This window comes from Tachyglossus aculeatus, chromosome 1 (genome assembly GCF_015852505.1).
Source record: "Tachyglossus aculeatus isolate mTacAcu1 chromosome 1, mTacAcu1.pri, whole genome shotgun sequence".
NCBI classification, from domain to species: domain Eukaryota; kingdom Metazoa; phylum Chordata; class Mammalia; order Monotremata; family Tachyglossidae; genus Tachyglossus; species Tachyglossus aculeatus.
Window position 1 is genome coordinate 12,793,034 of NC_052066.1, and position 288,358 is coordinate 13,081,391.

A 288,358-nucleotide genomic window follows, 5' to 3' on the forward strand; every position below is an offset into this window, starting at 1 on the left:
ACTGAAGCATCAGACCAAGTATATTCCCCTGTGCTGGCATCATCATCATCATCATCATCAATCGTAATTATTGAGCGCTTACTGTGTGCAGAGCACTGTACTAAGCGCTTGGGAAGTACAAATTGGCAACATATAGAGACAGTCCCTACCCAACAGTGGGCTCACAGTCTAAAAGGGGGAGACAAAACCAAACATACTACAAAATAAAATAGAATAGATATGTACAAGTAAAATAAATAGAGTAATAAATATGTACAAATATATACAGGTGCTGTGGGGAAGGGAAGGAGGTAAGATGTGGGGGATGGAGAGGGGGACGAGGGGGAGAGGAAGGAAGGGGCTCAGTCTGGGAAGGCCTCCTGGAGGAGGTGAGCTCTCAGTAGGGCCTTGAAGGGAGGAAGAGAGCTAGCTTGGCGGGTGGGCAGAGGGAGGGCATTCCAGGCCAGGGGGAGGACGTGGGCCGGGGGTTGATGGCGGGACAGGCGAGAACGAGGTACGGTGGGGAGATTAGCGGCGGAGGAGCGGAGGGTGCGGGGTGCGGAGCAGCAGCATGGGAAAGAGTCAAAGATGGATGATCAAATGACCAAAATGTTGATAATAATGATGATGATGATGGTGATGGTATTTGTTAAGCACTTATTACGTGCCAAGCACTATTCTAAGCTCTAGATGAGAAGCAGCGTGGCTCAGTGGAGAGAACCCGGGTTTGGGAGTCAGAGGTCACGGGCTCAAATCCTGACGGGCTCAAATCCTGCCTCCGCCACATGTCTGCTGTGTGACCTTGGGCAAGTCATTTCACTTCGCCGTGCCACAGTTTCCTCATCTGTAAAATGGGGATTAAGACTGTAAGCCCCCCCCATGGGACAACCTGATCACCTCGTAACCTCCCCAGCAATCAATCAATCGTATTTATTGAGCGCTTACTGTGTGCAGAGCACTGTACTAAGCGCTTGGGAAGTACAAGATGGCAACGTATAGAGACGGTCCCTACCCAACAGCGGGCTCACAGTCTAGAAGGGGGAGACAGACGACAAAACAAAACATATTAACAGAATAAAATAAATAGAATAAATATGTACAAGCAAAATAAATAGAGTAATAAAGCAACACTTAGAACAGTGCTTTGCACATAGTAAGTGCTTAATAAATGCCATCATCATTATTATTATTATTAGATCAAAGGCAAAGGCAGACACTCAAGTTTTCAGCACTTATGTGCATATCTTTAAATTACATATATTATAAATTACTTATTTAATAAGAGTAATAATAATAATAACGATGGTATTTGTTAAGCGCTTACTATGTGCCAAGCACTGTTCTAAGTGCTGGGGTAATAATAATAATAATAATAATAATAATAATAATAATAATAATAATAATAATAGCAATTGCTAAGCTCTTAGTATGTGCCAAGCACTGTTCTAAGCCCTGGGGTAGATACAAGTTATCAGGTTGTCCCATGTGGGGCACACAGTCTTCGTCCCCATTTTACAGATGAGGTCACTGAAGTACTGAGAAGTTAAACGACTTGCCCAAATTCACACAGCTGATGTTGGGTAGGGACTGTCCCTATATGTTGCCAACTTGTACTTCCCAAGCGCTTAGTACAGTGCTCTGCACATAGTAAGCGCTCAATAAATACGATTGATTGATTAATTGTTAAGCCACTAGGTGGCGGCATGCCACCCCTTACCACCCACCTTCTTAATCCGGGGTTTTGATTGAGCGCTTACTATGTGCAGAGCACTGTACTAAGCGCTTGGGAGTAGAGTTGGTAGACACGATCCCTGTCCCCAAGGACTTACAGTCTATCCAGGGAGACAGACATTAAAATAAATTACAGGTAAGGAAAGCAGTCAATCAAAAAAATCAGTGTTGTTTATTTTTGTTTATTTTTTTATGGCATTTATTAAGCGCTCACTATGTGCAAAGCACTGTTCTAAGCCCTGGGTAGGTTACAAGGTGATCAGGTTGTCCCATGGGGGGCTTACAGTCTTAATCCCCATTTTTACAGGTGCGGTAACTGAGGCACAGAAAAGTGAAGTGACTTCCCCAAAGTCACACAGCTGACAATTGGTGGAGCCAGGATTTGAACCCATGTCCTCTGACTCCAAAGCCCGTGCTCTTTCCACTGAGCCACGCTGCTTTGCCTGCTGTCAGTCATATTTATTGAGTGCTTATTGTGTGCACAGCACTATACTAAGCGCTGGGGAGAGTTCAATGCAATAAACAGATACATTCCCTGCCCACAACGAGCTGACCGTCTAAGAGGGTGCAGAGCAAATCTTGCTGTGTGTAGAGCAGAGAGAACGATATGGTAGAATATATCGAACAATTCCCTTCTAGACTGTGAGCCCGTTGTTGGGTAGGGACTGTCTCTATGTGTTGCCAACTTGTACTTCCCAAACGCTTAGTACAGTGCTCTGCACACAGTAAGCACTCAATAAGTACGATTGAATGAATGAATGAATATGGTAGAGCTGGTAGACATGATACCTGTGTGTAAAGATACCTAAAGATGTCCTGGATGGATGGCGTTGAGAGGGTGTTTGGACTTAACTGGAGTTTATGGAAGAGGGAGGAGGGAGAATAGGGAAGAAAGGTGAGGGCTTAGGGAAGGCCTCTTGGAGGAGATGTGATTTTAAAAAGGCTTTGAAGGTGGGGAGAATGACTGCTCTATATGATGGTAATGATGCTTAATTTGTGTCAAGCACTGGGGTAGATACGAGCAAATCAGGTTGACACCATCCCTATCCCACATGGGGCTCACGGTCTCAATCCGCATTTTACAGATGAGGGAACTGAGTCACCGAGAAGCAGAGTGACTCGCCTAGGGACAGGCAGCGGACAAGTGGTGGAACCAGGATTAGAATCCAGGTCCTTCTGACTCTCAGGCCAAGGCCCTATCCACTAGGCTGTGCTACTTTATATACATGAAGAGAGAGGGAGTTTCAGGCCAGAGGCAAGACACGAGCGAGGGGTCAGCAGCAAGATAAACATGTTTGAGGTGCAGTGAGTAGGACGGCATTAGAGGAGTGAAATGTGCAGGCTGGGTTGTAATAAAAAATCAGTGAGGTAAGACAAGAGAGGGGCGAGCTGATAGACTGCTTTAAAGCCGTTGGTAAGGACTTTCTGTTTGACATGGAGTTGGATGTGCAACCCTTGGAGGTTCTTGGGAAAAGTGAACTGAACGCTTTCGTAGAAAAATGATCCGGCAGCGGAGTGAAGGATGGACTGGTGTGGGGAGAGGCAGGTGGCAGGAAGGTCAACGAGGAGGCTGATCCATGAATCAGGATGTGACCCGTTCCTGGACCGGGGTGATGGCCGCTTGGATGGAAAGGAAGCCATGGATGTGGAAAACGTTTTGGAGGAAAACAATGACAGGAGTTGTGACCCTACTGAACGTGAAAGCCGACAAGCAGAAAGGAGTCCCGGATCATAGCCGGAGCCTGCAACTTTGGATACAGGAAGGATGTTGGTGAGGTCCACCGGTTTAGGAAAGGGGGGTGGGTATGTAGGGGAAGATGAGCTCAGCGGTAGATAGATGGACGTTGAGGTGCAGCTGGACTGCCAGGAGAGGTGTCCTGAGGCCAGAGGAAAGGAGAGAGAGAGAGAGAAGGACAGTCTTTCATTTAATTGTTATTTATTGAGCCTTTACCAAGTGTGAAGCACTGTACTAAGTGCTTGGGAGAGTACCATAGAACAATAAGCAGACACATGCCCTGCCCACAGTGAGTTTACAGTCTAGGAGACAGAGAAGGGAGTGAAGGGGGGCAGAGGTTAGGTGGATGGTAGTGGCCATAAAAGGGTAAGGGAAATCTGGATGTCCTCCAGGTAACACGGTGCTCTGTGCAAGGTAAGCCCTCAGTGAATAGCACTGATTGCTTGGTCAAGCGAACTCCATTGTGTGTGTGTGTGTGTGTGTGTGTGTGTGTGTATGTGTGTGTGTGTGTGTGTCTGTGTGGTGACACACAAAGGGCCGGGCTTAGGCCCTACTGAGAGCTCACCTACTCCAGGAGGCCTTCCCAGACTGAGCCCCTTCCTTCCTCTCCCCCTCGTCCCCCTCTCCATCCCCCCCCCCGTCTTACCTCCTTCCCTTCCCCATTGCACCTGTATATATGTATATATGTTTGTACACATTTGTTACTCTATTTATTTATTTATTTTACTTGTACATATCTATTCTAGTTATTTTATTTTGTTAGTATGTTTGGTTTTGTTCTCTGTCTCCCCCTTTTAGACTGTGAGCCCAATGTTGGGTAGGGACTGTCTCTATATGTTGCAAACTTGTATTTAGTACAGTGCTGTGCACACAGTAAGCGCTCAATAAATACGATTGACGATGATGATGGTGACCTCCTTCTTTCCATTATATTACTGTCAATCTCCCCCTCTGGCCTGTAAGATTGCTATTGACAGGGAATGTGCCTGCTAATCTGTTGTATCCTACTCCCCCAAGCACTTAGTATGGTACTCTGCACAGAGTAAGTGCTCAGTAAATGTCATTGATTGACAGATACCATCATTAACAACATTTATTGAGCACCAAGCGCACTCCTGAGCACCTATTTCTTTAATGGTATTTGGTGAAGAAGGATCATGGCCTAGTGGATAGAGCATGGGCCTGAGAGGAGGACCTGGATTCTAATCCTGGCTCTGTCACTTGTCTGCTGTGTGACCTTGGGCAAGTCACTTCACTTCTCTGGGCCTCAGTTACCTCATTTGGAAAATGGGGATCAAGACCGTGAGCCCTATAATGATAATAATAATTATAATTCTTTGTTAAGGGTTTAGTATGTGCCGAACACTATCAGATTGGACACTCCCTGGATTGTTCCTCGGTCTAAGTAGGAGGGAGGAGGATTCAATCCCTATTTTACAGATGATGTAACTGACGCTCAGAGAAGTGAAGTGACTTGCCCAAGGTCACACAGCTGACTCATGGCAGGGCCGGGATTAGAACTAACAGGCCCGTGCCCTTTCGATTTAGACTACGCTGCTTCCCTAAATTATGCGCTTCACCTAATATGTACAATGCAATATGTACACCGCCTGTGTACAGAGAACTCTATTATGGTATTTGTTAAGCACTGACTATGTTCCAGGCACTATACTTAGCCCCGTGGTGGATACAAGCCAGTTGGGTTGGACACCGTCCCAGTCCCATGTGGGACTCAGTCTCAATTCCCATTTTACAGATGAGGTAACAGAGGCCCAGAGAAGTGAAGTGACTTGCCCAAGATCCTATAGCAGACAAGTGGTGGAGCTGGGATTAGAACCTTCTAATTCCCAGGCCTGTGCTCTATCCACTAAGTAAGACACTGTACTCAGCACCTGTTGTGTGCAGAGCACTGTATTGAATGCTCTGGAGTAGGGAAGCAGTGTGGCTCAGTGGAAAGAACCCGGGCTTGGGAGTCAGAGGTCATGGGTTCTAATCCCGGCTCCCCCACTTGTCAGGTGTGTGACTTTGGGCACTTCTCTGTGCCTCGGTTACCTCATCTGTAAAATGGGGATTAAGACTGTGAGCCCCACGTGGGACAACCTGAACACCTTGTATCTTCTCCAGCACTTAGAACAGTGCTCTGCACATAGTAAGTGCTTAACAAATGCCTTATTATTGTTCTTATTATACTGCATTGACTACCTCCTATGTGCAGAGCACAGTCCTGAGCATCGACTGTAGGCAGAATACTGTACTGAACACCTTTTGTAGGTGGAGTATAGGGTATTGAATACCTATTGTATGCAGAGCCCTGTCTTGAGTGCGTACTGTGCGCAGAGCACTGTGGTAGGTGGTACTGAACATTCTAGAAAAACAGAAATGGCTCATGAGGTTCTTGAAAGATCAGCTAGCCAAACACGGGCCTCTCTGATTATTTCAATCTGGCTACCTCAGAATGAGTCATTTAGAATTTCTGTGGCTTCTAAAATTAATCTCCGGTTCGGCCACCTCGAAGAGCAAGTGCTCAGCTTAAAAATGTCAACTCCGCTCCGTCGAGAAAGGGACTTTGTGAACTTGTGGCTTGGTATTTCATAACTTCTGGATTCTCTCCTGACCAGGCTCGCCTCTGAAGCAAGAACTAGGGGGTGGGAGAGATCTCTTTCAGCCTGTCTTCCCCCCTTCTCCCTTTCCACCGCTATTTTTATGACTGGGGGAGGCGGGGGTGGAGGGTATGTATGTGAGTGTGCGAGGGCGTGGGCGTGTGTGTGTGTGTGGTGGGGGGGAGTTTCGTTTCTCAAAAGTTGAATGCCACTAGGAGCATATTTTCACAGGCCCTTAGCTTGCATTCTAGGAGGTTGGGGCTTGAATAGGTTTTGAAAGACAAAAAGGGTACAGCCTCCTCCCCCAGGATTCCTCCCCCTTGCTGCCCCCTGGACCCGCTTTCCTGGGAATCCCCTCCCCTGGACCCCCCTCCCCTCTCCCCCAGGAACCTGTCTCCTCAGGACTCTCCTCAATTACTATGTGGGAGAGTACTAAACGGCACAGTTGGTAGACGCAGTCCCTGCCCGCAACGTGCTCACAGTCTAGAGGGGAGACAGGAGTCTCCTGGACCCCTCTTCCCCACAAGGACCCCTCTCCCCACTGCGACCCCTGTCCCCCAGGCTCCCATGGCACAGTGGATGGGTGGGGTGAACAGTGAGGGGCCTGGTGAAGAGGGGCCCCTGGGGAGAGGGGTCTGTGGGGTTGAGGGGGGGAACAGTGAGAGGCCCGAGGGAGAGGGGTTCCTGGGGAGGGGGTTCTCTGGGGTGGGGGTGGGAACAGTGAAGGGGGAGAACGGGCCTGGAAGTCAGAAGGTCATGGGTTCTAGTCCCAGCTCCACCACTTCTCTGCTGTGTGACCTCGGGAAAGTCACTTCACTTCTCTGGGCCTCAGTTACCTCATCTCGTAAAACGGGGATGAAGACTGTGAGCTCCATGTGGGACCGGGACTGTGTCCAAACTGATTTATTTGTATCCACCCCAGCACTTAGTACAGTGCCTAGCATGTAGTAAGTGCTTAACCAATACCACAATTATTATTATTATTCCTCTCCTAGGAACCCCTCTCCCCCGTTCCCCCTCCCCTTCCAGGGAAGCCCTTCTCCAGAGACCTGTCTCCGCCGGGCCCCCACTGTTCCTCCCCACCCAGACCTCTCTCCCTACAAGGGACCCCGCTTCTCCAGACCCCCTTCCCTTCCCAGGAACCCCTCTCCCCCAAGTTCTTCTTTGCCCCCCCCATAGACCCCTCTCCCTTGGGCCCCTCACTCTGTTCCCCCCACCCAGACCCCTCTCCCCACAAGGGACCTTTCTCCCCAAGACCCCCTTCCCCCCAGGGGACCCCCTCCCCAGGGATCCTTCTCCCCAGGCCACTAACTCTGTTCCCCCCTTCCAGACCCCTCTCCCCCAGACCCACTTCCCTTGCCAGGGACCCCCCTCTCCCCAGGATTCCCCTCCCCCAGGTCCCTCTCCCCCCACCATCATCATCATCAATCATATTTATTGAGCGCTTACTGTGTGCAGAGCACTGTACTAAGCACTTGGGAAGTACAAGTTGGCAACATATAGAGACAGTCCCTATCCAACAGTGGAAGGCAGGCCCCTCTTCTCGGGAAGCCTATGTTCTCGGTGGCACTAAGGCCAGTGACTTTGATGGGCTGGGGCAGGTGCTGTTCCGTGCAGGCATGAATTGTCCGCGGAGTTTGGGGGAGGGGGTGGGGGCCTGGAGTGGGGGAGAGAGGAGCCGTCCAAGACAGTGCTGATGGACAGCCTCTGTCTGCTGACCCTCAGCCTCTGCCTGTAGGCTTCTCACTCACCGTGGCTTTCCAATCAGTGTATGGCCATGAAGACTTTGCCTAGTAGCCACAGTTGTCGGTAATAGCTGACACGTAGTCTCAATCTAATTGTCCGGAAAAGAACTCTAGAAGCTCAGAAGAACCTGTTGCAGCTAAGGCGGGGACTGAGGCCCAGAGAGGTTAAGTGACTTGCCCAAGTTCACACAGCAAGCAAGGGGAGAGCTGGGGTTAGGATTCAGGAGTCCTGCCTCCCAGCTTTTTTCATCAGACCATGCTGCTTCAATCCAGACTAACACATAGCAAAGCGCTTAGTACAGTGCTCTGCACATAGTAAGCACTCAATAAATATGATTGATTGATTGATTGATCCACTTTATATGGGACCAGATCAGGACTTCTGAATATATGAATATATTAGAGTATATGAATATATATTGGTATATGTATGAATATATTAGAGAAGCAGCGTGGCTCAGTGGAAAGAGCACGGGCTTTGGAGTCAGAGGTCAGGGGTTCGAATCCCAGCTCCGCCACATGTCTTCTGTGTGACCTTGGGCAAGTCACTTAACTTCTCTGAGCCTCAGTTACCTCATCTGTAAAATGGGGATTAAGACTGTGAGCCCCACGTGGGACAACCTGATCACTTTGTATCCCCACAAGTGCTTAGGACAGTGCTTTGCACATAGTAAGCACTTAACAAATGCCAACATTATTATTATTATTATTATTATGAATAATCAATTCTTTATTCATCTGTTTCATCCTCAAATATTCCAGCTTTTTTGTTTGTTTGTTATTTTTAAATAACATTTGTTGAGCCCTTTTTATGTGCCAGGCACTGTATTAAACTCTGGAGATACAAACTCATCAGGTTGGATACAGTCCCTGAGTCCACAGCACTGTACTAAGCAGTTGGGAGTCTTAAACCCCATTTGACAGATGAGAGGTAACTGAGGCCCAGAGAAATTAAGTGACCACCTTAGAGTTAATCAAATTACTTTGCCTAGATGTATACCAAGAGTTCAATGATTCAGGATTTCTGCTAATCAGAAATCAGAAGGAGCCTACCCAACCAGACAGATTAAGGGTTTTTTGAAAAATGGTACTTAAGTGCATACTATGTGCCAAGCACTGTTCTAAGTGCTGGGGTAGATACAAGATAATTGGGTTGGACACTGTCCCTGTCCCACATGGGGATCGTTCATTCAACCGTATTTATTGAGCACTTACTGTGTGCAGAGCCCTGTACTAAGCGCTTGGGAAGTACAAGTCAGCAACATATAGAGATGGTCCCCACTCAACAACAAGCACAGTCTTAATCTCCATTTTACAGATGAGGTCACTGAGGCACAAAACAAAAAGACTTGCCCAAGGTCACACAAAGCAGGGAGGTGGCAGAGCTGGGATTAGAACCTAAATCCTCCGAGTCCCAGGCCTGGGCTCTTTTCACCAGGCCACGCTGCTTCCCGGCACTTAATCCTGCTAACTCATTTGTCTTCCCATTGCCAGCCCTGATCCTTCCCCAAAGGGATGAGCACTTTGTCTAATGTCTCTGAGCACTGTGGTGCTCCCAGGGAACAGCTTAAGAAAACAACCCCTGACAGAAAAGGGCTGGAAATGTATATATCTTTTTTAAATGATTTATTCATATTCATGTCTGCCTCCCCTTCTAGACTGTAAGCTGGTTGTGGGCAGGGAACAAGTCTGCCAATGCTGTTGTATTCTATTCTCCCAAGCGTTTAGTCCTTCAACATCCCCGTCTCTTCTTGCCCCAACACGGCTGGTCGAGGGCGTCAAAATCGAGGGCGTCAAAATCGAGAGCGTCAAAATCTCAGCACTTTTGGAGACTTAATTAGTTCATTAGCAGGAACAGTGTCAGTTCTTTGAGGGCCTCATTGAAAAGGACTGTCTAAGCGCAATACATGGTTAATTATTGTTATTTTTATGACATGGTTATGTTTGCTCCTCCCCTACGTCACATCTCCTCCTTCTCATCTCTCCTCAGGCCACATGAGCCTTATTTCCCCCTCTGCTGTGAGTTTTTGTCACCTGTTTCTTGCTGTCAGCTCCAGCAGGGATCTATCAGGCAGGGAGAGAGGTGCATTGCGGGAACCTCGATAATAGTATCTGATAAGCACTGTGAGAAGCAGCAGGGCCTAGTGGAAAGAGCACAGGCCTGGGTGTCAGAGGACTTGGGTTCTAATTTGCCCCTTGTCAGACTTGGGCAAATCGCTTCCCTTCTCTGTGCTTCAGTTCCCTCATCTGTAAAATTCATTCATTCATTCAATCAATCGCATTTATTGAGCGCTTTCTGTGTGCAGAGCACCGTACTAAGCGCTTGGGAAGTACCAGTTGGCAACATATAATGACGGTCCCTACCCAACAACGGGCTCACAGTCTAGAAGGGGGAGACAGACAACGAAACAAAGCACGTGGACAGGTGTCAAGTCAGCAGAATAAATAGAAATTAAGGTAGATGCACATGGAGAAGCAGCGTGGCTCAGTGGAAAGAGCCCGGGCTTTGGAGTCAGAGGTCATGGGTTCAAATCCCGGCTCTGCCACATGTCAGCTGTGTGACCTTGGGCAAGTCACTTCACTTCTCTGAGCCCCAGTTCCCTCATCTGTAAAATGATTGACTGTGAGCCTCATGTGGGACAACCTGATCACGTTGTATCCCCCCAGCGCTTAGAACAGTGCTTTGCACAGCGCTTAACAAATGCCATTATTATTATTATTATCATTAACAAAATAAATAGAATGGGGATTAAGACTGTGAGCTGCATGTGGGACAGGGACTGTGTCCAACCTGATTAAATTGCATCTACCCCAGCACTTAGTACAGTGTTTGGCACATAGTAAGCACTTAACAAATGCTATAAAAATAAGAAGTACTGTACCAAGCGCTGGGGTAGATACAAGATAATTAGGTCAGACATAGTCCACTTCCCACATGGGACTCAGAGTCTGAGGAGGGCCAGTTGCAGCTGGTTCTCTGAGTAGCAGTCATGGTATTTATTAAGCGCTTACTTTGTGCAGAATGCTGTACTAAGCGCTGTGAAGTGTTTCAAAGCACTTCTTTCCCTTCATTTTCTCCCACGCTGCCCTGCCCGTGTTTCCCTCTGGCTCCAGAGCCACCTCCATGACTCCTCCAGGAAGCCTCCCCAGTTTGGAGGAGCAGTTGGATGCATGATTGAAGGAATTAGACTGGCTATCATGGAGGCTGGGGGATGACTAGGTTGGCCTCTGGGGCCTGTTTCAGTCCTGATTCCTATTGACCAACAGCAGGCAGAACTTTGTTTCTCCCTCTCTCCATGAATGCGATTGGTTGACTGACTGATAATTTTACAGGTACATAGAAGGTTTCAGAAGAGAAGAAGCAATCCATTCATTGATTGAAAGATATTTATTGACCCCTCACTGTGTGCAGGCACTGTACTAAGTGCTTGTACTGATCCAGGGAGGGGAAAGGGTAGACAGATCCTAAAATACCTGAGAGGTCAGGTAGGGATGCAAAAAAAAAAAAGAGTTGAAACTCTGGTGGAAGAGAAATTTCCCTTTCCCCAGATGCTGAATGTTGGGGGAGAGGGAGGAGGGGAGGGGAGGGAAGGGAAGGGGAGGAGAGGGAAGGGAAAGGGAGGGGAGGGAAGGGAAAGGGAGGGGAGGGAAGGGAAAGGGAGGGGAGGGAAGGGAAAGGCTCATTTAAATATTTACATTTCCTGGACAACACCTGCCTCTTAAAGAGGGTGCACCCTCTATGGAAGTTGCCCCGTCAATCAACCAATCAGTGGAATTTATTGAGTGCTTACTGTGTGCAGAACACCATACTAAGCACCTAGGAGAATGCAATACAACAGAGTTAGCAGAAGCGTTCCTTGCCCACAGTGAGCTTACAGTCTACATGTCCTGATCCAAGCACTTTTTGAGGGTGGGGCGTTGGGGTTTGGGCAGGCGGGACCTGAATTTTTCAATTCCCGCTGGTCTCTGGCTGGGGATAATCTCGGACTAGGGTGGGTTGAGATTTTAATCTCCATCTCCACCTCTAGACTGTAAACTCCTTGAGGGCGGGGATTGTGTCTCCCAACTCTCCCAAGTGCTTAATAGGGTGCTCTGCATGCAGTATGCACTCAGTAAGTATCATCAACAAGCATCAGTAACACCAATATAAATATTATTATAGATGGATATACACATCAAAACAAGTAAACAGGCATTAATATAAATAAATAGAATTATAGATATGTACTTATATACACAAGTGCTGTGGGGTGGGGAGGGGGGTAGAGCAAAGGGAGCCAGTTGGGGGGTGGGGGAGGGGGAGCTGAGGAAAAGGGGGGCTTAGTCTGGGAAGGCCTCCTGGAGGAGGTGAGCCTTCAATAAGGCTTTGAAAGGGGGAAATGTGATTGCTTGGAGGATTTGAAGAGGGAGGGCATTCCAAGCCATGGGTTGGCTGTGGGACAGGCTAGAGGGAGACCCAGTGAGAAGGTTAACAGCACCAGAGGAGCGGAGTGTGCAGGCTGGGATGGAGAAGGAGAGAGGGAGTTGAGTCAATCAGCAACTGCATTTATTGAGTGCTTACTGTGTGCAGAGCACTGTACTGAGTGCTTGGAGAGTACCATAGAACAATAGAACAATAGAACAGACACATTCCCTGCCCAGAACGAGCTTACAGTCTAGAAGCGGAAGCATCAGGGGCCTCAATTTTAGGCCACCTGCTGCCTCCCTCCTTCCTCCTTCCTCCCCTCCTTCCTCACTCTTCCTCCTCCTCCTTTCCTCCCTTTTCCCTCCCTCTCCCCTTCCTCTCTCCTCCTTCCTCTTCCTCCTTCCTCTTCCTCACATATCGAGCAAAAACTCCTCACTCTCAGCTTCAAGACTGTCCATCCACTCGCCCCCTCCTAACTCACCTCCCTTCTCTCCTTCTCCATTCCAGCCCTCACCCTCCGCTCCTCTGGTGCCCCTATGCTCCTCACTGGGCCTCGTTCTCGCCTGTCCTGCCGTCGATCCCTGGCCCACGTCCTACCTCTGGCCTGGAATGCCCTCCCTGCTCACATCCGCCAAACTAGCTCTCTTTCTCCCTCCAAAGCCCTACTGAGAGCTCACCTCCTCCAGGAGGCTTTCCCTGACTGAGTCCCCCCTTTTTTCTCTCCTTCTTTTCCTCCCTCCTCATCACCCCCTCCCTCCCTCTGCCCTATCTCCTTCCCCTCCCCACAGCACTTGTATATAGTTGTACATATTTACTATATTTATTTTATTAATTATGTGTATATAGCTATTATTCTGTTAGTATTGACACCTATCTACTTGTTTTGTTTTTTTGTCTGTCTCCCCCCTTCTAATAATAATAATAATAATTTATTAAGTGCTTACTGTGTGCAAAGCACTGTTTTAAACGCTGGGGAGGTTACAAGGTGATCAGGTTGTCCCATGGGGGGCTCACAGTCTTCATCCCCATTTTACAGATGAGGGAACTGAGGCCCAGAGAAGTGAAGCGACTTGCCCAAAGTCACAGAGCTGGCAATTGGCAGAGCTGGGATTTGAACCCATGACCTCAGACTCCAAAGCCTGTGCTCTTTCCACTGAGCCATGCTGCTTCTCGGCTGTGAGCTCGTTGTTGGGTAGGGACCGTCTCTATATGCGTGGCTCAGTGGAAAGAGCACGGGCTTTGGAGTCAGAGGTCATGGGTTCGAATCCCGACTCCACCACATGTCTGTTGTGTGATCTTGGGCAAGTCACTTAACTTCTCTGGGCCTCAGTTACCTCATCTGTAAAATGAGGATTAAGACTGTGACCCCACATGGGACAACCTGATCACCCTGTATCCTCCCCAGTGCATAGAACAGTGCTTTGCACACAGTAAGCGCTTAACAAATGCCAATTATTATTATTATTATTATTATTATATGTTGCCGTTTTGTACTTCCCAAGCACTTAGTACAGTGTTCTGCACAGAGTAAGTGCTCAATAAATACAATTGAATGAATGACTGAATGAAAAGCAAGCCCCTAAAGTTCCTTGTCTTCCAGAAGCTGACAGAAGGATGGGGAAATGGGAGATGCATATCAAATAATGATAATAACAATAATAATAATAATAACCAGTGCTTATTATTCACCAAGCACTGTCTTAAGCACTGGTTTAGATATAAAACATTCAAATCTGAACCAGTCCCTGTCCCATATGAGACTCAGAGCCTAAAATCTTGTTATGGGCAGGGATGTGTCTGTCTGTTGTTATAGTACTCTCTCCCAAGAGCTTAGTATGGTGCTTTGCACACAGTAAGTGCTGAATTAATACGATTGAATTGAATTCACAGGCAGGGAGAGCAGTTATATTTTTATTTCTGTGGCTAACCTCCTCACTGTGCCTCATTCTCGCCTGTCTCATTGTCGACCTCTGGTCCACAACCTACCTCTGGCCTGGAATGCCCTCCCTCCACACATCCGCCAAACTAGCTCTCTTCCTCCCTTCAAAGCCCTACTGAGAGCTCACCTCCTCCAGGAGGCCTTCCCAGACTGAGCCCCCCCCCTTTTTCCTCTCCTCCTCCTCCCCTCCTATCGCCTTCCCTTCCCATCTCCACAGCACTTGTGTATATTTGTACATATTTATTACTCTATTTTATTAATGATGTGCATATAGGTATAATTCTATTTGTTCTGACGATTTTGACACCAGTCTACTTGTTTTGTTTTGTTGTCTGTCTCCCCCTTCTAGACTGTGAGCCCATTGTTGGGTAGGAACCATCTCTATATGTGCCGATTTGTACTTCCCAAGCGCTTCGTACAGTGCTCTGCACACAGTAAGCGCTCAATAAATATGATCAAATGACTGAATACCCTTTGTACAGGTGAAGAAACAGAGGCACAGAGAAGGTAAGTGGCTTGGTTAAGGGCACCCAGCAGGCCAATGGCAGAGCTGGGACTCTAACCAGGTGTCCTGAGTAGCAGGTGGCCGCTCTCTGCTCTGGGCAGTGCTGGCTCCCACCAGCCAAGTCAGCCTTCTGACTTACAAGTGGAGGCTCACTGAGGGCAGGAACTGGGTCCTTTGCTCTTTTAGAAAGTTCCAATGTCTCCTACTAGTAGAGTGTTGCCTCTCCTCCTCCCCATCCCCCCAGACCTACCTCCTTCCCCTCCGCACAGTACCTGTATATATGTATGTACAGATTTATTACTTTATTTATTTTAATTGTACATATTTACTATTCTATTTATTTTGTTAATGACGTGCATTTAGCGTTAATTCTATTTGTTCTGACGGCTTGACACCTTTCCACATGTTTTGTTTTATTGTCTGTCTCCCCCTTCTAGACTGTGAGCCAGCTGTTGGGTAGGGACTGTCTCTATATGTTGCCAGCTTGTACTTCCCAAGCGCTTAGTACAGTGCTCTGCACATAGTAAGCGCTTAATAAATACGACTGAATGAATGAATGAATGAACCTGATAGCAGCGTGGCCTAGTGGGTAGAGCCCGGGCCTGGGCGTCAGAAAGTCCTGGGTTTTAATCCCAACTCCACCACCTGTCTGCTGTGTGACCTTGGGAAAGTCACTTTACTTCTCTGGGCCTCAGTTGCCTCATCTGTAAAATGGGGATTGAGATTGTGAGCCCCACATGGGACAGGGACTGAGTCCAACTCAATTTATTTGTATCCAACCCAGCGCCGAGTCCAGTGCCTGGCATCATCATCATCATCATCATCAACACGGTAGGAGATCAGTAAAAACTGATGTAAGTAATGGGTAATAATAATAATGATAATTATGGTATTTGTTAAGTGCTTACTATGTGCCAGGCACTGTACTAAGTGCGGGGGCGGATACAAGCATGGGGTTGGACACAGTACCTGTCCCACATAGAGACAATCCCTATTTTACAGGTGAGGTAATTGAGGCACAGAGAAGTGAAGTGATGGCCCAGGGTCACACAGCAGACAAGTGGCAGAGCTGGGAATGTTCATTCATTCATTCATTCAATCGTATTTATTGAGTGTTTACTGTGTGCAGAGCACTGTACGAAGCGCTTGGGAAGTACAGGTTGGCAACATATAGAGATGGTCCCTACCCAACATTGAGCTCACAGTCTAGAAGGGGGAGACAGAGAACAAAACAAAACATATTAACAAAATAAAATAAAAAGAATATATACAAGTAAAATAAATAGAGTATTAAATACGTACAAACATATATACATATATGCAGGTGCTGTGGGGAAGAGAAGGAGGTAATGTGGGGGATATGGAGAGGGGGAGGAAGGGGAGAGGAAGGAGGGGGCTCAGTGTGGGAAGGCCTCCTGGAGGAGGTGAGCTCTCAGTAGGGCCTTGAAGGGAGGAAGAGAGCTAGCTTGGCGGATGGGCAGAGGGAGGGCGTTCCAGGCCTGGGAGATGATGTGGGCCAGAGGTCGACGGCAGGACAGGCGAGAATGAGGCACGGTGAGGAGGTTAGCGGCAGAGGAGTGGAGCTTGCAGGCTGGGCTGTAGAAGGAGAGAACGGAGGTGAGGTAAGAGGGGGCGAGGTGATGGACAGCCTTGAAGCCGAGGGTGAGGAGTTTCTGCCTGATGCGCAGGTTGATTGGTAGCTACTGGAGATTTTTGAGGAGGGGAGTAATGTGCCCAGAGTGTTTCTGGACAAAGACAATCCAGGCAGCGGCGTGAAGTACGGATTGAAGTGGGGAGAGACAGGAGAATGGAAGATCAGAGAGGAGGCTGATACAGTAATCCAGACGGGATAGGATGAGAGCTTGAACGAGCAGGGTAGCGGTTTGGATGGAGAGGAAAGGGCGGATCTTGGCAATGTTGCGGAGGTGAGACCGGCAGGTTTTGGTGACGGCTTGGATGTGAGGGGTGAATGAGAGAGCGGAGTCGAGGATGACACCAAGGTTGCAGGCTTGTGAGACGGGAAGGATGGTAGTACCGTCAACAGTGATGGGAAAGTCAGGGAGAGGGCAGGGTTTGGGAGGGAAGACAAGGAGTTCAGTTTTGGACATGTTGAGTTTTAGGTGGCAGGCAGACATCCAGATGGAGATGTCCTGAAAGCAGGTGGAGATGTGAGCCTGGAGGGAGGGAGAGAGCAGGCCCAGGCTCTATTCACTACGCCATGCTGCTACCATCTTACCTGGAGAAGCAGCATGGCTAGAGAAGCAGTGTGGCTCAGTGGAAAGAACCCGGGCTTGGGAGTCAAAGGGCATGGGTTCTAATACCAGCTCCACCACTTGTCTGCTGTGTGACTTTAGGCACCTCACTTAACTTCTCTGTGCCTCAGTTACCTTATCTGTAAAATGGAGATAATAATAATAATAATGGCATTTGTTAAGTGCTTACTATGTGAGAAGCACTGTTCTATGTGCTGGGGAGGATATAAGGTGATCATGTTGTCCCTTGTGGGAGTCACAGTCTTAATCCCCATTTTACAGATGAGATAACTGAGGCTCAGAGAAGTTAACTGCCTTGCCCAAGGTCACAAAGCAGACACGTGGGGGAGCTGGGATTAGAACCCATGATCTCTGACTCCCAAGCCCGGGCTCTTTCCATGAGCCACGATTATTAAAGTGTGAGCCCCATGGAACTCTGTATCTATCCCAGCACTTAGAACAGTGCTTGGCACAGAGTAAGCACTTAAATTGTTGCCAACTTCTACTTCCCAAGTGCTTAGTACAGTGCTCTGCACACAGTAAGTGCTCAATCAATACGATTAAATGAAATGAATGAATGAATGAATGAACAAATACCAAAATTATTATTAATTATTATTACCTCTTCACTCGTCTAATGCCAACCTACTCACTGTACCTCAATCTTGTCTATCTCTCTGCCGACCTCTCGCTCACATCCCACCTCTGGCCTGGAATTTCCTCCCCCTTCATATTGGATAGATGATCACTCTCCCCACTTTCATAGCCTTATTAAAAGCACACCTCATTCATTCAATAGTATTTATTGAGCCCTTACTGTGTGCAGAGCACTGTACTAAGCGCTTGGGAAGTACAAGTTGGCAACATATAGAGACGGTCCCTCCTCCAAGAGGCCTTCCCTGATTAATCCCCCATTTCCCCCTACCCACCCTCTCCTCTGTGTGGACATTGTACTTGACTGTGTATCCGTTAGGCACTTTGATATTCACACCATCCCCACAGCACTTATATAAACATCCTTATAGTCTACAACTTCCCCTATCTGTATTTGATTTCAGTGTCTGTGTCCGCCTCTAGACTGTTGCTTGGCTGTGGGCAGGGAACGTGTCTACCATCTCTGGTTTATTGAACTCTCCCAAATGCTTAGTACAGTGCTCTGCACAAAGTAAGTGCTCAGTCAATACAATAATAATAATGATTTGTTCAGACGATTTTGACACCTGTCCACATGTTTTGTTTTGTTGCCTGTCTCCCCTTTCTACACTGTGAGCCCGTTGTTGGGTAGGGACCGTCTCTATATGTTGCCGACTTGTAATAATAATGATGGCATTTATTAAGCGCTTACTATGCGCAAAGCACTGCTCTAAGCACTGGAGAGGTTACATTCTTTCATTCATCCATTCATTCACTCAATTATATTTATTGAGCGCTTACTGTGTGCAGAGCACTGTACTAACCGCTTGGGAGAGTATAATACAACAATAAACAGACAGATTTCCTGACCACAATGAGCTTACAGTCCAGACGTTTGTTAATAGCATTTATAGAGTGGTAATCAAGTGCTGAATTTGTTTGTGGTATTTGTTAAGTGTAAAGTGTACAAAGTGTATTAAGCACTGGGGTACTCGTCACCCTCTCCATCCCCCCATCTTACCTCCTTCCCTTCCCCACAGCACCTGTATATATGTACATGTGTTTGTACATATTTATTACTCTATTTATTTTACTTGTACATATCTATTCTATTCTATTTATTTTATTTTGTTAATATGTTTGGTTTTGTTCTCTGTCTCCCCTCTTCTAGACTGTGAGCCCACTGTTGGGTAGGGACTGTCTCTATATGTTGCCAACTTGTACTTCCCAAGCGCTTAGTACAGTGCTCTGCACACAGTAAGTGCTCAATAAATACGATTGATTGATTGATTGATTGATAAACAGTTGGACACAGTCCCTGTCCCTCAAGGGGCTCAAAATCTTAGTTCCCGTTTTACTGAGGAAACTGAGGCCCAGAGAAGTTAAGTGGCTTGCCCAAGGTCACACAGCCTACAAATGGCAGAGGCAGTGTTAGAACCCAGGTCCTCTGACTCTCAAGAGAGTCAGTGCTATGTACTGACTACGCATTGGGCCTGTCTTCCAAGAGTTTACAATCTAATTGGGGAAGCAGGCAGGATACAATTTTTTTTATGACATTTGTTAATTGTTTTCTATATACCGAGAACTATTCTAAGCATTGGGTTATGGAAGTGAATAATGCCGGACACAGTCCCTGTCCTCACATGGGGCTTAAAATATAAATAGGAGGGAGAATGGGTACTTAATTCCCATTTTACAGTTGAGGAAATTGAGGCACAAAGTAGTAAAGTGACTTGCCCGAAGTCACACAGCAGAGACAGAAATAGAACCCAGGTCCTCTAACTCTCAAACCTGGGCTCTTCCCACTAGGCCATGTTGCTTCTCACTGTATATCCATTCATTCATTCATTCATTCATTCATTCAGTTGTATTTATTGAGCGTTTATTGTGTGCAGAGCACTGTACTAAGCGCTTGGGAAGTACAAGTTGGCAACATATAGAGACGGTCCCTACCCAACAATGGGCTCACAGTCTAGAAGGGGGAGACAGACAACAGAACGAAACATGTGGACAGGTGTCAAGTCATCAGAATAAATAGAAATAAAGCTAGAGATACATCCTTAACAAAATAGAATAGTAAATATGTACAACTAAAATAAATAGAGTAATAAATCCGTACAAACATATATACAGGTGCTGTGGGGAGGGGAAGCAGGTAGGGTCGGGGGGATGGGGAGGAGGAGAGGAAAAAAGGGGCTCAGCCTGGGAAGGCTTCCTGGAGGAGGTGAGCTCTCAGTAGGGCTTTGAAGGGAGGAAGAGAGCTAGCTTGGCGGATGTGTGGCGGGAGGGCATTCCAGGCCAGGGGGAGGGTATGTCTACAGTGGGAACAGGAGGAAAAATATAGATATGACTGGTAACAGCAAAAGTATGGAAAAATGAACAACATAAAGAAGGATTTTAAAGATGGGGATGAAAGCAGTATTTATAGTATAATAATAATAATAATGATGGCATTTATTAAACGCTTACTATGTGCAAAGCACTGTTCTAAGCGCTGGGGAGGTTACAAGGTGATCAGGTTGTCCCACGTGGGGCTCACAGTCTCAATCCCCATTTTACAGATGAGGTAACTGAGGCCCAGAGAAGTTAAGTGACTTGCCCAGAGTCACACAGCTGACAATTGGCGGAGCTGGGGTTTGAACCCATGATCTCTGACTCCAAAGCCCGGGCTCTCCTCCACTGAGCCACGCCGCATGTGTAAGTGTTTACTGTTTCCCAAGCACTGTATTAAGCACTGGGGTTGATTCAGGATAAGCAGATAATAATAATAATAATTATTATTATTACTATATATAATAATAATAATGGTACTTGTTCTTGTTACTCTGTGCCAAACACTGATCTAAGTATATATGTATATATGTTTGTACGCATTTATTACTCTATTTATTTATTTATTTTATTTGTACATATTTATTCTAGTTATTTTGTTCATATGTTTTGTTTTGTTGTCTGTCTCCCCCTTCTAGACTGTGAGCCCACTGTTGGGTAGGGACCGTCTCTATATGTTGCCAACTTGTACTTCCCAAGTGCTTAGTACTTTGCTCTGCACACAGTAAGTGCTCAATAAATACAATTGAATGAATGAATGAATGAAAGGAGATAGAAGTTAATCAAGTTGGACAAAGACCCTATGCCATATTGGGCTCACACTCTTAAATCCCCACTTTTTCCAGATGAGGAAACTGAGGCCCAGAGAAGTGAAGTGACTTGCCCAAGGTCCCACAGCAGCCCAGTGGTGGAGCTGGGATTAGAACCCACGACCTCTGACTCCAAAGCCCGGGCTCTTTCCACTACATCGTGCTGCTTCTCAGATAGTTCTCAGTACCTAGGGAAGGGAGAACAGGTATTCAATCCCCATTTTACAGATGAGGAAACTGAGGCCCAGAGAAGTGAAGTGACTTGCCCAAGGCCGTACAGCAAGCAAGTGGCAGAACCGGAAGTGGTTTAGTAATAGCAACAATAATAATAAAAAAAAGAAAGAACAGTAGTCATCCTCATGGTATCTGTTAAGTGCTTCCTCTGTGCCAAGAACTGTTTTTGGTAAATATGATCTAATCGTATCGGACAGAGTCCGGTGAATTTCAAAGGGGAGGGAGTTCCAGGAGGGAAAGCAATTGTGAGCAGTGAGTCAGAGGCTGAAGAGATGAGAGTTTGGTAGTTGTAGTAACAGTAGTTATTACTGAGAAGCAACATGGCCTAGTTGAACGAACACAGGCCTGGGTGTCAGAAGACCTGGTTTCTAATCCCCGAAACTGCCATTTACCTGCTGAGTGACCTTGAGAAGTCACTTAATTTCACAGTGCCTCCGTTTCCTCATCTGTGAAATGGGGGCTAAGACCATGAGCTCCATGTAATAATAATAATAATAATGGTGGCATTTATTAAGCGCTTACTATGTGCAAATCACTGTTCTAAGCGCTGGGGAGGTAACAAGGTGATCAGGTTGTCCCATGGGGGCGCTCACAGTCTTAATCCCCATTTTACAGATGAGGTAACTGAGGCACAGAGAAGTGAAGTGCCTTGCCCAGAGTCACACAGCTAAGTGGCGGAGCCGGGATTGGAACCCATGACCTCTAACTCCAAAGCCCAGGCTCTTTCCACTGAGCCACGCTGCTTCCCTAATGTAGGATAGGGACTGTCCAATTGTCCAGTTGTCTTGCATCTACCCCAGTGCTTAGTACAGTGTCCGGCATATAGTAAGCGCTTAACAAGTACCATTGCTATTATTCATTCATTCATTCATTCAATCACATTTATTAAGTGGTTACTATGTGCAGAGCACTGTACTAAATGGTTGGGAGCATACAATATAACAGTAAGTAGATCTTACATGGGACAACCTAATTACCTTGTATATAACCCAGCGCTTAAAACAGTGCTTGGCACAAAGTAAGTGCTTATCAAATACCATCATTATTAGAAGGAGTGTTTACTTTGAGAAGCAGTGTGGCTTAATGGAAAGAGCCCGGGCTTGGGAGTCAGAAGTTGTGGGTTCTAATCCCAGCTCCACCACTTGTCAGCTGAGTGACTTTGGGGCAGTCACTTAACTTCTCTGTGCCTCAGTTACTTCATCTGTAAAATGGGGATTAAGACTGTGAGCCCTACGTGGGACAACCTGATAACCTTGTCACTAACCTAGAGCTTAGAACAGTGCTTGGCACATAGTAAACATTTATCAAATACCATCATCATCATCATTATTTTAGACACATTCCCTGCCCACAAAGAGCTCATTATTATTGTCATCATCATCATCATCATCAATCGTATTTATTGAGCGCTTACTATGTGCAGAGCACTGTACTAAGCGCTTGGGAAGTACAAATTGGCAACATATAGAGACAGTCCCTACCCAACAGTGGGCTGTGCAGAGTATTGTACTAAGCGCTGGGAGAGAATACACAGGTGGGAATTGTACACTTAGTCAATTGTATTTATTGAGCGCTTACTGAGTGCAGAGCACTGTAATAATAATAATGATGATGATGGCATTTGTTAAGCGCTTACTATGTGCAAAGCACTGTTCTAAGAGCTGAACTAAGCACTTGAGTGAGAACCATAGAACAGACACATTCCTCTCGGGGGGACTCCCATTCTAAAAGTACCGTCCACTGTTGGGTAAGGACTATCTCTATATGTTGCCAACTTGTACTTCCCAAGCACTTAGTACAGTGCTCTGCACACAGTAAGCGCTCAATAAATACGATTGATTGATTGATTGATTGATTTGGGAGGAGTGGAGAGTGTGAGCTGGAGGGAGCTGGGGAAGAGAGCAGATATGGAAGAAGGAGAGAGTAGGTGGACGGCCCTGAAGGCCCGGGCCAGGAGTTTCTGTCGGGTGAAGAGGGTAACAGGGAGAGTTTCGGTGAGTAGAGTGGGATGTTCAGGATGACGTTTCCTTCGCATTCTGTGTCTTTGCTGAATGTGACCACATGGCTAGAGCCCAGGCCTGGGAGTCCTGAGCCCTGGGTTCTAATTCTGACGCCTCCACTTGCCTGCTGTGTGGCCTTGGTTGTGCCACTTAACTCTCTGTGCCTCCGTTTCCTCAACCTTAAAAGGGGTATTAAATCCCTTTTCTCCCTCCTCCTTAGACAGTGAGGCTCGTGCGGGGCAGGGACTGTGTCCGACCTGAGTATCCTGAATTTTTTCTTGGTAAGGTGGTGGTGGTCCCTTCCCCACAGCACCTGTTTATATGTATATATGTTTGTCCATATTTATTACTCTAGTTATTTATTTATTTTACTTGTACATATCTATTCTATTTATTTTATTTTGTTAGTATGTTTGGTTTTGTTCTCTGTCTCCCCCTTTTAGACTGTGAGCCCACTGTTGGGTAGGGACTGTCTCTATATGTTGCCAACTTGTACTTCCCAAGCGCTTAGTACAGTGCTCTGCACATAGTAAGCGCTCAATAAATACGATTGATGATGATGATGATATGTTGCCAATTTGTACTTCCCAAGCGCTTAGTACAGTGCTTTGCACACAGTAAGCGCTCAATAAATATGATCGATTGATTGATTGAATCGTCCCTAGCCCTTAGTTCTGCGCTTGGCATCTGGGAAGAGCTTGACAAACTAACAATAATAATAATAATAACAATAATGATAATAATAATGGTATTTGTCAAGCTCTTCCCAGATACCAAGCGCAGAACTAAGGGCTAGGGAAGATTCAGGATAATCAGGTCAGACACAGTCCCTGCCCCGCATGAGGCTCATGGTCTCAATTCCAATGCACACAGTAAGCGCTCGATAAATACGACTGAATGAATAAATTTCATTTTGAGAGAGTGAATGAATGAAAGACTGAATGAAGGCTGATTATCCTTAGCCAGGAAGCAGTTGAGTGGAGTCCCGGAGGTGAGGGTAGAGTGGGGAGGGCCACCTTCCGCGTGAAACATTGAACCCCGAGCCGAGAACATGTCCCTCGGGGCTCCCTGGAGCCCACCTGGCAGGTCGCCCACCCCACCCTCCAGGGCCGGGGGTGGGAGAAGCAGACAGAAAGGGGCCCACAACCTAGGGCAGAGGCATCCATCCATCCATCCGTCAATCAATCACATTTATTGAGGGCTTACTGTATGCAGGACTCTGCACTAAGCGCTTGGGAGAGTCCAAAAGAATAATATAATTGATTTATACCAATGTCTGTCTCCCCCCCCTAGACTGTAAGCTCGTTGTGGACCTGCCCACAGTGAACTTTAGATCAATCAATCAATCAGTCAATCGTATTTATTGAGTGCTTACTGTGTGCTGGACAACACACTAAGCACTTGGGAGAGTCCAATAGAACAATATAACTGCCACAGTGAACTTTACGTCAATCAGTCAATCAGTCATCATCATCATCATCAATCGTACTTATTGAGCGCTTACTGTGTGCAGAGCACTGTACTAAGCGCTTGGGAAGTACAAGTTGGCAACATATAGAGACGGTCCCTACCCAACAATGGGCTCACAGTCTAGAAGGGGGAGACAGAGAACAAAACCAAACATACTAACAAAATAAAATAAATAGAATAGATATGTACAAGTAAAATAAATAAATAAATAGAGTAATAAATATGTACAAACATATATACATATATACAGGTGCTGTGGGGAAGGGAAGGAGGTAAGATGGGGGGGATGGAGAGGGGAAGAGGGGTACGAGGGGGAGAGGAAGGAAGGGCCTCAGTCTGGGAAGGCCTCAGTCGTATTTATGGAGCACTTTACTGTGTGCAGAGCACTGTACTAAGCACTAGGGAGAGTACAGTGCAACAGAGTTGGTAGACACCTTCCCTGACCACCATAAACTTCAGATCAATCAATCAATCATATGTATTGAGAGCTTACTATGTGCAGAGCACTTTACTAAGTACTTGGGAGAGTACAGAACAACAGAGTACAAGCACTTAGTACGGTGCTCTGCACACAGTAAGTGCTCAATAAATATGATTGAATGAATGAATGGAATTGGTAGACTCGTTCCCCGATCACAATGAGCTTCAGGTTAATCAGTCAATCAGTCGTATATATTGAGCACTTACTGGGTGCAGGGTGCTGCACTGAGCACTTGAAGGAGTACAATAGACCAAAATAACAGACAGGTTCTCTGCCCACAATGAGCTTACAGTCTAGAGGGAGATACAGACATTTGTATAAGTCAATAAATTCCAGATATGCAGATAAGTACCGTGGGTCTGGGATCGGGGATGAATAAAGGGAGCAAATTAGGGTGACGCAGAAGGGAGAGGGAGAAGGGGAAAGGAGGGCTTAGTCTGGGAAGGCCTGTTGGAGGAGATGGGCCTTCAATAAGGTTTTGAAGTGGGGGAGAGCAATTATCTGTCTGATATGAGGAGGGAGGGCGTTCCAGGCCAGAGGTGGGATGTGGGTGAGAGGTCAGTGGCGAGATAAATGAGATTGAGGTACAGAAAGAAGGTTGTCATTAGAGGAGCGAAGTGTGTGGGCATCATTAGAGGAGCGAAGTGTGTGGCACTGTAGGGGCATTATCAGAGGGGGGCAGTGACAAGAGGGGGCAGCCTACAATGCCTGGGCCGGTCGCACAGCCCACCCACAGGCTATTGCTCTCCCCATATTCAAAGTCTTGCTAATGTCATGCCTCCTCCAGGAAGCCTTCCCTCACTAACCTCTCAAATCCCTTCATCCTATTCACTCTCCTCACTGTCTCTCTCTAGTCTTCATCAATCATCACCATGAATGGTGTTTATTGAGAAGCAGTAAGGCATAGCGGATAGGGCACGGGCCTAGGAGTCAGAAGGTCATGGGTTCTAATCCCTACTCCACCACTTGTCTGCTGGGTGACCTTGGGCAAGTCATTTAACTTCTCTGTGTCTCGGTTACCTCATCTGTCAAATGGAGATTAAGACTGTGAGTCCCATCTGGGACAGGGACTATGTCCAACCCAAATTGCTTGTATCGATCCCAGCACCTAGTACCGTGCCTGGCCCTACTGAGAGCTCACCTCCTCCAGGAGGCCTTCCCAGACTGAGCCCCCACCTTCCTCTCCCCCTCCTTCCCTTCCCCATCCCCCTGCCTTACCTCCTTCCCCTCCCCACAGCACCTGTATATCTGTATACATGTTTGTACATATTTATTACTCTATTTATTTTACTTGTGCATATTCTATTTATTTTATTTTGTTAACATGTTTTGTTTTGTTGTCTGTCTCCCCCTTCTAGACTGTGAGCCCGCTGTTGGGTAGGGACCGTCTCTATATGTTGCCAACTTGTACTTCCCAAGCGCTTAGTACAGCGCTCTGCACACAGTAAGCGCTCAATAAATACGATTGAATGAATGAATGAATGAAAGTGCTTACCAAATACCACTATTATTATTGTTACTATTATTAAGCACTTACTATGTGCAGAGTGCTGTACTAAGTGCTGGGATTGATGCAAGCAATTTGGGAGAGTATGATACAAGTAGCAGAAACGTTCCCTGCCCGGAATGAGTTTACAGTCTAGAAGGGGAGACAGACAATAATATGAATAAATCAGTAATTTATAATATATAATTTAGACATGAACATAAGTGCTATGGGGTAGGCATGGGTTGAATATCAAATGCCTAAAGGAGAAGCAGCAAGGTGTAGTGGATAGAGGACAAGCCTGAGAGTCAGAGGGTCATAGGTTATAATTCCGGCTCTGCCACTTATCTGCTGTGTGACCTTGGGCAAGTCACTTCACTGGGCCTCAGTTACCTCATCTGGAAAATGGGAATTGAGATTGTGAGCCCTATGTGGGACAGGGACTGTGTCCAACCCGATTTGCTTGTACCCACCCCAGCGCTTAGTACAGTGCCTGGCACATAGTAAGCACATAACGAAATACTCTAAATACCATAAAGGTCACAGATCCAAGTGCACAGACGGTGAAGAAGGGAAGACCTTCTACATGAATGGATGAATGAAAGATGATTATCCTTAGCCAGAAAGTGAGCTGGGGAAAAGAGGGCTTAATCTGGGAAGGCCTCCTGGAAGAGATGTGGCTTCACCCCTAAACAATAGGCACTCAATCCCCCAACTACTTTGAGGGCAGGGAATGTGTCTGCTAACTGTATTGCTTCCCTCCGAGCTCTTTCTAAGGTGCCTAAACAATAGGCACTCAATCCTCCACCTACTTTGAGGGCAGGGAATGTGTCTGCTAACTGTATTGCTTCCCGGCAAGCTCTTCGTACAGTGCTGTGCACACCGCAAGAACTCAAGGAACACCACTGATGGATGAATAATGTAATGATGTCATCCAGACATCGGTTTGGTTGGGAATCCCCCGAGCTCTATCCGACAGGGAACCCCATAAGGCCGGAGTCGTTGTCTAATTTCCACCTCTCTATGCTTTCCCAGCACTTAGAACCGTATGACCAGAGTAAGGTCTAGTGGATAGAACACAGGCCCAGGAGACAGAAAGACCTGGATTCTAATCCCGGCTCTGCCACTTGCCTGCTGTGTGACCTTGGGCAAGTCATTTCACTTCCCTGTGGGCAAGGAATGTCGCCATTTATTGTTGTAATTGTGCTTTCCCCAATGGCTAGTACAGTGCGCTGCACACAGTAAGCGCTTAATAAATATGACTGAATGAATGAAATCTCTGGGCCTCAGTTACCTCATCTGTAAAACGGGAATTAAGACTGTGAGCCCTATCCTGGACCTGATTGCCTTTTATCTACCCCAGTGCTTAGAACAGTGCCTGGCACATAGTAGGTGCTTAACAAATACTATAAAAAAATGCAATTGATTGAATAAGCTCCCCTCTAGGCTATAAGCTTGTTGTGGGCAGGGAATGTGTCTGTTATATTGTTGGGAAGCCACAAGGCCTAGCTGATAGAGCATGGGCCTGGGAAGGACCTGGGTTCTTATCCTGGCTTCGCCCCTTGTCTGCTGTGTGACCTTGGGCAAGTCTATTCATGTCTCTGGTCCTCAGTTACTTCATCTGCAAAATGGGGCTTAAAACTGGGAGCCCCATATGGGACAGGGACAATGTCCAACCTGATGATCTTGTTATGTACCCTAGCGTGAGAACAGTGCTTGATACAAAGTAAGTGCTTAACAAATGCCATCATCGTTTGTTGTACTCTCCCAAGCACTTAGTTCAGTGCTCTGCACACAATAAGTGCTCAATAAATACGATTGACTGACTGACAGGAGGACATGCAGCAGGGTGAAAGTGGCAGAGTGGGATACGAACCCAGGGCTTTTCATTCATTCATTCAATCGTATTTATTGAGTGTGTGCAGAGCACTGTACTAAGTGCTTGGGAAGCACAAGTTGGCAACATATAGAGACGGTCCCTACCCAACAACGGCCTCACAGTCTAGAAGCAGCGTGGCTCAGTGGAAAGAGCACGGGCTTTGGAGTCAGAGGTCATGGGTTCGAATCCCGACCACCAATTGTCAGCTGTGTGACTTTGGGCAAGTCACTTAACTTCTCTGTGCCTCAGTTGCCTCATCTGTAAAATGGGGATTAAGACTGTGAGCCCCACGTGGGACAACCTGATCACCTTATAACCTCCCAGCGCTTAGAACAGTGCTTTGCACATAGTAAGCGCTTAATAAATGCCATTATCATTATTATTATTATTATTAGAAGGGGGAGACAGACAGCAAAACGAAACTTGTGGACAGGTGTCAAGTCGTCAGAACAAATAGAATTAAAGCTAAATGCACATCATTAACAAAATAAATAGAATAGTAAATATGTACAAGTAAAACAAATCGAGTAATAAACCTGTACAAACATATATACAGGTGCTGTGTGGATGGGAAGGAGGTAGAGCTGGGGGAATGGGGAGGAGAGAGGAAAAAGGGGGAAAAAGGGCTTGGATTTTTTGCTGTAGGCCATGTTGCCCTTTCTCCCTGAGCCTTGGAGGGTAGAGGAGTCCAGGTGCAGGAGGACTGTCTGGGTGTATTGTGTCGGGGAAGGGGGGCTGAGGTAGTGAACCAGGCAGGAAATTCTCATTTCCCACCTTGTCCTGGGGCCTCCTACCTCCTTCCTTCCTCTATTTCCCCTCTTCTCCCTGCTCCACCTCCCCTGTCTCCTGCATCCTCCCCCACCCCCCACCCCCAACCCCTTCCGAAAGTCAGAAAGGGGAAAAGGCAGAAAGAGAAAAGCAGAAGGAAGTTTTCCAGGTTTCATTTTCTCATTTGGAAAGTGTTTCTCAGTGAGGAGTTTCACACTGAGATCACGGGTACTGGGCTTGGGGGGAAGGAGTGAGTGTGAGGCAACTCCGAGGCTCTCTGTGGTGATGCTGACCCTTTCCCCTGCCCCTCTCCCCATCCCCTCCCCTCCCCTCTCCTCTACCAGAAGGATGGGAGAGACGTTATTATTATATTATTGACGCTATTTATTGACGTTATTAAGCTGGAGGTTAGTGGGGGGCCCGGGCAGGGAGAAGCAGCGTGACCCAGTGGATAGGGCCTGTGTCCTGGGAGTCAGGAAGTCATGGGTTCTAATCCCGGCTCTGCCACTTGTCTGCTGTGTGACCTTGGGCAAGTCACTTCAGTATTCCCTCATCTGGAAAATGGGGATTAAAATAAAATAATAATAATGATGGCTTTTGTTAAGCACTTACTATGTGCCAAGCACTGTTCTAAGTGCTGGGGGGGGGGGTGCGGGGGAATACAAGGTAATCAGATTGTAATAATAATAATAATGATGATGATGGCATTTATTAAGTGCTTACTATGTGCAAAGCACTGTTCTAAGCACTGGGGGGGATACAAGGTAATCAGGTTGTAATAATAATAATAATGATGATGATGGCATTTATTAAGTGCTTACTATGTGCAAAGCACTGTTCTAAGCGCTGGAGGGGATACAAGGTAATCAGGTTGTAATAATAATAATAATGACGATGGCATTTATTAAGTGCTTACTATGTGCAAAGCACTGTTCTAAGCGCTGGGGGGGATACAAGGTAATCAGGTTGTCCCACATGGGGCTCACAGTCTTAATCCCCATTTTCCAGATGAGGTAACTGAGGCCCAGAGAAATTAAGCAACTTACCCAAGGTCACACAGCACCCAAGTGGCAGAGCTGGAATTAGAACCCATGACCTCTGACTCCCAAACCCGGGCTCTTTCCACTGAGCCACGAAGCTCCACGTGGGACAGGGACTGTTGTCCAATCTGATTTGCTTTTATTCACCCCGATGTTTAGTACCAGGGAGGGGATGGGTGGAAGGGAGTGGGGAGGTGGGAGGTCAGGAGGTCAAGGAAGCTGAGGGTGGGGAGATGGGGAGGTAGTGAGAGGAGATTAGGTGGGAAGAGATGGGGGATGGGAGGTGGCCACGTTGAGATTGTCACACTGAGGTGGTCATATTGAGATGGTCACATTAGGAAGTTATGTTGTGGTGTTCACTTTCAGGGGGTCCCATTGAGGTGGCCCCAATGAGGTGGTCCTGTTGAAGTGGTCGTGTTGAGTTGATCACAAGGAGGCAGTCATGATGGGGTCGTCCCTTTGAGGTGGTCACGATGAGGTGGTCACGATGAGGTGGTCACGTTGAGGTGGTCACGTTGAGACGATCCTGTTGAGGGGGTCCTGTAGAGGTGGTCACGATGCAGTGTTCCAATTGAAGAGGTTATGTTGAGGTGTCCATGTTAAGGTGTTCGCACTGTGGCAATCACGATAAGGTGGTCAGAATGAGGTGGTCATGATGAGGTGGTCACGATGAGATGGCCACGATGAGATGGCCACTTTGAGCCTGTCTTGTTGAGGTGGTAACATTGAGGTGATCACAATGAGATGGTCATATTGAGGTGGTCACGACAGGAGGTCACATTGAGGTGGGCACATTGAGGCGATCCTGCTGAGGTGGTCCTGTTGGGATGGTCCTTTTGAGGTGGTCACAATTAGGCGGTCCCAGGGGGGTGGTCTTGTTGAGATGTCCACATTGAGGTGCTCACATGGAGGTGGTCATGATGAGAGGGTCACATTGTGATGGTCACGTTGAGGTGGTCAAAATGAGGTGGTCACGATGAGAGGGTCACATTGTGGTGGTCACATTGAGGTGGTCGTTCATTCATTTCATTCATTCAATCATATTTGTGGAGCTCTTACTGTATGTAGAGCACTATACTGAGAGCTAGAAAGTACAATTCAGCAATAAAGAGAGTCAATCCCTGCCCACACCGGGTTTAAAGTCTAGAAGTGGGGAGACAGGCATCAAAACAAGTAAACAGGCATCAATATAAATAAATAGAATTATCTCTCTTTATATATATGAGATGATACATATAGATATCTATCTATATATCACCAAGGGTCATTTTGTTGCCTGAGGTGTTTCCAGATGGGGGCAGGGCATGGAGCTCCTGCCCCTTCAGCTGTGACTGCCACATTAGAGTAGATGCTCCTTGAGGGCAGGGATCCTGTTAGAACTCTATTGTACTCGCCCAAGTGCTCAGTACAGTGCTCTGCATTTACTTGACTGTAAATTCCTTGATGGCAACGATTGTGCATTAACTCTATTGTGCCCTGACAAGCCCTTAATACAGTGCTTTCTGCACACAGTAAGCGCTCAATAAATGCCACTGATCGATGGATTGGTTGACAACAGCCCCGCAGGGAGATGGAGAAAGGACAAGGAATTTTAGCTGAGTAGGCCTGGACCAAAGTCAGAACCCAGAGAAATTGAATCTAAGGGACTGAGATGGGGAAGACCCTCAAGGACCTAGGAAAGAGGGCTGGGGGCGGAGGAGACATTGAGGGGCTTGGAAGGCTAACTACTAAACAGGGAAGAGTTGCACTCTCCCACTCAATCAATTGTGTTTGTTAAGCATTTACTGTGTGCAAAGCACTGTACAAAGCACTTGGGAGAATAAACTATAGCAGAGTTAGTTGGTAGACACGTTCCCTGCCCACAGTTAGCTTACAGTCAAGAAGGGGAGGCAGACATAAATGTAAATAAATACATTACAGCTATGGACAGAATTGCCGTGGGGTTGAGGGAGGGGTGAATCCAAGGGCAAGGGTGACACAGAAGGGAGTGGGAGAAGAGGAAATGAGGGCTTAGTCAGGGAAGGCCTCTTGGAGGCATGGGCTTGGGAGTTGGAGGTCGTGGGTTCTAATCTCGGCTCTGCCACTTGTCAGCTGTGTGACTCCGGGTAAGTCACTTAACTTCTCTATGCTTCAGCTACCTCATCTGGGTAAAATGGGGATGAAGGCTGTGAGTCCACGAGGGACAACCTCATTACCTTGTATCTACCCCAGCTCTTAGAACAGTGCTTGGTACATAGTAAGCATTTAAAGAATACCATTATTATCATTTTAAATAAGGCTTTGGTAAGTCCTTAATAATAATAATAATAATAATAATAATGGCATTTATAAAGTGCTTACTAGGTGCAAAGCACTGTTCTAAGCGCTGGGGACGTTACAAGGTGATCAGGTTGTCCCACAGGGGGCTCACAGTTTTAATCCTCATTTTACAGATGAGGTAACTGAGGCACAGAGAAGTGAAGTGACTTGCCCAAAGTCACACACCTGACAATTGGCAGAGCCAGGATTTGAACCCACGACCTCTGACTCCAAAGCCCATGCTCTTTCCACTGAGCCAAGCTGCTTCTCAGTACTCAGTACTCTGCACATAGTAAGTGCTCTGTAACCCCCATTAACTGAGGAACTCAGAGAAGGGGAGACTACCAGTCTTAGCAAGCACTGGAGGAGAAGATAAAGTTGCCACAGTCAAGGGCTGGACATTCCCATCTGCAGCCCCACAACACTTACGTCCATTTTCATCATTTATCTACTTATATTCTTTCCTGTCTCCCCCTCTCATTCATTCATTCAATCGTATTTATTGAGTGCTTACTGTGTGCAGAGCAGTGTACTTAGCACTTGGGAAGGCAGGAAACGTGTCTACCAACTCTGTTCTATCGTATTATATTCTCCCAAACTATCATGGCCTAGTTGATAGAGCATGGGCCCAAGAGTCAGAAGGATCTCATCCTAATCCTGGCTCCGCCACTTTGATTGATCTATCAGTGGTATTTATTGAGCATTTGCTGGGTGCAGAACACTGTAATAAGCACTTGGGAGACTCCAATAGGACAGATTTGGTAGACATACTCTCAAGGAGCTTGCAGTCTAGAGGGGGAGTTGTCTGGTGTGTGACCTTGGGCAAGTCACTTCACTTCTCTGGGCCTCAATTACCTCATCTGTCAAATGAGGATTAAGTCTGTGAGCCCTAAGTGGGACAGGGACTATGTCCAACCTGATTAATTTGTCTCTACCTCAATGCTTAGTTCAGTGCCTGGCACATTTAAGTGCTTAACAAATACCACAGTTATTATTATTATTGGTCTGCATGCAGTAAGCTCTCATTCAATCAATCGTATTTATTGAGTGCTTACTGTGTGCAGAGCACTGTACTAAGCGCTTGGGAAGTACAAATTGGCAACATATAGAGACGGTCCCTACCCAACAGTGGGCTCACAGTCTAGAAGGGGGAGACAGAGAACAAAACCAAACATATTAACAAAATAAAATAAATAGAATAGATATGTACAAGTAAAATAAATAAATGGAGTAATAAATATGTACAAACATATATACATATAAACAGGTACTGTGGGGAAGGGAAGGAGGTAAGGCAGGGGGATGGAGAGGGGGAGGAGTGGGAGAGGAAGGAGGGCGCTCAGTCTGGGAAGGCCTCCTGGAGGAGGTGAGCTCTCAGTAGGGCCTTGAAGGGAGGAAGAGAGCTAGCTTGGCGGATGGGCAGAGGGAGGGCATTCCAGGCCAGGGGGATGACGTGGGCCGGGGGTCGACGGCGGGACAGGCGAGAACGAGGCATGGTGAGGGGATTAGTGGCAGAGGAGCGGAGGGTGCGGGGTGGGCTGGAGAAGGAGAGAAAGGAGGTGAGGTAGGAGGGGGCGAGGTGATGGACAGCCTTGAAGCCCAGGGTGAGGAGTTTCTGCCTGATGCACAGATTGATTGTTAGCTATTGGAGGTTTTTGAGGAGGGGAGTAATATGCCCAGAGCGTTTCTGGACAAAGACAATCTGGGCAGCAGCATGAAATATGAATTGAAGTGGGGAGAGACACGAAGACGGGAGATCAGAGAGAAGGCTGATGCAGTAGTCCAGACGGGATGGGATGAGAGCTTGAAAGAGCAGGGTAGCGGTTGGGATGGAGAGGAAAGGGCGGATCTTGGCAATGTTCCGGAGCTGAGACCGGCAGGTTTTGGTGACGGGTTGGATGTGAGGGGTGAATGAGAGAGCGGAGTCGAGGATGACACCAAGGTTGCGGGCTTGGGAGATGGGAAGGATGGTAGTGCCGTCAACAGTCTAGAGGGGGAGTTGTCTGGTGTGTGACCTTGGGCAAGTCACTTCACTTCTCTGGGCCTCAATTTCCTCATCTGTCAAATGAGGATTAAGTCTGTGAGCCCTAAGTGGGACAGGGACTGTGTCCAACCTGATTAATTTGTCTCTACCTCAATGCTTAGTTCAGTGCCTGGCACATTTAAGTGCTTAACAAATACCGCAGTTATTATTATTATTGGTCTGCATGCAGTAAGCACTCAATCAATCAACCAATCAATCAGTTGTATTTATTGAGCGCTTACTGTGTGCAGAACACTGTACTAAGCACTTGGGAAGTACAAGTTGGCAACATATAGAGACGGTCCCTACCCAGCAGTGGGCTCACAGTCTAGAAGGGGGAGACAGAAAACAAAACCAAACATATTAACAAAATAAAATAAATAGAATAGATATGTACAAGTAAAATAAATAAATGGAGTAATAAATATGTACAAACATATATACATATAAACAGATGCTGTGGGCAAGGGAAGGAGGTAAGGCGGGGGAGATAGAGAGGGGGAGGAGGGGGAGAAGAAGGAGGGGGCTCAATCTGGGAAGGCCTCCTGGAGGAGGTGAGCTCTCAGTAGGGCCTTGAAGGGAGGAAGAGAGCTAGCTTGGCGGATGGGCAGAGGGAGGGCATTCCAGGCCCGGGGGATGACGTGGGCCGGGGGTCGACGGCGGGACAGGCGAGAACGAGGTACGGTGAGGAGATTAGCGGCGGAGGAGCGGAGAGTGCGGGGTGGGCTGTAGAAGGAGAGAAGGGAGGTGAGGTAGGAGGGGACGAGGTGATGGACAGCCTTGAAGCCCAGGGTGAGGAGTGAAGCCGAGGGTGAGGAGGCTCAATAAATGCCATCGATTGACTGATTGCTTGATTGATTAGGCTATGGGCTGCAGAGCTTCATTTGAGCTGCAGTCACTGAAAATGTCTTGGCCACCACAGAAATGGAATTGTGATGACCAAGTTCATTCATTCAATAAATTGTATTTATTGAGCACTTACTGTGTGGCCAGCACTGGACTAAGCGCTTGGGAGAGGATAGTAGAACAGTAGAACAGACACATTCCCTGCCCATAACTGCCCCCTCTCTCCCTCCCACAATGGGCTTAGCAGGCTCTGCATCCGACTCTGTCTCTTTCTCAGCAAGCTCCAAATGGCCAGGGCTTTGCACATAGTAAGTGCTCAATAAATACGATTGAATGACATCACCTGTCCACGTTTTGTCACTTGTCCACATGTTTTGTTTTGTTGTCTGTCTCCCCTTTCTAGACTGTGAGCCTGTTGTTGGGTAGGGACCGTCTCTATATGTTGCCAACTTGTACTTCCCAAGCGCTTAGTACAGTGCTCTGCACACGGTAAGCGCTCAATAAATACGATTGAATGAATGAATGAATGAAAGGGAGCTCACGGCACAGCTGGCCAAAAGAGCTCACCTCCAGAAATGGTAGTGCCCACCACATAGGACCACTGTTCATTTGGAGTGTGGAGAAGGTGGGGCTGAACTGGTGTGGGTTGGACATCCAGGGGGCAGGGCATCATGGTAGAGGGGCATCGAGGGGGTGGAGTATTGTGGCAGAAAGACACCTGGGGGCTGGGGCATCACTGCAGAGGGGCATCGAGGGGGTGGGGCATCGAAGGGGAAGGGCTTTGAAGGGCAAGAAATGAGCAAGACAAGGAAGAAAGGAGAGGAGAAAAGGAAAAGAAGACGGAGAGGAAAGTATGAAGGTAATCATCGTAATAATAATAGTCATGATATTTACGAAGTGTTAACTGTATTAATAATAATAAATAATAATGATGGCATTTATTAAATGTTTACTATGTGCAAAGCACTGTTCTAAACACTGAGGAGGTTACAAGGTGATCAGGTTGTCCCACGGTGGGCTCACACTCATAATCCCCATTTTACAAATGAGGTAACCGAGGCACAGAGACTGTGAGCCCACTGTTGGGTAGGGACTGTCTCTATATGTTGCCAACTTGTACTTCCCAAGCGCTTAGTACAGTGCTCTGCACACAGTAAGCACTCAATACAATTGATTGATTGATTGATTAAGTGATTTGTCCAAAGTCACATAACTGACAATTGGCAGAGTGGGGATTTGAACCCATGACCTCTGACTCCAAAGCCCGCGCTCTTTTCCACTGCGACACACTCCAAGCACTGTGCTAAGCGTTGAGGTTGATACAAGACAATCAGATGAGATGAAGTCCCTGTTCCACATGGGTCTCACAGTCTATGTCCCTACTACCTTTTTCTGATGCTGAAAACCATGGCCTCAACTCCACCCACTCTGCTAAACTCAACTCCCTCATTCCCCTGTCCCTCCACGGATCTCGTATCACTAAGCCACAGTCCTGGATCCCCTCCACAGTCCGCTTCTCCTGCACTTGTGCTTGAGCTGTGGAACACTGCTGGAGGAAATCCAGACACCAGGCTGACCTTTTCCATCCTGTATTCATCCTCTCCTCCTTCAACAACACCCTCTCCTCCGCTCGGTACCAGTAGTTTTCCATCCTTCTTGACTCCTGTGCCGATTTGCCCTTGCCAGCTGTTCCAATTGCTGACAAGCAGCGTGGCTTAGTGGAAAGAGCACGGGCTTTGGAGTCAGAGGTCATGGGTTCAAATCCCAGCTCCGCCAACTGTCAGCTGTGTGACTTTGGGCAAGTCACTTCACTTCTCTGGGCCTCAGTTACCTCATCTGGAAAATGGGGATTAAGACTGTGAGCCCCCCTTGGGACAACCTGATCAACTTGTAACCTCCCCAGCGCTTAGAACAGTGCTTGGAACATAGTAAGCACTTAATAAATGCCATGAAAAACTCCCTCAACCCCCTTTCCCTCTGCCCCTCCTATCTCTGTCCCTTAACGGCCTCACCACTTTGTTCATCGATAAAATTGAAATTATGAGGCATGATCTCCCTAATATTTCCCCTGCTCCTCTCCAGTGCCACCCCGCAGTATCTCAGTAGGAGATCTTCCGCCTCCTCTCAAAATCCACCTTCCCAACCTATGTCTCCAATCCCATCCTTCTGAACCTTTGCCCTCTCCCTTCTTCCCTCTCAGACCCCATCTTCGACGACTCCAAGGACTCCTTCCCCATGGCTCCCTCCAGTTATCGCCCTGTCTCCCCACCATTCCTTGTCCAAACTCCTCTAATAAGTTGTCCACACCCGCTGTCTCCGCTTCTCCACCAATTCCCTCCTTGACCCCCTCTAATCTGGCTTCTGGTGCCCTGCTCCATTGAAATTGCTCTCTCTAAGGTCACCAATGATCTCCTCCTTGCCAAATCTAACAGCCTCTACTCGATCCTAATCCTCCTTGAACTCTGAGCTGCCCTTGGCACTGTAGATCACCCCCTTCTCCTGGAAACACTAACTAACCTTCGCTTGACTGACACTGTCCTCTGCTGTTTTTCCTCCTATCTCTCTGGCTGCTCCTTCTCAGTCTCTTTTGCGGGCTCCTCCTCTGCCTCCCATCCTCTAACTGAGGAATCTCTCAATGCTTAGCTCTGAGTCCCCTTCTATTCTCCATCTGCATCAACTCATTTGCTCCCACAGCTTCAACTCCCATCTATTAATGATAGTGATAATGGTGTTTGCTAAGTGCTTACTATGTGTCAAGCCCTGTTCTAAGCACTGGGGGAGATACAAGCTAATCAGGTTGGACACAGCCCATGTCCCACCTGGGTCTCCCAGCATGAATCCCCATTTTATAGAGAATAATAATAATGATGGTATTTGTTAAACACTTACTATGTGCAAGGCACTGCACTAAGCGCTGAAATGGACTTTAGCAAATCAAGTAGGGCACAGTCCTTGTCCCACGTGGTGTTCACAGTCTCCCCATTTTCCAGATGAGGTAACTGCGGCTCAGAGAATCAATCAATCAATCAATCAATCAATCGTATTTATTGAGCGCTTGCTGTGTGCAGAGCACTGTACTAAGTGCTTGGGAAGTACAAGTTGGCAACATATAGAGACAGTCCCTACCCAACAGTGGGCTCACAGTCTAAAAGGGGGAGAAGTGAAGGGACTGGACCAAGGTCATGCAGCAGACAGGTGGTGGAGTCGGGCGGGATTAGAACCCAGGTCCTTCTGACTCCTAGTCCCGGGCTAGAGCCACTATAAGAATAATAATAATAATGATGACATTTATTTAGCACTTACTATGTGCAAAGCACTGTTCTAAGTGCTGGGGAGGTCACAAGGTGATCAGGTTGTCCCACGGGGGGCTCACAAGTCTTAATCCCCATTTTTCAGATGAGGTAACTGAGGCCCAGAGAAGTGAAGTGACTTGCCCAAAGTCACACAGCTGACAGTTGGCGGAGCCGGGATCTGAACCCATGACCTCTGAATCCAAAGCCCGTGCTCTTTCCACTGAGCCACGCTGCTTCCACTAGACCATACTGCATCTCACAGACAATGCTGCTTTTCACCCAAATGTACCTCTCCAGCCCTGACCTCTGTTCTTGACAGTCTCACATTTCCTTTTCGGTTTTCTGACCCTGAAACAATTCTTTCATTCTTACCTAACCTCAGTGATCTCCTACTACAACCCAACCTATTCTAGTCTATTTATTTTGTTAATGATGTGTATCTAGCTTTATTTTTATTTATTCTGGTGACTTGACACGTGTTCACTTGTTTTGTTTTGTTGTCTGTCTCCCCCTTCTAGACTGTGAGCCCGTTGTTGGGTAGGGACCATCTCTCTATGTTGCCAACTTGTACTTCCCAAGCTCTTAGTACAGTGCTCTGCACACAGTAAATGCTCAATAAATACGATTGAATGAATGAATGAATGGATGACCTGCTCACTTGGCTCCTCTTACAGCCACCTGCTCACTCCAGCTCAATCTCATCTACCTCACTGCTGAACCATTGCCCATATCCTCCATCTGGTCTGGGCCTCCCTCCACTGTCTTCTCTGACAGACCACCACCCTCCCCGCCTTCAAAGTCCTCCTAAAATCACATCTTCAAGAAGCCTTCCGCAACTAATCAATCAATCAATCGTATTTATTGAGTGCATACTGTGTGCAGAGCACTGTACTAAGCGCTTGGGAAGTACACGTTTTAGTACTATGAGCCCACTTTTAGACTGTGAGCCCACTGTTGGGTAGGGACTGTCTCTATATGTTGCCAACTTGTACTTCCCAAGCGCTTAGTACAGTGCTCTGCACACAGTAAGCGCTCAATAAATACGACTGATACAAGTTGGAAACATATAGAGATGGTCCCTACCCAACAGTGGGCTCACAGTCTAGAAGGGGGAGACAGAGAACAAAAGAAAACATATTAACAAAATAAAATAAATAGAATAGATATGTACAAGTAAAATAAATAAATAAATAGAGTAATAGCCCTCTTTCCCCCTACTCCCCCTCCCTTCTGGGTCACCTGTGCACTTGGGTCTGTATCCCTTAAGCACTTTGATATTCACTTCGCTTCTCTGGGCCTCAGTTCCCTCGACTGTAAAATGGGGATGAAGACCGTGAGTCCCATGTGGGACAAGGACTGTGTTCAACCCAATCACCTTGAATCTACCCCAGCGCTTAGTACAGTGTCAGGGACATAGTAAACATTTTACAGCATGGTTTAGTGGAAAGATCATGGGCCTGGGAGTTGAGGTCGTGGGTTCTAATACCTGCTGCGCCACTTATCGGCTGTGTGACTTTGGGCAAGGCACTTAACTTTTCTGTGCCTCAGTTACCTCATCTGTAAAATGGGGATTAAGACTGTGAGCCCCACGTGGAACAACCTGATTACCTTGCATCTCCCCCAGCACTTAAAATAGTTCTTGGCACATAGTAAGCACTTAACAAATACCATTATTATTATTATTATTATTAAATACCACAATTCATTCACTCATTCAATCACATTTATTGATTGCTTACTGTGTGCAGAGCACTGTACTAACTGCTTGGGAAGTACAAGTCAGCAACATATAGAGATGGTCCCTACCCAACAATGGGTTCACAGTCTAGAAGGGGAAGACAGACAACAAAACAAAACATGTAGATAGGTGTCAAAATCGTCAGAACAAACAGAATTATAGCTATATGCACATCATTAACAAAATAAATAGAATAGTAATTATGTACAAGTAAAATAAATAGAGTAATAAATCTGTCCAAATATATACAAGTGCTGTGGGGAGGGAAGGAGGTGGGGGGGGGATGGGGAGGAAGAGAGGAAAAAGGGGGCTCAGTCTGGGAAGGCCTCCTGGAGGAGGTGAGCTCTCAGTAGGGCTTTGAAGGGAGGAAGAGAGCTAGCTTGGTGGATGTGTGGAGGGAGGGCGTTCCAGGCCAGGGGGAGGACGTGGGCCGGGGGTCAATGGCAGGACAGGCGAGAACGAGGCCCAGTGAGGAGGTTAGTGGCAGAGGAGCAGAGAGTGAGGGCTGTGCTGGAGAAGGAGAGAAGGGAGGTATATTCACCCCTCCCCAAGTCCCACAGAAGCAGTGTGGCTCAGTGAAAAGAGCAAGGGCTTTGGAGTAAGAAGTCATGAGTTCAAACCCCAGCTCTGTCAATTGTCACCTGTGTGACTTTGGGCAAGTCACTTCACTTCTCTGTGCCTCAGTTCCCTCATCTGTAAAATGGGGATTAAGACTGTAAGCCCCCCGTGAGACAACCTGATCACCTTGTAACCTCCCCAGCACTTAGAACAGTGCTTTGCACATAGTAAGTGCTTAATAAATGCAATTATTATTATCATTATTATTATGCCTATATTCTTATACTCTGCCATTTCTCCTATCTGTAATATAATATCTGACTCCCATTTTGCAAGCTTCTTGGGGACAGGGGTCATAGCTACCATTTTTATTGCCTTGTACTCTCCCAAGCGCTTACTACAGTGTGCTGCACAGAGTAAGTGCTTAATAAGTAAGTGAGATGTCCTCCCGTCACCTCAAGTTTAACATGTCCAAAACAGAGCTCCTTATCTTCCCACTCAAACCCTGTCTTCCCCCTGACTTTCCCATCACTGTAGATGGCACTGCCATCCTTCCTCTCACACAAGCCCCTAACCTTGCTGATATCCTTGATTCCTCTCTCTCATTCAGTCCGCATATTCAATCCATCCCAAATCCTGTTGGTCCCACCTTCACAACATTGATAAAATCCGTGCTTTCGCTCTCCATCCAAATGGCTACCTCGTTAGTACAATCACTCTTAAGCAGCGTGGCTCAGTGGAAACAGCCCGGGCTTGGGAGTTATAGGTCATGGGTTCTAATCCTGGCTCCTCTACATGTCTGCTGCTTGACCTTGGGTAAGTCACTTAACTTCTCTGAGCCTCAGTTACCTCATCTGTAAAATGGGATTAAGACTGTGAGCCCCACATGGGACAACGTGATCACCTTGTATCCTCCCCAGCACTTTGAACAGTGCTTTGCATGCAGTAAGTGCTTAACAAATGCTATTATTATTATTATTATTATTGTTATCCCACCTGGATTACTGCATCAACCTCCTTGCAGACTTCCCAGCCTCCTGTCTCTTTTCACTCCCGTCAATACTTCACTCTCCTGCCCAGATCATTTTTCTACAAAAAAAAGTTCAGGACATGTCTGTCCACTTCTCAAGAAACTCCAGTAGTTGTCCATCCACTTTCGTATCAAACAAAGCTCACCAATGGCTTTAAAGCAGTCTATCACCTTTCCCCCTCCTACCTCACCTTGCTACTCTGCTTCTACAACTCAGCCCACACACTTCACTCCACTAATTCTAACCTTCTCACTGTGCCTCAGTCTCTCCTATCTCACAGCCTACCCTTTGCCCCCGTCCTGCCTCTGGCCTGGAACGCCCTCCCTCCTCAAACATGTCAGATAATGACTCTCCCCCCTTCAAAGCTTTACTGAAGGCATATTTCCTCCGGGAAGCCTTCCCTGACTAAGCGCTCCCTTTCCTCTTCTCCTATTCCCTTCTGTGTCACCCTGACTTGCTCCCTTTGTTCTCCCTCATCCCCCATGCCCCCCCGCCACCAGCCCCACAGCACTTATGTCCATATCTGTAATTTATTTATTTATATTAATAGCTGTCTCACCACCTCTAGACTGTAAACTCACTGTGGTCAGGGAATGGGTCTGTTTACTTATTGTATTGTGCTCCCTCAATAATAATAGTAACAGTGGTATTTGTTAAGTGCTTACTATGTGCAAAGCACTGTTCTAAGCTCTGGGGGGTTACAAGGTGATCAGATTGTCCCACGTGGGGATCACAGTCTTCATCCCCATTTTCCAGATGAGGGAACTGAGGCCCAGAGAAGTTAAGTGACTTGTCCAAAGTCTCAGAGCTGACAAGTGGTAGAGCATTTAGTACAGTGCTCTGCACACAGTAAGCATTAAATACAATTGAGTGAATGAATAATAAATACCATTGATTGATTGGTTGATACATTCAGGATATTTCTGTTTTGATGTCTCTTCCACACCTCGAATTTAACAAAACAGAAATTCCTCATCTTCGCACCCAAACTCTCTCCTCTCTCCAATTTTCCCATCACTGTAGACAATACCATCATCCTCCCTTGACTCCTAAATCCAGTGTTTTATTCATTCATTCATTCAATTGTATTTATTGAGCGCTTACTGTGTGCAGAGCACTGTACTAAGTACTTGGGAAGTACAAGTCGGCAACATATAGAGATGGTCCCTACCCAACAAGGGGCTCACAGTCTAGAAGGGGGAGACAGACAACAAAACAAAACATGTGGACAGATGTCAAGTCATCAGAACAAATAGAATTAAAGCTATATGCACATCATTAACAAAATAAATAGAATAGTAAATATGTACAGGTAAAATAAATAGAGTGATAAATCTGTACAAACATATATACAGGTGCTGTGGGGAGGAGAAGGAGGTAGGGTTGGGAGGATGGGGAGGAGGAGAGGAAAAAGGGGGCTCAGTCTGGGAAGGCCTCTTGGAGGAGGTGAGCTCTCAGTAGGGCTTTGGCACAGAGTCTACAGGGAACTCACAGTGTGAAGTGCTGAAAAATGAATGCCACAATCATGGGTGTCCCCGTTATCTCTGCTCTAGGTTCTTGGAGGCATTTCTAAACCTCCGAGGAGCTGACCATTTAAAAAGGATGGTACCTTCCCAGGAGGAAAGAATTGGGCACTGGCGATGGACTTCATTAAGGAGCAGGTCTTTTCCCCAAAGCCACCCCAATGAGGCCTCTCTCTCTCCCTCTCTCGAGTTGGCCGGCTCTCTCGGCTCTGCTGCTGTGGCCTCTGGCCTGACATTATCCTCAGAGTTTCTCTCTCATGCAATTTGCATATTCAGTCTGTCACCCACTCCTGTTGGTTCTATCTTCACAACGTTTCTAGAATCTTCCCTGTCCACTCTAGCCAAACTGCTACCACGTTAATCCAAACGCTTATCCTATCCCACCTTAGCTATCACATCAGCCTCCTCGCTGACCTCCCCGCCTCCTGCCTCTCCCCACTTCCATCCAGACTTTACCACTGCCCAGATTGTTTTTCTACAAAACCATTCAGTTAAGGTTTCCCGACTCCTCAATGACCTCCAGTGATGGCCAACCCACCTCTGCATCAAACAGAAACTCATCACCATCGGCTTAAAAGCAGTCAGTCAGCTTGTCCCTTCCTTCCTCACCTCTCTGATTTCCTATTATAGCCCAGCCCACACGCTTTGCTCTTCTAATGCCAACCTTGACCTCGTCTCTCTTGAGGTTGACTCCTTCCGTGTGCCCCCTCTCCCCATCAATCAGTCAATTAATCAATCGTATTTATTAAATGCTTACTGTGTGCAGAGTACTGTACTAAGTGCTTGGGAGAATACAACACAACAGAGTTGCCAGGCACATTCTCACCCATAATGATTTTATAATCTAGAGCCCAGGAATGGATATCTGGAGGATTGTAGCTGAAGCCTCCCTGACTGGTACCTTTTCCTGCCGCAGAAAGTGTTCTCTCCCAGATTGCGCCTACCCACCCTCCTGTCCTTCTTCCCTCCCCGACTCCATGATCACCCCATCTGGCCTGCCACCTTACCTGGCGGGGCCATTTCCCCGCGTTCCTCAGCCAGGTGGCAGCGGGGGCAGTTTCAGATTTTCTGTATTGTCTGTGCCAGGCTTGCGGTTGCCCATTCCCGGCCCCCACCTCAGCCAGTTGATGTGGCAGTGGGCATCCCTTCATCGGATGAGAAGCAACGTGGCCTAATTGAAAGAGACCGGGCTTGGGAGTCAGAGGTAGTGGGTTCTAATCCCAGCTCCTCTGCTTGCCAGCTGAGTGACTTTGGGCAAGTCACGTTACTCCTCTGTGCCTCAGTTACCTCATCTGTAAAATGGGGATTAAGACTGTGAACCCCACATGGGGCAAGCTGATAACCTTGTATCTCCCCCAGCGCTTAGAACACTGTTTGGCACATAGTAAGCACTGAACAAATGCCATTATTATTATTATTATGGACCCGACATCTGGGACCTCCCTGGGGGTGGCTCCTTCACGACCTAGTGAATAGAGTGTGGATCTGACAGTCAGAAGGTCATGAGTTCTAATCCCAGCTCCACCACTTGTCTTCTGTGGGCCTTTGGGCAAGTCACCTCACTTCTCTGTGCCTCAGTTACCTCATCTGTAAAATGGGGATTAAGACTGTAAGACCCACGTGGGACAACTTGATCAACTTGTATCCTCCCCAGTGCTTAGAACAGTGCTTTGCACATAGTAAACACTTAGTAAATGGCATTATTATTTATTATTATAATTCTCTGGGCCTCATTACCTCATTTGTAAAATGGGGAATGAGACTGTGAACCCCATGTGGGACAGGGACTTTATTCAACCAGATTTGCTTGTATCTACCCCAGCACTTAGTACAATGCTTGGCACATAGTAAGCACTTAACAGATACCATAATAATTATTATTATTCTCTGGGACTCATTTACCTCATTTAGAAAATGGAGATTAAGACTTTGAATCCCATGTGGGACAGGGACTGTGTCCAACCCAGTTTGCTTGTATTCCCCCCTAGTCCTTAGGACAGTGCCTGGCACTTAGCAAGCACTTAACAAATGCCACAGTTATCATTTATTATTGTTATTCTTGCCAAACACAAGGGAACTTTGTTCCAAGTTATCCGGAATAAATCAATCCATCAATCAATTGCATTTACTGAGTGCTTGCTGTTTGCAGAACACTGTACTAAGTCACTGGGAGAGTACAATATAACAGAGTTGGCAGACATGTTCCCTGCCCATAACGAGCTTACAGTTTAGAGGGGGAGACAGACATTAATATGAATTAATAAATTATGGATATGGGCATAACTTTCCATCTTCTTCAATTCTCCCATCTTTCCCAGCAGTATCTCTAGAGGAGATCTCCTGCCTTCTCTCAAAATCCACTCCCTCTACCTGCATATCCAACCCCAGGCCTTTGCACTTTAGCAAACCACTTTCCCCCTTCTTTCTTCCCTCCCAACATCCATCTCCAACTCTTTGCTCTCCAGTGGCTTCTTCTCCACTGTTTTCAAACCTGCTCATGTCTCCCCTCTCAAAAAAAAAAAACCTCTTTTGACCCCACAGCTCCCTCCAGTTATTGCCCCATCTCCATCCTACCATTCCTTTCCAAACTCCTTGAGTGAGTTGTCTACACCCTCTTTCTCAAATTCCTCTCCTCCAATTCTCTACTTGACCCCCTCCAATCTGGCTTCTGTCCTCTTCACTGCACAGAAGCTGCCCTCTCAAAGGTCACCAGTGATCTCCTTCTTGCCAAATCCAACCTCCTCTATTCCATCCTAATCCTCCTGGACCTCTCAGCTGTCTTTGACACTGAGGACCACCCCCTTCTCCTGGGAACATTATCCAACCACAGCTTCATGGATATTGTCCTCTTCTGAGTCTTCAGTGAGTCTTCAGTGAAGACTTCAGTCTCACTGAGTCTTCACTGAGTCTTCAGTGTCTTCTTTTTGAGAAGCAGCGTGGCTCAGTGGAAAAGAGCACGGGTTCTGGAGTCAGAGGTCATGGGTTCAAATCCCGGCTCCAGGAATTGTTAACTGTGTGACTTTGAGCAAGTCACTTAACTTCTCTGTGCCTCAGTTACCTCATCTGTAAAATGGGGATGAAGACTGTGAGCCCCCCGAGGGACAACCTGATCACCCTGTAACCTCCCCAGCACTTAGAACAGTGCTTTGCACATAGTAAGCGCTTAATAAATGCCATCATTATTATTATTACTGCTACCATGGTATTACAATCACGCATCCTATGCCACCTAGATTACTAGATCAGCCTCCTTGCTGACGTCCCAGCCTCCTGTCTCTCCCCACTTTGGTTTGTACTTCACTTTGCTGCCTGGATCATTTTTTAGAAAGACGTTCAGGACATGTTTCCCCACTCCTCAAGAAACTCCAGTGGTTGCCCATCTTCCTCCACATCAAACACAAACTCCTCACCACTGGCTTTAAAGCAGTCCATCTCCTTGTCCTCTCCTATCTCACCTTGCTACTCCCCTATTACTACCCAGCCTTTACACTCCGCTGCTCTGTTGCTAACCTTCTCGCTGTACCTCGATCTCGCCTATCTCGCTGCCGACCACTCACCTGTGTCCTCCCTCTGGCCTGGAATGCCCTCCCTCCTCATATCCGACATGGTTCTCTCCCGCTTCAAAGCCTTATTGAAGGCCCATCTCCTCCAAGAGGTCTTCCCTGACTAAGCCCCCCTTTCCTCTCCTCTCACTCCTTTCTGTGTCACTCTGACTTTGCTCCCTTTATTCATCCCCTCTCCCAGCCCCACGGCACTTATGTATGCAAAAGTAATTTATTTGTTTATAGTAATGTCTGTCTCCCTCTCTAGACTGTAAGCTCACTGTGGGCAGGGACTGTATTGTTCCTTGTTATTCTGTATTCTCCCAAACGCTTAGTACAGTGCTCTACACACAGTAAGTACTCAATAAATATGAATAAATGAATGAATGAATGAACATAGGTGCTGTGGGGCTGAGGGAGGAGTGACTAAAGAGAGCAGATTCAAGTTCAAGGGCGAGGCAGAAAAGAGTTGAAGAAAAAAATGAGGGTTAGTCAGGGAAGGCCTCTTGGAAGAGATGTGCCATCAATAAGATTTAAAGGTGTGAGGCCCAGACCAAATATTACTTTCCCTGGAAGCACCCAGATAATTGGGTTCAGAGTGCATTTGGTGGGGGAGGGGAAGGAGGGGTGTATGGGAAGAGGAAATGCCTGTCTCACCCTGGGTTTCCAAGATCAATAAATCGTATTTACTCAGTACTTACTGTGTGCAGAGCACTGACCCAACTCCTTGGGAGAGTACAAAATAACAGTTGGTAGACATATTCCCTGCTCATGATGAGCTTAGTCTAGAAGACGAGCTTAGATTCCAGAGCCAAGATCTCCTTCCAGGCAGGTTTATAAGTTAGGTGATCTGGGTGTTAATCCTCAAACTGCCTCTGATTCACTGTGTGACCTTGGGTAAGTCACTCGACCTTTCTGGGCCCATTCTCCCATTTGTAATGAGCAGGGGAATTTCTTATTCTCTCGACCACACAGGGAGGGTGTGAGCAGGAATAAGATAATGCCGTCCAGGGACTGCGAACTTCTGTGGAAGAAAAAGTTCTCAAGACAGGAACAGAAGCTGAGAATGTAAACTTGAAGGAAGGGATGGTTTCTACCAACTCTTTTTTATCGTACCCGCCCCCACCACCCAAAGAGCTTAGTACAGAGCTCTGCACCCAGTAAATGTTCAATAGATATGATTGATTGATTGATTGACTGTTAAATTCTAACTCTATGCCAACCACTGAAAAAGTGCAGGGGCAGGGAAAATGTAATCAAGTTAAACACATTCCCTGTCCCTCATTGAGCTGATGATTTTTTTTTTTATGGTATTTGTTAAACGCTTACTATGTGTCAGACACTGCACTAAGTGCTGGTGCAGATGCAAGCTAATAAGGTTGGTGTGTCCCACTTAGGCCTCACAGTCTTAATTTCCATTTAACAGATGAAGTAACTGAGGCACAGAGAAGTTAAGTGACTTGCCCAAGGTCACACAGCAGGCAAGTAGTGGAATGGGGATTAGAAAACAGGTACTGCTGACTCTCAGGCCCAGACTCTATTCATTCATTCATTCATTCAACTGTATTTATTGAGCGTTTACTGTGTGCAGAGCACTGTACTAAGCACTTGGGAAGTACAAGTTGGAAACATATAGAGACGGTCCCTACCCAACAACGGGCTCACAGTCTAGAAGGGGTAGACAGTCAACAAAACATGTAGACAGGTCACAAAATTGTCAGAACACATAGAATTAAATGATCTGTGTCCAACCTGATGAGCTTGTATCTACCCCAGTACTTAGTACAGTACCCAGCATATAGTAAGTGCTTAACAAAAACCATTAAAAAAAAAAAAAGGAGGGTGGGGGTAGATGGGATCCAGAAAGGATACCCTGGGTGAAAGTAAATTTCCTCATGATCTAGTAGGCCATGCTGCTTCTAAGGAGGTGGGAGAACAGGGGTTTAATCCCCATTTTACAGATGAGGAAACTGAAGCAGGAGACATGAAATGATTCACAAACAAGGAGTCAATTGTATTTATTGAGTGCTTACTGTGTGCGGAACACTGTACTAAGCACTTGCGAGAACACGTTCCCAGCCCACAACAAACTTGTCCACAGTCAAGAGAGATAGGCAGACATTAGTGTAAATAAATAAATTATGGATATGTACATAAGTGAATAAAGGGGAAAATCCAATTACAAAGGTGACACAGAAGGGTGTGGGAGAAGAGGAAATGAGTGCTTAGTCAGGGAAGGCCTCTTGGAGAAGGCTTTGAAAGTGGGGAGAGTGATGATCTGTAAGATATGAAGAGGGAGGGTGTTCCAGGCTAGAGGGAGGACTGGGGCAAGAGGTTGGAAGCGAGATAGAGGAAATCAAAGAACAGTGAGTAATTGGGCATTAAAAGAATGAAGTGTGCAGGTTGGGTTAGAGAAGGAAAGTGGTGAGGTAGGAGGGGACCAGATGACTGACTGCTTTAAAGCCAATGGTGAGGAATTTCTGTGTGATGCAGAGGTGGATAGGCAACTATTGGAGGTTCTCGAGGAGTGGGGAAACATGGGCTTAACTTTTTTTTTACAAAAATGATCCAGGCAGCAGAGCGACGTATGGACTGGAGTGGGGAGAGACAGGAGGCAGGGAGGTCAGCAAGGAGGCTGATGTAGTAATCCAGGTGGGGTGGGATAAATGCTTGGATTAACGTGGTAGCAGTTTGGATGGAGAGGAATGGGTGGATTTTTACAATGTTGTGACGAGGCTGGTGATGCTGTCTATGGTGATGGGAAAGTCAGAGGGAAAGACAGGGTTTGGGTGGGAAGACAAGGAGTTCAGTTTTAGTTTGAGGTGTTGGCAGGCATCCAAGTAGAGATGTTTTGAAGACAGGAGGAAATGCAGAGAGGGTGAGAGATCAGGGCTGGAGATTTGGGAATTTTCTGTATAAAGACGGTAGTTGAAGCCATGGGAGTGAATGAGTTTTCCAAGGGAGTGGGTGGAGATGGCGAATTGAAGGGGATCCAGATCTGAACCTTTAGGACTCCCACAGTTAGGGGGTTGGAGGCAGAAGAGGAGCCCACAAAAGAAACTGAAAATGAGCAGCCAGAGAGATAGGAGGAGAACCAGGAGAGGACAATGTCCGTGAAGCTGAGGTAAGGTTGTCGTTCTAGGAGAAGGGCATGGTCGACAGTGTCAAAGGCAGCTGAGAGGTTGAGGAGGATTAGGATACAGTAGAGGCCGTCGGATTTGGTAAGAAGGAGATCATTGGTAACCTTTCAGAGAGCAGTTTCTGTGGAGAGAAGGGGAGAGTTGGAGGAGAGCTCACCACCTCCAGGAGGCCTTCCCAGACTGAGCCCCCTCCTTCCTCTCCCCCTCCTCCCCCCTCCATCCCCCCATCTTACCTCCTTCCCTTCCCCACAGCACCTGTATATATGCATATATGTTTGTACATATTTATTACTCTATTTTACTTGTACATATCTATTCTATTTATTTTATTTTATTAATATGTTTGGTTTTGTTCTCTGTCTTCCCCTCCTAGACTGTGAGCCCACTGTTGGGTAGGGACCGTCTCTATATGTTACCAACTTGTACTTCCCAAGCACTTAGTACAGTGCTCTGCACACAGTAAGTGCTCAATAAATACGATTGATTGATTGATTGATTGAGAGGAGGTAGAGGTGGCAGATGTAAAAAGCTCACTCAAGGAGTTTGGAGAGGAAAGGTAGGAGGGAGATGGGGCAATAACTGGAGGGAGCCATAGGGTCAAGGGAGGGTTTTTTTTTTTTTAGGATAGGGGAGACATGACCAAGTTTGAAAGCAGTGGGGAAGAAGCTATTGGGGAGTGAACAGTTGAAGATGGCTGTCAAGGAAGGAAGAAGAGAAGGGGCAAGTGCTTGGATAAGGTGTGAAAGGATGGGGTCAGAGGGGCAGGTGGAGGGGGTGGATTTTGAGAGGAGGTGGGAAATCTCCTCTTGAGAAACTGCTGGGAAAGATGGGAGAGTTGAAGAAGGGACAGAAGGAGGGAGTGACTAAGAGAAGAACTGGGGAGATTTTAGGAAGATCACGCCAGATATTTTAATTTTCCGAATAAAGGAAGTGACCAGGACATTAGGGGCCTAGTCCTTACACACCTTACTGCTGTAGGCGTGTGTGTGTGTGTGTGTGTGTGTGTGTGTGTATGTGTGTGTATGTCTGTAGTGTGAATATGGGTGGTTGTGTTCGCGTGGTTGTCGTGTGAATGTAGGCGATTGTGTTGGCGTGTGTGTAGTGTGAGTGTGGGCGATTCAGCCCACGGGGGTGTATGGAGTGTGACTGGGGATGTGTGTTTCTGGGGATCGAGTTGGTTGATCCCTTCCTCCCTTCAAGGCCCTACTGAGAGCTCACCTCCTCCAGGAGGCCTTCCCAGACTGAGCCCCTTCCTTCCTCTCCCCCTTCGTCCCCCTCTCCATCCCCCCATCTTACCTCCTTCCCTTCCCCACAGCACCTGTATATATGTATATATGTTTGTACATATTTATTACTCGATTTATTTTACTTGTACATATCTATTCTATTTATTTTATTTTGTTAGTATGTTAGGTTTTGTTCTGTCTCCCCCTTCTAGACTGTGAGCCCGCTGTTGGGTAGGGACTGTCTCTATATGTTGCCAACTTGTACTTCCCAAGTGCTTAGTACAGTGCTCTGCACACAGTAAGCGCTCAATAAATACGATTGATTTGATTGTGTGTGTGTGTGTGATGCAGTGTTTGTTATGAGAAGCAGCGAGGCCTAGTGGGAAGAACACAGGGCTAAGATTGAGAGGGCTTTGCCATATGTCTGCGGTGTGACCTTGGGTAAGTCCTTTAATAATAATGATGGTATTTGTTAAGCCCTTACTATGTGCAAAGCACTGTTCTAAGCACTGACTACTCTGGACGTCAGTTTGCTAATCTGTACAATGGGAATTCAATAACCTTTCTCCTTCCTATTTTTACTATGCTCTCCTGGTGGGATAGGGACTGTATCCAACCTGATAATCTTGTATCTGCCCCAGTGCTTAGCACAGTGTTTGGCATATAGTAAGCACTTAACCAGTACCACCATCGTGATGATAATTGTTATTATTATTATTGTTAGTAATGGTAATAATAATAATAATGATGGCATTTATTAAGCACTTACTATGTGCATAGCACTGTTCTAAGCGCTGTGGAGGTTACAAGGTGATCAGGTTGTCCCATGGGGGGCTCACAATCTTAATCCCCATTTTACAGATGAGGTCACTGAGGCCCAGAGAAGTTAAGTGACTTGCCCAAAGTTACATAGCTGACAATTGGCAGAGCTGGGATTTGAACCCATGACCTCTGACTCCAAAGCCCGTGCTCTTTCCACTGAGCCACGCTGCTTCTCTTAACCAATACCGCCATGGTGATGATGATTGTAATTATTATTATTGTTACTAATAGTAGAAGTAGTTGTAGCAGTAGTATTGGTTATGTTACAGGAATCCAGTGGCTTAATCTGCAAAATGGGGATTAGTAACAGTATTTGTTAAGTACTTACTCTGTGCCAAGCACTGTGCTAAGTGCTGGGGGAGACACAAGATAATGAGGTTCAACAGAGTCCTTGTCCCAAATGGGGCTCACAGCCCATGTAGGAGAGAGAACAGGTATTTTATCCTCATTTTGTAGATGAGGAAATTGAGGCCCAGAGAAGTGAAATGACTTACCCAAGGTCACTCAGCTGAAGAGTGGCAGACTATGATTGGAACCCAGGTCCTGGTACTTGGTTGTGTGAGTGTTGTGGGGGCAAGGGGGGCGGAGGGGAGGTATCCCTGTGGTCTCCCCAAGGCCATGCTGTACCTGTCACTGTGCCTGTATGAGAGCATTGTGTATATGAAGGACTGTCCTATCCAGACTGGGACATCTGGTCACCATCTTTCCAGACATAGCCCTGGGGACATTCATTCCAGGAGTCCTCAGTTAACCCATCCATGGTATTTAGTGAGCGCTTACTGTGTGCAGAGCACTGTACTAAGCACTTTGGAGATTGGGATAGCATCCTCAGGGCGAGAGGCTTCCCCACAGAGGGCCAGGGCATGGACAATAACCCTTGGCGGTCAGCATTTTGTCATTCATTCATTCATTCATTCAATCAATCGTATTTATTGAGCACTTACTGTGTGCAGAGCACTGTACTAAGCGCTTGGGAAGTACAAGTCCTGAAGGGGGAGAAGTCCTGATTCCCTACCAGCGGCTGCAACCACCTCCCCGACTCATTCATTCATTCATTCATTCAATCTTTTTTATTAAGCGCTTACTGTGGGAGAGTACTTTAGAACAATGAACAGACATATTCCCTGCCCACAGTGAATTTACAGTCTAGAGGGGGAGACAGACATTAATAGAAATGAATAAATGACAGAGAGGGACATAAGCGCTGTGGGGCTGGGGGTGTTGGTGGTGAATAAAGGGAGAAAGTCAGGGTAATGCAAAAAGGAGTGGGAGAAGAGAAGAGGAGGGCTTAATCCGGGAAGGCTGCTTGGAGGAGAGGGGCCTTCAATAAGGCTTGGAAACTAGGAGAGTAGGCTCTTCTAGGGTTCTCCCTTGCTGAGCTACACACAGGCGCACTTCAAACACACACACAGACTTCACACACACACAGTCTTCACACACACACACACAAACACACACAGAGTGCGCACACACAGTTCACACATACGCAGTTCATGCACACACCACGCGCACACACATACCAGTTCACAAACTCTATGCGCGCACTCACGTACACACATACACTTCACACATGCAGACTTTACACATTTCAACTATTTCACATGATTCAAAAAAAACCCCTAAAAACAAACCTCCCAAAAGTTAATATTGCTTTTATTTTTGTTTTCACTTTTGTGTGGATAGCGAACCTCTGGCCTGGTGGATGGTGAAGGGAGAAAGGAAGGGGATGTGGTTAGAAGGGGAAGATGTCCCCTCCTCCTCCCCACAGATACAGGCCACCAGTGAGGTTAGGATGGGCAGCACTCGAATTTCCTCTTTCCCACCCTCTCTCCCTTCCTCCTTTTCCCCACTCCCTCTCTTCCTTTCTCCATCCCTAATGGTCATTGTGATATTTGTTAAGCGCTTTTGATGTAATCAAGGTAATCAGGGTGTCCCATGTGGGGCTCACAGGCTTCATCCCCTTTTTCCCAATGAGGGAACTGAGGCCCAGAGAAGTGAAGTGACTTGCCCAAAGTCACCCAGCTGACAAGTGGCAGAGATGGGATTTCTCTCCCCATTGCCCGAATTGCTCCCTCTGCTCTACTCCCCTCCCCGCCCCACAGACCTTGTGTGCATATATGGCCATATCTATAATTCTATTTATTTTATTAATGATGTGTATATATATATATATACATATAATTCTATTGATGCCTGTCTACTTGTTTTGTTTTGTTTTGTTGTCTGTCTCCCCCCTTCTAGACTGTGAGCCCGTTGTTGGGTAGGGATTGTCTCTAGAGAAGCAGTGTGGCTCAATGGAAAGAGTACGGGCTTGGGAGTCAGAGGTCATGGGTTCTAATCCCAGTGTCGCCACTTTTGACCTTGGGCAAGCCACTTCACTCCTCTGGGCCTCAGTTTTCTCATTTGTCAAATGGGGATGAAGCCTGTGAGCCCCACATGGGACAACCTGATGACCTTGTATCTCCCCCAGCACTTAGAACAGTGCTTTGCACTTAGTAAGCGCTTAACAAATGCCATCATTATTATAGTAAGCGCTTAACAAATACCACCATCATCGTTGTTATGATTATTATTTGTTGCCAAATTGTCCTCTCCAAGTGCTGAGTACAGGGCTCTGCATACAATAAGTGCTGTGAGCCCATTGTTGGGTAGGGATTGTCTCTGTTGCCGAATTGTACTTTCCAAGGGCTTAGTCCAGTGCTCTGCATACAGTAAGCGCTCAATAAATACGATTGAATGAATGACACCCTCTTCCTCTCTTCAAAGCCCTACTGAGAGCTCACCTCCTCCAGGAGGCCTTCCCAGACTGAGCCTCCCTTTTCCTCTGCTCCTCCTCCCCTCCCCAACGCCCCGACTCCCTCCCTCTGCTCTACTCCCTTCCCTGCCCAAAGCACTTGGGTATGTTTGTACATATTTTTAAATGATGTATATATATCTATAATTCTATTTATCTATTTTCATGCTATCGATGCCTGTCTACATGTTTTGTTTTGCTGTCTGTCTCCCCCAACCCTAGACTGTGAGCCTGTTGTTTGGTAGGGACCGTCTATACATTGCCCAATTGTACTTTCCTAGCGCTTAGTCCAGTGCTCTGCACACAGTAAGAGCTCAATAAATACGATTGAATGAATGAATGACTGAGAACCCACGAGCCGTGATGCTCAAGCCGGGGCTCTGCCCATTGAGCCATGCTCCCCCTCCCCTCCCCCACCCCCGGTGGGGAGAAGAAAGAGGATGGGGGGGGGGGGGAAGGGGGAGGAGGGAGGAGGAGGGAGGAGGATATCATTAACAAAATAAATAGAATAGTAAATATTTACAAGTAAAATAAATAGAGTAATAAATCTGCCCCAAAATATACCAGTGCTGTGGGGAGGGGAAGAAGAGAGTTGGGGGGAGTCATGGGGAGGAGGAGAGGAAAAAGGGGGCTCAGTCTGGGTAGGCCTCCTGGAGGAGGTGAGCTCTCAGTAGGGCTTTGAAGGGAGGAAGAGAGCTACCTTGGCAGATATGTGGAGGGAAGGCATTCCAGGCCAGGGGAAGGACATGGGCCTGGGGTCGACAGCAGGACAGGTGAGAACAAGGCCCAGTGAGGAGGTTAGTGGCAGAGGAGCGGAAGGTGTGGGCTGGGCTGGAGAAGGAGGGAAGGTAGGTGAAGTAGGAGGGGGCGAGGTGATGGACAGCCTTGAAGCTGAGGGTGAGGAGATTTTGCTTGATTCTTAGGTTGCCAGGCAGCCACTGGAGATTTTTGAGGAGGGCAGTGACATGCCCAGAGCGTTTCTGTACAGAGATGATCCGGGCAGCAGAGTGAAGCATAGACTGAATTGGGGAGAGACAGGAGGATGGGAGATCAGAGAGGAGGCTGATGCAGTCATCCAGTCGGGATAGGATGAGAGATTGAACCAGCAAGGTAGTTGTTTGGATGGAGAGGAAAGGGAGGATCTTGGTGATGTTGCGGAGGTGAGACTGGCAGGTTTTGGTGGAGGATTGGATGTGTGGGGTGAACGAGAGAGCAGAGTCGAGGATGACACCAAGGTTGCGGGCTTGTGAGACAGGAAGGATGGTAGTGCCGTCTACAGTGATGGGAAAGTCAGGGAGAGGGCAGGGTTTGGGAGGGAAGATAAAGAGCTCAGTCTTGGACATATTGAGTTTTAGATGGTGGGCAGACAGGGGCGGAGATGTAGATTTGGGTGTCATTAGCGTAGAGATGACAGTTGAAGCCGTGGAAGCCAATGAGTTCACCATTCATTCAATCGTAGTTATTGAGCGTTTACTGTGTGCAGAGCACTGTACTAAGCACTTAAGCACCAATCAATCAATCATATTTGAGTGCTTACTGTGTGCAGAGCACTGTACTAGGCGCTTGGGAAGTACAAGTTGGCAACATATAGAGACGGTCCCTACCCAACAGTGGGCTCACAGTCTAGAAGGGGGAGACAGAGAACAAAACAAAACATACTAACAAAATAAAATAAATAGAATAGATATGTACAAGTAAAATAAATAAATGGAGTAATAAATACGTACAAACATATATACATATATACAGGTGCTGTGGGGAAGGGAAGGAGGTAAGGCGGGGGGGATGGAGAGGGGGAGGAGGAGGAGAGGAAGGAGGGGGCTCAGTCTGGGAAGGCCTCCTGGAGGAGGTGAGCTCTCAGTAGGGCCTTGAAGGGAGGAAGAGAGCTAGCTTGGTGGATGTGCAGAGGGAGGGCATTCCAGGCCAGGGGGATGACGTGGGCCAGGGGTCGACGGCGGGACAGGTGAGAACGAGGCATGGTGTGGAGATTAGCGGCAGAGGAGTGGAAGGTGCGGGCTGGGCTGTAGAAGGAGAGAAGGGAGGTGAGGTAGGAGGGGGCGAGGTGATGGACAGCCTTGAAACCGAGGGTGAGGAGCTTCTGCCTGATGCATAGGTTGATTGGTAGCCACTGGAGATTTTTGAGGAGGGGAGTAACATGATGCCCAGAGCGTTTCTGCACAAAGATGATCCGGGCAGCGGTGTGAGGAGAGACAGGAGGATTGGAGATCGGAGAGGAGGCTGGTACAGTAGTCCAGACGGGATAGGATGAGAGCTTGAATGAGCAGGGTAGCAGTTTGGATGGAGAGGAAAGGGCGGATCTTGGCAGTGTTGCAGAGCTGAGACCGGCAGGTTTTGGTGACGGCTTGGATGTGAGGGGTGAACGAGACAGCGGAGTCGAGGATGACACCAAGGTTGCGGGCTTGTGAGACGGGAAGGATGGTAGTGCCGTCAACAGTGATGGGAAAGTCAGAGAGAGAAGACAAGGAGTTCAGCCTTGGACATGTTGAGTTTTAGGTGGTGGGCAGACATCTAGATGGAGATGTCCTGAAGGCAGGAGGAGATGCGAGCCCGGAGGAAGGGGTAGAGAGCAGGGGCAGAGATGTAGATTTGGGTGTCATCAGCGTAGAGATGCTAGTTGAAGCCATGGGAGTGAATGAGGTCACCAAGGGAGCGAGTGTAGACAGAGAACAGAAGGGGACCAAGAACTGACCCTTGAGGAACCCCTACAGTAAGGGGATGGGAGGGGGAGGAGGAGCCTGCAAAAGAGACTGAGAAAGAACGACCGGAGAGATAAGAGGAGAACCAGGAGAGGACGGAGTCTGTGAAGCCAAGGTCAGATAGCGTGTTGAGGAGAAGGGGGTGGTCCACAGTGTCAAAGGCAGCTGAGAGGTCGAGGAGGATTAGGACAGAATATGAGCCGTTGGATTTGGCAAGCAGGAGGTCATTGGTGACCTATGAGAGGGCAGATCTGGCGGAGTGTAGGGGATGGAAGCCAGATTGGAGGGGGTCAAGGAGAAAGCTGGTGTTGAGGAATTTGAGGCAGTGAGTGTAGTCGACTCATAGCTATAATTCTATTTGTTATGACGATTTTGACACCTGACTACATGTTTTGTTTTGTTGTCTGTCTGCCCCTTCTAGACTGTGAGCCCATTGTTGGGTAGGGACCGTCTCTCTATGTTGCCCACTTGTACTTCCCAAGCGCTTAGTACAGTGTTCTGCACACAGTAAGTGCTCAACAAATACAATAGGATAAATGAATGAATGAGGAAGAAGGGGGAGGAGGTGTAGGAGGAGGAGGAGGAGGAGGAGGAAGAGGCAGGAGGGAGGGGGATGGGGGTAGAGGAGGAGGGAGGGGGAGGAGGAGGAAGAGGAAGGAGGAGGCAGGAGGGAGGGGGATGGGGGTAGAGGAGGAGGGAGGAGGAGGAAAGAGGGGGAAGAGAAGGAGGGAGGGGGGAGAGGGAGGAGGGGGAGGATGAGGAAGAGGGAGGAGGGAGGATGAGGAGGAGGAGGGTGAGGAGGAGGAGGGAAAGGGAGGGGGAGGACGAGGAGGAGGGAAAAGAGGGGGGAAAGGAGGGAAGGGAGGGGGAGGACGAGGAGGGGGAGGAGGGAAAAGCGGGGGAGGACGAGGAGGGGAAGGAGGAGGAGGGGAAGGAGGAGGAGGAGGACGAGGAGGGGAAGGAGGAGGGGAAGGGGGGACGGGGGGAAGGGGGGAAGGGGGGAAGGGGGGAAGGGGGGAAGGGGGGGGCAGAGTCGCGCGTCCTTTTAAGCGAGGGTGGGGGCGGGGCGGGGCGGGAGGCCTGTCTTTTTAAAGGGCAGAGCCTTGTGTCCGGGACGGGGATAGGGGGGCGGGGATAGGGGGGCGGGGAGCCCCATTGTTTCGGGCCAACGGCCCGCCCCCCGGGGGAGGGGCCCGCACCCAGCCGGCCCGACAGACAGACAGACAGAAAGACAGACACACACACACGCACCGGCCCGGGGGGACGCTTCTCGTTCTGCCGCCTCCTCCTCCCGCTCCGCGCATCCACCGCGCGCGCTCAGCCCCCCCGCAGCCCCCCGCAGCCCCTCCGCTCCCCCGGAGCCCCCCGCAGCCCCCCGCAGCCCCCCGCCCGGAGCCCCCCGCAGCCCCTCCGGAGCCCCCCGCCGCAAGATGGCTGAGCTGGGCAGCAAGGGAGTGAGCGCCGGCAAGCTGGCCAGCAACATGCAGAAGAAGCTGACCCGCGCCCAGGAGAAGGTCAGGGACCCCCGGGACCGGGCCGGGGGCGGACGGAGGGGGGGGGGGGGCGGGGGGGCGGCTGCTTGCAGACCTGCGTGTGTGTGTGTGTGTGTGTGTGTGTGTGTGTGTGTGTGTGAGAAGCCCCCTCCCCTCCCCTCCCTTGCCCCCCGCCCCCAATTCAGTTTCCCCCGGGCCTGCCGCAGGCTGCCCACCGGCCTCCCCCTCCCCCTCCCGGACCCCGCCCCGGGGGGGGCCCCCAGGCGCCCCCCCCTCCGTCCGTCCGTCGGTCGGTGGTCAGCGGGATCACTTTCACCGCCCCCCGCGGGGGGCCCGAGGCGGCCAGGCCGCAGGCCCTCACGGCTACACCTCCTTCTCCTCCTCCCTCCTCCTCCTCCCTTCTCCTCCCTTCTCCTCCCTCCTCCGTCCGTCCTCCTCTCCCTCCTTCCCTATGGAACCGCTCAGATTCCTCCCCCGCTGCGCCTCCCACTTGGCTTCAGAGGGAGCGGGGAACCGTCTCCCTGTGTGTCCGTGGGGCTGTCTCTGTGTGTGTGTGTGAGCGCCTATGCGGGGGTGACAGCGGTGGGCCCGGTTTTCTGGGTGGGAGGGAGGAGGAGGAGGCCCCCATGACCTCCTCTAGATTTCTGCCCCCCAAAGAAAGAGGGGAGGGGGGGCTTTCTGTGGGTTTGGGGCTCGGGTCGGGGCTCCTGGGGGTCGCGTTGCTGAGCAGATGGCAGCAGCAGAGAATTCCTGAAATGGCTTTTGCGGGGTGGAAGCACAGGCACACACACACACACACACCCACCCACCCACCCCCCCCGAAACAGAAGAGACTGGGGGTTCACACACACACACACACACCCGAAACAGAAGAGACTGGGGGTTCTCTCTCTCTCACACACACACACACACACACACGCACCCGAAACAGAAGAAACTGGGGGTTCACACACACCCGAAACAGAAGAGACTGGGGGTTCTCTCACACACCCCAAAACAGAGACTGAGGATTTTCACACACACACACACACACACACACACACACACAAACACACACACCCCCACCCACACACCCACCCTGGAACAGAGACTGGGGGCTCTTGGTGGGAGGAGAACATCTGACCCTCCCTGGTGACCCCGAAAGACTCCCGGGGGGTTTGGGGAGATGGGAGTTACAGGGGAGCGCGGCTGGGAAGAAGCAGAGCTTGGAGGTGGGCGAGAAAGGAAAAAATGCTATGTATTTTCTGACTGCAAGCAATGCCAGGCGCCCCCCTGGTCTGTGCGCCGGTGCCAGGCCCCGGGAAGCGCCATCGGTCCCCGCAGGCCTGATGTGGTCCTCCTGAGCTAGGGATGGGGGGTGGGGGTGGGGGGAGCCGATGGGGAGCCCAGCGTCATCACTCCAGTTTTTCCCAGGATTTTTTCCTCGGCCTTCAGGGTTGGGGGAACTTGGCCCACGGCATCCATCTCCACTGACCCCCCCACCCCGCCCGAGCCGACACCCTGAGAAACGCCAGGAGGTGGGCTGCTGGGACCCCAAGAATCCCCCTCCCCTTCCTCCTCCTAGGTCCTCATTCCTTTCCGTGGTGGGAGGATGGAGAGGATCCTTCTGGAACCTCTGAATTTTGGCAGTAGTGGTCTTCTCTGTCCCTAATCCCATTTCCAGCGCTTCAAAACAATTGGTTTTGTAGATAAAACTCGGGGCGGGGGGGGGGGGGGGGGCAGACACAGCCTTTTCCTCCGCAACCTTGTTAGCCCCCTCCTCCCCATAATTGCTCCTTTCGTCTCCACTGCATCTCCTTTTCTGCCTGCCCAAGTCTGGACCAGACAGATCTGTCCCTGGCTTGCGGGGGTGGCTAGCTGTGCTACCTAAAGCGGGGGGGTATGGGGAGAGGGAGGGCACTCCCTGAGGGTACTACTCATCCCTCCTTCTGATGGTGGGGAGAAGGAGCTGCGGCCGGCACCCCCCTCCCCACCATCCATCCGCAGGTGAGGATCATTCATTCGTTCATTCGATCATATTTATTAAGCACTTACTGTGCGCAGAGAATTCATTCATTCATTCAATCGTATTTATTAAGCGTTTACTGCGTGCAGAACACTGTACAAAGCGCTTGGGAAAGTACACCTTGCCCCCTCCTACCTCACTTCTCTTCTTCTCCAGCCCAGCCCGCACCGTCCGCTCCTCTGGTGTCGCTCACCTCCTCACTGGGCCTCGTTCTGGCCTGTCCCGCCATCGACCCCCGGCCCACGTCCTTCCCCTGGCCCGGAATGCCCTCCCTCACCACATCTGCCAAACTAGCTCTCTTCCTTCCTTTCAAAGCCCTACTGAGAGCTCACCTCCTCCAGGAGGCCTTTCCAGACTAAACCCTGCCTTTCCTCAGTTCCCCCTCCCTTCTGCGTCACCTCGACTTGCTCCCTTTGCACTTCCCCCACTCTCCCTGCCCCACAGCACTTTTATGTATATAGCTATAATTCTATTTATATTGATGCCTGATTACTTGTATTGATGTCTGTCTCTCCCCTTCTAGACTGTGAGCCCATGCGAGGCAGGGATTGTCCCCCTTTATTGCTGTATTTTACTTTCCAAGCGCTTAGCAGAGTGCTCTGCACACAGTAAGCACTCAATAAATATGATTGAATGAATGAACAGTGGCAATCCCTGCCCACAATGAGCTTACAGTGTAGGGTGGGGGGGGGGGGGAGATGTCAATACAGATAAATACAATGACAGATATAGACATAAGTACTGTGGGGCTGGTAGGTCGGGGGAGAGCAAAGGGAGCGAGTCAGGGCGACGGAGAAGGGAGTGGGAGATGAGGAAAAGTGGGGCTTAGTCTGGGAAGGCCTCTTGGAGGAGATGGGCCTTCAGTAAGGCTTTGAAAAAGGGAGAGTCATTGTCTGTTCATTTTGAGGAGGGAGGGTGTTCCAGGCCGGAGGCAGGACGTGGGCCAGGGGTCGGCGAAGAGACAGGCGAGATGGAGGCCCAGTGAGAAGGTCAGCATTAGAAGAGCAAAGTGTGCAGATTGGGTTGTAGAAAGAGAGAATCGAGGTGAGGTAATAATAATATCAGTAATAAGAAAAATAATGGTATTTGTCAAGCACTTACTATGTGCCAAGCACTGTTCTAAGCAAGGGGACAAGGTGATGGACTGTTTTAAAGGGGATACATGGATAAATGGGTAGCGTTTATCTGTTATCGAGGGGCAGCCCTTCCTTCCCTTCCTCCCCCGCCCCAGGCTGGGGCTTCTCTGGATGGCTGTGATCAGTCAGTCAGTCGTATTTCTTGAACACTTACTGTGTACTAAGTATTTGGGAGAGTACGGTATAGCAATAAACAGGCACATTCCCTGCCCACAGCGAGCTGATGGTCTAGAGGGGGAGACAGGCATCAATAGAAATAAATAAATGAGAGATACAGACATAAGTGCTGTGGGGCTGGGGTGGGGGAAATGAATAAAGGGAGGGAGTCAGGGTGATGTGGAATGGAGTAGAAGAATTGGAAAGCAGGGCTTAATGAAGGAAGGCCTCTTGGAGGATGAGGGGTTGCACAGTTATGTGGGGGTTCCCCCACCCTCCCTTCCCCTGTGGGAGTCATTCATTCATTTCATTCAATAGTATTTATTGAGTGCTTACTGTGTGCAGAACACTGTACTAAGCGCTTGGGAAGTACAAGTTGGCAACATATAGAGAGGGCCCCTACCCAACAGTGGGCTCACAGTCTAGAAAGGGGAGACAGACAACAAAACAAAACATATTAACAAAGAAAAATAGAATAGTAAATATGTACAAGTAAAATAGAGTAATAAATCTGTACAAACATGTATACAGGTGCTGTGGGGAGGGGAAGGAGGTAGGGTGGGGGGGATGGGGAGGGGGAGAGGAAGGAGGGGGCTCAGTGTGGGAAGGCCTCCTGGAGGAGGTGAGCTCTCAGTAGGGCTTTGAAGGGAGGAAGGGAGCTAGCTTGGCGGATGTGCGGAGGGAGGGCATTCCAGGCCAGGGGAAGGACGTGGGCCGGGGGTCGATGGCGGGACAGGCGAGAACGAGGTACGGTGAGGAGGTTAGCGGCAGAGGAGCGGAGGGTGCGGGCTGGGCTGGAGAAGGAGAGAAAAGAGGTGAGGTAGGAGGGGATGAGGTGATGGAGAGCCTTGAAGCCGAGAGTGAGGAGTTTTTGCCTGATGCGTAGGTTGATTGGTAGCCACTGGAAATGAAAGCCAGGCTCAAATAAATCCCTAACCAATTAATCAGTGGTATTCGAGTGCTTACCCTGTGAGGAGCACTGTAATAAACACCTGAGAAAGTACAGTAGAATTAGTAGACCACACCCCCCACCCCACCTCAGGATCTTCCAGTCTAATCAGCCACTTTCTTCTAGCGAGACCTTGGGCGAGTCACTTCTCCGACCCTCAGTTTCCTCATCTGTAAAATGGAGTTAAATCCCCGTTCTCCCTCCTCCTTAGACTGTGAACCCCACGGGGGACAGGGCTGTATTGATTTTATTCATTCAATCGTATTTATTGAGTGCTTACTATGTGCAGAGCACTGTACTAAGCACTTGGAAAGTATAATTCAGCAATAGAGACAATCCCTGATTTAATGGTCTAGTATCCAGTAAGCGCTGAATAAATATCATCATTATTATAGAGGGGCAAGTTCAAGTCTCCTCCCCCGTTGGTGATCGATGGTATTTATTGAGCACTTACGGTGTGCAGAGCACTGTACTAAGCGCTTGGGAGAGTATATTATAACAGAGGTGGTAGATACGATCCCTGCCCACAGCGAGTTTACAGTGTAGAGGTGCAGAGAAGGGAAGTGACTTTGCCCTAGCTCACCCAGCAGACAAGGTAATCAGGCTGGGTCACATGGGGTTCACGACTAGGAGGGAGGGAGAACAGGGATTCAATCCCTGTGTTACAGATGAGGAAACCGAGGCCCAAAGAAGTGAAGTGACATACCCAAGGTCACATGGCAGAAAAATGATGGAGCCAGGTTTGGAACCCAGGTCTCCATCCTATGTTCTCTCCGCTAGGCTGCGTAGGGAAGCACTGTGGCCTAGTGGAAAGAGTACAGGCCTAGGAGTCGATGGACCCGGGTTCTAATCCTGACTCTGCCAGTTGTCTGCTGTGTGACTTCAGGCAACTCACTTCACTTTTCAGGGCCTCAGGTCCCTCATCTGTGAAATGGGGATGAAGACTGTGAGCCCCGTGTGGGATATGGACTATGTCCAACCTGTTCTGGTATCTACCCCAGTCAGTCAGTTATATTTATTGAGCACCTTCTGTGTATAGAACACTATACTAAGTGCCTGGGAGAGTACAATATAATATAGTGCGCAGTGCAGTGACTGGCACATAATAAGTACTTAATAAATACCGTTTTTTTTTTTTTAAAATCATCTCTCTGAGGAAATGGATGTGGCCCCCTGTGGACATACACTGCTCTTCCGAAGCTATTGCTGCTTCAGATACGTATTCCCTCTCCTTAGACTGCAGGCCTCTTGTCGGGCAGGGACAACATCCCATGTGGTTATAAGGCCTTTTGTTCTGGCGACTTGACACCCATCCACATGTTTTGTTCTGTTGTCTGTCTCCCCCTTCTAGACTGTGAGCCCGTTGTTGGGTAGGGACATCTCTTTATGTTGCCAGCTTGTACTTCCCAAGCACTTAGTACAGTGCTCTGCACACAGTAAGTGCTCAATAAATACGATTGAGTGAATGAATGAATGAACTACTGGAGTGCTTGGCCCATAGTGAGCGTGTAACGCAAGCCATGAGCTAGTAGCTTTGCCATTCTGGCTCTCGGCTGGTTGGCTTTTTAATGGAAGTGTTTTGGTCAGGCCATGGCAGCAAGGACCATTCTAGCTTAATCTGCTTTGTGCTGGTTCTGTGGAGTCGTACACTCCTCCCATTCATTCATTCATTCGTTCATTCAATCAGTCAGTCAGTCGGTCATATTTATTGAGCACTTACTATGTACAAAGCACTGTACTAAGTGCTTGAGAGAGTGCATAGAAGCAGCATGAATTAGTGGAAAGAGCACGGGCTTTGGAGTCAGAGGACATGGGTTCTAATCCCGGCTCCACCACTTGTCTGCTATATAGCCTTGGGTAAGCCTCTTAACTTCTCCGTGCCTGTTACCTCATCTGTAAAATGGGGGTTAAGACTTTGAGCCCATGTGGGACAACCTGATGACCTTGTATTAGAGAAACAGCGTGGCTCAGTGGAAAGAGCACGGGCTTTGGAGTCAGAGGTCATGGGTTCAAAACCCGGCTTTGCCAATTGTTAGCTGTGTGAGTTTGGGCAAGTCACTTCACTTCTCTGGGCCTCAGTGACCTCATCTGTAAAGTGGGGATTAAGACTGTGAGCCCCCCGTGGGACAACCTGATCACCTTGTAACCTCCCCAGAGCTTAGAACAGTGCTTTGCACATAGCGCTTAATAAAATGCCATCATTATTATTATTACTCTAGTGCTTAGAACAGTGCTTGGCACCTAGTAAGCGCTTAACAAATACCATCATTATTGCTATTATTATATAACAAGACACATTCCTGTCCACAACAAGCTCACAGTCTAAAGGGGGAGATGGACATTAATATAAATAAGTAAAAAGGTAAATAAATAAATTACAGAGATAGCAGCCTGGGCCAGGTCATCCCCGCAGCCTTGTCAGCCAGTCAAGTCGTCCATCTTATTTATCCTTGTCCTTTCCAGTGGCCTGTGGCTCTCGGGAGGAGCAAGGAGTTGGGTGGGACCTGGTCACTGTACACTGTGGCTGGAATCAAGGAATCAGTCAGCCAGTCCGTCATTCATTCATTCGTATTTATTGAGTACTTACTGTGTGCAGATCACTGTATTAAGCTCTTGGAAAGTACAATTTGGCAACCGATAGAGACAATCCTTACCCAGCAATGGGCTTGCAGTCTAGAAGCGGGAGACAGACAACAAAACAAAACCAGTAGACAGGCATGAACAGCATCAAAATAGATAAATAGAATTATAATCAGTCATAGTTATTGAGCACTTACTTTTTTTTAAAAAAATGCATTTGTTAAACGCCTACCATGTGCCAGGCTCTGTTCTAAGCACTGGGGTAGATACAAGGTAATTGGGTTGAGCACAGTCCATGTCCCACGTGGGGCTCACAGTCTTAATCCCCGTTTTACAGATGAGGGAACTGAGGCACAGAGAAGTGAAGCGACTTGCCTAAGGTCACACAACAGACAGGTGGAGGAGCTGGGTTTAGAATTTAGGTCCTTCTGACTCTGAGGCCCATGCTGTATCCACTGGGCCACACTTACTGTTTGCAGAGCACTGTACTAAGTGCTTGGGAGGGTACCATATAACAATAAGTGGACACATTCCCTACCCACAACGAGTTTATAGTCTAGATGGGGAGACAGACATTCATATAAATAAATTTGCTGCTATAATAAAATTACAGATATAATTACAGAATTAATTAAGCTTCTAGAGTCAAGTGGGTGATCAATAGAACTTATTATATTTATTGAGTACTTCTGTATGCAGTCAATCAGTGATATTTATTGTGGTATTGAAGTGCTTGCTATGAGCCAAGCACTGCTGTAAGTGCTGGGGTAGATACAGGATTAGACTGTACTAGACTAGACTGAGCCCGTTGTGGGGTAGGGACCGTCTCTATTTGTTGCCAACTTGTACTTCCCATGCGCTTAGTACAGTGCTCTGCACACAGTAAGCACTCAGTAAATACAATTGAATGAATACAAAGTGATCGGGTGGGACACAGTCCCTGTCCCACATGGGGTTCACGGTCTTCATCCCCATTTTAGAGATGAGGTAGCTAAGGCACAGAGACGTGAAGCGACTTGCCAAATAGACATGTGGCAGAGCTGGGATTCGAATCCACGTCCTCTGACTCCCAGTCCTGGGCTCCTTCCCATGTCATGGGGTCAGAGGGCAGGCTGCTTGCTTCCCCCTCCCCCGATCTCCTGTGGACCCAGAACAGGCTACTGGGTGGCAGGGGGTTGGTGGGGTGCGGGGAGAGAGAGAGAGAGGCTTCCATTTCTTTTCGGCTCAGTGAACGCAAACTGGTGCTTCTTTATTTGGCAGCTCTAGTAGGACGGGTATTGTAAGCCTCAAACTTTTGGAAGTGTATGCGATCCCCCACCCCCCCCACCCCACCCAACGCACACATTCCGGCCTCCTCTGAGTCAGCGGGCTGAACCTTTCCCGTTTTATCCTGGCGTGGAAAGTTTCGATCTTCCACTTGGCCTTCTTCTAGCCCCTGCCTTGCTGGCAGGTGGAGCCCAAAATGTGCAAGGGTGGAGCTTGAGGAGGGGGCTTTCATTCACTCGTTCATTCATTCAGTCGTATTTATTGAGTGCTTACTGTGTGCAGAGCACTGTACTAAGTGCTTGGGAAGTACAAGTCAGCAACATATAGAGACGGTTCCTACCCAACAACGGGTTCACAGTCTAGAAAGGGGAGACAGACAACAAAACAAAACTTTCCCGCCAGCTGGCCCAAGCAGGAGAATGGCTCAGTGGATAGAGGCTGGTTCTGGGAGTCAGAAGGTCCTGGACTCTAATTCCGGCTCTGCCACATGTCTGCTGTGTGACCTTGGACAAGTCACTTCACTTCTCTGGGCCTCAGTGACCTCATCTGTAAAATGGGGATGAGGACCGTGAGCCCCTTGTGGGACAGGGACTGTGTCCAGCCTGATTAATTTGTCTCTACCCCTGGGCTTAGAACACAGGCTTTGCACATAGGAAGTGCTTAACAAGTACCATAATAATTAATTACTATTGTTAGGGGTGGATTAAGCAGGGGGCCACCCCTGGGATAATCCTCCCGTCGGAGGCTTGCTGCTGGCTGGCACAGACCAGCTTTGCAATTCCCTTGGCCTCAGGTTCCTCATCTGTAAAATGGGGACTCAAGACCATGCAGGGAATGCGTCTGTTTATTGTTAGATTGTACTGTCCCAACCGTTTAGTATAGTGCTCTGCAAACAGTAAGCGCTCGATAAATGCGATTGATTGAATGAGGGAATGAAAAATAATAGGTGTGGCATTTGTTAAGCTCTTACTATGTGCCAAGCACTGTACTAAAAGCTGGGGTGGATACAAGCAATTTGAGTTGGACACAGTCCCTGTCCCACATGGGGCTCACAGTCTCTAACCTCATTTTACAGATGATGCAACTTGAGGCACGGAGAAGTGAAGTGACTTGCCCAAAATCACGCAGCAGACAAGTGGCTAAGCCAGGATAAGAACCCAGGTCCTTCTGATCCCAGGCCTGGGCTCTATCTATTAGGCCACCCTGTTTATTGTCCCCGAGTCTTAGACTGCGAGCCCCGTGTGGGATAGGATTGTGTCCAAGCTGATTGTATTGTATTTACCTCAGTGCTTAACTAGGTCTACCTAGCCACTCTATATTCAGATCTGTTTCCAGCTAAATTTTTAATTTTGGTGTTCTCATTGTTATCTTGATGTTTCTCTTCTGGGAGGTTTGGAGGAAGAGTTTCTGGGGAAAGAGACTGAGAAGCAGCGTCCAGAGAGATAGGAGTAGAATTGGGAGAGGATAGTATCAATGAAGCTGAGGTTGGATAATGTTTCCTGGAAAAGGGGACAGTCGAGGAGGATTAGGATGGAGTAGAGGCTATGGGATCTGACAAGAAGGAAATCGCCGGTGACCTTTGAGAGGGCGGTTTCTGTGGAGTGAAGAGGGTGGAAGCCAGATTGGAAGGGGTCAAGGATAGAATTGAAGGAGAGGAGCTCGAGATAATTGGTGTAGGAAACTTGCTTAAGGATTTTGGAGAGGAATGGTAAGAGGGAGATGGGGCGATAACTGGAGGGAGCCATGAGGTAAAGGGAGGGATTTTTAGGATCGAGCCCGGGCCTGCCACTCAGAAGGATCTGGCTTCTAATCCAGGCTCTGCCACGTGTCTGCTGTGTGACCTTGGGCAAGTCCCCTAATTCCTCTATGCCTCAGTTACCTCATCTGTAAAATGGGGATTAAGATAGTGAGCTCCATGTGGGACAGGGGCTGTGTCCAACCCAATTTGTCTTTTTCTACCCCAGCACTTTGAACAGTGCCTGGCACAAAGTAAGTTCTTGACAAATACCACATTTAGTATTATTATTATAATAATAAGGGAGACATGAGTATGTTCGAAAGCAGCGAGGAAGAAGCCGTTGTAAACAGATTCCTGAATAAATACGATTATCGTGGAAACATGATTGTGTTCAACATGGAGACACGTTGGCTAGCTGCCAAACATTATCAAAACCACATTTCAAAGCAAAGGATCAAGTCAAATTCAAAACTATTCAGGAAATTCAGTATGTAGAAAAATCAATGGCCATTTTCTTGCACGGTTTGACTAGACCTACCCAGAAGCATGAAATTCGTGAGATTTTGCAGGTGTGTTTCTGCTAAGTCTCCCGGTTGGATTCCCCCTCTCTCGTCAGTCTTACCGCTGGACAGCTTGCCCACATCCTCCCTCTGGCCTGGAACTCCCCCCTCACCCTTCCCTCAGATCTGACAGATCACCACTCTCCCCTCCCTCAAAGCCTTATTTAAAATCACATCTCCAAGAGGTCTTCCCCGATTAAGCCCTCATTTCCCTATCCGCCCTCCCAGGCCTAGCCGATAGAGCATGGGCCTGGAAGACAGAAGGATCTGGGTTCTAATTCCAGCTCTGCCACTTGTCTGCTGTGTGACCTTGGGCAAGTCACTTCCCTTCTCTGGGCCTCAGTCACCTCATCTGGAAAATGGGGATTGAGACTGTGAGCCTCATGTGGGACAGGGACCGTGTCCAATCTGATTAGCTTGTATCTATCCTAGCGCTTAGTACAGAGCTTGGCACATAGTAAGTGCTTAACAAATACCATAATTATCATTATTAGTAAATGCACCCACCTCCCAGGAGTTATATACATAACCTTGTGCTCTGTTGCTTCCCCCTACTTGTGATTTATTTTAGTCCTTAGTCCAGCATTCTGGACACAGTAAGTGCTCAATAAATATCATTGATTGATTGATGGATTTCCTGGCTGGAGCCTTCCGGAAGGAGGTTCCTATAGGAATACGGACATCAGTGAAAAGGTCAGATAGCTGTCCAGACCCAAGGATCTACGAATAGATTGGAGGAGTGTCGCCTAGCGGAAAGAACACGGGCCTGAGGATTGGATATCTGGGTGCCTATCCCAGCTCTGTCACTTGGCTGTGTGACCTTGGGCAAGTCACTTTAATAATAATAATGATGATGGTACTATGTGCCAGACACTGTTCTAAGTGCTGGCGTAGATACAAGGTAATCAGGTTGTCCCATGTGGGGCTCACAGCCTTAATCCCCATTTTCCAGATGAGGTAACTGAGGCAGAGAGAAGCAAAGTGCTTAAAGTCACACATATGACAAGTGGCGAAGCCAGGATTAGAACCCACAACCTCTGACTCCCAAGCCCATGCTCTTTCCACTAAGCCACGCTGCTTCTCTACTTCTCCGTACCTCAGTTTCCTCATTTGTAAAACAGGGTGCAAATACCTGTTCTAATTCCTACTTAGACTGTCAGTCCCATGTGGGACAGGGACTGTGTCCATAGTAATTATCCTGTATCTACTGCTGTACTCATCACAGAGTAAACGGTTAATAAATACTACAGTTACTGTGAAGTGGCAGAGTGGTGTAAGAGCTCATATGTCTTCATCCTGTTGTGAAGCATTTACCCTGTGATATGCAGTGGGGTAGATAAGCAGCTTGGCCTAGTGGATAGAACACAGGCTTGGGAGTCAGAAGGACCTGGGTTCTAATCCTGGCTCTGACACTTGTCTGCTGGGTCACCGTGGGCAGGTCACTTCACTGCTCTGTGTCTCAGTTGCCCCATCTGTAACTGCGAGCCCCATGTGGGACAGGGGTTGTGTGCAACATGATTAGCTTGTATCTACCCCAGTGCTTAGAACAGTGCCTGGCACATTGTAAGAGCTTTAACAAATGCCGTCGGAAAAAAAAAAAAGGAATGGGATCAGACACTGTATCTGACCTACCTAGGGGTCACAAGGGGAGAACTTGGGGAGAGGTGGAGAGAAGGTTGGGGTCTCAGCCCCATTTTACAGATAGGGGAAACTGAGGCTCGGAGAGGTGCAGTGGGTGTCCCAAGGCCTCCTGACGCTCAGGCCTCCGCCCCTCCCCCAGGCCCAGCTGCGGGAATGAGCCCCTTCTCTAGTCAATCAATCAATCGTATTGAAAACTTATTGTGCACAGAACACTGTACTAAACACTTGGGAGAGTACAATATAACAGACATGTTCCCTGTCCACAACAAGCTTACAGTCTGGAGGGGGAGATACACATTAATGGAAATAAAGAAATGACAGATATGGGCATAAGTGGTGTGGGGCTGGGAGGGGGGCTGAATAAAGGGAGCAAGTCAGGGGGACATGGGAGGGAGTGAGGAAAAAGGAAAGGAGGGCCTAGTCAGGGAAGGCCTCCTGGAGGAGATATAATAATAAGCGCTTACTATGTGCCGAACACTGTTCTAAGCGCTGGGATAGGTACAAGGTAATCAGGTTGTCCCACTTGGGGCTCACAGTCTTAATCCCCATTTTACAGATAAGGGAACTGAGGCACAGAGAAGCCAAGTGACTTGCCCAAAGTCCCACGGCTGACAAGTGGCCGAGCCGGGATTAGAATCCAAGACCTCTGACTCCCAAGCCCGGGTTCTTCCCACTCAGCCACGCTGCTTCTCATATGCCTTCAATAAAGCATTGAAGGTGGGGAGAGTAATCGTCTGTTGGATTTAAGGTGGGAGGGCATTTCACGGAGGCAAGACATTCATTCATTAGAGAAGCAGCGTGGCTCGATGTAAAGAGCACGGGCTTTGGAGTCAGAGGTCATGGGTTCAAATTCCGGCTCCGCCACTTGTCAGCTGTGTGATTTTGGGCAAGTCACTTAACTTCTCTGGGCCTCAGTTACCTCATCTGTAAAATGGGGATTAAGACTGTGAGCCCCCTTGGGACAATCTGTTCACCTTGTAACCTCCCCAGTGCTTAGAACAGTGCTTTGCACATAGTAAGCGCTTAATAAATGCCATTATTATTATTATATTCAGTTGTATTTATTGAGCGCTTACTGTGTGCCGAGCACTGTACTAAGTGCTTATGAGCAAGAGGTCGGCGGCGAGATAAACGAGATGGAGGTCCAGAGAGGAGGTTGGCATTAGAAGAGCCAAGTGTGCGGGCTGGGTTGGAGAAGGAGAGAAGCGAGGTGAGGTAGGAGGGGGCAAGCTGGTGGACTACTTTAAAGCAGATGGTTAGGAGTTTTTGTTTGATGCGGAGGTGGAGTGAGCTGCCCCTGTTTGTGTGGGAGGCCCCGGCTGGGGGTCAGGGCCGAGGCCCGGGGCCTTCTCGGCCATTCCCTTCAATCAATCAATGGGATTTATTTTGATAATAATAATGATGATGGCATTTAGTAAGCACTTACTATGTGCAAAGCACTGTTCTAAGTGCTGGGGATTACAATGCGATCAAGTTGTCCCATGAGTGGCTCACAGTCTTCATCCCCATTTTACAGATGAGGTAACTGCTGGATTGGACTCTCCTGAGCACTTAGTACAGTGCTCTGCACACAGCGCTCAATAAACAGAACTAATGGATGGATGGGTGGCACCCCCTCTAGAACGTAAGGATATTATGGGCAGGGAGCCCATCGGTTAATTCTGCAGGAGTGGACCTTCCCAAGTGCTTAGTACACTCCTCTGTGCATAGGAGGCGCTCAATAAATACCACTATGGATGGATGGATGGATGGGTGGCCTCCCCTCTAGACTGTGACCACATTGTGATAGGCAAGGAATGCATCAGCTAATTCTGCTGTAGTGGACTCTCCCAAATGCTTAAAACAACACGCTAGAGTGTGAGCCCGTTGTTGGGTAGGGACCATCTCTATATGTTGCCTATTTGTACTTCCCAAGTGCTTAGTACAGTGCTCTGCACACAGTAAGCGCTCAATAAATGCGATTGATTGAATGAATGAGGCCCAGAGAAGTTCCATCCATGGTGCTTATTGAGTGCTTACTGTGTGCCGAACACTGTTCAGCATAGTGAATAGAGTGCGGGCCTGGGAGTCCAAAGGACTTGGGTTCTAATCCCAGCCCCGTCACTTGTCTGCTGTGTGACCTTGGACAAGTCACTTCACTTCTTTGCCTAGGCTCTCATGTGTTCTTATTCCAGCGCCACCACTTGTCTGCTGTGTGGCCTTGGACAAGTCACTTCACTTCTCTGGTCCTCAGTTACCTCGTCTGTAAAATACATTCAATTCATTCAGGTGTATTAAGTGCTTACTGTGTGCAGAGCACTGTACTAAGTGCTTGGGAAAGTACAATACAACAATAAAAGGTGACATTCCCTGTCCACAAAGAGCTCATGGGGATTAAGGCTGTGAGCCCCATGAGGGACAGGGACTATGTCCAACCCAATTTGCTTGTATTCATCCCAGCGCTTATTACAGTGCCTGGCACATAGTAAGCACTTAACATACTACAGTTATTATTATTATCTGAAAAATGGGGATTGAGACTGTGAGCCCCACGTGGGACAGGGACTGTTTCCAACCAGATTAATTTGTGTGTAGCACACAGTAAGAGCATAACCAATGCCGTAATTATTATTCATTCAATCATATTTATTGAGCGCTTACTGTGTGCAGAGCACTGTACTAAGTGCTTGGAAAGTAAATTCAGCAGTAAAGAGAGACAATCCCTGCCCACACTGGGTTTACAGTCTAGAAGGGGGGGAGATAGACATCAAAACAAGTAAACAGGCATCGTTATTACTGTATTAAGCACTCCCAGTAGTATTATTACTGATTGGACACTCACTAAATACCACTGAATGATTGCGGAGCACTATACGAAGCACATGGGCGAGTCCATTATAACAGAGTTGGTTGACACGTTCGCTGCCCCCAAGGAGCGTGCAATGTAGAGAGTAATGCTGCAATCTTAGCCAACCCTTTCCACCCACATGTACCCGATGGTCCTGATTAAGTCACTGCTCAGCTCTCCCGAACAGCTGTCCCTTATCCCTTGATGAATGATGATGCTATTTGTTAAGCGCTTCCTATGTGTCAAGCACTGTTAAATATGAATGAATGAATGAATGCAGCATCTCTCTGGGCCAGATCAGGGGGAAGCAGCATGGCTCAATGGAAAAGAGCACGGGCTTTGGAATCAGAGGTCATGGGTTCAAATTCCGGCTCCATCAGTTGTCAGCTGTGTGACTTTGGGCAAGTCACTTAACTTCTCTGTGCCTCAGTTCCCTCATCTGTAAAATGGGGATGATGACCGTGAGCCCCCCGCGGGACAACCTGATCACCTTGTAACCTCCCCAGTGCTTAGAACAGTGCTTTGCACATAGTAAGCACTTAATAAATGTCATCATTATTATCATTTTTACTGGTTGAATGCTAATTGGAGACACCTATTAGAAACACAGGTTGTACTTCCTCTGAGTTCGTTCAGTCGTACTTCATTCAGCTGTATTTATTTAGTGCTTACCTTGTGCAGGGCACTGTACTAAGCGCTTGGGGGAGTACAGTTCAACACTAAGAAGAATATTCCCTTCCCACAGCAAGCTATCTCCGAGCCTTTGGTATCTCCTGGGACAGAGATGAGTGCCTCCTTTTTTTTTTTTTTTCGGTCCCCCAGCTACGGGAGGAAATGAAATCTTAGCTGACAGCTCACACTTAGAAGGGTCCGATGGCAGGGTGGGGAGCACTGAATATAGATGGGCTATTTGTGAGCCAAGCAGAAGGGGAGCAGCAGCTGGAGCATCGTGGTAATTTTACTGCCAGTCTTAAGGTGACCCTTGATCTTTGAGAGCAAAGGCAGAGTCGGAAATGCAGTAAGAAATCTATTGGGTCGGCAAAGTAGATCGGGAGGTCCTCGAGGGCAGGGGTTATGGTTGGATCTTCTTTTTCAATTCCGCCCAGCACTTATGCACTAATTGTGTGTTGGGTGCCTACTGTGGGCCAAACTTTGTGCTACGCATTGGGGTAGAATCAGATCAGACACAGTCTTTGTCCCATACAGGGTTCACAGCTTAAGGGGAAGGGAGAACACCTCCGTACAATGGATAGAGTATAGGCCTGGGATTCAGAAGGTCATGGGTTCTAATCCTGGCTCTGCCACTTGTTTGCTGTGTGGCCTTAGGCAAGTCACTTCACTTCTTTGTGCTTCAGTTCCCTCATCTATAAAATGGGGACTGAGACTGTGAGCCCCATGTGGGACAGGGACTATGTTGAACCTGATTTGCCTATATCCACCCAGCTGCTTAGTACAGTGCTTGGCACGTAGTGCTTAACAAATACCACAATTATTATTATTATTATTATTATTATTATTGTTATTAGCAGGTAACGGGTATTGAATACCATGTGACCTTGGGCAAGTCATTTAACTTCTCTGGGCCTCAGTTACCTCATCTGTAAAAAGGAGATTAAGGGACTATGTTGAACCTGATTTGCCTATATCCACCCAGCTGCTTAGTACAGTGCTTGGCACGTAGTGCTTAACAAATACCACAATTATTATTATTATTATTATTATTATTATTATTATTATTATTGTTGTTGTTATTAGCAGGTAACAGGTATTGAATGCCGTGTGACCTTGGGCAAGTCATTTAACTTCTCTGGGCCTCAGTTACCTCATTTGTAAAAAGGAGATTAAGACTGTGAGCCCCATGTGGGACAGGGACTGTGCCCAACCTGATGGGCTTATATCTACCCCAGTGCTTTGTATAGTGCCTGGAACATAGTAAGCGCTTAACAAATACCATTAAAAAGCAAAAAACAGCTATTGAATCCCCACTGATGAGGAAACAGAAGCCTGGGTTGTGTCCACAGTGGGCTCTTGTATAAACTGGAGTCAAGAGGTGAAGTCAGTCAGTCAGTTGTGTTTATTGAGCACTTACTATGTGCCGAGCACTGTACTAAGTGCTTGGGAGAGTACAGTAATACAATAAAGGGGTACATTCCCTGCCCTCAAACGAGTTTATGGTTTAAGGGGGTGAAAGGGTTTACGGGATGCCTGCGTACAGAGCCAGGCGGTCTTGGGGCTTTTGGTCAGGTGTGTGGATGGATGGATGGATGGGGGAGAGAGATGGAAGAGTCTGGGATTTGGGGGTTGCTTTTCCTGTCCCAAGGCAGCTGAGGGTTGGGCTGACAGGATCCCTCTGGCTCATTTTCATGAGCGAGGGGAGAGGCTGTGGTCGTCTATCTGGGAACGGGGAGGGAGGGAGCTTGGGGGCCGAAGTTCTGTGGCAGCAACAACCCTTAGCTTGCCTTCGCCCTGTGACCAGAACCCAAGCTCACGGCTACTATTAGCCCAGCCCAGGCAGAAATGAAGTCACTCTCTCACCCCTGAAGAACAGTGGCTGAGCTCTCGACTCATACATAGCCAAGTCAGCCTGTTCCTCTGCTTCTGCATGTGGGTGATTCTGTACAACTTTTTTTAATGGTATTTGTTAAATACTTACTAAGTAGCAGGCGCTGTACTAAACGCTGGGGAGATACCAGTTAATCAGGTTGGACACAGTCCTTGTCTGAATGGGGCTCATGGTCTTTCATTTATTAACTCAGTCGTATTTATTGAGTGCTTACTGTGTGCAAAACATTGTACTAAGTGCTTGGGAGAGTACAATATAATAGAATCTTAATCTCCATTTTATTATTATTAATGATAATAATAGTAACTGTGGTACTTGTGTGCCAGGCACTGATATAGGTACAAGACAATAGGTTTGGACACAGTCCCTGTCCCACAATAGGGCTCACAGTCTTAATCTCCATTTTACAGATGAGATAACTGAGGCCCGGAGAAGTGAAGTGACTTACCCAAGGTCACACAGCAGACAAGTGGTGGAGCTGGGATGAAAACCCAGGTCCTTCTGACTCCCACGCCCCGGGCTCTACTCACTAGGCCACGCTGCTCCTCAAAAGGGAACAAAATCGGTGCCGGCTGGTCTCGGCCGGGCCCATCCCGTCCCGGAATAGTGGCTTAGCTGTCCACTCAAAAATAGCGAAGCCCAGTTGGCCCACGGCGCTCCTTTCGTGCCAAATGGCCCAAGCGCCCCTCCCTCGGGCCACCGGATCCCCACGTCGCCCCAAATAGCGGCTGAGCTGTCCCCTCCGAAATAGCCGAAGCCTGTTGCCCGGATCATTGGCCCCTGCATGTTAGGCTGCCCCTCCGCCCCCTCATTCCCATGGGTAGGGCTGAGTGGGACCGGCCCAGACTGGATTCCCCTCAGCGGAGAAGAGGCGCAGCCTAGCGGAAAAAGCACGGGTCTGGGTTCTAATCCCGGCCCCCGCCACTTGCTCTGCACACAGTAATCAATCAATCAATCAATCAATCGTATTGAGCGCTTACTGTGTGCAGAGCACTGTACTAAGCGCTTGGGAAGTGCAAATTGGCAACATATAGAGACAGTCCCTACCCAACAGTGGGCTCACAGTCTAAAAGGGGGAGACAAAACCAAACATACTAACAAAATAAAATAAAATAAATAAAATAGATATGTACAAGTAAAATAAATAAATAAATAGAGTAATAAATGTGTGCAAACATATATACATATATACAGGTGCTGTGGGGAAGGGAAGGAGGTAAGATGGGGGGATGGAGAGGGGGACGAAGGGGAGAGGAAGGAAGGGGCTCAGTCTGGGAAGGCCTCCTGGAGGAGGTGAGCTCTCAGTAGGGCCTTGAAAGGAGGAAGAGAGCTAGCTTGGCGGATGGGCAGAGGGAGGGCATTCCAGGCCCAGGGGATGACGTGGGCCGGGGGTCGATGGCAGGACTCAATGGATACGATTGATTGCTGGCTGAGTGACCTTGGGTGAGTCACTTGATTTTTCTGTGCCTCTAGGCTGTAAGATCCTTGTGGGCAGGAATCATCTCTCCCAACTGTATTATACTGTTCTTTCCCAAGCGCTTAGTGCAGTGATCTGCACACAGTAAGCGCTCAGTAAATAATAATAATAATAATAATAATAATAATAATAATGGCATTTATTAAGCACTTTCTATGTGTAAAGCACTGTTCTAAGTGGGGGGGATACAAGGTGATCAGGTTGTCCCACGGGGGGCTCACAGTCAATCCCCATTTTACAGATGAGGTAACTGAGGCACAGAGAAGTTAAGTGACTTGCCCAAAGTCACCCAGCTGACAATTGGCAGAGCCAGGATTTGAACCCATGACCATTGACTCCAAAGCCCGTGCTCTTTCCCCTGAGCTACGCTGCTTCTCTGATTGGTGGCTGAGTGGCTTTGGGCAAGTCACTTCATTTTTCTGTCCTTCCAAACTGTAAGCTCCTCATGGGCAGGGATTGTGTCTACCAACACTATTATATACTGTTCTTTCCCAAGCACTGAGAACAATGCTCTGCACATAGTAAGTGTTCAATAAATACAATGGATTGGTGGCTCAGTGTCCTTGGGCAAGTCACTTGATTTTTCTGTCCTTCCAGACTGTAAACTCCTTGTTGGCAGAGATCCTGTCCACCAGCACTATTGTACTGTACTTTCCCAAGCACTCAGTACAGTGCTCTGCACATGGTAAGTGCTCAAAAAATATGATTAATTGCTGGCTGAGTGACTTTGGTCAAGTCACTTAATTTTTCTGTGCCTCTGAACTGTAAGGTTCTTGTGGACAGGGATTGTGTCTATGAACACTATTGGACTGTACTTTCCCAACTGTGTAGCTCGGGGCTCTGCACGCAGTAGGCGTTCAGTAAATGCTATTGATTGTGCCTCAGTTTCCTCCTCTGTAAAATGGGAATTCTGTATTCTTCGTCCCTTCCCGTTATCCTGGGAGCCCCATGTGGGGCCAGGGACTGTGTCTGATGGGATTGGGATGTCATTATCCCAACACTTAGCCCAGTACTTGGCCCTTAGGAAGCACCAAACAAATAATAATAATAGTGATGGTACTTGTTAAGTGCATACTATGTGCCAAGCACTGTATTAAGTGCTGGGATAGATAGAAAAGCAGCATGGCTTAGTGGATAAAGTACGGGCCTGAGATTCAGAAGGTCATGGGTTCTAATGCTGGTTCCGCCACTTGTCTGCTGTGCAACCTTGGGTAAGTTACTTCACTTTTCTGGGCCTCAGTTACCTCATCTGTCAAATGGGGATTAAGACTGTGAGCCCCATGTGGGACAGGGACTTTGTCCATCCTTATTAAGTTGTAAGTACTTCAGGGCTTAGAATGGTGCTTGGCACACAGTAAGTGGTTAACAAATAACAAATAATTATCATAAGTAGGAAGGAGGACAGGCATTGGATCCTCATTTTACAGTTGAGGAAACTGAGGTTTCGGGGAGATTAAGGGTTTTAGCCAAGGTCACCCAGGAGGCTGGGAAATGCTCCTTGTAGGCAGGGAATATGTCTGTTTATTGTTGTATTGTACTCTCCCCAGAGCTTAGTACAGTGCTCCGCACACAGTAAGCGCTCAACAAATTTGCTGGACTGAAATGGGGATCATAATGTCTCATCAGTAGTCATTCCAGGGTTGGATGACCCCTGGATTTCAGCCCCTTTGTGGGGTTCAGAATAATAATAATAATAATAATAATAATAATGGCATTTATTAAGCGCTTACTATGTGCAAAGCACTGTTCTAAGCGCTGGGGAGGTTACAAGGTGATCAGGTTGTCCCATGGGGGGCTCAGAAGGGCAGGGGGACCCTCGCCCTGGACCCAGCAAGCCCAGCCTATAAGAGGCCCAATGGCTACCAATCAGTGGTATTTATTGAGCACTTACTGTATGCAGGGTACTGTACTAAGCGCTTGGGAGAGTCCAGTCCAACAGAATTAGCAGACACTCTCCCTGCCCATAAGGAGCTCACAGTCTAACAGGTTTGCCAGTCAAGAGACACCGGGGGGGCCACAAGCCCCCCCATTCCTGTCCTGCTCTCTGGGCTTCCGGTCATTCCGTCCAGGCTCGCCCTCCATCCACCAGGCCACCCTGCTTAGACTGCAAAGTATTGGGGTACATACAGAGAAGCAGCATGGCTCAGTGGACAGGGCCCGGACTTGGGAGTCAGAGGTTGTGGGTTCTAATCCTGACTCTGCCACTTGTCAGCTGTGCGACTTTGGGCAAGTCACTTAACTTCTCTGGGCCTCAGTTCCTTCACCTGTAAAATGGGGATGAAGACTGTGAGCCCCACGTGGGACAACCCGATTACCTTGTATCTATCCCAGTGCTTCGAACGGTGCTTGGCACCTAGTAAGCACTTAACAAATACCAACATTATAATAATAATAATAATTATAATATATTATATATTAATAATAATTAATAATAATAAGGCCTCCAGGAGGCCTTCCCAGACTGAGCCCCTTCCTTCCTCTCCTCCTTGTCCCCCCTCCATTCCCCCCATCTTACCTCCTTCCCTTCCCCACAGCACCTGTATATATGTATATATGTTTGTACATATTTATTACTCTATTTATTTTACTTGTACATATCTATTCTATTTTATTTTGTTAGTATGTTTGGTTTTGTTCTCTGTCTCCCCCTTTTAGACTGTGAGCCCACCATTGGGTAGGGACTGTCTCTATATGTTGCCAACTTGTACTTCCCAAGCGCTTAATACAGTGCTCTGCACACAGTAAGCGCTCAATAAGTACGATTGATGATTATACAGGACAATTCTATCAAACACAGGGACTCACCCACATGGGGCTCACAGTCTTGGGGGCGGCGGGGGGTGTCTAAATTGCCATTAGAGACACTGATTTTTCTCATTCAGTCATATTTATTGAGAGCTTGCTGTGTGCAGAGCACCATACTAAGAGCTTAGCACTCTCCTTGGGAAAGAGAGTTCCTTTCCTCTTTAAAACATCAGGTCCTCATAGGGCATAGTTTTTGTTCTCTCCCATGGGCTTGCTGCCCTTAATAGGTGCTCAGTAAATACTACTGACTGACTGATTGATTGATGGAGCCTGAGGCTTGTTGTGAATGTGTCTGTTATATTGTTATAGTGTACTCTCCCAAGCGCTTAGTACAGTGATGATGATGATGGTATTTGTTGAGCGCTTACTATGCGCTTAGTACAGTGATGATGATGATGGTATTTGTTGAGCGCTTACTATGTGCAAAGCACTGTTCTGCTTCACACATAGTAAGCACTCAATAAACTCATTCATTCAGTCGGATTTATTGAGCGCTTACTGTGTGCAGAGCACTGTACTAAGCTCTTGGAAAGTATAATTTGGCAGCAGACAGAGACAATCCCTCAATGAATACAATCGAATGACTGAATCAAAGGAGGCACTAACTTCTTTAGAGCCGGAATAACTCCTTTTCCCCTGGGAGTCATTCAGTCAGTCTGTGGTATTTACTGAACCTTTTTTTTTTTGTGGTATTTGTTAAGTGCTTACTATGTGCCAGGCACTGTTCTGAGCACTAGAGCATTTACTATGGAGTGTTTACAATTGAGTGAGTGACTGTGTGCAGGGTACTGTACTGAGCACTTGGAACAATACAACAGAGTTGGTAGACATGATCCCTGCCCTCAAGGAGCTTCAGTCTAGTGGGTAGTTGTGGGGGGAGGGGAGGAGACAGGCAGCATAAATTACATATGCATCGTTAAACTTGACCTGTAATTATTTGCGGGGGGCAAGAGTGGGAAGCAAATCCAAATATGTAGGGAGTGTGTCTTTCTGTTGTGCTGGACACTCCCAAGCACTTTGCACAATGCTCTGCACATAGGACACACTCAATAAATACCACTGATGGATTTTTTTTTTTAAATGGCATCAAGGTGCTTACTAAGTGCCAGTGTAGATAGAAGATAATCAGGTTGGACACGGTCCCTGCCTTTTTTCTTTTTTTTTCTTTTAATGATGTTTGTTAAGCACTTACTATGTGCCAGGTACTGTACTAAGCACCAGAATTGATACAAGATAATCAGGTTGGACAAAGTCCCTGTCCTCTTTTTAATGGTATTTGTCAAGTGCTTACTATGGACCAGGCACTATATTATGCCCTGGGATCGATACAAGATAATCAGGTTGGACACAGTCATGGGGCTCAGAGTCTTAATCCCCATTTTCCAGATGAGGTAACCGAAGCACAGAAAAGTGACCTGCTGAAGATCACACAGCAGACATGTAACAGAGCTGGGATTCGAACCCATGTTCTCTGACTTTCCATTAGGCCATACTGCTTCTTGATTGAGGACTCGGGTGCAGAGGTGACGTACAGGTGATTAAGTGGCAACAGAGGTGGAAATAGGGTGGGTGGATGATAGGTCGATCAGGGAAGACTTCTTGGAGGAGATCTGATTTTTAGGAGGGCTTCGAAGGCGGGGAGAGCGGTGGACTGTCGGGTATGTAGGGGTCAGCGGTGAAAGCCAAGATCAAGGCATAGAGAGGAGGAGGATGGCTTTAGAGGAGCGAAGCCCGCGGAATGGGGTGCCGGGGAAGGAAAATGAAGATAAGTAGAAGCGAGATAGCTATTTGATTACAGACTATATTTATCACCAGTGTATTGATTCTCCCCCATGAGACAGAAGAATCTTGGCGTCATGAGAAATTCGCTGGCGGTGGAAACACTAACTCCCACTTCTAATCATTGTGTCTTCACAGAGGACGGGATTCTTGGAAATGAACCGAGATGCTGTTGGTTTTTCTTTAACTTTTAAGTGGTGCTTGCTACATTGAGAAGTTGTGGTTGCGTTTACACTTACAAAGGCCTAAAGAATTTGGAGATGCACAAAAAATCAGCGCCAGTCTCCCTGGTCCCAGCTAAAGCCATCCAGGAAAAAATAGCTGCTTGATCCCAGCTACTAACCAGGAAGGAGGGATATCGATCAATCCATCAGTGGTATTTAATGAGCACTTACTGTGGAGGGGGGAGGGAGTGCTCCGTGTAATGACAGGCAGTTTTGATGACAGGTGGAAAAGGAAGGATTGCCGGTCGGGCTGCAGAAGGGAAAAGAAGTGAAATGTGAACTGTCTGTACTGGGAGTGGAAGGTATGCCATTCTAATAATAATAATAACTGGTATTTGTTGAGCGCTTACTATGTGCCAAACACTGTTCTAAGCAATGGGGTAAATACAGTGTGCTTAGTACAGTGGCTGGCACATGGTAAGTGCTCAACAAATACCACTTGTTGTTGGTATTGTTATTAGAATGGCATATCCTCCATTCTAATACCATTAAAATAGAACTATAGCCATAATTCTGTTTATTCTGACAGTTTTGAAACCTGTCTACATGTTTTGTTTTGCTGTCTGTCTCCCACTTCTAGATTGTGAGCCCGTTGTTGGGTAGGGACCGTCTCTATATGTTGCCGACTTGTACTTCCCAAGCGCTTAGTACAGTGCTCTGCACACAGTAAGCACTCAATAAATACGATTGAATGAATGAATTAAAAAAAGTAAATAAATAAATAATGATGGCATTTGTTAAGCGCTTACTGTGTGCGAAGCACTGTTCTAAGCACTGGGTGGGATACAAGGTGATCAGGTTGTCCCACGTGGGGCTCACAGTCGTAATCCTCATTTTCCAGATGAGGTAACTGAGGCTCAGAGAAGTTAAGTGGCTTGCCCAATATCACACAGCAGGCATGTGGGGGAGTTGGGATTAGAACCCATGACCTCTGACTCCCAAGCCCCTGCTCTTTCCACCGAGCCACGCTGCTTCTGTAAGTAGGAGGGAGAAGTTTTAGATCCCCATTGTACAGATGGAGAAGGAGGCCCAGAGAAGTGAAGTGACTTGCCTGAGGTCACACAGCAGGCAAGTGGCGGAGCCGGGAATAGAATCCAGGTCCTCGGACTCTCAGGCTCTTTCCATTAGGCCATGCTGCTTCGAATTCTGGTTTAGGTTGTCAGTGCTCTGGGACCTTAGGGAAGGCACGTTTCTTCTCTTCGGTAAAGTGTGCATAGTGGGGAGAGGGTAATGATACTTACCTGTCCTTGGGCCTGAGAATGTGGTGGGAAGGAATTAAAGTCTATAAAATACTTTGAGTTTTGCTGGACGAAGGCATTAATTACGAAGGCTATAAGAGTAACCTGGGGGTCTTGGGAAGGGGGTGATAGGGTTGCCAACTTGTTGCCAACTTGTACTTTCCAAGTGTTTAGTACAGTGCTCTGCACACAGTAAGTGCTCAATAAATACAATTGATTGATTGATTGATTGGGGGGTGGTGGTAGTTGCGGCAGAGGAGAAAGGCACCTGGAAAGAGTTGCTCGAGGAGAGGAAGGGGAGACCATGGAAGAGAACCCATCCCCACACCTTGCCGGTCTTTGCTGGATTCTGCTTATGGAGTTAGAACGTCCGATCGATCGATTAAGCAATCGTGATGTTTATCCAGCCCCTGTCGAGCACAAGACACTCCTCTGGATTGTAAGCTTGTTGTGGGCAAGGCATGTGTCTGTTGTATTGTTATATCATACTCTTATCATCATCATCAATTGTATTTATTGAGCGCTTACTATGTGCAGAGCACTGTACTAAGCGCTTGGGAAGTACAAATTGGCAACATATAGAGACAGTCCCTACCCAACAGTGGGCTCACAGTCTAAAAGGGGGAGACAGAGAACAAAACCAAACATACTAACAAAATAAAATAAATAGAATAGATATGTACAAGTAAAAATAGATAAGTAAATAAATAGAGTAATAAATATGTACAAACATATATACATATATACAGGTGCTGTGGGGAAGGGAAGAAGGTAAGATGGGAGGATGGAGAGGGGAACGAGGGGGAGAGGAAGGAAGGGGCTCAGTCTGGGAAGGCCTCCAATAAGGCGCTCTTATAAGCACTTAGTACAGTGCTCTGCACACAGTAAATGCTCAAGAAATACAATTGATTGATTGTACTAGATCCTTGAGAGAGCAAGACACAAGTTCCCTTCCCTCAGGGAGTCATTCATTCATTCATTCAATCGTACTTATTGAGCGCTTACTGTGTGCAGAGCATTGTACTAAGCGCTTGGGAAGTACAAGTTGGCAACATATAGAGATGGTCCCTACCCAACAACGGGCTCAGTCTAGAAGGGGGACAGATGTCAAGTCATCAGAATAAATAGAAATAAAGCTAGTTCCAGTCTAAAGGCGAACAACAGGCAAAAAAGGAGCCGAATAAAGAATCGAGTAGGCAAGTATATTTTTATTATTATTCTGGCATTTGATAAGCCCTTACTATCTGTCAAGCACTGATCTAAGCATTGGGCTAACAAGTTAATCAGGCTGGATACATCCTTGTCTCCCATGGGGCTCACAGTCTAAGTAGGAGGGAGAACAAATACTGACTCCTCATTTTGCAGATGAGGAAAGTGAAGCTCAGAGAAGTAGAGTGATTTGCCTGAGGTCACACAGCAGTCACGTGGAAATTTGTGATTGGAACCAAGATCCTCTGACTCCCAGGCCTGTGCTGCTTTGCACATAGTAAGCACTTAATAAATGCCATCATTATTATTATTATTACACTAGGTCACCCTGCTCCTCACTTAGGCTGAGGGGCAGCTGTTTGATGCCACTGGTGGGTGGGGGGTTGGAGAGGTTGGGTATTAATCAGGGAAGGCCCTTCTGGAGGAGGTGGGATTTAAGAGAGGAAAAGGGATGGTCTGGTGGATTTGGTAGAAAAAGAAGGCTCCAGACTTAGAGAGGAACAGCGTGAGGCAGAGATGGGAGGAGGGAGCTCAAGAATAATAATAATAATTGTGGTATTTGTTGTTTACTATGTTCCAGGCACTGTACTAAGCGCTCAGGTGGGTACCTTCTTCCCCTCCCAACAGCACCTGTATTTATGTATATATGTTTGTACATATTTATTACTCTATTTTACTTGTACATATTTATTCTATTTATTTTATTTTGTTAATATGTTTTGTTTTGTTGTCTGACTCCTCCGTCTAGACTGTGAGCTCACTGTTGGGTAGGGACCGTCTCTGTATGTTGCCAATTTGTACTTCCCAAGAGCTTAGTCCAGTGCTCTGCACACAGTAAGCGCTCAATAAATACGACTGAATGAATGAATACAAGCAAATGTGGTTGGACATAGTCCGTCTCCCATATGAGGCTCCCAGTCTCAGCCCCGTTTTACAGGTGAGGTAACTGAGGCCCAGAGAAGCGAAGTGACTTGCCCAAGATCACACAGCAGACAGTTGGCCGAGGCAGGATTGGAACTCAGGTCCTTCTGACTCCTAGACCCTTGCTCTATCCACTAGGTCATGCTGCTTCATAAGTGAGGCCTTCTTGCTGCTTCATGTGAAGTATGTAAGTGAGGCCTAGGTAGCAGGTGACCATGGAGGAACAAAGAGAGCAAAGAGGGTGGATGTGTAAGATAATAATAATGATAATGGCATTTGTTAAGCGCTTACTATGTGCAAAGCACTGTTCTAAGCGCTGGGGAAGTTACAAGGTGATCAGGTTGGCCCACCGGGGGCTCACAGTTTTAATCCCCATTTTACAGATGGGGTAACTGAGGCCCAGAGAAGTGAAGTGACTTGCCCAAAGTCACCCAGCTGACAGTTGGCGGAGCCGGGATTTGAACCCATGACCTCCGACTTCAAAGCCCAGGCTCTTTCCACCGAGCCATGATGGGGAGAGTTGGTGGAGAGAGGCTTGAAGCCTGAGTCCAGGGAATTGTTGCTGGATGCTGGGGAATACCTGGCCTCAGCCTGGCATTTGGGAGGGAGGGATGAAGGCGGGCAGATGAGGGAGGAGACCGATAGACCGGGTGAGAGGACGAGGGACCAGGCCCGGGGGCTGCTGGGTAGACAGGAAGGAGCTCAGTGGTTAGCGTCTGTGGAGGAAGAGCGTGAGGATTAGCCATTGATAATTTGTGAAGAGGTGTATCTAGGATGATGCCACGGGAGCGGGCTGTGAGGAGCCAAAGGGCCTCCTTGCTTCTCCCCCCTTTCTCCTCGGTGTCCCGTCAAAAGTGATTGTCAAAAGCAGGTTGTTAGCGATCCTGTCAGTGCAGTGATTGTCCCTGGAACAGTCGGGTGACCAGGGCCAAGGCCTGGGGGTGGGGTCGGTGGGAGTGGGGAAGTGGGAGGGTGGGTAATGTCAGTGAGGGAGGGGTGGGTGTGGTGGTGGGGAGGACTGGGGCAGAGAATGGGGAGATAATGTCATGTGTTATTTCTCCTTTTTTGGGGTTTTGGTTCATGTGTGGAGGGGCTCCTCAGCCTGGGGGGAAGCAAGAGTCTTAATCTCCTCATGGCTTCCCCTCCATGCCCCTTCTCCGGGCCTTCCCCCTCTGGGCCTGCTCTGTCCAGCCCGTCACGAGGGTCTCCCTGGCTGTGCTGCACCTGTGGGAAGGTTTGAGGGACCCAGACATTCTGGTCCTCCCTTTGGGATTGCCCTGGCAGGGAGGAGGGCACAAGACAGGAGCACTGCCCACTTGCACAGCATTGAAGTGTGTGTGTGTGGGGGGGGGGGGGGGGGGGTGTAGTGTGTATGTCATCATCATCATCATCATCATCAATCGTATTTATTGAGCGCTTACTGTGTGCAGAGCACTGTACTAAGCACTTGGGAAGTACAATTTGGCAACATATAGAGACAGTCCCTACCCAATAGTGGGCTCACACTCTAAAAGGGGAGTCTGAAAGGGGGGAGTCTAAAAGGGGAGTCTAAAAGTATGTGTGTGTGCCACCCCAGCCACCAAGTTTTCAGTTGACTTTTGGCTTCTCTAGACTGTAAGCTCATTGAGGGCAGAGAATGTGTCTCTTATTTTGTTATATTGTACTCTCCCAAGCACCTAGTACAGTGCTTTGTACACAGTAACCGCTTAATAAATACTATTCAGAGAATGAACGAATAGCTTGCTTTGGTCAGGGAACGAGTCTGTTATATTGTCATACTGGACTTTCCCAAGTACTTAGTACAGTGCTCTGCACACAGCACTCAATAGATACAACTGACTGATCCTTCAGTAGAGAGCACGCCTGCTTTTCTTTTTTCTTCGGGTTTTTTAACCCAGCACTCCAGGTCCTGCGGCTTCTTCTTTGAAATGGTTGTTTCTTGACCTCAGGTTCCTGTATTTTGCCACGATCTGAGAACTGGCCTCTGGGGAAGCGGTCAGTCCATTTTACTTGTGGTTCTCTGGCCTGGCGTCCCCTAGCAGAACCAGCCTTTGGGTAACTCGTGAGCTTGCGGATTGTAGGGTTGGAAATGGACTGACAGACTCGAGGGCTATGGGTGATAAAATCAGGTTTCTTCAGACTGTAGTATAAGGAATTGTCAGAGGTCAGCTACGGGGAGCCAAGCTATTCCTCTAGATTGTAAGCTTGTTGTGGACAGGGAATGTATCTGTTTATTGTTGTATTGTACTCTCCCGAGCACTTTGTACAGTGCTCTGCACACAGTAAGCGCTCAATAAATATGACTGAATGAATTCCTAGACAAATTAGCTATGAGTAAGCACACTGGTCAGTGTGGTACTCAACTTCTAGCAGCTGGTAAAACTGGGAAGGAGGCTCCAATTGTCTATTTGGGCCACTTTTCAAACCACCCCAAACGGGCTTCCTTCAAATCACCCCAAATGGGCTATCTTTCAAATAACCCCAAACTGGTTATCCAGCCAGTAACCCAAACAGCCCACCTTTCAAACCACCCCAACATGGGCTACCTTTCGCAATCATTCTCAGTGGCTCATTCTCATTCCCCTGGGCCTGGAATGCCCTCCCTCTGCCCGCCCGCCAAGCTAGCTCTCTTCCTCCCTTCAAGGCCCTACTGAGAGCTCACCTACTCCAGGAGGCCTTCCCAGACTGAGCCCCTTCCGTCCTCTCCCCCTCGTCCCCCTCTCCATCCCCCCATCTTACCTCCTTCCCTTCCCCACAGCACCTGTATATATGTATATATGTTTGTACATATTTATTACTCTATTTTACTTGTACATATCTATTCTATTTATTTTATTTTGTTAGTATGTTTGGTTTTGTTCTCTGTCTCCCCCTTTTAGACTGTGAGCCCTTTTGGACTGTGAGCCCACTGTTGGGTAGGGACTGTCTCTATGTGTTGCCAACTTGTACTTCCCAAGCGCTTAGTACAGTGTTCTGCACACAGTAAGTGCTCAATAAATACGATTGATGATGATTCTCAGCGGCTCTTCAAACTCCACAACATGGGCTACCTTCACCCTGGGCTCAAGCTCCCAAGGGAGAATACTCACTCTTCCTAGCTCCAAGGAGAAGGTCAGATCGGTTTCTCGGCGCCACACGAGATTTGTCAGAGTGGGCGGCCCCGACTCTGGGTAGAGGTGACTGACCACATGGGTGTGACGGAGTTCCAACCTACTACCAAGAGTTGACGGAGACCCCTCCCCACCTAGACCTTGCTACTGTCCATCCTCTTCCCTTCGGCTAGGGGGAAAAGGATCATAGGACAAGACCCATTGCGGTTTTTTCATTCCGTGTCTAATTGTCAGCCTTATTGGTCACCCAGCTCTTCCGGGAGTCGGAGTGCTGCCGCGAGGTATGGGAAGTATTACTGCTTCTTATCGCTCCCTTTGAGCCCCTCTGGTGCAAGTGAGCTAAGCTCACAAGCTTGGCCAGCGTTTGAGGGGTCACACGTGGGCTTCCATCTTCTTTTAAGCGCAGGCTGGTTCACTGAGTCACAGCCTTGTCCTGGAATAGTTGGGCAGAGCAGAGATAACTTGCTCAGTGAAGAAGCAGCCTGCCTAGTGGAATAAACAGACAACTGGCAGTCAGGGGACTTTTTTTGGGGGTATTTGTTAAACACTGACGGTGTGCCAAACACTGTACTAAGTTCTGGGGTGGGTAGGTAGAGAAGCAGTGTGGTCCAGTGGAATGAGCACGGGCTTGGGAGTCAGAGGACATGGGTCTAATCCTGGCTCCGCCACATGTGTGACCTTGGGCAAGCCACTTCACGTCTCTGTGCCTCAGTTACGTCATCTGTAAAAATGGGGATTAAGACTGTGAGCCCTACATGGGACGACCTGATTTCTCTATCTACTCCAGCGCTTGGAATAGTGCTTTGCATATAGTAAGCGCTTAACAAATATCATTATTATTATTATTATTACAAGATAATCAGGTTGGACATAGTTCATGTCCCACATCGGGCTCACAGTCTTAATCTCCATTTACAGATGAAGGAAATGAGGCCCAGAGAAGTGATTGATTGATTGAAGTGACTTCCCCAAGGTCACACAGCTAAGTGGGAGAGCCAGAATTAGAACCCAGGTCCTCTGCCTCTCAGGCCTGAGAATCAATAATTCATTCATTCATTCATTCAATCATATTTATTGAGTGCTTACTGTGTGCAGAGCACTGTACTAAGCGCTTGGGAAGTACAAGTTGGCAACATATAGAGACGATCCCTACCCAACAGCGGGCTCACAGTCTAGAAGGGGGGCTCACAGTCTAGAAGGCCCCTAGGCTTAGTCTAATGTGGCACCTAGCCACATCCAAGCCGTCACCAAAACCTGCCGGTCTCAGCTCCGCAACATTGCCAAGATCCGCCCTTTCCTCTCCATCCAAACTGCTACCCTGCTCATTCAAGCTCTCATCCTATCCCGTCTGGACTACTGCACCAGCCTTCTCTCTGATCTCCCATCCTCGTGTCTCTCTCCACTTCAATCCATACTTCATGCTGCTGCCCGGATTATCTTTGTCCAGAAACGCTCTGGGCATATTACTCCCCTCCTCAAAAATCTCCAATGGCTACCAATCAATCTGCGCATCAGGCAGAAACTCCTCACCCTGGGCTTCAAGGCTCTCCATCACCTCGCCCCCTCCTACCTCACCTCCCTTCTCTCCTTCTACTGCCCAGCCCGCAACCTCCGCTCCTCCACCGCTAATCTCCTCACTGTACCTCGTTCTCGCCTGTCCCGCCGTCGACCCCCGGCCCACGTCATCCCCCGGGCCTGGAATGCCCTCCCTCTGCCCCTCCGCCAAGCTAGCTCTCTTCCTCCCTTCAAGGCCCTGCTGAGAGCTCACCTCCTCCAGGAGGCCTTCCCAGACTGAGCCCCTTCCCTCCTCTCCCCCTCGTCCCCCTCTCCATCCCCCCATCTTACCTCCTTCCCTTCCCCACAGCACCTGTATATATGTATATATGGTTGTACATATTTATTACTCTGTTTATTTATTTATTTATTTATTTTACTTGTACATTTCTATCCTATTTATTTTATTTTGTTGGTATGTTTGGTTCTGTTCTCTGTCTCCCCCTTTTAGACTGTGAGCCCACTGTTGGGTAGGGACTGTCTCTATGTGTTGCCAATTTGTACTTCCCAAGTGCTTAGTACAGTGCTCTGCACATAGTACGTGCTCAATAAATACGATTGATGATGATGATGATGACCTAGTAAGCACTTTACTAATACCTTAATAATAATTATTATTATTATTAATGTGTGCAGAGCAGGATGAGGGAGTACAATATAGTAGAGTAAGTAGGCACAATTCCTGCCCAAAAGGATTTAAATACTACTACTAATAATAATGATGGCATTTGTTAAGCGCTTACTATGTGCCAAGCACTGTTCTAAGCACTGCTGTGCATTGAGCACTACGCTAAGCACTGAGGAAAGGTCAGTGAAGGAAAAAGAGTAGGTCCCTGCTCACAGTGAGCTTACATTCTAGAAGAGAAATGTCCACAAATGAAACTGTAGAAAGTTCCCAATGAATAAGCAAAGTTCATTATTAGGTAAATGTTTATTGAGCGCCTGCTCTGTGCAGAACACTGTACCAAGTGCTTGGGAGAAGAGAAGCAGCATGGCTCAATGGAAAGAGGACGGGCTTGGGAGTCAGAGGTAATGAGTTCAAATCCCAGCTCTGCCAATTGTTAGTTGTGTGACTTTGGGCAAGTCACTTAACTTCTCTATGCCTCAGTTACCTCATCTGTAAAATGGGGTTGAAGAATGTGAGCCCCATGTGGGACAATCTAATCAGTATCCTCCCCAGCACTTAGAACAGTGCTTTGCACATAGTAAACACTTAACAAATGCCATCATTACTATTATTATTGGGAGAGGATAAGAGAGTTAACAGATGTGCTTCCTACCCTCAAGGAGCTTACAGTCTGTGAGCCCCACAAGGGGCAGCGACTATGTCCAAACCAATTTGCTTGTGCCCATTCCAGCATTCACTCATTCATTGTCGTATTTATTGAACCCTTACTCTGTGCAGAGCACTGTATTAAGCACTTGGAAAGTACAGTTCGGCAGCAGAGACAAACCCTACCCAACAATGGGCTCACAGTCTAGAAGGGGTGACAGACAACAAAACAAAACAAGTAGACAGGTGTCAATACCATGAGAATAAATAGAATTATAGCTATATACACATCATTAATAAAATATAGTAAATATGTACAAATAAAGTAAATAGAGTACTAAATATGTACAAATATGTACAAATGCTGTGGGGAGGGAAAAGGGGTAGGGCAGAGGGAGGGAGGGGGGCGATGGGGAGGGGAGGAGGAGAGGAGGGGAAAAAAGGTTGTCATCGTAGAGTCTTTATTTGTGTTTAAGAAACAATCAAGTGGCTATGCTACTCAGGGCCCAGCCAGGCCACGGCTCTCTGGACTCTGCCGCTTCTGCCTCCTGAGGGCTAGGAGAGGCCACAAAGGCTGGGGGGTGAGTAGGAGACCATGGTGGGCCACGAAGGGGGCTGGAACACAAAAGTATCATGGTCTAGTGTATAAAGTACAGGCCTTAGAGTCAGAAGGATCTGGGTTCTAATCCCACCTCCACTACTTGTCTGTTGTGCAGCCTTTGGCCAGTCACCTCACTTCTCTGTGCCTGATACCTCATCTGTAAGAATGGGGGTTGAAACTGGGAGCCCTATGTGGGACAGGGACTGTGTCCAACCCGATTATCTTGTATCTACCCCAGTTCTTAGTACAGAGCCTGGTACATTGTAAGCGCTTACCAAATACCACAGTTGTTATTATTACATGGGAGGCCAGAAAGAGGCTGGAGAGAGGTGTAAGGTCATCCCCTAGACTGTAAGCTGATTGTGGGCAGGGAATGTGTCTTTTCCCTTGTTCTGTTGAACTCTCTCAAGCTCTTAGGACAGTTCTCTGCACACAGTAAGTGCTCAATAAATACAATCGACCAACTGACTGAAGTGGCTTCTCTGGATGCTGGTGGCTGAGGGAGGTGGGTGTAGACCCCCAGAAACTCTGGTGCTGGGGTCCAGCCTCTGGCTGGCTGACTCATTCATTCATTCATTCATTCATTCATTCATTCATTCAATCGTATTTATTGAGCGCTTACTGTTTGCAGAGCACCGTACTAAGCGCTTGGGAAGTACAAGTTTGCAACATATAGAAACGGTCCCTACCCAACAGCAGGCTCGCAGTCTAGAAGAGGGAGACAGACAACAAAACATATAAACCAAATAAAATAAATAGAATAAATATGCACAAGTACATGTTTACATATACAGAAGTATATGTACAAGATAAATGCTTTGATCAGCATGGCAGCAGTTTGGATGGAGACCAGGCTGAGCATTTATGGTTCTGTACCGCTAGTGGCCTTTGGCACCTAGCTGACATTTTTATTGTCGCTGATGATTTAGACTACAACTATCAATAACTGTAGTTAGAAGTGCTTATATATAGGTTGGCCTAGGGGAAAGAGCTTAGATCTGGTAATCAGAAGACCTGGGTTCTAATTCTTATTCTGCCGCTTGTCTGATGTCTGAGCTTGGGCAAATCACTTCGCTTCTCTGGGCCTGAAATTCATTTTTTTTTTTAAAGGTATTTGTTATGTGCCTGCTATGCGCCAGGCACTGTACTAAGCACTGGGGTACATACGAGCTAGGTTGGACACAGTCCCTGTCTCACATGGGCTCACCTTCTTAATCCCCATTTTACAGATTAAGGAACTGAGGCACAGAAAAATTAAGTGACTTGATCACATAGCAGAAAAGGGGTGGGATGAAAACTCAGGTCTGTCTGATTCCCAGGCCCGTCTTGCCCTACCCACTAGGCCATGTTGCTTCTCTATCCACTAGGCCACACTGCTTTGAGGTTGTGTCGGTTAGAGGTTACTGGATCTGGTCTTTGTGACAGAGGAGAGAATCTCCACTCTTCCCCAGCCCCAAATTGTGGGGTTTTACTTCCCTACTTGGCTCCTTCCGTCCTCCACTCTGGGGTCAGACTGGGTTACCGTAAGCCACAAGTCTCTTTTCTCCCGGCCATGGCCCTCTGTCTCGTACTTTCCCAAGAGCTTAGTACGGTGCTCTGCACACAGGAAGCACTCAATAACTACATTTGAATGAATGAATGCCACTGACGTCCCAGACCGGCTTGTGGGGAGAGTGGGCTACTTCTGGGTGGGAAGCAGTGTTGTCTAGTGGATAGAGCGCAGTCCTGGGAGCCAGAATGGCCTGCCTTCTAATCCCGACTCTTCTGCTTGTCTGCTGTGTGACCATCGGCAAGTCACCTCACTTCTCTGGGCCTCAGTTCTCTCATCTATAATATGGGAATCAAGACTGTGAGCCCTCTATGGGACAGGGACTATCTCCTACCCGATTATCTTGCATCTACCCCAGAGCTTAGAACAGTGCCTGGTGCACAGCAAGTGCTTAACAAATACAAAATTATTATTATTATTATTATTAAGGCAATCAATCAAGGGCATTTATGGAACTCTTACTGTGTGCAGAGCACTTGGGAGAGCACAATCTGACAGAATTAGCAGGCACGTTCCCTGCCCGCAGTCTAGAGGAGGAGGTGGACATTAATACAGTTGCTGTGGGATAGAGGGTAGGGGAAATAAAGGGAACAAATCCAAGTGCAAGACTTCTCCCTGGACTATAAGCACATTAATCATGGCCTATGTGGAGCATATTGGCTGTAAAATGCACTGAACTAAGCGTTTTGAAAGTAAGCTGGTTCCTGGAGGGCAGGGATCATGTCTTTTAACTGTCTTTACTGTGCTTAGCAAAGTGCTCAGCACACAGACTTTAATCTTCTTGAGAGCAGAGATCATGTCTACTAATTCAGTTGTCCTCTCCCAAGTGCTTAGTACAGTGCTCTGCACATAGACTGCGAACTCCTTGAGGGCAGGAACTGTGGCTGCTAACTCTATTGTAGTCTCCCAAGTATTAATAATAATAATAATGATGTTGGTATTTGTTAAGCTCTTACTGTGTGCCAAGCACTGTTCTAAGTCCTGAGCACTGTTCTAAGTATTAAGTACGGTGCTGTGCACATAGAAGCTCCTTGAGAACAGGGATTGTGTCCAAGAAGCAGCATGGCTCAGTGGAAAGAGCATGGGCTTTGGAGTCAGAGGTCATAGGTTCAAATCCCGGCTCCGCCACTTGTCAGCTGTGTGACTTTGGGCAAGTCACTTCACTTCTCTGGGCCTCAGTTCCCTCATCTGTAAAATGGGGATTAAAACCGTGAGCCCCCCGTAGGACAACCTGATCACCTTGTAACCTCCCCAGCGCTTAGAACAGTGCTTTGCACATAGTAAGTGCTTAATAAATACCATCATTAATTAATTAATAATATCCTCCCACCTGCCCAGTACAGTACTTTACACAATAGGGACTCAGCCACTACTACAGGCTGATCGATTGTAAGCTCCTGGAGGGGACAGGAAGAGGTGCCTTTCAGCAGCATGGCCTAGTGGATAGAGCACTGGGCTGGGAGTCAGAAGGTCATGGGTTCTAATCCCAACTCTGCTACTTGTCTGCTGTATGACCTTGGGCAAGTCACTTTCCTCCTCTGTGCCGCAGTTTCCTCATCTGTAAAATGGGGATTAAGATGGTGAAGCCCACGTGGGAGAGGGACTGTGTCCAAACTGATTTGCTGGTATCCACCGCAGCGTTTAGTACGTGCCTAATTATTATTTATTCTTGGTGTTTAAGTGTTTACTTATGTGCTTACTTATTTGCCAGTGCCAGTTACAAGATAATCGGGTTGGACACAGTCCATGGTCCACATGGGGCTCAAAGTCTTAATCCGGAATCCCAAGCCCGGGCTCTTTCACCGCTTAGAGACGCTGTGGCCTTGCGTCTGTTTTGCTCTCTGAAGCTCAAAGTTTAGCATTTTGTACCTGGTATCTGATCATTAAATAGTGGCCTAGTGGATAGAGCACGGGCCTTGGAGTCAGAAGGCCTGGGTTCTAATTCCAGCTCTGTCATTTGGCAGCTGCGTGACCTTGGGGGAGTCACTTCACTTCTCTGCGCCTCAGTTTCCTAGTCTGTAAAATGGGGATTCATTCCTTGTCCTCCCTCCTACTTAGATTGTGAGCCTCATGTGGGACAGGGACCCTGTTTGACCTGATTAACTTGTATCTATCTCAGCATTTAGAAGAGCGCTTGGTATATAATAGGACTTAGCAAATATCATAATTATTATTACCACTCACTGATCTTGGAAACAGGCTGTCCACACAAAATAGGAATGCCTCTAATCTCTGTCCCTTCTCCAGTCAGTCAGTTGTTATTTGTTGAGCACTTTCTGTGTGCAGAGCACTGTACTAAGTGCTTGGGAGAGTCCAGTACGGCAATATAACAGACCCATTCCCTGCCCACAATGAGCTGTGTTCAGACACCCCAGGGATCAAGCATCTGTGATGGTTTAATAATCATCATCATCATTGTAATAATGATAGTACATGTTAAGCACTTACTACGTGTCAAACACTGTAATAGGTACAAGCTAGTCAGGTTGGACACAGTCCCTGTCCCACACGGGGCTCACAGTCTTAATCCCCATTTTACAGATGAGGTAGCGAGGCCCAGAGAAGTGAAGCGACTTGCCCAGGGTCACACAGCAGACAATTGGCTGAGCCAGGATTGGAATCCCGTTCCTTCTGACTCCAGGCCTAGGCTCTATCCATTAGACCATGCTGGTTTGGAGCCGGGCAGGGTCTGGAGGCCCTGGTCTATTTCTGGGGGTGGTATTCTAATGGGCCATATTTAGGAACATGCCTTTGGTAACACGATCTAACTGCCCTTTTCTGCTTGTGAAGCAAAGTGAACTACTGTGAGAGAGACCTGTAGACCGGCAGCTCCCTGAGGGCAGGTATTGTATCCACTAATCAATCAATCAATCAATCAATCGTATTTATTGAGCGCTTACTATGTGCAGAGCACTGTACTAAGCGCTTGGGAAGTACAAATTGGCATCACATAGAGACAGTCCCTACCCAACAGTGGGCTCACAGTCTAAAAGGGGGAGACAGAGAACAGAACCAAACATACCAACAAAATAAAATAAGTAGGATAGAAATGTACAAGTAAAATAAATAAATAAATAAACAGAGTAATAAATATGTACAACCATATATACATATATACAGGTGCTGTGGGGAAGGGAAGGAGGTAAGACGGGGATGGAGAGGGGGACGAGGGGGAGAGGAAAGAAGGGGCTCAGTCTGGGAAGGCCTCCTGGAGGAGGTGAGCTCTCAGCAGGGCCTTGAAGGGAGGAAGAGAGCTAGCTTGGCGGATGGGCAGAGGGAGGGCATTCCAGGCCCGGGGGATGACGTGGGCCGGGGGTCGATGGCGGGACAGGCGAGAGCGAGGTACAGTGAGGAGATTAGTGGTGGAGGAGCGGAGGGTGCGGGCTGGGCAGTAGAAGGAGAGAAGGGAGGTGAGGTAGGAGGGGGCGAGGTGATGGAGAGCCTTGAAGCCCAGGGTGAGGAGTTTCTGCCTGATGCGCAGATTGATCGGTAGCCATTGGAGGTTTTTGAGGAGGGGAGTGATATGTCCAGAGCGTTTCTGGACAAAGATAATCCGGGCAGCAGCATGAAGTATGGATTGAAGTGGAGAGAGACACGAGGATGGGAGATCAGAGAGAAGGCTAGTGCAGTAGTCCAGACGGGATAGGATGAGAGCTTGAATTAGCAGGGTAGCGGTTTGGATGGAGAGGAAAGGGCGGATCTTGGCAATGTTGCGGAGCTGAGACCGGCAGGTTTTGGTGACGGCTTGGATGTGAGGGGTGAATGAGAGAGCGGAGTCGAGGATGACACCAAGGTTGCGGGCTTGTGAGACGGGAAGGATGGTAGTGCCGTCAACAGAGATGGGAAAGTCAGGGAGAGGACAAGGTTTGGGAGGGAAGACAAGGAGCTCAGTCTTCGACATGTTGAGCTTTAGGTGGCGGGCGGACATCCAGATGGAGATGTCCTGAAGGCAGGAGGAGATGCGAGCCTGGAGGGAGGGGGAGAGAGCAGGGGCAGAGATGTAGATCTGGGTGTCATCAGCGTAGAGGTGATAGTTGAAGCCGTGGGAGCGAATGAGGTCACCAAGGGAGTGAGTGTAGATTGAGAACAGAAGGGGACCAAGCACTGAACCTTGGGGAACTCCCACAGTAAGAGGATGGGAGGGGGAGGAGGAGCCTGCAAAAGAGACTGAGAAAGAACGACCAGAGAGGTAAGAGGAGAACCAGGAGAGGACGGAGTCTGTGAAGCCAAGGTCAGATAACGTGTTGAGGAGAAGGGGGTGGTCCACAGTGTCAAAGGCAGCTGAGAGGTCGAGGAGGATTAGGACAGAGTATGAGCCGTTGGATTTGGCAAGCAGGAGGTCATTGGTGACCTTTGAGAGCGCAGTTTCCGTGGAATGAAGGGGACGGAAGCCAGACTGGAGGGGGTCGAGGAGAGAGTTGTTGTTGAGGAATTCTAGGCAGCGCGTGTAGACAACTCGTTCAAGGAGTTTGGAAAGGAATGGTAGGAGGGATATGGGACGATAACTAGAAGGTGAGGTGGGGTCAAGAGAGGGTTTTTTTAGGATGGGAGAGACATGGGCATGTTTGAAGGCAGAGGGGAAGGAACCAGTGGAGAGTGAGCGGTTGAAGATGGAAGTTAGGGAGGGGAGAAGGGATGGAGCGAGAGATTTCATAAGATGAGAGGGAATGGGGTCAGAAGCACAGGTGGCCGGAGTAGCACTTGAGAGGAGGGAGGAGAGTTCCTCTGAGGATACTGCTGGGAAGGATGGGAGAGTAGCAGAGAATGTTGAGAGCTGGGGGGTTGGAGAAAGGGGGGAAGAGACTTTGGGGAGGTCGGACCTGATGGATTTAATTTTGTTAATGAAGTAGGAGGCCAGATCGTTGGGGGTGAGGGAAGGAGGAGGGGGAGGAACCGGGGGCCTGAGAAGGGAGTTGAATGTACGGAAGAGCTGGCGGGGGTGATGGGCATGGGTGTCAATAAGGGAGGAGAAATAGTTTTGTCTGGCAGAAGAGAGGGCTGAGTTAAGGCAGGAAAGGATAAACTTGAAGTGAACGAGGTTGGCAGTAGTGTACTCTCCCAAGTGCATAGGTCAGTGCTCTGCACAGAGTAGACTGTCAGCTCCTTGAAGCTAAGGACTGTGTCCACTAACTCAGTACTCTCCCAAGCGCTCAGTACGGTGTTCTGCACATAGTAGACTGTAAGCTCCTCAAGGGCAGAGATCATGTCTGCTACTACCTATTATACTTTCCCAAGCGCTTAAGCCCTCCTTTCCCAGGCTCGCTGTCCCTTCTGTGTCATCTGTGACTTGAATCTTTGACTTCGTGGACTAGTGGATAGAGAACACGGGGATGGGAGTCAGAAGGATCTGTGTTCTAATTCTGGCTCCACCATTTGTTTTCTGTATGACCTTGGGCAAGTCACTTCACTTCTCTAGGCCTCAGTTAGCTCATCTGTAAAATGAGAATTTAGAGTTCAAGCCCCTGTCCAACCTGATTAGCCTGTATTTACTCCAGTGCTTTGTTCAGTGCCTGGCACATAGTGAGCACTTAAAAGATACCACAAAAAAGGGAAAAAGATTGGTTGGGAGGAAGTTTGGGTCAGTCAGTGAGGTGGAGTGATGATGATTATTAGACCACCACAGATGCTTGATCCCTGGGGGGTCTGAACACAGCTCATTGTGGGCAGGGAATGGGTCTGTTATATTGCTGTATTGCACTCTCCCAAGCACTTAATACAGTGCTGTGCACACAGAAAGTGCTCAACAGTGCTCTGCACATAGTAAGTGCTCAATAAATACGATTGATGATGGAGGGAGCGGCGTGGCTGAGGTGAGCGAGTGGTGTGGCCTAGGTGAGGGATGGCATGACTGGTGTGAGGGAGTGGCATTGGTGATGTGAGGGAGTGGTGTGGCTGAGGTGAGGAGTGGCATGGCTGACATGAGGGAGAGGAATGGCTGACGTGAGGGAGTGGCGTGGCTGAGGTGAGAGAGTGGTGGAGCGGCGAGGCTGACGGGAGCAGCACGGCTGATGTGAGGGAGCCTCATGGCTGAGTCGAGGGAGCGGCTTGGCTGAGGTGAGAAAGTGGTGTGGCCATCGGGAGCCCGATGTCGTATCGTGTCCTTGCCTTTTGGGCCTGGTGCTGGCTCAGGGGTAGAGGGGCAGTGGGCAGGAGGCAGCATCTCTGGGGACAGCTGGCCTCCCAGGCGGTGAGGGGCGAGGACAGCTGCGCACTGCAGTCGGAGGGGCTGCCTCGTCGCTTGTCCAATCGGGCAGCCATGGGGCCATGGCTCAGGGCCAGAGTCGTTCTGCCTGCAACCCATGGCCGGCCCCAGGTGGGCGAGGAAGGGCAGAGATTGTATTCCTGGTGCAGGAGGGAGTTGGGGCGGGAATCAGAGGGGAGAAACCCTCTTCTCTGGCTCTCTGTGGAGGCTGGGCTGGACCCTCTCCCCTTCTTTCCCTTTTCCCCTTTCCTCTCTTCCTTCTCTCTCTGTCTCCCTCTCATCTCCCTCCTCCATCTCTCTCCCATTTCTCTCCCTCACTTTTTCTCCCACCTCTCTTTCCCCTATCTCTCTCATTTCTCTCCCCACCTCTCTTTCTCTCTCCTCCACCTCTCTCTTTCCTGTCTCCCCCTTTACCCTCTCTCTCTATCTCTCCCCATCTTTCTCTCTCTCCCCCATCTCTCCCTCTCTCTTGTCTCATTCTCTCCCCCATCTCTCTCTCCCTGTTTCTCTTCCAGTTTCTCTTCTTCCTCTCTCTCCCTCTCATCTCCCTTCCACCTCCGTCCCCTTTCTCTCCCCCATTTCTCTCCCTAGCTCTCTCTCCCCCCTCTCTCCCCATCTTCCCCATCTCCCTCCCGTCTCTCTCTTCTCTATCCCCCCCTCTTTACCCTCTCTATCCCCATCTCTCTCTCTCCCTCTCCTCCATCTCTCCCCCTTCTCTTTCTTCTCTCTCCCTCCCCATTTCTCTTCCTCCCTCCCTCCTTCCTTCCCTTCCTCTGATTCTGTCTCTGGAGTGGAAGAGTCCCTCACAGTTCCTGGAACTCCTGCCCCCTTCAAAACCCTTCACTGCAGCAGTACAGTAGAGTTAGTTAGCAGACGCCATGCCTGCCCTCAAGGAGCTTACCGTCTAGTCTATTGTGTGCAGAGCACTATACTGAGTTGTTGGGAGGGTCCATACAATAGACGCCATCCCTGCCCTCCAAGAACCTCCAGTCTAGAGGTGAGAGAGACGCTAAAAAAAATTGCAGGTAGGGGTAGCAATTGAATTTAAAGGTAGGGACATTGTGTTGTTGGGAGTGCAGTGTGGTATAGGACCCAAGTGGGGCTGCAGTTGGGCAGGTGAGAGATTCTCCAGGGACTGATGGGGAGAACAGAGGCCATTCCCTGGCTAGCACCCAGAGGCTGCAATGTCTACTCCTCCCAGGGGTCCCGAAGCTGGCCGCTATGTTGGTACCAGCCGCCATGTCTGTGGATGGCTGGCACATATGGCGGAGTGGATAGAGCACAAGCCTGGGATCCAGAAGGTTACGGGTTCTAATCCTGGCTCTGCCCCTTGTCTGCTCTTGATGCTTTGATGCTATTGATGCCTCTCTACTCGTTTTGTTTTGTTGTCTGTCTCCCCCCTTCTAGACCATGAGCTCATTGTTGGGTAGGGATTGTCTCTAGCTGTTGCCGAATTGTACTTTCCAAGTGCTTAGTACAATGCTCACAGTAAGCACTTAATAAATATGATTGAATGACCGAGTGAATGAAGGGGCTGTATCTCAGGAGCCACTGTATCTAGGGGGTGGGTCCACCTTGGTGAGGGGTGAGGGGCGGCCCAGCTTGCCCCTGGACAGTAGAGTAAGGGGGGGTGGGCACCACAGGCCGTGTCTCTCAGCTGTGTCCATGCCGGAATGAGCTCACCAACCCCGAATCCCATGCGTGGAGGGTTTGGACGTCTGGTCTCCAGGAAACCGATCTCTTCCTCTCAGACTGGGCCGAGAGGTGTCCAGGCCTGCCCCATCCCCCATTGGAGTCAAGAGGGAAACCAACCCTGGATTTAAATACCTCTGGTGACAGTCATCTGAACTCAGGGCTTCTCCTTTGAATTCTCTCCTTCTTTCGCTCTTGGTTCCTCTCTTTGATTTTTACTTCCTGCTTCCACACTTCTCTTTCCCTTTCAGTTCTTATTTTTCACCTCCGAGTGGGAGAGTTGGGGGAAGGGAAATCCCTCCTGGATTTTCCCAGGGGCCTGGTTAGGTAGCATCTGGATGTCACAGTTCTCCAACACCACTATCAATCAATCAGTCGTATTTATTGAGCACTGACTGTGTGCAGGGCACTGCACTAAGCACTTGGGAGAGTACAATATAACAGAGTTGGTAGACATGTCATGGCCTAGTGGATAGAGCACGGGCCTGGAAGTCTGAAGGTCCTGGGTTCTAATCCCAGCTACGCTGTGTGACCTTGAGCAAGTCACTTAATTTCTCTTTGTCTCAGTTCCCTCATCTGTAAAATGGGGATTAAGACTGTGAGCCCCATATGGGACAGGGACTATGTCCAACATGATTAGCTTAGGTTCCATTGCTTAGTACAGTGCTTGATGCATATCTACCCCAGCACTTAGAACAGACACATAGTAAGCGCTTAACAAATACCCTCATTATTATTATTATGGCCCCTACTATCCCAGGAAGACCAAAGTCACCTTCTGTGGTTTGGCTCTACATTGATGGATAAATAAATGGTATTTATCGAGCATTTACTGTGTGCAGAGCACTGCAGTAAGTGCTTGGGAGAGTCCAATATAACAGTGTCGGTAGACATGTTTCCTGTCCACCAGGAGCATTCAGTATAGAGGAGGATGACTGACAATAATTAGAAGGATCACCTTAGTGGCTGGTACTGGGACTCCTGGCTTGTGTTCTGCTTCCTCTCTGTGAGCCTCAGTTTCCCCTGGAAGGCCACCGCCCCCCCCACCCCCACCCCACGCTCCTCTGCTTTCCCATCACTGTCTCCCCCTTTTAGACTGTGAGCCCACTGTTGTGTAGGGACTGTCTCTATGTGATGCCGATTTGTACTTCCCAAGCGCTTAGTACAGTGCTCTGCACATAGTAAGCGCTCAATAAATACGATTGATTGATTGATTGATTGATTGATTGATCACTGTTGATGGCACTACCATCATTCCGTCTCACAAGCCTGCAACCTTGGTGTCATTCTCGACTTCGCTCTCTCGTTCACCCCTCACATGCAAGCCATCACCAAAACCTGCCAGTCTCACCTCCGCAACATTGCCAAGATCCGCCCTTTCCTCTCCATCCAAACCGCTACCCTGCTCGTTCAAGCTCTCATCCTATCCCGTCTGAATTACTCTATCAGCCTCCTCTCCAATCTCCCATCCTCCTGTCTCTTCCCACTTCAGTCCATACTTCACGCCGCTGCCCGGATCGTCTCTGTGCAGAAACACGCTGGGCATGTTACTCCCCTCCTCAAAAATCTCCAGTGGCTACCAATCAATCTGCACATCAGGCAGAAACTCCTCACCCTCGGCTTCAAGGCTGTCCATCACCTCGCCCCCTCCTACCTCACCTCCCTTCTCTTCTTCTCCAGCCCAGCCCGCACCCTCCGCTTCTCTGCCGCTAATCTCCTTACCGTGCCTCGTTCTCGCCTGTCCTGCTGTCGACCCCCGGCCCACATCATCCCCCTGGCCTGGAATGCCCTCCCTCCGCACATCTGCCAAGCTAGCTCTCTTCCTCCCTTCAAGGCCCTACTGAGAGCTCACCTCCTCCAGGAGGCCTTCCCAGACTGAGCCCGCTCCTTCCTCTCCCCCTCCTCCCCCTCCCCACCCCCCTGCCTTACCTCCTTCCCCTCCCCACAGCACCTGTATATATGTATATATGTTTGTACGTATTTATTACTCTATTTATTTATTTTATTTGTACATATTTATTTTATTTATTTTATTTTGTTAATATGTTTTGTGGTGTTCTCTGTCTCCCCCTTCTAGACTGTGAGCTCACTGTTGGGTAGGGACCGTCTCTATATGTTGCCAACTTATACTTCCCAAGTGCTTAGTACAGTGCTCTGCACACAGCACTCAATAAATATGATTGAGTGAATTAATGTTGCCCAAAGCTGTTGGGGTGAGTGATGTTGGTTTTGTTCTGAGCTTTTGGGATTGGCGAGTGTGGAACGTGAATATGAAAGGATTGTCCAGTCAAGCCCTCCATCATCTTGCCCCTTCTTACTACACCTTACTTCTTCCCTTCTACAGGCCAGCCCACACACTTTGCTCCTCTGGTCCCACTCACCTTCTCACTGTGCCACCATCTCCCCGTCTCACCGCCTAACCCTGGCCCACATCCTACCTCTGGCCTGGAACTCCCACCCTTCTCAATCCGACAGACAATCGCTCTCCACTCCTCAAAGCTTTATTGAAGGCACATCTCCTCCAAGAGGCCTTCCCAGACTAAATCCCATCCCCACAGCACTTATGTACATATCTGTCATTTTATATATTTGTATTTATGTCTGTCTCCCCCCGTTTCGACTGTAAACTCGTTTTGGGCAGGGAATGTCTCCGTTTATTGTTGTACTTTCCCAAGCACTTAGTACAGTGCTCTGCACACAATTAGCACTCAATAAGTACGACTGAATAAATGAATGAATCTGTGGTGTTAAAGGAACTGGAATTATTTAGCCTGGATAAGAAATTGATTTAAACGCCTCCTACATCTCTTTGCGGGTGGGACGGGAGACGGCTTGGCTTCAAATCCACCTAGGGCCATTCAGGAGCATGCCTGGGAGTCAGAAGGTCATGGGTTCTAATCCTGGCTCTGCCACTTGTCTGCTGTGTAACCTTGGGTAAGTCACTTCACTTCTCTGCGCCTCATCTGTATGTTTTGTTTTGTTATCTGTCTCCCCCTTCTAGACTGTGAGCCCGTTGTTGGGTAGGGACCGTCTCTACATGTTGCCAACTTCCCAAGCGCTTAGTGCAGTGCTCTGCACACAGTAAACACTCAATAAATATGATTGAATGAATGAATCTGTAAAATGGGGATTGAGACTGTGAGCCTCACTTGGGACAGGGACTATGTGCTACCTGATTTGCTTGAATCCACTCCAGTGCTCAGTACAGTACCAGGCACATAGAAAGTGTGTAACGGATACCACAATTATTATTATTATTATTAGGAGGATACTGCTACAGCAGAGATTGAAGTTAGACTTCAAGTTAGACTGCCCGATGAGGAGAAGAGGGGTGTGACTGGAGTCCTCCTTCGAGGAAGTTTCCCTTACTAATTGCTCATCTCCTCACCTCGCATCTCCCGAATTCCATCTAATAATAATAATAATAATAATAATTGTATTTGCCAAGTGTTTACTACGTGCCAGGTATTCTAGTCAGTCAGTCAGTCAGTCATCTTTATTGAGCACTTACTGTGTGCAGAGCACTATACTAAGAGCTTATGAGAGTACAGTACAATAAGCAGACACATTCCCTGCCCACAGTGAGTTTACACTCTAGAGGACGAGCATAGCTGGAGTGTATACAAGGTTGGGCACAGCCTATGTCACATGAGGTCCAGAGAGGTGAAGCAACTTGCGCCAGATCACACAGCAGACAAGTGGCGGAGCCAGGATTAGAACTCTGGTCATTTGACTCCCAAGCCTGGGCTATCACTACTAGACTGCATTGCTTTCAATTCAGTCATCCTTTCTAGAAACACTGCTATTCTCACTACCCTTGTGGCATTTATGTAGATATTGTATATCTACTACTCCCCATCTATCTCTGGTTTATTTTAGGGTCTCACCCCCACCTGGACTGTAAACTTCTTGAGGACAGGGATATGTCTACTAACTAATGTATTCTCCCAAGTGCTTAATGCAGTGCTGTACACCCAGTAGGCGTGTAATACTTTTGAGTGACATGCATAAGGTACCTGGTTCTTGCTGTAGCTAGGTGGATTCACATTGTAGAATCTTTGTAGCAGCAACATGGCCTACTGGAAAGAACTGGGGCAGGAGAGTCAGAAGGTTCTGGGTTCTAATTCCGGTTCCTCCACTTGTCTGCTGTGTGACCTTGGGCAAGTCACTTCACTTCTCTGGGCCTCAGTTACCTCATCTGTAAAATGGGGACTAAGACTGTGAGTCCCTTATGGGACAGGGTTTGGATCCAACATGATTAGCTTAGGTTCCACTGCTTAGTACAGTGCTTGATGCACAGTAAGTGCTCAACATATAGCATTATTATTATTATTATTATTATTACCAACGCATTTTTAATGGCATTTATTAAGCGCTTACTATGTGCAAAGCACTGTTCTAAGCGCTGGGGAAGGTACAAGGTGATCAGGTTGTCCCACGGGGGGCTCACAGTCTCAATCCCCATTTTATAGATGAGGTAACTGAGACCCAGAGAAGTTAAGTGACTTGCCCAAAGTCACACAGCTGACAAGTGGTGGAGCTGGGATTTGAACCCATGACCTCTGACTCCAAAGCCTGTGCTTTTTCCACTGAGCCACGCTGCTTCTCAGCGTGCGTTATACTCTCCCAAGCACTTAGCCCAGTGCTCTGCACACTGTAAGTACTCATGAATGAGTGCTCTGCACACTGTAAGCTCTCAATAAGTACCATTAACTGACTGATTGATTGAGCGTGGACCCCAGAAGATTGAGCTTGATGCCTCTGTGGCCACCCGTTGGCTGGGGTCTAGTAAAGGCCCCAGATTGAGCCTGGTCCACCCTGGGCTCTGTAGTGGCCAGGACATGGAGTCGCCCCAGTGACACCTGACCCTTGCTGGATGGTATTTCTGGAACTCAGTTTTCTGATCTTTCCCGTCACTGTGGATGGCACTACCATCCTTCCCGTCTCACAAGTCTGCAACCTTGGTGTCATCCTTGACTCCACTCTCTCATTCATTCATTCATTCAATCGTATTTATTGAGTGCTTACAGTGTGCAGAGCACTGTGCTAAGCACTTGGGAAGTACAAGTCGGCAGCATATAGAGACGGTCCCTACCCAAGAGCCTGTTGTTGGGTAGGGACCGTCTCTATATGTTGCCGACTTGTACTTCCTAAGTGCTTAGTACAGTACTCTGCACACAGTTATTGCTCAATAAATACAATTGAATGAATGAATGAACAGGCTCACAGTCTAGAATGGGGAGACAGACAACAAAACAAAACATGCAGACAGGTGTCAAAACCGTCAGAATAAATAGAATTATAACTATATGCATATTATTAACCAAATAGAGTAGTAAATATGTACAAGTAAAATAAATAGAGTAATAAATCTGTACAAATATATACAAGTGCTGTGGGGAGGGGAAGGGGGTAGGGCAAAGGGGGAGGGGATAGGGAGGGGAAGGGGATGGGGAGGAGGACAGGAAAAAGGGGGCTCAGTCTGGGAAGGCCTCCTGGAGGAGGTGAGCTCTCAGTAGGGCTTTGAAGGGAGGAAGAGCGATTCCTCTCATTCACCCCGCACATCCAATTCGTCACCAAAACCTGCCAGTCTCACCTTCAGAACATCGCCAAGATCTGCCCTTTCCTCTCCATCCATACCGCTACTACGTTAGTACAATCACTCATCCTATCCCGACTGGGTTACTGATCCTTTCTGATCACCCAACCTCCTGTTTCTCCCCGATTCAGTCTGTACTTCACTCTGCTGCCCAGATTATATTTCTACAGAAACGCTCTGGGTATGTCACCCCTCTCCTCAAAAATCTCCAGTGGTTGCCTATCAACTTCTGTAACAAGCAAAAACTCCTCACTCTCGGCTTTAAAGCTGTCCATCCCCTTGCCCCCTCCTGTCTCACCTCCTGCCTCTCCTCCATCCCATCCTGCACACTCCGCTCCTCCGCCGCTAACCTCCTCACTGGGCCTCCATCTCGTCTGTCCTGCTGTCAGCCCCGGCCCACATCCTCCCTCTGGCCTGGAATGCCCTCCCTCCTCAAATCCACCAAACTAGCACATTTCCCTCCTTCAGAGCCCTACTAAGAGCTCACCTTCTCCAGGAGGCCTTCCCAGACTGAGTCCCCCTTTTCCTCTGCTCCTCCTCCTCTCCCCATTGCCCTGACTCACTCCCTCTGCTTGACTCATTCCCTCTGCTCTACCCCGTCCCTACCCCACAGCACTTGTGTATATATGTACATGTTTATTACTCTATTTTATTAATGATGTGTATGTATATCTATAGTTCTATTTATATTGATGCTACTGATGCCTGTCTACTTCTTTTATTGTCTGTCACCTCCCTTCTGACTGTGAGCCCGTTGTTGGGCAGGGATTTTAGTCTGTTGCTGAATTGTACTTTCCAAGCGCTTAGTACAGTGCTCTGCACACAGTAAGCACTCAATAAATGCGATTGAATGAATGAATGATCTGGAAAATGGGGAGAACAGTGCCCTCTCAGCATTCAGTCCGTGAGCCAGACCCCAGTCTCCGGATTCAGTGCTGAGGGGTGACACCAGAGGGGGTCGGGAGGTAATAATAATAATGATAGTGATGGTATTCATTAAGTGCTTACTAGGAGTCAAGCATTGTTCTAAGCTCTGGGGTAGATTCAAGCTGATCCGGTTGGACACAGTCCCTGGGGTTCACAGTCTTAATCCCCATTTTACAGATGAGGTCACTGAGGCCCAGAGAAGTGAAGCAAGTTACCCAAGATCACCCTGCAGACAAGTGGCGGAGCTGGGTTAGAACCCAGGTCCTTCTGACTCCCAGCTCTGGGCTCTACCCACTAGGCCATGCTGCTTCTCTTAGGTGACTTGAGAGGTGTCCGGCAAGACATGTCCAGTGAGATCCAGTCAAGGAACAAGAAGAGGGAGGGGAAAATTAATTTGTCGCACATGGAGGCCGAGCTCAGACCTCGGGGACCGGGAGCCCCGGCAACCTCCTGGACTCAATCCACCCGTCCAGGCTATCTATGGAGCGCTGACTGTGTGTGGAGCACTGGACTAAGTGCTCCCATGGCTTGGCCCCGGTTGGCTCCTCCTAGGATCATAATGGGGGCAGTGGGAGTGGCGAAGAGGCAGGAGAGCTTATAATAATAATGGTGATAATAATCATGGTATTTGTTAAGCACTTACTCTGGGCCAAGCACTGTTCTAAGCGTTGGGGTTGATACAAGTTTATCAGGTTGGACACAGTCCCTGTCCCACATGGGGCTCACAGACTTAATCCCTCATTTTACATTTTACAGGTGAGGTAACTGAGACCCAGAGAAGTGAAGTGACTTGCCCATGGTCACACAGCAGACATGTGACAGAGCTGGGAGTAGAACCCAGGTCCTCCTGATTCCCAGGCTCATTTTCTATCCACTAAGGCACGTTGCTTATATATTGTACTTTCCCGAGTGCTTAGTGCAGTGCCCTGCACACAGTAAATACAATTGATTGGTTGACTGGCTGGCTGAGAGGTGTGTGAAACTGAGTCCCCTTGCCCCACTCCCCAATTCCTCCCAGGGATGCTCTCCAGCTGTAGCCCGCCCCTGCCAAAGGGGGTCTTGTCTGTATATTGGCTGGGGCCAGGCCCTTCTGGCTTCAGAAAGGCTCTTTATGTGGGCCTAGAGAGCTGACTGTCCTGGTCACTCCAGCTAGCCCGCTGCCCACCTGGGACCCTAACCCCAGCCCTCAGGGAGGGAGGGGGAGAGGGGGAGAGGGGGAGAGGGGGGAGGGGGGGGGGGGAGAGAGAGAGAGAGAGAGAGAGAGAGAGAGAGAGAGAGAGAGAGAGAGAATATGCTCGCTCCTATGGATTGGACACACCTATTTGTCATTGGTATATGGTGGGGTGTTTTATGGTATTTGTTCAGCACTTACTGTGTGCCAGGCACTTTTCTAAGCCGCTGGAGTGGATACCAGCTAATTGTGTTGAACAAAGTCCCTGTCCCACTTGGGGCTCAAGGTCTTCACCCCCATTTTACAGTTGTGGGAACCAAGGCCCAGAGAGTGCTCTGCACACAGTCAGCTCTCAGTAAATGCGATAGACTGACTGATTGACTGACTGACTAAATGAAGGGTGCATGAAGCTGTGTCCCCTCGCTCCACTCCCCAGTTCCTCCCAGGGCCACTCTCCAGCTGTGCACTCCACCAAAGGGAGCCTTGTTTGTGTGTTGGCTGGAGCCAGGCCCTTTCCCGTGTCTGGCTTCAGAAAGGCTCTTTGTGCAGGCCTCGGCCCATGGAGAGCTGACTTTCCTGGTCACTCCAGCTAGCCCACTGCCCACCCGGCCCTCAGGGGAGAGAGAGAGAGCATGCTCACTTCTATGGATTGGACACACCTACCTGTCACTGGTGTGTGTGTGGTTGTTTTTTTTTTATGGTATTAAGCACTTACTGTGCGCCAGGCACCGTTCTAAGCCGCTGGAATGGATACCACCTAATTGGGTTGAACACAGTCCCAATCCCACATGGGGCTCACAGTCTTCATCTCCATTTTACAGAAGAGGGAACTGAGGCCCAGAGAGTGTTTTGCACACAGTAAGCACTCAAGAAAAATGAGTGAATGAATGAATGAAAGTGAAGTGACTCACCCAAGGTCACAAAAGAGACAAGTGGCAAAGCCGGGATTAGAACCCAGGTCCTTCTGATTCCCAGTCCTGTGCTATATTCAGTAGACCATGATGCTTCTCAAGTTTCCTGACTAAACCCTCATTTCCCTGTTCCCCATCCAAACTGCATTTTACTTGCACCCCTTCAGTGCTTTGATCCTCACCCCAGCCCTGCAGCACTTAATGTCTGAATGCTTCTACTCTGATATTTCTCCCATCCCCAGTCTATTTTAACATTTTAAATATACTTTAATGTAATAGAGAAGCAGTGTGGCCTAATGGATAGAGCACCGGCCTGGGAGTCAGTAGGACTTTAGTTCCAATCCTGGATTCGCCACTTGTTTGGTGTGTGACCTTGGATAAGTCACTTCACTTCTCTTGCCTCAGTTCCTCATCTGTAAAATGGGGATTTAAGGCCGTGAGGTCCTGGGGAGACAGGGACTGTTTCAGATTGTATTTACCCCAGTGCTTAGTACAGTGTTTGGAACATAGTAAGCACTTAACAAATTATTATTAATATTATTATCAATTATTACCTCTGGACCTCAGTCCCCTTCTTTGTAAAATGGGGATTAAGATTGTGAGCTCCATGTGGGACAGGGACTGTGTCCAGCCTGATTTACTTGTATCCATCCCAGTGCTAAGTACTGTGCCTGTCACATAGTAACATAGTATAGTATAGTATCTACTATATACTATAGTATAGATAGAATAGAGTATAGTATAGTACCATAGTAACTGCAATTATTTTTAGTAGTAGCACTGTGGTGCTCAATAAATACCATTGATGGATTGATCGAATGCCATGGACTCTCATGGTCCACTGGCTTGTCCAGACAGATGCCTCTGACCTCACCCTGCCCCTGCAGTGCCCATGCCAAGCACTCTGGAGGTGACCAGGGGACTGGAGGTGGACGGGAACTCATCCGGTCTGTGGGCATCCAGCAGAAACTCCTCCATCAGTTTCATTCATTCATTCAATTATATTTATTGAGCACTTACTCTGTGCAGAGCACTGTACTAAGTGCTTGGGAAGTACAAGTTGGCGACATATAGAGATGGTCCCTACCCAACAATGGGCTCACAGTCTAGAAGGGAGAGACAGACAACATAACAAAACATGTGGACAGGTGTCAAGTCATCAGAATAAATAGAAGTAAAGCTAAATGCACATCATTAACAAATATGAAGGGGGAGAGAGTTCCAGGCCCGAGGAAGAATGTGGACAAGGGATCCTTGGTGAGATAAGTGATAGTGAGGTACAGTGACGAGGTTGGCGTTAGAGGAACGTAGAACGTACTGCATGGGTTGGGTTGTAGGAGATCAGCGAGGTTCGGTAGAAGGGAGAGAACTGACAGTCTTAAAGCTGATGGTAAAGAGTTTGTTTGATAGGACACAGGACAGAAAACCACTTGGGGTTTTTGAGGAGTGGGGAGACATGGACTGAAAGGCTTTTCAGAAAAAAATGATCCATGCAGCAAAGTGAAGTATGGACTGGAGAAGAGAGAGATAGGCTACAGGGAAATCAGCAAGGAGGCTGATGCAGTAGTCTAGGTGGAAAATAAGAGCTTGGATCTGTGTGGTAGCCATTTGGATGGGGAGGAAAGGGCGGATTCTAGAGACATTGTATATGATTTTGTGTCTATACCTTACATACACCATTAATTAACCACTAACATATCCCCCTTTCCTTCTTCCTCCTGTTTGTAATTTATTGGAGAGTCTATTCTCCAGCCAGATAGTAAGGTCCTTAAGGGTAGAGATCATGATGATTAATTTCATTGTACTTTCCCAGGCACTTATTACTGTGTTCTGCACACAGCAGGCATGCAATAAATAATATTTTTAATGGTATTTGTTAAGTGCTTACTGTGTGCCAGACACTATACTGAGTACTGGGGTGGATATAAGATAATTAGGTTGGACACAGTCTCTGTCCCACATAGGGCTCACAGTCTTAATCGCCATTTTACAGATGAGGGAACTAAGATCCCACCCCAGACAAGTGATGGAGACGGTATTAGAACCCAATCTTCTCTGTCCCCACTTCCTCTCCTCGCTCCTCTCCCGCTGCACCCCACCTTGCTCTCTTCACTCCTCTAATACCAACCTACTCACTGGACCTCATTCATGTCTCTCATCATCAATCAATCAATCAATCGTATTTATTGAGCGCTTACTGTGTGCAGAGCACTGTACTAAGCGCTTGGGAAGTACAAGTTGGCAACATATGGACAGTCCCTACCCAGCAGCGGGCTCACAGTCTAAAAGGGGAAGACAGAGAACAAAACCATCAACCCCATGCTCCCATGCTTCCTCCTACCTAGAACTCCTTTCCTCTTGACATCTGAGAGACCACCGCTTTCCCCATCTTCAAAGCCCTCCTGAAACTACATCTCCTCCAGGAAGTCTTCCCTGATTAATCTCTCATCTTCTCACTTTATTCCCCCACTAATGCCACTTCAGCACTTTTATGTCACCTAAGTATCTGGGTCCCATTCTCCTGCCCCCCCCGTACCCTTCGGCCCCTGGTGTCAGTTATGGACAGTAGAGCCCGGGCCTGGGACTCAGAAGGACCTGAGTTCTAATCCGACTTGATTAATCCGCCACTTGTCTGCTGTGTGACCTTGGGCAATTTCCTCATCTGTACAATGGGGATTAAGACTGTGAGCCCTATGTGGGTCAGGGACTATGCCCAACAGTCTAGTCTTCTAGACTGTGAGCCCATTGTTGGGTAGGGACCATCTCTATATGTTGCCAACTTGTAATTCCCAAGCGCTTAGTACAGTTCTCTGCACACCGTAAGTGCTCAATAAATACGATTGAATAAATGAATGAACCTGATTATCTTCTACACCAGCGCTTAGAACAGTGCCTGGCACATAGTAAATGCTTAACAAATACCATTATTATTATTATCGTTCCAAACTGTAGCTTCCCCCTCCTTGTAATTTATTTTAGTACTGGTCTCCCCAACTAAATTGTAAACTTGTGGAATCAATCAATACTATTCATTGAGCGCTTACTGGGTGTAGAGCACTGTACTAAGTGTTTGGGAGAGTACAACAGAGTTGGTAGACACGATCCCTGCCCACAACAAGCAGGGTTTGTATGTACTAATGCTATTATACTCTCCTAAGCGCTTAGTACAGTGCTCTGCAAGCAGTAGGTGCTCAGTCAAAACCATTGACTCTCTAGTCTGTAAGCTTGTTGTGGGCAGGGAATGTCACTGTTTATTGTATTGTATTTTCCCAAGTCCTTAGTACGGTCTTCTGCACACAGTAAATGCTCAGTAAATGCAGTTGAATGAATTAATTGACCGATTGATTGGAGAGAGCCCTATGGAACATTTAATAAATATTATTTGTTGTAAATAATGATAATAATAATAATTTTGGTATTTGTTAAGCGCTTACTGTGTGCAACTGAGGGCATCCCAGAATGAATAGCTTTAGCTGGATGGTAGGTAGACTTCCAGCTCTGGAGAACGTAGAAGGTTGGTAAAGACTTTTTTAAAAAATGCTATTTGTTAAGCACTTACTCTGTGCTAAACTGTGAGGTAGATACAAGATAATCAGATTGGACACAGTCCCTGTTCCACACGGGGCCTCCAGTTTTAATCCCCATTTAGCAGACGAGGTAACTGTGGCTTAGAGAAGTGAAGTGACTAGTCCAAGGTCACACAACAGACAAGTGGCAGAGCCGGGATTAGAACTCAGGTCCCTCTGACTCCCAAGCCCGAGCTATGTCCATTAGGCCGTGATGCTTCTGTTTTAATCAAATAATCCACAAAGTGAATAATCCACTTGTGAATAATGCAGAGGTAGCTGTGGTAACAACAACGCCGCAAAAGTTACCCCCATGAACTTTGGTAAAATGGTGTGGTAAAAATCACCTCCTTCCGCAAGTGGCTGAACAGCTTGGGATTGCTCCCCAGGGATAAATTTCCTGGCTGGTCCCTCTGGCCTCCTGTGGCCGGCTAGTTTATATTTAACGGGGCCAGTGGCAGAGTTCGCTTTGTATTTGGAATTTCTTCCATGACGTGCTGGCCTGAAACTTGACCAAACATTTGTGGGGCTTGGGGTGATTTAGACACTCAGAGTCTAAAATGAAGAGGGAAGATTTTGCTGCTAATCCTGCCTCTGGGGAAGGGAAACCCAAAATAACACAGAAAATGTTTTTTTTTCGCCTGATCTTTAATGGTTTCAGATCTGAGCTCTGTGTGTTTGTGTGAGTGTGTGTATCTGTGTTGGTGCATGAATGTCCTCTGCCTGATTTCTCTCAGCCCCTAGGCCACTGGCCTGGGTTTGTTCTTTTTTGAGTTTCGAGGGTCCCTCTAATAATAATTATTATGGTATTTGTTATGCTCTTACTATGTGCAAAGCACTGTTCTAAGCGCTGGGGTAGATACAAGGTAATCAGGTAGGACACAGTCCCTGTCCCACATGGGCCTCACAGTCTTAATCCCCATTTTACAGATGAGGAAACTGAGGCACAGAAAGTTAAGTGACTTACCCAAGGTCACACAGCAGACAAGGGGCATAGTTGAGATTAGAACCCAGGTCCTCTGACTCCCAAACCCAGGCTCTTGCCACTAGGCCATGCTGCTTGCAATTTCAATGAGGGCAAGAAATGTGTCTGCCAATTCTGTTGTAATGTACTTTCCCAAGCACTTAGTATAGTGCTGTGCACACAGTATGTGCTAAATAAATACTATTGATTGAGGGGTTTCAATTCCATTTGAAAATCTTGTGCTCTGGGACCCAGGGAAAAGGCAAGGACAGTGCTGGGTTTTCAGTCAACCAATCATTCATTCATTCATTCATTCATTCAGTCAGTCATTCATTAGAGAAGCAGTGTGGCTTAGTGGAAAGAGTCCCGGCTTGGGAGTCAGAAGTCATGAGTTCTAATCCTGGCTCCACCACTTGTCAGCTGTGTGACTTTGGGCAAGTCACTTCTCTGTGCCTCAGTTACCTCATCTGTAAAATGGGGATGAAGACTGAGCCCCATATGGGACAACCTGATAACCTTATATCTATCCCAGCACTTAGGACAGTGTTTGGCACATAGTAAGCACTTAACAAATGCCATTATTATTATTATTCATTAATTCAATCATATTTATTGAATGCTTACTGTGTGCAAAGTACTGTTCTAAGTGCTTGGGAGAGTACAGTATAACAACAAAAAGACACATTCCCTGCTCACAATGAGCTCAGTCTAGAGGGGAAGACAGACACTAAAATCAATCAATCAATCAATTACAGATATATACATATGTACTGTGGGGGTGAGGGGGAGGAGCAAGTAAGAGAGGTGCAGAAGAGTGTAGGAGAAGCGGAGAGGAGAGCTTAGGAGGGAAGGCTTCTTGGAGGAGATGGGCCTTCAATAAGGCTTTAAAGTGGGGGAGAGCAATTATCTGGCTGATAGGAGGAGGAAGGACAGGCCAGAGATAGAAAGTGGGTGAGAGGTCGGCAGTGAGATAGATGAGGGGGAGGTACAGTGAGAAGGTTGGCATTAGAGGGGCGAAGTCTGTGGGCTGGGTTATAGTAGGAGAGTAATAATAATAATAATAATAATGATGGTATTTGTTAAGCGCTTACTATGTGCAAAGCACAGTTCTAAGTGCTGGGGAGGTTCCAAGGTAATCAGGTTGTCCCACTGGGGGCTCACGAGTTTTAATCCCCATTTTACAGATGAGGTAACTGAGGCACAGAGGAGTTAAGTGACTTGCCCAAAGTCACACAGCTGATAGTTGGCGGAGCTGGGATTTGAACCCATGACTTCTGACTCCAGAGCCCGTGCTCTTTCCACTGAGCCGCGTGGCTTCGTAGTGAGGTGAGGTAGGAGGGGGCAAAGTGATTAAGTGCTTTAAAGCCAGTGGTGAGGAGTTTTATTTGATGAGGAGGTGGATGGTATTTATTGAGCGCTCACTTTGTGCAGAGCACTGTCCTAAACACTTGGGAGAGTACGATGCAACAGAATCGGCAGACACATTCCTTGCCCTCAGTGAACTGGTAGACATGTTCCCTGCCCTTAATGAGTTTACAGTTTAGAGGGGAAGATGGACGTGAATATGATTAAGTGATTTATAAGTCGTTTTCACTGGAATGATTTAGGGAGCCCTCCACTCACTGTCGACTGCTACTTGAGCCTGGGTCTGTGCCCAGGACACATGGAGCAGAGGGTGCTCAGGGATCAATCAATCAGTCAATCAGTCATATTTATTGAACGCTACAGGCTGTACTAAGCACTTGGGAGAGTACAACACAACAATAAAACGGGGTTGGTAGACACAGTCCCTTGCCCATAACGAGCCTACGGGATAGAGGGGGAAACAGACATGAATATGAATATGTAAGTGATTTATAAGTTGTTTTCAGTGATTGCCCCGACTGATGACCATTCATTCAATCGTATTTATTGATCGCTTACCATGTGCAGGGCACTGAACTAAGTGCTTGGGAGAGTACAATACAACAATATAACATTCACTCACTCACTCAATCGCATTTATCGAGTGCTTTACTGTGTGCAGAGCACTGTACTAAGCACTTGGGAGAGGACAATAGAACAATAAAACAGACATCTTCCCTGCCCACAATGAGCTTCCAGTCTACAGGGGAATAGCAGGGGAAAGGGGCCGGGGCCTTGGGGGAATAATAATAATAATAATAATAATGATAATAATAATAATAATAATAGCATTTGTTAAGCACTTACTATGTGCCAAGCACTGTTCTAAGCGCTGGGGGGATAGAGAAGCAGCGTGGCTCAGTGGAATGAGCCCGGGCTTTGGAGTCAGGGGTCATGGGTTCGAATCGCGGCTCTGCCAATTCTCAGCTGTGTGACTTGGGGCAAGTCATTTAAGTTCTCTAGGCCTCAGTTCCCTCATCTGTAAAATGGGGATTAAGACTGTGAGCCCCCCGTGGGACAACCTGATCTCCTTGTAATCTCCCCAGCGCTTAGTACAGTGCTTTGCACATAGTAAGTCCTTAATAAATGCCTCTGACTCCCAAGTCCATGCTTTTTCAGGAGGACCAACCTCTTGCCCTTCAGCCACAGCTCTCAGTATTTGGGGTGGCCAGACGAGGAACCTGGGAAGGAGGCAGAGGTCCGCGTCATTCAGTCGTATTTATTGAGTGCTTACTGTGTGCAGAGCACTGTACTAGGCGCTTGGAATGTACAATTTGGCAACAGATAGAGACAATCCCTACCCAACAATGGGCTTACAGTCTAGAAGGGGGAGACAGACAACAAAACAACTTGTCCATCCCCCTGTCTCCAATTAGGTCCCCATTTTCCCTTCTGCTCCACCGGCGGCTGGGCAGCTACAGGCCCCGTCTACGGTTTCCCGGTGCTCTGGCCAGGGGCCGGTCTGTGAGGACTCGGTTTCTTCCTACCCCCAAGCTGGGCCGTCCTGGAGGCAGGGGAGGAAGGTGGCGGTGCCCTCTGACCCAGACCTGTGGGGCTGAGATGAGACCCCCAATTCTTGTCCTTAAGTGGATAGCCGAGAGGGAAGAGCCACATCAGCAGCGATCGGAATTGCTCCGGGTGTGACGGACGGTGCCCCTCTCCCCTCTGGCCTTGCTGTTCCCCTGCCCGCCGGGCCCTGGCAGATCTCCAATGTCACGGAGCAGGTGGTCCGGACTCTCCCAGTCGCTAATCTTAGACCCCGGCTGAGGCGAGAGGGAGGGGCCCAGGCTTTGTGTGCTAGAATGGGCATAATAATAATAATAATAATAATGGGATTTATTAGGCGCTATGTGCAAAGCACTGTTCTAAGCGCTGGGGAGGTTACAAGGTAATCAGGTTGTCCCACAGGGGGCTCACAGTCTTAATCCCCATTTTACAGGTGAGGGAACTGAGGCTCAGAGAAGTTAAGCGACTTGCCCAAGGTCACACAGCAGACATGTGGCGGAGCCGGGATTCAAACCCATGACCTCTGACTCCAAAGCCCGTGCTCTTTCCACTGAGCCACGCTGCGCGCGTGTGTGTGTGTGTGTGTGTGTGTGTGTGTGTGTGTGTGTGTGTGTGTGTCTGCATGCCTTTCAAGGCACAGAGGACTTGGGGAGGGGCTTGAAAATGCCCCCGAAAACCCCACCTCCTTCAACAAGCTTTCTCCAACTGATCGCAGTCGATCAGTCTATTAATCAGTGGCACTTATTGAGTGCTTACTATGTGCAGAGCAATCAATCATATTTATTAAGTGCTTACTGTGTGCAGACTATACTGAGCACCTGGGAGAGTACAAGTGAGTTAGGAGATACGATCCCTACCTTCTAAGAGCTTGTAGTCTACTGTGTGCAGAGCACTGTACTAAGCCCTTAGGAGAGTACAGTAGAGTTAGTAGAGAAGCAGCATGGCATAGTGGATAGAGCACAGGCCCGGGAGTCAGAAGGTCATGGGTTCTAATTTTGGCTCTGCCACCCGTCTGCTGAGTGGCCTTGGGTCAGTCACTTCACTTCTCTGGGCCTCAGTTCCTTCATCTGTGGAATGGGGATTGAGACTGTGAGTCCCATGTGGGACAGGGACTGTATCCAAACTAATTTGCTTGTATCCACGCCGGCGCTTAGTAAGCACTTAACAAATGCCACAATTATTATTACCATTATTAGAATTGGAAGGCACAATCCTTGCCTTCCAAGAGCTTATAGCACTTAGAACAGCGCTTTGCACATAGTAAGCGCTTAATAAATGCCATTATTATTATTATTATTACAGCCTACTGTACTGTACTAAGCACTTGGGAGAGGACAAATGAGTTAATAGCCATGATTCTTGCCAACACCCTCAGCCAATTCTAGCACTTATTAACTTATTTAGACCCATTATTCTTGTAGATAAGCACTGTTGCAATAAGTTATTTTGACCACTTGATAAGTATTTTTCTGTTTGTCTTAGAGTGGAAGCTTCATGTTGGCAGGGAATGTGCCATTTCTTTCTTCTGTACCTCCCAAACTGGGCTTCCACCTGCCTGCTGCTCATCTCAGATCTTCTTCTGGAGGAAGGAATAGATGAACTGTCTTTTCCCAAGCAGGCTTGGATTAAATGCCAGTGTTGATTCCCCAAATCATTCAATCATATTTATTGAGCACTTACTGAGTGCAGGGTACTGTACTAAGCACTTGGAAGAAGCAGCATGGCTTAGTGGAAAGAGCATGGGTTTGGGAGTCAGAGGATGTAGGTTCTAATCCTGGCTCTGCCACTTGTCTGCTGTATGACCTTGGGCAAACCACTTCACTTCTCTGTGCCTCAGTTACATCACCTGTAAAATGGGAATTAATAATGTTGGTATTTGTTAAGTGCTTACTATGTGCCAAGCACTGTTCTAAGCACTGGGGTAGATAGAAGGTAATCAGGTTGTCCCATGTGGGGCTCACAATCTTCATCCCCCTTTTACAGATGAGGTAACTGAGGCACAGAGATGTTAAGTGACTTGCCCAAGGTCACGCAGCAGATAAGTGGCAGAGTTGGGATTAGAACCCACGACCTTCTCCCCCTTTTAGACTGTGAGCCCACTGTTGGGTAGGGACTGTCTCTATATGTTGCCAATTTGTACTTCCCAAGCGCTTAGTACAGTGCTCTGCACATAGTAAGCGCTCAATAAATACGATTGATGATGATGATGATGATGACCTCCGACTCCTAAACCCGGGCTTTTCCCACTAAGCCACACTGCTTCTCTGACTGAGCCCTACATGGGTCAACCTGATGTCCTCATATCTACCCCAGTGCTTAGAACAGTGCTTGGCACAGAGTAAACACTTAACAAATACCATAATTATTATTATTACAATACAACAGTATAACAGACACCTTTGCTGTCCACAACAAGCTTACAATCTAGGGGAGCTTATACTGGAGAGGAGTGAGAAGTGAGAAGCATGGCGGTCTAGTGGAGAGAGAACGGGACTGGGAGTCAGAAGAACCCCCGTTCTAATCTCTGCTCTGGCAATTGCTTGCTGTGTGACCTGGGGAAAATCACTTAATAATAATTGTGTTACTTGTTGACTGCTTACTATGTGCCAGGCATTCTCCTGTTAGGATAGAGACAAGCTAATCAGGTGGAACACAATCCCCGTCCCACATTGGGCTCACAGTCTTAATCCCCATTTTACAGATGAGGTAGCTGAGGCCCAGAGAAGTGAAATTCATTCATTCAGTTATATTTTCCTGTTGTTGGGTAGGGATTGTATCTCTTTGTTGCCGAATTGTGTTTTCCAAGTGTTTAGTACAGTGCTTTGCACTCAGTAAATGTGATTGAATGAATGAATGAGTTGAGCGCTGTGTGCATAGCACTGTACTAAACACTTGGGAGAGTACAATATAACAAAAAACAGACACATTCCCTGTCCACAGTGAGCTTACAGTCTAAAGAAATGACCTGTCCAAGGTCACTCAGCAGGCAAGTGGTCAGACTGGGATTAGAACCCAGGTCTTTCTGAGTCCCAGACCTGTGCTCTATCCACTAGGCCACACTGTTTCCTGTGTCTTCCTTCCTGTGCTTTAACTTCCCTGTGCCTCAGTTTCCTCAACTGTAAAAAGGGAATACCTCTTCTCCTTCCTACTTAGAATGTGAGCCCCATTTGGGACAGGGACTGTGTCTGACCTAATTAACTTGTACCTACCCCAGCGCTTGGAACAGTGTTTGACCCATAGTAGGTGCTTAACAAGTACAAGTAAGAGAAGCAGCGTGGCCTGGGAGCTAGAACATGGGCCTGGGAGTGAGAAGGACCTGTGTTCTCATCTTGACTCTGCCACTTGTCTGCTGTGTGGCCTTAGGCAAGTCATATCACTTCTCTTTGCCTCAGTTCCCTCATCTGCAAAAAATGGGGATTAAGACTGTGAGCCCTGTGTGGGACAGGGACTGTGTCCAACCTGATTTACTCATGTTCACCGTAGTCATCATTACAGTGCCTGGCACACAGTAAGCGCTTAATGAATACCACAATTATTATTATTAATAAGTACCATTAAAAAAAAAAGTGTAGACTGAGGGAGAAGATTCCCTGTCCTTTTTGAGTGCTGACGTGCAGGGCTCCTGTGAGGGGCTTTGCTGAGGGGCTCCCCTGGAGCCGGGGGGGAGGTACAAATGGTCCATCGGTCCTCGTGCCTGGCATCTGTCCACTGTCACCACCTCCCCGCGCCAGAGCCCCTCAAACGGGCTTCGGGCTTTGGCTCCGGGCTCAGAAACCCGACCCTCCCTCTGACCCTCCCTCCGGCTGCAAAAATAAAACCTGCTGAGCTCAACTGTCCGGTCATTGGACACCCAAGGCTTGGGGGATTTGGGGAGCGGGCTGATGGAGGAGGGGCCTGGGACCAGAGTGGACAATGGCTCCGTCTGCAGGGGATTGACATACAGACAGACAGACCCCGGGACAGACGCGAAGATGCTCGCTTCTCTGATTCCTCTTCTGAACACATGGCCGACACAGGAAGCAGGCCTGCCTTGCAACCCCTGCCGTGGACTCCCTGCCCCAGAACCCTGCTCTGGCACTGTCCCCCGTCCCCCGGACCACAACCTCACCGTGGGCAGGGAATAGGTCTGCTACATTGTTCTGTTGTACTCTTTGAAGCACTTAGTACAGTGCCCCTCTCATAGTAAGTGCTCAATAAATACGATTGACTGAATCATATTGGACACAGTCCTTACCTGCCATGGGGCTCACAGTTTAAGCATCGGGGAGAACAGGTATTTTATCCCCAATTTACGGATGAGGAAACTGAGGCACAAAGAAGTGAAGTGACTCAATCGAATTTATTGAGCGCTTACTGTGTGAGAGCACTGTACTAAGCACTTGGGAAGTACAAGTCGGCAACACATAGAGACAGTCCCTACCTAACAGCAGACTCACAGTCTAGAAGGGGGAGACAGAGAACAAAACCAAACATACTAACAAAATAAAATAAATAGAATAGATATGTACAAGTAAGATAAATAAATAGAGTAATAAATATGTACAAACATATATACATATATACAGGTGCTGTGGGGAAGGGAAGGAGGTAAGATGGGGGGGATGGAGAGGGGGACGAGGGGGAGAGGAAGGAAGGGGCTCAGTCTGGAAAGGCCACCTGGAGGAGGTGAGCTCTCATCATCATCATCAATCGTATTTATTGAGCGCTTACTGTGTGCAGAGCACTGTACTAAGTGCTTGGGAAATATAAGTTGGCAACATATAGAGACAGTCCCTACCCAACAGTAGGCTCACAGTCTAAAAGGGGGAGACAGAGAACAAAACGAAACATACTAACAAAATAAAATAAATAGAGTAGATATGTACAAGTAAAATAAATAAATAAATAGAGTAACAAATATGTACAAACATATATACATATATACAGGTGCTGTGGGGAAGGGAAGGAGGTAAGATGAGGGGTGGAGAGGGGGACGAGGGGGAGAGGAAGGAAGGGGCTGAGTCTGGGAAGGCCTCCCGGAGTAGGTGAGCTCTCAGTAGGGCCTTGAAGGGAGGAAGAGAGCTAGCTTGGTGGATGGGCAGAGGGAGGGCATTCCAGGCCCGGGGGATGACGTGGGCCGGGGATCGGTGGTGGGACAGCCGAGAACGAGGCACGGTGAGGAGATTAGCGGCGGAGGAGAGGAGGGTGCTGGGTGGGCTGTAGAAGGAGAGAAGGGAGGTGAGGTAGGAGGGGGCGAGGTGATGGAGAGCCTTGAAGCCCAGGGTGAGGAGTTTCTGCCTGATGCGCAGGTTGATTGGTAGCCACTGGAGATTTTTGAGGACGGGAGTAGCATGCCCAGAGCGTTTCTGGACAAAGACAATCCGGGCAGCAGCATGAAGTATGGATTGAAGTGGGGAGAGACACGAGGATGGGAGATCAGAGAGAAGGCTGATGCAGTAGTCCAGAAGGGATAGGATGAGAGCTTGAACGAGCAGGGTAGCGGTTTGGATGGAGAGGAAAGGGCAGATCTTGGCAATGTTGGGGAGCTGAGACCAGCAGGTTTTGGTGACGGCTTGGATGTGAGGGGTGAACGAGAGAGCGGAGTCGAGGATGACACCAAGGTTGCGGGCTTGTGAGACGGGAAGGATGGTAGTGCCGTCAACAGAGATGGGAAAGTCAGGGAGAGGGCAGGGTTTGGGAGGGAAGACAAGGAGTTCAGTCTTGGACATGTTGAGTTTTAGGTGGCAGGCAGACATCCAGATGGAGATGTCCTGAAGGCAGGAGGAGATGCGAGCCTGGAGAGAGGGGGAGAGAGCAGGGGCAGAGATGTAGATCTGGGTGTCATCAGCGTAGAGATGATAGTTGAAACCGTGGGAGCGAATGAGGTCACCAAGGGAGTGAGTGTAGATCGAGAACAGAAGGGGACCAAGCACTGAACCTTGGGGAACCCCCACAGTAAGGGGATGGGAGGAGGAGGAGGAGCCTGCAAAAGAGACTGAGAATGAACGACCGGAGAGATGAGGAGAACCAGGAGAGGACGGAGTCTGTGAAGCCAAGGTCAGATAGCGTGTTGAGGAGAAGTGGGTGGTCCACAGTGTCGAAGGCAGCTGAGAGGTCGAGGAGGATTAGGATAGAGTAGGAGCCGTTGGATTTGGCAAGCAGGAGGTCATTGGTGACCTTTGAGAGGGCAGTTTCCGTGGAATGCAGGGGACGGAAGCCAGACTGGAGGGGGTCGAGGAGAGAGTTGGTGTTGAGGAAATCGAGTTAGCGCATGTAGGCAACTCGTTCAGACTCACTCAAAATCACAAGGCAGGCACAGCATGAGAGAGTCCAATTGGGTTCCCTCAATCGGACAGGGCAGGTGTGCCTAGCGCAGAGCTGCCCCGACTATACTGTTGATGCTCCTAAGACTGGAAGCTCCTTGAGGGCAGTGGAAGTGTCTACCGATTCTACTGTATTGTACTCTGCCAAGTGAGTAGCACAGTGCTCTGTACGTACTAAGTGCTCAGTAAGTACCAGGCTTGATATTGTCACAAGATGTTTGGGGGATGTCATTTTTTATTTTTATGGTATTTGTTAAGCGCTTACTATGTGCCAGGCACCGTACTAAGCGCTAGGGTAGATACAAGACAGTAGGTTGGATACAATCCATCTCCCACATGGGGCTCACAGTCTTAGTTGCCCAGATTTCTAGCCCTCCCTGAAGGGCTGGGAAATGGGGGTTGGGCAGGGGTCCAGGAGAGAATGTGGGCTGTGAGTCCTTGTGGGCAGGGAATGGTTCTAATCAATCAATCAATCAATGGTATTTAATAGTAATAATAATGATGGTATTCGTTAAGTGCTTACTATGTGTCAAGCACTGTTCTAAGCACTGGGGTAGATACAAGCTAATCAGGTTGGACACAGTCCCTGTCCCACATGGGGCCTACACTCTTAATCCCCAATTTACAGATGAGGTAACTGAGGTACAGAGAAGTGGAGTGACTTGGCTAAGCTCACCCAGCAGATGAGTGGCAGAACCGGGTTTAGAACCCAGGTCTTCTGACTCCCAGGCCCGAGCTCTATCCACTAGCTGCTTCTCTGTGAAGGGGGAGGGAGTTACAGGATAGAGGGAAGACATGGGCAAGATAGACTGTAAGCTTGTTGTGGGCTGGGAATGTGTCTACCAACTCCGTCATATTGAACTGTCCCAAGCGCTTATTACATTACTCAGCGGGTGCTCAATAAATATGATCATGAATTGGTGGAGAGGAGAGGGGCAAGAAGCAGCAGGCCTGTCCTTGGGGTTGGGGTCCATTCCAAGTGGAAAGAGGGGCTGGGCTGTTGGTCATCAGGCTGACGAGAGCCCAATAGCTCTGGGCGACTTTCTCCCCAGCCCCACCTGTGGGCATAGGGAGGACCAGCCCACTTTGTCTAAACTCTCAGCTCATTGTGGGCAGGGAATGTGTCTCTTATATTGTTCTATTGTCTTCTGTTGTCCTCTCCTAAGTGCTACAGTGCTCTGCACACAGTAAGTGCTCAATAAATAAAACACTGGGCTCACAGTCAAAGAGGGAGAAGAGGGATTGAATCTCCATTTTGCAGATGAGGGACTGAGGCACAGAAATGTTAAGAGGTTTGCCCACGGTCCCACAGCAAGTAGGTGGCGGAGCTGGGATTTGAACCCAGAGCCCCCGACTCCCAGGCTTGTGCTCTTTCCAGACTAATGACTTATTTTCCCCTACTGTGTCACCCCATCAAGCCAGCATTTATGTCTAGATTCTTCAACTTAGAACCCAGGGCCTCTGATACCCAGGCCCACGCTCTATCCACTAGCCCACTCTGCTTCATCATCACCATCATCATCATCTGCATCGTTGTGGAGAGCACTGGTTGGTATTTAGAGACCCTGAAATGAAAAATTGGACAGAACGCCTGCCTCTGGGGAACTTGACACCCAGGAAAATTTGGGGAGGCAATGTGGCCTAAAGGAAAGAGTATAGGATGGGAAATCAGGACAGTGCTCTGCACACAGTAAGTGCTCAATAAATACAATTGATTGATTGATTGACCTGTCCTGCCATTGTCCTGCAGGGGGACCATGAGAAGCAGCATGGCATAATGGATAGAGCATGGGGCCTGGGGGTCAGAAGTCATGGGTTCAAATCCTGGCTTGGCCACTTGTCTGCCGTGTTACCTTGGGCAAGTCACTTCACTTCTCTAGGCCTCAGTTCTCTAATCTCGAAAATGGGGATTAGAGACTGTGAGCCCCACATGGGACAGAGACTGTGTCCAATCCTATCTACTTGTATCCACCCCAGCACTTAGTACAGGGCCTGGCACATAGTTAAGTGCTTAACAAATGATTATTATTATTACTATTAAAGATTAGTGCGGAAGATTTCCTATAGAATATTAGTCTTCAGTAGAATTTGACAGAGCTGAACACTGCAGTCCATCAGGTGCCACTCAGTGAGAGGAAAGCCCAGAAGGGCCAGCGTCTCACCCTGCCTCTGGCCCTCATCCTGTCGCCCTGGAGATGGAATCCTGGCTGGATCAATTTTTTTTTAAGTGTATTTGTTAAGCCTTTACTATGTGCTTCCTTCCAGTTAAGGAAACTGAGGGCCAGGGAAGTTAAGCAACTTGCTCAACGTCATACAGCAGGCAAGGGATGGAGCCTGGATTAAGAGTAATAATAATAATAATAATAATGATGATGATGATAATAATAATGATAATAGTATTTGTTAATACTACTACTAATGATAATGTTATTTGTTAAGTGCATGTGCCAAGGCTGTTCTAAGTGCTGGGGTAGATTCAAGGTAATCAGATTGTCCCACCTGGGGCTCACAGTCTTCAACTCCATTTTACAGATGAGGTAACTGAGACACAGAGAAGTGAAGTGGCTTGCCCAAAGTCACACAGCAGTCAGGTGGTGGAGCCGGGATTAGAACCCACATCATCTGAGTCCCAAGCCCGTGCTCCTTCCATTAAGCCACACTGCTTTTTAGTGGTTAAAGCATGGGCCTGGGAGTCAGAAGGACCTGGGTTCTAGTTCCAATATGTCATTTGTCAAACAATCAATCAATCGTATTTATTGAGCGCTTACTATGTGCAGAGCACTGTACTAAGTGCTTGGGAAGTACAAGTTGGCAACATATAGAGACAGTCCCTACCCAGCAGTGGGCTCACAGTCTAAAAGGGGGAGACAGAGAACAAAACCAAACATACTAACAAAATAAAATGAATAGATATGTACAAGTAAAATAAATAAATAGAGTAATAAATATGTACAAACATATATACATATATACAGGTACTGTGGGGAAGGGAAGGAGGTAAGATGGGGGGATGGAGAGGGGGACGAGGGGGGAGAGGAAGGAAGGGGCTCAGTCTGGGAAGGCCTCCTGGAGGAGGTGAGCTCTCAGCAGGGCCTTGAAGGGAGGAAGAGAGCTAGCTTGGCGGATGGGCAGAGGGAGGGCATTCCAGGCCACATTTGTCTTCTGTGTGACCTTAGGTGAGTCACTTCAGTTCTCTGTGGTTCATTTCTCTCATCTTTAAAATGAGTAATAAGACTGTGAGCCCTTTGTGGGACAGGGATTGTGTCCAACCCGATTACATTGTATTTACCCCAATACTTAGTACAGTTTCTGGCACATAGTAAGCACTTAACAAATGACACTAGTCATTATTATTATTATTGTTAACTCAGGGCTTCTGATTTCCGGGCCCAGGCTCTCTCCACTGGACTGAACTTCATGATGTAAGCCCGTTGTGGGCAGGGATTGTCTTTCTTTATTGCCTGGAATGCCCTCCCTCTACACATCTGCCAAATTAGCTCTCTCCCTCCCTTTAAAGCCCTACTGAGAGCTCACACCCTCCAGGAGGCCTTCCCAGATTGAGCCCCCTTTTTCCTCTCCTCCCCACCCCCTGGCCCTACCTCCTTCCCCACCCCACAGCACTTGTATATATTTGTACAAGATTTATTACTCTATTTATTTTATTTATACATATTTACTATTCTATTTATTTTGTTAATGATGTGCCTATAGCTTTAATTCTATTTGTTCTGACGATTTTGACACCTGTCTTGTTTTGTTGTCTGTCTCCCCTTCTAGACTGTGAGCCTGTTGCTGGGTAGGGACCGTCTCTCTATGTTGCCGACTTGTACTTCCCAAGCGCTTAGTACGGTGCTCTGCACACAGTACGCGCTCAATAAATGCGATTGAATGAATGAGTGAATGAATGCTCTGCACACAGTAAATGTGTGTGTGTACACGTAGTGACGCATGCGTGGCTTTGAGCTGTGAGGCCCCACGGTGACCTCCGCCCCGGTCAGATGAACAGACGTCCAGGCTGGATCTGGACTCGTGGCCATCATGGTGGTTGGAATACCAGGCTGGCCCCGAGGGCACGCGAGGTGGGGACGTCTCGGGTGAGTGGAGCATTTCTGGTGGGCTTGCCCGGCCAGCGGTGTCTGAGGCTGCCAGGGGACCAGCGAGTTTCGGTTTCTGCTTGGGGTGGGGCTGAGGCAGGGCCATCTTCCTCCATCTGCCCATTCGTCCGTCCATCTGCCTGTCTGCCTGCCATCTGCCCCCTCGTCCCCCTCTCCATCCCCCCATCTTACCTCCTTCCCTTCCCCACAGCACCTGTATATTTGTATATATGTTTGTACATATTTATTACTCTATTTATTTTACTTGTACATATCTATTCTATTTTATTTTGTAGTATCTTTGGTTTTGTCTCCCCCTTTTAGGCTGTGAGCCCACTGTTGGGTAGGGACTGTCTCTATATGTTGCCAATTTGTACTTCCCAAGCGCTTAGTACAGTGCTGTGCACACAGTAAGTGCTCAATAAATACGATTGATGATGATGATCTGCCGTCTGGGGGCCCGGTTGGCTTTGAAACGGGTTTGTGGTGGAGCATGGTGCAGTCAATGTGGTTATGGGAGTGGGCCGGGGAGAGGACACTACTTCCGGGTGGGCTCTGCCTTCTTCCTGCTCCTTCTCTGCTTCTTTCGGGAAGACTTCCCAGATTGTTTTTCTTTTTTCCCCTTTAATGGTATTTGTTAAGCACTTATCAAGTGTCAAGTGCTGTTCTGAGTGCTGGGGTAGATGCAAGTTAATCAGGTTGGACATAATGCATGTCCCACATCATCATAATAATAATCGGTATTTGTTAAGCACTTACTATGTGTGAATCGCTGGGTTGGATACAGGCAAATAATAATAATAATGTCATTTATTAAGCGCTTACTATGTGCAAAGCACTGTTCTAAGCACTAGGGAGGTTACAAGGTGATCAGGTTGTCCCACGGGGGGCTCACAGTCAATCCCCATTTTATAGATGAGGTAATTGAGGCGCAGAGAACTTAAGTGACTTACCCAAAGTCACACAGCTGACAGCTGGCGGAGCCAGGATTTGAACCTATGACACTGACTCCAAAGCCCGGGCTCTTTCCACTGAGCCACGCTGCTTCTCTGAAATCAGGATGGACACAGTCCCTGTCCCACATGAGGCTCATAGACTCAATCCTCATTTTACAGATGAGGTAACTGAGCCCCAGAGAAGTGAAGTGACTTACCCAGTGTCACACAACAGACAAGTGGCAAGACTGGGATTAGAACCCAGGTCCTTTTGACTTCCAGGTCTACGCTCTATCTACTAGGCCGTGCACAAGGGGCTCACAGGCTAAGTAATGAATCCCTACTTCACCGTTGAGGAAACTGAGGTACAGAGAAGAGAAGCGACTTGCCCAGGGTCCCACAACAGGAAGTTGGCAGAGCCAGGATTAGAACCCAGTTCTTCTGTCTCCCAGGTGCGGGCTCTTTTCTTAGGCCCCACTGCTTCAACCCCACCTGCCCGGGTTCATTCCATCCCCATCAGGCCACCAGGCTCAACTCTCTGTTTATGAGCCTCGGGGTCTTCCCTGCCGCTTATACTTTGTTCCGTCTGTCTCAACTGTGGTTCCTCCTTTTTCGGACTGCCACCTTCCTGAGGTCCACATATTTGCCGGCCGCCTCCCAGGCACTCTCCCCTTGTCCCTCTAATAATAATAATAACAATAATTGCAACATTTGTTAAGTGCTTATTGTGTGCCAGGACTGTTCTAATAATAATAATAATAATAATGATGGTATTTGTTAAGCGCTTACTATGTGCCGGGCACTGTACCAGGCGCTGAAATGATAAAATCCAAAATGACACCGCATGGTGTCATTCCTTTCGTCTTCAGCTCTGTATGGTCAGCAGGCCAGTCATCCCATACTGGCAGTTGAGAAGCGAGTATATTTTTATAATAGAAAGGGTTGGAGTAACTTTTTCTCTTGGAGGTTAATATTCTAAGCACTGGGGTGGATACAATTTATATTAATATCTGCCTCCCCCTCTAGATTATAAGATTGTTGTGGGCAGGGAAAGTGTTTATTGTTATACGGTATTCTCCCAAGTGCTTAGTGTGGTGCTTTGCACACAGTAAGTGTGCGATAAATATAATTGAATGAATGAATAAATACAAGAAAATTAGGTTGGACACAGTCCCTGTGCCATATGGGGCTCACAGCCTTAACCCCCATTTTACAGCTGAGGAAACTAAGGCCCATAGAATTGAAGTGACTTGCCCAAGATCACACAGCAGATAAATGGTGGAGCCTGGATTAGAACCCAGGTCCTTTGGATGCCCAGGCTCTACCCACTAAGCCACGCCGCTTCTCACTAAGACATGCCGAGGCTATGGGGATTCTACCATCTCTGTTTGGCTCGGGGGCGGGGAGCTGGTTCTGAGCAGATTTGAACACACGTGGCTCTCTGACGGGCTGTTGACATACACACTGTCAGGCTCGGTCTAGTTGAGGAAGCCATCTGGTTGTTTTTTTTTTTTTAATGCTATTTGCTAAGCACTTACTATGGGCCAGGTTCTGGGATTGATACCAGCTTATCAGGTGTTGGAAACAATCCTTGTCCCACATGGGGCTCCCGATCTTAATCCTCATTTTTCCAAATGAGGAGACCGAGGCCCAGAGAAGTGAAGTGTCTTGCCCAAGTTCACACAGCAGATCGGTGCAGGGGCCAGGATGAGACCCGTGTGGGACAGGGACCGTGTCTGACCTGATTATTGTGTACGTTCCCCCGTGCTGATTCCCCAGAACTATTGCGAAGGGCTCTCTGTCATGTGGAAGAAGCCCAAATTCAATGGAATCACCTCCAGAAAGATCCTTAAGAGTAAAGACAACTTTCTTTTCCCTCCCCTAGGCTGTTTGGATTCTGATCTGAAGCAGGGGAATGGTCAGGCTGTTTGGATTCTGATCTGAAGCAGGGGAATGGTCAGGATGCCCTCTTCATTCAACTGTATTTATTGAGTGCTGATTGTGCTTATTAAAGCACTGTACTAAGTGCTTGGGGGAGAGCACAACAGTAAGGTTATTGCTACCCCTGCGGCTTTCCGACTAAATGGTGGGGCTTCGGGGTAGAACGAGAAATCCGGATCACTAATAAAAATGTTTGTTAGGCATTTACAGTGGGCCAGTCCTGCATTAAGATACCAAGTAAGCAGATGTGGCACAGTTCCTGTCCCACAGGGGACTCTCAGTCAAAGAAGGAGGGAGAACAGGTATTGAATTCCCATTTTCACAGATGAGGAAACTGAGGCACCGAAAAGCAAAGTAACTTGCCTGAGGTCACACACTAGGCAAGTGTGGAGCGAGGATTAGAACCCAGGTCCTCTGGTTCCCAGGCCTGGCTCTTTCTGCTAGGCCCTGCAGGGTAGTATTAGTAGGAGTAGGAGTAGTAATAATATTTGTTCAGCAAATGTAGTAAGTGCTGGGAAAGGAAACACAGGTAGGAATTAGAAAGATTCCTTTTTTTTAATGGTACAATTTCATTCATTCATTCAGTCTTATTTATTGAGCGCTTACTGTGTGCAAAGTACTAAGGATTTAGGAGAGTACAACACAACAGAAAGGACACATTCCCTGCCCACAACGAGCTCACAGTCAAGGGAAGCGGAAACACCAGCACTTAGCACGTAGTAAGCAGTTAACAAATACCATCATTATCAGTGAGAAGGGTCCCCCCCACCCCCTTTTTTTTTTAATGGCAAGATCTGATTGTGTCTTGCTCTTCCGCCTGGGATGTGTCTTCAGGGTGCCCCGTGCTGATTCCCCAGAGCTATTGCAAAGGGCTCTCTGTCATGTGGAAGAAGCCCAAATTCAATGGAATCACCTCCAGAAAGATCCTTAAGAGTAAAGGCAACTTTCTTTTCCCTCCCCTAGGCTGTTTGGATTCTGATCTGAAGCAGGGGAATGGTCAGGCTGTTTGGATTCTGATCTGAAGCAGGGCAATGATTAGGATGCCCTCTTCATTCAGCTGTATTTATTGAGTGCTTACTGTGCTTATTAAAGCACTGTACTAAGTGCTTGGGGTACAGCACAACAGTAAGGTTGTCGCCACCGCCGGCACCCCCCCTTTCTCACATGGACAGTGGAGCACTGCAGTCCCAAATGGACTTTCCTGCCTCCGGGGCTGGTTCCTTCTGCTCTTCAGGAGTCCTTGAGCCCACTCAGGTTTGCTGATTTGCTGCTGAGAGTGTGTTGAAAGGGAAGTGCTGATAGGGGCAAGTTTTCCTTTGTGCTGGCGTCCTTCCTGTTGTTGGCGTGTGTCCCATGTAGCAGGACTGCGTTTTGGTCCTTCCCTAGCGCCTGCCCTTGTATCTGACCCCCATGTGTTCTCGCCTTTCCTTGCTCTCCCCTGCTCCATTCTCCACCCTCACTGTCTTCCACAATTATTTTAAAAACCTCCAAGCCCAGACCCATCTCCCATCCCGTCCCAAGCCCATCTTTTCCCTTTCCTCTCCTCCCTCTCCACCCCCCCCGCCAAGCCAGATCATTCGCTCCCATGGGTTCAACTACCACCTCTATGGGGATGATGCTCAAATCTACATCTCCAGCCCTGATTGCTCTCCCTCTCTGCAGACTCCCATCTCCTCCTGCCTTTGAGACATCTCTGCTTGGATGTCCTCCCATCAGCTCAAGCTTAACATTTCCAGTACTGACACCCAAACCCTGTCCTCCCTGTGGCTTTCCCATCACTGTTGGCGGCACCACCATCCTTTCTGTCTCTCACACCCGTAACCTTGGCTTTATCCTTGCCTTCTCTCTCTCTCATTCATCCCACATATTCAATCCATCACTAAATCCCATTGGTTCTATCTTCACAACATCACTAAAATATGCCCTTTCTTCTCCATCCAAACTGCTACCACATTAATACAATCACTCATCTTCTCCCACCCTGATTATTGCATCAGTCACCTTGCTGACCTCCCAACCTCCTGCCTCTCCCCACTCCAGTCCATACTTCTCTCTGCTGCCTGGATCATTTTTCTACAAAATCTTTCAGACCATGTGTCCTCACTCCTCAAGAACCTCCAGTGGTTGCCCATCCACCTCCACATCAAACAAAAACTCCTCACCATTGGCTTTAAAACATTCCATCACTTTGCCCCCTCCTATTTCACCTCGCTACTACCCAGCCCGCATACTTCAATCCTCTAATGCTAACCTTCTCACTGTGTCTCAGTCTTGTCTATCTAGCTGCCCACACTTTGCCCACATCCTCCCTCTGGCTTGGAATGCCCTCCCTCCTCAAATCGTACAGACAATTACTCTCCCCCACTTCAAAACCTTATTGAAGGCACATCTATTCCAAGGTGCTTTCCCTAAGCCCTCCTTTCCTCTTCTCCAGCTCCCTTTGCCCTGACTTTCTCCCTTTGTTCTTCCCAACACCCCCCGGCCCGCAACCCCACAGCACTTATGTCCATATAATAACGATGGCACTTATTAAGTGCTTACTGTGTGCAAAGCACTGTTCTAAGCGCTGTCATTTATTTATTTATTTATATTAATGTCTGTCTCCCCCACCCTTAGACTGTAAGCTCATTGTGGGTAGGTAATGTGTCAGTTTATTGTTGTATTGTGCTCTCCCAAGGGCTTAATACAGTGCTCTGCACACAGTAAGCCCTCAGTAAATAGGATTTAATGAATGAATGGTTCTGGTGGGCAGAGGAGCAGCAAAACCTGGAGCAGGGGAGTGGTGAGACTTTCTGGGCTCAGGTGGCCTCGGGGTGAGGGGTTGGGAAGGAGGGCTTCGGCCAAGTGGGGTCTCCAGGACATCTCAAGCAGCTCCCCACTCTAGTCCATACTTCACTCTGCTTCCCGGATCATTTTCCTACAAAAACACTCAGGCCGTGATTCCCCTACTCTTCAAGAACCTCCAGTGGTTGCCCATCCACCTTTGCATCAAACAGAAACTCCTCACCATCAGCTTGAAAACAGTCCATCACCTTGCCCCCTCCTACCTCACTTCGCTACTCTTCTACTACCATGCAGCTCACACACTACACTCCTCTGATGCCAACCTACTCACTGTATCTCAGTCTCATCTCTCTCACTGCCAACCTCTCACCCACATCCTGCCTTTGGCCTGGTACGCCCTGGCTACATATCCAGTGTTTAAGCTCCTTGTGGGCAGGGAACGTACCTACTAACTCTGTTGTTTTACATTCTCCTAAGAAGCACCTAGCAGCTGACCAGTGGGGGAGCTAGGATTAGAACCCACGACCTCTGACTCCCAAGCCCGGGTTCTTTCATTCATTCATTCATTGTCGTATTTATTGAGTGCTTACTGTGTGCAGAGCACTCTACTAAGTGCTTGGGAAGTACAAGTTGGCAACATAGCCACGGTGCTCAGTCATATATATTGAGCACTTACTCTGTGCAAAACACTGTACTAAGCCCTTGGGAGAGTACTCTATAACAATGAACAGACAATCTAGAGTTTAGTCTTTAGTTCCCCAAGATCATTAATAGTGATTTCTGTCAAGTGCTTGTTAGTCAAGTGCTAAATTCCTGGGTAGATGTAACATTATATGACTGGACACAGTTCCTGTTCTACGGGGATCATGGTCTAAAAGGGAAGGACAGAAGATATAATAATGATGGTATTTGTTAAGCGCTTACTATGTGCCAAGCACTGTTCTAAACCCTGGGGTAGATACAAGGTCATCAGGTTGTCCCATGTGGGGCTCACAGCCATCACCCCCATTTTACAGATGAGGTAACTGAGGCACCGAGAAGTAAAGTGATATGCCCAAGGTCACACAGCAGACAAGTGGCAGAGCTGGGATTAGTTTTATTCCCATTTCACAGATGTGGAAACTGAGGCCCAGAGGAGTGAAAGAACTCATTCAAAGGTCACACAGCAGACCAGTGACAGAAGCAGGACTAGAACCTAGGTCTCTTGGCTCCTGGCCCCATCTCTTTCTCCTTGGGCCCAGGTGCGGATCCCAAAATGGAGCCACAATCTCAATCTCTCTCCTGCCCCTCTTTCCCTTCTTTCTTTCCTCCCTCCCCACTGCCTGCTCTCTTTTTCTTGGGCTTAGAGACCAGTCACTTAGTCATTCCTATTTACTGATCACTTACTGATCACTGTGTGCAGAGCACTGTATGAAGTACTTGGGAGAGAACAATACAACAGTAAACAGGCACATTCTCTGCCCACAAAGAGCTCACAGTCTAGAGTCCATGGTGGTAGTAGCTGTTGTAATAATAATAATAATGATAATGATGGTATTTGTTAAGCGCTTACTGTGTGCCAAGCACTGTTTTAAGCGCTGGGGTGGAAGGTGTGGAGAAGGTGGGTGAAAAAGAAAGAGAGGGGAGGCAATAATAATAATGATGGTATTTGTTAAGCGCTTACTATGTGCCAAGCACTGTTTTAAGCGCTGGGGTGGAAGGTGTGGAGAAGGTGGGTGAAAAAGAAAGAGAGGGGAGGCAGTAATAATAAAGATGGTATTTGTTAAAGCGCTTACTATGTGCCAAGCACTGTTTTAAGCACGGGGGTAGATACAAGGTAATTTGGTTGTCCCATGTGGGGTTCAGTCATAATCCCCATTTTACAGATTGGATAACTGGGGCCCAGAGAAGTTGTGACTTGCCCAAAATCACCCAGCTGATAGTGGCGGAGTGGGGATTAGAACCCACAACCTCTGACTCCCAAGCCCGCTAATGGTGGCATTTATTGGGTGCCTACTTAGTATATGGGGCAACCAGACAGCCCTGAGGAAAACAGTCAGAGCCCTCTTTCTGTGAGCCCGTTGTTGGGTAGGGACCGTCTCCGTATGTTGCTGACTTGTACTTCCCAAGCACTTAGTACAGTGCCCTGCACACAGTAAGTGCTTAATAAATACGATTGAATTCATTCATTCATTCATTCAATCGTATGAATGAATAGGTCTGCTACCTGGTTTTCTTTTCATCCTACTCCTCGCATTTGTTTTCACTGAGGCTATTACCGCTTCCTCTGCAGCAGCCTTTTCTTATGGAGAGAGAGAGAGAGAGAGGGAGAGGGAGAGAGAGAGAGAGAGAGAGAGAGAGAGAGAGAGAGAGAGAGAGAGAACCTATCTCCTGTGCTGCTGCAGTGTCTGTTTCCTCCGAATGTGCTTCAGGCCTCTGTTGCAATTTCTTCCAAGTGTGTGCTCTTTCTTGCTCTCTCTCACTGCCCCCCTTCTCTTTCTCTCTCTTTCACCCACCCTCTGTCTCTCTTATTTGCTCAGCGTGGCTTAGTGGAAAGAACACCCTCTTGGGAGTCAGAGGTTGTGGGTTCTAATCCCAGCTCCTCCACTTATCAGCCATGTGACTTTGGCAAGTCACTTAACTTCTCTGTGCCTCAGTTATCTCATCTGTAAAATGGGGATTAAGGCTGCGAGCCCCACGTGGGACAAGCCGATTACCTTGTATCTACCCCAGCGATTAGAACAATGCTTGGGATGTAGTAAGGGTTTAACAAATGCCATCATTATTGTGATGTCTCCTCTCTCTTTCTCTTTCACCCACCTCCACTTCATTCATTCATTAATTCAGTCATATTTATTGAGCTCTTACTGTGTGCAGAGTACTGTACTAAGTGCTCGCTTATAAAGTACAATTTGGCAACAGATAGAGACAATCCCTATCCAGCATCTCCCTACTTCTCTTGCTCGTTCTGGATGCCTCCATCTCCTTCTCAGTCTCTCTCTTTCTCTCTGTCTCCTGTGGTCATGGGTTCAAATCCCGGCTCTGCCACTTGTCAGCTGGGTGACTTTGGGCAAGTCACTTAACTTCTCTGGGCCTCAGTTACCTCATCTGTGAAATGGGGATTAAGGCTGTGAGCCCCCCATGGGACAACCTGATCACCTTGTAACCCCCCCAGTGCTTAGAACAGTGCTTGGCACAAAGTAAGCACTTAATAAATGCCATCATCATCATTATTATTATTTTATCCTCCCCCACATGCTTTTTCTTTCGATTGCTCTCTTGCTCTCTTCTCTCGCAGTCTCTCACTGCTGCCCCTTTCTCTTTCACTCACCCCCTCACTCCCTCATTCTCTTTTTCTCATTCCCTCTCTCACTCCCTCTTGCCCCCTTTCACTCTCTCTCTCCTCATTCTCTTGTTCTCTCACTGCTTTCCCCCCTCATCCCCCACTCTCTCATTCTATTCTTCTCTGACTCTTACTCTCTTGCTCTTTCTCTCTCTCATGTTCTTTCTGTCTTTGTCTTCCTCTCTTACATAAGCAGTTTCAGTCCCCCAGAGCCCCAGAGAGCATCACACTGGGGTGGAGGAGCAGGGGCGGAGGATTGGCCTCAGAGCTCGGTTTTGAGAAAATAATAATCTGTTAGAAAATCAGTAGATGACTCAGCCTGGAGAAGATTGTGGCAGGAGAGGGAAAGGTTGCTCTGATGGCCCCTGCCTGATGAAAGAGTCATCATTACCTCTCCCTGCTCGGGCCCTGTGGTGGCCCTGCCTGGGGGGCGGGTTGGAGGGGGAGCGGAGGGGGGTTCAGCCTCACATCTGGCTCTCCCTCCTTCCCGCTCACTTCCTGTTGGAGGCATGCCGGGTTTGGGGTTTGGAGAAGTGCCTGTGGGCACCAGCTGTGGGGCCCAGAGGCCCTTTCCCTCACCTTTGCCCATCCTGTGTCCCCGGAGACTCTACCAGGCCTCTCATTAGTGCCCGTCCTGTGCCTCTGGAGACTCTGCCAGTCCTCTCACTGGTGCCCGACCTGTACTTTCCAGGAGACTCTGCCAGTCCTCTCATTGGTGCCCATCCTGTGCTCTCCTGGAGACTACCAGACTTTTCACTGGTGTCCATCCTGTGCCCACTGGGAGACCTTACCAGTCCTCTCCCCCATGCCCATCCCGTGCTCCCTGGGAGACTCTACCAGTCGTATCCCCATGCCCATCCTGAGCTCCCCAGGAGACTCTGCCAGTCCTCTGACCCAGCCCCCTCCTGTGCTCACTGAGAGACTCTTCCAGGCCTCTCACTGGTGCCCGTCCAGTGTCCCTGGAGACTCCACAAGCCCTCTCACTGGTGTCCATCCTGTGCTCCCTGGAAGACTCTGCCAGTCCTCTCACTGGTGCCGGTCCCGTGCCTGCCCTGGGAGACTCTACCAGACATCTCACCGGTGTCCATCCTGTGCTCCGTGGTAGACCCTACCAGTTGTCTCCCCCCTTTCCAATCCTGTGTCCAATCCTGTGTCCCTGGAGACTCTGCCAGTCCTCTTCCCCATGCCTCTCCTATGCTTACTGGGAGATTGTTCCCACTGGTGGAAAGGATGGAGGTGACCATTGTTCTCCTCGTCTTCAAAATCCTGCTGGAATCACCTCTCGTCCTGGAGGCCTTCCCTGGTTAATGTCTCCACTCCAGCCCTTCCGCATTAACTAACCTCTTGGCCGCACACATGCATACACACAAATATACCCACCCCCCAGGATTTGTGTACATAACCTCATGCTCTGTTGCTTCCTCCTACTTGTGATTTATTTTAGTATCTGTCCCTTCTGTTAGATGATAAGCGACTTGAGGGCAGGGATTGTGTCTTTTAACTCTATTATACTCTCCTAGCTGCTTAGTACAGTGCTCTACACAGAGCACCTGCTCAATCAATCTGAGTGATTGATTGATAAGAGAGGGTGCTGGCATTTTCTTCAGCCTTCCCACACCAAGCCAAGCTCCCTTTTGTTCAGAAGCAGTGGGGCCTATTCATTCATTCATTCAATCGTATTTATTGAGTGCTTACTGTGTGCAGAGCACTGTACTAAGCGCTTGGGAAGTACAAGTTGGCAACATATAGAGACGGTCCCTACCCAACAGCGGGCTCACAGTCTAGAAGGGGGAGTGGATAGAGTGTGGTCCTGGGAGTAAGAAGGACCTGGGTTCTAATTCCAGCTCTGCCACCTGTCTGCTGTGTGACCTTGGGCAAGTTACTTCACTTATCTGGGCCTCAGTTCCCTCAAATGTAAAATGGCGATTAAGTCTGTGAGCCCCATGTGGGACAGGGACTGTGTCCCAACAGATTAGCTTGTGTTCCTATCTGTAATTTATTTATTTATATTAAGTCTATCTCCTCTTAGACTGTAAGCTTGTTATGGGCAGGGAATGTGTCTTTTGTTCTGTTGTACACTCCTGAGTGCTTGGTACAGTGCTCTGCACACAGTAAATACAATGAACTGACTGACTGATCTACCCCAGCACTTAGTAGCACTTAGTACAGTGCCTAGCACATAGTAAGCACTTAAATACCACTTAAAAAAAAAAACAAAAAACCCCCAAACATCCACCTCCCTGGCTTTGGAAGAGAGGGAAGGGAGTAAATACGATTGAATGAATGAAGGGACGGGGGCAGCCGTAGGGCTCTGTCCACTGGGGCTAAAGTTGAGGTCCTTGAGAGGTCATCGTGATCATACCTCTGCCTCCAGGCTAGATCTTGCCTCGATTCTCTCATCCAGGCTGGAATCTATTCTTCAGTCACTTCTGGCTGACTTTGGGAAGTTCTTTAGAGTCTAGGTCTTCCTGAAGTCTAACCTCCATCTCTCTTGTTGCAGTTCCAGTCAAGGGTAACTTGTCCCACCCGGGGAGAGCTTCAGGTTGTGGTCTTGGGTTGGCAGGTGGCAGGACACAGCTGTTGACTGTTAAAGGAGGGGCAGAGGGAGGGAGTGGGGTACCAGGGTGGGGAGGGGACCCTGAATTGGTGTCAGGGCTTGGAGTGGGGGGAGTCATTCGTGCATGCATTCATTCATTCATTCATTCAATCATATTAAGTGAGTGCTTACTGTGTGCAGAGCACTGTACTAAGCACTTGGGAGAGTACAAGACAGTAAACAGATACATTCATTGCCCATAACAAGCTTACAGTCTAGACAGGGGAGACAGACATTAATAGAAATAAATGAATAACAGATAAGGATTTAAGTGCTGTTGGGCTGGGAGGGGGGAAGAACAAAGGGAGCAAGTCAGGGCAATGCCAAAGGGAGTAGGAGGAGAGAAAAGGGGGCTTAATCAGGGAAGTACTATTGGAGGGAATAATAATAATAATGGTATTTGTGAAGTGCTAACTATGTGCCAAGCACTGTTCTAAGCACTGGGGTAGATACAAGGTAATCAGTTTGTCCCATGTGGGACTCACAGTTTTAATCCCCATTTTCCAGATGAAGTAACTGAGGCCCAGAAAAGTTAAGTGGCTTGCCCAAGGTTTCATAGCAGACAAGTGGTGGAGCTGGAATTAGAACCCACGTCCTCCGACTCCCAAGCCCGTGCTCTTGCCAGTAAGCCACACTGTTTCTCATACAAAGCCACGCTATGTGCTTTCAATAAGACTCTGAAGGAAGGGAGTGTAATTTTCTGCTGGCTTTGAGGAGAGAGGGCATTCCAGGCCAGAGGCAGGACGAGGGCAAGATTTCGATGGTGAGAGTTGATTGGAGGACCACTATCACAGAAGCCATTAGAAGCAGTGTGGCTCAGTGGAAAGAGCCCGGGTTTTGGAGTCAGAGTTCATGGGTTCAAATCCCAGCTCCGCCAATTGTCAGCTTTGTGACTTTGGGCAAGTCACTTAACTTCTTTGAGCCTCAGTTCCCTCATCTGTAAAATGGGGATGAAGACTGTGAGCCCCCCGTGGGGCAATCTGATCACCTTGTAACCTCCCCAGGACTTAGAACAGTGCTTTGCATATAGTAAGTGCCTAATAAATGCCATTATTATTATTATTGTTATTATTACCACAGACTCCCACGGCCCCACTGGGTGCCATCGCTGGGCTACCGAGGACGAGGGGTCGTGATCGCGGCATCTCGAGCCCTGCTTTCTCTGAGTGCCTGCCCTGGTTGTGCCCAATCTGGATGGGAGAGTCCCCTGGAAGGAAAGAAGGGCGGATGCAGCTTGGCATAGGAATTTAAAGCCAGTTACAGGAGCTCGGGATTAATGGAGGGTCTGGGGGCTGGATGAAGGGGCGCCTCCCTTCCCTCTCTCAGGCTGGGGGAGTGGGGGGCTCTTGTCCGGAGCACCAGGGCTCTCCAGCCAGACCCCCACACTTCCTGTGCCCCCCAAGCCTCCCTCCCTCTCTGGCCAGGGTGCCTAGCTGAGGGCAAGAATGGTTGGGGGATGAGGAAGGAGCAGCATGGCCTAGTAGTAAGAGCCTGGGCTGGGTAGTTAGAGGTCCAGAGTTCTAATCTCAATTGATGATGGTATTTGTTAAGCCCATACTATGTGCCAAGCACTGTAATATGTGCTGAGGGGGGATACAAGGTCATCAGGTTGTCCCACGTGGAGCTCACAATCTTAATCCCCATTTTATTCATTCATTCATTCATTCAATCGTATTTATTGAGCGCTTACTGTGTGCAGAGTACTGTACTAAGTGCTTGGGAAGTACAAGTTGGCAACATATAGAGATGATCCCTACCCAACAGTGGGCTCACAGTCTAGAAGGGGGAGACAGAGAACAAAACAAAACATATTAACAAAATAAAATAAATAGAATAAATATGTACAAATAAAATAAATAGAGTAATAAATACATACAAACATATATACATATATACAGGTGCTATGGGGAGGGGAACGAGGGGGAGAGGAAGGAGGGGGCTCAACCTGGGAAGGCCTCCTGGAGGAGGTGAGCTCTCTAGTGCTTTGAAGGGAGGAAGAGACTTGGCGGATGTGCGGAGGAAGGGCATTCCAGGCCAGGGGGATGATGTAGGCCAGGAGTCTACGGTGGGACAGGCGAGAACGAGGCACGGTGAGGAGATTAGCGTCAGAGGAGTGGAGGGTGCGGGCTTCTCTGGGGCACAGAGAAGTTAAGTGACTTGCCCAAAGTCACACAGCTGACAAGTGGCGGAGCTGGGATTAGAACCCACTATCTCTGACTCCCAAGCCCGTGCACTTTCCATTGCTAGTTGCCTGTCTCATGACCTTGGGCAAGTTACTTAACTTCTCTAGGCCTCAGTTTCCTCATCTGTAAAATGGGAATGAAATACTTTCCCCCCATAAACCCCTCCATCTTTCTTTTGTGGCATTTGTGAAGCACTTATTATGTACCAGGCACTATACTAAGTGCTGCGGTAGCTACAAGACAGTTTGGACACAGTTCCTGTCCTACAAAGGGCTCACAATCTTAATCCTCATTTGACAGATGAAGTAACTAAGGCACAGAGAAGCTAAGTGTCTCACCCAACATCACAGAGCAGACAAGAGGCAGCATGGCTTAGTGGATAGAGCTCGGGCCAGGGAGGGAGAAGAACCTGGATTCTAATTCATTCATTTATTCATTCAATTGTATTTATTTCTGTGTGCAGAGCACTGTCCTAAGCTACTGGAAAAATAGCTCCGTCACGTGTCTGCTGTGTGACCTTGGGCAAGTCACTTCACTTCTCTGGGTCTCAGTTACCTCATCTGTAAAATGGGAATTAAGAGTTGAGACCCATGTGGGACAGGGATTGTGTCCAACCTGTTGAACTTCATTCATTCATTCAATCATATTTGTTGAGCACTTACTGTGTGCCGAGCACTGAACTAAGTGCTTGGAAAGTACAATTCGGCAACAGAGACAATCCCTACCCAACAACGGGCTCACAGTCTAGAAGGGAGAAACAGACAACAAAACAAAACAAGTAGACAGGCATCAGGAGCATCTAAGTAGATAAATAGAATTATACATATGTACACATCATTAATAAAATGGAGTAATAAATATGTACAAATATACACAAGTGCTGTGGGGCTGGGAAGGGAGCAGAGGGAGGGAGTAGGGGCGATGGGGAGGGGAGGAGGAGCAGAGGAAAATGGGGGCTCAGTCTGGGAAGGCCTCCCGGAGGAGGTGAGCTCTCAGTAGGGCTTTGAAGAGGGGAAGAGAGCTAGTTTGGAGGATGTGAGGAGGAAGGGCATTCCAGGCCAGAGATAGGACATGGGCTAGGGGTCGGCGGTGGGGCAGGAGAGAACAAGGCACAGTGAGAAGGTTAGCAGCACCAGAGGAGTGGAGGGTGCGGGCTGGGATGGAGAAGAAGAGAAGAGAGGTGAGTTAGGAGAGGGTAAGTGGATGGAGAACTTTGAAGCCGAGAGTGAGGAGTTTTTGCTTCATGCGAAGGTTGATAGGCAACCATTGGAGATTTTTGAGGAGGGGAGCGACATGCCCAGAGCATTTTAGTAAAAAGATAATCCAGGCTGCAGAGTGAAGTATAGACTGAAGTGGGGAGAGACAGGAGGATAGGAGATCAGAAAGGAGGCTGATGCAGTAATCCAGTCGGGATATGATGAGAAATTATACGAACAAGGTAGCAGTTTGGATGGAGAGGAAAGGGTGGATCTTGGCGATGTTGTGTAGGTGAGACTGGCAGGTTTTAGTGATGGATCGGATGTGTGAGGTGAATGAGAGAGCGGAGTCGAGGATGACACCAAGGTTGCGGGCTTGTGAGACAGGAAGGATGGTAGTGCCGTCTACAGTGACGGGAAAGTCAGGGAGGGGACAGGGTTTGGGAGGGAAGTTAAGGAGCTCAGTCTTGGATATGTTGAGTTTTAGATGGCGGGCGGACATCCAGGTGGAGATGTCCTGAAGGCAGGAGGAGATACGAGCCTGAGGGAGGGAGAGGGAACAGGGGTGGAGATGTAGATTTGGATGTCATCTGCGTAGAGATGATAGTTGAAGCCATAGGAGTGAATGAGTTCACCATCATCATCATCATCATCAATCGTATTTATTGAGCGCTTACTGTGTGCAGAGCACTGTACTAAGCGCTTGGGAAGTACAAGTTGGCAACATATAGAGACAGACCCTACCCAACAGTGGGCTCACAGTCTAAAAGGGGGAGACAGAGAACAAAACCAAACATACTAACAAAATAAAATAAATAGAATAGATATGTACAAGTAAAATAAATAGAGTAACAAATATGTACAAACATATATACATATATACAGGTAAGAGAGTGAGTATAGATGGAGAATGGAAGGGCACCAAGAGCTGAACCCTGAGGGACCCCCACAGTTAGGAGATGGGAGGGGGAGGAGGAGTCCATTAAGGAAACTGAGAATGAATGGCTGGAGAGATAGGAGGAGAACCAGGAGTGGATGGATTCTGTGGAGCCAAGGTTGGATAACGTGTTGAGGAGAAGGAGATGGTCGACAGTGTCAAAGGCAGCTGAGAGGTCGAGGAGGATTAGGATGGAGTAGGAGCCATTGGATTTGGCAAGAAGGAGGTCATCAGTGACCTTTGAGAGGGCAGTTTCGGTGGAGTGTAGGGGACGGAAGCCAGATTGGAGGGGGTCCAGGAGAGAGTTGGACTTGTATTTACCCCAGTGCTCCGCACGTAATAAGCGCTTAACAAGTCTCGTAATTATTAAGTGGAGGAGCTGTGATTAGGACCTGAGTCCTCTGGCTCCCAGGCCTGGGCTCTTTCCACTAGGTCATGCTGCTTCTTAAACCTGTGAGCCCCCTTGTGGGACAAGAACTGTGTCCAATTATCTTATCTTTCATCTGCCTCAGCACTTAGTACCGTGTGTGGCACATAGTAAGTGCTTAAAACACTGTTTAGCAAACACCCCGTTTATTATTATCATTATTAGGCAAAGCTGTGGACAGGGCTGGGGTGGGTAAGGTGGGAAGGGAAAGCACCTTCCCTGCTTCCTCCTCTCTTCCTGGCAGTGTTGGACCTCTCTCTGCCCCGCCTTGGTCACCCTCTCTGCCTCTCTCATGCTCAAACACCCACTCTCTTTTATGAGCGCTCAATATACCGTCTCTATCTGTTGCCGACTTGTACTTCCCAAGCGCTTAGTACAGTGCTCTACATAAAGTAAGCACTCAATAAATACGATTGAATGAATGAATGTGATTGAATGAGTGAATGTTCATTCCCCACTCCCAGCCCACAGCATTTATGTAGAAGAAGCGTAGAGAAGAGAGAAGCAGCGTGGCTCAGTGGAAAGAGCCCGGGCTTTGGAGTCAGACGTCACGGGTTCAAATTCCGGCCCTGCCAATTGTCAGCTGTGTGACTTTGGGCAAGTCACTTAACTTCTCTGGGCCTCAGTTCCCTCATCTGTAAAATGGAGGTTAAGACTGTGAACCCCCCGTGGGACAACCTGATCACCTTGTATCCTCCCCAGTTCTTAGAACAGTGCTTTGCACATAGTAAGCGCATAATAAATGCCATCATTACTATTATTATGTCCAAATCTGTAATTTATTTTTATTCATATCTGTTTCCCCTGCCTCTAGACTATAAGCTCATTGTGGGCAGGGAATGTGTCTGTTTATTGTTGTACTCTTCCAAGGGGTTAGTACAGTGCTCTGCACACAGTAAGCACTCAATAAATATGATGGAATAATAATAATAATAATAATAATAATGGCATTTATTAAGTGTTTACCATATGCAAGGCACTGTTCTAAATGCTGGAATGAATGAGTGAATATTTATCCCCTTTCCCAGACCCTCAGCCCGTACGTCCTTATCTGTAATACATTTATTTATATTCATGTCTGCCTCCCCCTCGAGACTGCCAGCTCACTGTGGGCAGGGAATGTGTTGGTCTGAATATTATATTGTACTCTCCCAAGCACTTAGTACAGTACTCTGCACATAGTAAGTGTTCAGTAAATAACTATTGAATGAATGAATATTCCTCCCTTTTCCCAGCCCCACAGCATTTATGTCCATATCTGTATATATTTATTTATATTCGTGTCTTTCCCCCTCTCTAGACTGTAAGCTCATTGTGGGCAGGGAATATGCCTGTTGTATTGTGCTCTCCCAAGCTTCTAGTGCAGTGTCTGCATAGAGTAAGTGCTTAAAAAATATATTTGAATGAATAAGTGAATATTCATCCCCTCTCCAAGCCCCACGGCACTTATGTCCATATCTGTAATACATTTATTTTTGTTCATGTCCGCCTCCCCCTCTAGACTTTCCGCTCGTTGTGGACAGGGACTGTGTCTGTTCTGTTGTCGAATTGTACTCTGCCAAGCCCTTAGTACAGAGCTCTGCACACAGTAAGTGCTCAATAAATAGAATGGACTGATTGACACTCCCTTCCTCCCTCCGGTCCAGGTCCTGCAGAAGCTGGGGAAGGCTGATGAGACCAAGGATGAGCAATTCGAGCAGTGCGTCCTCAACTTCAACAAGCAGCTGGTGAGCGAGGCCGTGGGGTCCACAGGGGCGGGGGTCCGCCGGGGTCCGGAGGCAGGGAGGGGTCGGATGGGGCAGGAGCTGGGTCTGGAAGACTGGGAGCTTCTACACAAAGCTTTCGGTCAGGGAGAGCCACTCTCTCTTTGCTGGCAGTGCGTCGTGCTGGGCCTTCCTCAGCCCCGGGCTCCCAGTGCTCAACTGAGATTCAGTGTTTTCTCAGGCTTGGGTTTGACCGTGACCTTTAAGTGCTTCCTCTGCCCTCCGGGTTTTCAGTTTTCCAATTTCAGCTCTCCATCCAGCAGTTGTTTGGTTATTGTGCCACAGTCATTCAAAACAGAACTCCTTATCTTCCCACCCAAACCCTGTCCTCCCCTTGACTTTCCCATCACTGTAGACGACACCATCATCCTTCCTGTCTCAAAATCCCATAGGTTTGGCATTATCCTTGACTCCTCTCTCTCATTCAACCCACATATTCAATCTGTCACCAAATCCTGCCTTTGTAACATCGCTAAAATCTGCCCTTTCCCTACCACATTAATGCAATCATTCATCCTATCCCATCTAGATTACTGCATCAGCCTCGTTGCTGACTGCCCAGCCTCCTGCTTCTCTCCACTCTGATGCATACTACACTCTATTGCCCGGATCATTTTTCTACAAAAACGTTTAGGACATGTCACCCCACTCCTCAAAAAACTCCAGTGATTGTCCATCCACCTCCGTATCAAACAAAAATTCCTCACCATTGACTTTAAAGCACTCCCATCACCTTGCCCCCTCCTATCTCATCTTGCTACTCTCCTTCTACAACCCAGCCCACACACTTCACTTCAAAAATGCTAACCTTCTCACTGTGCCTCCATCTCACCTGTCTCTCAGTCGACCCCTTGCCCACTTCCTGCCTCTGGCCTAGAACGCCCTCCCTCTTCATGCCTGACAGACAATTATTGTCCCCCCTCTTCAAAGCCTTATTGAAGGCACATCTCCCCCAAGAGGTCTTCACTGCCTAATCCCCCTTTCCTCTTCTCCCACTCCCTTCTTGTCACCCTGACTTGCTCCCTTAGTTCTCCTCGCCCCCAGCCACACAGCACTTATGTCCATATCTGTCATTTATTTACTTATATTCATGTTTTTCTCCTCTGCCTCTGGACTGTAAGCTCTTTGTGGGCAGGGAATGTGTGTGTTTATTGTTGTATTGTACTCTCCCAAGTGCTTAGTATAGGGCTCTGCCACAGTAAGCGCTTACTATGATTGAATGAATGAATTCATTCTCCCCACATCCCATCCCTCCCAGCAGAGCTGGGTCAAGGTGAACAGAGTTTTGATGCTCTTTCCTCTCCATCCAAACGGTCACAATGGTGATCCAAGCACTTATCCTTTCCTGCCTTGACTACTGCCTCAGCCTCCTTGCTGACCTCCCTGCCTCCTGTCTCTCCCCACTCCTGTCCTTATTTCACTCTGTTACCTGGATAGTTTTTCCGTGAAAACATTCAGCACACATCTCCTCAAGAACCGCTGGTGGTTGCCTATCCATCTCCACATCAAATAGAAACTCCAATCCATCAGCTTTAAAGCATTCAATCAGCTCGCTCCCTCCTATCTTCCCACTACATCTGAATACTTGGTTCTGTCCCCATTAAGCACTTGGTATTCACCCTACCCTCAGCCCCACAGCACTTATATCCATATTCTTATATCTTGCCATTTTCCCTACCTGTATTTATTTGACTGTCTTCCCCTTCTAGACTGTAAGCTCCTTGCGAACAGTGAAAGTGTCTACCAACTCTTTTGTACTGTACCTTTCCAATTATCTTGTAAGGTATTAATAATTACGGTATTTGTTAAGTGCTTACTATATGCCAGGCTGGCGTGGATCCAAGCTGATTGGGTTGGACACAGTCCCTGTCTCGCATAGGGCTCACAGTCTTAGTTCCCATTTTACAGATGAGGTAACTGAGGCACAGAGGAGTGAAGTGACTTGCCCAAGGCCACACAGCAGACAAGTGGCAGAGCCAGGATTAGAACTCATGACCTTCTTACTCCCAGGCCTGTGCTCTATACACTAATTATAATTAAAATTATGGTACTTGTTAAGCGCTTACTATGTACCAAGCACTGTTCGAAGTGCTGGGCTAGATACAAGGTAATCAAGTTGTCCCACGTGGGGCTCACAGTCTTCATCCCTATTGTACAGTTGAGGTAACTGATACAAGGTAATCAGGTTTCTCCATGTGGGGTGCATAGTCTTAATCCCCATTTTACAGATGCAGTAACTGAGGCCCAGAGAAGTGAAGTGGCTTGCCCAAGGTCACAGAGCAGACAAGTGGTGGAGTCAGGATTAGAACCCATGACCTTCTGACTCCCAAGCCCGTGTTCTATCCACTACGCCATGTATTCATTCATTCATTCATTCATTTAATCAATCATATTTTTTGAGCACTTACTGTGTGCAAAGCACTGTACTGAGTGCTTGGGAGAGTACAATATAACAATAAACAGACCAATTCCCTGCCTACAATGAGCTTACAGTCTAGAGGGGGAGACAGGCACTAATACACAGGTATTCTCCTAAGCATTTAGTACAGTGCTCTCTGTATATGATAAGTGCTCAATAAATGCCTTTGAAAGATTGATTTAATTGATGCTCAGAGACTATATATGTTCTGGAACCTCATTGTTCCTGCTTTACTCCTGTTTGAGGCCTTTCTCCACTAAATTCTCATTTCTTCTTCTCCCACTCCCGTCTGCATAGGCCTCGCACTTGGGATTTACACCCTTTATTCACCCCTCCCTCAGCCCGACAGTAATTATGTCCACCTTATCCATAACTTATTTATTTATATTAATGTCTGTCTCCCCCTCTAGACAGTAAGCTCATCGAGGGCAGGGAAGGAATCTACCAACTCTGTTCATCATTCAATTCAATTTTACTTATTGAGCACTTCCTCACTGTACTAAATGCTTGGGAGAGGACAATGCAACAAAAAATAGACACGTTCCCTGCCCACAGCGAGCTTACAGCCATATAATACTCTCCCAAGCACTCAGTATAGTGCTCTGCACACAGTAACTGCTCAGTAACTACCACTGAAAAAGAAATGTGATAATTCTGCCCGTGGGGAATGGGTTTCAGTCTCCATGTTCTGCAAACTGGCCTTTCCTTCCCGGTTGAGTACCCTTTGTACCCTCCCACCTCCACCTGCACCCCCCAGCCCTGGCTGCTGATTTCTACGGTTTTCTGGGCCAGCTAATCCAGCTGCTGTCTTCGTCGGCTACTATAAATATGCAGGATTAGCCTCCTGTAATCCCGTCTTTCAGTGAGGGACAGAAATCCCACCTGGTTCTCTGCCACTCTCTCTATCTGTCCCCTCATCCTTCAGTCAGACTCTGTGTTCCAGTTTATCTTCTTTCCTCCCTGTTTGGCAGCCGGGCTTCCATTATTCATTCATTCAATCTTATTTATTTAGTGCTTAATAATAATAATAATAATAATAATGGTATTTGTTAAGCAGTTACTATGTGCCTAGCACTGTTGTAAGTGCTGGGGTAGATACAAAGTAATCAGGTTGTCCCACGCGGGTAACACAGTCTTAATCCCCATTTTACAGATGAGGTAACTGAGGCCCAGAGAAGTTAAGTGACTTTCCCAAAGTCACATAGATGACAAGTGGCGGAGCTGTGTGCAAAGTGCCGTACCCTCCCCAGGGACTGCTTGGTTCTCAGCGAGATTGTGGCCATTCGGGCTACCCAGTCACCATTTACAAGTCTCCTGATGTGGCCAGTGGAACCAAGGCCAGTGGCCCCCGGGGTGCACACCCACACACGTGTTCACATGGTGTCCCATGCACACGTGAACACGAACATTGGATTGTCTTCTTTCGGCCTCAAAAAAGGCAGCACTAGTGAAGTGCGGGGGTGGGGGGAGTGGGACTGACAAGATAGATGTCGGACCCCCGGTCTTGACTGCTGAGGGTCCACGGTCTAATGCGCCCGAGGCCAGGGCTGCCCTCCCCCCAGAGTGGATGGAGCAGTCCCCATGCCAGTGGACTGGCCCATCTGGACAGACAGAGAGCCCTGTGTTGTGGCGAAGTCACCAAGCCGCAGACACGGCCTGGCACGGGGACCCTCCCCTGGCCCCTCCCGCCTCCCTGGGCTGGTGACCCTTTGTACCCTTGCTTCTCACTCACAGCTGGGTTTTGTTCTCCGAAGCCAGTTCAGGAGGGACACACCGGGCCCTGGAACCCCCGGCCCAACCCCTGGCCCCACCCCTGGCCTGACTCGTGCCACCGGGGGAGCTTGGGAAAGTCCATTGTAGACTTGTTCCCTGCCGACAGCCAGCTTACATTCCAGAAGGTAGCAGGGGGCGAGCTAATTGAGTGCCTTAAAGCCGACGATGAGGGGTTTCCATTTGAGGTGGAGGTGGATGGGCAACCGCTGGAGGTTCATGAGAAGTGGGGAGACATGGACAGAATGTTTTTGTAGAAAAATAATTGGGCAGCAGAGTGAGGTATGGATTGGAGAGAGGAGATACAGGAGGCAGGGAGGTTAGTGAGGAGGCTGATGCAGTAATCAAGACAGGATAGGATGAGGATCAATAATAATAATAATAATTTTTGGTATTTGTTAAGTGCTTACTATGTGCCAAGCACTGTTCTAAGCACTGGAGGATATAAAAGGTAATCAGGTTGTCCCACATGAGTCTCATGGTCTTAATCACCATTTTCCGGATGAGGGAACTGAGGCACAGAGACGTTAAGTGACTTGCCCAAAGTCACACAGCTGATAAGTGGCGGAGCTGGGATTAGAACCCATGACCTCTGACTCCCAAGCCTGGGCTCTTTCCACTGAGCCACGATTTGGTAGCAGTTTGGATGGAGAAGAAAGGGCAGATTTTAGTGATGTTGTGATGGTTGAATCGACAACACATTGATTATGTGTAATGAATGAGAGAGATGAGACAGGGATACTGCCAAGGTTATGGGCTTGGGTGGCAGGGAGACTGCCAGTGCTGTTTACAGTGCCTGAAAAGTCAGGGGCAAGACAGGGTTTGGTAGGGAAAAGAAGGCGTTTTGGGCAGGTTTAGTTTGAGTTGTTGACAGGGCATCTAAATAGAGATGTCCTGAAGGCAGGAGGAAATGTGAGACCGCAGAGAAGGAGAGCGTTGAGAGATGGAGATTTGGGAATCATCTGTGTAGATATGGTAGTCGAAGCCATGGGAACGAATGAATTCTCCAAGAGGGTGGGTGTAGATGGAGAATAGAAGGGGATCTAGACTGAGTCTTGAGGGACCCCCCACTGTCATAGGATGGAAGGTAGAAGAGGAACCTGTGAAAGAGAATGAGCAGCCAGAGAGGTGAGGAGAACCAGGAGAGGACAGTGTCAGTGGAGCCGAGGTTGGATAATGTTTCCAGGAGAAAGGGGTGGTTAACAGTGTCAAAGACAGCTGAGAGGACAAGGAGGATTAAGCTGGAGTAGAGGCCGTTGGATTTGGCAAGAAGGAGATCATTGATAACCTTCGAGAGGGTGGTTTCTGTGGAGTGAAGGGGCCGGAAATCAGGCAGGAGAGAATTGGAGGAGAGGAAATGGAGGCAGTGGGTGTAGACAACCTGCTTAAGGAGTTTGGAGTGGAATGGTAGGAGGGAGATGGGATGATAACAGACTGGAGCCATGGGGTCAAGGGAGGAATTTTTTTAAGGATGGGGAGACGTGAGCTTGTTTGAAAGACCTGGGGAATGAAGCCATTGGAAAGTGAACAGTTGAAGATGGTGGTCAGGGAAGGGGCAAGTATTTTAATAAGGTATGATGGGATGGGGTCAGAGCCCAGGTGGAGGGTGTGGATTTTGAAAGGAGGTGGGAGATCTCTTGAGATACTACTGGGAAAGATGGGAGAGCTGAAGAAGGAGACTGTGAGCCCACTGTTGGGTAGGGACCATCTCTATATGTTGCCAACTTGTACTTCCCAAGTGCTTAGTACAGTGCTCTGCACACAGTAAGCGCTCAATAAATACAATTGAATGAATGAATGAAGGAGCAGGAGGAGGAAGGGACTTTAAAGGAGCAGGGGAGATTTTAGGGAGATCAATCCTGATGGTATCAGTTTTGTTAATGAAGTTTGTTTCCAGGTCATTAGAGGAAAGGGATTGTGGGGTGGGTGGCAGAAGGTTGAGGAGAGAGTTAAAGGTCTGGAATAGCTGGTGGGGGGCATGGATTTGCGGGTGAGTCAGGTTGGACAAGTAGCATTGTGTGGCGGAGGTGAGGGCACTGTATTTTACGTGGCCTAGTGGATAGAGCACAGGCCTGGGAGTAAGAAGAACCTGAGTTGTAATCCCAGATCCGCCACTTGTCTGCTGTGTGACCTTGGGCAAATCACTTCACTTCTGTGCCTCAGTTCCCTCATCTGTAAAATGGGGATTAAGATTGTGAGCCCCAAGTGGGATAGGGACTGTGTCCGGCCTGATTATCTTGTATCTACCCCAGCACTTTTTCTTTTAAAAAAAAATAGTATTTGTTTAAGTGTTTATTGTGTGCCAGGCATTGTTCTAAGTGCTGGGGTTGATACAAGATAATGAGGTTGGACCTAGTCCCTGTCCCACATGGGGCTCATAGTCTAATGCAAATCAAAGGGGCTTCCTTGGTGAGGCTGCCCCCCGGCCCGGTCTCCTTTGACCATGGGGATAAACCGAGTTGATGGAGGGGCTTGCCCAGGCCCCTGAGCTGGAAATGGGATCCAGGCTCCCCGGCTCCCTGCCTCCCAGCAGGCCCAGATCCTGCCATGGATACCTCATTTCTGGCCACCCTCTCCCTACCCCAGGCTCCTCCCAGTCGTCCCCCCACCTCAGCCCCTCGTCTTTCATAATTCAGAGGTATTTATCGAGCACTTGCTGTGTGTAGAGAGCACTGTATTAAGCACTTGCTCCATGGTCTTGCAATAACAGAGATCCTGGTATTTCTCCCTCTCCTCACTTAATACTGCTATTGCTACCACTATTAACTACTATTATTAATTACTACTGCTACTATTACAAGGGCTGCTGCTACTACTACTAACTGCTACTGCTGCTACAAGGGCTACTACTATTTCTAACTACTACTGTTACTATCAATCAATCAATCAATCAATCAATCGTATTTATTGAGCGCTTACTATGTGCAGAGCACTGTACTAAGCGCTTGGGAAGTACAAATTGGCATCACATAGAGACAGTCCCTACCCGATAGTGGGCTCACAGTCTAAAAGGGGGAGACAGAGAACAGAACCAAACATACCAACAAAATAAAATAAGTAGGATAGAAATGTACAAGTAAAATAAATAAATAAATAAACAGAGTAATAAATATGTACAACCATATATACATATATACAGGTGCTGTGGGGAAGGGAAGGAGGTAAGACGGGGATGGAGAGGGGGACGAGGGGGAGAGGAAAGAAGGGGCTCAGTCTGGGAAGGCCTCCTGGAGGAGGTGAGCTCTCAGCAGGGCCTTGAAGGGAGGAAGAGAGCTAGCTTGGCGGATGGGCAGAGGGAGGGCATTCCAGGCCCGGGGGATGACGTGGGCCGGGGGTCGATGGCGGGACAGGCGAGAGCGAGGTACAGTGAGGAGATTAGTGGTGGAGGAGCGGAGGGTGCGGGCTGGGCAGTAGAAGGAGAGAAGGGAGGTGAGGTAGAAGGGGGCGAGGTGATGGAGAGCCTTGAAGCCCAGGGTGAGGAGTTTCTGCCTGATGCGCAGATTGATCGGTAGCCATTGGAGGTTTTTGAGGAGGGGAGTGATATGTCCAGAGCGTTTCTGGACAAAGATAATCCGGGCAGCAGCATGAAGTATGGATTGAAGTGGAGAGAGACACGAGGATGGGAGATCAGAGAGAAGGCTAGTGTAGTAGTCCAGACGGGATAGGATGAGAGCTTGAATTAGCAGGGTAGCGGTTTGGATGGAGAGGAAAGGGCGGATCTTGGCAATGTTGCGGAGCTGAGACCGGCAGGTTTTGGTGACGGCTTGGATGTGAGGGGTGAATGAGAGAGCGGAGTCGAGGATGACACCAAGGTTGCGGGCTTGTGAGACGGGAAGGATGGTAGTGCCGTCAACAGAGATGGGAAAGTCAGGGAGAGGACAAGGTTTGGGAGGGAAGACAAGGAGCTCAGTCTTTGACATGTTGAGCTTTAGGTGGCGGGCGGACATCCAGATGGAGATGTCCTGAAGGCAGGAGGAGATGCGAGCCTGGAGGGAGGGGGAGAGAGCAGGGGCAGAGATGTAGATCTGGGTGTCATCAGCGTAGAGGTGATAGTTGAAGCCGTGGGAGCGAATGAGGTCACCAAGGGAGTGAGTGTAGATTGAGAACAGAAGGGGACCAAGCACTGAACCTTGGGGAACTCCCACAGTAAGAGGATGGGAGGGGGAGGAGGAGCCTGCAAAAGAGACTGAGAAAGAACGACCAGAGAGGTAAGAGGAGAACCAGGAGAGGACGGAGTCTGTGAAGCCAAGGTCAGATAACGTGTTGAGGAGAAGGGGGTGGTCCACAGTGTCAAAGGCAGCTGAGAGGTCGAGGAGGATTAGGACAGAGTATGAGCCGTTGGATTTGGCAAGCAGGAGGTCATTGGTGACCTTTGAGAGCGCAGTTTCCGTGGAATGAAGGGGACGGAAGCCAGACTGGAGGGGGTCGAGGAGAGAGTTGTTGTTGAGGAATTCTAGGCAGCGCGTGTAGACAACTCGTTAATAGTAACTACTGCTCCTACTACCACTACTAACTACTTCTTACTACTGCTACAACTACTTCTAACTCTCCAAAGTGCTCGTACGCTCCCAAGCAGTTAGTACAGTGCTTTGCACAATTAAGTGCTCAATAATTATGATTAAGAATAATAATACTAACTACTATTAATGCAGCTAATAAGCAGCGTGGCTCAGTGGAAAGAGCATGGGCTTTGGAGTCTGAGGGCAGGGGTTCAAATCCTGGCTCCACCAATTGTCAGCTGTGTGACTTTGGGCAAGTCACTTAACTTCTCTGGGTCTCAGTTACCGCATCTGTAAAATGGGGATTAAGACTGTGAGCCCCCCGTGGGACAACCTGATCACCTTGTAACCTCCCCAGTGCTTAGAACAGTGCTTTGCACATAGTAAGCACTTAATGCCATTATTATTATTATTATTATTATTATTATTATTATTATTATTATTATTATTACTGGTAGTGCTAATTACTACTACTGCTGCAACTACTAGTAACTACTGCTGCTGCTACTACCACCACCACTACAAAGAGAAGCAGCATGGCTTAGTGGAAAGAGCCCAGGCTTGGGAGTCAGAGGTTGTGAGTTCTAATCCCACCTCTGCCACTTGTCAGCTGTGTGACTTTGGGCAAATCACTTAACTTCTCTGGGCCTCAGTTATCTCATCTGTAAAATGGGGATTAAGACTGTGAGCCCCACTTGGGACAACCTGATTACCTTGTATCTACCCCAGTGCCTAGAACTGTGTTTGGCACATAGTAAGCGCTTAACAAATACCATTATTATTATTATTACTTACTACTTCTTACTACTCCTACAACTACTCCTAACTACTATTACTACTACTATTATTCATTCATTCATTCAATTCATTCAATCATTTATTGAGCACTTACTGTGTGCAGAGCACTGTGCTAAACACTTGGAAAGTACAATTCAGCAACAAATAGAGACAGTCCCCACCCACAGCGGGCTCACGATCTAAAAGTGGGGGAGACAGGTATCAAAACTAGTAAACAGGCATCAATAGCATCAGTATAAATAAATAGAATTATAGCTATAAATAATCAATCAATCGTATTTATTGAGTGCTTACTGTGTGCAGAGCACTGTATTAAGCGCTTGGGAAGTACAAGTTGGCAACATATAGAGACAGTCCCTACCCAACAGTGGGCTCACAGTCTAGAAAGGGGAGACAGAGAAAAAAACCAAACATATTAACAAAATAAAATAAATAGAATAGATATGTACAAGTAAAATAAATAAATAGAGTAATAAATATGTACAAACATATATACATATATACAGGTGCTGTGGGGAAGGGAAGGAGGTAAGACGGGGGATGGAGAGGGGAAAGGGGGAGGAGGGGGGGAAATAGGTAGACTGATAAATGTGCACATACATACGCAAGTGCTGTGGGGGTGGAGGGATGTAGAGTAAAGGGAGGGAATCGGGGCAATGGGGAGGGGAGGGGGAACAGAGGAAAATGGGGGCTTAGTCTGGGAAGGCCTCCTGGAGGAGGTGAGCCTTCAGTACTACTAGTACAAGTTACTACTATTGCTACAACTACTAGTAACTACTGCTGCTTCTACTATCACTATTAACTACCACTACCCACCAGTACTTACTGCTACTACAACTATTACTACTACAACTAGCTACGGGTGCTATGGGTGAAATGGTTTAGAGAACTCTGATGGCTCTACAGGTGCCCAGGGCATGTATAAAGGGACCGGGAGGGGACTTGGCCAGATCGTTGACCGATGGGGTCGTGCTTCAATCAATCAGTACCGTTGACTGATCGATCGCTGACTGTGCTTGTCTTTGCAGACGGAGGGCAGCCGGCTGCAGAAGGACCTCCGCACATACCTGGCGTCTGTGAAAGGTCAGGCTTCTCTGCTGGGAGAGCTTTCATTTGGCCATCTGGGGGGTCTTGGGTGGAGGGGGGAGATGCTCCCAGCCCAACCCCCACTCCGGTGGGAGCCTGAGCATGGACAATTGAATGAATGAATGAATGACCGGTTCCTTAATCATGTGTTCTAATCCTGGCTCTGCCACTTGTCTGCTGTGTGATCCTGGACAAGTCACTTCACTTCTCTGTTCCTCAGTTACCTCATCTGTAAAATGGGGATTAGGACCTGATAAGGGACAGGGACTGTATCCAACCTGATTTGCTTGTATTACCCTCCTTAGTACAGTACCTGGCACATAAGAAGCGCATAAATACCACAATTATTATTATTACTATCATTATTAATCATAATGGTATTTTCTAAGTGCTTACTATGAGAAGCAGTGTGGCCTAGTGGAAGGAGCTCAGGCCCGGGAGTCAGAGGACCTGAATTCTAATCGCAGCTCTGCCACTTGTCTGCTATGTGGGCAAATCACTTCACTTCTCTGGGCCTCAGTTCCTTCACTGGCAAAATGGGTAGTCAATACCTGATCTCCTACTTTAGATCGATATGGGACCTGATGATCCTGTACCTACTCTGGTGCTTAGCGAGTGCTTGGCATATAGTTAGCAGTTAACAAATACCATTGTTATTATTATTGTCACTATTGTTATTACTATAATGATTATTGCTAAGCATTGTGCTAAGCTCTGGGGTGGGATAATTAGGTCAGACTCAGTCCCCGTTCTAGACGTTCTAGACGGGGCACTCAGTCCTAAATTGGAGTGGTCTGTGAGAAGGGACCCTCCCCTAGGCCAAGAGAATAAGGATCTGGGTTGGGTGTGCTTGGGGGGTCTCTCTCCCTTTTGGTTGACTGGACCCCTCCCCTGAAGCCCAGTCTTGCTGTCAGATCCCAGCCCACTTTCTCAGGGCTTAAAAGACATCAGGCAGTGAGTCATGTGAAAGTCAGGCGGCGGGCTTGAAAGAAGCATTACTATTCTATTGGTTCCTTATTTTGGACTGGGGGAACTCAACAGGGCCTGGGTAACTCCTTCAATCAATGAATCACTGGTATTTATTGGGTGCTGACTGTGTGCAGGACACTGTTTTGAACACTTGGGAGAGAACGATACAGCTATGAATCAGCAATATTATTGGGCACTTACTATGTGTGGAACATTGTACTAAGTGCTTGGGAGAATACAATACAACAGAATTAGCAGACTGTCAGGCCCATAATGAGCTTCCAGGCTGAATTTATTACTTGCAGTCCCTGCCTTCAAGGAGCTAACAGCTACTGAGTGCAGGCACTGTACTGAGCGCTTGGGAGAGTCCAATACAGTTAATAATAATAATTACGGTATTTTTAAGCGCTTACTGTATGCCAGGCACTAAGCGCTGGGGTGGATACAAGTAAATTGGTTTTGATACAGTCCCTGTCCCATGTGGGGCTCATAGTCTCAATCTCCATTTTACAGAAGAGGGAACTGAGGCCCAGAGAAGTGAAGTGACTTGCCCAAGGTCACACAGCCTACAAGCTGCAGAGCCAGGAATAGAACTTATGACATTCTGACTCTGAAGCCTGTGCTCTATCCATTATGCCATGCTGCTTCTTTGGCTTAGTGGAAAGAGCATGGGCTTGGACATCAGAGGATGTGGGTTCTAATCGCGGCTCCACCACTTGTCTGCTGTGTGACCTTGAGCAAGCCACTTCACTTCTCTGGGCCTCAGTTCCCTCATCTGTAAAATGGGGATGGAGACTGATCCCCATGTGGGACAGGGACTGTGTCCAACCTGATTTGCTTGTATCCACCCTAGCACTTGGTACAGTGCCTGGCACATAGTAAGCTCTTAACAAATACCAGAATTATTGTTATTATTACTAATAATAATAATGATGGTATTTGTTAAGCGCTTACTATGTGCAAAGCACTGTTCTAAGCACTGGGGGGATACAAGGTGATCAGGTTGTCCCACGTGGGGCTCACAGTCTTAATCACCATTTTACAGATGAGGGAACTGAGGCACAGAGAAGTTAAGTGACTTGCCCAAAGTCACACAGCTGACAGTTGGCAGAGCCGGGATTTGAACCCCTGACCTCTGACTCCAAAGCCCGTGCTCTTTCCACTGAGCCACGCTGCTTCTCTAACTGTTCTCTGTGCCTCAATTACCCCATTTGTAAAATGGGGATTGAGACTGTGAGCCTCACGTGGGACAACCCGATTATCTTGTATCTATCCAAGTACATACAACAGTGCTTGGCACTTGGCATTTGCCTGGCATTTGTTCTGGGGTAGATACAAGCAAATTGCAAGTGCTTGGCATTTGTTAACTGCTTAACAAATGCCATTACTATTATTATCATTATCAGACACAGTTATTATACACAATCCCCATCCCTGGGTGGCAGACGCTGAGTGTGGACTGTTTCTCTGTCTCTCTCTGTCCTCCCACCCCCCACCACCCCATTCCGTCCCGCAGCAATGCATGAAGCCTCCAAAAAGCTGACGGAATGCTTGCAGGAAGTTTACGAGCATGAGTGGCCCGGAAGGGAAGAGACGAACAAGATCGCAGAGGTGAGGTACCGCAACAAACCCCTCCAGGAGCCCATGGGGACCCCCCCTTCAATAAGCCCTCTCCCCCCAGACTCCTCCAGGAGCCCATGGAGACCCTTTCAAAGTGCCCCCTCCCCTCCCACACTCCTTCTGGCGCCCAAGAAGACCCCCTCAACAAGCTCCCTCCCCCTCTTTCCTCCAGGAGCCCAGGGAGAACCCCCTCAACAAATATTATTATCACTCTCTGGGGACCTGGGGCTAGAGAGAGGACCAGGCTAGTTTTAATTTGCTTCCCTGATTGTGTGCCCACTTGGTTTTCTTGGCCCGTCAACGCGCGTGTGATATGTGTTTCAGAACAACGACCTGCTGTGGACAGATTTCCATCAAAAGCTGGTGGACCAGGCTCTCCTCACCATGGACACGTACCTGGGCCAGTTCCCGGATATCAAAGTAAGAAGGCGCAGACTTCAGACACCTTGAGGGGTGGTCCCAGAGACCCCCTTCTAGACTGTGAGCCTGTTGTTGGGTAGGGACCGTCTCTATATGTTGCCAACTTGTACTTTCCAAGGGCTTAGTACAGTGCTGTGCACACAGTAAACGCTCAATAAATAAGATTGAATGAATGAATGAATGGCCCAGACTAATAGTAATAATTAATGATAATGATGGGATTTGGTAAGTGCTTACTATGTGCCTGGCATGGAACTAAGCACTGGCATGGATCCAAGCAAATCGGGTTGGACACATTCTCTGTCCTAGGTAAGGCCCACAGTATCAATCCCCATTTTACAGATGAGGGAACTGAGGCCCAGAGAAGTAAAGTGACTTCCCCAAGGTCACACAGCAGACACCTGGCGGAGTCAGGGTTAGAACCCATGACCTTCTGACTGACAGGCCCATGCTCTGTCCACTATACCATGCTCTATTTCCCCTCTTTGCCCTCCCCATTGCATCAGCCATGTATTTGGCTATAGACTCCCTAAACACTTTGGTACTGATCCCAGCTCCACAGTGCTGACCCAGTATAAATGTATAGTCTTATACTCTACTATTTTTTTAACAGTATTTGTTAAGCGCTCACTACATGCCAGGCACTGTACTCAGAAAGTGAGCTAATAAGCTCGGACACATTTCCCGTCCCACAGGGGACGCACAGCCTTAATCCCCATTTTACAGGTGAGGAAACTGAGGCACAGAGAAGTGAAGTGACAGAGCTGGGATTAGAACCCAGGTCCTGTTATTATTTCCTACTCTTTCCCCTATTTGTAGTTTTTTTTTTAGTGTCTGTCTCACCCCTAGATTATGTAGGCCTGGGAGTCAGAAGGACCTGGGTTCTAATTCCTGCTCTGCCACGTCTGCTGTGTGACCGGCTTGTTGTGAGCAGGGGAACGTCACTATTTATTGTTATATTGTACTTTCTCAAGCTCTTAGTACAGTGCTCTGCACAAAGTAAGCACTTAATAAATATGATTGAATGTTCTCTGTGCCTTGGTTACCTCATGTGTAAAATGGGGATTAAAACCGTGAGCCCAATTCATTCATTCATTCAGTCGTATTTATTGAGCGCTTACTGTGTGCAGAGCACTGTACTAAGTGCTTGGAAGTATGTGGGACAGGGATTCTGTTCAACGTGATTAGCTTTGAAGCACTTAAGAAATATCATTTAAAAAAAAATTCCTTGTGGACAGGGATCGCATCTCCCAACTCTGTTGTATTGTGCTTTCGCAAGCGCCTAGTTCAGTGCTCTGCACGCAGTAAGCAATCTGAGAGGAGCACTGAGAGGATAAGGCTGGGAGCACTGGGAGCAGTGCTCCCCTTCTCTCTCTCCACCCCCTCCCACTCCCCAGCAGCTGCAGCTGAACAGAAAAAGTCCTTTTTGAATGGAAACACTCAGGGCGACACGGCAGGCTGGCACGGGGCAGGCTGACACTGGGCAGGCCGGCTTCCTCCCTGGGAACCCTTCCAGACGCTCCCACACTCGGGCAGTTCCTTGCCGCCCAGATGGGGAGGGAGGTGCTGACCGGCTGGCTACGGTGGGGCGGGGGAGGGAAGAGGGTCTGTTTGTTCATTCATTCATTCATTCATTCATTCATTCAATTGTATTTATTGAGCGCTTACTATGTGCAGAGCACTGTACTAAGCGCTTGGGAAGTACAAGTTGGCAACATATAGAGATGGTCTATAGACAGTGGGCTCACAGTCTAGAAGGGGGAGACAGAAAACAAAACATATTAACAGAATAAAATGAATAGAATAAATATGTATAAGTAAAATAAATAGAGTAATAAATACGTAAAAACATATATACATATATACAGGTGCTGTGGGGAAGGGAAGGAGGTAAGGCGGGGGAGATGGACGGGGGAGGAGGGGGAGAGGAAGGAGAGGGCTCAGTCTGGGAAGGCCTCCTGGAGGAGGTAAGCTCTCAGTAGTGCCTTGAAGGGAGGAAGAGAGCTAGCTTGGCGGATGTGGGGAGGGAGGGCATTCCAGGCTAGGGGGATGACGTGGGCTGGGGGTCGACGGCGAGACAGGTGAGAACGAGGCACGGTGAGGAGATTAGCGGCAGAGGAGCGGAGGGTGCACAATGGGCTGTAGAAAGAGAGAAGGGAGGTGAGGGAGGAGGGGGCGAGGTGATGGACAGCCTTGAAGCCGAGGGTGAAGAGTTTCTGCCTGACTGGGGTGCGGTCCTCTCCCTCCTGGGACTCTGAGCCCCCCTCCCCTGAGCCCAGAATCTCCAGGGTCCTGGATGGACTGGAGGCAGCACCACTTTGCCCTTTGGCCTGGTCATTGGAGCCACATGGTTTTTCCCAGAATGCTCCTGGGAGCCTGGTTCAGTCAGTCAGTCGATCAGCGGTATTTATTGAGTGCTTACTGTGTGCAGAGAACATTACAATAGAACAGAGTTGGTACACACGTTCCTTGCCCACAGTGAGTTTATAGTCTAGGGGGAGACAGACATTAAATTACCGATATGGACGTAAGTTCTAGAGTGCTAAGGGTGAGGTGAATATTAAGTGCTTAAGTATTAATAATAATAATGATGATATTTGTTAAGCACTTAGTATGTGTCAGGCACAGTACTAAGTACTAAGGTAGAAACAAACTAATCAGGTTGGACACAGTCTCTGTCCCGTGTGGGGCTCACAGTTCCAATCCCCATTTTACAGATAAGGAAACTGAGGCCCGGAGAAGTGAAGTGACTTGCCCAAGGTCACATAGCAGACACGTAGTGGAGCGGGGATTAGAACCCATTACCTGCCTCCCAGGTCCATGCTCTATCCACTACACCATGCTGCTTCTCGGGGGAAGGATCCAAATGCAAGGGCAATGCAGAAGGGTGAGGGAATAGCGGAAATTATGGCTTAATCAGGGAAGACTTCTTGGAGGAGATGTGATTTTAGTAAGGCTTTGAAGGTGGGGGGCAGTGATGATCTGTCAAATATTCATATATCCCCTTTCCCTCTCATCTTCTCAAATCTCTCGCCCCTTCCCTCCTCCCCTCCTTAACTTCCATCTTCAACTGCTCACTCTCCACTGGTTCCTTCCCCTCTGCCTTCAAACATGCCCACGTCTCCCCCATCCTAAAAAATCCCTCTCTTGACCGCACCTCCCCTTCTAGTTATAGCCCTATCTCTCTCCTACCATTCCTTTCCAAACTCTTAGAACGAGTGATCTGCACCCGCTACCTCGAATTCCTCAACACCAACTCTTTCCTTGACCCCCTCCAATCTGGCTTCCGTCCCCTACACTCCACCAAAACTGCCCTCTCGAAGGTCACCAGTGACCTCCTGCTTGCCAAATCCAACGGCTCTGACTCTATCCTAATCCTCCTCGACCTCTCAGCTGCCTTCGACACTCTGGACCACCCCATTCTCCTCAACACGCTATCCAACCTCGGCTTCACAGACTCTGTCCTCTCCTGGTTCTTGTCTTATCTCTCTGGCCGTTCATTCTCAGTCTCCTTTGTGGGCTCCTCCTCCCCCTCCCATCCCCTTACTGTAGGGGTTCCTCAAGGGTCAGTTCTTGGTCCCCATCTGTTCTCTATCCACACTCATTTGCTCCCATGGCTTCAACTATCATTTCTACACTGATGACACCCAAATCTACAACTCTGCCCCTGCTCTCTCTCCCTCCCTTCAGGCTTGTCTCTACTCCTGCCTTTAGGCCATCTCCATCTGGATGTCTGCCCGCCGTCTAAACTCAATATGTCCAAGACTGAACTCCTTATCTTCCCTCCCAAACCCTGCCCTCTCCCTGACTTTTCCGTCACTGTAGATGGCACTACCATCCTTCCCGTCCACAAGCCCTCAACCTTGGTGTCGTCCTCGACTCTGCTCTCTCGTTCACCCCTCACATCCAATCCGTCACCAAAACCTGCCGGTCTCACCTCCACAACATCGCCGAGATCCACCCTTTCCTCTGCATCCAAACTGCTACCTTGCTGGTTCAATCTCTCATTTTATCCCAACTGGATTACTGCATCAGCCTCCTCTCTGATCTCCCATCCTCCTTTCTCTTCCCACTTCAGTCTATACTTCGCGATGCTGCCCAGATCATCTCTGTGGAGAAACGCTCTGGGCATGTCACTCCCCTCCTCAAAAATCTCCAGTGGCTGCCTGTCAACCTATGCATCAAGCAAAAACTCCTTACTTTAGGCTTCAAGGATTTCCATCACCCCGCCCCCTCATACCTCACCTCCCTTCTCTCCTTCTCCAGCCTAGCCCGCACCCTCCGCTCCTCTGCCGCTAACCTCCTCACTGTACCTCGTTCTCGCCTGTCCCACCATCGACCCCTGGCCAACGTCCTTCCCCTGGCCTGGAATGCCCCCCCTCCACACATCTGCCAAGCTAGCTCTCTTCCTCCCTTCAAAGCCCTACTGAGAGCTCACCTTCTCGAAGAGGCCTTCCCAAACTGAGCCCCCTTTTTCCTCTCCTCCTCCCCATCCCCCCGGCCCTTTCTCCTTCCCCTCCCCACAGCACCTGTATATATGTTTGTACAGATTTATTACTCTATTTATTTTACTTGTGCATATTTACTATTCTATTTATTTTATTTTGTTAATATGTTTTGTTTTGTTGTCTGTCTCCTTCTAGACTGTGAAAGCCCTACTTCCCTTCAAAGCCCTACTTCCCTTCAAAGCCCTACTGAGAGCTCACCTCCTCCAGGAGGCCTTCCCAGACTGAGCCTCCTCCTTCCTTTCCCCCTCCCCATCCCCCCTGCCCTACCTCCTTCCCCTTCCCACAGCACCTGTATATATGTTTGTACAGATTTATTACTCTATTTTACTTGTACATATTTACTATTCTATTTTATTTTCTTAGTATGTTTTGTTTTGTTGTCTGTCTCCCCCTTCTAGACTGTGAGCCAGTTGTTGGGTAGGGTCCGTCTCTATATGTTGCCAACTTGTACTTCCCAAGTGCTTAGTACAGTGCTCTGCACACAGTAAGCTCTCAATAAATACGATTGAATGAATGAATGAATGTGAGCCTGTTGTTGGGTAGGGACCGTCTCTATATGTTGCCAACTTGTACTTCTCAAGTGCTTAGCACAGGGCTCTGTACACAGTAAGCGCTCAGTAAATACGATTGAATGAATGAATGAAATATGGAGGAGAAGGGAATTTCAGGTCAGAGGTAGGATGTGGGCGAGGGGTCAGCGGTGAGATAAACCAGATTGAGGTAAGTGAGTAGGTTGGCATTAGGGAAGTGAAGTATGTGAGGGGGGTGAGGTAGGAGGGGGGCAAGATGATGTAGTGCTTTAAAGCGATGGCGAGGAGTTTCTGTTTGATGTGGAGGTGGTGGGACAACCACCGGAGGTTCATTCATTCATTCATTCATTCAATTGTATTTATTGAGCGCTTACTGTGTGCAGAGCACTGTACTAAGCGCTTGGGAAGGTTCTTGAAATGGGAGGAGGGAGGAAAAGAGGGAAGGAGATGACACAGGTGCTGTCTTTGGCTGGGGACAGGAATGACCCAGAATCCTCCATTCATCAGGTGGATGTTCAGCCCCGTGGCAAAGGAAGGGAGAAACCGAGTTGGCCAGTCAGTCAGCTGTATTTACTGAGCACTTACTGTGTGCAGAGCACTGTACTAAGCATTGGGAGAGTATCAATATAGTAGACACTTTCCCTGCCCACAATGAGCTTACAGTCTAGAGGGGGAGACAGACATTAATATACATAAATAAATAATAATAATAATAATGGCATTTATTAAGCGCTTTCTATGTGCAAAGCATTGTTCTACGCTCTGGGGAGGTTACAAGGTGATCAGGTTGTCCCACAGGGGACTCACAGTCTTAATCCCCATTTTACAGATGAGGTAACTGAGGCCCAGAGAAGTGAAGTGACTTGCCCAAAGTCACACTGCTGATAAGTGGTGGAGCCGGGATTTGAACCCCTGACCTCTGATTCCAAAGCCCGGGCTCTTTCCACTGAGCCACGCTGCTTCTCTATAAATGACAGATATGGACATAAGTGCTGTGGGGCTGGGGGGGGGATGAATAAATGGAGTAAGTCAGGGTGACGCAGAAGGGAGAGGGAGAAGAGGAAAAGAGGGCTTAGTCAGGGAAGGCCTCCTAGAGGAGATGTGCCTTCAATAAGGCTTTGAATTTGTGGGAGAGTCGGATTTGACAGAAGCAGACAGGAGCCGTATGGTGTAGTGGATAGAGCACAGACATGGGAGTCAGAAGGATCATGGATCCTAAATCAGTCATGGATCCTAATCCCAGCTCCACCACTTGTCTGTTGCATGACCTTGGGCAAGTCACTTTGTTTCTCTGCCTCATTTCCCTCATCTGTGAAATGGAGATTGAGACTGTGAGTCCCACGTTCGACAGGGACCATGTCCAACTCGATTTGCTTGTATCCACCCCAGCGCTTAGGACGGTGCCTGGCACAAAGTAAGCGCTTAACAAATACCATTATTATTATTATTATTATTATTATTTGAGGAGGGAGGTGTTCCAGGCCAGAGGCAGGATTTGGGTGAGGGTTCGGCGGCTAGATAGACGCGGGGTCTGACGGGCAGCTCTGTGTTTTTCCCAGCTTGCCCCAAGGATCCGGTCTGGTGACATCATCATGACAGAGTCCCGGGAACTGTTAGACCCTCCGTTGTTGGGTTTTGGGGTGGGTCAGAGCTTAGCAGGGGGGACCACCCACCTACCACCCCTTTCTTGGTTAGTTTCCAATCAATCAGTTAATGATGATGATGGTGATGATGGCATTTAGTAAGCGTTTACTATGTGCAAAGCACTGTTCTAAGCACTGGGGAGGTTACAAGGTGATCAGGTTGTCCCACGGGGGGATCACAGTCTTCATCCCCATTTTACAGATGAGGTAACTGAAGCACGGAGAAGTTAAGTGACTTACCCAAAGTCACACAGCTGACATTGGTGGAGCCGGGGTTTGAACCCATGATCTCTGACTCCAAAGCCTGTGCTCTTTCCCACTGAGCCACGCTGCTTCTCAGTTAACCAATCAGTTGTGTCTACTGAGTGCCTTCTTGGTGCAGAGCACTGTACAAAGCACTTGGGAGAGTACTATAGAATTGGTAGACACAATCCCTGTCATTCATTCATTCATTGTTGTATTTATTGAGCGCTTACTGTGTGCAGAGCACTGTACTAAGCGCTTGGGAAGTACAAGTTGGCAACATATAGAGACGGTCCCTACCCAACAGCGGGCTCACAGTCTAGAAGGGGGAGACAGACAACAAAACAAAACGTATTAACAAAATAAATTAAATAGAATAAATATGTACAAATAAAATAAATAAATAGAGTAATAAATACTTACAAACATATATACATATATACAGGTGCTGTGGGGAGGGGAAGGAGGTAACCCGGGGGGATGGGGAGGGGGAGGAAGGGGAGAGGAAGGAGGGGGCTCAGTCTGGGGGCTCAGTCTGTCCTCAAAGAGCTTCTAGTCTACTGTGGGCTGAGCACTGTACTGCACACTTGGGAGAATACGATAGAGGTGGGAGACATGATCCCTAAGGAGCTTCCAGTCTGCAGTACTTACGTACATATCCATAATTTATATATTTATATTAATGCCTGTCTCCCCCTCTAGACTGTAAGCTTAGTGTGGCCAGAGAATGTGTCTATCCACTCTGTTGTGTTGTTCTCTCCCAAGTGCTTAGTACAGTGCTCTGCACACATTAAGTACTCAGTAAATACCATTGAATGATTGATTGATTGATAGAGGGGGTAAACATGCTCTCTGACCACAAAGAGCTTACAGTCTAGCTGGAGAGAAAGACATTAAAAGGAACGACAGGTCGTGGAAGCAGCGGATATAAGGAGATAGACATAAGCACTATGGGGCTGAAAGTGAGAGGTTAGTCCCGAAGGAAGGGCTTGAGGGTGGGATAACTAAGCATGTGATGTAGTGGGGGGGGAAATAGCATGGGGAGATGAGAGGTTAGTCAGGGAAGGCTGCCCAGAGGAGATGTGATGTTAGGAAGGCTTTGAAAATGGGGAGAGTGGTGGTCTGCCAGATGTGAAGAGGGAGGGAAGCTGGAATGGGGGCGGCAGAGAAGGGAGGGCTAGGTGGGTGAGAGAGTTGAAGGGGTGCCAGGACCCCAATCCTGCCCCCTGCCCCTCTTTGGTTCGGGAAGGTAGGGGCAGCTGGACTCCATCCTTCGAGCGGTGCTCTGGGATCAGTCAGTGCTATTTATTGAGTGCTTACTGTGTGCAGAGTGCTTGGGAGAGGTTACTGTAACAGTGTTGGTAGACACATTCCCTGCCCACAAGGAGTTTAAAGTCTAGACGGGGCGATAGACATTAATAGGAATCAAGAAATGACGGGTATGGACATAAGTGCTGTTGGGCCAAAGGAGGGGTGAATAAAGAGTGCAAATTTGAGTGCAAGGGTGATTCAGAAGGGTGTGGGAGTCCTCCCTTCCCCCCACCCCTCTGAAGTTTCTGCTGGAGGGAGGGGGATGGGGGAGGGGACGCTTTCCTGTCAGGGAGCAGGCAGAGCCAGGACCCAGGCCTGCTCGCTACCTGAGTTTTTCCTGCCCTGGCCTCATTTCTGTGCTACTCTGGGACTGTGCTCTAATGGCCAGTCAGGGCTCAACTCTGTCTGGGGAAGGAGTGGGCAAGGGGAGGGGTGTCCACCCAGATCTTTCCTCTGTCCCTCATCCTCACGTGTGGCCTCCTCCCTTTTCAGTCTCGCATCGCCAAGAGGGGCAGGAAGCTGGTTGACTACGACAGTGCCCGGCACCACTACGAAGCTCTCCAGACCGCCAAGAAGAAGGACGAAACCAAAATCGCAAAGGTGGTGCCAGGGGAGGCAGGGTGGGTGGGAGGGGCTGAGGAGGTCTGGGAGAAGAGGGGTCAGGAATGGTGGAGGGGGCACGGGGGGCGGGCAGGCTATCCTTGTTCTTGGCTATTCAGCAGCAGAGGGAAGAGGGGGCAGGTGCTGGTTGATGTTCCGGGGGCTGGGGGCTGGGGCCCGGAGGAAGCCCCATGGGAGGAGGAAGGGGCCTGGCTGGTGGGGAGGGGGCACCTGGGGAGAGGAGGAGGGCGCCTCGAGTCCATGGACCAGGGCTGCCAGCGGAAGTCCCCCCCCCTCTCCGCTCGACAGAGCCCAATGCCGGGGCCCGCCTGCCCCGAGCCCTGGCGGTCAGCTCACAGAGGGGCTGGGTGCCCCTTGGCTCACAGGGCCAAGGAGAGACCGGCTCCCCAGGCTCACTGTCCCGGCTTTAGGCCAGCTGGCAGCCATATGGGCTCTGGGTTTTCAGACCGTGGTGATAAGCGTGAAACTCTAAATGCTGGCAGGTCTCCCCTTTGTCACCCCAAAGCCCTGGCAGGTCCCCCCTCAGTTCCTCCAAATGTTGGCAGGTCCCTTCTCTGTCCCTCCCAAATACAGTTCTCCCTCTGTCCCCCTAAACCCTGGCAGTCCCTTCTCCGTCCCCCCACTCCCCCAAACACTGGCCGGTCCCCTCTCTGTCCCCCAAACCCTGGCAGATCCCTTCTGTGTCCCCCTCAAACTTGGCCATCCCCTTAAACTCCAGCAGGTCCCCTTTTTCTCCCCGCAAACTATTCACCCCTTCATTCCCCTAAATACTGGCAGGTCCCATCTCTTTCTCCACAAACCACAGCAGTCCCCTTCGCACCCCCCACAAATTCTGGAAGGTGCCCTCTCTGTCCCCCGCAGATGCTGGCAGTTCTCCTCTGTGTTCCCCCAAATGCTGGCAGGGCCTCTCTCTGTCCCCCAAACCCTGGCAGTCCCCTTCCTGTCCCACCCCAAACACCAGCAGTCCCCCTTTCTATCCCCCCACAAACATCGGTAAGTCTCCTCTTTGTCCCCCCAAAGTTGGCTGTTCCCCTTTCTGTCCCTCAAACGTCCAGCAGGATCCCTTTTTCTCCTCCCGAGCCCCAGCAGGTTTCCCCCTCCATCTCCCCAATCACTGTCAGGTCCCCTCTCCTTCCCTCCTAACCACTGGCAGGACCCCGTCTGTCCCCCAAATGCCAGCTAGTCCCCTGTCTGTTCTCCAAATGCCAGCAGGGCTAGCGGTGGCCTAGCCAGGACCCTCCTGGAATTGGAAGGCATGTGGTCTCTCTGCTCTGGAGCTTGGGGGTGGGGGGGGTCTTTAAGGTAGTGACCTTCCCAGCAGGGTGGGGAAGAGTCATATTCTGTGGGGTCCTGTACCCCATCCCCCTCCATTCCTCCACCCCAGCCCGGCCCCTCTGGCTGACTACAGTCCTCTGAAGCTGCCAGAGGCTGGGCAGGGTGGGTCCCAGATACTGCCACCCGCCCTCTGGCCCCCTCCCCCTTTCCAGGGTAGGACGGGTGGCGTGGGTGGGGCCAGTGGGGGTTCCCCCCCCCCCCCCATGACTCTCGTGGACCCCTGGCTCTCCTGGTTCCCTGACTCTCCTGGACACACCTTCCCGGACCCCTGACCCCAGACCCCCGACCCCCCTGGGGCCTCCCTGTCACTAATGCTTGTCACTGTTTGCAGCCCCTGGAGTTCACCCTCAGCCTGGGGGTGTTCCCTGCCCCCACCTCCATTAACCCCTAACAGGCCATGTCCCGGCTCCTGCCACTGTGCCCCAGCCCCCATCCGCTCCTACCCCAGCACTGATTTGACTAACTGCTGTTTGCCGTTTGGATTTGTATTAAAAAAAAATGTCTCTGTCTTCTTTCTCTCTCTCTTTTCTTCCCCGTGCCCCTCCACCCCAAACTTCTCCCTCTCTCTTTCTGTCTCTCCCTGCCTTCCCCTTTCCTTCTCCACCTCCCCTTCACTCTTCTTTCTTTCCTCTGGCCCCTCCTCCATCTCCTCCTCCCCCTCCCTTCTTCTCCTGACACCCCCCCCCCCCTCAATCTCCCCATCCCTTCCCTCCTCACTCCTCCCCCCAACCCCTTGCTCCACCTTGGCTTGACCCCCCTCCCCGGCCCAGCCCGTGTCACTGCTTGAGAAAGCCGCTCCTCAGTGGTGCCAGGGGAAACTCCAGGCTCATCTTGTAGCGCAAACTAACCTGCTGCGAAACCAGGTGACCGACCGGATGCCCCTCTTCCCCACCCCCAATCCTGGCTGCACGTGCTCCTATCACCTTCTCTTCACCCGCCTCTGGGCTGAGGCCGGTCCCTCCGTCCGTCCGTCTGTGCTCGTGTCCATCCGCTGTCCATGCTGGTGTCTATGTGTCTGTGGGGTGGGGAGGGGGTTTCCCATGGCCCGAGGGGTGCCCTCCTTGAATCCTCGGGGCCGCAAGGGGGGTGGTCTCAAAGTTATGTCATCCATCCCCCTGCCTCCCATCGCGATGGGGCCATTGCAGCCAGACGAGAGGGTCTCCTTAGTCTTGGTCTGAGACCTTTGTCCAGGAGCTGGCACTGCTGCCGCCCTCGGGTGCCCAATGGCACTGTGGCCCTCTGCTCTCACTCTCCCTGGCTGGCTGGGCCCTTCCACTGTGCCTGGCACCAGGACTTGAAGTTGGGGGAAAACTTCTGAGACAAGGAGTCCAGCCTGCGTTTCCCCCAACGCCTCCCCGGCAGGGTCTGTGTGCCCCACTGCTCGGGCCCGCTCGGACCTGGAGTTGGAACTTCTGGCTGGCCGCTGGATGGTCTGATACGCATACTCCTATAGACGGGCTTTTGGCGGAGTTAGGCCTCAGGAGACCCCCCTCTCCCCCATCTCCCCTTGACCCTCACCCACCAGGGACCAGGACAGTGGCATGTTGCAGGGAGAGGGGGAGGTAGCAGAATGACTCCAGAGAGAAAGGAAGACAGCGCACACGCAGGCTCAGCTGACTTGACTGTCAGGGCCATCGCTTATAGCCAAGAGACTAACCAATGACCAAAATCACACAAAAGTGTAGGTGACTGTGAAACGTTCCTGTGGTCCAATAATGAGGGTATTCGTTAAGAGCTTACTGTGTGCCAAAGATTGCTAAGTGCTGGGTTGGATATCAGGTAGTCAATTCAAGCACGATCCCTCTGAACTGTGAGCTTCTTGTGGGCAGGGAATGTGTCTGTTTATTCATCCTTTCATTCATTCATTCAATTGTATTTATTGAACGCTTACTGTATTCAGAGCACTGTACTAAGCACTTGGGAGAGGACAATGCAGTAACCAGGTGCATTCCCTGCCCACAACAAGCTTACAATCTAGAGAGGGGGAGATGGATGTGAATTCAAATAAATAAAATTACAGATATGTACATAAGTGCTGTGGGGCTGGGAGAGGGGAAGAGCAAAGGGAATAAGTCAGGGCGACACAGAAGGGAGTGGGAGATGGGGAATAATGGGGCTTGGTCAGGGAAGGCCTCTTGGAGGAGATGTGCCCTCAGTAAGGCTTTGAAGAAGAGGGAGAGTCATTGTCTGTTGGATTTGAGGAGGGAGGGCATTCCAGGCCAGAGGCAGGACGTGGGCTAGGGTTGGTGGCGAGATAGGTGAGATTGAGGCACAATGAGAAGGTTAGCGCTTGAGGAGTGAAGTGTGCAGGGTGGGTTGTAGGAAAAAAGTAAGATGAGGTAGGAGGGAACAAGGAGATTGAGGGTTTTAAAGCCGATGGTGAGTTTTTGTTTGATGCGGAGGTGGATAGACAAACACTGGAGTTTTTAGATGAGTGGGGTGACATGTCCTGAACGTTTCTGTAGAAAGATGATCCAGGCAGCAGAGTGAAGTATGGACTGGTGTGGGGAGAGGCAGGAGGTTGGGAGGTTGGGAGGTTAGCAGGTTAGCAAGGAGGCTGATGCAGTAATCCAGGTGGGATAGGATGAGTAATTGTAGCAGTTTGGATGGAGAGGAAAGGGTGGATTTTACTGATGCTGTGAAGTTGGAACTGACAGGATTTAGTGATGGACTGAATATGAGGGTTGAATGACAAAGAGGAGTCAAGTGTAACGGCAAGGTTACGGGCTTGTGAAACAGGAAGGATGGTGGTGCCGTCTACAGTGATGGGAAAGTCATGGGGAGGAAGGGGTTTGGCTGGGAAGATAAGGAGTTCTGTTTTGGAAATGTTATGCTCGAGGTGACGGGAGGATATCCAAGTAGAGATGTCTTGAAGTCAGGAGGGAATGTGAGACAGAGGAGAGGGAGAGAGATCAGGGCTGGAGATGTAGATTTGGGTGTCATCTGCATCGAGGTTGTAGTTGAAGCCATGGGAGCGATTGAGTTCTCCGAGACAGTGGGTGTAGATGGAGAATAGAAGGGGACCCAGAACTGAACCTTGAGGGACTCCCACAGTTATGGGGTGGAAGGGAGAGGAGAGCCCATGAAGGGGACTGAGAATGAACTGCCAGAGAGGTAAGAGGTGAATCAGGAGAGGACAGTGTTGATGGTGATGATGATGGCATTTGTAGTATACTTTCCCAAGAGCTTAGGACAGTGCTTTGCACACAGTAAGCACTCAATAAATGCGATTGAATAAATGAATGAAGGAGTAAATGAATGAATGAATCCCTATCCCATAGGGTGCATAGTTTCAGGGGGAGGGAGAACAGATATCCACATTTTGCAGATGAGGAAAATGAAGCCCAGAGAGGATGTGATTTGCTCAAGGTCACCCAGGAGCTGAGGCTGGATTAGAACTCAGGCCTGCCAATGCCCAGTCAATAATAATGATTGTGGTGTTTGTTAAGGCCCTGGCCCCCGTGTGGCATTACCATGGTGTTAGGGTGTTGTTACAGTGGCATTTGTATGGTGTTACCATAATAATAATAATTATGGTATTTGTTAGGTGCTTACTTAGTACTGAGGTGGATAGAAGCTAATCATGTTGGACAGAGACCCTGTCCTATGTGGGCCTCACAGTCTCAAGCCCCTTTTTGCAGATGAGGTAACTGAAGCCCAGAGAAGTGAAGTAACTTGCCCAAGGTCACACAGCAGGCAAGTGGCAGAGCCTGTATTAGAATCCATAACTTTATGGCTCCCAGGCCTGTTCTCGATCCACTTCGCCATGCTGCTTATGCAGTATCCCATGGCAGTACCATGGCATTAGTATGGTGTTAGCATTCATTCATTCAGTTGTATTTATTGAGCGCTTGCTATGTGCAGAACACTGTACTAAGCACTTGGGATAGTATAATAATAAACAATAAACAGACATAGTGTAACAGTATAGCAGTGTAACAATATAACAATTAACAGACTTATTCCCTGCCCACAACAAGCTTGATAGTACCATAGCATTAGTGTGGTATTAGCGTGGCAGTACAATGGCATTAGTATGGTGTTCACATGATGATACCAGCATGAGCAGGTATCTCATGATACCATGGGAAGCAGCATGGCTTAGTAGAAAGAGCACAGGCTTGGGAGTCAGGGGACGTGAGTTCTAATCCTGGCTCCACCACTTATCTGTTATGTGACCTTGGGCGAGCCACTTATCCTCTCTGTGCCTGTTACCTCATCTGTAAAATGGGGATTAAGACTATGGGTCCCACGTGGGACAACCTGATTACCTTGTATCTAGCCCAGTATTTAGAACAGTCCTCGGCATATAGTAAGTGCTTAACAAATGCCATAATTATTATTATTATTATTATTACCCATGGCATTAGTATGGTGGTACCCTGGCGATAGTATGATAATAATAATAATAATGGCATTTATTAAGCGCTTACTATGTGCAAAGCACTGTTCTATGTATTGTTCTGATGTCAGCCTGTTGGTACCATGGCATTATTGTGATGTTTCCTTGGCATTACCATGGACGCTTATGGGGAGGAGAGAGAGGACAAGGCTGGCATCAGCCCCTGCAGCAGAACCGAGGAAGGCAAGCCGTAGGTGGTGGGTGGTTGGTGGCGGGCAGTGAGCCCTGCACACATTGGAGCTTTGGAAAGAACCCGCAATCTCTGGGCCTCCCTCCGCCCACACACTTCCTTCGGGAAGCCCGTGGTTTGGCAAGCAAATACACCACTCTCTGGCCCGGTGCCAGGGTAGGCTGTGGGAAGGTCACAGGCCAAACGGCCAACCATTTCCCTGCCCCTGGACCAAGCTGGGGGAGACAGGCAGGGCAGGGGTACCTGTCACCCCCCTGACTTCTCTTGCCCCTAGGCCTTACCCAATACAGTGATTCATCTCTGTGGCCGCCAAAATCCCTGTTCCAGAAAGGAACTCGAAACACTGTCCCCTCAAACCCCTGCACCACACCCCTCTACCCTAGGTGCCCAGGGTCTGCAAAAGCCAGGGGGAGATAAGATGGGGAACCCCCACCTCACCTCAGTGGGGTGGATAGTGGTCACCCAAGGGGAGCTTACTCAGCCACACTGCTCAGTGGAATTGAGAAGAATGGAGGAAAATTGGCTGTGGATCTCTGTAGGGGGTGGGAAGGAGGGGATCAATCGATCCATTAATTGTATTTATTGAGCACTTACTGCATCCAGAGAACTGTACTAAGCGCTTGGGAGAGCACAGTGTAACAAAATGACAGACACATTCCTTGCCCACATGAGCAGACAGTCTAGAGGGGACACAGCATAAAGTACAGTGCTCTGCACATAGTAAGCGCTCAATAAATATGATTGATGAAAGCAGGATGGCATAGTGGATAGAGCATGGGCCTGGGAGTCAGAAGGTTATGGGTTCTAATCCTGGCTGTGCCACTTGTCTGCTGTGTGACCTTGGGCAAGTCACTTAACTTCTCAGTGCCTCAGTTACCTTATCTGTAAAATAGCGATTTTAAGACCTTGAGCCCCATCTTGGACAGCCTGATTACCTTGTATCTACCCCAGCACTTAGAACGGTGCTTAGCACATAGTTAGCACTTAACAAATACCATCATCATCATTCTCTGAGCCTCAGTTCCCTCATCTGTGAAATGGGGATTGAGACTGTGAGCCCGATGTGGGACAGGGGCTATGTCTGATCCCATTTGCTTGCAGCGTGGCTAGAGAAGCAGCGTGGCTCAGTGGAAAGAGCCCGGGCTTTGGAGTCAGAGGTCGTGGGTTTGAATCCCGGCTCCGCCATATGTCTGCTGTGTGACCTTGGGCAAGTCACTTAACTTCTCTGAGCCTCAGTTGTCTCATCTGTAAAATGGGGATTAAGACTGTGAGCCCCACGTGGGACAACTTGATCACCTTGTATCTCCCCCAGCGCTTAGAACAGTGCTCTGCACATAGTAAGCGCTTAACAAATGCCATTATCATTATTATTATTATTATTATTATTATTATCTACCCTAGCGTTTAGTTCAGTGCCTGGCACATAGTAAGCACTTAACAAATGCCATAATTATTATGATTATTACTCAATCTAGTGGAGACCCAGAGACAGAAAAAGAGAGGTGCAGGGAGAGAAAGGCACAAAGGGAGAGAGAAAGAAGAGAAAAGGAGAGGGAGGAGAAGACAGTGGGCTCTAATGGAAAGAACACGGTAGAGGGACTCAGGAGACCAGAGCTGTGGTTTTAGGTCTGCCTCGGTCTGCTGTGTGACTTTGGGTAGGTCACTTAACCTCTCTGGGCCCCCTTTTCCTCATCTGTAAACTGGGGATGAGAAAAGACGAGATTATTGGTGCCAGCTCTTAGCACAAAGTGAGTGCTTCATAGAGAAGCAGCACGGCTTAGTGTAAAGAGCCCGGGCTTAGGGGTCACAGGTTGTGCGTTCTAATCCCGACTCCGCCACTTGTCAGCTGTGTGACCTTGGGTAAGCCACTTAACTTCTCAATGCCTCAGCTACCTCATCTGATTACTTTGTATAATAATAATAATAATTATAATAATGTTGGTATTTGTTAAGCGCCTACTATGTGCCAAGCACTGTTCTAAGCACTGGGATAGATTTAAGGTTATTAGGTTGTCCCACTTGGGGCTCACAGTCTTGATCCCCATTTTACAGATGAGGTAAATGAGGCACAGAGAAGTTAAGTGACTTGCCCAAAGTCACACAGCTGATAAATGGCAGAGCTGAGATTAGAACCCATGACTTCTGACTTCCAAGCCCAGGCCCTTTCCACTAAGCCATGCTCCCAGCGCTTAGAACATTGCTTAGCACATAAATAAATAAATAAGTAATGATGGCATTTATTATGTTGCTTAGCACATAAATAAATAAATAAATAATGATGGCATTTATTAAGCGCTTACTATGTGCAAAGCACTGTTCTAAGCACTGGGGAGGTTACAATCAATCAATCAATCAATCGTATTTATTGAGCGCTTACTATGTGCAGAGCACTGTACTAAGCGCTTGGGAAGTACAAATTGGCATCACATAGAGACAGTCCCTACCCAACAGTGGGCTCACAGTCTAAAAGGGGGAGACAGAGAACAGAGCCAAACATACCAACAAAATAAAATAAGTAGGATTGAAATGTACAAGTAAAATAAATAAATAAATAAATAAATAGAGTAATAAATATGTACAACCATATATACATATATACAGGTGCTGTGGGGAAGGGCAGGAGGTAAGACGGGGGGATGGAGAGGGGGACGAGGGGGAGAGGAAAGAAGGGGCTCAGTCTGGGAAGGCCTCCTGGAGGAGGTGAGCTCTCAGCAGGGCCTTGAAGGGAGGAAGAGAGCTAGCTTGGCGGATGGGCAGAGGGAGGGCATTCCAGGCCCGGGGGATGACGTGGGCCGGGGGTCGATGGCGGGACAGGCGAGAGCGAGGTACAGTGAGGAGATTAGTGGTGGAGGAGCGGAGGGTGCGGGCTGGACAGTAGAAGGAGAGAAGGGAGGTGAGGTAGGAGGGGGCGAGGTGATGGAGAGCCAAGGTGATCAGGTTGTCCCACGGGGGGCTCACAGTCTTAATCCCCATTTTACAGATGAGGTAACTGAGGCACAGAGAAGTTAAGTGACTTGCCCAAAGTCACACAGCTGACAATTGGTGGAGCCGGGATTTGAACCCCTGACCTCTGACTCCAAAGCCCGTGCTCTTTCCACTGAGCCATGCTGCTTCTCCAGCTTAACATAGTAAGCGCTTAACAAATGCCATCATTATTATTATTATTAGAGGCCAAAGTATGTATTGTTATTAGAAGGAGGAAAGAGTAGAGTTAAAGAGGAGAGAGGGAGAGAGAAAGAGGAAGGCGGAGAGATGGAAAGGCCACAGATTTTTCTCTGTAAAGATTTTTCTCCCTGAGTCGGGCGGGACGCACTGCTGATTGATGACTCAAGGACCCAGAGTTCCTCTGCCCCCAGGCTCTGTGTGATCAGTTCTCCTCTCTGTGACTCACTTATAGTCTCTGTGTATGTGTGTTGCGGGGCCGGGGGAGGAAGGGGCTGACGCTATGGTTTAAATTCAGCTTGGACATCAGAGGCTAGGTCGAGGTTGAGGCCCATAGCTGGGGGAGAGCCTGGTCAATCAATCTGTCAATCAATGGTATTTATTGAGCGCTTACTGTGGGCAGAGCACTGGATAACCGCTTGGGAGAGGACAATAGAACAGAGTTGGTAGACACATTCCTTGCCCATGTTCATTCATTCATCCAATAATATTTATTGAGCGCTAACTGTGTGCAGAATTAAGTGCTTGGAAAGTACAATTCAGCAATAAAGAGGGACAATGCCTACACACACTAGGTTTATAGTCTAGAAGGGAGGACACAGACATCAAAACAAGTAAACAGGCATCAATATAAACAAATAGAATTATATATACACATCAAAAAAAGTAAATGGAATAATGTTCCCTGCCCATAACCATATCTGTAATTTATTTATTTGAATTGCTGTCTGTCTCCCCCACGTCTAGACTGTAAGATCATTGTGGGCAGGGAATGTGATTGTTTATTGTTGTATTGTATTCTCCAAGCACGTAGTGCAGTAAGCGCTCAATAAATATGATTGAATGAGTGAATGAACGAGATAATCAGGTTGGGCACAGTCCATGTCCCACTTGGGACTCACAGTCTTAACCCCCATTTTACAGGTGAAGTAGCTGAGGCACAGATAATTAAATGACTTACCCAAGGTCACACAGCAGGAGGGTGGTGGAAGTGGGATTGGAACCCAGGTCCCCTGACTCCCGATGCCAAGTGCTTTCCACCAGGCCTCACTGTGTCCCCGGTCCCCACCCTATGAGCCGGTAGTGTGATCGCCTTGAGGTTGGGGTTACTCTCTGGTAGAGGGGACTGGTCACCCCCAACCTCAGGGCCTGGAGGTTTGAGGATGGGGGTGCTGGCTGCCCCAAGCGGTGACCACAACGTAGGATTCAAACTCAGGTGCTTCTGGAGTTTGGGGATCAGCCCTTTCTGGTGGGGGCATAAAAGGGAGGGGTGGGACGGGGCCACACAGACCCAGGGGATGGGGAGGGCGCGGGGATGGGGAGGGCGCTGGGACAGGGCGGCTACGCATGCCCTCCTCGCACCCCCGCTTCTCCTTGGGTCAGTCCTGGGGTTGCCGGGAAGGGTGTGGTTGGGGGGGTGGGGCTGGGTCAGGGTCCCTACCCACCCCCGTCACCCTCCCCGGGCCTGCCGAGGCAGAGGTGACCTCCGCTGTCTCCGTCCAGGCCGAGGAGGAGCTCCTGAAAGCCCAGAAGGTGTTTGAGGAGATGAATATCGATCTTCAAGAGGAGCTGCCCTCGCTGTGGAACAGGTGACTGGAGAGCTCGGGGGCTGAGCTGGAGCCCGAGACCACCCTGACCCTTCCAGCCCCCAGCCCTAGGCAGGGAGAGCCACCCACATGCCTGTCATTCACTCTCTCCCTAGCCCCCGCCCCTCTCCACTCTCTAACTGTCATGTCCTAGTGGGGGTCCTAAGGCCCACAGAGGGACCCCCTCCCCACCCCCGGCCCTGCTCACTGGAAGGGCCAGAGGGCGGACCTCCAGGCCTCTGTCCAGCCCACTGGGCTGACTGCCCCCCTTCCTGCCTCCTCTGCCTCTCTGCTTGTCCTCTCCACCTCCCCTCTGACCCCTCACCTCGGGTCATTTCGTCTCTTCCCCTGCAGCCGTGTTGGTTTCTATGTCAACACATTCCAGAGTATAGCCGGCCTAGAGGAGAACTTCCACAAAGAAATGAGCAAGGTAAATACTGCAAGCCCACCCCAGCTCCTTCCCCCTCCCCGTCCCTCTCTGATTTCCCCATCCTCCTCCTCCTCCTCCTTCTCTTCCTCCTCCTCTTTCCTAGTTCCACTGTCTCCTTAAATGGAGCTTGTCTTGCCCCAACCCACCCCCCTCCAGGACCTTGGGGCACTTTACCCACGCGTCACTAGGGGGCTGCTGATTGGTCCAATAATGGGTACTCCCCCCATCAACTCCTTCTTGGAGAACCGGGTCCATGACCTCTCTCTGCTCCCCCAGGCCTACTGCTCTTGGGAGCTGCCATGATGCCTGCCTTGCTTGGCAATGGTTTAGTCCTCCAGTGACCAGGGGCCAATGGCCCCTGGGGGCCGAGGGTCAGGAGAGGGAACAAGAGAAGGAGAGGGAGGTGGGGGAAAGGTGAACCTGCGCAGGGGCTGGGTGGGGGGGGGGGGGGGCAAGCTAGCAAAATGAGGGAGGTGGAGGATAAGAGGGAAGACTAGAAAGAGGAGGAGGAGGTAGAGAAGTAGCACCAGGAGTAAGAGGAGGAGGAAGTGGGTGGGGAGAAGGACCCCAGGGTTGGAAGGGTGGCAGATTCAGACTGTTCTTTCCATGCCTGGAGTCTCCCTTCAAGCTGGTGAAGTGGAGAGTGTGAAGAGGGTGGGGGGAGAGCAAGGCCTGCAGCTGGTCAGGCTCTCCCCACTTCCCCCCGGCCTTGAACAGTGCTGTCGAGGCTGAGGGTTGCCCCCGGCCAGCCCAGCCCCCTGCTCAGCTCTCCCTTCTCTCCACAGCTGAACCAAAACCTCAACGATGTGCTGGTCAACCTCGAGAAGCAGCATGGTGGCAACACGTTCACCGTGAAGGCCCAGCCCAGGTGAGTGAGTAGGGGCGGGGGAGGGCCGACTGGGGCGGGCGGAGAGCCGGGGGTGCCGGGGGGCATCAGGTTGGGGGTCCAGGGCTGGAGCTGGATTTGGGGTGAGCTCCTTAAGGTCAGGGCCTGACTGTTGCTTGAGGTGCCTTCTTCCTCCTCCAGTGCTCAGCGGCCAGTAAGTTCATTCATTCAGTAGTATTTATTGAGTGCTTACTGTGTGCGGAGCACTGTACTAAGTGCTTGGGAAGTACAAATCGGCAACATACACAGACAGTCCCTACCCAACAATCTAGGGCTCACAATCTAGAAGGGGAAGACAGACAACAAAACAAAACAAGTAGACAAGTGTCAGTACTATCAGAATAAATAGAATTATAGCTATATACACATCATTAATAAAATAAATATAGTAAGTATGTACAAGTAAAATAAACAGTAATAAATATTTAGAAATATATACAAGTGCTGTGGGGAGGAGGAAGGGGTAGGGCAGTGGGAGGTGTCCTCCTCCTCCTCATTCAGTGCTCTGCAGCCAGTAGGCACTCATTAAAACTCTGGCTTGATTGGCAGACGCATTGATCCGGGGCTTTGGGAAGGCCCCGGGAGAAGGTGCAATTTTTCCAACCTAGACCAGCTCCATCCAAGACAGCAGGGCAGGGCCTGTGGCCACTGGCAGAGAAGGGCAGTGGAGTCTGGGAGCACTGGGAGATGGGGCATGGCTGGAAGTAATAATAATGAGCCCATTGCGGGCAGGGTTGTCTCTATTGCTGAATTGTACTTTCCAAGTGCTGAGTACAGGGTTGTACACGCAGTACGTGCTCAATAAATGCGATTGAATGAATGAATGAATAATAATAGTAATAATAATGACGATGGTATTTGTTAAGCGCTTACTATGTGCCACACACTGTTCTAAACACTAGGGAAGATACAGGGTAGATACAAGGTAATCAGGTTGTCCCACGTGGGGCTCACACTCTTAATCCCCATTTTCCAGATGAGGTAACTGAGGCACAGAGAAGTGGCTTAAAGCTGACAAGTGGCAGAGCCGGGATTAGAACCCACATCCTCTGACTCCCAAGCCTGTGCTCTTTCCACAAAGCCATGCTGCTTCTCTGTGGGAGGGAGGGTCAGGGGCTGGGGAGCAATGGGAGAGAAGGGCAGAGGCTGGAAGGTTTTCCGGTCATTTTGGTATTCACCATTACCGGTAATGGTATGTACTGAGCACCTCCTGTGTGCAGTGCAGCAGTAGAAGTGGTAATCGTATGCATCAGCACTGCGCACTGCACTCTTCTATTGGCACCATTGGCCATCAGCGTTGAAGCACACTTGAGATGTCATCTGAATTTATCTCAGGCAGCGTTGGTGCTGAGTGGGGAGGAGTCCCTGCTTGCTCCCCTGATGACTAATTATAATAGTAACGACCCCATCAACCAGAATACTGGTGTTGCTCAAGCACTGACTATGTGCTAAACGCTGGGCTAGATATAATACGAACCCATCAGACCCACACGGGGCTCGCAGTTTAAGAGGAAGGGAGAAAAGGTGTCATCTCCATTTGACATTCATTCATTCATTCAATCGTATTTATTGAGCGCCTACTGTGTGCAGAGGGCAAGAGAAGTGAAGCAGTGCGGCCCAGTAGATAGAGCACGGGCCTGGTAGCCTAGTGGATAAGGCACTGGCCTGGGAAAGAGAAAGGCCTGGGTTCTGATCCCTGTTCCACCACTTGTCTTCAGTGTGACTTGGTGCAAGTCACTTCACTTCTCTGTGTCTCAGTTGCCACATCTGTAAAATGGGGATTGCCTATGACCCCCAATGTGTGAAATAGACTATGGCCAACCTGTTTAGCTTGTCTCTACCCCAGTGCTTAGTACAGTGCCTGGCACATAGTAAGCATTTAACAAATACCATCATTACTATTATTCTAGTCCCAATTCTGTCACTTTCTGCTATATGATTTTGGGTCGGTCACTTCACTTCTCTTTGCCTCAGTTGCCTCATCTGTAAAATAGGAATAAAGACTGTGAGCCGCATGTGGGACATGGACTGTGTACAACCTGATTAGAGAAGCAGCGTGGCTCAGTAGAAAGAGCATGGGCTTTGGAGTCAGAGGTCATGGGTTCAAATCCCTGCTCCGCCAGTTGTCAGCTGTGGGACTTTGGGCAAGTCACTTAACTTCTCTGGGCCTCAGTTACCTCATCTGTAAAATGGGGATTAAAACTGTGAGCCCCACGTGGGACAACCTGATCATCTTATATCCCCCCAGCACTAAGAACAGTGCTTTGCACATAGTAAGCGCTTAACAAATGCCATTATTATTATTATTATTAGCTTGTATTTACCCCAGGACTTAATTCAGTGCCTGGCATATAGTAAGTGTTGAACAAATACCATAAAACAAACAAATAGAAAGCTCCTTGTGGGCAGGAAGCGGGTCTCTTCTCTGTTGTTTTTCCCCAGATCAGTGGGTGCTCAATAAACACTGCTATTACTACTGTGGTCTGTAACCCATAATAGAGTGTTAATCCCTCACACCTAGGGCAGTGACTTGCTCGATACATACTGGTGAAGTGACTTGCTCAGGGTCCCAGAGCAAACTCGGGGCAGAGCTAGGATGAGAACCCAGGTCCTCTGACTCCCAGGCCTGGGCTCTTTCCACTGGACCACACTGCTTCTCTAAGGCCCTTTTGTGGATGTTGAGCTATGATTCATTCTGCTGACTTTTCCGACAGACTCTCCCCACCTTCAAAGCCTTATTGAAGGCCCATCTCCCCCCAGGAGATCTTCTTTGACTGAGCCCTCCTTTCCTCTTCTCCCACTTCCTTCTGCGTCACCCTGACTTGCTCCCTTTATTCATCCTCACTCCCAGCCCCACAGCACTTATGTCCATCTCTGTCATTTATTTATTTATAATAATGTTTGTCTCTCGCTCTAGATGTGAGCTCATTGTGGGTGGGGAATGTGTCTGTTTATCGTTGTATTTTAAGTCTCCAAAGTGCTTTGTACAGCGCTCTGCACACTGTAGGCGCTTCAAAAATGAGGTGGAATGAATGGATGAATTAACTTGGGTGGATGTTGTTGGGTTGTGTGGGCGGGGTTGGAGCACTGGTCAGGGGTCGGGGGGCTGAGCCCTCGCGGTGGTAGGGGTAAGGGAGGGAGAGGAAGGGTCCAACACTGTCATCTGGACATGAGCTCTCCCCAACCTCCAATCTGCCCACCCTCCCCAGGGCCAGCCAATCCCTGGCCCCAGCGGGGCCTAGTGGAAACAGCCCAAGGCTGGGAAGCAGAAGACCTGAATTCTAGTCCCAGTCCCGCCACTTGCCTGCTGTGTGACCTTGGACAAGTCCTGTCACTTCTCTGGGCCTCAGTTCCCTCATCTGTCAAATAGGGATTCAATACCTCTTCTTCCTACGTAGACTGGGGACCCCATGTGGAGCAGGGACTGTGTCTTATCTGATTCAGTCATGTCTACCACATGCTTAGCACAGTGCTTGGCACATAGTAAGCACTTAATAAGGACCACCCTTTTTGCTGTTATCAGTATTAGAAAAGGGCCTCTCACCAGGGTGGGATAGACCCCCTAGCTCAGTGGATCCATGAACTGGAGGAAGCCTGGAGCTCCTTCTTAATAACAATAATAATAATAATAAAATAATTCTGGTATTTGTTAAGTTCTTACTGTGTGCTAGACACTGTACTAAGTGCTGGGGTGGATACAAGCAAATCAGGCTGGACATAGTCCCTGTCCCACTTGGGGCTCACAGCCTCAATCCCCATTTCGTTTCATGTCATTCATTTCATATCTTCTGACTGGGAGAATGCCCACCTGCAGACAAGCCCCCAGGAGAGTGAGGAGGGTCTCTCCTGTACGCTCACTGTGGACAGGGAATGTGTTAGTTTATTGTTATATTTATTGTACACTCCCAGGTGCTTAGTACAGTGCTCTGCACACAGTAAGCGCTCAATAAATAGGATTGATTGACTCACTGACTGACATTCCAGACCTCTGTCCACTGATGGATTTCACAAGCTTCCTTCTGCACTTGGCCAAGGGTTGGGAAGTCCCTCCTGTTGTCTGCCCAGGCTCCCTCTTGCTGCAGTCGCAACCCATTTGCTCCCCAACCTTGGGATTCTTTTCTTGAGGGATTCCTGGGCCCCAGCTCGGGTAGCAGCAGGGCGTAGTGGATAGAGCTCGGGCCTGAGAGTCAGAAGGTTATGGGTTCTAATCCCGACTTTGCCACTTATCTGCTGTGTGACCTTGGACAAGTCACTTCACTTCTCTGGGCGTCAGTTCCCTCACCTATAAAATGGGGATTGAGACCGAAAGCCCAACATGGGTCTGGGACTGTGTCCAGCTTGATTTGCTTCTATCCACCCCAGCGCTTAGTATACAGTGCTTGGCACATAGTAAGCGCTTAACAAATACCACAATTACCATTGTTATTATTCTTGTTACATTGTGTTAACAATATTTTATATTGTTATAGTATAACATTATAATGTATTGTTATAATATGATACAATATCATAGCATATAGAGAAGCAGCGTGGCCCAGTGGAAAGAACACGGACTTTGGAGTCAGAGGTCAAGGGTTCAAATCCTGGCTCCACCTATTGTCAGTTGTGTGACTTTGGGCAAGTCACTTAACTTCTCTGTGCCTCAGTTACCTCATCTGTAAAATGGGGATTAAGACTGTGAGCCCCACATGGGACAACCTGATCACCTTCTAACCTCCCCAGCACATAGAACAGTGCTTTGCACACAGTAAGCACTTAATAAATGCCATTATTATTATCATTATTTTTATTAACATTACTATTATTATCATTATTATTATTAACAGCGCTTGGGGGCCAGGCCCGCCCTCTAGACTGTAAGCTCATTGTAGACAGGGAATATGTCTGTTTATGGTTATACTCTCCCAAGCGCTTAATACAGTGCTCTGATCACAGCACTCAATAAATTCGATTGAATGAGTGAATGCATGAATGGTGAAGATCTGGGCTGGGTAGAGGGGAGAGCTCCAATAGAGGGTCACGGGGGGATTTTCATGCTCTTCCGGGTCAAGTCGGGTGGTCCGGCCTCCATGGGGAGCAGGAAGGCAAGGGGGTGAACCTTGACAGAGTATAAACTCCACGACGGCAGGGACCTCGTCTGGTAATCTTATTGGACTCACTGTTTCCCCTCTTCTAGACTGTAAGCTCGTTATGGGCAGGGAATGTATCTGTGATATTATAATAATAATAATAGCAATGGTATTTGTTAAGCGATTACTATATGCCAAGCACTTTTCCAAGTGCTGGGAGGGGCTACAAGGTAATCAGTTTGTCCCGTGTGGGGCTTAAAGTCTTAATCCCCATTTTAAGGATGAGGTCATTAAGACACAGAGTATATTATATTGTTATTTTGTACTCTCCCAAGCACTTAGTATAGTGCTCCGCACACAGTAATAATATTATAATAATAAAAGCAAATCGGGTTGGACACAGTCCCTGTCCCACGGGGGGCTCACAGTCTCCATCCCCATTTTACAGATGAGGTCACTGAGGCACAGAGAAGTGAAGTGACTTGCCCAAGGTCACACAGCAGACAAGTGATGGGTGAGGATTAGAACCCACGACCTTCTGACTCTATCCATTACACCATTCTGCTTCTCAGTAAGCGCTCAATAAATGCAGTTGACTGACTGACTCACCCAAGCACGTAGTAATGATAATGGATAGTTTCAGAATTTAATAATAATAATAATGATGGCATTTATTAAGCGCTTACTATGTGCAAAGCACTGTTCTAAGCACTGGGGAGGTTACAAGGTGATCAGGTTGTCCTACGGGGGGCTCACAGTCTTAATCTGTTAATCCCCATTTTACAGATGAGGTAACTGAGGCCCAGAGAAGTTAAGTAACTTGCCCAAAGTCACAGAGCTGACAATTGGCAGAGCCGGGATTTGAACCTCTGACCTCTGACTCCAGAGCCCGGGCTCTTTCCACTAAGCCTCATTCTCACCTGTCCCACCATCGACCCCTGGCCCACGTCATTCCCCGGGCCTGGAATGCCCTCCCTCCGCCCATCCGCCAAGCTAGCTCTCTTCCTCCCTTCAAGGCCCTACTGAGAGCTCACCTCCTCCAGGAGGCCTTCCCAGACTGAGCCCCTTCCTTCCTCTCTCCCTCATCCCCCTTTCCTTCCCCCTCATCTTACCTCCTTCTCTTCCCCACAGCACCTGTATATATGTATATATGTTTGTACATATTTATTACTCTATTTTTCTTGTACATATCTATTCTATTTATTTTGTTAGTATGTTTGGTTTTGTTGTCTGTCTCCCCCTTTTAGACTGTGAGCCCACTGTTGGGTAGGGACTGTCTCTATATGTTGGCAACTTGTACTTCCCAAGCGCTTAGTACAGTGCTCTGCACACAGTAAGCGCTCAATAAATACGATTGATTGATAAGCCACGCTTGGTGCTAAGCGCTCAGCTTGATGCCAGTAATCCTATCGGACGTGGTCCCAGCCACTTACCAGAGCTCACGGTCTAAGGTGGGGAGAGCAGGGTTCTTATCCCCATTTTACAGATGGGCGAACTGAGGCCCGGAGAGGTAAAGTGGTTGCCCAAGGTCACACAGCAGACCAGAGGCAGAGCTGGGACTGGAGCCAAGTTTCCTAACTCCCCACTCTGAGCCCTTTCCACTAGGCCATACCTCCTCCCCGACATAGTCCGTACTGCTGCTGTTGCTATTGGTAACCCATCAATAAGTGGTATTTATCGCGTGCTTACTGTGTTCAGAGCACTTACTAAGCACGTGGGAGAGGACAATATAACAGAGTTGTTCAACACATTCCCTGCCCACAAGGAGCTTACCGTCTAGAGTACCATTTCATTCTTTCATGAATTCCAAAGAAAATCCAGCAGGAAAGGACGCTCAAAAACTGTTTCAAGCAGTGAGGCCACAGCTGCACCCAGAAATCACTGGGGTCGGGGCAAGCTGCCGTGGTGGGAAGGGGGGACTTAGTGGCTACAGCACAGGCCTGGAGTCAGAAGGAGCTGGGTTCTAATGCCGGCACCGCCACTTTTCTGCTGTGTGACCATGGTTAAGTCATTTCACTTCTCTGTGCCTCAGTTACCTCTTCTGTACAATGGGGACTGAGACTGTGAGCCCCATTTGGGACAGGGACTGTGTCCAACCCCATCTGCTTGTATCCACCCCATTGCTTAGTCCAGTGCTTGGCACACAGTAAGTGCTAAACAAATACCATAAAAAAAGTCAGTCTTCCCCGGCAAGAATGTGCAGGGAGAGAGGGCCAGTCTCTCTTGTCGAAGGTTCAACACCCCTTTCCAGAGGTCATCTCAGTCATCCTTGACTGAGCAGCATGGCTCAGTGGAAAGAGCCCGGGCTTTGGAGTCAGAAGTCATGTGTTCAAATCCCAGCTCCGCCAATTGTCAGCTTTGTGACTTTGGGCAAGTCACTTCACTTCTCTGTGCCTCAGTTACCTCATCTGTAAAATGGGGATTAAGACTGTGAGCCCCCCCGTGGGACAACCTGATCACCTTGTAACCTCCCCAGCTCTTAGAACAGTACTTTGCACATAGTAAGCGCTTAATAAATGCCATCATTATTATTATATCCCTCTGCCTCAAAGCAGGGTTGCCCTGGTGCCATTCCATGTCAACAGGGTGCATCCTGTGCTGAGAAACTTTTTCCCTGGGAAAGAAAGCCCACCCTGGCCCTGAGGCACCCTCTTCATTCATTCATTCACTCATTCATTCATTCATATTTATTGAGCACTTACTGTGTGCAGAGCACTGTACTAAGCGCTTGGTAAGTGCAAGTTGGCAACATATAGAGACAGTCCCTACGCAGCAGTGGGCTCACAGTCTAGAAGGGACTCCACTGTCTCCCACCTCTCCCTGACAGGGACACCTTGACCATTTAACCCAAACATCAGGGTGGCAGTGGCAGGAGTCCTGGTGAAACCATTCTCAGCCTCTCATGCCCCAGCTGCAGCCCAGGGCATGGGGCAGGAAGGCAGGGGATCGAGGGGTGGTGGGCTTCAATGTCCACAACTGATCACCCCCCACCCCCTTTGGGAAATCCTAAAATCAGAGAAGCAGCATGGGCTAGTGACAGCAGCACAGGCTTGGAAATCAGAGGATGTGGGTTCTAATCCCGACTCCACCACTTGTCTGCTCTGTGACCTTGGGCAAGTCACTTCACTTCTCTGGCCTCAGTTCCCTCATCTGTAAAATGGGGTTTAAGACTGTGATCCCCATGTGGGACAGGGACACTGTCCAACCTGATTACCTTTTATCTATCCCAGTACTTAGAACAGTGCTTGGCACATAGCGCCTAACAAATACTATTATTATTACTATTATTAGAGAGGATTCTGCTCCTTGAGGGCAGCATGGCCTTGTGGAAAGAGCACAGTATTGGGAGTTAAGAGACCTGGGTTCTAATCCTTGCCCTACTCCTGTGGGCCTCAGTTTCCTCATCTGTAAAAATGGGGATCCAACACCTGTTCTTCCTTCCTCTTTGAGCGCAAGCCCTGTATGCCGCAGGGACTGTGTCCAGGCATGAATCTATCCCAGGGCTTTGATGAGACCTTGGCACCTCATAAGTACTCAATAAATGCCATCATTATTAATCTGAAAGCAGTAGGGAACTGTCCTCTACAATCTGTCCATTACCGTGCAGTCCACAGCTCCTTTTGGGCAAAATCATACTCAGGCTGAGATTGGTAGAGAGAGAGCAAGAGAGAGTGAAAGAGAGAGATAATGAAAGAGTGAGAGAGAGAGAGAGAGAGAGAGAGAGAGAGAGAGAGAGAGTGTGTGTGTGTGTGTGTGTGTGTCCTTGCAGGGAATGTGTCTGCTTATTGTTATATTGTACTCTCCCAAGCACTTACTACAGTGCTCTGCACACAGTAAGCGCTCAATAAATACCATTGAATGAATAAGAATAATAATAATGATTGTGATAATAGTAATGATTGTAGTATTTGTTAAGCACTTACTATATATGCCTGGCACGATGCTAAGTGCTGAGGTGGATACAAGCAAATTAGCTTGGACACAGTCCCTGTCTCTTGTGGGGCTCACAATGTCAATCCCCATTTTACAGATGAGGGGTCTGAGGCCTGGAGAAGTGAAATGACTTGCCCAAGGTCACATAGCAGGCAAGTGGAGGAGGCGGGATTAGAACCCAGGTCCTCTGACTCCCAGACCCATGCTGTAATCACTAGGCCATACTGCTTCCCATGCAATTCTGCTTCCCAATCAATCAATCAATCAATCAATCGTATTTATTGAGCGCTTACTGTGTGCAGAGCACTGTACTAAGCGCTTCCCAATGGATGAAAAAATGGCTAAGACATTTTGACGTGGCCAGTAGAATTGGATATTGAGTCATTTGCTTTCTCCTATGGTGTAGTGGATAGAGAATGGGCCTGGGAGTAAAAAGGACGTGGGTTCTAATGCTGACTCCACTTGTCTGCTTTGTGGCCTTGGGTAAGACACTTCTCTTCTCTGTGCCTCAGTTAACTCATCTGTAAAATGAGGATTGAGACCGTGAGCCCCACATGCGACAATCAATCAATCAATCAATCATATTTATTGAGCGCTTACTGTGTGCAGAGCACTGTATTAAGCGCTTGGACAAGGACTGTGCCCAACCTGATTTGCTTGTATCTACCCCACTGCTTAGTACAGTGTCAGGCCCATAGTAAGTGCTAAAGAAATATTGTAATTATTATTATGAATATCATAGGTGAAGGCTTCCAGGCCATCTGCTACCCCCTCCCTCAATATCTCGCCTCAGGGCTCCCCACGGGTCTCCTTGGCCCCGAGGCACTGAAGTAGCAGCTTCAGTGCTCTGACAGTCAGTCAGTGGTATTTATTGAGCACTTACTGTGTGAAGAGTACTGAACTGTGTGTTGGGGAGAAGGCAACTCCATCTAGAGGAAAGGGCTTGGAACTAGGAGCCCCTAAAGCTAAGTTCCCCCACTGGACGGTAAGCTCTTCCTCTAGACTGTAAACTCATTGTGTCCAGGGAATGCATCTTCTCTAGTGTTATATCGTACTCTCCCAAGCACTTAATACAGTGATCTGTACCCAGTAAGCACTTAATAAATGCAATTGATTGATAAGAGGGGAAGTTCCTTGTGGACAGGGATGTGTCCCATTTATGATGACGATCTCTTATCTGAAATTCACCCCAACTTTGTGACCATGGGATTGTCCCTTAGTTTCCACCCCAGCTCTGTGGCGACTGTCATTGTCACCGTTATCAACTTCATCCCATTATCAACTTTGTCACAATTGGTATCATTCTCCCCATTATTACCACTATTACTTATCACCCTCCCCATTATTAATAAATATAATAATAATAATTTTGGTATTTGTTAAACGCTTACTATGTGCAAAGCACTGTTCTAAGTGCTGGGGAGGATACAAGGTAATCAGGTTGTCCCACGTGGGGCTCACAATCTTAATCCCCATTTTCCAGATGAGGTAACTGAGGACAAGAGAAATGAAGTGACTTGCCCAAAGTCCCACAGCTGACAAGCGGCGGAGCGGGAATTTGAACCCATCACCCCTAACTCCAAAGCCTGGGCTCTTACCACTGAACCACACTTCATTATCATCCCTTGCCCCATTATTACCACCTTCACCTTTCTAATCTCCCTTAACATTATCACCACCCCCATTCTTATCACCCTATCTTCATCTCCTTCATTTCTTCATTCAATCATATTTTTTGAGTGCTTACTGTGTGCGGAGCACTGTTCTAAGCACTTGGAAAGTACAATTCAGCAGCAAATAGAGACAGGCCCTACCGAGTAGCGGGCTCACAGTCTCACAGTTATTATTACCCTCACCATTATCACCATGACCATTATTATTACCATCACCATTATTATTACCATCACCATTTTTACCATTATGGTCATCGTTATGATCATTCATTCATTCAGTCGTATTTATGGCCATCAACATTATCGCCGTCATTATCACCATTATTTTCATTCTCACCCTTAATAATAATAATTAATAATTGTAGTATTTAATAATAATAATAATGACATTTGTTAAGTGCTTACTATGTGCCAAGCACTGTTCTAAGCGCTGGAGTAGATGGAAGTGGAAGGTAATCAGGTTGTCCCACGTGGGGCTCACAGTCTTAATCCCCAGATGAGGTAACTGAGGCACAGAGAAGTTAAGTGGCTTGCCCGAGGTCACTCAGCAGACAAGTGGTGGAGCTGGGATTAGGACCCAGGATCTCTGACTCCCAAACCTGGGCTCTTTCCATTAAGCCATGCTGCTTCTCTACTTCTCTATTAGTTAAGTGCTTACCATGTGCCAGGCACTGTACGGTGAATACAAGCAAATCGGGTTGGACACAGTCCCTGTCCCACTTGGGGCTCACAGTCTCAATCCCCTTTTCACAGATTCATTCATTCATCCAATTGTATTTATTGAGCGCTTACTGTACGCAAAGCACTGTACTAAGCGCTTGGGAAGTACAAGTTGGCAACATATAGAGACGGTCCCTACCCAACAGTGGGCTCACAGTCTAGAAGGGGGAGACAGAGAACAAAACAAAACATATTAACAAAATAAAATAAATAGAATATGTACAAGTAAAATAAATAAATAGAGTAATAAATATGTACAAACATATATACATATACACAGGTGCTGTGGGGAAGGGAAGGAGGTAAGGTGGGGGGGGATGGAGAGGGGGAGGAGGGAGAGAGGAAGGAGGGGGCTCAGTGTGGGAAAGCCTCCTGGAGGAGGTGAGCTCTCAGTAGGGCCTTGAAGGGAGGAACAGATGAGGTACCTGAGGCCCAGAGAAGGAAGGTGACTTGCCCAAGGCCACACAGCAGACACTATCACCATTTTCACCATTATTGTCATCTCTGTGTACATCAACACTGTCTCCATCTTTATCAGCGTTATTATCACCATCACCTTTCTTGTCACTGTCATGTTCATCAACATTATCACCATCCCCACTGTTATCCCCTTGACCATTATTATCACTGTTATCTTCATCAAAATTTTCCCCATCGCTGTCACCATCATCATTATTCTCACCATCACCATTAAACCCCTCTGCCCCTCCAGCTTGTGGGCTGTGAAAACAGCAGAGAGATCTGGGATTTTCCTATGTTGTTTTTTTTTTGTGTGTGTGTGTGTGCGCGTGCGTGCGCGCCCACGCACATGCGGGGCCGTGAATGAAGCCAGCCCACAAGCCCGGTGTGTGAGCCCACTGGAAGCAGAGGCCTTGTGGATAAGGAGCCCAGAGCGCCCCTCCCCAAATCAGCCCCAGCTCCTCCTGGTCTTCGGGGCCACCGTGACAGGAGAAGGGTTTCAGTGTCGTTTGGGGCAGGGGGTGGGACAGGGCCGTCATGGACTCGGTGCCCCCGGGCTCGGCCCCTGGCGACTGGAGGGGCGTCGAGCCCTCCTTTCACAAGCCCATGTCACTTGGCCTGGTGCAACCATGCAGCGGCCTGTCTGCCCTGCCCGGACAAGTGTGGTCATGGAAACTGAGTCATCTGCGTGCCATCCCCACAGAAAGAAAACTAAACTGTTCTCCAGGCTGAGGAGAAAGAAGAGCAGGTACCAGTCCCGACAGTTGTGTGGTGTGGGCTCGCCTGGCTTCCTCTAAAAACCAGAGCCCCCCCTAGCCCAGACCCTCTCCCCATCCCTGGCTAACTGGCATCCCCAGCCCTTCTGCACGGTTCCCCGGGCCGAGACGTGACTAACATCCCAAACGCTCCCGGTGTGTGCGCTTCATCTTGGAGTAGCAGTTTGGTCCCCTCAGGGCCAAGAGTGACAAGCCTAACCCCTCCCCTCTTAGCAGACCGCCTCCAGTGAGCTCTCTGCTATCCAGCATTGCCTGACCCCTGTCCCGGGGGAGAGTGTGGGCTCACGGACCCCTGAGTGCCCTCCTTCCATCTGTGACATCCAAGTAGTGAGAGGCAGTATTGTCTAGTGGAAAAAACCTAGGTCTGAAGGAGTCACAGGCCCTGAGTTCTAGTCCCGGCTCTGTCACTTGCCCACCGTGTGACCTTGGGCAAGTCTTTTAACCTCTCTGGGCCTCAGTTTCCTCCTCTGTAAAATGGGGATTCCATACCTGTTCTCCCTCCCCCTTAGACCCCCATGAGGGACAGAGACTGTCCTACCTGATGATCTTGTATCTCCCGCAGCACTTTGCATCTAGTAAGCGCTTACTGAGTGCTCTTTTTTTGCTCATTTCCTTGGCAGTCGAACTCTCTGACCTTCCCTCCCCCCATCCACCCATGTGTGGGTTAACCCCACACCCATCAAAATGAGGAACACAGATGGGGGAAGCCTTGGAGGAACCCCCCCCCACCCCATCCCCTTCCCCATCTGGGGAAAAACCACTTGGATTTGGGCACTGAATATAGTCAACTGTCCCTTTTCCAGGGACTAAAGCCAAAAAATGTGGATTACCCAGAGTCTTTTGCTTCTCAGCCCTCCCTATCCCCTACCTTAGGCACTGTTGTCGTTTGATCAGTTCCCTGCCCCTCCGACTCTCCCCTCAAGGTTGGACAGGGGCAGGGAGAGGAAGGAAGCTTGAGCCCCCTTGCAGCTCCTGCAGAGCAGATTGGGAGGTAGGCTGGGGGGAGGGGAGCTAGAAAGCTACAGCGAGTGAAATTTGGGGGGTTACTGGATTCTTCCCAGGGTCTCCCCATCCTCATACCCACAGGTGAGAAGCCAGGAAGCCCTTATTGTGAACCCCGTGCAGGGCGGGAACTGATTATCCCGTATCCACCCCAGTGCTCAGTGCAATGCTTGGCACCTAGTAAGCGCTTAACAAGTACGATGGGGATTATAACGTTTGCTCCCTGCACTAAGGAGAATGGCAGTGATTGATGTGTGTGCATTTTCAGAGCAGCCCCAGGTAGGGAAGCTTGGTGTTTTCTGTTCAGTACAGCCCTGTGTGCATTGTGGGAGGGGGCCACAGATGTGGGTAGCCTGTTGGCTTGTGTTGGTCCGGACAGCGACTCCTCTGGCTCTAAGGGTATCGAGTTGGGGAGGGGCGAGATGGAGGAAGGAGTCCCCCATGGTCCCGCTGCCCAGTTTTGGGGAAACTGAGGTCTGCCGGCTTCCATCTTTCTCCACCCCACTCCACCTCCACCTTGCTCCCTTTTTCTGGTCCTCTGTTTTGGACTATCCCTCCATCCGTCCCCCAGCTGTGGTCACCTGCCTCCCCGCCTCTTGGTTCCTGCCCCTCTGATGCTCATTCTTCAGTCTCCGCTTCTTTCACCAAATCCAGCCCGGCCCCTCTCCCGTCTCCTCCTCCTCCTCTTCCACCGAAGGACTGAGGGCCGAGGGGCTCCCTTGGGATGGGAGGAGGAGGAGTAGAGAAGCCGGGTGTACCCCCCCAGATGCCGGGCTGGCTCACCGTGCCCTCTTCCCCTCCCCGCTCTCTGTCTCCATAGCGACAATGCTGCCGCCAAAGGGGACAGTCCCTCCCCACCCCCGGACGGGTCCCCGGTTGGCACCCCGGAGATCAAGGTGAACCACGAGCCGGAGCCGGCCGCCCTCGATGCCAGCGGGGCCTCTGTCCCCAAATCACCGTCTCAGGTAGTACCGTCTGCCCCAGCCCACTCCCCACACCTTCTCACTGGCTCTATCTTCTCTCTTTTCTCTTTTTCATGTTCTCTCTCTTCTCTCCTCTCTCCTCTCCTTGCTCTCTCTCTCCTCTCTCATCTCCCTCTCTCTTCAACCTTGCTCATTCTCTCTTTTTCCAGTTTGCTCTCTTCTCTCCTCTCTCTCCCTTCTTCTCTCTCTCTTCTCTTCTCTCTCTCTTCATCCTCACTCCTCCTCTCTTCTCTTTTTTCTGTTCATTCTTCTCTCTCCTCCACCCTCCCCTTTTTTCCTGCCTTTTCCAGTTTCTTCCTTATCTTCCTGGCTTTTTCAGTTTTCAGATGATCATCCTTCCCTTCTCCCTGGCTTTTCCAGTTCTCTTCATCCTTTCTCATTCTTTTTCCTGTTTGCTCTCTTCTCTCGCCTCTCCTTTCTCTCTCACCTTTATCCTCTCTCTCATCTCTTCTCTCTCATCATTCTCTCTCTCTCTCTCTCTCTCTCTCTCCCCCACACCACCCCTTTTTTTCTGGCTTTTCCAGTTTCACCACCTCTTCCTTATCTTCCTGGTTTTTTCGGTTTTCAGATGATCATCCTTCTCTTCTCCCTGGCTTTTCCAATTTCCTGTTTCTCTGCCTCTTTCCCTTATCCCTGGGTTTTCCAGCTTGCTGTTTCTCTGCCTCATTCTCTTTTCCCTGGCTTTTCCAGTTTACTGTTTCTCTGCCTCTTTCTCTTCCCTGTGACTTTTCCGATTTTCTTTTATCCCATTTCTACACCTTTCTCTTCTAGCCTTTCTAGGTTCCTGTTTCTCTGCCTGTTTCTCTTCCTCTCAGTCGGTGGAAGCAAGGAAGACACGAGTGTGTGTGTGTGTGTGTGTGTGTGTGTGTGTGTGTGTGTGTGTGTTTCCTTTTCCGGTAGCAGGCAAGGTGGGGTGGGGAGCCCCTCCACACTGCCTGTTTTCTCAAGGGAATGTTCTTTTCCGTGCTGAGGCTCTGCGGAGAAGTTGGCTTTTTGTCCTTTTGCCCCTTCCCTGCCCGCTCCGAGCTGACCGGTGAGAGCCAAGAAACTGACAGAGAGACACTGACACACCAAGACAGAGAGAGGCTATGGGAGAGAAACTGAGAGATGGAGACTGAGACCAAGACTGAGAGACAGAGAGAGGCCAAGGGAGACTGACAGACCAAGATTTAGAGACAGAGAGAGGTTAAGGGAGACTGAGAGGGAGAATGAGACACCAAGGCAGATATATAAGAGATAATTGAGAGACTGTGAAACTGAGTAGCTGAGAGAGGAACAACGAGAGACTGAGAAAGAGAAAAAGTAAGAGACAGACACACACAGACAGGGAAATAGAGAGAAAGAGCCAGAAAGTGAGCAAAACAGAGACAGAGAGAGAAAATAAGAGACCAAAGGGGTAGAGAGATGAAGTCTGAGAGGGGGAGACTGACAGTGTTTTGGGCTTTAATCTTTTAAGGACAGCACTGAATTCAAAGGCCGTACAAAGCAGAGAAATCTCAGTAGACTAAATTGACCTATTAAAGTCAGAAGCCCCCCTGCCCTTGACAATGCCCTCCCTGTCTCATCAATAACTCCTTTCTCCATTTGCTTGGCTTTTTGGCTGTGACCAGCTCCTCTATCAATTAAACAGTGGTATTTTTTTGAGTGCTGACTATAGGCAGAGCACTGTACTAAGCATTTGGGAGAATCCAATACCGTGGAAAGGGTCAACACATTTCCTGCTGTCCGGAAGCTTTCAGCCAACCCTCCGGTGGCCGCCCCTTCCTCGGCCAGTATGTCTGGTGGCAGTCTCGTGGGCAGGGCAATTGGGGGTGGGGGACGGGCATCAGTCACCCCACGGGGAGCCAGGCCTGGACCTAGCTGGGAATGGCTGGGGCCCGGTGCCCTATTGCCTCCTGGTGGCTTCTGGGCGACGGGGTGGCCAAGACCAATGGGCTCTGTGGAGTGCCATGGGATAGTCTAGTCTCCCCTGTCTGGTATTGGTGCAACTGGATGCCTTTCTGTCTGGGGTTTGTATTGCCACCGCTCACCCTCCTCCTGCTGCTGCCCAGCCCCTCGGCATGGAGGCGGTGCCCCTCGTCTCCCCTTGGACCCAGGAGGGGAGTGCAGCGCCTGTATCCACCAGGACTGTGGAGGGGGATTCCAGTATCCATGTCCCACTGGACCAGAGAGGGGACTCACTGTGTCTGTGTCTCCCCGGACCTGAGAGGGGAGCATGATGCCTTTATCCACCAGAGCTGGGGAGGGGATCGCATTATCTGTGTCTCCCCAGACTTGGGAGGGGAGCACGTTAGCCGTATCCACCAGGATTGGAGAGGGGAGGCACAGGCTGCTTTATCCCTGTTCCTCTGGACCTGGGATGGGGGTCGCAGTGTCTGTGCCTCCCCGGAGCTGGGAGGGAAGCCTGATGGGTGTATCCACCAGGACAGGGAAGCGATCGCAGGATCCGTGTCCCCCTGGACCTGAGGGTGGAGGGGGGATCACAGTGTCATTGTCTCCCTGGACCCGAGATGGGAGTGGAACATTGATATCCGCCTGGACCCGGGAGAGAAGTGTGTCCCTCCAGACCTAGGATGGGATCGCATTCATTTATTTATCATTTATTCATTCAGTCATATTTACTGAGCACTTACTGTGTGTGAAGCACTGTGCTAAGCAGTGCCTGTGTCTCCCTGTACCAGGAAGGGTATAACAGTAGATGTCTTCCCATGTACTAAACGCTTAGTACAGTGCTCTGCACACAGTAAATGCTCAATAAATATGATTGTATGAAAGAATCCCCTGGCACCGGGGAGAGGATCGCAGTAACCATGTCCCCCTGGACCTGAGATGGGAATGGAGCATCAGTGTCCACCTGGAACCAGGAGAGCAGTGTTTTGGCTGCATCCACCTGGACTGGGGAAGAGATTGTCGTATCCATGTCCCTCAGATCCAGGAGGGGAGTGTAGCGTGGTGTCTGCAAGGACCTGGGAGAAGTGTATGGTATCTGTCTCCCCTTGGATCTGGGAGGGGAGCAGAGCATCGATGTCCACCAGGACCCGGGAGAAGAGTGTGATGCCTGAGTCCCCTGGACTGAGGACGGGAGTACAGCATCCCTGTCTGCCAGGGCCCTGGAGAAGAGTCTGGTGCCCATGTCCCCTGGACCCAGGAGAGGAACACATCATCGGTGTCCTCCTGAACATGGGAGAGAAGTGTGGTACCTGTGTCCCTGGATCCGGGTGGGATTCACAATATCTGTGTCCCCCCGGACTCGGGAGAGGAGTGTTGTGCATGTGCCCCCCTCAATCTAGGAGGGGATTGCAGGGACGGCAGTTCTGAGGCAGGGGAGGGGGTCAGAGGTCAGAGCTCTTTGGTGGTCCGTAACCATCCTTCCCTTGCATGAGGACCTTGTGGGGCACACCCTATCTGTCTGGCTGTGGTCTGGGGGTGGGATCGTGGGGATGGGAGGGATTTCTGCATGTTGGCCCCAGCCTCCAGGGTATGGGGGAACCCTCTTTCTGCCCTCCTCCTCCTCCTCCTCCTCCTCCCACCTCCCTATCCTCTTCCTCCCTGCCTTCCTTCTCCTCCCTCCTTCCCCTCCCTCCCCCTTCTTTTCAATCATTCAATCGATCGATCAGTGGTATTTATTGAGCACTTACTGTGAGCGCAGCACCATGCTAAGTGCTTGGGAAAGTACTCTCTAACCCTTCTCCCAACACCCCCACCCCCACTGATGAGACTCCAGGAGCTCCCCAGAAAATGATTCAAGAAAAGGAACCCCCTCGACATCTATCCTGTCGCTGCCCCCGACCCGAGGAGAGTTAACCTCGGGCTGCTGCTCCACGTGGGCTGGGCCATGTGGCTTCCCAAGGACCGGAGGGGGAGGGATAGAGGCCGGCGGGGTCCAGGCTAGTTCTGGGCCTCTGCAGTTGGCGTTTTGGACTAGACTTGCCCTTGGGCCTGTCTAGGCCCGCTGCCCGAGGCGGTGCTGGGGAGGTGTGTAGATGGTGGGGGGGAGAGGCATCTACTACTTGTCTCCCCCACCTGCTGCAGCTGCCAAGCCGACACCCCTCTGCCCTGCCCTGTCCCCTGCCGCCTTTCGCCTCTTTCCGGGGTTTTGCTAACTTGAGCATTGTGTCTCTCTCTCTCTCTGTTTGTTTTTAAACTGCGTCCCATGGCTGTGGCTTCTGTGGCCGTCATTCCGTGTCATCTTGTGTCGTCCCGTGGACTTGTCTCGCTCCCGTGTCGCGCCGTGGCCGTTCGCTTTCAGCTGAGGAAAGGTCCTCCCGTCCCACCTCCTCCCAAACACACTCCCTCCAAGGACATGAAGCAGGGCCACATCATCAGTCTGTTTGAGGACGGTTTTGTCCCCGAGATCAGCGTCACCACCCCATCGCAGGTTAGCATGGCTCAGCTCTGGCCCCTCTCCGCCCAGGCCCTTCCCGGGGCAGTGGTCTGAGGGCGGCGGGTTACCTCAGGTAGGTTTCGGGGGGCCGGGTCTTTGGCTGGAGAGCTCACGAGGCCAGGGGGAGAACAGGGGATCTGTTAATCGTGCTTTTTGTCAAATGTTTACTATGTGCTGCGTACTGTGCTGAATGCTGGGGGAATTATAATGCAATCAGATCAGACATAATCATTAATATTAATTATGGTACTTGTTAAGCGCTTAACTATGTGTCAAGCACTGTTCTAAGCACTGGAGTAGTTAGAAGTTAATCAGGTTGGACACAGTTCCTGTCCCGCATGGGGTTCACAGTCTTAATTCCCCTTTTACAGATGAGGGAACCGAGGGACAGAGAAGTGAAGTGTCTTGCCCCAGGTTACACAGCAGACAGGTTGGATCCAGGATTAGGACCCAGCTCCTTCTGACTCCCAGTTCTGGACTCTATCCGCTAAGCCACGCTGCTTCTCTAACCCTGTCTTGTGTGGATCTCACAGACTAAATGGGAGGGAGAACGAGTATTAAATCCCCATTTTACAGATGAGGAAACCAAGGCCCAGAGAAGTGAAGTGACTTGCCCAAGGTCACCCAGCAGGCAAGTGGGATCAGAACCCAGACCTGCCCAGGCTGCGCTGCTCCTCTCTGATGCCCCAGATGAATAAACTTGTGCAGTGTGGGGCTGGGAGTTCACTCTGGGGCCTCCGAGGGATTCATAATAATGATAATAGTATCATCGTTATTATTATTATTGTTATTATTATGGCATTTGTTAAATGCTTATTATGTTCCGGGCACTGTATTAAGCGCTGGGGTGGATACAAAGAAATTGGGTTGGACACAGTCCCTGTCCAAAGTGGGGCTCACCGTCTCAATCCCCATTTTCCAGATGAAGGAACTGAGGCCCAGAGAAATGAAGTGACTTGCCCAAGTTCACACAGCAGACAAGTGGCAGGGCCGGGATTAGAATGCGGGTCCTTCTGACTCTCAGGCCCGCGCTTTATTGTGTGCAGAGCACTGTAGGAAGCACTTGGGAGAGTACAGTCCAATAAAGTTGGTAGACAGAATCCCTGCCCTCAAGGAGCTTACAGTTTAACTCCTTTCCACTGGATTTCAAAAGCTGTGAGTGGTTAAAGGAAGCAAAAGGAAACAGATATTTACCTGTCTCCCCCTCTGGCTTGTCTGCTCCATGAGGTCAGGGATCCTGTCCACTCACTCTATTGTCTTTTACTCTCCCTTGTGCTTTGTACAGTGCTCGGCACTCGGTAAGCGCTCAATAGGTACCACTGATGGATTGTTAGTGCCTTCTGCCCTCTGGGTTGGGAGAGGGTGGACTTGCCCGCAGAAGAGCCATCTCCTGCCGGCCTCTCCCCCAAACTGGGGTCAGCAGTGGGGAGCGAGGGGTCCACTGGCACTGGGCCGCAGACTGAGGAGCCGTTGCCGTCACGGGGCCAGCCTCCCTCGCTCAGCGCCGTCAGCCAGAGCTAGACATGAGCCTGCGGGTGGGTAAGCGTTCTTGCGTGCGCGGGGCCGCGTGCCGGACTAACCACTAATGCTAACTGCTGTTCTCCCTCCTCGCTCCCCGCTGCCAAGTTTGATGCTCCCGGGCCCTTCCAGGAGCCCGCCAGCCTGCTGGATTTCGATTTTGACCCCCTCCGGCCCATCGCCAGCCCGGGGAAGGCCCCTTCCACGCCCTCGGCTCAGGTCGGTCCCTCCTGCTGCCCTGTCCTCCCCTGGCTGCTGGCCCCGAGCCCCAGGGTGGCTCAAGGGCCCGGTTACTGACCCCAAGCCCCTGGAGGTCCTAATAATAGTGGTATTTGTTTAACGCTCACTATGTGCCAGGCACTGTACTAAGCACTGGGGTCAGTACAAGTAAATAAGGTTGGACACAGTCCCTGTCCTACATGAGGCTCACATCTTCATCCCCACTTTCCAAATGAGGTAACTGACGCCCGGAGCAGGAAGTGACTTGCCCAGAGTCACACAGCAGACAAGTGGTGGAGCTGGGATTAGAACCGTTGTACCATACCTTCCCAGGCTCTTAATACAGTGTTCTGTGCTTAGTAAGCGCTCGATAAATATGACTGATGGAGAGTACGGGAGAGTTGGTGGAAATGATCCGTGCCCTCAAGGCCCTCACAGTGTGATGAGAAGCTGCAAATAAATATGCAAAACTCCTGGCTCCCTCCCCCTCCAGGACCCAATCCTTGCTGGGCCCAGATTTGGGGGTGAAGTAGCAATGGGGGCTGCAAGAGGCCTCTTGCAAGGTGAAGGTGGCCCAGCCAATCCTGTTCTCGAAATGTGTAGCCATTAGAAATTCATGATGGGAAAGTTCTGGGTTTCCAGCCAGTGAAACCATCTGGGAGAAGAGTCCAGAGCTCGCTGGAAGGGGCAAAGGGTAGGGAGCTTTTTAGTGAGCAAATAGGCATTTGTAGTTAGCTGCTAAGGGAAGGCAGAATGAGCCATCCATATACTCAGGTAGACTCCTTATTGGGGAGGACACATGCAATCGTATTTATTGAGCGCTTATTGTGTGCAAAGCAGTGTCCTGAGAGTTTCGGAGAGTACAGTGTAACAACAAACAGACATGTTCCTGCCCACAACGAGCTCACAGCCTAGAGCGGGAGACAGACATTAATATAAATAAATAGTTAAATGACATGACTCCATACCTAAAAGAGGATCGAGTACATTGCAGCAGAAGAGAGTTCAGTTAGACAAAAGGAGGAACTCCTTATCAGCGGGATGAAGCATGGGAATAGATCAGTAATCAATCAGTGGTGTTTTTGAGTGCTTACTGTGGGCAGAGCACTGGAGTAAGCATTTATAATTAATGATTATGGTACTTAAGTGCTTACTATGTGCCAAGTGCTGTTCTACGCACTGGGGTAGATACAAGTTAATCAGTTTGGACACACTCTGTCCCATATTGGGCTCACACTCTTAATCCCCATTTTTTTACGGATGAGGTAACTGAGGCACAGAGAAGTTGTGACTTGTCCAAGGTCACACAACAGACAAGTGGTGAAGCTGGGATAAGAGTACATTTGGGAGAGTACGATATAACAGAGTTGTGAACTGCATTCCCTGCCCAAGAGAAGCTCATAGTCTAGAATGGGAGATAGCTATTTAAACAAATTACAGATACGGACATAAGTAATAGTAATAATTATGGTATTTGTTAAACACTTATTGTGTGCCAGGTACTGTACTAAGCTCTGGGATGGATACAAGCAAATCGGATTAGACACAGTCCTTGTCCCATGTGGGGTTCACAGTTTCAATCCCCATTTTACAGATGAGGTAAGTGAGGAACAGAGAAGTGAAGTGACTTGGTCAAGGTCGCACAGCATTCAAGTGATGGAGCTGGGATTAGAACCTATGACTTTCTGAAGGCTCTATCCACTGCACCATGCTGCTTTCCTCCAGCTGAGTCAGTGCTGTGGGGCTGAGTGTGAGGTGAATATCAAATGCTTAAGGGGGACGGATCCAAGTGCAGGGAGTTGTGGCCAGCTCGTCTCTGGCAAAACAAAAAAAAAGTCTCAATACCTATCTCTATCAGCTGATTTCCTTCCTGGCCCAAATGACCTCCCCAGGTTCCTGCAGCCTCAGGATTTAGCGATCACTCATGCCTTTAGGCCCAACACTTAGAATATGCCGTGTTCCCTCTATGCTAACAGTCTTGACACTAACCATGTTTCTCGTTACGCTTCAGTCTCTTCCTTGGGATTTGTGGGAGGTAAGATTTGTGTGCAACCTCAGTGAACTCTGTGTCCCGCCTTTTGCATGTCCAGACCTCTTCCCATCTCCCTTCTGCCGGCACAGCGCTGACACATTATCTCATTCTTCCGTTCCCGCCTGCTCCCCCGGTTTGCCCCTCGTTTCGGTCCAGAAGGCCTACCTGCCATCTGGCTCTTGTGACTCTCTCCCTCACCATCTGTGGTTCCATCTTTCACCCCTCTCCACCCACCATCGTCTCCCGGCCGGTCAGCCACCCCCAACCTCCGCCTGTGCAGACGGAGGTGTGAGAGGGCATGGGACCTGAGGGGAGGGGAGTCCATGCCTCTAGTGAGGGGTTCCGCATAAGCCTCTCAATCACCTCCTGATAGTCCATGTACCTGGTCTTCCTTCCCCGATGCCTTTCCCTTAGTCTGAAGCAGCCTCAATCAATCAATCGATCGTATTTATTGAGCACTGACTGTGTGCAGAGCATGTCCTAAGCGATTGGGAGATTACCACACAACAGAGTAAGTAGACACGTTCCTTGCCCACCATAAGCTTACAGTCTACAGGGGATCAATCAACCAGTCAGTGGTATTTATTGAGCATTTACTGTGTGCAGAGAGCACTGTGATGATGTTGATGATGATGGTATTTGTTAGGTGTTTACTATGTGCTAAGTACTGTTCTAAGCGCCGAAAAAAAATTAAGCACTTACTATGTGCCATCACTGTTGTAAGCGCTGGAGTAGATACAAGGTAATTAGGTTGTCCCATGTGGGGCTCACAGTATTAATCCCCATTTTACAGATGAGGTAACTGAAGCCCAGAGAAGTGAAGTGGCTTGCCCAAGGTCTCACAGCAGACAGGTGGCAGAGCCGGGTATAGAACCCAAGTCCTCTGACTCCCAAGCCCGTGCTCTTTCCATTAAGCCATCCTAAGTGCTTGGGAAAGTACAGTGCAACAGACTTGATAGGCGCAATCCCTGCCCACAGGAGTTGACAGTTTGGATGGGAAGACAGACCCTAAAGTAGATTTGGGATGGGGAAAATATTATGGATATTTACTGTTATGGAAAATATGGATATTTTGGGGCTGGGATGAGTATCAGAGTGTTCAAGGGGGACCCAGCCAAGTGCACAGTTGATGCAGAGGGGAGGGTGGGTAGGGGAAATGAGGACTTAGTCTGGGAAGGCCTCTTGGAGGAGATGTGCTCTTAATAAGGCTTTGGAGGTGAAGAGAGTGGTGGTCTGTCTTATAATAATGGTGATAATTATGGTGGTTGTTAAGCGTTTACTATGTGCCAGACCCTGTACTAAGCACTGAGGTAGATACAAGTTAATCAGGTTGGACATAGTCCCTGCCCTCCATGGGTCCACAGTCTTAATCCCCATTTTACAGATGAGAAAACAGAGGCACAGAGAAGTGAAGTGACTTGCCCAAGAAGTGGGAGGGAATTCCAGGCCCAAAGCTCCTCCCTTAGAGACTGTAGGGACCTGGCTTCAAGTGCTTTTATTGATGGATGGATTGATCTATTGATTATTGTGCTCCCAGACACTGTGGAGAGAACACCACAAAGAAATGAGGTGTTCTCTGCCCTTGGGGGGCTCATGCTCTAACTGGCAGAAATCCCTCCTCGGGTCTGGGGTTTTGCAGCTTGGCCTGTGACTACCCAGGCAGAGGGAGGTTTGGGGAGAGGCTTGGCCGGGTCTTCGATACTTCCGGAAATGGTTATTCCCCTGTGCATTCTCCTGATGGTGGATGTGTCCCCGGTAGTGTCTTTTGTTTTTCCACAGGGAAGGCCTCTGCAAACCTGTAGCCGAGGTCGAGGGCCCGCAGGAAGCGGGACTTCACCCCCAGCTCCGCTGCCCTCCGTCAATTGCTGGTGGGGGGATGGGGAAGGGAATGTCTTCTCTGTCTGCCTTGCTGTGACACCCCCTCTCCCCCCCACGCTGGCAGAGAGTGCATGGAGGGGGTGGGGTGGGACCGGGGCAGGGGGCAGTGGAGGGAGGTTTACTAGTGGAGGTGGCTTGGCCCTGCAGTATGTAGCCAGGAAGGGAGGATAATAATAATAATAATTATGGCATTTATTAAGTGCTTACTATGTGCAAAGCACTGTTCTCAAAGCTGGGGAGGTTAAAAGGTGATCAGGTTGTCCCACCGGGGAGTCACATTCTTAATCCCCATTTTACAGATGAGGTAACTGAGTCACAGAGAATAATAATAATGTTGGTATTAAGTGCTTACTATGTGCAAAGCACTGTTCTAAGCGCTGGGGAGGATACAAGGTGATCAGGGTGTCCCACAGGGGGCTCGCAGTCTTAATCCCTATTTTACAGATGAGTTAACTGAGGCACAGAGAAGTTAAGTTACTTGCCCAAAACCACACAGCTGATAAGTGGCAGAGCCAGGATTTGAACCCATGAACTCTGACTCCCAAGCCTGTGCTCTTTCCACTGAGCCACGCTGCTTTCCCAATAATAATAATGGCATTTATTATGCGCTTACTATGTGCAAAGTACTGTTCTAAGCGCTGGGGAGGTTACAAGGTGATCAGGTTGTCCTACAGGGGACTCACAGTCTTAATCTCCATTTTACAGATGAGGTCACTGAGGCACAGAGAAGTGAAGTGACTTGCCCAAAGTCACACAGCTGACAATTGGCGGAGCTGGGATTTGAACCTCTGACTCCAAAACCTGGGCTGTTTCCACTGAGCCATGGTGGGGGGGAAGGTGGAGGGCAGTTTTGGACAGCCCAGGCAACTTGAGGCAGGATGCAGTGTGAAGAAAGCCCCCAGAAAGGACAGGGGCAGGGCCGGCTCCACATGGGGGGCCAGTTAAGGGGTGGCTTCAGAGTGCGTTGGGGGACAGTGGGGCTGGGCGGTACTGGCTGATAAATTGTCAGCATCCAGCCTCCCTCTGTATAGCAAGGGGGCAGTGGGAGGAGCCCTGAGGCGGTGGGGTTCCTGGGGTAGGGCTTGGGCAGACGGCTGGTGATTGTGGTCACGTAACTATGTGCACTCGGCCTGATGTGATGATGTCACACGGAACCAGGCCTGGGCTGGAGGTTTTACAAGAAGGCACTCACTCTATCCCCTTTAACTTCTCCCATAGCTCTTAAACTTCTCTTAGCCCCACCATTTCCCCTCAGTTCCCTCCCTCGAATCCATCCAGCAATCAATCAGTCCATCAGTGGTATTACTGAGGGCTTACTATGTGCAAAGTGCTGTCTTAAGTGCTTGGGAGAAAGCGGTACAACAGAATTAGCAGACATGTTCCCTGCCCAAAGCGAGCCTACAGTCCAGAGGGTAGAAGGCCCTATCCTACCTTCCCAGCCTCACCCACTCATCCTCTATCTAACCCCTCCCCCATCACCTCCCCTACAGCCACAGCCAAGTGCAGCCTGTGGACCCCCTGCTCCATCATGGGGAAGCTTCCCTCCATCCTTGACCTGTTCCCGATCCAGTCACTGCTCCTCCTCGTCATCACTGAATCCTGGCTCTCCCCAGATGATGCAGTCTCCCCTGCCGCTCTCTCTAAAAGGAGCCCCATCTTCTCCCGCTCCCCAAGATTCACTGGGAAAGGAAAAGGTGTCGGCTTCCTTTTCATGCCCCAATGCCACTTTCACACCATCCAACTTCCCCAGCCCTCTCTTCCCCTCCTTTGAAGCCTACATCATCCACCTCTTAACACTTACACCAATTACTGGTCACAGCCATCTATTGCCCCCCCAGGCCCCATCTCCAATTTTCTGAACCATTTTGATCCCTTTCTCACATTCCTTCTCTTCTCTCCTTCCCTACATCGTGGGGACTTCAATATTCACATGGATGTTCCCTGATGACCCTTTCTCTGCCCACTTCCTCTTATTTTTGACCTCCACTGACCTTCTTCTCCTCCTCCTCTTCCTCCTCTAACCAGGGGGCCCCAGAGTCTGAGTGGTCGAGATATTTATTGAGTGCCTTTGGAATGTCTGTACAAAGCCCTTGGCACAGATGCACAGAACATATTCCTTACCCACAAGGAGCTTCCACTCTTATGGGGACCAGGCTGACTGAAGTTCACAACCAGTAAGGCCTTGCCCAACACACCAAGCTCTAATAATCATAATAATTAATATACTTGTGTGCTGACTCTACTAAGTGCTGGGGTAGATACATGATACTGAGATTGGACACAGTCCTAGTCTCACAAGGAGCACTTAGTCTGTGAAGGACGGTGAGCAGGGATCTTAACCCCTTTTACAGATGAGGAGGAGACCAAGGCCTGGAGAGGGTAAGTGACTTGTCCAGGGTCACACAGCATGCCACTCCAGTGCTCAGATGAGAATCCAGGTGTCTGACTCCCAGCAATGTGATCTTTCTCCTGGGCTATACCTGCCTTCAGACTATATAGCTTCAAAATTACTTTGGGAAATAGCCCAAAATGAAAGCCTGGGGCCCAGGCTTCCTGTCTGGGCAGTTAGGCAAGAAAGTAGCCAGGCTGAGGCTGGGCTGAGCTAGGCTGGGCCGGGGGCCGGGCCAGGCTGGGCATGGTACAGGGAGTGACGCGAGCTGGGATGTGTGGTTTCCTGGGGTCTCGAGCTGAGGATTGCCGTGACTCTGGTTGCCCGTGCAGCACCGTTGGTAGCCCAGCAGCCTGGGGAGCGGGGCCCTGGCCCCACCTTTGTCTGTCTCTATGGCGCGGTGAACATTACGTCTATTTCCGGGGGACACCCTTGTCCCAGCGCGAGCTCCTCACTTCTCTGCTCTGTCCCCACCCTGTTGGACGATGCATTGCTCATGTCTTTTATGTCTTCTTCTTATACCCTTGCCCACCACCATTCTCCTCCTTTACTGTCCTTCTCCTCCTCCCCCTTCTCCTCCTCCTCCTACTTCTCTTCCTTCTCTTATTCCTCTCCTCTTCCTTCTCTTCTACTCTTCCTTCTCTTCTACTCTTCCTTCTCTCCTCTTCCACTCTTCCTTCTCTCCTCTTCCTTCTTCTTCTCCTCGTCCACTTCCTTCTCCTCCTCCTCCTCATCCTCCTCCACTTCCTTCTCTTCCTCCTCCTCTTCTTCCTTCTACTCCTCCCCTTCTTCCTCCCTTTTCCTCCTCCCCCTCCTTCTTTTCCTTCTGTTCCTGTTCTTCCTCCTTCCTTCTCTTTTACTCTTTCTTCTCTCATTCTCTCTTCTTCCTCTTTTCCTTCTCTCCTCTTCCCCTTTTTCTTTTCCTTTTCTTCTATTTCATCTCCTCTTTTTCCATCTTGTCTCCTTTTTCTCATCTTTTCTTCCTCCTCCTTTCCTTTCTCTCTCTTTCTCATCTCCTCTTCCCCTTTTTCTTTTCCTTTTCTTCTATTTCATCTCCTCTTTTTCCATCTTGTCTCCTTTTTCTCATCTTTTCTTCCTCCTCCTTTCCTTTCTCTCTCTTTCTCATCTCCTCTTCCTTCTTTTCTCTTTTCCCACTCCTTCCATATCCTCTTTTTCTCTCTTCTCTTCCTCTCTGCCTTTCTCTTCTTTTCTCCCTCTGCTTTCTCTTCTCTTCTTCCTTCTCCTCTCTCTCTCCTCCTCTTTGCTTCCATCTCCTCTTCTTCCATGTCCATTTCTTTCTCCTTTTTCCTCTTCCTTCTTCCATCTCGCCCTCTTTTTTTCCTTCTCTCCCCTTCTCTCCTCTTCTCTTCCCTTTCTCCCCTTCTCTCCCATCTCCCCTTCTCTGCCTTCTCTCCTTCTTCTCTTCCTTTCACCCCTCTTCTCTTTCTCGTCCCTCTCTTCTCTTCTTCTTTTTCCTTATCTTCTCTTCATGCCCCTCCTCCTTCTGTACCTGCTCCCCTTCTTCCCCTCCTCTCCCTTTTCCTGCACTAACTTCGAGGGTGCCAAGAGCTCAGCCAGCAGTATGCAGTCTGTGGATATGTTCTCGGCCGATGATAACACAAATGATAGTGCATTTGCCGTGGACTGGCCCAGCCAGACCACCGAGCCCAAGCCCACCCAAGTAAGTGAACTCTACGTCGATCCCGATTCCGGGACCCGCCTTTGACCATGCAGATGCGGTGGAGATGGAGTCCATGGGGCATCATACGTTCAGGCAGAGAAAATGCACCAGAGGTTGTATTTTACCAGGTGTACTGTCAGTAAGGATTAATGAATTCTGATATGAATTCATGAATGATAATGATGAATAATGAATTTTTCTGATGACAGGATAAATACTGTGGGAGCAACAGAAATGAATTCGTCCTAATGAAACATCAAAGTCCTTTGTGGCTGCTCTTGGCTACTGTATGTTTATTGGATCCCTAATCATCAATCAGTGGTATTTATTGAGGGCATCTTTTGGGCGGAGCACTGCATTCAGTCCTTGGGATAATCCTGTATTTGATTTACGGTCTGCTGGAGTTTAGGTACGGTGAAATTTGGTATAGAGAGGTGACTGATTGCTTGATTGCCTTAAGAAGGTGCCGAGTGGGGCAGTTTGTCATATGCTGGGTGCTTTTGGTGCCCCAGACCTTCTGGGGAGAGGGCAGAGGGAGGTGGTTCCTCCCCGCTGGTCCTGCCTGGCCTGGTTGTCCCTTGGGCAGCAGGTGCAACCATGTCTGGCTCGGTGACTGCAACCCTCTGCAGGTGGCTGCATTGCTGCAGGTTTTAGCCTGCAGGGAGGTTGCAGGGCCCCGGCCACTGAGGCATCTCTCTATTTTTCAGTATTTGTTAGGTGCTTACTATGTGCCAGGTACTATACTGAGTACTGGGGTAGATACAAGTTCATAACATTGTCCCTGTCCTGTGCAGGGCTCACAGTCTTAATCCCCATTTTACAGATGGGGTAACTGAGGCTCAAAGAAGTGGAGTGATTTGCTCAAGGTCACATCGCAGACAAGTGGAGGAGCTGGGATTAGAAGTCAGACCCAGACCCAGACTCTATCCACTAGGCTACACTGCCTTCTCTCCTCAGGAAGACTGTAAGGAAAATGAATTTAGCAGTCATCTTGTTGGGAATGTTCAGCCCAGAGGAAGAGGGCTGGACAAGATAACCTCTCCCAGGTTCTGGGGGCCGTTTGCCTGGTGGCTGTGGAAGATGAGTTGTTTGCCAGGTCAGTAGGCCTGGGGATTTAAAAGAAAGGACTTGTGGTTTTTGACCTGAGCAAAACGGAGTGGAGACGGAATTGCAGGTAGTCTGTCAATTAGTTGTATTTATTGAGTGTCTCGTGTTGCAGAGCATTAAACTAAGCAGTTGGGAGAGTACAATAGAGTTAGTAGATATGATCCATGTCCTCAAGGAGCTGGCAGTCTACTAATAACAGAGCACTGTACTAAATGCTTGGGAGAGTACAATTAAATTAGTAGACACCATCCTTGTCCTCAGGAAACTTGTAGTTTACTGTGTGCAGAGCGCTGTACTAAGCACTTGGGAGAGTCCACTAGAGTTAGTGCACATGATCTCTGCCCGCTAGGAGCTGACAGTCTACTTTATGCAGAGCACTACTTGAATGAATGAATGAGTGTATATAGTAGTGTTGGTCGACAATCCCTGACCTCCAGGAGCTGACAATTTAGCGGAAGTTGGGTGCTGAAATAAATCAGATAGGAGGAAGACGACAACCTGGATATGTAACTGAATTAGCGCTTTATAGCAAGCAAAAACTAATCAGAGGAGGCTCGGATCTGGTTGGGTTTGGTTTGGAGGACCTTGATGAACTCTGACCTTCTGCGAAGTCATTTTGGATTTCCTGCCCATAATCTCCATTCCTTGGGATGGGTGGGTTGGTGGGTGAAGCCCCGTGGCTCCCCTGGGGTAGCTTAACTGTTAATCTGGACCGAGGCAGGGAGTGGACGGAATGACCTCTTGAGGTCAACTGCAACTGAACCGTTCGTGATCCTGTGGTTTCTTAGGCACCGCTGGGCCTGCAGTTTGCGGCCTCCTGCCTCCTGCTCCCTCCCCCGGAAATTCTGGGAGCTGGCCTGTTGCCCCTGAGCCCCGAGAGGAAGAAGGAGGAGGAGGAGGAGGCGGGGACCAGCCTTGATGAGCTGCTGCTCCAGACGAGGGCCCTAGAGGGATGGTTTGGCGGCTGAGACTGGGGCCTGGCCTGAGCGGGGCCCTGCCTTGGGTCCAGGTGATATCTGACCTCCAACCCCTCATTTGAGGAGGGTCGAGGCGGGCCGTGACCCCCGGCTGACCTTTGTGTTGCAGCCAGCAGACGTGGCAGAGGTGGGCGGCCTGGAGGCAGCGGTGAAAGCTGAAGATGCGAAAGAGACAGCGGCGATCGACTCGGCCTCTGTAAGACCGTGGGGAAGCTCGGCCCTCGCTCCCTTTTATTTGTCTCTGTCTCTCTCTATCTCTCCCTCTCGCACCCTTGCTTCCCACCCCTCCTGCCCTTCCAGTGGTGGGTGCGGAGACTCCCTAGCCTTGCTCTGCCACTCCTCCTGCCCCCTCCTTCCCACCCCACAAGGTGGGCTGGCCAGGAGGCTGAGTGGTTGGCCGGTGCTCCTAAGGACTGGGGTTGGTGTCCAAGGCAGATCTGGGGTTCCGCGCCGCGGTTCTTCCGTCCCTCTGCCACAGTCGCCACCCTTCTCGCTGACCCCTCTGTCCTGTGCTTGTGCCCAACAGGGTGTGCCAGCCACCAAGGAGGTTGCCTTAACGGCCACGGTGAATGGTGCCCTGGAGGGCGGGGCCACATCTGAGCGAGCAGACCTGCCTCCGGGCTTCCTATTCAAGGTCAGCTGGGGGGCCTGGGAGGGGCTGGGGAGTGAGGGCTGGCCGGGGGAGGGAGGGGTAGGTAAGAGGCCAATTTCCTTCCTTCAGTGCCAGCCCCTATGAGGTTGCCCAGAGCATCTAGTCCCAGTAGCACCCAGTCCCAGCAGTGCCCAGAAAGCTGGACATAACCAGTGCCACTCACATCCAAGGCCTTTTGTCTGCCCTTGGCCCCCAGGGGTCAGGGTGGCCCTATGACACTGTTGACCTTTCCGACACCATTGACCCCATTGGCCCCCTCGATGATGCTGATCCCTCCGATCTCACTGGCCCCACTGCCCCGCTGACTCTATTGACCCCACTGACCCCCCCGACTCTGCTGACCTCACTGACCCCATGGATGACATTGACCTACTGATTCCACTGACCCCTCTGACTCCACTGTCTTCACTGACCCCATTGATGATGCTGACCCACTGACCTTGATGATGATGCCGACCCCATTGACCTCACTGGCCCCACTGACCCCATGGACGATATCAACCCACTGATCCCACGGACCTGACTGACCCTGCTGACCCCCCCCCCCCCATGCTGTTGCTGCTGACTGCACTGACCTCACTGACCTCCCGACCTGGATGCTGAGGATGCTGACCCACTGACCTGGCTGTCCCCCTGTAGGTCCAGGCCCAGCATGACTATGCGGCCACCGACAGTGACGAGCTGCAGCTCAAGGCCGGGGATGTGGTGCTTGTGGTCCCTTTTGAGAACCCGGAGGAGCAGGTGTGTGTGTGTGTCTCTGTGTGTGTGTGTGTGTGTGTGTGTGTGTGTCTGTATGTGTGTGTCTGTATCGGGGGAATCGGGTGCTGGGGAGAAGGAAAGTTGTGGGGGGCGTTGGGGTCAAGGGGAGCTGTTGCGGGGGTGGGAGGTGCTGGGAAAAGGGGAGCTGTGTGGGGTAGGGGGTATTGGGAAGAAGAGCTGTAGAGGATGGAGGTATTGGGGAGAAGAGGAGCTGTGAGAGAGGAGGGGGGTGTTGGGGCCAAGGGAGCTGAGGGAGATGAGGGGTGCTGGAGAGAAGGGGAATGGTTTTGGTGGGCGATAGAAGGGGAGCTGTGAGGGTGAGGGGTGTTGGGGGAAAAGGGGAGCTGTGGGAGCCGGGGGATTTGGGGGAGAAGGGGAAGCAGTGAGGGGGCGGGAGGTTCTGAGAGAAGGGGAAGGCCTCTTGGAGGAGATGTGCTTTTTAAAAGGCTTTGGAGGTGGGGAGAGTGGTGGTCTGTTGGATTTGAGGAGGGAGGGTGTACCAAGCCAGAGGCAGGATGTGGGCTAGGGGTTGGTGGTGAGATAAGCGAGAACAAGGTCTTCCAGACTGTGAGCCCACTGTTGGGTAGGGACCGTCTGTATATTTTGCCAACTTGTGCTTCCCAAGTGCTTAGTACAGTGCTCTGCACACAGTAAGTGCTCAATAAAAATGATTGAATGAATGAATGAATGAACAAGGTCCAGTGAATGGGTTGGTGTTAAAAGAGCAAAGTGCGTGGGCTGGAAGACGCTGGCAGACAGCCCTCTCCCCACTCCTCCTCAGTCACCCTTTAAGCAGCATCCCTCCCAACATCCCCTCCTCACTGCAAAGCAACATAGCCCATCCGGCAGTGGTGAGAGTGGGGTCTCCGAGCCCCTCCACTCCCTCGACAATCCTCCCTTGATGCTCTGAAGCCCACAGGGCCTGCCTATTCACAGGCCTCTCTGTGGCATAAAGTTAAAAGCAACCACCCATCACCCAGGACCCAGTGCTCAGCCAGAGTGTCTCCACCAGCCCCTAATGGTATTTATTGAGCACTTTCTGCATTCTGAGCGCTGTTCTAAGCATCCCATCCGTCCCTAGTGAAGCATGCTTCTTCCAACAGAAGTAGCATGGCCTAGTGGATAGGGCATGGGCCTGGGAATCAGAAGGACCTGGTTCTAATCCACCACTTAATAATAATAATAATAGCATTTATAAAGTGCTTACTATGTGCAAAGCACTGTTCTAAGCGCTGGGGAGGTTACAAGGTGATCAGGTTGTCCCACAGGGGGCTCACAGTCTTAATCCCCATTTTCCAGATGAGGTAACTGAGGCACAGAGAAGTTAAGTGACTTGTCCAAAGTCACACAGCTGACAGTTGGCGGAGCTGGGATTTGAATCGCGGACCTCTAACTCCAAAGCCCGGACTCTTTCCACTGAGCCATGCTTGTCTGTCAAGATCTTGTGTGAGATCTTGGGCAAGTGACTTCCACTTCTCTGTGCCTCAGTTCCCTCATCTGTAAAATGGGGATTAAGAGTGTGAGCCCCATGTGGGACAGGGACTGTGTTCAACTTGATTACCTTGTATCTATTGCAGTGTTTAGAACAGGACTCGACATATATTAAGCACTTAACAAATGCCATCATTATTATTATTTCTTATCACACAATTGATGAATGGTATTTATTAAGTGCCTTCTGCATTCTGAGCACTGTCCTAAGCATCCCATCCATCCCTAGGGAAGCATACTTCTTCCAACAGAAGTAGCATGACTTAGCGGATAGGGCATGGGTCTGGGAATCAGAAGGACCCGGGTCCTAATATGCCACTTGTTTGTGGTGTGAGCTTGGGGAAGTCACTTCACTTCTCTGTGCCTCAGTTCCCTCATCTATAAAATGGGGATTAAGACTGTGAGCCCTATGTGGGACATGGACTGTGTCCAATCTGATTAGCTGGTATCTACCCTAGGGCTTAGTTCAGTGGCAAGTAGTAAGTGCTTAACTATATAACTAATAGTTGAGGACCTTTTCTCCCTCCTACTTAGACCTGCTGATGTTGTATCTGCCCCAGCGCTTAGTACAGTGCTTGGGCCATAGCAAGAGCTTAGCAAAAGCCACAATTATTATTTTTTTATTATTATTTCTTTGTCCCTGGTCCCTCGCACCCTGATCCCAGGGGCAGGCAAGTTTCTTATTTCTGACTGGGCTATACTCTTGGTCAGTGAACTGTGGGATATTGGGAATTGCTCCTGACTACCACCCTTGCCTGCTTCTCACCCACAATCCACTGCATTGGCTCCATTTGGGCTCTGTTTTTCTGGGCCCCGGCGCACGTTCCTCAGAGAGGTCCCGGGTAGTCAGGCAGCTCCCCTTGGGCCTGGAATGTGGTCCTTCGAACACCTTCAACACCTCGCTTCCTCTAAAATGCCTTCCCTCACTCGGTGTTGTTTTGTGAGATTTGTGGGACCTCTCCCCTTCTGCAGGTAAGATAATGGAGAATCGGTCCCTTCCGCAGTGCAGATAATGGAGAATCAGTCCCTTCATCCTGAGGAGGGGGAGGGGGGGCAGCTCGAGACATTGGAGAAGTTGCTTCTGCGGTGATCGCTCCCCGGTCTCATTCAGGTTGTCAGCCCTGCCGGGGCTGCGGGCTGTAAGGGGTGTGTGTGTGGTGTGTGTGTGTGTGTGTGTGTGTGTGTGTGTGTGTGTGTGTGTGTGTGTGTGTGTGTGTGTGTGTGTTGGGGTGAAGGGGTACTGACTCCCTGCCTGCTGCCCCTTCTCTCCGCCACCGCCCCCAGGATGAAGGCTGGCTCATGGGCATCAAGGAGAGTGACTGGCAGCAGCACAAGGAACTGGAGAAATGCCGAGGCGTCTTCCCTGAGAACTTCACGGAGAAAGTGCAGTGAGACACGACCGCAGCGGGCCTCCCTTCCCTCTCCGCCGGGGCGGCGTAGCCTTTTCCGGAAAACGTGTGTCTTTTGGTTTTTTTTTTTAAGGAAAAAAAGCAGAAATTTTTAAAAAAAGGGAAATACAGAGAAGGAACGGAAACCTTGCCACGTTCAGTCCAAGGTGTGGTTCTTTTCAAAGAGCAGAGAGTTAGAAGTCCAGTGAATTGACAAGTGTTCTCCAGGTCCCATCTAGCGGTAGTTTTTTGGGTTGAAAGAGCCACGTCCCCGTTTCTGTCTTCACGAGCATGGGAGCCGCCCTGAGTTCTGTGTGGTTCTTAACCCTCTTGTGTCTGCTGGAGTTTTGGGTGGGAGTCCGGCCGGACATGGGGAATCTTCTTGGCCGCTGACCTCTCCCCACTGAGTCCAGCGGCTTTGGCCGGCTCACCCCAGGCCGCGATGTCTGCCGGAAACTGGATCCAGCCCGTTTTTGGCTCCCTCGGATCGACCGCCTGTTGTGCTGTTTGAAAATAAACCTGCGTGTACCGTGTTCAAAAACATATAATGTGTGGATCTTTTTTCCTTCTCTTCCTTTCCCTTGAAAGTGTCAAGCGAACTGTGTTGTTTGACGTTTCACGCCGGAAAAAGGGAAGGAGAAACCAGCGAGGAATGGTGACCGTGAGGCGGGAAGTGTCTAAATGGCTTGTTGCCCAAGCCCGGCTCTCCAAGCCCGCTCTGCCCTCCCATCGCCTCTGCTCCCTCATGCCCAGCGGGGGCACCTGTGGCTGAAAGACCTGCTAGGGAATCCCACTCACCTGCCTCTTGGGCAAAGCGAGCGGAGGCAGAAGCTGGGCAGGGCCGCAGGGGCGGAGGCAGCGGAGATAGTTTCCCCCTCGATCCCACCGTTCTGAGGCTCGCCGTCCAGGCTGAGAGAAGAGAATGGTTTGCTGGGGGAAGCTGGCCTGGGAAGCACAGAACCACTGTCGATCCTGGCTCTCTCCCCTGAGGGGAATTCCGGGCCCGGACGATCCGTCGAGGAGGAGAGAACGTGGAAGTCTTTCCCACGCTGGATGTGGTGGCGGTGGAATCAGGTTACAGCTCAGGGTCCGGCTGGGGGGTCGAAGGGGAGCAGTCCACTCTCCCCTGCACTGAAGATCTGGCGTTTTGAAGCCGACTTGCTGCCGAAGCCCAGAGGACCCTGCTTGGCACAGCCGGGGGCTTCTGGTTCCCAAGGCTGGGAGGGAAGTCTCTACAGTTGCTACTTGGGGCTGGAGTAAACCTAGCCAGCAAATCAGGTTTCTCACATTTTGAACCCTCTCCCCCTCCAGCCCTCCGGCCCCCAACCTCATCTCCTTTATTTCTTTTATCTTTTTTCTGTTCTCTTTCTCTCGCTTTTTATCCTCTCTTGCTTTCTTTTTATCTCTTTCCCTTCCCTTCTGCTTGTATTCCCCTTTCTTCTCCTTCCTTCCCCACTTCTCTCCCAGTCTCTTGCCCTCTCTCCCCCTCTCCTCTCCTTTCTCCTTTTGAGGTAAATTCTTCCTTTACCTGGAAAAGTCTATTCAATTATTTTGTCTTCTGCTTTAAAAGGATTCAATAGCCCTACTACTTCAACCCTTTCCAACCAAGACAGTTTGATCAGCATTCTGACCCAAGTGGAAAAGACTCCTGATTTGACTTCCTGTTCTAATTTCTTGTAGTATAACGGGCGAACCGGGCACTTGAACGAACATGGGTCCTTTTCCTTGGGAAAGGTCATCTTTTCTGCGTGTTTACTCAGTGTTGTATTTTGAAGAAAAACCACCCTGTGTTCTATGCTGATTTTGTTTTTAATCCTTGTTCCTCCTTACTTAGTAGCCCACAGACCTGTCCAGCCATGGCACAGGGATTCTAGAGCGTGAGTGAGCCACAGCCTTGCAGGCCACCACTTGCTCAGAGTGTAGATTGATTCTGGGGGAGGCGGAAAGAACTCTGATTTTACCGATTTTACCTGAGGTGTGTGTGCCTCCTCAGAGCTGGGTCAAGTGGTCTTCATAGAGTCAATCTGTAATGTCCTTATTATCTGCTAAAGCTGCTTTAGTAGTGTGGTTGAGGGGAGGGTGGGGGGCATTTCTGGGAAATCCTGCAGTGTGATTGCTTGGTTGGTGTGATTTAAGAAATTTGGGGTGTTGGGTGTTTTTGGGGGGGTGGGGAAGATGGGAGAGCATCTGAACAATGTAACCGTCAATTTGTGGAAAGCTCTATTTTTATGCATTTATAAACCTCATTTAACTGCAGAGCAACATTAAAAATTTATTATAAATATATATGTATTCAATAAAAGCAGGTGGGTCAGGATAAAACCAAAATCTTCAGCGTAACCTTGTTTATCTTTATGCAAAACCCGTGGATTTTTTTAAGATGGCAGGATTATAATTGCCATGGCTCTGATTTATTTCCCAAAGTAATTGCTTTTGCGGTGATTAACACCTCTGTACAGTTGTGCTGACTCTTAATTTATTGTTTGTCTTGTGCTGTTTTGATTAAGGCAGGTGTTAGAAAGAAAGTCTTTCCAGTTACTTCGGGCTCCAAGTCAAACTAATGGACTTCGTAGGGCGGTTTTGTCAGTGAAAGGGAAAGAAATCCATTTTTTTCTCCCTGATTTCCAATCCTCCCCAGTCTTGGCTTTGTTTTTCTCGGAGCCTCTCTGGTTGGAGAAGAAAGAAGCCTGACGCTTGAGCAGGGTCTGTAGGAGCCTCCAATCAATCAATCTTTAGTATTTATTGAGCACTTACTGTGTGCAGAGCACTGACCACTTGGGAGAGTACAATGTAACAGAGTTGGTAGGCATGATTCATGCCCTCAAGGAGCTTGCAGTCTCGGTGGGCTCTCCCTGATCCAGAAAGGAATATCAATCAGTCAGTCATTCAGTGGTATTTATTGAGCACTCACTTTGTGCAGAGCGCTTGGGAGAGTACACTGTAACAGAGTTGGTAGCCACGTTCCCTGTCCACAACAAGCTTAGAATATCTGAAAACACTTTACCATTCCCAGACAGATGGGATGCATTTTCCCAAGGAGGCGACCCCCTGGACCCTCAGAGGGGTTTGGGATTCAGGGTGGGAGGGGTGGGGGGGTGATGGGGAGGTCAAGATGAACCTGAAATCTTCTTGAGTCAAACAGAGGCAACACAGTATTTAGCTTTGGGCTCCTAGTTTTATTAAAATGAACAAGTCAAAAGCCATGACTGGGCCATATCCATGGGGACAGATTTTGGGGCCAGACTGAGGACTGTGTGTAGAACACTGTTCTAAGCACTTGGGAGAGTATAAGAAAGTCTGTAGATCCCTCAGAGAGATTAGTCTTCTAATACTAAGCATTTGGGAGAGTACAAGCATCAGTAGATACATTCATTCATTCATTCATTCATTCAAACATTTATTGAGCACTTTGTGCAAAGCACTGTATTAAGCACTTGAGAGAGTATAATAAAGCAATAAATGGACACATTCCTGCCCACAACGAGTTCACAGTCAAGGGCGGGAGACAGACATTAGTATAACGAGTCGAATACACACGCTGCCTCGAATTCCTCAATGCCAACTCTCTCCTCGACCCCCTTCAATCTGGTTTCCATTCCCTACACTCCGCAGAAACTGCCCTCTCAAAGGTCACCAATGACCTCCTGCTAGCCAAATCCAATGGCTCCTACTCTATCCTAATCCTCCTCGACCACTCAGCTGCCTTTGACACCGTGGACCACCCCCTTCTCCTCAACACGTTATCCAACCTTGGCTTCACAGACTCTGTCCTCTCCTGGTTCTCCTCTTATTCATTCATTCATTCATTCAATCAATCATATTTATTGAGCTCTTACTGTGTGCAGATCACTGTACTAAGCATTTGGGAAGTACAAGTTGTCTCTCCGGCCGTTCATTCTCAATCTCTTTTGTGGGCTTCTCCTCCCCCACCCATCCCCTTACTGTAGGGGTTCCTCAAGGGTCAGTTCTCAGTCCCCTTCTGTTCTCTACACTCCCTCCCTTGGTGAACTCATTTGCTCCCACGGCTTCAACTCTCATCTCTATGCTGATGACACCCAAATCTCCATCTCTGCCCCTGCTCTCTCTCCCTCCCTCCAGGCTTGTATCTCCTCCTGCCTTCAGGACATCTCCATCTGGATGTCTGCCTGCCATCTAAATCTCAACATGTCCAAGACTGAACTCCTTATCTTCCTTCCCAAACCCTGCCCTCTCCCTGACTTTCCCATCACTGTTGACGGCACTACCATCCTTCCCATCTCACAGGCCTGCAACCTTGGTGTCATCCTCGACTCCGCTCTCTCGTTCACCCCTCACATCCAATCCATCACCAAATCCTGCCGGTCTCACCTCCGCAACATCGCCAAGATCTGCCCTTTCCTCTCCATCCAAACTGCTACCCTACTCGTTCAATCTCTCATTCTATCCCGACTGGATTACTGCATCAGCCTCCTCTCCGATCTCCCATCCTCATGTCTCTCCCCACTTCAATCCATACTTCACGCTGCTGCCCAGATTGTCTTTGCCCAGAAATGCTCTGAGCATGTTACTCACCTCCTCAAAAATCTCCAGTGGCTACCAATCAACGTACACATCAGGCAAAAACTCCTCACCCTCGGCTTCAAGGCTGTCCAACACCTCGCCCTCTCCTACCTCACCTCCCTTCTCTCCTTCTACAGCCCAGCCCGCACCCTCCGCTCCTCTGCTGCTAATCTCCTCACTGGGCCTCGTTCTCGCCTGTCCCGCCATCGACCCCCAGCCCACATCCTCCCCCTGGCCTGGAGTGCCCTCCCTCCGCACATCCACTAAGCTAGCTCTCTTCCTCCCTTCAAAGCCCTACTGAGAGCTCACCTCCTCCAGGAGGCCTTCCCACACTGAGCCCCCTCCTTCCTCTCCCCCCATCCCTCCCACCTTACCTCCTTCCCCTCCCCACAGCACCTGTATATATGTATATATGTTTGTGCGTATTTATTACTCTATTTTACTTGTACATATTTATTCTGTTCATTTTATATGTTTTGTTGTTTGTCTCCCCCTTCTAGACTGTGAGCCCGCTGTTGAGTAGGGACCATCTCTATATGTTGCCAACTTGTACTTCCCAAGTGCTTAGTACAGTGCTCTGCACACAGTAAGCGCTCAATAAATACGATTGAATGAATGAATGAATAAATAAATTATAGGTATATACATATATCTGTACATATGTTCTGTGGGGATGGGAGGGAAGATGAATGAAGGAACAAGTCAGAGCGGCTTAGAAGTGGGTGAGAGAAGAGAAGAGGAGGGCTTAGTCAGGGAAGGGTTCTTGGAGGACATGGACCTTCGATAAGGTTTTGAAGTGGGGGAGAGCAATTATCTATCTGATAGGAGGGAGGGAGTACAGTCCCTGCCTTCAAGGAATTTCCAGTTTACTGTGTGCCGAGCCCTGTACTAAATGAGAGGCAGCATTGCCTAGTGGATAGAGCATGGGTCTAGGAGTTAGAAGGACCTGTGTTCTAATTCTGACTGCACTATTTGAATGCTGTGTGACCTTGGGCAAGTAACTTCTCTGTACCTCAGTTATCTCATTTGTAAAATGGGGATTAAGACTGAGCCCAGTGTGGGACAGGGACTGTGTCCAATGTAATTAGCTTGTATCTACCCAGCGCTTAGTACAGTGTCTGGCACATAGTAAGCATTTAACAAATACAGTTTAAAAAAGTGCTTGGGAAAGTAGAGTCAGTAGACATCAGTCAATCATCATCATCATCATCAATCGTATTTATTGAGCGCTTACTATGTGCAGAGCACTGTACTAAGCGCTTGGGAAGTACAAATTGGCAACACATAGAGACAGTCCCTACCCAACAGTGGGCTCACAGTCTAAAAGGGGGAGACAGAGAACAAAACCAAACATACCAACAAAATAAAATAAATAGAATAGATATGTACAAATAAAATAAATAAATAAATAAATAAATAGAGTGAAAAATATGTACAAACATATATACATATATACAGGTGCTGTGGGGAAGGGAAGGAAGTAAGATGGGGGGATGGAGAGGGGGATGAGGGGGAGAGGAAGGAAGGGGCTCAGTCTGGGAAGGCCTCCTGGAGGAGGTGAGCTCTCAGCAGGGCCTTGAAGGGAGGAAGAGAGCTAGCTTGGAGGATGGGCAGAGGGAGGGCATTCCAGGCCCGGGGGATGACGTGGGCCGGGGGTCGATGGCGGGACAGGAGAGAGCGAGGTACGGTGAGGAGATCAGCGGTGGAGGAGCGGAGGGTGCGGACTGGGCTGTAGAAGGAGAGAAGGGAGGTGAGGTAGGAGGGGGCGAGGTGATGGAGAGCCTTGAAGCCCAGGGTGAGGAGTTTCTGCCTGATGCGCAGATTGATTGGTAGCCACTGGAGATTTTTGAGGAGGGGAGTGATATGCCCAGAGCGTTTCTGGACAAAGATAATCCGGGCAGCAGCAAGAAGTATGGATTGAAGTGGAGAGAGACATGAGGATGGGAGATCAGAGAGAAGGCTGATGCAGTAGTCCAGACGGGATAGGATGAGAGCTTGAATGAGCAGGGTAGCGGTTGGGATGGAGAGGAAAGGCCGGCTCTTGGCAATGTTGTGGAGCTGAGACCGGCAGGTTTTGGTGACGGCTTGGATGTGAGGGGTGAATGAGAGAGCGGAGTCGAGGATGACACCAAGGTTGCGGGCTTGTGAGACGGGAAGGATGGTAATGCCGTCAACAGAGATGGGAAAGTCAGGGAGAGGGCAAGGTTTGGGAGGGAAGACAAGGAGTTCAGTCTTCGACATGCTGAGCTTTAGGTGGCGGGCAGACATCCAAATGGAGATGTCCTGAAGGCAGGAGGAGATGCGAGCCTGGAGAGAGGGGGAGAGAGCAGGGGCAGAGATGTAGATCTGGGTGTCATCAGCGTAGAGATGATAGTTGAAGCCGTGGGAGCGAATGAGGTCACCAAGGGAGTGCGTGTAGATCGAGAACAGAAGGGGACCAAGCACTGAACCTTGGGGAACCCCCACAGTAAGAGGATGGGAGGGGGAGGAGGAGCCTGCAAAAGAGACTGAGAAAGAACGACCGGAGAGATAAGAGGAGAACCAGGAGAGGACGGAGTCTGTGAAGCCAAGGTCAGATAGCGTGTTGAGAAGAAGGGGGTGGTCCAGTGTTAAAGGCAGCTGAGAGGTCAAGGAGGATTAGGACAGAGTAGGAGCCGTTGGATTTGGCAAGCAGGAGGTCATTGGTGACCTTTGAGAGGGCAGTTTCTGTGGAATGTAGGGGACGGAAGCCAGACTGGAGGGGGTCGAGGAGAGCCAATCAGTGGAATTTACTGAGCACTTACTATGTGCAGGGCGCTGTTCTAAGTGCTTGGGAGAGTACAACACAGGAGAATTAGCAGAGACATTCCATGCCCATAATGAGCTTGCAATCACCCCGTCCTCAAGGAGCTTACAATTTACCATGTGCAGAGTGCTGTACTAAATGCTTGGAAGAGTGGAGAAGAATCACTAGAGATGATCACCAGAAATGCCCTGGGCATGTTACTCCCCTCCTCAAAAATCTCCAGTGGCTATCATTCAACCTACGCATCAGGCAAAAACTCCTCACTCTCTGCTTCAAGGCTCTCCATCCCCTCGCCCCCTCCTACCTCGCCTCCCTTCTTTCCTTCTACAGCCCAGCCCACACCCTCTGTTCCTCTGCCTTTAACCTCCTCACTGTGCCTCGTTCTCGCCTGTCCCGCCGTCGACCCCCGGCCCACGTCCTTCTCCTGGCCGGGAATGCCCTCCCTCCGCACATCCGCCAAGCTAGCTCTCTTCCTCCCTTCAAAGCCCTACTGAGAGCTCACCTCCTCCAGGAAGCCTTCCCAGACTGAGACCCCTTTTTTCTCTCCTCCTCCCCATCCCCCCCACCCTACCTCCTTCCCCTCCTCACAGCACCTGTATATATGTTTGTACAGGTGTATTACTCTATTTTATTTGTACACATTTACTATTCTATTTATTTTGCTAATGATGTGCATCTAGCTTTACTTTTATTTATTCTGACTTGACACCTGTCCACATGTTTTGTTTTGTTGTCTGTCTGTCCTTTCTAGACTGTGAGCCTATTGTTGGGTAGGAGCCGTCTCTATATGTTGCCAACTTGTACTTCCCAAGTGCTTAGTACAGTGCTCTGCACACAGTAAGCAATAAATACAATAAATACGATTGAATGAATGAATGATCCCTGCCCTCAAGTCACTTACAATTTACCATGTGCAGAGCCCTGTCCTAAGCACTTAGAGTACAGTAGGGTCTGTAGACATGATCCTTGCCCTCAAGGAGCTTACAATTTACCATGTGCAGAGCCCTGTACTAAGCTCTTGGGAGAGTAGTCAGTAGCCATGATTCCTGCCTTCAGGGAGTTTACAATCCAATGGGGTAGGCGGCTTGGGTCCAGTCACTCGGATCGTCCATGGCTGTTAGAGCAGAGGGTCAGTGGGAGGCACAGGGAAGGGGAAACTGTTTCTGAGTTGTGTGTGTGGACAATGGCCAGCACCAGTGACTCTCTTCCCCTTCAGAGCCTTATTTAAGGCACATCTCCTCCAAGAGGCCTTCCCTGACTAAGCTTCATTTCCTCTTCTCCCACTCCCTTCTGCTGCACCCTGATTTTCTCCCTTTATTCACCCCTCCTTCAGCCCCATGTCACTTATGTAAATGTCCATGATTTATTAGTTTATATTAATGTCTGTCTCCCCCTCTAGACTGTAAGCTCGTTGTGTGCAGGGTATTCATTCAAATATACTTATTGAGTGCTTACTGTGTGCAGAGCACTATACTAAGCACTTGGAAAGTACAGTTCGGCAACAGAGTTAATCCCTGCCCAAGAACAGGCTCACGGTCATCTGTTTATTGTTGTATTGTACTCTCCCAAGCACTTAGTGCAGTGGTCTGCACACAATAAGCACTCAATAAATATGACTGACTGAATGAACTCCGTTGTTCTTTCCAAAGTACTTAGTACAGTGCCCTGCACACAGTAAGTACTCAATAAATACCATCGATGATGAAATGTGGCATTTGTTAACGCGCACTATGTGCCAGGCACTGTCCTAAGCGCTAGGGTAGATGTAAAATAATCAGGTCGGACACAATCCCTGTCCCACGTGAGGTTTACAGTCTGAGAGGGAGAAAGAACAGGTGTGCAATCCTATTTTATAGATGAAGAAATTGAGGCACACGGAGGTGATTTGCCCATGGTCACACAGCAAGCAAGGGGTGGAATCCTGCTCCAAACCCCAATTCTCTGTAGAGTGAATTGGTCCGGCAGAGGTTCTGGCAGAGAGAGATTCCCCTCTCCCCTCTCCTCCACAGGGTGCTTCCCTGGATAATTTAGGTTATTCATTCAATTGTATTTACTAATAATAACAATAATGATAATAATAATAATGGTATTTGTTAAGCACTTACTATGTGCCAAGCGCTGTTCTAAGTGCTGGGATAGATTCAAGGTAATCAGGTTGTCCCATGTGGGGCTCACAGTCTTCATCCCCATTTTACAGATGAGGTAACTGAGACCCAGAGAAGTGAAGTGACTTGCCCAAAGTCACACAGCTGATAAATGGCAGAACCGGGATTAGAACCCATAACCCCTGATTCCCAAGCCTGGGCTCTTGCCACTAAGCCATGCTGCTTCTCAAAGTAATCAGGTTGGACAAGAGTACCTGTCCTACATGGGGCTCACATTCTTAGTCCCCATTTACAGATGGGGGAACTGAAGCACAGAGAAGTTAAATGACATGCCCTAGGTCACACAGCAGACAAGTGGAGGAGCTGGGATTAGAACCCATGCCCTCTGATTCCCAAGCCTGGGCTCTTGCCACTAGGCCATGTTGCTGTGCAAAGCACTGAACTAAGCACTTGGGAGAGTACAATATAACAACATACACATTGCTGCCCACAACGAGCTTACAGTTTAGGTTAGAAGCTGAAGGACTTGTGGTTGTTCATTCATTCAAATGTATTTATTGTTTACTGTGTGCTGAGCACTGTACTAAGCGCTTGGGAAGTACAAGTTGGCGACATATAGAGACGGTCCCTACCCAACAACAGGCTCACAGTCTAGAAGGGGGAGACAGACAACAAAACAAAACAAGTAGACTGGTGTCAAAACCATCAGAATAAATACAGTTATAGCTATTTGCAAATCATTAATAAAATAAATAGAGTAGTAAATATGTACAAATAAAATAGAGTAAAAAATATTTACAAATATATGCAAGCGCTGTGGGGAGGGGAAGGGGGTAGGGAGGGAGGTGGGGAGGGGAGGAGGAGAGGAAAAAGGGGGCTCAGTCTGCAAGGCCTCCTGGAGGAGGTGAGCTCTCAGTAGGGCTTTGAAGGGAGGAAGAGAGCTAGTTTGGTGGATGTGTGGAGTGAGGACATTCCAGGCCAGGGGAAGGGTGTGGGCCAGGAGTTGAATTCTAGGGTTCCCTAAATCATTGGTGGTTGAAGTTGTGGTTCTCTTTCCTTCTGTTCAGCCAGCCCTACTGGGGCCTCTCCCTCCCAGGATGGCTTGGTTTGTAATTGACATAATGACAATAATAATAATAATAATAATAATAATAATAATAATAATAATATCTGTAAAGTGCTTACTATGTGCCAGGCACCGTACCAAGTTCTGGAGTAGGTACAAGCTCATCAGGTTGGACACAGTCCCTGTCCCATATAGGGCTCAGTCTTAATCAGAAGCAGCATGGCTTAATGGAAAGACCATGGGTTTGGGAGTCAGAGGTCATGAGTTCTAATCCTGGCTCTGCCACTTGTCAGTTGTGTGACTTTGGTCAAGTCACTTAGCTTCTCTGTGCCTCAGTTACCTCATCTGTAAAATGGGGATTAAGACTGTGAGCCCCATGTAGGAAAGCTTGATAGCCTTGTATCTATCCCAGTGCTTAGAACAGTGCTTGGCACATAGTAAGTGCTTAACAAATACCATTGTTATTATTATTAATAACAATAATAATGGTATTTATTAAGCATTTACTATTATTAATAGCATTTACTATTAATAATAATAATAATAATACCCATTTCACAAATGAGGAAATTGAGGCACAGAGAAGTAAAGTGACTTCTCCTATGTCACCTGGGGCCTTCCCAGACTGAGCCCCTTCCTTCCTCTCCCCCTCATCCCCCTCTCCATCCCCCCGTCTTACCTCCTTCCCTTCCCCACAGCACCTGTATATATGTATATATGTTTGTACATATTTATTACTCTATTTATTTATTTTACCTGTACATATCTATTCTATTTATTTTATTTTGTTAGTATGTTTGGTTTTGTTCTCTGTCTCTCCCTTTTAGACTGTGAGCCCACTGTTGGGTAGGGACTGTCTCTATATGTTGCCAACTTGTACTTCCCAAGCGCTTAGTACAGTGCTCTGCACACAGTAAGTGCTCAATAAATACGACTGATTGATTGATTGATTGATTGGCAGACAAGTGGCAGAGCGGAATTAGAATTCAGGTCTTCCAACTCCCAGGCCTGTGCTCTTTCCACTAGCCCATACTGCTTCTCCTGAGATATGGGGGCAGTGTGTGTGTATGTGTGTGTGTAGGTATGTATGTATGTGCACACGTGTGTAGGTGTAGTGTTTTCCGTTTGTTCTGTTCGCCGCCAAGGTAAAAAGAACCTCCTTGTTGGAATCTGTGAGCCCCGCTTCCCGTGAAATGTACCTGCTGGCAGGCCCCTTTGGTGTTTATCAGCGATGGTCAGAAATATGATTTGTGTCTTTGTGACTGCCTCTCTCTGGATCCTCATTTCTCATTGTCAGAATGCTGACCGGGGGTGGGAGTGCTCCTGGGCGATTCACCGCTTGGGAGATTGGCCCCGAGGCTCACGGTGTCTCTTCCTCCCGTTCCAATCCCCCAGGCCCAGATCATCAGATGGCAGTCAGCGGGCTGACTGACAGCACCCCCTGTTTTGGGTGAGGAGACCAGCCCTGCTCCCATCCTCCAAGGCCCAGATGTCAGAGGGATAGCTGATATCTGTGATGGGTGGAGAAACTATCCTCTCTTGAATCACGTGGATGTGTCTGGACTATCGGATACCAGTCAGAGGGGTAACTGACAGCCTGAGGCATGTCCCCTGGGAGCCATGAGGCATATCTTCAGGCGTGTCCTCCATGAGCCATGAGGCCTGTCCTCTGCGAGCCACAAGGCATGTCTTCCATGAGCCATGTCCTCTGCGAGCAATGAGGTGTGTCCTTCGTGAGCTGTAAGGTGTATGTCCTCTGTAAGCTGGGACGTGTGTGTCCTCCATGACCCATGTGGCATATCCTCCATGGGCTGTGAGGCATGTCCTTTGGGAGCCACAAGGTGTGTCCTCTGTGAGCCAAGAGGTCTGTCTTCTGTGAGCTATGAGGCGTGTCCTCCTGGAGCTGTGAGGTGTGTCCAATATGAGCTGAGAGGCATGCCCTCTGTGAGCCACAAGGCATCATCATCAATCGTATTTATTGAGCACTTACTATGTGCAGAGCACTGTACTAAGCGCTTGGGAAGTACAAATTGGCAACGTATAGAGACAGTCCCTACCCAACAGTGGGCTCACAGTCTAAAAGGGGGAGACAGAGAACTAAACCAAACATACTAACAAAATAAAATAAATAGACTAGATATGTACAAGTAAAATAAATAGAGTAATAAATCTGTACAAACATATATACATATATACAGGTGCTGTGGGGAAGGGAAGGAGGTAAGATTGGGGAGATGGAGAGGGGGACGAGGGGGAGAGGAAGGAAGGGGCTCAGTCTGGGAAGGCCTCCTGGAGGAGGTGAGCCACAAGGCATGTCTTCCACAAGCCACGAGGCATATCCTCTACGAGTCACAAGGTATGTCCTCCATGAGTCATGAGGCTTGTCTTCTACGCACATGAGGTGTATCCTCCAGGAGCTGCGAGGTGTTTCTTCCGCGAGCTACGAGGCTTATCCTCCATGAGCTGTGAGGCATTTCTTCCATGAACCACGGGGCACGTTCTCCCTACACCCTGAGGTGTGTCCTCTGGAAGTCATGAAACATGTCTGCCGGGAGCAGGACTTAGACATCAACCGATCCATCCAAATCTCCCTGCGGTCTAGCTGCCTGGGGAAAGCCTCTCTGTGGGTTTCTCCCGGTTCTGTGCCGGTTTTCCCAATCTCGTCGAGAGCACTGAGGGCCTCTCCGGCTCCTCGTGCCAGGACATTCTCTGGCTTTGGAGTTTGGCTTCTGGCCTCCCAAGGTGGGGCTCCTCCGGGCCTCATGGCCCATGGTGTGATGATGCATGTACATTATCTGTGTGTTTCTGTCCTGTGAGGAGTCCCAGTGGCCATGTCGACCTTTATGGTTTGATAATTACATATGCTCCACATTATATAGTCTGGGCTATTCCATCCGTTGTAACAAACCACTGCATTTCCAGAAGACCAACTCTGGTGCATTATTCAGATAATTAAGTACTCCCACCTGTAAGGAGAAATCTACACTTCTAACACTGGGCCCTACTTCCTCTTTCCACGTGAACCTCGCTCTCGCTGGGCCCTGGGGGAGAGTTTAGGGGCAGAAACTCCCCTCCCCATTTCCCACCCCCACCTACCAGCTTTGAGAAACTCCCCTGCAAACGAACAAAGGAAGGTTAAAGGAATCAATCAATCGATCAATGGTATTTATTGAGTGCTCACTGTGTCCAAAGCACTGTGTGTAAACCTACTTCACTGCCTGGCATACAGTTAGTGCTTAACAAATACCACAACTATTCTCTGTGCCTCGTTTACCTCATCTAAAATGGGGATTGAAACTGTGTGTGGTGAGCCCACAACAAGCTGCCTTGTTAGTGATCATTTGTGATCCCACAACAAGGGAGAGACTTTGCGAAGGCATTGAAGGGCTCTAACTGAGATAGGTGATTGAGAGCCTGCGGGGGTGGAGCATGGAGGGAGGAGGGCCTTTCTCTCTTGCCTCGATCTCACCGATATCGCCACCAACCCTAGTCCACATCTTGCTTCTGTCCTGGTAGTTTCTCACTACCTTACCCATTGTCTAAGTCGTTTAAACTAATAATAGTAGCAATTATGGTACTTGTTAAGCATTTACTATGTGTCAAGCACTGTTCTGAGCATTGGGGTAGATACAAATTAATCGGTTGGACACAGTCCTGGTCCACAAGGGGCTGACAGTCTTAATCCCCATTTTACAGATGAGGTACCTGAGGCCCAGAGAAGTGAAGTGACATCACTTCACATAGCACAAGGTCACATAGCAGACCAGTGGTGGAGCCAGGATTAGAACCCAGGTCCTTCTGACTCCCAAGCCCCTACTCTAGTAAATTAAACTGCAGCAATTAAACTAAAGTTAATTGCTGGCCTAGAGACAAGGGAAAGAAGGAGCCTGGGAAGAGGGAGGTGAAACATTCTGGTGAACCCAGCTCTAACCTCTCTTCCAGCTCCCTCTCTGTCCCCCTCCACTACCACCACCTGTCCCAGAGCCTCTCCTCCACCTCCTTTCTGTGAGACTGTTTTCTACTGAAACTGTGAGCCCCAGACTGTGAGCCCGACTTGGGACAGGGATCGTATCCAACCTTATTTGCTTGTGTCCACCCCAGCACTTAGTACAGTGTCTGGCATATATAGTAGGTGCTTAACAAATACCACGATTATTATTATTATTATTCTGTCTTGGGTGACAATAGCAGACATACCCCACTCTCCTGTCCCAGGGTTCGAGAAGCAGGGATGAGGCACTGTGAAGTTTGCAAACATGTCAGTAGAGGCAGCGGCAGACTGTAAACTGTGAGCGCTGGCTATGTGCAAGCACTGTACTAAGCACTTGGGAGAGTTCAATACAACAACAAAAAGACACACTTCCTGCCTACAATGAGCTTACCCTTAGCACCTCAGCCTTCTTGATGCTGAACTCTTTTTTCAAAATCCTCATGGAATTCATTCATTCATTCAATCGTATTTATTGAGCACTTACTATGTGCAGAGCACTGTACTAACTGCTTGGGAAGTACAAGTTTGCAACATATAGAGATTGTCCCTACCCAAAAGCGGGCTCACAGTCTAGAAGGGGGAGACAGACAACAAAACAAAACATATAAACCATACAAAATAAATAGAATAGTAAATATGTACAAGTAAAATAGAGTAATAAATCTGTACAAACATATATGCAGGTGCTGTGGGGAGGGGAAGGAGGTAAGGTGGGGGGTATGTGGAGGGGGAGTAGGGGGAGAGGAAGGAGGGGGCTCAGTGTGGGAAGGCCTCCTGGAGGAGGTGAGCTCTCAGTAGGGCTTTGAAGGGAGGAAGAGAGCTAGCTTAGTGGATGTACGGAGGGAGGGCATTCCAGGCCAGGGAGAGGACATGGGCCGGGGGTCGACGGTGGGACCCCCGTCGGTTGGGAGTATGTTTGATTGTTTGGTTGTTGGTATGTTTGGTTTTGTTCTCTGTCTCCCCCTTTTAGACTGTGAGCCCACTGTTGGGTAGGGACTGTCTCTATGTGTTGCCAATTTGTACTTCCCAAGCGCTTAGTACAGTCCTCTGCACATAGTAAGTGCTCAATAAATACGATTGATTGATTGATTGATTGACAGGCGAGAATGAGTCACAGTGAGGAGATTAGCGGCAGAGGAGCGGAGAGTGCGGGCTGGGCTGTAGAAGGAGAGAAGGGAGGTGAGGTAGGAGGGGGCGAGGTGATGGAGAGCCTTGAACCTGAGGGTGAGGAGTTTTTGCCTGATGCGTAGGTTGATTGGTAGCCACTGGAGACTTTTGAGCAGGGGAGTAACATGCCCAGGGCGTTTCTGGACAAAGACAATCTGGGCAGCGGCATGAAGTATGGATTGAAGTGGGGAAAGACAGGAGGTTGGGAGATCGGAGAGGAGGCTGATGCAGTACTCCAGTTGGGATAGGATGAGAGATTGAACGAGTAGGGTAGCGGTTTGGATGGAGAGGAAAGGGCAGATCTTGGCAATGTTGCAGAGGTGAGACCAGCAGGATTTGGTGACGGATTGGATGTGAGGGGTGAATGAGAGAGCGGAGTCGAGGATGACACCAAGGTTGTGGGCTTGTGAGACGGGAAGGATGGTAGTGCCGTCAACAGTGATGGGAAAGTCAGGGAGAGGGCAGCGTTTGGGAGGGAAGATAAGGGATGTATCTAGCTGGGAAATGCTGACTCTGGAAAGACAACAGGCCTGAAAAACCACCTCATTTTCACCCAACACACAGAAAGGGTGGTGATTTGTCAAAGGAGGGTGGCGGGTTAATGTAAATGATTCTTCAGTGGCTGGATCTAACTACAAAGAAGAATAAATCCCTAAGAAAAATTCTGCTTTAAACATAATTAAAAAGCATAATTACCAACTAAGAAGGAAGCCACCATCTTGACAAGCTACAGACTGGTATTTAGCAATTAGACCCCTTTTATGGGGAATGACAAGATGAGAGATTTTTATAAGTGGTTTTACAATCCATCTTTTGCCCCTCCCACCTAATGGATTAGAATAACAATCAGCAGAAAGAGTCACCCTTGCCCATCCCCAAACCTTTTGTGATACCATTCTGTGGCATCTCAGGAATTCTGAAAGGTCACCTGACCTACCCTCTCACTTCAAAAGACAAGAAAATCCCCTTCCTATCTAGGTGGAACCTCAGAAACATCAGATGATGTCACCTCTTTCTAATATCTGATAATTTGTTGTTGTTGTTGTTGATGATAAGGAAAGACTTTCTGCCAACCTGAATCCCTCCCGCTGTAATTTAAACTGATTCTCTTTTATTCCATCTTCAGGAGTGGTGGGGAACCTCCAGGCAACACAAGGCTTCATATTGTCCTTTCTAAATTGAGCACCAAGTTAGTATTGGGTGGGGACATGTCTGATGGTTCAGTTGTACTCTCCCAAGTGCTTAGTACAGTGTTCTGCACTTAGTAAGCATTCAATAAATACCATGATTGACTGACTGATTATTCACCCAGTCCTCAGCACGTGTATTGATGGAAAGCCAATTCTTAATTTTGACCAGTCTAGTTATAAGTATTTCTATGTTTGTTTCCCCTCAGCTGGAGTATAAGCTCCTTAAGGTCAGGGAATAGGCCTCTGTACTTCCCAAATGCCTAGCACAATATACCGCACCAAATGGGTGCTCAATAAGTACTACTATTCCCTCATTCATTCAGTCAATCGTGTTTATTGAGTGCTTACTGTGTTCAGAGCACTGTACGAAGCACTTGGGAGAGCACAATAAACAGACACATTCCCTGCCCACAATGAGCTTAAAATCTAGAGGGGGGACTATTACTGCTATTACTACCGCTATCAACTGAGTTGCCTCTGCCTCTAGACTGTAAAATCACTGCGGGCAGTGCTTTGCACATAATAAGCACTCAATAAATACAATTGAATGGACAGGAAACATGTCCACCAACTCTGTTGCACTGTAGTTTCCCAAATACTCTACACACAGTAAGGCCCTGATAATGGTACTGCCATTTTCCAGCAGCCTGGCCTAGAAGTCCAGGCTTCAAATCTCCCTTCCCCTCTTCTGGTCATGACCTTGAGCTTAGAGGAAGAAAAGATGCCTCCCTGTTCTGCTTCCACCACAGAAAGAGTGAAGTATAGACTAAAGTGGGGAGAGATTGGAGGTTGGGAGATCAGAAAGAAATAGTAGTAGTAGTAGTAGTAGCATTTCCACTCTCAGGGTTGCACCTGGAGAGTTTCCAGTACTCTACCAGTCTTGACTACAGAAAGGAGAGTCAAGCAGAGGTTTACCTATTCCACTCCTAGCTTGGCCAGTGGCTAGCGAGTGGAAGGCAGTCTGCTACAAGTCAAAACTCACCTGTGCTGGGCAGCAGCGGCATGGGAGAGAGTCAAGTATGGAGACTCGAATTGACTGCATGGCAGGAGGCAGTGGAAAAACACTTCTGGATTTTTACAAAGAAAGCTCTCTGGATCCACAACAGAATGATTGCAGATGGAGGTGGGAAGTTCTGGGAGAGATGTGTCCGTTGCATCGCTATGAGTCGGAGATGACTCGACAACGTAAGGCAAGAGAAGCAGTGATATTAGCGGTAGTATGAGCCCCACATGGGAGAGGGACCGTGTCCAACCTGATTTCCTTGTATCCAACCCAGCGCTTAGTACAGTGCCTGGAACATAGTAAGCACTTAACAGATACCACCATTATTATTAGTAGTAGTAATAGTAGCACTAGTAGTAGTAATGGTATTTATTGAATCTTTTATCAGTCAATGATAGTTTTTGAATAATAATAATAATGATGGTATTTGTTAAGAGCTTACTATGTGCAAAGCACTATTGTGTTCAGAGCACTGTATTGAGTACTTGGGATAATACAATTTAACAGTTGGTAGACATGTTCCCTGCCCATGATGAGCTTAATTTGTTTCAATAATAATAATAATGATGGCATTTATTAAGTGGTTACTATATGCCAAGCACTGTTCTAAGCACTGGGGTACATACATGGTAATCAGGTTGTCCCACATGGGGCTCATGGTCTTTATCCCTATTTTATAGATAATAATAATAATAATAGCATTTGTTAAGCACTTACTATGTGCAAAGTACTGTTCTAAGCATTGGGGAAGATACAAGGTGATCAGAATGTCCCACGTGGGGCTCACAGTCTTCATCCCCATTTTACAGATGAGGGAACTGAGGCCCAGAGAAGTGAAGTGAGTTACCCAAAGTCACACAGCTGACAAGTAGCATAGCCAGGATTTGAACTGATGACCTCTGACTACAAAGCCCATGCTCTTTCCACTGAGCTGTTTTGTGCTGAGCTCAGCACTTAGTGCTGGGATAAGTACAAATAAATGACTTCTGATGTGAACTCACAATCTCTGTAGGAGAGGACATACAAGAGAAGTAAGTTATATATAAAGCCCAGAGGGTAGGGCACATAGAAAAGAAGAATCCAAAGCTAAGGGAATGGAAAGGTAAAAGAACAAAGAGTAGGTCCTTGTAGGGGGTTAGGCTGGATCATTTTTTTTAAATGGTATTTGTTAAGTGCTTACTATGTACCAGGAACTGTACTAAGTGATGGGGTAGATACTGGATACTTGGGTTGAGCAGCACAGTTCATGTCCTACATGAAGCTCACAGTCTTAATCCCTATTTTACAGATGAGGTAACTGAGGCACAGAGAAGTGATGTTATCTGCCCAAGGCCACACAGCAGACAAGTAGTGGAGCCAGGATTAGAACTCAGGTCCTTCTGACTTCCAAGTCATTTTCCTTCTCCATGCACAGAACCCTTGCCTCAATCCCTGCAGCCTCCAAGATTTTCCTCGTGTTAGTGGGAGCTCTCGGCTCCAAGGCTGTCCATCACTTCGCCCCCCCGCACCTCACCTCCCTTCTCTCCTTCTCTGGCCCAGCCTGCACCCTCCACTCCTCTGCCGCTAACCTCCTCACTGGACCTCGTTCTTGCCTGTCCCACCGTTGACTCTCGGGCCACGTCCTTCCACTGGCCTGGAATGCCCTCCCTCCACACATCCACCTAGCTAACTCTCTCCCTTCCTTCAAAGCCTTACTGAGAGCTCACCTCCTCCAGGAAGCCTTCCCAGACTGAGCCCCCCATTTTTCCTCTCCTCCTCCCCATCCCTCCACTCTGCCCTACTTCCTTCCCCTCCCCACAGCACTTGTATATATTTGTACAGATTTATTACTCTATTTTACTTGTACATATTTACTATTCTATTTATTTTGTTAGTGATGTGCATTTGGCTTTAATTCTATTTGTCCTGTTGATTTTGACACCTGTCTACACGTTTTGTTTTGTTGTCTGTCTCCCCCTTCTAGACTGTGAGCCCGTTGTTGGGTAGGGACCATCTCTATATATTGCTGATTTGTACTTCCCAAGCTCTTAGTACAGTGCTCTGCACATGTAAGCGCTCAATAAATATGATTGAATGAATGAATGGCCCTAGTGAGAGACTGAGGGGCTTACTGAGAGAAGCCCTGGGTTCTAGTTCCACCTCTGACTCCTGTGTATCCTTGGACCCTTAACCTCCCTGAGTCCCAGTTTCCTCTTCTGTAAAATCAGGATGAAATATTGTTCTCCCAACCACTTATTCTCGGAGTTCCAGGGGGATCGGGGAAGATGACCCGGCTTGTCAAGGCTGCCAACTCTTATAATACTTTGGGGTCTAGTAGATAGAGCCTGATCTGGAAGTCAGAAGGACCTGGGTTCTAATCCCAGCTCTGCCACTTGTCTGCTGGATGACCTTGGGCAAGTCACTTCACTTTTCAGGGCCTCAGTTACCTCATCTGACAAATGGGGATTAAGACTTTGAGCCCTACGAGGGACACGGATTGGGACCAATATAATAATAATAATAATAATAATGTTGGTATTTGTTAAGTGCTTACTATGTGCAAAGCACTGTTCTAAGCGCTGGGGTAGATACAAGGTAATCAGGTTGTCCTACGTGGGGCCCACAGTTTTCATCCCCATTTTACAGATGAGGGAACTGAGGCCCAGATAAGTTAAGTGACTTGCCTAAAGTCACACAGCTGACAAGTGGTGGAGCCGGGATTTGAACCCATGACCTCTGATGCCAAAGCCCATGCTCTTTCCACTGAGCCACACTTTTTTATGATTAACTTGGATCTACCCCAGTGCTTAAAATAGTGCTCAGCACAGAGTAGACACTTAACAATGATTGTTATTATTGTTATTATTAATTACCAATCTTCCAAGTTTGATAAACAATGAAATCCTAGCCCAGCAAGCCAAGAGCAGCTGGCCTCATGGACCATGGAAGTGAGACTAGGGCTGTAGTTCTGGCTCTGCCACTTACCTGCTGAGTGACCTTGGACAAGTCAGTTAACCACTCTGTGCTATGTTTCCGCACCTATAAAATGATTCAATACCTGTTCTCCCTCCTAATAATAATAATAATGGTATTTGTTAAATGGTTTTTGTTATGATATTAGTTAAGCACTTACTATATGCTAGGCACTGTACTAAGTCCCAGCAGGCGTGTGTTGGAGCTAGGATTAGCTTCCAGACCCATCTCTTTCTACCAGTTCATGCTGCTCCTCATGATGAGACATGATTACCTTGCTCCCTTCCTCATAACACTAGTTTCAGATCTTCAAAATCTGTTGCTTCCTTCTACATGTAATTTATTTTACTTTCTGTCTCTCCTGACCAACTGAGGGAACTTTACTGTCCTCTCCCAAGGGCTCAGTACAGTGCTCTGCACACAGTAGACTGTAAACTCCTTAAGGGCAGGTAGCATGTCTCTTAACTATTGTACCCTCCCAAGTACTCAGTACAGTGAAGCAGCATGGCTCAGTGGAAAGAGAACAGGCTTTGGAGTCAGAGGTGATGAGTTCAAATCCCGGCTCCGCCAATTGTCAGCTGTGTGACTTTGGGCAAGTCACTTATCTTCTCTGGGCCTCAGTTTCCTCACCTGTAAAATGGGGATTAAGATGGTGAGCTCCCCGTGGGACAACCTGATCACTTTATAACCTCCCCAGCGCTTAGAACAGTGTTTTGCACATAGTAAGCACTTAATAAATGCTATCATTATTATTACTATTATAGTGCTCTGCATATAGTAGACTGTAAGCTTCTTGAGGGCAGGGATCATTCATTCATTCATTCAATAGTATTTATTGAGCACTTACTGTGTGCTGAGCACTTACTAAGCACTTGGGAAGTACAAGTTGGCAACATATAGAGACGGTCCCTACTCAACGGTGGGCTCACAGTCTAGAAGGATCATGTTTATTATACTCTCCCAAGCTCTACACAGAGGAAGCCTTCAGTAAATACTATTGATTGATAGTTCTGATGACTGGATTTGTGAATATTTCTAAGTGTTTCTCCCCATTTCGAGTGCCTGTCCCTTCCATGAGACTGTAAGCTTCAGGTGGGCAGGGAATGTGCCACATGGATCTGTTCTATCTGTCTAGTGTGTCCGCTTTTATGCTCTCAGTACTTTTCCTTGGCTACTACTTCCTGGTTGAGCCTAGGCTTGAGTTCTGGAGACTATCATGCAGCCCTGTCCTTTCCTCCTTTGAGGCTACTAGATCTCAGACAATCAATCAATCAATTGTATTTATTGAGCACTTACTGTGTGCAGCCAGCTGATCGAGATCCCCCCAGAGCCACCCCCAGGAAATTGCAGAAAGTAAGTCTCGCCTCTTTTTGCCTCAGATTTTTCTTTATTAGACTTCTCCCCCCAGCTTTACATTACAACACAGCCGTGTTCCTGGACCTCTTTAATCTGGAAGTCAAATCACCATGAGAAAAAGATGTAATGCAAATATATTCAGGTCTCTTTTTCCTTCTCCAGTTATTTGAACTCCCTTTTGATAATGCTTGACAAAAAAGAGGATGTGTTTTTCAAAGCTGTTATACTCTAGGACAACAAGTGGGTCTCCGGCTTAGATATGGGAGTTCTTTGAAACTGCTCTTCAAAATGAGGGACAGGGAGTCAGGTCGGTCAATCCGTAAGCAGTCTGTGTTTGGTGTGTTTTTTTTTTGCCCCAGCTAAGATGATACTGCTTTTTGCAAGGCTTCTTAATTACTTTCAGTTCAGGTTGACTTGCCGTGGTATTCTAGGTAATGAAACTCAGATGGGAAACAGCTCAACTTGATCTGAAGTCAATCAGCCCCTGACAATAAAACACTGAGTGCGGTGCTCTGGGAGTTTGCTCCTTCTTATGATGGAGAAGCAGAAATTGTGGCACTGGGGAGTTGTGAGCAGAATGAGTTGCAGAAGTGGCAGTGATTCTGGTGGTGGTGGCGGCAGTAGTGGTGATTTTGGTGGTAATAATGTTAGTAGTAGTGGTGGGGGTAGAAATAATAATAAAATTAATTGTAGTATTTGTTAAGTGCTAAGTTATAGTGTGCTGAATACTGTAATAAGCCCTGGGGTATATACACTGTATGCATCTCAGACAGAGTCCCTGTTCCTCAAGGGGCTCATGGTCTAAGTAGGAAGAAGAACAGTTGTTGAATCCCCATTTTTATAGTGGAGGAAACTGAGGCACAGAAAAGTTCAGCGACTTGCCCAGGGTCACACAGCAGGCAAGTAGCAGAACCAGGATTAGAACCCAGGTCCTCTGACCTCCAGGGCCTAGTTCTTTCCACTAGGCTACACTGCTTCCTTACTACTACTCATAGTGGTAGTGGTGGAGGTAATAATAGTAGTGCTAGTAGTAGTGGGAAGCAGCATGGCGTAGTGGATGGAGCTTGGGTTTGGGAGTCAGAAGGTCATGGGTTCTAATCCCGGCTCTACCACTTGTCTGCTGTGTGACCTGGAACAAGTCACTTCTCTTCTCTGTGCCTCAGTTGTCTCATCTATTAAATGGGGATTGAGATTGTGAGCCCCATGTGGGACATGGGTCCTTGAGACTGTGAGCCCATTGTGGGCAGGGATTGTCTCTGTTGCTGAATTGTACTTCCCAAGTGCTTAGTACAGTGCTTTGTACACAGTAAGCACTCACTAAATACTATTCTATTCTAGAATACTATTCTATTTATTTTAATGATGTGCATTTAGCTTTAATTCTATTTGTTCTGACGACTTGACACCTGTCCACATGTTTTGTTGTCTGTCTCTCCCTTCTAGATTGTGAGCCTGTTGTTGGGTAGGGACCGTCCCTATATGTTGCTAACTTGTACTTCCCAAGCTCTTAGTACAGTGCTCTGCACACAGTAAACGCTCAATAAATATGATTGAATGAATGACAGGGACTGCATCCAACCCAATTAGCCTGTATCCACCCCAGCACATAGTACAGTGCTTTGCACATAGTAAGCGCTTAATAAATGCCATCATATTGTTATTATTACAAGGTGATCAGGTTGTCCCACGTGGGGCTCACAGTCCCATTTTACAGATGAGGTAACTGAGGCACAGAGACATTAAGTGGTTTGCCCAAGGTCACACAGCTGACAAGTGGCTGAGCTAGGATTCGAACCCATGACCTCAGACTCCCAAGCCCGTGCTCTTTCCACTGAGCCACACTTAACTTCTTGGTGCCTCAGTTGCCTAATCTGTAAAATGGGGATTAAGACTGTGAGCCCCACGTGGGACAACCTGATAACCTTGTATCTACCCCAGCACTTAGAACAGTGTTTGTCACATAGTAAGCTCTTAACAAATGTCATCATTATTATTATTATTATTATTTAGTAATAGTGCTGGTAATATTACTGCTAGTAGTAATGGTGCTGATAGTAGTGCTAGTAGTAGTACTAGCAGTAAACAGTAGTGGTGGTATTAATGGTGGTGGTGATAGTGATGATGGTAGTAATAGTAGTGGCAGTATTCATTTAATGCCCATGAAGTTCAGTGCACTGTGCTAAGCAATTGGGTAGGACAAAACAAGCAAATGTTTTGTCCCCTGACCTCAAAGAACTTCCACTCTCATGGGGGAAGACAGAAACGGTTGTATTTACAAACAGAATCATGAATCTAAATCAATCAATCAATCTTATTTATTGAGTGCTTACTGTGTGCAGAGCACTGTACTAAGCGTTTGGGAAGTACAAGTTGGCAACATATAGAGACGGTCCCTACCCAACAGTGGGCTCACAGTCTAGAAGTCTAAATAGTTGACTATACAAATGAAAGAGTGCTTAGCACAGTGCACTGCACCCAGGACACTAAATCCTCCTACTACAAATCAATCAATCAATCAGTCGTATTTATTGAGCACTTACTGTGTGCAGAGCACTGTACTAAGCGCTTGGGAAGTACAAGTCGGCAACACATACAGACAGTCCCTACCCAACAGCGGGCTCACAGTCTAGAAGGTGGAGACAGAGAACAAAACCAAACATACTAACAAAATAAAATAAATAGAATAGATATGTACAAGTAAGATAGAGTAATAAATATGTACAAACCTGTATATATATACAGGTGCTGTGGGGAAGGGAAGGAGGTAAGATGGGGGGGATTGGAGAGGGGGGCGAGGGGGAGTGGAAGGAAGGGGCTCAGTCTGGGAAGGCCTCCTGGAGGAGGTGAGCTCTCAGCAGGGCCTTGAAGGGAGGAAGAGAGCTAGCTTGGCGGATGGGCAGAGGGAGGGCATTCCAGGCCCGGGGGATGACGTGGGTCGGGGGTCGATGGCGGGACAGGCGAGAGCGAGGTACGGTGAGGAGATCAGCGGTGGAGGAGCGGAGGGTGCGGACTGGGCTGTAGAAGGAGAGAAGGGAGGTGAGGTAGGAGGGGGCGAGGTGATGGACAGCCTTGAAGCCCAGGGTGAGGAGTTTCTGCCTGATGCGCAGATTGATCGGTAGCCACTGGAGATTTTTGAGGAGGGGAGTGATATGCCCAGAGCGTTTCTGGACAAAGATAATCCGGGCAGCAGCATGAAGTATGGATTGAAGTGGAGAGAGACATGAGGATGGGAGATCAGAGAGAAGGCTGATGCAGTAGTCCAGACGGGATAGGATGAGAGCTTGAATGAGCAGGGTAGCGGTTGGGATGGAGAGGAAAGGGCGGATCTTGGCAATGTTGTGGAGCTGAGACCGGCAGGTTTTGGTCACGGCTTGGATGTGAGGGGTGAATGAGAGAGCGGAGTCGAGTAAGCGCTCAGTAAGAATGAATGAATGACCTGGGGAGAGTCGTTCTCGCCTGTCCTGCCATTGACCCCCGGCCTACGTCATCCCCCTGGCCTGGAATGTCCTCCCTCTGCACATCCGCCAAGCTAGCTCTCTTCCTCTCTCCAAAGCCCTACTGAGAGCTCACCTCCTCCAAGAGGCCTTCCCAGATTGAGCCCCCTTTTTCCTCTCCTCCTCTCCATCCCCCCGCCCTACTTCCTTCCCCTCCCCACAGCACCTGTATATATGTTTGTACAGATTTATTACTCTATTTATTTTACTTGTATATATTTACTATTCTATTTATTTTGTTAATGATGTGCATTTAGCTTTAATTCTATTTGTTCTGATGACTTGACACCTGTCCACATGTTTTGTAGTTTGTCTCCCCCTTCTAGACTGTGAGCCTGCTGTTGGGTAGGGACCATCTCTATATGTTGCCAACTTGTACTTCCCAAGCGCTTAGTACAGTGCTCTGCACACAGTAAGTGCTCAATAAATACGATTGAATGAATGAAAGTATAATTCTATTATAATTCTCTTTATTTATATTGATGCCAGTTTACTTGTTTTGATGTCTGTCTCCCCACCTCTAGACTGTAAGCCCCATGTGGGCGGGGATTGTCTCTCTTTATTGCTGAACTGTACTTTCCAAATGCTTAGTATTGTACTTTGCCCACAGTAAGCACTCAATAAATGACTGAATGAATGAATGAAAAGGAGGCGGTGTGGGTGTTTTAAATGATGTCTGGAAGGCCTTGTCTGCCTCAGATTCTGTAATCAACATGAAAGCAGCAGGTAATATATTTCTGTTAGGCTAGAAAGCTGAAAAGGTATCTAACCTTTTACAGAGCCAGAGGGGAAAAACTCAAAACTTTCCTTGGAGGTGAGTGTTGGGGTGTGAAAAATAATGATAATGGTGATATTTTAAGTGCTTACTATGTGCCTGGTACTGTTCTAAGCACTGGGGTAGATAGAAGATAATCAAGTTGGATATGCTCACTATCCCACGTGGGGCTCACAGTCTTAATCCTATTTTACAGATGAGGGAACTGAGGCACAGAGTAGTGTAGTGACTTGCCCAAGGTCACAGCAGAAAAATGGTGGAGTTGGAATTAGAAACTAGGTCCTTCTGATTCCCAGGCCTGTGCTCTATCTGCGCTGAGAGTGTGAGAGCTAGAGAAGCAGTGTGGCTCAGTGGAAAGAAGTATGGGCTTGGGACTCAGAGGTTGTGGGTTCAAATCCTGACTCCACCACTTGTCTGCTGTGTGACCTTGGGCAAGTCACTAAACTTCTCTGAGCCTCAGTTCCCTTATCTGTAAAATGGGGATTAAGACTGTGAGCCCCACTTGGGACAACCTGATCACCTTGTATCCCCCCAGTGCTTAGAACAGTGCTTGGCACATAGTAAGCACTTAACAAATGCCATCATTATTATTAGAGAAAGAGAGAGACAGACCTCCCTCATTAAAATGTGGGCACCATTTTGGAGAGGTCCACTTAAATTATTTTAACTACAGACATTTCCTTGCTCCCAGGTGCTGAGCTTATTTTTTGTTTACAGCCGTTAATTGGAATTAATTTTAATGATTCTCCGCGGCTTGGATCAAATGGAATCCGAATAAATTCTACACGTAAGTTTAAAGAGGGGAGAAAAAATGCTGAGAAACGGGAATAGGATTTGGGGTCATTATCTATTGCTGATGCAGGACCAGGAGAGAATGGAGCCCGAGATGGTAGAAGCAGCGTGACCCAGTGGCTTGAAACTGGGCCTGAGTATCAGAAGGACCTGGGTTCTAATCCCAGCTATGCCACTTGTCTGCTTTGTGACTTCGGGCAGGTCACTTCACTTCTTTGGGCCTCAGTAACCTCGTCTGTTAAATGGGGACTAAGGCACACAGTAAGCGCTCAATAAATACAATTGAATGACCGAATGAATGACACAGTCCCTGCCCCACATGGGGCTCACACTCTTAATCTCCATTTTACAGATGAGGTCGCTGAGGTCCAGGGAAGTGAAGTGACTTGTTCAAGGGCACCCAGCAGACATGTAGTGTAGCTGGGATTAGAACCTAGGTTCTTCTGACTCTCAGGCCCAGGTGCTATCCACTAAGCCAAGCTGCTTCTCATAACCAGTGACCAGAAGGGAGGGGATGAGGTCGCTTCATTCATTCATTCAATTGTATTTATTGAACGCTTACAGTGTTCAGAGCACTGTATTAAGCTCTAGGAAAGTACAATACAGCAATTAAGAGAGACAATCCCTACCCCCAATAGGCTTACAGTCTGGGGGGGTGGGGAGACGGACATCAAAATAAGTAAACAGGTATCAATATAAATAAATAGAATTATAGATTTATACATACGTGTATAAGTGCTGTGTGCAGGTAGAGGTGGGGAAGACAAAAGTGAGCGAGTTGAGGTGAGGTGACGTGGAATGGGGGAGAGCTAAGGAAAAAGAGGGCTTGTCTGGGAAGGCCTCTAGGAGGAGGTGCTGCTTCAGTAGGGCTTTGAAGGGGGGAAGAGTGATTGTTTGGCCGATTTGAGGAGGGAGGATGTTCCAAACCAGAGTTAGGTTGTGGGCCAAGGGTCGGTGGTCAGACAGGTGAGATGGAGGCCCAGTGAGAAGGTTAGCACTAGAGGAGCGGAGTGTGCAGGCTGGGATGCTGACCTTCCCCCCTGCCCTTTCACCTTTCTTTGTTCCATGGGACTTTAGGAGCACCAAGAGTTTGAAGGAAAGATTGGATTGTGAGCTCCTCAAGGGCAGGATAGAGCCTTTAGCAAAGCCTCCAGAACTTCCATAAGCCTTCCTCAGCTCTCTTGCTCAAATATTTTTATTTACTTACACTTTATTCATTTATGAGGGCAGGGAAAGTGCCCTGTGCTTTTGTTATCCTGCCCAGGTGCTTAGTACAGTGCACTGCAGCCAGCAGATTGTAAGCTCTTGAGGGCAGGGATCAGGTCTACTAACTCTACTGGACTCTCCTAAACACTTAGTAGTGATAATAATGATAATAATTGTGGTATTTGTTCAGTACTTCCTACGTGCCAGGAACCGTTCTAAGCACTGGAGTGGATACAAGATAATCGGGTTGGACACAGTTCTTGTCCCACATAGAGTTCAAAGTCTCAATCCCCATTTTACAGATGACTAACAGAGATGTTAGGTAACTTGCCTAAGGTCATACAGCAGACACGTGGCAGAGCTGGGATTAGAACCCAGGTCCTTCTGACTCCCACGCCCATGCTCTATCCACTAGGATATGCTGCTTTCCCCAAGTACGATGCAGTACTCTGCACATAGTAAGTGCCCAATAAATACCACTGATGGATTGATTGAGCAGGAGCTGAATAAATGCTATTATTGCCATGACTACTATTAATTGCTTGGTCCTAAACCAGTGATTTGCACACAGTAGGCACCCAATAAATACCGCTGATGGATTGATTGAGCTGAAGCTGAATAAATATACTATTATTGCTGCTACTAGAAGCAGCGTGGCTCAGTGGAAAGAGCCCGGGCTTGGGAGTCAGAGGTCATGGGTTCTAATCCCGGCTCCACCACTTGTCAGCTGTGTGACTTTGGGCAAGTCACTTGACTTCTCTGGGCCTCAGTTGCCTCATCTGGAAAATGGGGATGAAGACTGTGAGCCCCACGTGGGACAAACTGATCACCTTGTGGCCTCCCCAGCACTTAGAATAGTGCTTTGCACATAGTAAGTGCTCAATAAATGCCATCATTATTGTTATTATTACTTGCTTGGCCCTAGACCATTGATTCTCCCCAGTACAGTGCTTGATAATGGGCTGATGTCCCATCACTGCAGACAAAGGCCCAGGCCTGGGAGTCAGAAGATCATGAGTTCTAATCCCAGCTCCACCACTCATCTGCTGTGTGACCTTGGGCAAGTCACTCCAATTCTCTGTGCCTCATATACCTCATTTGTAAAAACTGGGGATTAAGAGTGTGAGCCCAATGTGGGACAGGAACAGTGTCCAATCTGGTTAATTTATATCTTCCACAGTGCTTAGAACAGGGCTTGGCACATGGTGCTTAACAAGTACCATACTTATAATAATTATTGTTTTAAATGGTATTTGTTAAGTGTTTACTATGTGCCAGGCACTGTACTAAGTGCAAGGTACAAGGTAATCAGGTTGAATCATGTCCCACATGGGGCTCACACTCTTAATCCCTATTTTTCAGCCGAGGTAACAGAGGCGCAAAGAAGTGAAGTGACTGGCTCAAGTTCACACAGAAAACAAGTGGTGGAGCTGGAATTAGAATCCCATTCTTCTCACTCCCAGGCCTGGGCTCTATCCATTAGACCATACTGCTTCCTTCCTATTGTCCCTGTGTGTTACCAGTGGTGAGATGGGACACTACCCTTCACCCACTGCTCTTTAAGCTGGGCTCTCCTATCTTTTCAGCAATTCTAATAATAATGAAATAATAATAATAATAATAATGGTATTTGTTAAGTGCTTACTATGTGCCAGGAACTGTGCTAAGTACTGGGGTGGATACAAGCAAATTGGGTTGGACACAGTCCCTGTCCCACATGGGGCTCACAGTCTCAATCCCCATTTTTCAGATGAGGTCACTGAAGCCCAGAGAAATGAAGTGACTTGCCCAAGATCACCCAACAGACAAGTGGCAGAGCCTGGATTAGAACCTATGACCTCCTGTCTCCCAGGACCATGCTCTATCCACTACGCAATGCGGCTTCTCAATTCTACTTCCATAAGTCCTGGAATTTGAACAGAGTTTTAATTTTTCCCAATCAATCAGTCATGTTTACTGAGTGCTTACTTGGGCAAGAGCACCGCACTAAGTGCTTGGGAGAGTGCAAAATAACAGAGTTGGTAGACACATTCCATCCCTCAATGGTCTTACAGCATAGATGGGGAGAAAGACATGAATATAAATGAATAAATTACCGATATGGACATAAATCCTGAGGGACCAAGGGAGGGGTGAATAAAGGGAGCAAATCCAAGTGCAAGGCCAGTGGCAGAAGAGAAAAGGAGGGCTTAGCTGGGGAAGGCCGCTTGGAGGAATAGTGCCTTCAGTAATGCTTTGAAGGATGGTGGACTAATTGTCTGATAAGGATATGGAGAAGCAGCATTGCCTAGTGGAGAGAGCACAGGCCTGGGAGTTAGGCATACCTGGGTTCTAATCCTGCAAAAATCAAGAGAAGCAGTGAGGCCTAGTGGATAGAGCACAGCCTGGGAGTCAAAAGGACCTGGGTTCTAGTCCTGGCTCTGCCACTTGTCTGCTGTGTGACCTTGGGCAAGTCAATTCACTTCTCTGGGCCTCAGTTCCCTCATGTGTAAAATGAGGATTATGAGTGCAAGCCTCATGTGGGACAGGGACTGTGTATCTACCCCAGAGCTTAGAACGGTACCTGACACATAAGTAAAGTAAATACTTAACAGATACCAAAAAAAAGAAAAAAAAAGGAATAATAATAATAATATAATAATGATGGTATTTGTTAAGCGCTTACTATGTGCAAAGCACTGTTCTAAGCTCTGGGGAGGTTACAAGGCGATCGGGTTGTCTCATTGAGGGCTCACAGTTTTAATCCCCATTTTACAGATGAGGTAACTGAAGCCCAGAGGAGTTAAGTGATTTGCCCAAAGTCACACAGCTGACAGTTGGCGGAGCCGGATTTTGAACCCATGACCTCTGACTCCAAAGCCTGTGCTCTTTCCACTGAGCCACACTGCTTCTAATGCAGCAGGTACAGCGGGGAATGCAGTTGGGTACAGGCTACAGGGAAATGCTCTTCAAAGGGAGGGAGTAAATCTCTTAAGTAAAAAAATACTTTCAAGTGGCTCATTTCCTTTCTAGCTATTTGTAACCTTTATTTACTTGCTACTGACTTGGCTTCTCTTCTGAATGTCCAGCTCTTAGCCCAGATCCTTATCTGCCTCGGCAGGGCAGAGCAGGGAGAGCTGAAATCTAATAACAGTGGATTTTGTTCATTAAGATTTCGGAGGAAACTGAGTCTATGAAAAGGATTCCTCCTTTACAGGCTGGGCAGTGAGCTTCGGCCTCAAGGCAGGAGGTGGGACAAAATAATAGTAATAATAGTGGTACTTAAGTGCTTACTATGTGCCAAGCACTGTTTGAAGAGCTTGGGTAGATACAAGGTAATTGAATTTGGACATAGTCTCTGTCCTCCATGAGACTCACAGTCTTAATCCCCATTTTATAGATGAGGTAACTGAGGCCCAGAGAAGTGAAATGACTTGTCCAAGGTTCTACAGTAGACATGTGGCAGAGTTGGGACTAGAATCCAGGTCCTTTAGACTCCCAGCCCCAGGCTGTATCTACTAAGTCACAGTTTCTCATAAAATTACCTCAGAGGTTTCTCCCAGCACAGGGACTGTGTTATCCCACTAAATCACAGGTGTTCTTCTTCCCCTCCATACTCCCCCAGTGGGTTTTATTAATGGTATTTGTTATTCATTCATTCAATCGTATTTATTGAACTTTTGCTGTGTGCAGAGCACTATACAAAGTGCTTGGAGATTACAATATAACAATAAACAGACATATTCCCTGCGCACACCGAGTGTACAAAGTGGGGGGGGGGGGGGTGGTGGAGACATTAATATAAATAAATAACAGATATGGACATAAGTGCTGTGGGGCTGGGAGGGGGGAATGAATGAAAGGAGCAAGTCAGGGTGATGCAGAAGGGAGTGGAAGAAAAGGAAAAGAGAGCTTAAACAGGGAAGGCTTCTTGGAGGAGGCTCACGTCCCCTGGAATGCCCTCCCACCACACATCCGCCAAGCTAGCTCTCTTCCTCCTTTCAAAGCCCTACTGAGAGCTCACCTCCTCCAAGAGGCCTTCCCAGACTAAGCCCACCTTTTCCTCTCCTCCTCCCCATCTCCCCCAGCCCTACCTCCTTCCCCTCCCCACAGCACCTGTATATATGTTTGTACAGTTTTATTACTCTATTTATTTTACCTGTACATATATATTTCTATTTATTTTGTTAATGATGTGCATTTAGCTTTAATTCTATTTATTCTGATGACTTGACACCTGTCCACATGTTTTGTTTTGTTGACTGTCTCCCTCTTCTAGACTGAGAGCCCATTATTGGGTAGGGACCGTCTCTATGTGTTGCTGACTTGTACTTCCCAAGCTCTTAGTACAGTGCTCTGCACACAGTAAGCGCTTAATAAATACGATTGAATGAATGAATGAATGTGGAGATGTGCCTTCAATGAGGCTTTGAAGGTGGAGCGAGTAATATCTGTCAGATTTGAGGAGAGAGGGCATTCCAGACCAGTGATGGTTACATAAAGTTATATCTGTGTGTGTGTGTGTGTGTGTGTGTATATACACACATATACGTTGTGTGTGTATATATATATATATATATATATATATTGTGTGCATGTATATATGTGTGTATATGTATCTTCACATGACAAGATACAACACAACAACGCCAAGATCCGCCTTTTCCTCTCCATCCAAACCACTACCTTGCTGGTTCAATTTCTCATCCTACTGCAGCTGCATTACTGCATCAGCCTCCTCTCTGATCCCCCATCCTCCTGTCTCTTCCCACTTCAGTCTATACTTCCTTCTGCTGCCCGGATTACCTTTGTACAGAATCACTCTGGGCATGTCACTCCCCTCCTCAAAAATCTCCAGTGGTTGCCTGTCAACCTACGAATCAAGAAAAACTCCTCACTCATTCATTCATTCAATCATGATTATTGAGCACTTACTGTGTGCAGAGCACTGCACTAAGTGCTTGGGAAGTACAAGTTGGCAACATATAGAGATGGTCCCTACCCAACAGCGGGCTCACAGTCTAGAAGGGGGAGACAGGCAACAAAACAAAACATATTATGTGGCCAACTTGTACTTCCCAAGCGCTTAGTACAGTGCTCTGCACACAGTAAGCGCTCAATAAATACGATTGATGATGATGATGATATTAACAAAATAAAATGAATAGAATAGTAAATAAGTACAAGTAAAATAAATAGAGTAATAAATCTGTACAAACATATATACTGGTGCTGTGGGGAGGGGAAGGAGGTAGGGCGGGGGGATGGGGGGAGAGGAAGGAGGGGGCTCAGTCTGGGAAGGCCTCCTGGAAGAGGTGAGCTCTCAATAGGGCCTTGAAGGGAGGAAGAGAGCTAGCTGGGCGATGTGGGGAGGGAGGGCATTCCAGGCCAGGGGGATGACGTGGGCCGGGGGTTGACGGCGGGACAGGAGAGAACGAGGCACGGTGAGGAGATTAGCGGCAGAGGAGCGGAGGGTGCAGGCTGGGCTGGAGAAGGAGAGAAGGGAGGTGAGGTAGGAGGGGGCGAGGTGATGGGCAGCTTTGAAGCCGAGGGTGAGGAGTTTCTGCCTGATACACTTCCGCCAAGCTAGCTTTCTTCATCCCTTCAAAGCCCTACTGAGAGCTCACCTCCTCCAGGAGGCCTTCCCAGATTGAGCCCCCTTTTCCCTCTCCTCCTCCTGATCCCCCCTGCCCTACCTCCTTCCCCTCCCCACAGCACTTGTATATATTTGTACAGATTTATTACTCTATTTATTTTACTTGTACATATTTGCTGCTCTATTTTGTTAATGATGTGCATATAGCTATAATTCTATTCACTCTGACGGTTTTGACACCAGTCCACTTGTTTTATTTTGTTGTCTGTCTCCCCCTTCTAGACTGTGAGCCCGCTGCTGGGTAGGGACCGTGTCTCTATGTTGCCAACTTGTACTTCCCAAGTGCTTAGTACAGTGCTCTGTACACAGTAAGAGCTCAATAAATACGATTGAATGAATGAATGAATAAGGAGTTTTGTTTTGGACATTTTAAAGCTTGAGGTGACAGGAGGACATCGAGGTAGAGGTGTCTTGAAGGCAGGAGGAGATGCGAGATTGCAGACAGGGAGAGAGATCAGGGCTGGAGATGTCCCAGTATGCCCTTTGCACCGCCACCCACGTGGACTCCACTTGCTGCAGAGTTAACTCCCTCGGCATCTTTCCACCAGAACGGCCTCAGAATTCCACCCTGACTGTTGCCTTCCAACCAGGATTGGGGGCGTTGGTCTCCAGTCGGCTGGGTGTGCTGCTTGTTTTTCTTCAGAACCAGTGTGGTCTAGTGGAAATCATAATAATCATAACTGTGGTATTTGTTAAGCACTTACCATGAGCCAAGCACTAGTTTAAGTGCTCAGATAGATGCAAGAAAATTGGGTTGGCCACAGTCCCTGTCTCACATGGGGCTCACAGTCTGCTAGTGTGGCCAAGCAGTCTAATAATAATAATAATGGCATTTATTAAGCGCTTACTATGTGCAAAGCACTGTTCTAAGCACTGGGGGGGATACAAGGTGATCAGGTTGTCCCACGTGGGGCCCACAGTCTTAATCCCCATTTTACAGATGAGGTAACTGAGGCTTAGAGAAGTTAAGTGACTTGCCTAAGGTCACACAGCAGACATGGGACGGAGCCAGGATTTGAACCCATGACCTCTGACTCCAAAGCCCGTGCTCTTTCCACTGAGCCACGTTGCTTCTAAGGTGCTGGATTTAGGCTCCAGACTCCTGTAAGTGAGGGTTCGAATCTCACCTCTGCCTGCCTCTAACTTGAGAAGCAGCATGGGCTACTGGCAAGAGTTCTTGCCAGAAGACCCCCTTCTAGATTGTGAGTCCGCTGTTGGGTAGGGACTGTCTCTATATGTTGCCAACTTGTACTTCCCAAGCGCTTAGTACAGTGCTCTGCACACAGTAAACGCTCAATAAATACAATTGAATGAATGAATGAGTTTGGGTTTGGGAGTCAGAGGACATGGGTTCTAATCCCAGCTCCCCCACTTGTCTGTTGTGTGACCTTGGGCAAGTCACTTAACTTCTCTGTGCCGCCTCTGTAAAATGGAGATTAAGACAGTGAGCCCCACGTGGGACAACCTGATTACTTTGTATCTACCCCCAGTGCTTAGAACAGTGCTTGGCACATAGTAAGTGCTTAACAAATACCATAATTTTTATTATTTATACCCATTTTACAGATGAGGGAACTAGGGCCAAGAGGAGTGAAGTGACTTGTTCAGGGTCACACAGCAGACAAATGGTGGGGCAAGGATTAGGGGCAGGTCCTTCTGACTCCTTGGCCCAAGCTCTATCCACTAGACCACACTGCTTCTGGAACTGGAAGCAGAAGTAGAGCTGAGAGGGCCTTCAAGAGGTCATCTAGTCCAGTCTTCTGCCTCTGGGCAGGCAGGTCTGAGGGTCTCCAGAGCTGGAGAGGTCACAACTTCCCTGAGGCCTCTGTCTCATGCTGAAATCCCTCTGGGTCCCCGAAAGAACAAAAATAATAATAGCAATTATGGTATTTGTTAAGCACTTACTTTGTGCTAGACACTGTACTAAGGACCGATAATAATGATAATGATGGTATAAGTGTTTACTAGGTGGCTGATACTGTACTAAGTGCTGGGGTGGATACAAGCAAATCAAGTTGGACACAGTTCCTGTTCCATGTGGGGCTCACCATTTCAATCCCCATTTTACAAATGAGGTAACTGAAGCACAGAGAAATGAAGTGAGTTGCCCAAGGTCACACAGCAGACAAGTTGTGAACCTGGGATTAGAACTCATGACTTTTTGACTCCCAGGCCACTGCTCTAGCCACTACTCCATACTGCTTCTCAAGACCTGGGGTGGAGAGGTGGTATTGTCTCACACTGGCTTCTCCCTCCAGCTCTGACTCTCTCCATCTCCTCCTCTACAGATACCAATTTGCACCTTGACTGAGATGAAAAATCGAAACCCTCCAGCGAAAATCATCTAGGGCAAATTAATTTTTATGTCAATCAGGGGAAATTAATTGGACCGATCTTGCTACATGATCCCCAAGAGGAGACCAGGGTGAGTTTTCTGGCTCTGGTTCCTGGGCTCCATTCTGATCTACTGGGCTTCTCCCCTGGGTGTGCAATTAAGGAAGGTTTAATTTTTTTTTTATTAACCAGTTTTTATATTCCACTCCATGGTCCCTCTACACAACTAAATGACCCATTTAACAACTTGATAAAATCCTCATTAAGGACTATGATAGGGATTAGTGGAATCTTCTTGGTTCAGTTCAGCCCACAGCTAATCAAATTAGCGCCACCATTTAAAAGGGCTTTTCTCTCTCTTTGTTTGAAACGTTTGGCCTTCTTTGCTGATGTTGATGATACCAATAGCAATAATAATGAAAATGATGATAATTTATTTAGTTAAGTACATCCTAGGGGCCGAGCACTGAACTAAACACTGGGCTAGATACAGGATCATCAGACACATCCCCTGTTCCTTATGGGGCTCGCAGTCTAAGTAGGAGGGAGAACGGGCACTGAATCTCCAGTTTCCAGATGAGGCCTACAGAGGTTAAGTGACTCACCCAAGGTCACACAGCAGGCAGTGGCAGAGCCGGGACTAGAACCTGTGTCATCTAGACAGTAGTGGCATCCCACCCTTCATATCCACCAGACTTCAGTTCTTTCACCACCCCATCCTCAAAGCCATTCTGCAATCTCATCTTTTCCAGGAGGCTCCTTGACTCAATCAATCAATCACATTTATTGAGCACTTATTATGAGCAGAAAACTGTACTAAGAGCTTGGGAGAGTACAGTATAGCAGAGTTGGTAGACATGTTCCCTGACCACAAGGAGCTTACGATCTAGAGAGTGAGACAGGTATTGTTATAAATGAATAAATTCTGGATATGGATTCAAGAGCTGTGGGGTTGAGGGTGGGGTGAATAAAGAGTGCAAATCCAAGTGCAAAGGCAATGCAGCTCTCCATCTCCTTGCCCCTTCTTACCTCACTTCCCTTCTCCCCTTCTCCATCCCAGCCTGCACACTCCACTCCTCTGGTGCCGGCTAACCTTCTCAGTGGGCCTCGATCTCGCCTGTCCCGCCATCGACCCCTGGCCCACATCCCACCTCTGGCCTGGAATGCCCTTCCTCCTCAAATCGGCCAAACTAGCACACTCCCCAGCTTCAAAGCCCTACTGAAAGCTCAACTGCTTCAGGAAACCATTCCAGACTAAGACCCCCATTTTCTCTGCTCCCCCTCTCCTCCCCATTGCCCCAACCTGCTCCCTTTGCTCTACCCACCTCCACATAGCATTTGTGTATATGTGTACATAGTTATTATAATTTTATTAATTTTTATTAATAGTACAGTGGTATGCACACAGTAAGTGCTCAATAAATAAGACTGAAAGAATGAATTAATGATGTGTATATATCTATAATTCTATTAATTTATAATGATGCTCCTGATGCCTGTTTCCTTGTTTTGATGTCTGCCTCTCCCCTCCTAGACTGTGAGCCTATTGTGGGCAGGGACTGTCTCTATTACTGAATTGTACTTCCCAAGCGCTCAGGACAGTGGTCTGCCCACAGTAAGTGCTCAATAAATATGATTGAATGAATGTGAGCCCATTGTTGAGTAGGGACTGTCTCTATCTGTTGTCAAACTGTACTTTCCAAGAGCTTAGTACAGTGCTCTGCCCACAGTAAGCGCTCAATAAATATGATTGAATGAATGAATGAGAGAAGAGAAAATAAGAGCTTAGTCGTGGAAGGCCTCTTGGAGGAGGTGTGATTTTAATTAGGCTTTAGAGGTGGGGAGACCGATCTTCTGTTGGATTTGTAGTGGCAAGGAGTTCCAGGCCAGAGGCAGGACTGTGGGCAAGGAGTCAATAGTGAGATAGATGAGATTGAGGTACTGTGAGTAGGTTAGTGTTAGAGGAGTGAAGTGTGTCGGTGGCGGACATTCATTCATTCATTCAATTGTATTTATTGAGTGTTCATTGTGTGCAGAGCACTGTACTAAGCACTTGGGAAGTACAAGTTGGTCACAATCATCCAACTTTTTGAACCATTTTCATCCCTTTCTCACATTCTGTCTCTCTTTCTCCATCCCTACATTGATCTTTGGGGACTTCAATATCCTGATAATGCTTCTGCTGCCCGCTTTCTATCACTCCTCAACTTCATTGACCTCCTGCTCCGCCCCAGATCACCCACTCGCCAACTTGGACACACACTTGATCTCATCATTTCTGATCACTGTACAACTCCACCCTCACCCTCTCTGAAATGAGCACAACCTCCTCACCAGTCTGCTCTTCCACACACCTCCTCTCCGCAAATATGTGCTGTGTTTCCAGAGAGACCTTTTTTATCCATTCAGTCATATTTATTGAGCACTTATTGTGTGCAGAGCACTGTTCTAAGCTCTTGGAAAGTACAGTTTGGCAACAAATAGAAACAATTCCTACCCAACAACAGGCTAGCCTAAAGACTCAAACTACCTTCCCTTGATGACCAAAATTACATTCTCAACACCACCCTCTCTACTGAACTCAACTCACTCCCCTATCCCTTCATCGATCTCATGCCACTAACTCACAGCTCTGCATCACCTCCACAGTCTGCTTCCTTATCTCTTGTGTATGAGCCTTGAGCGCTGCTGGCGGAAATCTAGATATCATGCCAACCTCTTCCACTTCAAATTTGTCCTTGCATGCTTTAACTCTGCCCTCATCTCTGCCTGGCAATTATTTTTCCATTCCATGCCCATCGCCCCTGCCAGTTATTCCAGATGTTTAACTCCCTCCTCAAACCCCTTGTCTCCCCACCTTCCCATCTCTTGCCACTAATGACCTGGCCACCTACTTTATTGAGAAAATCAAAAGTATTAGAAATGATCTCCCTGAAATTTCCCCTCCCCCTCCCCAGTCCCTCCCTCCTCCTGTCCTGTCTTCAACTCTCTCATCTTTCCCAGCAGTAGGAGAGGACAGATCTCAAAAGGCGATCTTCTGCCTCCTCTCAAAATCCACCCCCTCCAACTATGCGTCCAACCCCATCCCTTCACACTTAAGCAAAACACTTGCTCTCTCCTTTCTTCCCTCCTTTACTGGCATCTTCAACTGTTCACTCTACAATGGCTTCTAGACTGTGAGCCCGTTATTGGGAATGGATTGTCTCTAACTGTTGCCAAATTGTACTTTCCAAGCTCTTGGTTCAGTGCTCTGCACACAGTAAGCGCTCTTCCCCACACTGCTTTCAAACATGCCCATTTCTCTCCTATCCTAAAAAAAACCCCCTCCCTTGACCTTGCTTATCAGTTATTGCCCCATCTCCCTCCTACCATTCCTTTACAAATCCTGGAATGAGTTGTCTGCACTTGTTTTCTCAAGTTCCTCTCCTCCAGCTCTCTCCTTGTGAAGCAGCATGGTGTAGTGGATAGAGCACTGGCCTGAGTGTCAGATGCTCATGGCTTCTAATCCCGGCTCCACTTGTCTGCTGTATGAACTGGGCAAGTCACTTCACTTCTCTGGGCCGTAGTCATCACATTTGAAAAATGGGGGATTGAGACCGTGAGCCCCACATGAGATAGGGACTGTATCCACCTCGATTTGCTTGTATCTACTCCAGGGCTTAGTATACAGTGCTTGGAACAGAGTGAGTACTTAACAAATACCATCATTATGATTATTACCAATGCTTACTTCAATGTCTGGCACATAGTAAAGTGCTTAACATGTACTATTATTCTGTGGAGGGACTAGAGGAATTTCAGCATGAGACAGAGGGCTCCAGGAGGTTGTGACTTCTCCAGCCCTGAGGACCTCCCAGACCTGTCTACCCAGAGGCAGAGGCCCTCCCAATTCTAGTTCTGCTTCCAGTTCTCGAAGCAGCAGGGCCTAATGGATAGAATTTGAGCCAGGGAGTCAGAAAGATCTGGGTTCTAATCCCTGCTCCACCACCTACCAGATGTGTGACCTTGGGTGAGTCCCTTTACTTCTCTGGGCCTCAGTTTCCTCATCTGTTGAGTGGGGATTCAACATTTGTTCTCCCTCCTGCTTAGTTTGCAAGCTCCACACAGGATAGAACTAGAGAAGCAGGGTCCTCCCGGGCCTGGGAGTCAGAAGGACCTGAGTCCTAATTCCAGCTCCTCCACTTGTCTGCTTTGTGACCTTGTCACTTCACCTCTCTGGGCCTCAGTTCCCTCATCCGTAAAATGGGGCTTAAGAGTGTGAGCCTCATGTGGAACAGGGACTGTGCCCAACCTGATTAATGGGTTTTTACCCCAGTGCTTAGAACAGTGCTTGGCATATAGTAAGCACTTAATAAATACCATAATTATTATAACAATATGACAGAGTTGGTAGTTACATTCCCTCCACAATGAGCTTAGAGTCTAGAGGGGATATAGATATTGATATAGGTAAATGAATTACATCTGTGTACATAATCAATGAATTAATCAATCATATTAAGTGCTTACTATGTGCAGAGCACTGTATTAAGCACTTGGGAGAGTACAAAATAACAGAGTTAATAGGCACATTTCCTGCCCACAACAAGCTGACATAAATGCTGTGGGATTGAGGGAGGGGTGAATAAACAGTGCAAATCCAAGTGCAAAGGCGACCCAGAAGGGAGTGGGAGAAGAGGAAATAGGGGCTGCAATGTTTCTGTGCTCTCCCAAGTACTTAGTACTTCTTATTTTTTACGGTATTTGTTAAGTGCTTACTATGTGCCAGGCACTGTACTAAGCTCTCGGGTAGATAAAAGCTAATCAAGTTGGACACAGTCCAAGTTCCAAATAGAGCTCACAATCTTAATCCCCATTTTACAGATGAAGGAACTAAGGCTCAGAGAAGTGAAGTGACCTGACCAAGGTCATACAGCAGACAAGTGGCAGAGCCAGAATGAAAACCCAGGTCCTTCTAACTCCCAGACCTGTGTTCTAGCCACCAGGCCACGCTGCTTTTCCCTCTCCACTGTGGCCAGGGACTGGACTCCACCTCTTATTTCCATCTCTTATCCTCCCTGCTGCTGCTGATCCAGTGGAAAGGGCACAGATCTGGACATCAGAATACTTGGGTTCCATTCCCTGTTCTATCTGAATCTCATAACTGTGGAATTTGTTAAGCTCTTATTATGTGCCAAGCACTGTACTAGGCACTGGGGCAGAAAGAAGATAATCAGGTTGGATACAGTCCCTGTCCCACTTGTGATCTAGTGAAAAGAGCCTGGGCCTGACAGTCAGAGAACTCATGTTCTAATATAAGCTCAGCCATTTGCCTACTGTGTGACTTCACTTCTATGAACCTCAGTTTCCTAATCTGTAAAATGGGGACTCTAATACTTGCTTTCCCTCCAGTTTAGACTGTGAGCCCCCTGTGGGATAGGGACTCCATCTATTTTATCCCTCCCCAACAGTCAAATTTTGAGAGGGCAGTTTCAGCAGACTAAAAGGGTTGGAAGCCAGATTGGAGGGCATCAGAGAGGGAATTTCCCCTCTCAGGATGGCACCTGGAGAGTTTCCAGTATTTCAACCAGACTCAGCTATGGGAGGGAGAGTCAAGCAGAGGCCTACTCATTCCATTCCTAGCTTGACCAGTGGCTAGCGAGTGGAAGGCAATCTGCTCCAAGTCAAAACTCACCTGTGCTGGGCAGCAGCAGTGTGGGAGAGAGTCGAGGGTGGAGACTCAATTTTACTGCTGCGGAAGAAGATGATGGTAAACATTTTCAAATTTTTACCAAGAAAACTTTATGGATACACTATGGAGTTGCTGTGGGTCGGAAATGATTTGATAGAATGTGAGGATTGGAAGTGGAGACAGCCTCGATTAATAATATGTGTTTGTGTGTGTGTGTGTGTGTGATGTGTGTATTTGTATGTGTGTGTGTGTGATGTGTGTGTGTGTGTGTCTTTTTGTGTGCACGTGCATCCCGTTTAGAGTGCTGGCTGGGCCTTTAGCAATATGGTTCCTGTACTAACTCTCCTTCTCAGGAAGTTGTCCCCTCTCTCTCTTCTAAATCCCTCCTGGTGAATTTAAGCCTCTTCTCTCTTCCTTTGTCCTCTTGAGTGATGAACATTCATTCTCCGTTCTCCATTTGTCAATTCTTTCCTTTCCCCTTCACTGTGCCCTTTAACTCAGGCAAGACAATCTCCCTCTTGCTTTATTGCCCTTTGAGGCCTTTATTAGTCAACTACTGGCCTGTCCTCCAACGCTCAAGCTGGGCCTCAGTCCAGCTCCTCCTGTCATCGCCAGCCAAAAGGCAGGCTCTCCTCCCAGGACTCACTCTGCCCTTCTTCCCCCAGCACTTTGTCTGTCTTTCTGTCTGTCTGTCTGTCTCTCATTTTCCCTCTCTCTTCCCCCTCTCTCCCGTCTCCCCTTTCTCCCTCCTTCCCCCCTCTCCTTTTCTCAGCATCTCTCTCCTGCTCTGTCTCTCTCTACCCATTCCCCTCTCTCCCCATCTCTTCCCCTCTTTCCCCCCTCATCTCTCTCCCCCTTTCACTATCTCTCCCCTTCCTCCTTCCTCTTTTCCCCCTCTATCTCTCTCACCCCACTATCTTTCCTCCCACATCCTCTTTCCTCCCAACCTTCTCTCACATCTCTCCCCCCTCTCCATTTTTCTCTCCTCCCTCACTATCTCTCTTCCCATTCTTCTCCCCCCCCCCCCCTCATCTTAATCTCCAAGGTTGGCTGGCAATGGCTCCTTGGTGCCATGACTCCCGAATGTTTCCATCTTCCTCTTCTCACATGTGAGGTCTTGTGGGCTCACACCCGAGTGGAGCTGTTTCTTCTGGTAACTTCTTCCCTTTCAGATTACCCCCGTTAGAGCTGGCTATGATATTTCTTCCTCAGAATTCATTCATTCATTCATTCAATCGTATTTATTGAGCACTTACTGTGTGCAGGGCACTGTACTAAGTGCTTGGGAAGTACAAGTCGGCAACATATAGAGATGGTCCCTACCCAACAACGGGCTCACAATCTAGAAGGGGGAGACAGACAACAAAACAAAACATGTAGACAGGTGAATCACAGAATCACAGAACTCTAGAACCAGAAGGGAATGGGCTCTAGCCCCATGCCCCTAGGCTAACAAAACATATACAATCAATCAATCATATTTATTCTGATGACTTGACACCTGTCCACAGGTTTTGTTTTGTTGTCTGTCTCCCCCTTCTAGACTGTGAGCCTGTTGTTGGGTAGGGACCATCTCTATATGTTGCCGACTTGTACTTCCCAAGCGCTTATATAGTGCTCTGCATACAGTAAGTGCTCAATAAATATGATTGAATGAATGAATGAGTGAATATTTATTGAGTGCTTACTGTGTACAGGGCAATGTACTAAGCTCTTGGGAGAGACTAACATGGCCAGCACATAATGAGCTTAAGGTCTAGAAAGGACAGAAAGAGGTCCAGTTTGTTTGAAATGGGGCTAGCTCATTGTGGGCAGAAATCACCCAGAAGACACTCAACAAATACCATCGAATGATCGATTGATTGATTCTTCTGTGAATGAGCTCGTGCCCCAGCTGACTCTCAATCAGTCAGTAGTATTTATTGAGCACTTACTGTGTGCAGAGCACTGTACTAAGTGCTTGGGAAAGTACAATAGAGTTAGCAGATATGATCCCTGTCATTAAGGAGTTTACAATCTAGTGGTAAGTTTTACAGATAAGGCAAGATCCAGACCTCAGCTTTTTATGGTTCTTTCTGGAGGCAAAGCCCTGTGTAAAATGTCAGAGCTTCTTCCAGGAATAATGACAGTGTGTTAATGAGATCATAAGGGTGGTGGATTTTCTTGCTAAATTCAGTTTTGGCTTCAACTGGAAACAGCTCTTCTCCTCCTTGTCCAGTTTTCAGATACAGTCCTTTCCTCCAGTGTTGGCCTGTTTTTTGCATTTACTATGCCAATTTCCTATTTGAAGATTGCACAGTTACTCAAACTGTATTTTTGTAATAAGAGAAAAATCTTAAACGTTCCCAGCTGGCCTTGATCCTAAGCACACAGTATAATGGAGTATGAGCCCTAGAACTACAAACTAAATTATGCACACACACAAATACTTTTTCTGTGGGCATTGCATGTGGGTTGATCTGATTTCAACACCACCATTATGTTCAGAAAAACTTGGACAAAACGTCAACTGAAGCAGCTCAATATAGTCTCACCCACACAAGACATATGCATAAACAATGTGGAGCCTTCGTATTTATTAATGGCTCACAAAAACCTAGGCATTGAAGGAGAGAGAGTTAGGGGAGAGGGGGATGAGGAAGAGAGAGTTGGGGGGGATGAGGGAAAGAAGAAGGAGGGAGAGCAGAGAGAAAGAAAAGAGAGAGGTAGGGAGGGAGAGAGGGAGACAGTGAGAGAAACAGGAGGAGGAAACAGTTGGGAAGCAGCGTGGCTCAGTGGAAAGAGCCCGGGCTTTGGAGTCAGAGGTCGTGGGTTTGAATCCTGGCTCGGCCACATGTCTGCTGTGTGACCTTGGGCAAGTCACTTAACTTCTTGGAGCCTCAGTTACCACATCTGTAAAATGGAGATGATGACTGTGAGCCCCACGCGGGACAACCTGATCACCTTGTATCCCCCCAGCTCTTAGAACAGTGCTTTGCACATAGTAAGTGCTTAACAAATGCCATTATTATTATTATTATTCTTATGGGAAATGAATCATTGGTATTTGTTGAGCGCTTACTGTGTGCAGAGGACTGTACTAAGCACTTGGGAAAGTACAGTGCAATAGAGTTGATAGATAGGATCCCTGCCCAAAGGAGCTTCCAGTTAGAGAAGCAGCATGGCTCAGTGGAAAGAGCCCGGGCTTTGGAGTCAGAGGTCATGGGTTCAAAGACCGGCTCTGTCACTTTCATTCATTCATTCAATCATATTAATTGAGCGCTTACTGTGTGCAGAGCACTGTACTAAGCACTTGGGAAGTACAAGTCAGCAACACAGGGAGACGGTCCCTACCCAACAATGGGCTCACTGTCTAGAAGGGGGAGACAGACAACAAAACATGTAGACAGGTGTCAAAATCATCAGAACAAATAGAATTGTCAGCTGTGTGACTTTGAGCAAGTCACTTCACTTCTCTGGGCCTCAGTTCCCTCATCTGGAAATGGGGATGAAGACTGGGAGCCTCACGTGGGACAACTGATCACCTTGTAACCTCCCCATTGCTTAACAAATGCTATTACAGAAGCAGCGTAGCTCAGCAAATTTACAGAAGCAGCGTAGCTCAGTGGAAAGAGCCCGGACTTTAGAGTCAGAGGTCATGGGTTCGAATCCCAGCTCTGCCAATTGTCAGCTGTGTGACTTTGGGCAAGTCACTTAACTTCTCTGGGTCTCAGTTACCTCATCTGTAAAATGGGGATTAAGACTGTGAGCCCCCTGTGGGACAACCTGATCACTTTGTAACCTCCCCAGCGCTTAGAACAGTGCTTTGCACATAGTAAGCGCTTAATAAATGCCATTATTATTATTATTATTATTATTATTATCATAATGGGAGGGAGGGTAAGAGAAGGAGGAAAGGAGAAGGAGGTGGAGAAAGAGATAGAGATAGTATGAGAGTGTGGAGATGGAGGGAAGAGGGAGAAAAAACTGAGGAATGGGAGAGATAAATTTAGAGGTCATATAATGATGATATATTAAGTACTTACACTGTGCCAAGGGCTGTGGTAGATACTAGAGAATCGGATCTGCTATAGTCACTGTCCTACACTGGGCTCATGGTCCAATAATAAGAATGATAATAATCATCATCATAATTGTGGTATTGTTAAGTGCTTGTTAAGTGTTGTTGCCTAGTGGGAAGAGACAGACAACAAAACATGTAGACAGGTGTCAAAATCATCAGAACAAATAGAATTGTCAGCTGTGTGACTTTGGGCAAGTCACTTCACTTCTCTGGGCCTCAGTTCCCTCATCTGGAAATGGGGATGAAGACTGGGAGCCTCACGTGGGACAGCTGATCACCTTGTAACCTCCCCATTGCTTAACAAATGCTATTATTGTTATTATTATTATAATGGGAGGGAGGGTAAGAGAAGGAGGAAAGGAGAAGGAGGTGGAGAAAGAGATAGAGATAGTATGAGAGTGTGGGGATGGAGGGAAGAGGGAGAAAAAACTGAAGAAAGGGTGAGATAAATTTAGAGGTCATATAATGATGATATATTAAGTACTTACACTGTGCCAAGGGCTGTGGTAGATACTAGAGAATCAGATCTGCTATAGTCACTGTCCTACACTGGGCTCATAGTCCAATAATAAGAATGATAATAATCATCATCATAATTGTGGTATTGTTAAGTGCTTGTTAAGTGTTGTTGCCTAGTGGGAAGAGCACAGGCATGGGAGTCAGAGGATCTGGGTTCTAATCCTGGCTCTGCCACTAGTCTGCTTTGTGTGACCTTTGTGACCTGCTCCTCCTCTTCCTCCTCCTGCTTCTGCTCCTCTTCTTTCTCCTTCTCTTCCTCCTCCTTCTCCTTCCTCCTCCTCCTTCTACTCCTTCCCCTTTTCATCATTTTCCTCTTCCTTCTCATTCTTCTCCTCCTCTTCCTTCTCCTCTCCCTCTTCTTCCTCCTCCTTCTCTTCTTCCTTATCCTCCTCATTCTCCTCTTCCTCCTTCTCCTCCTCCTCCTCTTCCTCCCTTTTGCCTTCCTCTTTCTCTTCCTCCTCCTCTTCCTTTTCCCCGTCCTCCTTTCTCCTCTTCCTCCACCTCCTCCTCCTATTTTCCTCCTTCTTCTCCTCCCGCTTTTCCTCCTCCTTGTCCTCTTCCTCCTCTTCCTGCTCCTCCTCCTCCTCCTTCTTCTTCCTCCTCTTTCTTTTCCTCATCTGGACCCTGCTGCTGTTGCTGCTGCTGTCGTCTTCAGGAAGGGACAATGTGCAATGGGGAGTTCTGCTCCCAGAGGCGGACCCTTGTCTTGTCCTGCCCTGTCCTGCCCTGCCCTGGGGAGTTCCCGAGATGTTTTCTCACCGGGGCAGATTGGTTCTGGTGTGGTGGGTGAGGATTTTTATTTGCAAGATAATGAGCTAGCAGACTCATTTCATTATCACTTCAGCCTGAGTCCTGTGTCCCCTGTGCAGCTGCAGAATAAATAGAAGGAGCACCAGACTAGTGGGGGAGAGGGAAGCAGGGAGGAGAGAGGGTTGTAGGGTCCATATAATAATAATAATAATAATAATGGCATTTATTAAGTGCTTACTATGTGCCAAGCACTGTTCTAAGCGCTGGGGAGGTTACAAGGTGATCAAGGTTGTCCCACGGGGGACTCACAGTCTTAATCCCCATTTTGCAGATGAGGTAACTGAGGCACAGAGAAGTTAAGTGGCTTGCCTAAAGTCACACAGCTGAAAACTGGCAGAGTCGGGATTTGAACCCATGACCTCTGACTCCAAAGCCTGCACTCTTTCCACTGAGCCATGCTGCTTCTCAGTGCTATCACATGAGAGGTAGGCAAGCAGAGATGAGAACAGGGAGGACAGGACAGGACAGAAAGTACAGGAGAGGAGAGAACAGGAGGTAGGGGAGAGGAGCATTTCCCAATCAATTTATCAATCAATGGTATTTACTGAGCACTTGCTCTGTGCACTATACTAAGCACTTGGGACAGTATAATGTCATCTTCTATGGTATTTATTCAACACTGTGTACAGAGCTCTGTATACAGCGCTTGGGAGAACACAATACAGCAGAGTTGGTAGACATGCTCACTGCCCACATTGAGCTTACAGTCTAGAGGGGGAGACAGATATTAATAGAAATGAATACCTTGTATAATTTATAGATGTGTACATTAGTGCTGTGGGGTTCAGGGTCGGGTAAATATCAAATCATCATCATCATCAATCGTATTTATTGAGCGCTTACTATGTGCAGAGCACTGTACTAAGTGCTTGGGAAGTACAAATTGGCAACATATAGAGACAGTCCCTACCCAACAGTGGGCTCACAGTCTAAAAGGGGGAGACAGAGAACAAAACCAAACATACTAACAAAATAAAATAAATAGAATAGATATGTACAAATAAATTAAATAAATAAATAGAGTAAAAAAATATGTACAAACATATACATATGTACAGGTGCTGTGGGGAAGGGAGGGAGGTAAGATGGGAGGATGGAGAGGGGGACGAGGGGGAGAGGAAGGAAGGGGCTCAGTCTGGGAAGGCCTCCTGGAGGAGGTGAGCTCTCAGCAGGGCCTTGAAGGGAGGAAGAGAGCTAGCTTGGCGGATGGGCAGAGGGAGGGCATTCCAGGCCCGGGGGATGACGTGGGCCGGGGGTCGATGGCGGGACAGGCGAGAGCGAGGTACGGTGAGGAGATCAGCGGTGGAGGAGCGGAGGGTGCAGACTGGGCTAGAGAAGGGAGGTGAGGTAGGAGGGGGCGAGGTGATGGACAGCCTTGAAGCCCAGGGTGAGGAGTTTCTGCCTGATGCGCAGATTGATTGGTAGCCACTGGAGATTTTTGAGGAGGGGAGTGATATGCCCAGAGTGTTTCTGGACAAAGATAATCCGGGCAGCAGCATGAAGCATGGATTGAAGTGGAGAGAGACACGAGGATGGGAGATCAGAGAGAAGGCTGATGCAGTAGTCCAGACGGGATAGGATGAGAATGAGGATCAAATGCTGAAGGTCACAGATCCAAGTGCATAGATGAACCAGAAGGGAGTTGGGGAAAGCAAGGCTTAATTGGGAAGGCCTTGTGGAAGAGATGTGACCTTAATAAGGCTATGAAGGTGGAGAAAGCTGTGGTCTGGAGTATACTGAGTGGGAGGGAGTTCCAGGCTAGGAGGAGGAGTACAATATGTACAATATGAATGGTGTGAGCTTCATGAAATGACTGTGGGCATTGTGGCCTGGTGGAAAAAGTCTGGTCCTGGGGGTCAGAGACCCTGGGTTCGAATCCCAGATCCATCACTTACCTGTTGTGTGATCTTGGGCAAGTCACTTCACTTCTCTGGGCCTCAGTTCCCTCATCTGTAAAATGGGGTTTAAGACTGTGAGCCCCATGTGGGACAGGGACTGCATTCAACCCGATTTGCTTGTGTAATAATTATGGTATTTGTTAAGTGCTTACTATGCACCAAGCACTGTTCTAAGCGCTGGGGTAGATACAAGGTAATCAGGTTGTCCCAAGTGGGTCTCACAGTCTTAATCCCCATTTTCCAGATGAGGTAACTGAGGCCTGGAGAAGTTAAGTGACTTGCCCAAGGTCACATAGCAGACAAGGGGCAGATCTTTGACTAGAACTCAAGACCTTCTGACTTCTAGGCCCGGGCTCTTTCCACTACGCCATGTTGCTTCCCCTATCTACCCCAGTGCTTAGTATAGTGCCTGACTCATTGTACATGCTTAACAAATACCACAATTATTATTATTAAGTCACATAAAAGACAAGCGGAAGAGCTGGGATTAGAACCCAGGTCCTCTGGGCCTGGGCTTTTTCCACTAGGCCACGCTGCTTCCTGCTTCATGTACCAATCAACTTGGGGGGTACTCCAAACTATTTCATGTACTCAAACTCATCACTGAGTCAAATCCTAATGGGAATTTCTGCATTAGGTAGGGATCAGACTCTCCCATCCAACTACAGCTCTCTTCTTCCCTCTCATCCCATCCCGTCCCTTCCCTTCTCCTCTATTTTTCCCTCCTCTTCCCCTCCCCTCCTTTTCCCTCCCCCCCCTCCCCTCCCCTCCCCTCCCCTCCTCTCCCCTCCTCTCCTCTCTTTATTCAATCATTCATTCACTCAGTTGTATTTTTTCAGCACTTACTGTGTGCAGAGCCCTGTATTAAGTGCTTAGGAGAGTACAATACAACAATAAACAGATAGATTCCCTGCCCACAATGAGCTTATAGTCTAGAGGGGCAGGGAGACAGATATGTACATACAAATAAATAAATGACAGATGCGTACATAAGTGCTGTGCCTTGGGATGGGGAATGAACAAAGGGAGCAAGTCAGGGTGACACAGAAGGAGAAGAGGAAAGGGTGGCTTAGGCCTCTTGGAGGAGATGTGTCTTTATAAGGGCTTTGTCCTCTCTCTCCTCTCCTTGCCTCCCCTTCTCATCTTCTCTCATCTCGTCTCCTTCTCCTGAGCCTCTCCTCTCCTCTTCCTCTCATTTCCTGAGTAGTGTACAATCTGTGACAATCCAGAGAGTGTGGGGAGACAAGTTTTAAACTTTCTAATACTGTGCAGATAAATGGCTAATTGATTCAGATGCTCTAAATGAACGAGAGATCTCATTCAGTGGGTCTGGATCAGCATGATCTATCTCCCCAGGCTCTCTCTCCCTTTTCTCCAAACCTGAAATTGAGGAACAGAGTTCCAGGTGCTTGGCTTGCACTTAGCTAGGACCCTGATGAGGAGATGTTATTGGTCCAAGCCCACTGGCACCTTCCAAACTCAGAGAGTCCTGGACAAAAAACCCTGAGAATATTACTGGGAAGTTGTGTGGTTGTGTTTCTTTCTTTGCTCAGCAAGGGGGAGATAAAGACCAGGGTTTAACTTCTAACTGTCTTTAGGGGAATGCAAGAGAATGGTTTGCTATTTTTGGGAAGGGGGAAGTGATGGTTTTCATAATAATTATAATAACAATGACATATTGTGGTATCAGTTAAATGCTTACTATGTGCTAAGGTCTGTGCTAAGCACTGGGATAAGTTCAGGATAATCAGATGGCACACAGTACCTATCACACATAGGGCTCACAGTCTAAGGGAGAGGGAGAATAGGAATTTTATTCCCATTCTACAGATGAGGAACAGGCACAGAGAAGTGAAGTAACTTGCTCAAGGTCACACAGCAGGTAAGCGGCAGAGCCAGGGTTAGAACTCACAGCACCTGACTCCTGTCCTATGCATTTGGTAGTAGGTTATGCTGCTTCTCAACTCACCAACAAGAGGGAGTGTGGGTCATAGTTTAGGAAAGATAGGAAACTCAGAACTTTTTGAGGAAAGAGTTATTTATGGATTGGCAGTGGAGAATGGCAGGTTAAGTAAAACACTCAACTGTTATAGGGATGGATTTTATGGGGAGGCAATCAAGAAGGATCAGCATTCACTAGTGGAAAGAGCACAGAGCTGTGAGTGAGAGGTCCTCAGTTTTAATTCCAGCTCTGCCACATGACCGCTGTGTGACTTTGGACGACTCACTTCATTTTTCAATCACTCAATTTTACTTATTGAGCACTTACTGTGTACAGAGCATTATCCTAAGCACTTGGGAGAGTACCACGTTAATGCAATCACTCATCCTATCCCTCCTGGATACAACATTAGCCTCCTTACTGACCGTCCAGCATCCTGTCTCTCTCCACTCCTCAAAAATCTCCAGTGGTTGCCCCTCGACCTCTGCATCAAACAAAAACTCCTCACCATTGGTTTCAAAGCAGTCCAGCACTTAGAACAGTGTTTGACACATAGTAAGTGCTTAACAAATGCTACTATCATTATTATTGTTATTATAAAGAGGTGGGTGGACAGCCACTGGAAGTTCTTGAGAGGTTGGGAAACGTGGACTGAATATTTTTTTTTTAGAAAATGGATTGAGAAGCAGCGTGTCTCAGTGGTAAGAGCCCGGGCTTTGGAGTCAGAGGTCATGGGTTCAAGTCCCAGCTCCACCACTTATCATCTGTGTGACTTTGTGACAAGTCATTTAACTTCTCTGGGCCTCAGTTACCTCATCGTGGGACAAGGTAATCAGGTTGTCCCATGTGGGGCTCACAGTCTTAATCCCCATTTTACAGATGAGGTAATTGAGACACAGAGAAGTTAAGTGGCTTGCCCAAAGTTACACAGCAGACAAGTGGCAGAGCCGGGATTAGAACCCTCATCTTCTGACTCCCAAGTCCATGCTCTTTCCATTGAGCCATTCTCCTCATCAGATAAGATGAGAGGAGGAGGAGGAGGAGGATGGAGTAGAGGACATTGGATTTAGCAAGACAGATATCATTGGTGACCTTTGAGAGGGCAGTTTCCTTGGAATGAATGGGGCAGAAGCCAGAATGCTGGGCATTGAGGAGAGAGGGTTGGAGAAGAGGAAGTGGAAGCAGTGGGTATAGACAACTCAATTAAGGAGTTTGGAGGGAAATGGAAGGAGGGAGATGGGGCAATAACAGGAGGGAGCCATGGGGTCAAGGGAGGGTTTTTTGGGATCGGGGAGACATGAGCTTGTTTGAAACCAGTGGGGAAGAAGCCATGGGAAACTTGAAATTGGCCCATCGGGGAGGGAAGAAAGGAGGGGACAATTCCTTTGATAAGGAGAGAAGGGAATGGGCTCAGAAGCACAGGTGGAGGGGATATGCAAAGTAGTCCAGGGGAGACCAGAGAGGAGAACAGCCAGCAAAAGATGCTAGAAAACAGATTAACAGTGACCCCAAAAGGGTGGAGCAAGTAAATTCCATTTTTAGCAATAGTGGGATATAATAGTTATGATGGTGGTATTGGTTAGGTACTGAATATGTACCAAGCTCTGTACTGAGCACTGGGGTAGACACTTCCTCTGAGGGAGGGTCATCGTTCCTTCTGCCATTGTGAACTGTCACTTCTGTCCAACTTTCTTTCATTCAATCATATTTTTGAGCGCTTACTGTGTGCAGAGCATTGTAGTAAGCACTTGGGAGAGCACAATGTAACAATAAACAGACACATTCCCTGCCCACAAAGAGCTTACAGTCTAGAGGGGGAGAAAGACATTAAAATACATAAATAAATGACGGGTATGGACATAAGTGTTGTATAATAATAATAATAATAATGATGATGATGGTATTTGTTAAGCGCTTACTATGTGCAAAGCACTGTTCTAAGCGCTGGGGGGGGATACAAGGCAATCAGGTTGTCCCATGAGGGGCTCACAATCTTAATCCCCATTTTACAGATGAGGTAACTGAGGCACAGAGAAGTTAAGTGACTTGCCTAAAGTCACACAGCTGACAATTGGCAGAGCTGGGATTTGAACCCATGATCTCTGACTCCAAAGCCCACTGAGCCATGTTGGATGAATAAAGGGAGCAAGTCAGGGTGACGTAGAAGGGAGTGACAAAAGAGGAAAGGAGGGCTTAGTCAGGGACGGCCACCTGGAGGAGATTCATTCATTCAATCATATTTATTGAGCACTTATTGTGTGCAAAGCACTGTGCTAAATGCTTGGGAGAGTACAATACAAGAATAAATGGACACATTCCTGCCCACAACGAGCTTGCAGTCTAGAGGTGTGCTTTCAATAAGATTTTGAAGTGGGGGAAAATAATTGTCTCTTGGATTTGAGAGGAAGGGTATTCCGGACCAGAGGCAGGAGGTAGGTAGTGTATGCTCTTCCCTACCTACTCTCCTATCAGCCCCAGATATGACCCCTCTAGACTGTAAACTCGTTGTGGGCAGGGAATACATCTGTTATATTGTTGTATTATGTGCTTGGCACATAGTAGGCGCTTATTAAGTACCATAATTATTATTACCTAGGACCAACCGCGCTAATCACTGAAGCCAGTGACTACCAACAGGCCCAAGCCCTCAACTTCACCTGGGTCCAACAAGCTATGGCGTGAATACGATCCATAGCTACTCAGACACCCGGGTCAAAGCGGGGTCTACTTCCATATAAACCATGACCGAACAGGTTGGGGTGAATAAAGGGAACAAATTCACTGACTGACTGACTAATTGAGAGGAGCCACCAGAAGACTTCCTGAAATAGGAAGTCCAGGCACCCATCAATCAATCAATCGTATTTATTGAGCACTTATTGTGTGCAGAGCACTGTACTAAGCACTTGGGAAGTACAAGTTGGCAACATATAGAGACAGTCCCTACCCAACAGTGGACTCACAGTCTAAAAGGGGGAGACAGAGAACAAAACCAAACATACTAGCAAAATAAAATAAATAGAATAGATATGTACAAGTAAAATAAATAAACAAATAAATAGAGTAATAAATATGAACAAACATATATACATATATACAGGTGCTGTGGGGAAGAGAAGGAGGTAAGATGGGGGGATGGAGAGGGGGACGAGGGGGAGAGGAAGGAAGGGGCTCAGTCTGGGAAGGCCTCCTGGAGGAGGTGAGCTCTCAGCAGGGCCTTGAAGGGAGGAAGAGAGCTAGCTTGGCAGATGGACAGAGGGAGGGCATTCCAGGTCCGGGGGATGACGTGGACCGGGGGTCGACGGTGGGACCCTCTGTGAAAATCGGTGGGGCTGCTGGGAAGGAAATGGCCGTTGGATGGTCTGAAGCCAAAAGCTCATAGGCTGGATGGTTTGGGACTCTCCAGAGGTTTTTTAAAAATCACAGACCCCCTCTTGGGGAGGGGGTTTGGGAAGGTGCGGTGACTGAGGCGAAGCTAATTGAATAGCGGGAAGGGAAAAATCAAGAGGTGATTAAAATGAAGCTATAAATTGTCATTAGGACTCAGGGTGTAGTCCTTGGTTCAGATTTATTGAGTGTCTTAACTAGGTGCCAGCTGAGTGAAAACTGGATGAATTTGAAAATCCAAAAAAAAATTAAGAGGGCTAACTCTTGTTCTAGTACTGAAGAAATCTCTCTGTGCTCCGAGAAGCCACCTGGCTTAGTGGAAAGAGCATGGGCCAGGGAGTCGGAGGACTTGAGTTCTAATTCTGACTCTGCTACTTGTCTGTTGTGTGACCTCAGGCAAGAGGCAGCATGGCATAGTGGATAGAGCACAGATCTGGGAGTCAGAAAGACCTGGGTTCTAATCCTGGCTCTGCTACTTGTCTGCTGGGTGACCTTGGGCAAGTAACTACACTTCTCTGTGCCTCAGTTACCTCACCTGTAAAATGGGGATTAAGACTGTGAGCCCCACGTGGGACAGGGACTGTGTGAGACTGGATTACCTGGAACTGTGTCCAACTCAATTTGCTTGTATCTACCCCAGAGCTTAATACAGTGCCTGGCACATAGTAAGCACTTCGTAAATACCATTATTATTATTATTATCATTATTATTGTAATTATCTACCCCAGGGCTTAGTACAGTGCCTGGCACATAGTAATGATGATGATGGCATTTATTATTAAGTGCTTACTATGTGTAAAGCACTGTTCTAAGCACTGGAGAGGTTACAAGGTGATCAGGTTGTCCCATGGGAGGCTCACAGTCTTAATCCCCATTTTACAGATGAGGTAACTGAGGCACAGAGAAGTTACATGACTTGTCCAAAGTCACACAGCTAACAACTGGTGGAGTCGGGATTGTAACCCATGACCTCTGATTCCAAAGCCTGGGCTCTTTTCCACTGAGCCACGCTGCTTCTCATGACCACAGTCATTATCACCTCATCCGTAAAATGGATATTCAATTCCTGTTCTCCCTTCCCATTAGACTGTGAGCCCCATATGGGACAGGAATGGTATCTAACCTGATTATCTTATATCTACTCCAGCACTTAGAACAGCATGTGACACATAGTAAGTACATAACATATCCCTTTTTTTTAAAGAATTTCCCCTAATTCCTTCTTGCAAAAGGGCTGCTTGGGGATGGTGGCAGCCAGGGTGGGGGGAGAGAATGAAATGCCATGAATTGGTAGGAGCTCAGGGAACAGGGCACAGATCAATCAATCAATCAATCAATCAATCATTTATTGAGTGCTTAGTGTGCAGAGAACTGTACTAAGCGCTTGGGAAGTACAAGTTGGCAACATATAGAGAGTCCCTACCCAACAGTGGGCTCACAGTCTAGATCTCTACTATGAGCTCCAAATGGATGGGGACTGTGTCCAACCCAATTTGCTTGTAACCACCCAGGTGCTTAGTACAATGCCTGGCACATAGTAAGCGCTTAACAAATACCACCATTATCATTATCATCACCAGCTTTCTCACACCGGAACTCGGTTGTGGAGTGGACCAAGATTCTCCGAAACTCTGGTATCGGTCTAGGCGCAAAACACTTAGCAGTCTGATCAGATTTTCTGCAAGGCACTGTTCTAAGCGCTGGGGAGGTTACAAGGTGATCAGCTTGTCCCACGTGGGGCTCACACTCTTCATCCCGAGCCCACTGTTGGGTAGGGACCATCTCTATATGTTGCCAACTTGTACTTCCCAAGTGCTTAGTACAGTGCTCTGCACAGAGTAAGTGCTCAGTAAATACGATTGAATGAATGAATGAATTTTATGGATGTGGTAACTGAGGCCCAGAGAAGTTAAGTGACTTGCCCAAAGTCACACAGCTGACAAGTGACGGAGCCGGAATTTGAGCCCATGACCTCTGACTCCAAAGCCTGGGCTCTTTCTACTGAGCCACACTGTTTCTCGTGAAGAGGAGAGGAAAACTTCACACCTACTCCGTAAACCAAAATCCCTCCCTCATGATGCAATCTCAAAGAGCAACTTTTCTTTTCCCCATGATTCCACTGGGGAAGACAGTGTGGTTTACTGGGAAAGGCCTGGAAGTCCCAAGATCCAGTTTCTAGCTCCAACTCTGCCTCTTGCCTGCTCAGTGTCCTTGGGCAAATCACTTGAGTTCTCTGTTTCCTCATCTGCAGAATAGGGGCTAAAATATCTTTTCTCTTCCCCCTTAGACTATGATCCCTGTGTGGAACAGGAACTGTGGCTCAGTGGAAAGAGCCTGGGCTTGGGAGTCAGAGGTCATGGATTCTCATCCCGGCTCTGCCACTTGTCAGCTGTGTGACCTTAGGCAAGTCACTGAACTTCTCTGGGCCTCAGTTACGTCATCTGTAAAATGGGCATTAAGACTGTGAGACCTATGTGGGACAACCTAATTACCTCATATCTTCCCCAGGGCTAAGTATAGTGCTTGGCACATAGTAAGCGCTTAACAAATACCATTATTATTATTATTATTATTATTATTACTCCAGTGCTTAGAACAGTGCTTGGCACATAGTGCTTAACAAAAGCCGTTATTATCATTATCTTGAACAGTGCTTGGCACATAGTAAGCGCTTAACAAATGCCATTATTATTATTACTATTATTACTATTGTCATTTTCCAAATATATTGTATTGTATTGTACTTTATACCGTTGTTGGTGCATTGTAAATACGTAGCTATTATTATTATTGCTATTATTCTTATTACTATTATTATCATTATTATTACTTCTACCAGTTCTCCCTCCCTCATACCCATAGCCCCATATGGAACAAGAACTAAGTCTGATCTGCTTATAGTGCACTCACTCCAGCACTTTTTTTAATGGTATTTGTTAAGCGCTTACTATGTGACAAGCACTTTTCTAAGTGAATTAGATTGGACACAGTCCCTACCTCACATGGAGCCCGCAGTTTTAGTAGGAGAGTGAGCAGGAGTATTGAGGCACAGAAAAGTGAAGTGACTTGCCCCAGATCACAAAACAAGCAACTGTCAGAGCTGTAATTAGAATGCAGGTCCTCTGACTCCTGGGCCTGCACTCTTTCCACTAGGCCATGCTGCATCTCCACTAGGCCATGATGCTTCTCCATTACAGTGCTTAGCCCATAGTAAATACTTAACAATTATCATTATTATTATTATCTGTTCTCCCTCCCTTTTAGACTGATAGCCCCATATGGGACAGGGACTAATCTGACCTGATTTTTTTTTAACGGCATTTTTTAAAGCTTACTATGTGTCCAGCACTGTTCTAAACCCTGGGGTAGATACACTTAATCAGGTTGGACACAGTCCTTGTCCCACATGGGGCTCACAGTCTAATTGGCAGGGGAAAGTGTATTGAATCCCCATTTTACAGTTGAGTAATAATAATAATAATGATGGTATTTGTTAAGTGTTTACTATGTGCAAAGCACTGTTTTAAGTGCTTGGGGGATACAAGGTGATCAGGTTGTCCCACGTTGGGCTTACAATCTTAATGCCCATTTTACAAATGAGGTAACCGAGGCCCAGAGAAGTTAAGTGACTTGCCCAAAGTCACACAGCTGATAAGTGGTGGAGCTGAGATTAGAACCCATGACCTCTGACTCCCAAGCCCATGCTCTTTCCACTGAGCCACACTTCTTCTCTGTGGAACTTCTCTGAGGCCCAGAGAAGTTAAGTGACTATACAGCAACTGTAGACTTTAAGACTCTAGATTGTAAGCTCACTGTGGTCAGGGAACATGTCTACCAACTCTGTGGTATTGTACTCTCTCAAGCGCTTAGTGCAGTGCTCTGCACACAGTAAGAGCTCAGTAAATATGGTTGACTGACTGATTGACAGGGACTGTGACCCAATTACCTTGTAGGGAGAAGCACATGGCTTAGTGGATAGAGCATGGGTCTGAGAGTCAGAAGGTCATGGGTTCTAATCCTAGCCACATGAGTGTTGTGTGCCCTTGGGCAAGTCACTTGACTTCTCTGTGCCTCAATTACCTCATCTGTAAAATGAGGATTGAGACTGAGAGCCCCACATGGGACAGGGACCGTGTCCAACCCGATTTGCTTGTATCCACCCAGTGCTTAGTGCAGTGCTTAGCATGCAGTAAGCATTTAACAAACACCACAATTATTATTATTATTGTTGTTTCTACCCCAGCACTTAGCACAGTGCCTGTCACATAGTAAGCACTTAACAAATATGGTTAAAAAAAGATGAACACTAAAATAAAGAAATTACAGATAGAAGGAAGCAATTATTCTGACATTCCTTGCCTAATGGAAATGATGATAATTGTGGTATTTATTAAGTTCTTCCCCTGTGCCAAGCACCGTTTGGTAACCCTTCACTTTCCTTGCCCTCTGCCACCATGGGCTCACATCTTCTGTAGTCCCTTAGTTTAGACGTTGACCCTTCAGGACTCAGCATGTCTCAACAAAGCAAAGTGGCCTCGTAAAGAGTGGGAAGCAGCTTGGCCTGGTGGAAAGAGCTCGGGCCTGGGAATCAGAAGGACTTGGGTTCTAATCCATTGAGGCCAGAGAATGTGTCTGTTTATTGTTGCGTTGTACTCTCCCAACCACTTAACACAGTGCTCTGCAAGCAGTAAGTGCTCATTAAATACAATTGACTGACCGACTTACTCCCGGACTCGAATGCTGTGTGACCTTGGGCAAGTCGCTTTACTTCTCTGGGTCTCAGTCCCCTCATCTGTAAAATGTAGATTAAGATTGTTAGCATTCATTCATTCAATCATATTTATTGAGTGCTTACTGTGTGCAGAGCACTGTACTAAGCGCTTGGAAAGTACAATTTGGCAACAGAGACAATCCCTACCCAACAATGGGCTCAGTCTAGAAGGGAGAGACATGTTAACCCCATGTGGGATGTGCTCTGGCCAACCTGATTACTTTGTATCTACCCCAGAACTTAGAACAGTGCTTAGCAGATAGTAAGTGCTTAACAAATGACATTTTTTTTTAAAAAAAGAGCTGCCAGCCTGCTGTGTGACTTTGGGCAAACACTTGATCTCTTGGGACTTCAGTTTCCTCTTCTGTAATAGAGATAGTCATCCTGTTGTCCCCAAGAGTGTGAGCCCCAAGTAGAAACAAGGACTGTGTCCAATCTGATTATCTCACATGTACAGCAGTGCTTGGCACAGAGTAGTGTCGCCGCTCTCCTTGCCTTGTGGTAGCTCCACTCAGCGAGAGAATGAGCAGGAAACCCAAAAACTGACAGGTAGAGAGCTGAAATTGAGAAACCGAAAGCCAAGAGGCAGAAGAAAAGTTTTCAGGACACTGTAAAACCAAGCCCAGACAGGGCCTCATCCTGACTAAAAACCTGGAGGCATTGGCCTAGGATGGCCTGCGTGATCCAACTCCAGCTACTACAACCCAACCTGCACATTTTGCTTTTCTAATGCTAACCTCTCCATGTTCCTCGATCTCGTCTATCGAGCCATCTACCCCTCGCCCCCATCCTGCCTCTGGCCTGGAACGCCCTCCTCAAATCCCTTCTAGACTATGAGCCTGTTGCTTTTAGGGATTGTCTCTGTTGCTGAATTGTACTTTCCAAGCTCTTAGTACAGTGCTCTGCACACAGTAAGTGGTCAGTAAATACAGTTGAATGAGTGAACGTATGAAATACAACAAATTACTCTCGCCAACTTCAAAGCCTTATTAGAGACCCATCTCCTCCAGAAGGCCTTCTCCGATTAAGCTCCCCTTTTCCTCTTCTCCCACTCCCTTCTGCATCACCCTGACTTGCTCCTTTTATTCATTCCCCTCCCCCAGCTCTACAGCACTTATGTCCATATCTGTCATTTATTTATATTAATGTCTGTCTCCCCCTCTAGACTGTAAGATCGTTGTGGGCAGGGAATGTGCTGTTCTATTGTTATATTGTACTCTCCCAAGCACTTAGTGTGGTGTTCTGCACACAGTAAGTGCTCAATAGATATGAATGACTGACTGATTGCAGGACTGGTCTACTACCAGCAAGAAGGAGGAGGTTTTCTTTAAGCAGAAGCTTCACATGGAAAGAGTAGGAGGCCAAAGAGAAAACAGAGCAAAAGGCTTCAAACATTAAACACAGCAACACAACAAGGGACAACATTTTTGTGTGCATCATACCTGGCGGGAATTGGTGGTCCTGTATTGGCCCTTTAGCCACACAATAATAATGATAATAATTGTAGTAGTTGTTTACTATGTGCCAGGCACTGAATTTTGCACTGGGGTGGATACCAGCAAATTCATTCATTCATTGTCATATTTATTGAGTGCTTACTGTGTGCAGAGCACTGTACTAAGTGCTTGGGAAGTACAAGTTGGCAACATATAGAGATGGTCCCTACCCAACAGTGGGCTCACAGTCTAGGTTGCTCACAGCAAATCAGGTTGGACACAGTCTCTGTTCCACATGTGGCTCACAATCTTAATCCCCGTGTGACAGATGAGGGAACTGAGGCACAGGGAAATTAAATGACTTGCCCACGGTCAAAAGGCAGCTATGTGGCATTTTTTTTAATGGTATTTGTTAAGCACTTATTATGTACCAAGCACTGTTCTAAGCATTGAGGTAGATACAAGGTAATCAGGTTGTCCCACATGGGGTTCATAGTCTTCATCTCCATTTTATAGATGAGGTAACTAAAGTACAGAGAACCTAAGTGACTTGACCAAGGTCACACAGCTGACAAGTGGCGGAGCCTGGATTAGAGCCCGTGACCACTGACTCCCAAGCCCAGGCTCTTTCCACTGAACCACACTGCCTATCTAGATCTGAGATTAGATCTGGGATTAGAACCCAGGGCCTTCTCACTCCCAGGCCTGTGCTCTGTCCACTAGGCCAAGCTACTTCCCATTGAGCTCTTACTATATGCAGAGCATTGTATTAAGTGCTTGGGAGAGAAAAATACTTACTTTATTAGTGGACACATTCCCTGCCCATAATGATCTTACAGTCTGGAGATAGAATGTAGGTCTTCTGACTCCCAGGCTTGTGCTCTTTCCACTGCGTCACCCTGCTCTTTTTTCCCTCACTTGGCAGCCTCTGTTAGCCCAGACAAAACATGTCCTCGCTCTCCTGGCCCCCACCATAACTGTTGACATTTGAGGGTTTTTACAACTTATTTAAACTGTATCCAATTATTAGCCCAGATAAATGTCAATCCCTCCCCAAAGGACATCCGCATCAGAGGCCCCTTAGCACTGGAGAGGCGGCCCAGAACCCTCCACTGCCGGTTTCCTTTTAACGACTCTTCCACCAATTCCCATTAAAGGCTACGACGGTTAATTCCTTGATCTGAAGTCAGTGACTGTCTGAAGGAAGACCTACCGGCTTGTTTCCTTCAGCTTTTTTTCCTGATTAGTGTTCCGCGTGCCCCAAAACAGGCATTTATTTGTTCTTTTTTATGGCATTTGTTAAGCTCTTACTATGTTACAAGCGCTGTATGAAGCACTTAGGGAGATCCAAGCTAGTCAGGTTGGACACAGTCCATGTCCCACTTGGGGGGCTCATGGTGTAAAGTTCCATTTTACATAAGAGGTAACTGAGGCCCAGAGAAGTGAAGTGAGTTGCCCAAGGTCACACCCAGCAGACAAGTGGCGGAGTCAGGATTAGAGCCCAGGTCTTTTTGCCTCCCCAGCCCGTGTTCTTTTCACTAGTACCTGCTGCTTCTTCAGAGGGTGATTCTGTGCAGCCCATTCTCCTGCCTGTTTCCTTCAAATTGAGTGTGCTTTAATGAGGCCTCTCCTCTCACTTGGTTGCTTTCCTTTTTTTTTTTTGGAATGGTATTTGTTAAGTGCTTACTCTGTGCCAAGCACTGTTCTAAGTTTGGGATAGATGCAAGGTAATCTGGTTGGACACAGTCCCTGGCCCACATGGGACTCACAGTCTTCATCCTCATTTTACAGATGAGGCAACTGAGGCACAGAGAAGTGAAGTGATGTGCCCACAGCAGACAAGTGGCAGAGCCGGGCCCTTTTTTAACCATTATTATTATTATTATATTATAATATTATTATTATAATGACTATTATTATTAATAATAATAGTATTTGTTCAGTGCCTAATATGTGCCAAGCACTGTACTAAGGGTTGGGGTGGATACAAGCAAATTGGATTGAACACAATCCCTGTCCCATGTGGGGCTCACAGTCTCAATCCCTGTTTTACAGATGAGGCAACTGAGGCCCAGAGAAGTGAAGTTACTTGCCCAAGGCCATATGTGAGGCAAGTGGTGGTGTCAGGATTAGAACCCAGGACCTTCTGACTCTCAGACCCATTCTCTATCTACTAAGAGAATCGGCGTGGCTCAGTGGAAAGAGCATGGGCTTTGGAGTCAGAGGTCATGGGTTCAAATCCCAGCTCCACCAATTGGCAGCTGTGTGACTTTGGGCAAGTCACTTAATGTCTCTGTGCCTCAGTTACCTCATCTGTAAAATGGGGATTAAGACTGTGAGCCCCCCCAGGGGACAACCTGATCACCTTGTAACCTCCCCAGCACTTAGAACAGTGCTTTGCATATAGTAAGCACTTAATAAATGGCATTATTATTATTATTATTACTAGGCCATACTAGCCTCCTCCAGAAATGGCTGAGGTTCATTTAGAACTCACTGGGCCAGTGGGCCGCTTCCAAATCTTGCCCATTCCTTAGTTTCTGTGTTCATGCGTTCTTTTCTCAAACAGTTCCAGAGAAAACTGGGCCTCACTTTCCCTTACATATATATATATATACACATGTTTTTTATGTTGGTATTTGTTAAGTGCTTACTATGTGCAAAGCACTGTTCTAAGCGCTGGGGTAGATACAAGGTAATCAGATTGTCCCACGAGGGGCTCAAAATCTTCATCCCCATTTTACAGATGAGGGAACTGAGGCCCAGAGAAGTGAAGTGACTTGCCCAAAGTCACACAGCTGACGAGTGGCAGAGCCGGGATTTGAACCCTTGACCTCTGACTCCAAAGCCCGTGCTCTTTCCACTGAGCCACGCTGCTTCCCCTAAGCATCACTTATACTGTGAGTCCTGCTAGGGACATGACACTACCCAATTGGATTCTCTTTTTCCCACAGTGCTTGGCATATAAATGTAATATTGATAAGTGCAATAATATCGATAATAATTATAGTGGTAGTAATTTTTTTAAATGATTCTAGTCTCCTCTCTAGTTTCTCTTTCCCATGTAAGGATCTGAGATTTTGGAAATAGTGAGAATTGAGAATTGGGGCCAGGGCCAGGATGTAGGAGGGTGAGCTAGAAGCTTAATAATAATGATCATGACAATGGTAACATTAATAATAATATAATAATATAGTGGTAATAATAATTGTGGTATTTGTTAAGCCCTCACTGTGGTCCAAGCTCTGCACTAAGCACTAGGGTATGTACAAGATAATCAGGTCCCACATGGGGCTCACAGACTAAATCTGTATTTTGCAGATGAGGTAATTGAGGCACAGAGCAGTGAAGTGACTTGCCCAAGGTCACACAGCAGACAAGTGGAGGAGATGGGACCTTGCCCATAAACGAGCATTAAGTGTTTTTAGTGTGTTGAGCACTGATCTAAGGACTGTGTTCTGATATTTACGTGTTCACTGTGGGCCCTTCTAGAGTGTAAGCTTCTTATGTCCAGGGAAGGTGTCTACCAACTCTGTTGTATTGTACTTTCCTTAGCAATTAGTACAGTCTTCTGCATACAGTAAATGCTCAATAAGTACCACCAATTGATTGATTTCTAGAAGCTGGAGTAGATACTAGATAATCAAATTGGTCCCAATCCAGGACATAGGGAGTATGTTCATTTATTATTATTATTATTGCTATTATATTGTACTCTCCCAAGTGCTTAATAAATAAATAAATGATTGTGGTATTTGTTAAGTGCTTACTCTGTATCAGTCACCGTACTAAGCACTGGGGTAGATACAAGATAATTTAGTTGGACACAATCCCTGTCCCACAGGAGGCTCACAGTCTTAATCCCCATTTCACGGATGAGAAAACTGAGGCACAGAGTAGTGACATGACTTGCCCAAGGTCACATAGCAGACAAGTGGCAGAGCCAGGATTTAGAACCCACATCCTTTGACTCATGTTCTCTCTGCTACAGTACTATGCACTCAGTACACGCTCAATAAATACAGTTGAATGAATGAATGAATGATATTCTCTCCCCATTTTATAGGTGCATGGTATAGTGGATAGAGTACAGGCTTGGGAGTCAGAGGGTCATGGGTTCTAATTCTGGCTCCAACATTATTGTCTGCTGTGTGACCTTGGGCAAGCCACTTAACTTCTTTGTGCCTCAGTTTCCTCATCTGTAAAATGGGGATTAAGGCTGTGAGCCCTATGTGGGACAACCTGATTGCCTTGTAGCTACCCCATCGTTTAGAAAAGTGCTTGGAACATAGTAAGTGCTAAACAAATACCATAATAATAATAATAATAATAATAATGATAATAATAATAAGTAATTTTACTTCTCTGTGTCTTAGCTCATCTGTAAAATGGGGATCGGGGTTGTGAGCCCCACATGCGATAGAGACTATTTCTAACCCAATTTGCTTGTAGCCACCCCAGTGCTTAGTATGGTGCCTGGCACATAGTAAGTGCTTAACAAATACTGTAATTATTAATTGCTATTATTAGGTGAGGAAATTGAGGCCTGAGTACCGAGGTTACTCAGCAGGTGATGAAACAGTAAAATATTACAACAATTGTAAAAGACAAGGACAAATGCACAAAATAAACACGAAGGTGTCCAGGCGCTCTGTCAGGAGGAGCAGAATTTCAGGCTCCTGGTGGCTCAGAGTCCACAGTCACAGCCGCGGCCACAGTGACAGCCCTGGCAGCAGCCACCCCATTTCCCCTAGGTTTAGGGGTGGTGGCCCCAGGGTGTGGCTGCTTCTCTCCATCCAACAGGGTGGTGGGAGGTGGGGCATTCATTCATCAATTCATTCAATCATATTTATTGAGCGCTTACTGTGTGCAGAGCACTGTACTAAATGCTTGGAAAGTATGATTCAGCAATAAAGAGAGACAATCCCTGCCCACACTGGGCTTACAGTCTCGAAGGGGGAAGACAGACATCAAAACAAGTAAATGGGCATCAGTATAGATAAATAGAATTATAGATATATACATTAAAACATAAGTGCTGTGGGGCGGTGTGGGGGTGAAGAGCAAAGGGAGCTAGTCAAGGTGATGGAGAAGGGAGGGGGAGCTGAGGAAAGGGGGGCTTAGTCTGGGAAGGCCTCCTGGAGGAGGTGTGCCTTCAATAGGACTTTGAAAGGGGGGAAGAATGATTGTTTGGTGGATATGAGGAGGGAGGGTGTTCCAGGCCAGGGGTCTGTAGCAAGACAGGTGAGATGGAGGCCCAGTGAGAAGGTTAGCACCAGAGGAGCAGAGTGTGTGGGCTGGGATGGAGAAGGAGAGAAGGGAGGTGAGGTAAGAAGGGGAAAGGTGATGGAGAGCTTTGAAGCTAATAGTGAGGATCGGAACAGAGGGTCCTCAGTGATGAGGAGGAGAGCTGGGGTGGGATCCTGGGGAGGCAGTGTGGGGGTCCAGTGTGGAAGTGTTAGAGTTTTTTTACCTCTATTGCAAAACCACATGGTCTTTCTTTTGGAGATAGACAATGCGAGAACCTTGGCAGCTATTCTACTCCTTCCCATCCCCTTCCCACTTCCATTCTTCTTCTCCTCCTCATCCTCTTTTTCTTCTTCCTCTACATCCTCCACCTCCCCCTCCTCTTTCTCTCTCCCTCTTCCTTCTTCTCCTCCCCTTCCCATTTCCATCCCTCTCACCCTCCTTATCCCCCTTTCTCCTTCTCCCCCTCCTCCCTTTCCTTTCATTCATTCATTCATTCATTCATTCATTCATTCATTCATATTTATTGAGTGCTTACTGTATGCAGAGCACCATACTAAGCACTTGGAAAGTACAATACAGCAATAAAGAGAGACAATCCCTTCTCACAATGGGCTCACAGTCTGTGGGGCTTGTGGGGGAGACAGACATCAATACAAGTAAACAGGCATCAATACAAATAAATAGAATTATAGAAGTAAACATATATACATGATGCTGTGGGGCGGGGAGGGGGGGGAGAGCAACGGGAGCAAAACGTGGTGATGCAGAAGGAAGGGGGAGCTGAGGAAAAACGTTCCCTCCTTCTCCCCCTCCTCCCTCTGTTCCTCTTTCTTCCCTTCCTCTTCCTCCCCCTCCTCTCTCCTCTTCCTCTGTATTGTCAGAATTGACCTGCTTCCTCTACAGAGCCCTCTTTCATCAAGAATTCCTTAAGAAGGCAACACGGTGGCTGAATTCTAATCTCTGAATCTCTACCACTACCATGTCTCTTCCTTCAACAAAGTTTTCCTTTCAGAAAGGGCCAATTCAATTTCTTCACTTTCGAGAAAGAAAGCGAAGGTTATGATTTTTCTAAGCCGAAAATTTGTATGTAAACAAAACCCCCACTAAAGCTGGGCACTCAGGATCTGAGGAAGAGGCAGTTCTACTTCTTCTCGAGAAGATGGCTGTGTGCGGGGCAGGGAGACTCAGCCTTATTTTAATAATGGGGACACTATCAAAGCTCACCCCTCTTCTGACTCCTTTGCTATTTCTACTTTACCAGCCTGGAATTCCCTCTTCAATCTTCCAGAACATGGACTCACACCACCTACAAAACAGTCCCCAAATTCCCACCTCCTCCTGCAAGCCTTCCCTGATTAGTTCCCAACATCCTAATCTCCCGCCTTGAACACGGATGCATTTTAAAACTTTTCATTTATTTGCAGAGTTGATGATTTTCTCAACTATTTCACTCAGCTGTGTTTGCCCTGGGTCTTATGGGAGCTTTCCCAGGTGCTTCCACTCCTCCTCACATAACTGACCTTCCCGGCCCCAGCTCACTGTATATAATAATAATAATTATGGTATTTGTTAAGCACTTAATATGTACTTTCACTGTACTAAGCACTGGGGTAGATACAAGATAAACAAGTTGGACACAGTCCCTGTCCCACATTAATTAATCTATTCATTCATTCATTCATTCATTCATTCATTCAATCAATCATATTTATTGAGTGCTTACTGTGTTCAGTGCACTGTACTAAGTGCTTGGGAGAGTACAATTCAGTAACAAATAGAGATAGTCTGCCCACATCAGGCTCACAGTCACATGGGGCTCATGATCTCAATCTCCATTCATTAATTAATTAATTCATTCATTCAATCGTATTTATTGAGTGCTTACTGTGTGCAGAGCACTGTACTAAGCATTTGGGAAGTACAAGTTGGCAACATATAGAGACGGTCCCTACCCAACAACTGGATCACAGTCTAGAAGGGGGAGTCAGACAACAAAACAAAACAAGTGGACAGGTGCCAAGTCATCAGAACAAATAGAATTAAAGCTAAATGTACATCATTAACAAAATAAATAGACTAGTAAGTATGTACAAGTAAAATAAATTGAGTAATAAATCTGTACAAACATATATACAGGTGCTGTGGGGAGGGGAAGGAGGTAGGGTGGGGGGATGGGGAGGAGGAGAGGAAAAAGGGGGCTCAGTCTGGGAAGGCCTTTTGGAGGAGGTGAGCTCTCAGTAGGGCTTTGAAGAGAGGAAGAGAACTAGCTTGGGGGATGTATAGAGGGAGGGCATTCAAGGGCAGGGGGAGGATGTGGGCTGGGGGTCGACAGTGGGACAGGTGAGAACGAGGTACAGTGAGGAGGTTAGCGGCAGAGGAACAGAGGGTACAGGCTGGGCTGGAGAGAAGGGAGGTGAGGTAGGAGGGGGCGAGGTGATGGAGAGCCTTGAAGCCGAGAGTGAGGAGTTTTTGCTTGATGTGTAGGTTGACAGGCAGCCACTGGAGATTTTTGAGGAGGGGAGTAACATGCCCATAGTGTTTCTGTACAAAGATGATCTGGACAGCAGTGTGAAGTGTAGACTGAAGTGGGGAGAGACAGGAGAATGGGAGATCAATCAATCAATTGTATTTATTGGATGGAGAAGAAAGGGTGGATCTTGGCAATATTGCGGAGGTGAGACCGGCAGGATTTGGTGACGGATTGGATGTGAGGGGTGAACGAGAGAGCGGAGTCGAGGATGACACCAAGGTTGCGGGCTTGTGAGACGGGAAGGATGGTAGTGCCGTCAACAGTGATGGGAAAGTCAGAGAGAGGGCATGGTTTGGGAGGGAAGACAAGGAGTTCAGTCTTGGACTTGTTGAGTTTTAGGTGGCGGGCAGACATCCAGGTGGAGATGTCCTGAAGGCAGGAGGAGATGTGAGCCTGAAGGAGGGAGAGAGAGCAGGGGCAGAGATGTAGATTTGGGTGTCATCAGCGTAGAGATGATAGTTGAAGCTGTGGGAGCGAATGAAGTCACCAAGGGAGTGAGTGTAGATCGAGAACAGAAGCAGACCAAAAACTGAACCTTGGGGAACCCCTACAGTAAGGGGATGGGAGGGGGAGGAGGAGCCTGCAAAAGAGAGTGAGAATGAATGGCTGGAGAGTTAAGAGGAGAACCAGGAGAGGATGGAGTCTGTGAAGCCAAGGGGATTAGAACTCAGGTCCTTCTGACTCCCGGGCCTATGCTCTATTCATTCATTCATTTAATCAATTGTATTAATTAAGTGCTTACTGTCTGCAGAGTACTGTACTAAGCTCATGGGAAAGTACAGTTCATCAGTAAAGAGTGACAATCCCAGCCCACAACGAGTTCACAATCTCTATCCACTAAACAAACACTGCTTCTCACTGTGTGCAAAGCACTGTACTAAACTCCTGGGAGAATACAATAGAGATGATAGACATTATCCCTACCAACAAGGTGCCTACAATGTAGAATATAGCTGATCATGATACTGGCAGTATTTGTCAAGCACTTTACAATATGCTAAGCACTGTATTAAGCACCAGGGACATCCCCGACTAAGCCCTCATTTCTCCTATTGCCTCTTTCTTCTGCATCACCTATGTAATTGAATCCATCACCTTTAAGTATTTGTTATTCACCCCACCCTTTGGCCCCAGAACACTGATGTTGATAGCCATAATTTATTTTATTAATGTCAGTCTCCCCCTCTAGACTGTAAGATCATTTTGGGAAGAGAATATGTCTACCATCTCTGTTATTTGTACAATGCTCCAGCGCTTAGTACAGTGCCCCAGTGCTCAGTACAGAGCCTGGCACACATTATAATTATTATTATTACTCTCTCTCCCAAGGGCTTAATACAGTGCTCTGCACACAGAAAACGCTCAATGAATACCCATGATTAATTGACTGACTGGGGTACATACAAGAATAGGGCAGGGAATGTGTCTGTTTATTGTTGTATTGTACTCTCCCAAGTGCTCGGTATAGTGCTGTGCACACAGTAAGTGCTCAATAAATATGAATGAATGAAGATTATCAAATTGGACACAGTCCCTGTCCAACCTGGGGCTCGTAATCTAAGAAGTGGGAAGAATGAGTTTTGAATCCTCATTTTACAGAAGAAACTGAGGAAATGAGAAGTTAAGTGACTCACCCAAGTTCACCTCAGTGGGCAAGTGGCAATCGGAATCGGAACCCAGGTCCTCTGGCTAACTCGCAGGTCACAGGCCTGTCACTAGGCCATGCTGCACTTTGAACTTCCAAATACCAATGCACTAATCACAGAGTTAAAAACCCACCTTTCTTACATGAATATTTTACAGTACCAGGATTCATACAACTTTGGCTGTATTGTAAATCTCCTCACCTACTCCTTCATTTACAATCTCTTTAGACACAATGAAAAGAGTCTATTCTCTCCATTGCTGTACTTTACACAATTCATGGAATTCTGTCTTTGGCTTCGCTTCACTATGTCATCACAGGTGACATGAAGAAACTTTGAAGACGATAGGAAAAACAATGTATTTGATAAATAAATTACCGGAGGTTGCATACCTGCCAATTAAGATGCCACAATAATGTTTTGACTTCATTCCTATTCTCTTTTAACATTTCATTACTATTGATAGATCATTACTGTGTTTCTTAAAAAAGTGTGACCTTAAAAAGATTTTCTGATCTAAATTCATCGTATTGTCTATATCACAAATAACCCTCTTTTAGGAAGATCGTGATCCTATTTAAAGGGAGTCTAAGTGTGAGAAAAGCAGCTTTTAGATCAATCAATCAATCAATCAATCATATTTATTGAGCGCTTACTGTGTGCAGAGCACTGTACTAAGCCCCTGGGAAGTACAAGTTGGCAACATATATAGTCCCTACCCAACAGTGGGCTCACAGTCTAAAAGGGGGAGACAGAGAACAAAACCAAACATACTAACAAAATAAAATAAATAGAATAGATATGTACAAGTAAAATAAATAAATAAATAAATAAATCAGAACAATGACAACTACTGCTACTACTAGTAATACTTGTAGTATTTGTTAAAGACTTAATAAAACGTTTACTACATGCCGATCACTGTGCTAAATGTTGAGGTTGACATAATTAACAAGGTTGGACACAGTTCCTGTCCTACACAAGGCTCATGGTCTAAGAAGGAGGAAGATCAAGTATTGAATCCCCATTTAGCAGATAAAGAAACTAAGGCAGAGAGAAGTTGAGTGACTTATCCAAAGTCACCCAGTGGGCAAGTGCCAGGTTCGGGATTAGAACCCGGGTCCTCCGACTCTCATGTCTGTTCTCTTTCTATCTACTAGGCTATACTGTGTCTCTTTGCCCTTTTTGCAATTGTAGACAGAGTTGGGTATGTAGTACTAGTAATTACAATATTTATTGAGGGCCCATTATGTACTATCAATTAATCAGGGGTATTTATTGAGCACTTACTGCATGTAGAGCCCTGAAGTAAGGGAGTATCACCAATACATAAGCCATATTTCTTGCCCACATGGAATTTACAGCCTAGTGGGGGAGATGGGGAACAAAGAAATGAAGACCAATGATCCACTTTGTTATTGTTATTATTCCCCCGTATTAATCCTCCCTCTTTTTTCTTCCCCATCTACGTATATGTTTGTACATATTTATTACTCTATTTATTTATTTATTTTACTTGTACATATCTATTCTATTTATTTTATTTTGTTAGTATGTTTGGTTTTGTTCTCTGTCTCCCCCTTTTAGACTGTGAGCCCACTGTTGGGTAGGGACTGTCTCTATATGTTGCCAACTTGTACTTTCCAAGCGCTTAGTAGGGTGCTCTGCACACAGTAAGTGCTCAATAAATACAATTGATTGATTGATTGATTGATTGATTGAGTGGATAGAGCATGGACCTGGGAGTCATAAGTTCATCGGTTCTAATCCTGGGCCCATCACTTGTCTGCTCTGTGACCTTGAACAAGTCACTTCATTTGTCTATATCTCAGTTACCTCATCTGTAAAATGGGGATTGAGGCTGTGAGCCCCACATG

At 48.1% G+C, this 288,358-nt stretch overlaps 1 protein-coding gene and 2 non-coding genes across 12 annotated transcripts; all 3 read left to right on the forward strand.

Moving 5' to 3' along the window:
- Window positions 1-58,989: 58,989 nt before the first annotated feature.
- On the forward strand, window positions 58,990-216,710 carry BIN1 (bridging integrator 1). Of its 10 annotated transcripts, none has more exons than XM_038760929.1 (19): window positions 58,990-59,087; window positions 146,533-146,613; window positions 157,164-157,218; window positions 159,707-159,801; window positions 160,135-160,230; window positions 168,958-169,065; window positions 171,192-171,284; window positions 179,679-179,764; window positions 180,116-180,191; window positions 180,977-181,059; window positions 195,530-195,674; window positions 199,942-200,070; window positions 201,703-201,813; window positions 203,825-203,848; window positions 209,671-209,793; window positions 211,987-212,073; window positions 212,404-212,511; window positions 213,169-213,270; window positions 216,064-216,710. In XM_038760929.1, the coding sequence occupies exons 1-19, from the start codon at window positions 59,004-59,006 to the stop codon at window positions 216,169-216,171; spliced, it is 1,794 nt and encodes a 597-aa protein (XP_038616857.1). In that variant the 5' UTR covers window positions 58,990-59,003; the 3' UTR covers window positions 216,172-216,710. The 10 variants fall into 10 exon arrangements, with proteins under 10 accessions (XP_038616857.1, XP_038616939.1, XP_038617100.1 ...); XM_038761011.1 differs by having other exon boundaries at window positions 209,680-209,793; XM_038760855.1 differs by lacking the exon at window positions 58,990-59,087 and adding an exon at window positions 128,470-128,565.
- A 17,135-nt stretch (window positions 216,711-233,845) lies between these two features.
- Window positions 233,846-233,982, forward strand: LOC119933576. Its single transcript, XR_005452572.1, has one exon. It is a non-coding gene; the product is annotated as a small nucleolar RNA SNORA7 (small nucleolar RNA).
- Window positions 233,983-258,082: 24,100 nt separating this feature from the next.
- On the forward strand, window positions 258,083-258,221 carry LOC119938546. The gene has a single exon (XR_005454456.1). It is a non-coding gene; the product is annotated as a small nucleolar RNA SNORA7 (small nucleolar RNA).
- Window positions 258,222-288,358: the final 30,137 nt, after the last annotated feature.

Bases quoted from the DNA above. Each gene is read 5' to 3' on its own strand.
- BIN1 (XM_038760855.1), top strand. From the start codon at position 128,470: ATGAACAGACGTCCAGGCTGGATCTGGACTCGTGGCCATCATGGTGGT. The intron at 171,285-179,678 runs GTGACCGACCGG...GTCTCCGTCCAG, and splicing joins CTAACCTGCTGCGAAACCAG to GCCGAGGAGGAGCTCCTGAA. The intron at 201,814-203,824 runs GTCGGTCCCTCC...GTTACGCTTCAG, and splicing joins CTTCCACGCCCTCGGCTCAG to TCTCTTCCTTGGGATTTGTG.